The sequence below is a fragment of the Microcebus murinus genome, chromosome 10 (assembly GCF_040939455.1).
Source record: "Microcebus murinus isolate Inina chromosome 10, M.murinus_Inina_mat1.0, whole genome shotgun sequence".
In the NCBI taxonomy this organism is placed as follows: domain Eukaryota; kingdom Metazoa; phylum Chordata; class Mammalia; order Primates; family Cheirogaleidae; genus Microcebus; species Microcebus murinus.
The window spans coordinates 23809175-24071326 of record NC_134113.1 but is presented as its reverse complement, the minus strand read 5'-3'; the positions used below and the strand labels follow the sequence as shown (position 1 = coordinate 24071326).

Genomic DNA, 262152 nt, shown 5'->3' with positions numbered 1-262152 from the left:
TTAATGCCCACTTGCCTCAGGTAAGCCCTAAACTCAAGTAGTGGACAGTGCAAAGGAAAGAACACTCTGTTGACATCTAACCACTGGAAATGACCAGCCAGAATGGTAATTAACAGCCCCTTCCACTGCCAAGCCTGTCCTCCTGCTGCCTTGTTTCATTTGCTTAAAGATGTGAAGGCCGGGTGTGGTGGCTCACGCCTGTAATCCTAGTACTCTGGGAGGCTGAGGCGGGTGGATTGCTCGAGGTCAGGAGTTTGAGACCAGCCTGAGCAGGAGCGAGACCCTGCTCTTGCTCTACTATACTGTAGATACAAATCTATATCTACTCTACTATAAATACAAAGAAATTTTGTATTTCTTTGTATACAAAGAAATATATAAATCTATATAAATACAAAGAAATTGTACTATAAATACAAAGACTGTAAATACAAAGAAATTTGTATTTATAGTAATACTATACTCTACTATAAATACAAAGAAATTAATTGGCCGACTAATATATATAGAAAAAATTAGCTGGGCATGATGGCGCATGCCTGTAGTCCCAGCTACTTGGGAGGCTGAGGCAGGAGGATCCCTTGAGCCCAGGAGATTGAGGTTGCTGTGAGCGAGGCTGACGCCACGGCACGCACTCTAGCCTGGGCAACAAAGCGAGACTCTGTCTCAAAAAAAAAAAAAAAAAAGATATGAAGGAGAAAGAAAAGACTTGGCCCTCACGGTAAGAACCACACCCGCACCCATCCTACCCTGCAAAGTCCAGACCAGTCTGCTGTAGGCTGGGATGGCAGTGTGTTGTGTACATCCCCCCTGGCGGGGGCAGTCTGCCAGACCCCCTGAAACACACAATACGTTGGCTCCTGCTCAAAGACACCAACATTCATTGCCGACAACGTCCCCACCTACCCCTGGTCCCTAGCCACCCCTTCCTGGAAAATGTGATGGAGGAGGCAGAGTTGGCCAACTCCAACGCCACCTGGCCCTCAGCGGCGGACCTGGACGCTGGCCCGGAAGCAGCCCTGGCCCCGTCCACAAACAGCTCCTTGGGGATGTGCACGGGCGGCACATCCTCCTCCTCACAGCTCCAGCTTCCTGCGAGGCTGCGGAGTCACCTCTGTTGGCCCGGGTCTCTCTGACCTCGGGTGACATGGGAAACGGGGGAGGCCAGTGGGTGAAATTGGGAGGCCGAGCTGTGATGTGCCACTATCCGGCACAGGGCGGGACACATTGTCTCTGAAGAGGGAGGGTCACTTCCCACCCCACCCAGCCACAGCACAGCTTTCCGGGGGACGGGAGGGGGCACGGACCCACTCCCTTTCCCCATCTGGCTCCGAAAATGTGTGCCACGAACCGAGGCCCCGTTGCTGTCGGAGTTAATCTGGACTTGACCGGGGAGCTAACACTCAAGTCTTTGTCTACTGCCTTAGGAAGTCTCGACTCCCTTTGGAATAGCTGGGTGTTGGAGGCTTTTTTGGGAGGAGGGGGCGGGTGGATATAAAAGCATACTTTCACTAAACAGTGTCACGCTGAAAACTCACAAGGATCCCAGCAGCCGCGAACTGAAATCGTACACTCAGTCGGTTTTCACTAATCCAGAAATCTGGCAGCCTTGGCCAGATCCCAAAGGGATAAGAAGAATCTAAATGAAATTTGGCTCACTCAACAGGGTCCTTGAAAAAAAACGAAGCAAAACAACCACTTAAATAGTAGGAGACCCTGATAATGAGACAGCTCTTCCTTCATTGATAGACTCAGTGGAGTCCCTGAATTTTCCCCTCAAACGCAGTTGTTTTGGACCATTCAGATTACTAAAGTGATATAAGCAAGACTCTAGGTCTTCTCACGTTTTCTGAGACCCTTTGTGGAGGGTCTTTTACATGTTTCTGTCAAAGTCCTCCTAGCCTGGGGTCCCCTTAGGTGTCACTCTCCTGCCTGGGGATGCTCCAGGCCTCAGTTTAAGTGTCACTTCTGCAGGGAGAATGTTCCTGGCCACCTCCTTCCACCTTGGTTTAGCTTCTACTGTCATGATTTCTTAGTGTTCTTGTTACCGTCGGAGCAGGTACTACAAACGACATTTTCATCTTGACTGTGTGATGATGCATTTAATGTGCGGCTCCTTCCTAGGCTGAAAGCTCCATAAGAGCAGTGTTACCGGTTGAATTGTGTCTCCTTCTGCCCTCTCCAAAAAAAAAAAAAAAAGATATGTTAAAGTCCTAACCCTTAGTGCCTCAGAATGTGACCTTATTTGGAAATAGGGCCATTGCAGATGTCATTAGTTAAGATGAGATCAGGCTGGAGTGGAGTGGGCTCCTAGCCACAACGCCTGGTGTCCTCCTAAGAAGATGCCATGTGAAAACACAGACACAGAGGGAGAATGCCACGTGATGACAAAGACAGCGGTCGGAGTTACGCAGCCACAAGCCAAGCAACGTCACCAAAAGTTAGGAAGAGGCAAGGAAGGATTCCCCTATAGCTTTCGGAGGGAGCATGGTGCCACCAACACCTTAATTTGGGACTTCTAGACTCCAGAGCTGTGAGGCAGTACATTTCTGTTGTTTTAGGCCAGCCAGTTTGTGGTACTTTTTTATAGCAGCTCTAGAAAATTAATGAGAGCAGGGATAGTGTCTATTTTGTTCCCTGGTGTATCCTCAGCATCTAACCCAGTGCCTGGCACATAGTAAGTGCTCAATAATTTGTGAATGAATGAACAGCAGCTTTAAGGATTCAGCTTTGAAAAACAAAGAATTTCACTCTGGTTGCTGACTGTTCCTGAGGTCAGTTAACATGGTCTTGTCCTACACTCCTCAGTGGGTGGTATCTTTTTACAAAAACAACAACATCATAACAAGCAACAGAACCAACGTAACTTCCTTTGCTTTCCTTCCCCTGACAATTGTCAGTAGCAGCAGCATGGAAGTTCTAGAAGGAATTTGGCTAAAACTTAAAACAGAATTTCACTTGAAGGTGACCATGTGTTAAGTGTGTGCTTCACGAGGAAGTGAGTGAGTGGGTGTGTCTGTCCATGACACTTATTGGGGAGTATCTGGGACAAGCCACGAGTTAGGCGTTAGTGGTCAAGGTGGTATAAAGAAACGGAAGTCCCTACTTGTCCTGAAGGAGCCTGCACGGCTTAGAGGCGTGTAGGTTGACAGGATTGGCAAAGAAATGACTCTCATATTGCATGGAACCCATTCACACCATGTATATGGTCCCTGGCCTTGTTTTATATAATGTAATACAAAATTAGTGGCATGGGGCTGGACCCGGTGGCTCACACCTATGATCCTAGCACTCTGGGAGGCCGAGGCAGGAGGATAGCTTGAGCTCAGGAGTTTGAGACCAGCCTGAGCAAGAGTGAGACCTCCGCCACTGACTCTAATAAAAATAGAAAAGAAAAACTAGCCGGGCAACTAAAAATAGAAAAAATTAGCCAGGGAGCTGAGGCAGGAGTATTGCTTGAGCCCAGGAGTTTAAGGTTGCTGTGAGCTAGGCTGACACCCCGGCACTCTAGCGTGTGCACAGAATGAGACTCTGTCTCAAAAATACATAAAATTAAATTAAATTAGTGGCATGAAACCATAGATGTGAGAACAACTACCCCTTCCTGAGGGAGTCAGTGAAGGTGGCCTTGGAAGTGATATATATTATAGTTGGTACTCTCACAGAGAGGTGGCCTTGGAAGTGATATATATTATAGTTGGTACTCTCTATCTGTCACCCTTAACCCAAGCATTTTCAGTAGAGGGTAAGGGTGGACACCAAATTATAATAGGTTGAGAAAGTATTTAGTGAGGATAAATTATACTTTCAAAGGAAAAAACATGAGATGAACATTCTTTCCACAGTCTAAATCTCCTTACTTAGAATATGCTGTTGTACCAAACAACTCCAAAGTCTCGGTGGCCCCATGCTCACGGCTTTGGGTGGAGGCCATCTGGCCTGTTGACACTGAGATGATGTCCCCTTTTTGAAATCAAAGGGGCAGTCCCGATGATCTCTGAGTCACCTTCAGGGTCATTCTTCCATTGTCTTGAAGAACAGTGCACATCTATACAGCTGAATAGCTCTGTAGTTCCATCTTGTAAAATCCCAGAAGTCCAACAACCTTCCTTCAGTCCCACCTGTCTCTGCCCACTTCAGTTCAAGCTGGCATTGATTCCATGGGGACAGCCGATTGGGTCAGTGGTTCACAGCCACACTAACGTCCTTATCAAATGGTCAGTCCACCACTCCTAGTGTCCTCTTCCAAACAGACGTTCTTAATTTTTGTCATATAAACAGGCTCAAAACTTTCCAAATCTTTGAGTTCTGGTTTCTTTTTGCTTAACAATCCTTTCTTCGATTCATTTCTCTCTTCTTGCATTTTACTATCAGCAGTCAGGAAGAACCAAGCAACCACTTTAACATTTTGCTTAGAAATCTCCTCAACCAAAAAGTGTTCAATTTCCTCACCTGCAACTTCTACCTTCCACAAAATACTAGCATGTGAACACAATTTAGCCAAGTTCTTTGCCACTCTACAACCAGGATCACCTTTCCTCCAGTTTCCAATAACATTTTTCTTATTTCCATCTCAGACATCAGGGTAACCCTTATTATCTGTATTTCTTCCAGTATTCTCTGAGAAGATGGAGGCTTTCTCTATGCCTCTCTTTTTTTCTTTCCGAGCTCTCACCAGACTTACCTTTGAAATCCCTTTAGGACAACTTCAGCTTCTAGCACCTACTTCACACTCTTCTAGCCTCTACCCATTTCCCAGCTCCAAAGCCACTGCCTCGTTTTTAGGTCGTGTTGCAGCGGCACCCCATCCTTGGGACCAATTTGTCTTAGTTATCTCAGACTGCTAGTACAAAGATACCATGAACTCAGTGGCTTAGGCAACAGAAATTTGTTTCTCCCAGTTCTGGAGGCTGGGAAGGTCAAGGCCAAGGTGCCAGCACATTTGGTTCCTGATGAGGACCATCTTCCTGGCTCACAGATCTTGCCTCCTTGCCTTACCCTCTCCTGGTGCAGAGAAAGACCATCTCTCTCATATCTCTTTATAAGGGCAATAATCCCATTCATGACGGCTCCATCCCATGACCGAGTTACCTCTCCAAACCATCGCTTTGGTGATTAGGGCTTCAACATATGAATCTGGGGGGCGGGGGACACAAAGAGTCATTTCGTAGCAATATTTTCCTGGTCACTAAATATCCTTTCATAACATTATTTTGAGTGGTTGCATGGTAATCCATAAAATGACATGACATCATTTATTTAACTGATCTTATATTGTAGAACGTCTAGTTTATTTCCAAATTTTCATCACGATAACCCTGCAGTGACCCTCTTTCTTTTTTTTTTTTATGACCCTCTTTCTAACTAAAGTTTTCTCATATCCATGATTATTTCTAAGAAAAAATTCTGAGATGAGGAAATGTTGTGTCAAAGCCATATGCAGTTTAAATTTACTTGCTTTATAAAGCCACATGAGCTCTAGAAACTTTGTGCTCATTTACATTCCTCCCAGCAGGGTACAAAAGCACCCATTTTTTAGCTCCCTCATAGAACTCTATATTTAGCTCTTCTAAATTTTTTCCTTTTGTTAAGAGAAAAATGAAGTTTGTTGTTTTAACTTATATTAATGTGATTTCTAGTAAAGTCAAGTTTTTCAAATGTTTATTGGCTAATTATTAATTCTGAGAATTATTTATTTGTATCTTTTGTATATTTTTTGGAATATTTATAATTTCTTATTGATTAGTAGGAGTTCTTTATATAATATGGCTAAAATTTTTTATTATTCAATTATATTACAAAGGACTAGATCATTTTTATTTTTGAAACCTAGACCGGAGCAAAATGCAATGAAGGACTTTGACAGTTAACCAGGACTTTGAATTGGGGAGGGAGGCATATTGGGAAGTCAAGGGGTCATGACATTCTGCAGTGGTGGTCATCATGACCTTGAATCCCAGGGGGAGAAGGAGGTAAATAAACCAGATCAGAGGTGATTGCTGGGTAGGTTGGGAGAGATTATCCAAAGACCTCCAGAAGACTTGGGATGCTGACAACAATCTTATCCCTTTATAGTATTGAAATCTTTAAGCCAACACCATGGGGTCTGATTGTTCAAAAAATTTCGGATCTACAAACAGCTATATGACCCAATCATCATTTTTTCATATTAAAAACAAGAACACCAGCCTGAGCAAGAATGAGACCCCGTTTCTACAAAAAATAAAAAATTTAGCTGGGCATGGTGGCACACGCCTATAGTCCCGGCTACTCTGGGGGAGGATCACTTGAGCCCAGGAGTTAGAGGTTGCAGTGAGCTATGATGATGCCACTGCACTCCAGATGGGGTGACAGAGCAAGACCCTGTTTCAAAACAAAAACAAAAACACCCACCAAGAACAACAACTTTTCCACTTCAAACTCTGTCATTGATGAATAACAAGCACAGGACTTCAGCAGCGCTGTTCTTGTTTCTCATGTCAGTAGCGTCTTTCTTCTGTAATAGTTCCCTTTCTTCTCATTCACATGGTACAGTATTGCTTACAACACTAGTGAGCACATTGTGTATTTAAAAAACACATTCTCTAATTATCATGATCTATTTTAGAACTGAATATGCAAAAAAGCCAGGTACATAGTAAGCCTTTAATAAGTATTTGTCAAACTGAAATGAAACTTCTCAAAATATCACAAAGCTACAAATTCTGGTATACAATAACAAGCTCTACTTTAAAAACCTGTTTCAGGGTGCAAGTGAAATGTGTCAATAATTGACTTTCCTTTTAGAATGTAGTCAAAGACATTATGGCATGCCTCATGTCTCACCTTTCCTTTTCTTTTTCTTTTTCTGTTTTAAATCTTAGCTCAGTAGGAGATCAGATTCTGCCAGTTCTGCAGTTGTGCTCTTGACTGGAGAGGGATGGGCCAGTTCTGCTGCGGTGGCAGGCTATCATATGGAAGTCTTCCCTTTGTCTTGTAGTTCTGTATATCGAAACTCTTAACGTTATCTGTTACCTGGATATTTGCATAACATATGTCCTGGGTTTGTTTAAGAGGTTCTAAAGTGAATAGCTTTTTTTTTTTTTTTTTTTGAGACAGAGTCTCGCTTTGTTGCCCAGGCTAGAGTGAGTGCCATGGCGTCAGCCTAACTCACAGCAACCTCAAACTCCTGGGCTCAAGCAATCCTCCTGCCTCAGCCTCCCAAGTAGCTGGGACTACAGGCATGCGACACCATGACCGGGTAATTTTTTCTATATATATTTTAGTTGGCCAATTAATTTCTTTTTATTTATAGTAGAGACGGGGTTTCGCTCTCGATCAGGGTGGTTTCGAACTCCTGACCTCGAGCAATCCACCTGCTTCGGCTTCCCAGAGTGTTAGGATTACAGGCGTGAGCCACTGTGCCCGGCCTAAAGTGAATAGCTTTTTGCTTTCATATTCACATGGCACTAAAGAAATGGAATTTAGGCTATGGATCAGGATAGATATTATAAATGCCAGAGTGTGCCCAGGATTAGAGACTGGCTGTTACAGACGATAAGATTTTTCAAATTAAAGCTAGGAATACTACCCCGAGTTGATGTTGATTTCAATTGCTGGTGCTGCTGCTTTCTGCCAAGCCATAGTCATGAGAGCCTTTTCTCAAGAAAATAATAGTAGCCAACACTTATATAGCACTTACTTGCCGGGCATCATTTTTCAGATATTAACTCACTTAATCCTGACAACATACCTATAAGGTAGGTTGTTGGAGGGCAATGATAGTTGCTGTAACAAAGAAACCCTAAAATGCTATTGACTTAATTCAATGATGGCTATTTCTTACTCTCATATAATTAATTTGAAGATATCTAGCAGGTGGCTCAGGGACCCAGACTCATTACATCTTATAGCTTTCCTGTACCCTAGAGCCCCGAAGTATTTCCCTCCCAGCCAGCAGATGGAGACGAAAACTAGAGGGTCATCTGTCAGAGTTCTGCTTGGGCAAGGCCTGGAAGCAGTGCACGTCTGTCCCCATGCCGTCTGGCAGAGCTCAGACACATGGCCACACACACCTAACTGCAAGTGTCACTAGGAAGCACAGTCTAGCTGTGTCTCTGTGTGAAAGAGGAGATGGATTTGGTGACCACGTCACAGATGCTGCCATAGTCCACTCTTCTGGCTACCAGCGACCCCCCTGGCCTAACCCTCTTCCCACACAGACTACACACTCAGCCCTTCCCCAAAAGAGACAACCCACACCCCTCCCAGTTACTGCATTCAGCTAAAACCCCAGGGTTTCTGGGTGACGTGTGGCCTTTTCCATCAGGACGGGGTGTTTTCCTCGTTGTCCATCAACCGCTGAGCAGAGAGAACGAAGCCGTCTTCCCTGGCCGCTTGTACTCATGTATGGTGATGGGCAAGAATGAGATGCGTGCTGTAGATGCCCATTTGGAGAGGGAGGACTGGGGACACACAGCAGTGCTGATCTGTGGCAAGGTGAAGTCCCGATGGGAAGGCATCGTGTGGTCTCCCTGTAGGAGTCGGGTCGAGTTCCCTGGCGGTGGGTGCCATAAGGCGTCTGGCTCTCTGGGAGGAGCTTCCTGCAGTTCCCATCCAGTCTGGGAGGTTCTCCCTTCACTGTTATCCTCCACAGCCACCCATGAGCCCAGGAAATGGGTGTTGGGGAGCCCCTGTTCTTTGAGGGGTGCACAGCTTTTGAATCCCACCTCCTGCTTGTACGAGTTTAGGAACTCTCAAAGCTTGCTTTCCCCAGAAACTTCTAATCTTTGCTTCCCTTCAGTTCCACGAGCAAATGATCATACTCACATTTCTTTCCTAGACATAACTTTCAAGTTTCGCTTATTTATTTTGCTCCCTCACTCATGTTTTCATCTCTCTCTGAAGATTAGCTGCCTCGAGACTGTCTGAAATGATAGGCATTGAGGGTGCAATGGGCTGAATGTGTCTCTTAAATTTCATGTGTTGAAATGCTAACCCCAAAGGTGATGGGATGAGGAGGCAGGGCCTTGGGGGTGGTTAGGCCATGAGCTCTCATGAATGGGATTAGTGCCCTTATAAAAGAGGCCTCATAGAGCTCTCTCACCCTCCTTCTGCCACGAGGACACAGTGAGAAGACAGACGGCAGTCTACAACCCAGAGGAGAGCCCTCACCAGAACCCAGCCATGCTGGCATCCTGATCTCGAACTTCCAGCCCCCAGAACTGTAAGAAATAAATTTCTATTGTTTATAAACCACTTGGTCTACAGTAATTTGTGATAGCAGCCTGAACGGACTAGATGAGAAGTTCACATCCTTAAACAGATCTTTGCTGCTAGGCCTGAGTCATAAAGGACCTTTGCCTTTCAAATGATATTTTGTTACTTTTGGGGGTCCAGCAGCTATAGGCCTTTATAACCCTTGAGGCCCTGTGTTATTGGACTCTCTCTAGGCTCTTTCACTTCTTTTTGCAAACCAGCCAATCTTTCCTATAATTTCGTCTCTGTCTCGCACTTCCTTGTCAAGACCAGGTTGTGCAGGTAACTGCCTCCTTACTTTTGTGTCCAGGTGCCTCACTCACTCCACCCTACTCCCTGCCCTGGGAGAATCAACACGTCCTATTACTCTGACTCTTTCCAACCACTTTGCCCAGAACTACAGGCTTGGTGGGCACGCTATCTGTCATTGAACGAAACACGTTACGACATGTCTTGCCACTTTATAGAACTTTATAGCTGGACAGAAGCCTCTGTCCAGCTTCTGATTTCAGGTTTCTTAGCAGTTACCACCCAATGGCTAAGCCAACACCACATTATGTTAGGTGTCTGTTATGGCAGGTGTCTTCTAGGTACCAAGTTTCGTATTGGTTGGCGTAACAGGAGAAGGTATAACAAACCCTGGAATTTTAGTAGCTTGATCCAATAAAGTTATGTCTTCTCACAGTCAGTCCAATGCAGGCATCTTCCACATGGTGATTCAGGGTCTCAGGCTTCTGCCACCTTGTGTTCTGCTGTGCCCTTGGGCCATGGAGTCCTTTGCTTCCAGGCAGCGGATTCACAAAGACATGGAAGAAAATCCATAGGAGGTTTTCAGTGGCCAAGCCTGGAAGTAGTGGACATCTGTTCTCATTCCACTGACTAGAAATTCAGCCATGATCACACCTAATGCAAAGTATTTATGTGCTCAGTGAGAAGAGGGAACAGGCTTTGGTGAGCATGTGACAGCTTCTTTGATGAATTTATAAAGCTGCTGAGAAAACTGAGCCACAAACCAGCAAGTCTTTTGTGTGTTCATAGCATGATGGTCTTCATAAAGTAAGATACTTCCTTATAGAAGTCGAAGTGTTTGATCACATCTGAGAGTGAGAGCAGGCCTTTGTTGTAAAATTATGGGTCACTGCAACCATTTCCTTGGGGGCAATTTCTGTAAGGATAGAGACAAACCTAGGATAAACTCACATGTGCCGCCAACCCCCATTCTTTGTCTCTGCGGAAAACCCAAGGACTCCTCCCTTCCCCCTCCCCCCTCGTTGACATATCTGGTGCTGATATACCACAGGGAAGGTATGTCATGAGTTTAGGACTTTGTTAGTCTAAGGGGCTAGATAGTCATTTCTTCAGGAACACGAGTGACAATAGTTTCTGCACAAGCAAGACCTTGAGTGCATGCAGTTCTGGAGAGCGATCCCAGAAAGCACAAGTAAGGACATGGGAGAAGTAAGTCAGGGGAGGGAGAAAAGCCAAAAGCAGGTTACTGCTGGGGCAACTGGGACTCAACCCCAGGAGGGACCTACTGAGAAGCCATGTGTAGCATGTTTCACGATTGTCCCTCCATAAGCCAGGGAGGCTGGGGCCTTTTCCCAACAAGTCCCATCCAAATTGGTTGACGGTTGGCCCCAGGAGCATTAAGCACCCTCTCCCCCATCTGTGGGTTGTGGACCAGGTGTCACCAAGGAAGGAGGGCGCATTTGAAGCTACTCTTAAAGGACGGGTAGTATTTTTATAGGCATGGTAGTGGAGGTACATCTGTGGACAAAGCTGTATCAGGAAAGGTGGAGGGGAGGGAGACAGGGTAGAAGGCAAGAAGGAGGAAGACAAGATGAGTGTTTGCAGAAAGCTGTCACAATAGCATCATAGCTGGGAATGTGACAAAATCTATTATCCAAACGTGAAGTCAAGGCTGGAGGAAGCCAGATCAAGTATCAGCCCAGGGGACAGAGAAGGTGTCTGGTGGGAAGTGGCAGCACACGACAAACTTTGGCAAGGAGCTAGGTGCAGAGGGGTAGAGGCAAGTGATTTCAGGAATATGAGGTCTGTCTGGACAGTAGCCAGCCATGTAATATGAAAAATAGAGACATTTACTGAAGAAGATACAAGAAGCATTGTATATAGGACGGTGACATCTCAGTCCCCTTCAAGGAGGCACCTTGGGACCTTGCACAGTTCTCCCAGTGTTTCTTGCCCTAACCCATACATGTTCAACATTCTCAGGTGTTCTGCTTGTTGCAGGCCTTCCAGAACGTGGATGACTTTCAACAGATTCTCAAGCATCTTTGAAGTGTTTGTGACACACTTTTATTTGCACTGCACTCATGGCATTGTCCCTGAAAGCCTTCTGAGTCATCTGAATAGTTTCTGCAGAGGAATATTCAAGCTTAATGCAAAATCTGATGCAGATTTGTTGCTCTACTCGCTCATTTTGAACGCGATGGCCACACACGCTCACTTAACGGCATCTAGCGCCCCACTGACTGATAATGTGATGTTGTCATTGTTCACGCATGCGCATCCCAGTCCACCCTCCTTGGCTGCCAGGTTACAGCTGTGTCACATACACCCTTCCCATTATATTAATATTAACAATGGCTGGATACTTTCCGGACAGACCTTGTATGCCCTGGCTGCCAGGCGTGTGTAGCAGAGAGTGCATGCTCTCAGTCACTTGGTATGTAGCCCTCCTTCACTGTTTTTCTTCAGGCACCCATGTATACAATGGGGATACAGTAGAAGCCAAACAGGAAAAACCTGTGACCTCATGGAGCGGACACAGACAACGTCATGTCAATAAAATGCCCAGTACATCAGATGATTAGTGGTACAGAGAAAAACAGCAGGGAGGGACGAGAGGCAGTGCTGTGTGGGGAGAAGGGAGGTTGCTATTTTAAGGCAGGTGGTCAGGGACGGCCTCTCCGAGAAAGGAATGCTTCAGCAAAGACCCGAGGGAGTGAGGGAGAGGACCACGTGGCTCCCCGAGGGAAGCGTGGAAGCGTGCAGTTGCAAAGACCCCAGACAGGAACGTGACTTGTGTGGTCCCGAGACAGCGGGAAGCCAGGCTCTGGCTGGCGTGGGGGGCAGAGGGTGGGCGTGGAGGTCACAGGCAGGAAGGCAGCCCGGCTGGTAAAGACCAGCGGTTCTCAACGGGGCGGTGCCCACTGGTACTGGTTGCTTCTGAAATTCATGGACACGGTCTTGTCTTCTAGTGTATTTGTGCCTGGATGTTTACGTGTTAAAATACATGTTTTATATGTTCACAATGTCAGGTTAAGAAAAGAAAACAAAATAAATAAAAAGAAAATACATATTTTGTTATTTACTACTTTTGATTTCTGCTTTATATTTTAGATAGGGCATTATATGGCTCAAAAATTGTGTGCAGAGGGATGTTGTATTAGTATTTTCTGTAAATTCCACTTCTGGGCTGGAAAGGAGATGTTATACTATATAGCTACTAGCAGGGGGCCTTGCGTCTGCCAGGGCTGAGAGCGCGGGAGAGAGACCATTCATTAAAGGCCACTGTGGGGACTATGCATTTGACCCTTTGAGCTGACTGGTCTGAGCAGAGCTTAGCAGAGGAGTGACGGGATTGACCAGATCAGATTTAGGATATAAAGAGCTCCCCATGGCTGCTGTATGGAGAACAGACTGCAGGGGGCAGGGAGACGCCAGGAGACCAGGGCGGATGTCCTTGCACTAACAGGGTGAGGACCAGGGTGGCTTGGAACAGGGTGGCTTGGAACAGGGTGGCTTGGAACAGGGTGGTAGCAATGGAGGGAATGAGAAGTGGTCAGATTCTGTAATATATTTTGAGGTGGGAGCGCTACAGGACTTTCTGAAAGATTCGCCTTAGGGTGTGAGAAAAAGAGAGGAGTCAAAAGTCATTCCACATTTTTTGACCTGTGTGAGGAAGAATGTGGTTGCCATCAGCTGAGATGGGAAGTTTGTAGGTAGAGTCAGTTTTGGGAAAACACCAAATTTATTGGGCACCAACTACGTCCCAGGTGCTATTTTTAGGCACCGGGAACTTTTATAGGTCTGACCTGGAGCATTGTATAAAGGAGTCATCAGGCCGAAAGCTGAGTGACATGATATGACTTCCTATTTAAAAGGATTACTTTGGCTTCTCTGCAGATTAGAGACAGTGAGGGAGCAAGTAGGGAGACCAGACAGAAGGCGACTGCAACATTCTGATGGAAGATAATGGTAGCTTGGACCAGGGCGACCCCTTGGATAAATGGGAAGGGGTCAGATTCTAGATATATTTTGTGATAGAGCTAATAGGTTTTGATAACAGGTTGGGTGTCGGCGTGGAATCGGAGACGTGACAGAGTCAAGCATGATTTCAAGATCTTGACTTGAGTGACTGGAAGAATGTAGTTGCCATTTACTTTATTGTTTTATTAAACCACATTTGGTGTTTTTAATGACTCTAGAAAAATTCCATGTTAGAAATCAAAGAAGCGGTGTACTGGGGTGGATAAAGTGCTTGATTTCCAGATCCAGGGGTAGGTATTGATTGATTTAAACCAATTATGGCCTCATGTTGCCCACATCTGCAGTGATTTTTGGAGAGATTTGGAGAGATACCCCCTCTTCTGCTAGAGATGAACGAGGAAGCACGCTCCTTGAGGCTTCTAATACACCTCTTGTTCCACTGGGGAGACCAGGCTTAAGATGAGCTTGACATCATGGAAAGCAGAGAAAAGAGATAAAAAGGAAGCCGGGTCTTTTTGTGACATGGTTGAGTTATTATGTCCATCCTCACCTGAAATCTGTTTGGAGACTTTTCAGTGACGTGAGCCAACATGCCCTCCTTTATTGTTTACGCCGGTCTGGGCTGTGTTTTCTGTTACTTGCCACCAAGCACGTCTTGATCGATATAAGCAGCTCTCACATACATGCTGTCCACAGTTGTCAGACAATGCTCTCACCACCTGCAATCTTAGAACACAGGAAACAGTCGCCCCAGAAAATCTGCAAACCATTTGAGGCTGAGGATTGGAGGGTTACATCATGCTCTTCGAGAGGAAAGGCCACCTTTAGAGCATATGGTGTCCAATATCCTGCAGGAACGGATCCCAGACCTGTCAGAGCAGCGACATCACCTGGCATCGGGCGATCTCGGCTGCCCGCCCAGCAAGGAGGGCCGGTCATTCTTCTTGACACAGAGCATCATTGGCAAGTTGCTTCTGGACACTGAAGTGTTTGCAGTCATCTCACCAATTGCCAGAAACATGGGATAGAAACTCATTCTGCATGGCCAGTCTCCGTGAATACCCATCCTGCTTCAGCATTTGTTTCTGAAAGTCCTTTACCAATTTGTCCTTAGGAGACAGTTTAGGTTTGTGGTGAGCAGGACAGGCTGTGCAATCAGACTGCCTGGACTTCCCTCCTGGCTCCTCCAGAGCTGGTAAACCCAAAGCGGGGGTGTCCCGGGGCTGAGGGCAGCTGGCAGATATGGGACATGCATCACAGTCTTAGCAAATCCTCTGAGCAGGGTGTTCCCTTGAGATCTTAGGGATTGCTGTATGTATGGTGGGCTTCCTGGAGCCTGCTGTCCCTGATTGTCTTAGTGGCTAAGAGCATCAGCAGTCTGGCTGCAAACTGCTAGGGTTTGAGGCTTAGATCCACCACCTCCAGCGTGCACAAGTTAACCTCTCTGAGCCTCAGTCTCCTCTTGTGTAAAATGGGCAGGATAAAAATGTATTTCTCTCCTAGAGATGCTTGGAGGATACCATGAATTACTACAGATAGTCTTAGAAAATGTCAGCCACTGCCTTAGTCTGGGCTGCTATAACCAGGTACCATACATAGAGTGGGTGACTTAACACATTTATTTCTCACCGTTTTGGAGGCTGAAAAGTCCAAGATCAAGACACTGTCAGGTCCAGTGTCTGGTGAGAGCTGCTTCCTGGTTTGCAGATAGCCATGATCTCCTTGTATACTCATATGGCAGAGAGCAGACAGGACTCTCTGGGGTCCCTTTTATTAAGAGAACTAATCCATTCATGAGGGGCCCCATTCTCATGACCTAATCAACTCCCAAGAGCCCCACCTGCTAACACCATCACCTTGAGGGTTAGGATTTCGGGCAGGGGACACAAACATTCACTGTATAAAAGGCACCTAGTAAGTGTTTCATGAGCACTTCATGAATATTATTATTCATTCACTTTCATGAATATTAACTAGTGGGTTGCCTGTAACTTGCTAGGAAGCAACATTACAGAAATGCCAAAGGCAAACATGGGTTGAAAGAAAGGAAGAGAAAAGCACGTACAAAGCAAGTGCCTTTGAACGTCTGGCAGGAAAGGGAATGGTTGGGCCTTTCAGTAAGGCTCAATCTTCTCTCTGCAGCCAGGGTGGAGTTTCTGGGCTGGAACCAGAGAGACGGAAGGGGAAGCCCAGCTATCCCCTTCCTGTTGCCACTGGCCTCTGAGGCCGGTAGTCGGTGTGGTTTTTTTTTTCTTTTCTTTTTTTTTTTATGCTGCCTAGTCCTCTTCGTAATAAAAATAAGCATTCTTCACATTTTTAATTTCACTTTACATTTTCAGAGCCCTTTCATACCTCTCTGTGTCCCCGCTCTCATCTGATCCTCCCAACAGGGTCAGGTTTAACCTGTTGTTTTTCCATGTTACAGATGGGGAGAAGAGGGCTTGGGCCAGCCGCCCGGCTCAGATAAGATTTGGAAATATGCCAAGATCATGGATTCATTTTTTTTTCCATCTTTATATATATATATATTTTCAACGTTTTTTTTTTACCATTAAAAGATGTATTGCTAATTTTTCCTTATGTTGAACATCACACACACACCAAGCACTGTTTTAAGAACTTTATATGGCTGGGCGTGGTGGCGCATGCCTGTAATCCTAGCCCTCTGGGAGGCCGAGGCGGGTGGATTGCTCGAGGTCAGGAGTTCGAAACCAGCCTGAGCGAGACCCCATCTCTACTAAAAATAGAAAGAAATTGACTAACTAAAAAAAATATATATATATACAAAAAATTAGCTGGGCATGGTGGTGCATGTCTGTAGTCCCAGCTACTCGGGAGGCTGAGGCAGGAGGATCGCTTGAGCCCAGGAGTTTGAGGTTGCTGTGAGCTAGGCTGACGTCATAGCACTCACTCTAGCCTGGGCAACAAAGTGAGACTCTGTCTCAAAAAAAACAAAAAAAAGAACTTTATATGTATTAAGTCATTTACTTCTCACAACAACCCAGCTACATAGCTGCTACTATTACTTTTCTCTTTTTACAGACGACTTCACTGAGGCACAGTGGCCTGCCACTCTCAGGTTTAAACTCAGGTAGTTTGGTTCTAGAACTGATACTCTTAACTATTACTCTAGTTTATGTGTTCTTGGTAGAATTTTAATGACATTAGAAAAGCATTTTAAAAAAAGAAAAATTTAAAAATAATTATAACCCCAGTACTCAGATGTAACTACTGTTAACATTTGGTGTATAGGAATGATTATAATTCACACATGGAATGTGGAAGAAAGGAGCATGTATCTGAATTACTTGAGGATCTTTAAAAATATGCACCTGTTTGAGGCACTGTACCCAAGAAGGAAGAATGGGAATGAGGATTTGGGGGGAAAAATGTAGGTGATACTAATAAATAGCCTCTGATTTTCCCTTCCAGTCCCTAATTGCCCCACTGCCACCCCAGTTGAATGCCACTAGTGTATCTCTCCAGTCTTCCTTCTCTCCACAGTCACATCTGCATACACAAATCACACTGTAAATGACAAATCAAAAACAATAAATGATAATAAAAAAAGGACCAAGGCAACCAGGAGATGCTAACACTTATCATGATAAAATTCTTTTTTATTTTTACAAATTTTTTGTAGAGAGAGGGTCTCACTATTTTGCCCAGGCTGGTCTCGAACACCTGAGCTCAAAGGATCTTCCCACCTTGGTCTCCCAAAGTGCTGGGATTACAGGTGTGAGCCACTGTGCCCAGAACTCATGATAAAATTCTTAATCAGTTTGTGTTTTTGCTGTGCCTCAAGGGCACATTCGTAACACAAATACAAGTCTCCAGGTTGGAACCTGATGGGCATTTTTCAGCATTGATATCCCTGGCTGTGAATTTGTTATTTTGCCATTTGCCAAGTGGAAGTGGCCGAGCTATTCCCCTGCCCTAGTTCTCGCAGGGGGCTTGTAACCCGGGCTGATTTGTACCGTATAGTCTTCCAGACCCAGCCGCACGCCCGGCACTACGAAACTGCCTGTGCCCACGTTATTCCCCACTCAGGCCAGCGCCAGGGCTGGGGCGAGCCCAACACGATGCCTCGTGTGTTCTGGAAGGAGCAAGAAGGGAGAACCAGAACGAGATGCTTCCTTTCTCGCTCCCTGTCATGGCCCATCGTAGCACTTGTCACACTACTCCCCGGGGACTGATGGATTCTTCTGTCCCCCTCGGTGGACTGAGCACTCCTCAGGGGCAGGCACAGGTCTGGTTCGTTTGTCTTTCTTCCTCTTTGTGTCCTGACTGCCTGGAACAGCACCTGGAACAGAGAGGGCTCAGCACATTCCTGTTGGGATGAACAACGAGGACAACCATTGCTGACACTTACTGAGGGCCCCTCTGTGCCTCAAAGGCACATTAATAAGACAAACGTTTCTGTCCCAATCTTTGTAACAGCCCTGTAAGGCAGAGTCTAGTCAGGTGTCCTCAAACTATGGCCCATGGGCCACATGTGGGTATTTTTTTACTTCAAAATAAGACATGCAGTGTGCATAGGAATTTGTTCATAGTTTTTTTAAAAACTATAGTCTGGCCCTCCAACGATCTGAGGGACAGTGAACTGGCCCCCTGTTTAAAAAGTTTGAGGACCCCTGGATTCTATTAGCAGCCTCTTTGTAGAGCTGAGATTAAGTCTTTTGCCCAAGGTCACACAGATAAGAGGCTGGCAGGAATCAAAACCAGGAAGCTCAGTCCCCAAATTCAAATTCTTAGTCCCTCCCTCCTCTGTGCTACCTCTCTCCCACGCCCTCTCTCCTTCAAGCCGGTGACCATAGTGGTCACCTTAGGACTTCGCTTTATTATGGCACTCTCCTAATCAAGCACCTTCAAGGCCAGACTCTCCAGCACGGCATACGGGGGTGTCTACATGTGGCCCCAGCCCCCTGTCTGGTCTCCTCCCGCTTCAGAGGCAGTAAGGGCTTGGTCCCAACTCTACTGCCTACCAGCGGCGTGGCCTTGGCTATGGCACTTAACTTCTTTCCACCTTGGGCTCCCCGACCGTAGGATGAGAGTAGTAGTGGCGCTGACTGCACAGGGCACTTATGAGCACGGGGTAGTCACCGGCTGTGGACGCTGCTTAGAACAGGTGTCAGCAACTTCTTCTATGAAGAGCCAGGTGGTAAATATCTTATACCCAATTCTGCTCCTGTAGCTCAGAAGTAGTGCTATGGTCTGAATGTTTATATCCCTCCAAAATTCTCATGTCGAAATCAGAACCCCGAAGGTGATAGTATTGGGAGATGGGGCTTTGTGGAGGTGATGAGGTTATGAGGGTGGAGTACTCATGACTGAGATTAGGGCCATTATAAAAGGGGCCCCCCAAAGCTAGCGAGCCTCTCCCACTATGTGAGAACACAGGAAGGTGCCGTCTACGAACCAGGAAAGCCTTCACCAGGCGCTGACTCTGCTGGTGGCTAGATCCTGGACTTCTCAGCTTCCAGAACTGTGAGACATTAATTTCTGTTGTTCGTGAGGTACCCAGTCTGTTATAGCAGCCCCAAGGCAGGAAGACTAGCAGCCATAGACAATGGGGAAAAGCACGAGTGTGGCTGTACACCACCAAAATTTTATTTATGGGTGCTGAAATTTGAATTTCAAATATTTTATATGTGTCACGAAATATTCTTTTTATTTTTTTCCCCAACCATTTAAAAATGTAAAAACCTTTCTTAGCTCATGGACGACACTTAGAAAAACAGGTGCTGGGCTAGATTTGGTTCACAGGCTGTGGTCTGCTGACTCCTACTTGAGGACAGTACCTAAAGGAAGAGCTTAATAAATCTGAAATGGTGTGAAGTAAGGAGACGGGTAGGGGCTGTCTCCTCACTTCCAGGTGAAGGGCCCAAAAGGATGGATGGATGGATGGATGGATGGATGGATGGATGGATGGATGGATGGAAAGAACGTGAGCAGGTTGAATGAAGGGTCAGGTGAAAACACCTGCCCGAAGCTGCTTGTTTGCTGTGTGCAAAGATAGCTGAAAACAGCTGACCTGTATGGAAGTTGTAAAAAAATTAACAGACGGCCCTGACCCTTTGCACGTGTCCTTGGAAATAAATACAGGGAGGAACTTAGCTGAGGAGGCCATTTTCTCCTTTAGGTTTTGGTCTCTCTTCTTTCAGAACACTGCTTTTCAAGTAATCATTCTATTCCTTCACTACTGAGCCCAGGAGCAAAAAAGTAGCTGCAACAGCCAGGCACCACCTTCTTCTATCTTGCACCTTACACCTATTTTCAGAGATGACAAGTGAGGCTCAGAGAGGTTAAATAACATGCCCAGAGTTGCACAGCTTTTAAGTGGCAGAGTCAGGAGCTGAACCCAGGTTTTATAGAACACCAAAGACTATCTTTTTCTACTATGCCATCATTCACTGAACATGGATTTTGTTAAAAACTCATCATGTGCAAGGAGCTATGCCAGGTTTAGGAACACAGTGGTGTAAAAGGTTTAGCTTTGGCCCCCATGGAGGGTAGAGTCTAGTAGGAGACCAGACACCCAAATAAGCAATTGTAACTCAGGGTGACGACTCTTACAACGAGAACACATCGGTGGGGGACCTCAGAGTTCATGGGCCTAACCCATGTTGGGAAAATCGGAGCAGCTTCCTGAAGAAAGCAATGCTTGAACTGAGACCGAAGGTCGGGCGGGAGAGACCCAGGAAAGCATGAGATGGGACGATACTAAGCTACAGTGTCTGGCCAGCTTACCCAGGTTGCCAGCAGGTGCCCCCTGCCTTTCAGATCTTTGCCTCTGATGGCCCAACACCCTTCTCAGGAGGGTCCCTGTGCCTGTCCTTTGCCTCCAGCCTCTCTCATCCTGAAATGCTGTCACAGTTTTGCACCCCCAGGGTCCCTGGACACAGAACTCAGCCCCTGTCTGCTTTCCTCATTACCTACTTCAAGTGTTCCATGAATTCGGTAAACCTGACTCAAGATTTTTGGTGGAGGGAGGGGGTTGTCGCCGGCAGGGGTCACTTCTGGAGCGCTGGGTTTCCGCCCTCAGCTGGCCCCCACTTCCTCCCTGGAGTCGCAAACAAAATCCTCCCTTTGTCTTGCTGGGAGCGTCCCGCCCACCTCCGGCCATAGGATCTCAGCTTCTACTCTCACACAACAAAGTATTTTCTCCACAAAGACAGCTCTACCTTCCGAAGAGGAATTCTGACAAATACAAAGTTCTCTTTACACATCCACAGTTCCATGCAGTCCTCCGAGCAAACCTCCGGGACCATGGGGAAACCGAGTAACTAACCCTAGTGACGATGTCAGGAGTTAAAGGACTGTCTAAATCCAAAGCTTCCCTTCTCAGCCGCTCGTGATTCTGCCAACCACCCTGGTGGGGTCTGGGGAAGGCCAGGGAGGGGACAGGCAGAGACGGTGAGCAGGGAAGACGAGTATAGTGAGAAACTGGTTCACCAGAGAATAGTCATTTCACCAGAGACACTAGTTTCCAATTACTTAAACCTCCACAATCTTAAAGTTTTCTTACTCTTGTTCTTCCAGAGTAAGAGAATTGGACAAGACTGGCTTAAGTAGACACCCCAATAAACAAGGCTCCTTCCTGAGGGGAACACAACTGCCCTAATGGGTCAGGGTTATGGCGCTCAGTTTGGGAAGAGCTTGGGACCCGGCCGGGGTCACCCAGAGCACCCAAGGGTGGGGCACATCCCGCTGCAGGACCTGAGAACATTCCTGAAGGCAGCACTGCAGTTCTTTGATAACTGAGCAGACTCTAAGGAGACAGGGAGAAGAGGAAACAGGTAATGAGGAGAGAGGAGAGGAGGTTACAGAGAGACAGTTCCGTATTCAAAACAGTAATTTTAGATTCAAAGTGAATTCTGCTATTGACACCAGTAACTAGAGAAGTTCACACGGGCGAGGTCTTGGCCTAGCTCTTCAGAGAGTTTGATTCCAAGTTGGGGAAATGAAGTTGCTGTGAAGTCAAAGGCTCAGCATATGAATCAAGGTCTCATTTTCAGAGTCCAGAATCTGGGGACCGAGTCACTAGCAGAGTCTCAGGTGCTGCATGCTGTCAGCCTCCTCCATGTGTGGGTGCGTGAGCGCCTTGGCTAAGCATGTGCCCAGAGGAAGGCCAAAGAACAGCAAAGAACAGGGGCCCTGCCTTCAGGAAGACTGGAGCGGGAGCTGCAAAAATCTCCTTCCTCTCCAACCCTGAAGGTCACAGTAGGATGACAAACCCTGCCCCGGGCCCTGCCACTTGAGCAGCTCGGCTCCCCACACCCCACCCCTGTCCTCACTTCCCACCCCCAGCTGAATCACAGACACCCCTTTCCACCCACCTCTCTCCGGGCCAGGGCTCTCTAGTCTTTGCAAATTCTGCTATAAAATCTCAGGGAACTGAAGGCCAATGTCACGGATGCTGGCTGGCCCCAGGAGGTCCTCTTCTGTGGGGGTTGCAGGGGTAGAACAGTGTGCAGCCCTGGAACTAGGAGATCCTCTTTAGTATGTGGGCAAAGCCTGCCTAGAACAGTGCCTGGTGCATAGTAAGTGCTGCCGGGCTGTGAGCCGTTGGCCTCCGCTGTAGCCCCAGCTCCCAGGTGTGCTAGAGTGACTGAGCACATGAATGAGGGGGCCTTGATGAGGGCCTTGATGGTTATGTATCTGAGAGGCTGGATAAGCGAGTGCAGGTATAAGGTTCTAGGAGTAGTGAGGAGCGAGGTGTGTTTGTGCAGACGTAAGTGGACAGATGGAATGCTCCTACTACTGCATCCAGGTCAGTAGTAGGAGCGGGTCTGTAGGGGCCGGATTGTTTATGGCCTGGGTTGCCAGGCTGAGGTGTTTCTTTTTATCCTGTAGGCAATGGAGAGTTGGGTGACTCGCAGTTGAATGCAGATGTTACTTTGCTATCATAGGTTAAGACTTGGCATAGTTGAATTCTAACTTTGTATTTGTGTCTTAGGTCTTTTCTTTCCCTCCCTCCCTCCCTCCCTCCCTCCCTCCCTCCCTCCCTCCCTCCCTCCCTCCCTCCTTCCCTTCCTTCCTTCCTTCCTTCCTTCCTTCCTTCTTCCTTCCTTCCTTCCTTCCTTCCTTCCTTCCTTCCTTCCTTCCTTCCTTCCTTCCTTCCTTCCTTCCTTCCTTCCTTCCTTCCTTCCTTCCTTCTCTCTTACTTTCCCCTGCATTTTCCCAATGCTAAAATTCTGTGCATTGTGTCTTTCATGTAGTTGGAACTAATTACCATCTCCTGGGAATCTTCACACCAATTGGTGAGAAGGTTGGAAATGTGACAAGTTATTTTTTTTTTTAAGTGGGATTAGCCAGCTAATTGCACATTCTGTGCAGAAGGCAAAGTGTCTAATTTCTCACCTCTGAGGCTGTCAGATCCTGCCCTGCTCCACCAGAGACTTAATTTATTTATACCTCCAGGGTTACCATGGGAGAGTCCATAGGAAGCTCTAACTTGGATCCCTGTGGGTCCCTGTGTTTTCAGTCCTAATAGAACAATGGTTCTCCATCAGGGTTCTGTCCCTCAGGGGACATTGGCAATGTCAGGAGACATTTTTGATTGTCAAACCTGGGTAGGAGAAGGTGCTACTGGCATCTAGTGGGTAGAGGCCAGAGATGCTGCTTAACATCCTACAATGCTCAGGACAGCCCCCCACAGCAAGGAATTGTCCAGCCCAAATGCCAGTAGTGCTGAGATTCAGAAGCCCTGGACTGGCCGGGTACGGTTGCTCACACCTGTAAATCCTTGCACTCTGGGTGGCCAAGGTGGGAGGATTGCTTGAATTCAGGAGTTCAAGACCAGCCTGAGCAAGAGTGAGACCCCCGTCTCTACTAAAGAATAGAAAAATTGGGGAGAGGGCAATATATGTAACCTTAACATTTGTACCCCCATAATATGCCAGAAAAAAAAAAGAATAGGAAATTAACTGGCTGTGGTGGCGTGTGTACCTGTAGTCCCAGCTACTTGGGAGGCTGAGGCAGGAGGATCCCTTGAGCCCAGGAGTTTGAGGCTACTGTGAGCTATGATGATGCCACTGCACTCTAGCCCGGGTAATAGAGTGAGACAATCTAAAAAAAAATTACTTGATGAATAAGTAAAAATTATTAATGTACAATATTTAAAGAGAAGCCATGGACTATGGCTTCTGACCTCTGACCAAGAAAAGAAGGGGAACTGAGTCAATGTCTACATGGATAGGAGAAGAATGGGGCAGGATGATTGTCCGAAGGGGAGATCTATATTGGAAGCAACTGCTCTGAGGAGGATTTGGTATTGGAAAGAAAAACCACAATTTTTTTTTTTTTTTTTTTTTTTTTTGAGACAGAGTCTCGCTTTGTTGCCCAGGCTAGTGTGAGTGCCGTGGCGTCAGCCTAGCTCACAGCAACCTCAAACTCCTGGGCTCGAGCGATCCTTCTGTCTCAGCCTCCCGAGTAGCTGGGACTACAGGCATGCGCCACCATGCCCAGCTAATTTTTTTTATATATATATCAGTTGGCCAATTAGTTTCTTTCTATTTATAGTAGAGACGGGGTCTCGCTCTTGCTCAGGTTGGTTTTGAACTCCTGACCTTGAGCAATCCACCCGCCTCGGCCTCCCAGAGAGCTAGGATTACAGGCGTGAGCCACCACGCCCGGCCAAAAAACCACAATTTTTATGAGCAAACAGTGCCTATTTTTAATTAGCTCCCTTGTGGAGATGTTAACATTTCAGTATAATGTCCCGGTGATGCTTAGTCAACCAAAAAATCACCACCCAAAGCCACAGCTTATCCAGTTTCTAGTGAAACCTGGTGCAGTCACTGGTTCTGACAGTCTGTTGGCAGGAGTGACGTCCGCCATGTTTTGGCTTTACAGCCCTAACTGACAGTAGCAATTGAAGCCCCCTGTGGCGTTGATTTTCAGGAAAGCAGGTAATACTCTTGGAGGGGAGCAGGTACCAGACATCCATTTGGTTGGGGGAAAATGTATCGCTGAATCATTTTTGTGGTCCAAAAGGTAAAACATTGAACTTGATGCTCCTGGTAAGAATTTGGTTAATTATTAACTCACTTTGGAGAAGTGGGGCTTCTCTCTGATCTCTGTGGTTTGCTGGGTTAGATAATGTCTCACACAGATCTCATAGTCTTGGCTGCCAGGCAGATACTCAACCCAGTCCTACCTCTGTCTACACTCACCCCCTAGTGTTCTCACCCAGCCTGGCTTGGAACACTCTCCATAGGCTGATGGCCCTTAAGGCTAATGGGTAATCCTATGATGTTTTCCTGGTCCTACTGCCCTCCCACTTTCTTGGAAGACCACCTCACATCTTCCCTCTCCTCAGACCTCCAATGCCTCCTCCTTCCCCAAGACTCTGCACCAATAACTTCACCTCCTATTTCCTTGAGAAACCAGAAGCAATCAGAAGAAGGTTCCACCACATCTACCAGCCAATGTCCTTCTGCTTTGCTTTCCCTGCAGTCACCATGGTCCCACCGTTGCTGTGCTCATCCAAGTCCAAGTCTTCCCCTTGCCCTTGCTCATCCAAGTCCAAGTCCATCCCATCTGCCTGCTCAGGGACAGCACTTGCCTTCTCTCTCTCCCCTGAATTCATCCTCTCCCACCTTCTCAACTGGATCATGTCCATCAACTTACTTATAACATATGCCAATAAAAAGTCTTCCTGATCCCACATTTCCCTGCAGCTGTTGCCCCATTTCCCAGCTCCTGTTAACATCCCAAGAGTTGCCTCCTCATCCTCTCCTGAATCTCTTTTATTTACACCTTCACTTCATCAAGCCACCAAGACCTATGCTTGTCAAGGTCACCATGACCTCCCCTTGGCCAGAGTCAATGGCTAATTTTCAGTGAAGCAGCATCAACCCTATCGCTCACCCTCCTGACTTCCTTAGTGGCGAGATGTCTTCAACCTGGGGAAGATTTAGAATTAAATATAGAGATGATGGAGTCAATCAAATTCACAGTGTTAAGTCTTTTTATTTATTTTTTATTTATTTATTTTTTTTGAGACAGAGTCTCGTTTTGTTGCCCAGGCTAGAGTGAGTGCCGTGGCGTCAGCTTAGCTCACAGCAACCTCAAACTCCTGGGCTCAAGCCATCCTCCTGCCTCAGTCTCCCGAGTAGCTGGGACTACAGGCATGTGCCACCATGCCTGACTAATTTTTTCTATATATATTAGTTGACCAATTAATTTCTTTCTATTTATAGTAGAGACGGGGTCTCGCTCTTGCTCATGGGTGGTTTCGAACTCCTGACCTCGAGCAATCCGCCCGCCTCGGCCTCCCAGAGAGCTAGGATTACAGGCGTGAGCCACCGCGCCTGGCCTAAGTCTTTTTAAAATATACTAATTTGGGGAATAATTTTTTGTGTGTTTGACATTTTAAGCACTTGTAGTGTTTAAATGAACTTGATATATTGGAGAAAAATTTGCTATTAAATATATTAAGAGATGTTTGTAAGAAAACTATAGAAGTAAATTTGTAATCAGTTATGGAATATAGAAAATAATTCTGAACCATGACACTACATTTGTGTTTAATCTTATTAGTTTTACAAGAATGACTAAGTTGGTCAGGACTTTTCTTTTTAGTTAGTTAATTTGTAGTCAGCTAACTAACATAGAGGGTAAGAGCCCAAACCTGGAGTCTGGAACCAAACTCATGGGTTCAAAAAGTAGTTCAGATATTATTAGCTATATGACCTGTGAAAACTTACTTTGTGTACCTCAGTTTCCCTGTATATGAAACACAGATAATAATATTATAAAGTCTGCTAGAATTGCTATGAGAATTAAAGGAGTTGATGTAAATTGTTTAGGACAATGTCTGCATATGGTAGGGGCTGTAAGTGTTAGCTGTCATTGAAAAGCAAATCAAATATATTAAATTTATAAATGCAGTTAAAAATCCTTAAAGTTGTTTAACTAAGTCCGAGTGGAACCAACACTTAAGTGCAGCCTCCCATAAAACAAGTTATTAAGATTTTCTATATAAACAGTACAGGATTTGTAAAAATGACTTAAAAGCTTAAAGGAAGAACTAGGATTCTAAGTTTTTTCTTCCAATAAATCAAATGTTGCTTTAAAAAAAAAAAAAAAGTGGCCCTAAAGCAGTCTTTTGTGTATACCAAAGTTGTGCCCTGGGCCATTAGAAAACTCACAAAGGCAAAATTAATTTCCAAGGAGTCCTGCTGTCTTCTGGTTGCTCCTGGGGCTTCTGAGAGGACTGTGGGTGTGGTATGCATGGGGGGTGCACTCAATGGGGGAGCCCCTGAGCCCACATCCCCTCCCTTCCACCCCTGAACCTTAGCAACTCCACTCAGATCAGTTTTCTATATTGGGTTTTGACTTAAGAGTACAGTTTCAGGGGATGGGGGTGGGGTTGGGGTCCAATAAAGTTTCACAAATCTTATTTTATTTGGATGATTGTATAATTTTCTTTAAGTCTAACTTTTTGGAAAACTATGAGAATCATTATCCCAAAGACAGTATGTCTTGTAACCAAAGCTCATGATATTGAAATCCTTACAGGACAGGAATAGGAAAGTCAGCAGATGAGTTCCAATGACAAGGCTCTGTTATAGATCCAAGTGCCAGACCAGGATTGGGCTCTCTCCGCACACAAGTGATTGTTGCAAACTAGGAGGTCATCACTTTGTCCCCGCGGTGATGAGAATACAGCATCTCGTCAAATCAAATAGCCACTGAGCAGCATTCGCCAGCGTCTGGCACATAGGAGGAGCTCATTGATTATTTGATTCCTAAACTGTTCATTCTTAAGAGCAGGCGTGGGCAAACTTTTCCTGTATTTTCAGCTTTGCGGGTCATAGAGTCTCCATTGCAATTATTTAATTCTGCCATCACATTACAAAAGAAGCCATAAAAAATGGGTATGGCTGTGTTCTAACAAAATTTTATATAAAAAAGCAAGTGTCAGGGCAGATTTAGCCCGCAGGCAGTACTTTGCCTTCTCCTGCTTTAGAGCAATGCTTCCCAAACTCTTTGGCACTGTTAGATTATTGTTCTCTACCTAATTGGGCTCAAGCATGTGACTGACTTTGACCAATGGGACTGTGGGAGTGTACGTCTCAGCATCTTGTCATCCAGCCAATGGGATGTTAGCAGACATCAGGCAAGCAGAGGCTTCACATGTGCTTAAGGGGTCCAGCTTGCCCTTTTGTGCCTTTAACATGATGAAAAGAGCTTCCCTTAGGAAGCTGTTCCCCTTCAGCCTAGGCACCAAATGGAACACGTGTGGAGCAGACCTGAGCACAGCAATGAGCAGTCAAGCTTGGCAGGACCTGAAGCTTGAAGCAGAGCTGCCCGGCCAAGCCCAGCCTAGACTAGCCAATCACCAGCTGACCCACAGATGAATGAGCTCAGATAAGATCAGCAAAGCTGCCTCAGCCACCCCCAAATTCATGAGAAATAAATGCCTCATTATGTGTTCTACTGAGATTTTTGTGATTTTTTGTTATGCAGCATTATTGTGGCAATCACTAACTGATACAAAGACTCTCAATAAGAAACATATCATACCTTGTGATTCAGATTCACAAAACATTATTTTCTGTTATAGCAAAATATTTAAAAAGTAATTGTCATCTGCCAGGCACTGTTTTATGGGCTTTACATATACCAACTCATTTATTCTTTATAATAACTATATGATGTATGTGCTATTCAGGTGAAGAAACTGAGGCACAGAGAAGGGAAAGATGCACTGCCATCTATAATAGGCTTCATCCTTCTTTCTATTTCTGCCTATCCTCCTCTCTTCTCCTACCCCTCCAACTTCCTTTCCAAGGGAAGGGGATTTAATCAAATCAGCCAAGATCATCTCCAGATATCCAGCCTAATCGCTTTGCTTGGTGTAGCAACGGAACTGCTCTACCCCAGTCTTCCCCTTGTGTCATGGAGCAAGAGAATACGAGAAGAGCGTGTAGAGAATGGGACTGTGACTTTCCCCAGACCATGGTCGCTGCACCCAATGCCTCTAACTGAGATTTAGAGGCCAGTAAGGCCCAAAGTGAAAGACTTTTCTCTTGCCTTTTCAGTTACAGTTAGATGGGAAGTAACTGCACAGTCATGATATTTAGAAAGAGAATTGCAGGGGATCAAAAGGAAACACACCACTCCCTCTTATCACGTGTTGTAGATTAATCACTAATACTCACGGAGGGCACCCCGACCTGAGCTCCAACGGACCCTTCGCGGATGCCCGACTTCCCGTTTCTGGGGACTGATTAATGACATTGCCCAGAAAGTGTCACTCGACACAGTCAGTCTATCTTCAGCTAAAACGCCAACGACGAACTGTTCTCACCAAAGTGGGTGTACACTCTCTTCCGGGGGAAGATCCGGCTGTCACAGGCCCTGCGGCTTGCCCCGTTTTAGAGAGGCTCTTTAAGGAAAAGAATGCAAAACTACAAGTACAGGTTAGGTAGGAAATGAGTATTTATAAAATTTAAAAAAGCTAACAAATACCGCAAGCACCACAAGATACATTAAAATAACATAACATTTTCTTTGCTAATTAACTACTAGAGACACCTTGAGAATACTAATTTTCCCTACAGTTTTGACCGCATACTCTTTTACCTGTCCATATGACAATAATATTGTAGTATGGTTATTTACAGAGAATAGGAAGATAATCTTGGTTTTTGCTTTGCAAGGTTTTTATTTTTATTTTTTCTCTTATGTTGATGGTTTAAGAGAGTTTCTTTGTGCTTTAGAGCACTTTGTTGGCAATGCTCCTCTTCTAATGTCCCCTGTGGTTTCTTGCTCAGATGGTGCATTTGATAGCAGCTGGTCCAACTTGGCCAGCTCCTCGCCACTGCCATGTTCCCAGCAGTCCTGGGGTGGCCACGAAGCTTGGTTGTAGCAGCCTCTGAGCAGCGAGCAGAGCAGTGTCTCATTCAAATCTGTCTTCTTAGGATCAGAGACAGCATTGGAAAGTCCCCTGAAGTCCGGCGGCTGCAGGTGGGCGCTGGGTGGATGTGAACACGTGTGCGCAGCCCAGCCCCCTTGCCCACAGCCCCAGGACCAGCTCTGTGCTTCCCGCCATGGGCTTTGCAACCCTGGAAGGGAACTGTTGGAGCTTTAGAATGGGCTCAAGAAAATGAGAGCCCCTGAAGGTTAAACTCCATTCATAACTCAGTAAATCCACCTCCCCAAGCTGTTACTACCAGCAGAGATAGATAATTATAATTATCTATCCACAGCAAGGAGAACCCAGAGACAGCAGCACCCGTGAGAGAGACAGAGGCCACAGCCTCATCTAAACTTCTTTTTTTTTTTTCTGAGACAGAGTCTCACTTTGTTGCCCAGGCTAGAGTGAGTGCCGTGGCGTCAGCCTAGCTCACAGCAACCTCAAACTCCTGGGCTCAAGCGATCCTCCTGCCTCAGCCTCCCAAGTAGCTGGGACTACAAGCATGCGCCACCATGCCCGGCTAATTTTTTCTCTCTATATATATTAGTTGGCCAATTAATTTCTTTCTGTTTATAGTAGAGATGGGGTCTCACTCTTGCTCAGGCTGGTTTCGAACTCCTTACCTTGAGCAATCTGCCCGCCTCAGCCTCCCAGAGTGCTAGGATTACAGGCGTGAACCACCACGCCCGGTCCCACATCTAAACTTCTATTGTTATTGTTCAACTTCCTTTAAAAATCAATTGACAAGAATGATGTAGTACTTCAGATACTACCTGGAGGATGTACACAAACCAAGGTGAGGATTCACCGAATAGGGACTTCAGGCAAGACATAGACATTATTTTTTTTATTTATTTTTTTTTTGAGACAGTGTCTCGCTTTGTTGTCCAGGCTAGAGTGAGTGCCGTGGCGTCAGCCTAGCTCACAGCAACCTCAAACTCCTGGGCTCGAGCGATCCTTCTGCCTCAGCCTCCCAAGTAGCTGGGACTACAGGCATGCGCCACCATGCCCGGCTAATTTTTTATATATATATCAGTTGGCCAATTAATTTCTTTCTATTTATAGTAGAGACAGGGTCTCGCTCTTGCTCAGGCTGGTTTTGAACTCCTGACCTTGAGCAATCCGCCCGCCTCGGCCTCCCAAGAGCTAGGATTACAGGCGTGAGCCACCGCGCCCGGCCTAGACATTATTTTTTAACACAGATGTAAATATCTTTAGTAAAATGTTACTAAGTCAAGTCAGGAATATATAAAAAGCTAACATACTATGACCAAGTGGGGTTTATCCAAGGAAACATGTTTTGCTTAAATCTTCCATTTATAGATAATAAGTATAAATATCACTTTTGCATATTTGCCCTGCATAACTATATTAATAAAGACAGAGGTTAGATGTGGTCCACTTAGTACAAGAACCTATATCATATATCTGAACCATATAACTGGCATGTGTATTATATATTTCTGAAATATTTGCTATAAAACTTCTCAATCAAGTTTATTTTAAATCTTATTTCTGAAATAGACAACCAAACACCTCAATTTAAAAATGTTCATATTAAAATATCTTCATTCCATAAGCTTATTCTAACATTAGAAGTAAAGTATAATATATCTGACTTAACAGGTAGAAGTAGACATTTCTGATTAGCTGTCGTGAATAAGACCATGTCTGATACATACAAGTAGATCAAGAGCTATCTAGTATTATTCCATTAGCCACCTTTCTGCAGTGTCGTTACTGGCCAATTAGTGAAGGAGAACTAATAACAATAATAGAGCTAATAGTTGTTCAGTGCTTGGTATGTGCCTGGCACTCATGCCTGGTTCTAAGCCCCTTACCTGTGTGATCTCAGGTAATCTTCACAGCATCTACATGGTACAGAAGAGCAACCCGGACACCCAGAGGTTAAGTAACTGGCCCCTGGTCATTCAGCTGGTCTGTCTAGCTCCAGAGCCTGTGCTCTTGGCCATTACACCAGAGGCTCATGCTCACTCCTTTTATATCCTTCAGTACATGATATATGAAAACATAAAATGAATTGTAGACACGTCACATTACGGGGTGTGGGGTGAGCTCTTCACAACCAGTTTTGTGGTGATCTTCACTAAATCCCTAGTCAATAGATCTCTCAAGTGTTAGTGTGTATCTCTGTTTATTGTCTATCATCTACCTATCTGTCTATCTAAAACAACATCTATCTTTTCTACTGAATGAAAGAAACACCTAAATTACTAAAGTTAATGTTCTGGTGCTCAAAGGCTTAGGATATTAGTTAGGATACTAGTTTGGCTACTGTTACAAAGGCCAAAATAATAGTAACTTAAACAAATGGAAGCTTATTTTTCTATCCTGTAACAGTCAGAGTAAAAATAGCCCAAGGCTAATGTCGTGGCTCCTGACAATGGAAATTCATGTTTCTTTCATCTTGATCTCCGTTGTCCTCAACGGGGTCTTCTACCTCATGGTTGAAGATTGCTGCTCCAGGTCTTGCCATCATGCCTACATCCCATCCTGTAGGACGAGAAGAAGGAAGAAGTGGAGGACGTCATCCTTTTCCTTTATGGTCATGGACCAGGAGTGGCATTTATCATTTCCGCCCACAGCGGTCAAAACTTCTTTCTTACCTTGCCCAAGTACAAGGGTGTCTGGAAAACAGTCTTTAGCAGAACAGTAACGCAGGCTATATTGTGAAGAGGAAAAAGTGGAGACTGGTTGTTAGGGGACAACTAACTATACTGTTACAGGGGCAAAATCAGGAAAAATGACCTTGTGTAGAATTCTGCCTCGATCAGGCTGATTTTTCCTTTCAATGTGCACCATTTTGTATTTGCATCAGTGATTTTACTAATTTTCTGTACCTTTTCAGAACGCAAGGGAACTAGTGGTTACTGGTGCTTACGACGTGAGTATTTGCAGAGGAACATTTTTTTTTTTTAGCAAAGCTAAACACTCAGTGGATGATGAGGCCAGTCTGTGTTCCAGGTGCCACTTAGGGTGAAGCATAAAAAACTGGCGGTATGTACACAATGGAGTCGCAGGAAGCACACAAGCTTGATGTTCCTGTAGCATAGGACACCAGGTTTCAGTGGATCTAGTCCTTTTCTACCAGCAATTCAGTAAATTCACTTGAAAATGGAATAGATTTATTTCTGCACAATGCTAAAAACATCAGGGTTATATCTTCTTTTCCAACCCCCCACCTGCCACACTCAAACTCTGATGTTTGGCTTCTGCATTAATACAATAATATACTCTTGACACAAAGAGCACATCCTTGGGGCAAACTGGAAGCCTGGAACCGTTTCTTCACTTTGTGTAAACTTTGTTTACTGTGGTCTGAATGGCTCGGTATCAGCTTTAAGGTGTTGGGCGGGTGGGAGGGGGGAGGAGGGGATGGGTATATACAAACATAATGAGTGAGATGTGTAACGTTTGGGGGATGGTCACGCTTGAAGCTCTGACTTGAATGGGGAGGGGAGGCAAGGGCAATATACATAACCTTAACATTTGTACCCCCATAATATGCTGAAATTAAACAATAAAAAAGAAACTACAGGCTCATACAACTGAGCTATTTAGCATTATTATCAATATAGGGCCTACTGGATGACCCACAAGCATAATATAATTTATAGGTTCAGGTCCAAGTTCAGTGGAGTAAAATGAATGTTATAAAATTACAGGCTATGTCGACATAGCCCTAATACCACTAGCCAGTTTAATAACCCAATAGATGAAAATCTATCAAATAAGTTGTTTAGAAAACGACCTTGGATAGGCCATACAGCAAAACAACTAAGTTTTTCACTCATCAGCTAATTAGCTTAGCCTTGTGAAGACAGAGGCAAAAGGAATTATAAAACTAGGGACCGGAGAAGTCATCACATCCAGTTCCCTGCCTGTGGTCAGGTCAATACTTGGCTTATTTTTAGCAAACTTGAGTAATAGGAATTGAACTGTCTTCCTCTGATGTATGTTCTAGGGTCCAATTAGCGAGGCTTTTGTATTCATAACCACCCATGTGCTGCAATCTCGGCCCATTTCCTATAATTTGCCCTTCCACGGAGACAGAAAACAGCTGGCCATTTTTCTCCTTTTGAAGATCATTCTCGTGTTCAAACCCAGGCACACGTAGTCTTCTCTCTCCCAGGTTGAATAGCCCAAACTCCTTCTGCCTGTTTTCAGAGCATCTTTTCATTTTCCAGCTATTGTGTGGCTTTTCTACAGGTTTCTCCAATATCTCTTTTAGCATGCAATCCCTGCACTGAGCGGTTTACAGTGGCCTCGCTCAGTCTAGGGAACACTGAGAGATTTCATCTCAGCCTGTGTGTCTCACAGGCTCGACCACAGGCCGTGTTTACATTTGAGGCCTCAGTGGCCTTCAGATTGTTCCCGTGACTCTGCAGTCTCACTAGTTCCCCCCAGTAAGGATTTCATTCTGCTTACGAATAAGATTAAAGCATTATTAAAAGAGTGAGTAGAAGAAGAAAACCACTTCTCTTGTTTGTCAAGGTGACTTAGCACCTAATTTCCCTTCTCCGTTATGTTAACACATCCATCAAACTTGGTGTCCTCTGTCACCAGTAAACACCTTCTGAATGAATTCCTCCTGCCCTGGACAAAGATGAACATCCCTAAAGTAACATTGGAGTCACCAACAAATATTTCCCCTCGCTGGCTACTTCAGAGCACGAGCAACTCGAGGCATGTGTTTGGGTTCACTTGGCGTATTGATGGCTACTGGGGAAGGAATGACAAAGACACCGTGGAAGGAAGAGCTTTGGCCCAGACCAGGGTTTCTCAAACTTGACACTACTGAAATGTGGAGCCAGATAATGCCCTATTGTAGGAAGCTGTCCTGTGCATTGCGGGGACGTGGTTTAGCAGCATCCGTGGACTCTACCTGCTAGATGCCAGAAGCAACGCTCCCCCACCCCAATCGTGACAACAATGTCTCCAGACATTGCTAAATGTCCCCTAGGGGACATCATCCCCAGTTGAGAACCACTGTCCCAGATACATATCTTCCCTTCGATCTTCTTATCTTTCCAGACAGAAATTAAATTGGCTCAAGAAAATTTGCTCATCACAGATCTTCATTCTCCATCACCCAGCATCCTAGGAACTTCTAGACTGAGCACACGTAATGCCGAGTGGTTCTGTCCGCACTGTGTGATCTCGTCCTTTGAGATCAACCACATTGCCCCCATTTTACAAGAACAGAGTGGCTGAGCGAGGAACTCAGCAGCACACAGCCACCACGGGGCACTTCTGAACCCAGATGAGCCAGGGTCTATCATCACATACAGCCTCTTCTCTAGATGCACAGTAATTTCTACTTACTGGGTCACCCTTTCCTCATTTATGAGATGGGTATTTCATCTTGCAATAACTCTGTAGTCTTTTTTAGATAAAATCTAACACTGGCACCCCAAGGTGGCTGAGGAGGAAACCCCATGTGGCAAATCCCCTGCTAAGGTTCACTTTGAAAAATCTAGGTTTATATTTTTAATGCAGAAGGCAGTTCCCTCACACATCTTTAAAAAGCTGTTCCAGGCTGGGTGTGGTGGCTCACACCTGTAATCCTAGCACTCTGGGAGGCCGAGGCAGGAGGATCGCTTAAGGTCGGGAATTCGAAACTGAGCCTGAGCAAGAGCGAGACCGCGTCTCTACTAAAAATAGAAAGAAACTAATTGGCCAACTAAAATGTATAGAAAAAATTAGCTGGGCATGGTGGCGCATGCCTGTAGTCCCAGTTACTTGGGAGGCTGAGGCAGTAGGATTGCTTGAGCCCAGGAGTTGGAGGTTGCTGTGAGCTAGGCTAATGCCATGGCACTTTAGCTTGGGCAACAGAGTGAGACTCTGTATATATAAAAAAAATGCTGTTCCAGCCAATTATGGTAGCTCATGCCTATAATCCCAGCACTCTGGGAAGCTGAGATAGGAGGCTCACTTGAGGCCAGGAGTTTGAGACCAACCTGGGCAACATAGTGAGACCCCATCTCTAAAAAAATAAAATTTACCCAGGCACAGTGGCTCCCACCTGCAGTTCCAGCTACTTAGGAGGCTGAGGCGGCAGGATCACTTGAGTTCGAGGTTACATGGTTACGTGAGCTATGATTGCACCTGCACTCCAGCATGCGTGAGAGAGTGAGAACCTGTCTCTAAAAAACAAAACAAGAAGCTGTTCCTTCCGCCCCTCCTCCCAGCCTTCAGAGTTTCACCTTGTTGGTATTGTCTCTGCTCACGCCACCCTCACGTCCAGACCCTTGTGGCCCTGTCGAGCTGAGTCAGTGGCTGTCTGAGCGTCTTACCAGCTTTCTCCACTGTCGCCTGCAGGGGAACCTGGGCCCTGGGATTATGGAGATGAAGAAAACCAAGCTACAGGAAGGCTCCAGATCACTCGGCTGATAAATGGCGGGGAAGGCCTGGAAGTAGGGGTAAGCCTGCGCCTCGCCTCCAGAGCTCTATCAAGGGGACATGCATTTTGTTCAGATGGTCCTGCAGTTCTTTTTCATAAAGTCCATGTGCCTTGTGGTGGTTCCTGCTGTCCTTTTCTGTCCTTTTGTTTCAACATTGCTCTGGGAGGGCTGGGCCTCTCTTTTTATCTTACAGAACAGACTGAGGACTGGTTTTGCTCCTTTGTTGTCACACAGGCTTTTTGCTAATATCATTTTTTTCTTTCTTCAATGGTCCTCATCCTTAAAGATGAGGGGTTTTTTTGAGACAGAGTCTTGCTGTGTCATCCTAGGTAGAGTGCAGTCATTGTAGCTCACTGCAGTCTCAAACTCCTGGCCCCAAGTGATCCTCCTGCTTCAAGCCTCTCTAGTAGCTGGGAATACAGGTGCACACCAAGGCATCTGGCTAATTTTTCTATTTTTTTTTTTAGTAGAGATGGGGTCTTGCTCTTGCTCAGGCTGGTCTGAACTCCTGGCTTCTAGCAAGCGATCCTCCTGCCTGGGGCTCCCAGAGTGCTAGGATTACAGGCAGGAGCCACGGCACTCCCAGGTCTAACGAAGCCTGTTGCAGCCGCGTTCTTTCCGTGCAAATGGTCTCACCCGCCAGGCAGCACCAGACTCTCCACCCTCCCCAGGGTCATCCGGCTGGCGACAGCCACTGGGGATTGCTTTCCCCTTCTTTCTTGTGACGCCCGTTGGGCCCCACCCTAGCTTGGTGCCACCTCCTCCTGGAGCCCCTGAAGCCCCTGCTCACCCGTTGGTCTCAACACCCCTGCCAATCTCACTGGACACTGGACCCAAGTGGGAACTGGAAGAAACATGGCAAGGGAGGTAGACAGATGAAAGCGGCTCCCATGAGGAATTTAGTGTGTGATGTGAAAAGGGCATCCGGTGCGCTCACATCCTCTGTCCCTCAGATTTTGTTCCCACTGGCTTTTATTATTTTTTTTCTCAAAACCCTGAGTTCATGGAAGCGTACCTTCCTGCAGCGCATTTTCTTTATCTCGCTGATTTCTCTCCTTCCTTCCTTAGAACTCTGAATGTTATCACGTTGTGGTCATTTCCACCGAAGTTCTCGGGCACTTTTCTTCAAAGATGTGAGAAACGTGGATATGCTCAGGGTCTGAGCAGGACTCGGGAGAGAGGGCAAAGTGGAGGATATATGAGAAAGGGCTACTGAAAGAGTGAAGTCCTAGAAGAGATGGGAAATGATGGGGTCCGGGAACAGTCACAAGGACCTCCTGAGATGGGAGGGACAGAAATAGACAGCGTGGACACAGACAAGGTGGAGGTGCGCTGAGGAGCATTTTAAGGTCCTAATCTTAGTGCGGGAGGTGGCACGATGGTGCTGGGCCTTGGGTGAGGCAGTGCTGGCTCTGCAGCCACCCAGGGTAGAGGCAGCTGTAGGGTGAGCGGAGGCTGGAGGTTTGGAGGCCGGTGCTGGAAGGGAGAGTCTCGAAGAAGCAGAGATGGGAGTTCACACTGATCGCCAGTGGGTTCCAGGAGGGCAGGAAGGAAGCAAAGCAGACGGGGTTGACAGAGCTAGACCGAGTCCTCATCCAGACAGCAGGAAGGCTGGACATTGGTGTTCTCCCCAAGAGTAGAGATTAAGGTTTCTGATCTTCATACAAAATGGGGGAGACCTTACCAGGCTTGCCAGCATTACCATTCCTGTCCCAGGAATGAGTCTTGACTGACCTGAGCCATATCCTGTCTCCACCAACCGTCGAGTGATGGCGTTGACTCTTCCTGACAACGACCCTGCCCCTCCATCCTGGTGCAACATGCTCAGATTCCCCTAGGTGAATCCTCTTGCACCCTCCTTCCTGGACACACCCCGGAGTGGCTGCTTTCCCTCGGTGGGCCTGGGCTGCAGGCAGGGTGTGGACAGGCCTCACCGGTGTGAAACCACCCAGAGGATGGTGGCCCTCGGGAGGAGAAGGAGGTTGGAGGGAAGGTTCTCGATGAACGAGCTGATAGCATGTAATTCTTCCCTCGCTTGGACTCGAATTCTTGCAGGAGCCAAACGGGTAAATAAACAAGTGACACCACTCATGGCTGCCTGGCAGACACAGACCTGCTCCGTCTATGTGGAGCAAGAGCTGCTCAGCCTCAAACGGTTGCCATATAGGAAGGTGCTAGAGCTTTTCGTCTCTCGGGAGAAGCCAGAAATCTAGGTTGGCACATAAAATCTCCTCATTTTCAAATGATGATAACTCATTGAAACAAAAATTTCAAGCACCTTGTTGGCCAAACCAGCTCTGATGGTTGAATTTTGCCTGAGGGTCACCAGTTTGCCTGGGTAACAGTATGGACATGGCAGAGGGAAACTAGGAGAAAGCTTATTTTCCAGAAATTTCCAGAAATTGGGGTGGTGGTGGCAGTCTGGCTGGGGTTTGCCAATGAAGGGACTTCCTGTGAGGACATACTTTTTTTGCCCTCTGGGACTTAAGACACGGAGTTAATAGCAAATTTTAAAGTTTTTTTTTTTTCTTCTCACGTTTTAATTCTTATTTTTAACCCTTTGGAAAAGTCTGTTAAACACACACAGGCCTGGTCAGTGCTATTTTGGATGATTGAGGGAAAAGCAATAAGGGGAGGTAAAGCTTCCCCGGCGGAGGCCTGCCCGGGGGTCAGTGCGGTGAAGCTGGGCTGCCCCGGGGGGTCCGAGGGCCCGGAGGACCAGATGGAGAGCAGCAGGTGAGCGAGCAGACACAGCCGGGAAAGAGAGGACAGGAAAGAAACGGGGGCATCCACTAAAATGGGGGCTGCCCTGGCTGAGACCCACCCGGGGTGAATCCCCAGAGAGCATGACCATGATCCCTGCAAGGGGCAGAGGCTGACAAATGGGGAGCTCTTCACCACAGGTTGCCAGGTGAAAAAGCAGGTCATAGGGAAATATTCCATGGAATCAGCCTATGTGTCCACCCACGGATGACTGCAGAAAGAAAATGTGTTACATATACACAGTGGAATACTATTCAGCCACAAAAAATAGTGACAGCATGTCTTTTGCATCAACATGGATGGAACAGGAGGCCATTACCTTAAGTGAAACAACTCACAATTAGAAAGTTGCCAGGCCCGGTGGCTCATGCCTGCAGTTTGGGAGGCCCAGGTGGGAGTATTGCTTGAGGTCAAGAGTTCAAGACCAGCCTGGGCAATATAGCAAGACCCCATTTCTATAAAATAAAATTAGCCAGGTATGGTGGTGCACACCTGTAGACCTAGCTACTTCAGGATGCTGAGGCAAGATGATCTCTTGAGCCCAGGAGTTCAAGGTTGCGGTGAGCTATGATTGCACCACTGCACTCTAGCCTGGGTGACAGAATAAGACCAGGTTTCTAAAAATAAAGTAAAATAAAATTTAAAAAAAATCAGAAAACCAAATACCGCATGCTTTCACTTATAAGTGGGAGCCGAATAATGGCTACAGGTGGACATAGAGTGTGGAATAAAGACACTGGAGTCTCGGAAGGGTGGGCAGGGGTGAGGGATGAGAAATTAATGAGTGAAATGTACATTATTGGGGTGATGGTTACACTTAAAGCCCAGTTATACTTCACCACTATGACATATATAGATGGAACAGAACTGTGCTTGTACCCCTTACATTCACACAAATTTTAAAAAGGGAAAAAAGAAAATATTACAGATTAATCCTTTTGGTGTGAAATAAATGAGAAAAGATCGGAAGAATTTATGCAAAATAGTAAAGGTAGCTATTATAAGACAATAGTGTAGCGGGTGAGTTGGTAACATTTGCATGATACGTAGGGGTGGCTTTTGTGGTCCAGTACAAATGGAGCTACCACTGTGCCTGCCACTGGTCTAGGAGCTTTACACGTGTTAATGGATTTGATTCTCATTACAACCTTGTGAAACTGGTATGATTATTATCCCCTATCTTATTGTTGACAAGGAAAAGCTGTGAGGAAGTTTAATAACTTGCCTTAGGTCATACAATTAGTAAGTGGCACAGCTCTTTCTGAAGTCATATTCTAAAATGTTACAATTGTTCCTTTTTATTTTTTATCTTTTGTTTTGTTTTTGAGACAGGGTCTTGCTCTGTTACATAGTGCAGTGGCATCATCAAAGCTCACTGCAACCTCAAACTCCTGGGCTCGAATGATCCTCCTGCCTTAGCCTCTAAGTAACTGGGACTATAGACACATGTCACCATACCCAGCTAATTTTTCTATTTTTTGTAGAGATGGGGGTCTCACTCTTGCTCAGGCTGGTCTTGAACTCCTGGCCTCAAGTGATCCTCCTGCCTCAGACTCCTAAAGTGCTAGGATTACAGGCGTGAGCCACCACAGCCAGCCAATTGTTACTTTTTAGAAAGAAAAAAAATTATCTCCATGTGTGGGTACTTGTTTGAAAATCTGTGTCATGTGGTGTCTCTTTTTCTAGGTGATAATTTGGGGGTTCAAAATTTCTCACCTGATCCTGACACAAACCAAACATTTCGCTGGTGAAAATATTTGAAACGACTTCATCTGCCTTCTTCTCTGTTCTCTGTGGTTGGTAGTTCAGATCCTGTGCTTAGTCTTCACTTCTTTCCCATCCATCCATCCATTCATTCATTCAGTGAATTTCATTATGCACATAAAATCAGTGTTGACCATTCTCTTACTTCTTTTCTTCTTTCTCTGTTTTGCCCCAATACATACTTGATTATAAAAAAGAATAGGTAAAGACTGAGCTCTTACTCTGTATCAGACATTGGGTTAAGCACCTTTCAGGCCGTATCTTATTTAATTCTCGCAACCCCTCTGTCAGTTAGGAGCTCTGATTAGCCTACAGAGGAAAACCGCGAGGCACAAAGAGGTTAAGTCACTTGCCCAAATTCACACAACAAGCAAACGGTGGAGCCAGGATTTGAACCCTGGGCTGTCTGATTCCAGATCTTGTGCCGTTAAACACTCCACTCCACTCCTAGCTCTACTCATTGGCCAACATAGGAAGGGAACGAACAAGACTCCTTTGTCCCAGACCTCAGAGTACGCACTGACATCCTGGAGGCATGAAGCTGCCTGGCTCTATTACTTTTGGCTAAAAACCATGGCAACCTGGAATAACCCAGGCCCCTCTGGCCTGCATTCCTGGCATGTTTGCCAGACCACTCTGTCTCACTTACGATGATGACATCATTACCCCTGTCCTGAGCGGAGAAGTCAGAATCGGCTTCTCTTCACATTTATGTATGAACCTTTTTAGCCAGTCGATCTGTCAACATGAGTTTTCCTTTTGCTTTCACTCCCTTTTCACTCCCTCTCTGGCCCTGTTCTAACTTTCCATGTCTCTTCTGGAGCTTGGTTTCCCTTTGGGCTCAGAAAGCCCAGGACTGCCTTTGACTCGAAACCCTCTGCTCTCTTGGCCCGCCAGCCTGCTCCTGTACACACTCTTCCCTCTGTTTGGGACACAGGACTCTTTATCTGCGATCAGATGCCTATGGAGGAATTGGAAACATTCTCCTCTGAACCACTTGTATGGGGAGACACGGAAGACATGTGTCTTCTCCTTTCTGCTCCAAAGATCTAAAGTTCTTCCTGGTGTGCTTGCTTTCATCGACACCGGTCTGTATCACTTAGGCAAATATAGCATAACTTAGTTAATATTCTGGAAGAACACATGGTCTTGACATGAAGCTGGATCCTCAGTAGGTAGCCACTGTCCAGCTCCATTGAGTGGTTAGATGACCTATTTTTTTCCTCCCCAAACCCTCCTCCTATTCCTCTTTTCTGGTAGGACAAGGCTTATGCTTTCAAAAAGCCTCCTTTTAATGGACCAGGAACACTTCTTCTTAGCCATACTGTTCTAGGTCCTAAAGACCCCATCTCTAAACTGAGAACAACTTGATGCAGTGGGAAGAGTCATGATCAGGAGACCAAGATTGCAGGCCTGGTTCTGCTGCTTAAGTGTTTTGCTCAGTCACTTCAATTCTCTGAGCCTGAATTTCCTTTTATGTTAAAGGCTAGTGGTAATCCAATGTCGCAAGGTAAAGTGATTCAGAGAGCATCAACAACAATGCAGATGTAACGTCATGTTATTCCCCCAAGTTTCCAGTCTTAGAGGCTCTTGCTATAAAACCTTCAAAATTGATACTTTGATGTTTAGAAGGGAAGTTAAAATGCTTAGGTAGTTTGTTTTAAGGGTAGAAGCAACGGTAGTGACCAGGTAGAGATGGGGGTGCTTGGGCCTGCCTGGTCTATGATAAGGCCAATTGCATGCTTCTCAATCTTAAAAGTACAAAGCAAATTCGGTTTCAAGACCCCACCTCTACTTCCCACTTAATTACCACTTTTAAGTCCCTTCTGTATAGAAATTCTAAAATCACTCCAGATCAGAGTCTATTAAATTGTAATGTGAGAAATTTTTTTAAGTTAGATAATATTTTTTTCTCAAAAGCCAATAGAAAAGAAATGTATAAATAAATACCAATAAGACATATATTAGGCTGGGTGCAGTGGTGGCTCATGCCTGTAATCCCAGTACTTTGGGAAGCTGAGGCAGGAGGATCCCTTGAGGCCAGAAGTCTAAGACCGGCCTGAGCAACATAGCAAGACTCCATCTCTACAAAAAATAAAAAATTCAGCTGGGCATGGTGGCCCATGCCTGTAGTCCCAGCTAATTGGGAGACTGAGGCAGGAGGATCACTTGAGTCCCGGAGTTTCAAGTTGCAGTGAGCTATGATGATGCCACTGCACTCTAGCCTGGGCAATAGAGCAAGACCCTGTCTCAAAAAAACCCCAAAAAACCAAAAAACCTATATATCAAATTTTCTTTCTTTTCTTTTCTTTCCCTTCCTTTTCTTTCATTTTATTCTTTTCTTTTCTTTTCTTTTCTTTTCTTTTCTTTTCTTTTCTTTTCTTTTCTTTCTTTCTTTCTTTCTTTCTTCTTTCTTTCTTTCCTTTTTTTCTTTCTTTCCTTTTTTTCTTGATAGGGTCTTGCTCTATTGCCTAGGCCAGAGTGCAGTGGTATGGCCATCTCACTGCAGCCTTGAACTCTTGGGTCCAACAACCCTCCTGGCTCAGTGTCCCAAGTGGCTAGGACTACAGGCACACACCACCATGCCTGGCTACTTTTAAAATTTTTTTGTAAATATGGGTTCTCACTATGTTGCCCAGGCTGGTCTTGAACTCCTGGCCTCCAGTGATCCTCTCACCTCAGCCTCCCAAAGCACTGGGACTACAAGTGTGAACCACTGCACCCAGCCACACATCAAATTTTAATGAAGAATTTATCAGAAGAATAAATAATTAAAAAAATTAAAAGATAATATATTAATAAATATATATAAAATAGATATTTATATGAATAGTCATACTATTCCTTTAAGTAGAGATCCATAATGATCCCTTTATAAGAAAGAAACAGTGACAAGTGTTTACAATGGAGCTCAGGCCTACTCTCATGCTGATGCTCAATAGAACCCCTCCTTCTAGACAATAGAAGCATCTGCAGTGTGATAAACCAAGGAATAAGAATTATAATAATATAAAGGAGTTGTTCTTCACAGCTCTATCAGGTAGGAATGCTCCTGACTACAAGTAACAGTAAATCCAACAAAGTGATTTAAGCCTTATGGACACCTGTTATTTAAGAAATCCACAGTTGATTTCTGTGCTTTGAAAATACCATCAAGAACTCATATCTTTATATTCTTCCACCTCAACCACCTCTGTATGTTGATTTTTGTCCTTACATTTATCACTCATGTTTGTAAGATGATTGCCACAGCTCTAAATATATCACACATACTGCCAACCCCATCAAGAGAGAAGGGAGAAGGAGGAAATGGTACAAAAATCCCCTTCTCTCCAGATGATTCTTTCATCAGGGAGGAAAATCCTTCCAGAAGGCCTCAGTAGACTTTGTAAAATTTCTCGTAACCCAGAGCTGGGTTACATGTCACCTCTAGTCCAATCATGAGCAAAAAGGGTAAGAGGCTTCCGCTGTGATTCATCCCTGGGGCTGAGTGAATTGCAGCCCTGAGTGGCCACTGGGTTGACAACCAACAAAGTGTCAGCTGCAACAAAGTCATCCAAGTGTGGCTTTACAGAACACAAGGAATTTGGGTTAAGTGAAAACATACCTTTTTACATGTAAAATAGATGTGTGTTTTATTCATGAAATAAGTAACAAATGTATAAAAGGATATATCGGGATATGCCAGGCAGGGAGTGTGTCTGTCTCCTTTCAGCAGGGGAGACTCTTAAGCAGGTGATACCCATGGTGGACAAGTTTTATAGCGACCTCCCTATGGAGCAGAATTGCTGTATCCAACTGACTGGTCCCTACGAAAAGTGATCACTATGGTGGAATGCAGGGACGTTTGCCTGGTAGACATTTCTTTGAGGATCTACTGCTACCTTGCATGTAATGCTGTGTTCTGCAGTCATTCCCAAGACTCCAACATCATGGGCTCTAGGGTGGGCACATGACCTGTACTGGGGCCAACTAATTCTCTATTCTCAGCATGTGACCCTGGAGCAGAAACACCAAGGAATAAATACAGTCAAGCCATGGCATGGAAATACCTAAAAAGAAAGGTCCAGGAGTTCCTGTTACTGGTCTTCCCTGTCTCTAGTCACTTCCAGGGCTTACATTTTCAGCTCTTCCTTTCTACTCATTTATTCACCCCACAATTATTTTTGAGTATACCTTGTGTGCTGGGCACTGTCCTAAATTCTGGTGATAGAGCAACAGACAAGAATGACAAAATCCTGTGCTCATGGGGTTCTCAGTCTAATGAGGAAGCCTGATGACACACAAGTAAACGAGGTAATTATCCGCTACACAAGTGCTGTGCAAGAAATAAGCAGGAGCCCAACTGAGGCAGCCACGTCAGTTAGGGAAGGGAAAACCTCCAGGAGCTGCCTGCAATCCTCACGATAATCCTCCTTTCTGGCTTTCGGCAGCCGGTATCTGTTTCTGTTGCTTGCAATCAAACCCTCCTAACAGACACAAAGGGAATTCATCAGGCCCTGTCACAGCCTGGAAACAATAGCCTCTGGATCATGACTCCTTGTTCTGAATGCACATGCCCAAGCAATCTCTTGATAACTAATTTGACTTACCAATGGAAAAAAAAAAATCTAGAGAATGTGTTAACATGCATATACCATTAATCTAGGGAAAAAGTGTTCTGGAAAGCAGATGGGAATTTTCTTGCTACTGCATACTAATAAAAGAGCTTTCCGGTACAAATCTGACTTGTCTGAGTCTGGGCAGTATGAGTCAGTTCTCCCAGGATCTGATGTCATCGGGGATGAGATGATGGCTCCAGCCAGGCAGAACTGAGAAGCCAGCTAGTGCCAGGGAGATGCAGCAAGGTGCCACGGCCCATGGATGGAGGCTGGCCTGGGGAGTCTGCACATCTCAGCCATTATCCTGTAATTTCGGAGCGTGATGTTAAAGTCATCTAAGCCTCATGGTATTAATGGGGGACACGAGCCCTGAGGAGGCGAGGTGACCTGAGGAGCTAGCCAGAGGTCACACATTGAGTTAGTGTTTGGAGCCTGTGGAGGACCCGGATTGCACAGCTCAGGGTGGCCCTGCTTCAGCATTTACCTGGGTCAACAGCCTGTGTATTTGCATTTGGGGGTCCTGGCGGTACCCTAGGTGCTGTTAACACAAGCACGGAACAAAACAGCTTAGCAGCTAGCATGCAGTGGGAGATGGGGCTGGAAAAGTATTCACAGGTTTGAACCAGATGGTGAAGGCCTTGAACGTCTTGCCGTAGGATATAGACTTGCCCTGCGGAGCCAGGAGCCGTTGCAGGATTTTTTAAGCAGGGAAGTGATAAGATCAGATCTGCATTTGGGAAAGCCGAACCTGATGGGAAAGAGAAGGAACAGAAGGTACCCGAGCAGGATTGGGAGGAATCAAAACAGTTCAGGCGAGAGATGATGAAGGCTTGAACTAGGACAACGAGAAGAGAGAGAGGAAGACAAGCATTTAAAGTACTTTGCAGTGAGATCCACAGGCCTCGGGTGGCGGGAAGCGGGGGAGTGGGAGGGCTGAAGTTTGGGAGTGACCAGCTGGGTGAGGCACAGGAGGACCAGAGAAGCCACCGTGGGAGTGAGAGGAACTGGGGACGGAGCTGATGGATTCAGTTTTAGTCTCGTTTAGTTCTAGGGGTCACTGGAACATTCACCTAGATGTGTCACCCCTGGACCTACTGAACCACAACTTGTGAAGTGGCCTCTGCCACCAGGGAGGAGACGCTGTTTCTCAAAATCCTACCAAGAACAAATGGTAGAAATCAAAGGAGTGGGACGAAAGCGGTTTAAATACAGAGGAATTGACTGTTTGAGGGGATGGTGGGGTGGAGCAGAAAGAGGAAGGATGCAACTGAGAGACTCGCAGGAGGGGGCGGGTCAAAGCAAGCCGGAAACAGACAAGGGGCAAGAGTGACGGACAGGAAGGAAGGAGAAGGTGGGGAAAATGGGGAAGGGGAGACTAAAGTGGGAATGGAAGACTCGAGTGTGGAAGGTACATCTCTGCTTACAGGGCACAACCCTTTTCAAGGTCTCTTTACTCTCCTCTCTCATAGGACTACTTGCTTTAGCTACGTCTGTGCAGAAGAGCTTGATGAAAGGGAGCGCCTGGGTGGGGGTGCTTGTGGGTGTCTCAGTGTGCACTTGATGTTCATCAGTAGTCTTTAAAAAGACGGCTTCCACCTTTAAAAAATTTTGTTGGGAAAATGTGGAATTTGTATAAAAGGCACACATATTCAACTTCCTCCTGGTATTTTTTTCTTTTCTTTTTCTTTATAAATTCGCCCTGGCTGATGGTATTTTCCTTTATCCTCTTCCTGCTCACCTTCCTTTTGGTTTCCCAGGTCAAAAGGGCAGAACTTCCTGTCTGAATTTGAAAGCCTCTGTCGCCTTGATTTTGTTCCTGACTCAGTGGAGTTGGATTCTGAGTTGAAGGCAAACAATTGTGTGTCTTGTGAACACTCACCACGCGTTGAAAAGGCTCCCAGTGCTTTTTTCAGGGAAAATTCCCAGTGGGGGAGGGAAGGAGGGATTCCAATTGCTCTGAGATGGTAATTTTCTAAGTAAATTCATAAAAGTTGAAAATGTCTAATAAGAAAGGGGAAGCAAAGTTGATTGCAAAGAGAGAAACAGCATACTGCCAAACAACAAATTCCTCAGCAGCACAATGTCGGAATCACCGACATGCTATCAGCCTGCTGCCGGGAATTTGCACCCAGGATCACTCGTCTTTTCTGAACCGTGAAGGCTGAAGTTTGAGAGCTTTCTGGGTAAACTGATGACTAGGGTTACTGTGTGCCTAGCCTTGGGCCTTTCGCCTGGATGAAAAACCACTTCTATTTTCACTCTCCTGATTCTTAAATTACTACAGAGAAGCCAATCTAGGAAAGGGGGAAAAAATCTCCTAAAATTCCATTCTCAGGATAGCGTTTACGTCTCCTGTTAGAAGGATTGATGCTCAAAAAGAGACATTCAGATAGTGTCAGTGGTGTTCAGACCAGGCTTTGCTTTTCTTTTGCCAGTTCTGTAGAAATTATTTTCTAGAAACCGCGATGCTCTCTTCTCCTTTGTTCTTGCCCCAAACAGACACAAAATATCCTATTCATCATCAGCAACAAATATTTATTGAATGCCCACAGTATGCCCCCCCCCTCCATTTTACAAGCCACTGATGTGAAATTATTTTTGAAAAGCTGAAGTGATTTTAGCCGGGTATGGTGGCGTACACTTGTGGTCCCAGCTACTCAGGAGGCTGAGGTGGGAGGATCACTTGAGCTCAGGGGTTACTGACCAGCCTGGGCAACTTAGCAAGACTCTGTCTCTAAAATAATGAAATAAAAAGCCAAAGTGATTTGAAATTAATTTTCCTCCAGACATTTGAAGTCATGTGGAAATGTAAATTCAAAATTAGATGCCACAGGGAGATATTTCTTTTGAATATGATACTTTTCAAAGTAAAAATGTTTTAAGGATCCCTTTCTACTATATTATTTTTAGCATCCTTGGATAAAATATTTATCTCATTCAATAGTATATTTTAAGGGTGGACTAAGTATCAGGCACTAGTCTGGATGTTGAATAATTCAGTGGTAAACAATAATAATTAGAGTTATATACATTGGGTACTTTTATGGATTCATTGTATTAAACATTATGTTAAGAGATTTGTATGTAGAGTACTCATTAATTTATTCCCAAAACACTATAATGTAGGTGCTCCTAATATTTATACAAATCATTGCATATTACATATCAGTGTAAAAAATATTTTAAATGAGAGCACAGAGAGGTTAAGGTACTTGACCCAAGACACACAGGAAGCTGATGGTGGAGCTGGGATTTGGATCTGGCTGTCTGGGTCCAGAGCCCCAGCTCTTAAACACCTGGACAACCCCTGCCTTTGGGTGGAGTTTACATACCTAGTAATTCAAGCCTGTGCTGGTACAGATTGCCGTGTGCTCTATGGTTTCTGAGGGGTCCACGCCCCACACACTAGAAGAACCAAAAGAATTGTAAAAATGAGACTACATTTAGGGTCGGTCCAAAGTTTTGGACTCAACCCCCACCCGACAAATCATTTAACCTTTTTGAGACTCAGTTTTCTTATCTCTAAGTTGAGAATCACAGCCCTGGTTTGAAGTACACGTGAGCCGATGGATGTGGATTTTCTCTGTGGACTCTGAAGCTGTACACCCCTAAGGGACTGTGTCTTCAGTTGCTTCTGTGGGCGAGCTTGACCCATAAAGCTGTTGACCGGCCTGGATGAGCCACCACTGGTTTGGTAAATCTGCGCAGGGGGCTAGAGTAGCCACACCAGTCCCGGCTCTGTGCCAAGGTGAGCTCCTGCAGTGCTCCCGCATCTCAGCTCTACTATGTGACTCTAAGAGACTTTAAGCAGGGATCGTGTCCTGCTCACGTGGGAATGCTTTTCAGTGGGAAGAGAAGCCAGCTTCAAAGATGCCCCAAAGTTAATATACTTAGAGCTTCACCCTAGGTAATACTCACGTCAGTCACAAATGGTCTATAGCTTAGTACAAATTTTTTAGACAGTATCCACAGGGGACTTGGATGTGTTTGTCAGTATGAACAGCGTGACAGGTCACCATCGCCTTAGATGATAGGAATAAACCTTGTCACCTATTAATATGAACTTAGAAGGTGGAGGACTTTAAAGGAAATCGACAAACCTTTATTAATTTTTATGAAACCAATCATACACTGCAAAATGGAATTCACATCAAAAAGTGTTTTGCTGCCCTTCTACAGCAGGGGTCCTTAAATTTTTTAAACAGGGGGCCAGTTCACTGTCCCTCAGACTGTTGGAGGGCCGGACTATAGTTTAAAAAAAACTATGAACAAATTCCTATGCACACTGCACATATCTTATTTTGAAGTAAAAAAACAAACAGGCAAAAACACCTGCATGTGGCCCGCGGGCCGTAGTTTGAGGACGCCTGTTCTACAGTCTTAAAAATTATGAATGTCAGGAAAAGACTGGAGAGTATAATTGTTAGGGTCAGGCAGACTGGGCTTGAATCCTTGTTTCTCCATCTTCTCCTTGTGTGTGTCAGAGAAGTTGCGCAACTCTGTGAGCCTCAGCCTCCCCATCTGTGAAATGGGGAAATAACATTTACATTGCAAAGTTGTTAGGAGGATTTGAGATGTTACATGTAAAGAACTCAGTGCTCTGTGACTGGTAAGTGCTCAGTAAATAATAACTACTTCCAGCTTTCGGTGGGGGGGGGCGTGGAAAAAAATCAAGATTTTTCTTTTTTTTCAGTTGCCTCTAATTGATCTGGGCTGCCTCTGTCAGGTTCCTGCTGCAAGCATTTCATACCATGTTTTGTAGCATAGCACAAGCATTTTCGACACTTGAGTGATGCCTGGGCATATTTTAAAGAAAAAAAGAAATCTAAGAGTTGATTTAAATTATATGTTGCCCAAAACTACATAAGCATAAAATTATATCTAAACTCCTATGTAACTATAAAACCAAACTGAATTTCAGAAAACAAAACAAAACAAAACCCTCTGCATAACCAGAACAATTCAGCAGAACAGTATTGATGTGAGAGATGGTGTTTGGGATTAACACCGACCACAAGGAGACTATGGCTCTGGCCTCCTCGGTGCTCCCCACTTTTCTTGGTCGAGCAGTGTTCCATGATATCATTTGGCTTTTGCAGTCATTGCTTATGAATCACTTAGGAGTTAGGTCCGCCCAGATTTCTTTGTCATTAGCCTAAGATAATTACAGGGGCATCACTTTGTGCCAATAGGACGGTGAAAGCAAACAGAGACTTAGGCCTGGAAATCTTGCACTGTACTTGTTCATGGGGTAGGCGATTGCAGGTGATCTGGTATATGCTAATATCCACTTTTTTAGGCTATCACTGAAATGAATACATAAAAATCACAAAATTTTAGAGTTATCTTGGCAAATTCTCTGACCTTCAGGAATCTACAGACCTCGGTTAAGGACCATGGATGTGATTGATCATTAGGCTTGTGAGTTTTACCATCTGTCTGGGTTCAAATCGGGCACTATCTTGTGGTATCTCGTGGTATCTCTGTGTGATCTTGGAAGATTTCACTCACCTAGTCATTCAGCAAACAGGTAGAACATGTAGTGGGTACCTACTATGTTCCAGGCACTTTTTTAGGCACTGAGGATATAACTGGATGCAAGACAAGCACGGTCATTGCCTGCATGGAGCTAACATTCTAGAACCTAGTGAAACAAATCACTTAAAACCTTCCCCAAGCCTAAGCTTCTGTATCTATAAAACGGGGCTAATTGTTGGGCCTACTTGGAGGGCCAGTAGAGGAATTGATGAAACAATGCATGTTTAAACGCTGTGCTGGATTTTCCTATTTTTCCTTCCAGTGCCATTCACCATCTTTCTCACCTTGTTCTGGGCCTGGGATTTTGACCTCTTTGGACTGCAAGACCCAGGCTCACTTGCCCTCTGGCTTTTGGTTGGGTTCAGCCATTAGGCCTCTCATGGTAGGAACTGGAAGGCGGGAGAGTGGGGTTAGGGTGCTTGTTACCCAGGCTTCCTACATGCTAGACCTCCGGTAGACAATAGTCACTTAGCTCCATGGATGGCCACAGCTCCTGCATGTGACTGTCTCCTGCAGCTGTGGTTCTTCTGGAAACTCTCCCTCCACGCACCCTTCAGATGCGGTTTTGCTTCTCTGCCCACTGTGAAGACCAGGGCTGCCCCCTCATAGTTTCTACAAGCAAGCACAAAAGCCAACAACAACATTTGGAAGCTGTGGTTGGATTTTTCCAAGTTAGAACCTTGATACCCTCAGTTTATTCTGCACAGGAGAAACTTAACAAAGCAATGCCAACCTTCTTGTGACGTCAGTTTACAACACTGCCTTTACAAAGCCTTGTGTGCTATCTTGAAAACCACATATCAAAGTGGAATTAAAATCAACACTGTCTTTGTGTGCTGGTGCAGACTCTCATACCCCCACCCCCGAGACCCTCTGAGCTGCTGTGAGGCTCCACCCACCCAGGCCTGGGAACTGCACGTTCCACACCCCTGTCCAGGCTGCCAAGCTCTATGAGCGTCCTCTGAGCACAATTAGGATTTTTTTACTAGGTGCCTTAATGGCGTACCCACAGGAAATGTGTACCTTGGCCCAGCCCGGCCTCCAGGCTCCTGCCACCTTCTGACTGCAACTGGAGTTGGCATTGCAACCCCTGGAAAATGGGCACCTCTCATCCACATATTCGGCATGAATCGCCCTGTTCTGTGCAGCAGCGGGGTTTGCCTCAAACGCCTGCAGACACGACAGACGGCTGCTCTGCCCCAGACGGGGCAGAGAAGGGGACCGGGAATCCCTCCTCAGCCGCTGTCATTTTCCCTCTCCTCATTGCCAGCCCTTTCCAAATTATATCATTTTCTCGGAACCACATGTTTCTAAAGTCTCTCTTTTTATTTATTTATTTATTTATTTTTTTTTGAGAGTATCCAGAAACAGTAAATATCTAAAGTCTCTCTTAATCACACACTGTCACAAATGTTCCCAGGTAATGTGTGTGTATCTGTGGGTTTCGAAGGTACGCTTGGTGAGCGTGGAATGAATGAAATCTGATGGTCTCTCCCTGTTGGGAACTCTCCTCTGACTCCCCATCACTTACAGGATGAGCACGAGCTTGTTCATCATAATAAATGAGGCCCTTTGCGATCTGGGTCCTGCCTGCATTGACAGCTCCCCCCCCCCCTTGTCACATTTGCTGCAGCAATGCCGAGCGGCTGGCTGTCCTGCTGATAAACCATGCTGCTTCTCTCCTCCACGCACTTGCCCACGCTGTGGCCCCTGCCCAGAACGTCCTCCTCTCCCTGCCCACCAGGGAAGGTCCCTTCTCTAATTCCCAAGCCAGCAGGCGCCTGTGCTGGGTGGCTTTCTCCTCTCCTCTCTCTCGGAGTTATTCTCCCTTGCACTGTTTTGGTGCCCTGTCTTTCGTGTACGTCTTGTGTTTCACTTGTCTTCCTGTATTGTGTTCTGTTTCCTTGCCCATCTTTTTCCATTAGTGCACTGAGAGGTCACTGAGGGTTAGGGCTGTGTCTTTTTCATTGAACTTCTAGAACCAATCAGTGGTGGGCTGGTGAGGTTATGATCTGAATCTGTGCTTTTTTTTTTTCCCCCCTAGAAACAAGGTCTTGCTCTGTTGTCCAGGCTGGCATGCAGTGGTGCAATCATAGCTCACTGCAGCCTCCAACTCCTGGGCTCAAGCCTCCTGCCTCAGCCTCCCAAGTAGCTAGGACTACAGGCATGCACCACCATGCCCAGATAATTTCTAAATTTTTTATAGAGACAGGATTTCACTATGTTGTAATTCTTGGGCTCAAGACATCCTCCCACCTCGGCCTCCGAAAGCACTAGGATTACAGGTGTGAACTACTGCACCAGGCCAATCCGTAAATTTAAATAAAAAGGTGTAATTTACCTAAGAAGTACATCATGGCAAAGCTCAACAAATGAACTGAAGCGATGGGGTAGCAAGGGAGGAAAAGAGGAAAGGAAGAAAAGGAAACGCATGTGCAAACGTTTATTCCGGGCTGTCCTGTGGGCTCCATCTCTGAAAGACAACCTGAATCTGCCCCTCTCTCTCCACTGAGTTCTGCCTTGCCTGGTCCAGGCTCCGCCACCTGTCACCTGGACCTCTGTAGCCACCTCCTCTCACTGTTCCCACCTGCCCTGTCATGGACTGCATGCTTGTGTCCCCTAAAATTTCTGTGTTGAAGCCCTGACCCCCAAGGTGATGGCATTAGGTGGTGGGACCTTTGAGAGGTGATTAGGTTTGGGTGAGGTCGTGAGATTAGTGTCCTTATAAGAAGACAGACCAGAGCTCTCTCTGTGTGCACACAAAGAGGTCATATTGAGCACACAGCAAGATGGCGGTCAACCATAAGGCTGGAAGAAACCCTCACGAAGAACCGAATCTGTAGCACCCTGATCATGGGCTCCCCAGCCTCCAGAACTGTGAAATGTCTGTGGTTTAAGCCACCCAGTAGATGGCATTTTGTGACAGCTGCCCAAGCTGACCGAGACAGTCTCCTCTACACTCCACTCTCCACCCAGCAGCCAAAGTCAGCTTTCACAAACATAAGCCGGGTCAAGCCATTCTGCCTTAACCTCCCCACTGAGGTCCCACCACACTTGAATATAACCACCCTCCTTCCCCTGGCCTACAAAGACCTTCTGTGATCTGACCACCACCTCCTCTGTAGAATTCTTAGTACCTTTTCCTCTTGCTCTGATTCCAGTACATCACCTTCTGCCCACCCCACACAAGCTAAGACCTTGTGTGTCGCTGCCCAAGTGACATTCCTGCAGCCCTTTGGATGGCTGGCCCTTAAAAGATGCCTCCTCTTGGAGACCTTCCTTGACTACTATATCCAAAGTCACTCTACAATCGCTTTGCATCGTGCCACCTGTTTTATTTTCCTCATAGCCCTTTTCAGGACCTGATGCATCTTCGTGTCCATTTACTCATTTCTTCTCTGTCTCCCCCAGCGAGAAAGGGACCTCGCCTGTCTTGTCCAGTGCTGTGTTCCTGGCACCTTGAGCAGAGCCTGGCTCACGCGTGCTCAGAAACTATTGGTCTTGAATGACTGGACCTGCCTGGCACTGGCTAGACATGTTCACAAACAGTGTTTCATGCAATCATGTCCAGAAAGGTTTTTGTGCAAAAATTAATAGGGAATTGTCAATGATTTCCAGGATTTTGACATAGCTGGGATGAGTTCATTCATAATTAGTTTCTTTGATGTAGAAGTGAGTCAGAGAGTGTGTGACTTCATACCAAGTCCACATCAAAGTGTTTATGGATGAATGCAAGGGCAGCAAAATTTAATGTGACCTTAAAAAGGAAGGCGCAGGAAGCTGCGACATGAGGGGATGTGGTGGGTGGTGACAGTGTCCCGTGGGGGTCTGCACCCCAGCTCCTGCGCCCTCCAGCCAACACACCAAGAAACTGTGCTAAGGTCACCCACGTAAAAAGCAGGTTTAGGTCTACCTGCCGACCCCCTTTATACACTGAAATGATGAATGGAATTTCTGAAAGCTTGAGCTTCACAGAAGCAAAGTTTAACAGAAAGATTAGGTTGTACTTTTAGGACAACATTGCCATAGAAAGTCTAGAATTTTTTTGAGTTTTAGAAAGGGCACCAGACTTAGAATCGGAGACCTAGGTTTGAGCCCTGATTCTCTTGCTCAGGAGGTGTATGACTTTGGGTCACTTAACCTCACCTAATCTAGTTTCTCCTCTGTAAACAGTGATGCTTGCTCCACCCACCTCAAGTTGGGAGGATGGCTTGAGGCCAGGAATTCAAGGCTGCAATGAGCTATGATTGCTCCACTGCACTCCAGCCTGGGTGACAGTAAGACTCTGTCTCAAAAATAAATAAATAAATAATAATAATAAATATATATATATAGTAACATAAACAGAATCCTGCCATATGTACTATCCTGCAAATTGCTTTTTTCACCCAACCATATGTCATGCTTATCTTTCTGTGTCAATACTGAATACTCCACTTCACCCCTTTGAACACCTGCCTAGCATTTCAGTGTATAGATCTATGGTAATTTACTTAGCACCACATTGGGGGCCATTAGGCTTTTCCAATTTCTCTTAATTATAAACACTGTGCAGTGACTATCTCAGATCTGCAACTTTGCACACTTGTGATAGCACAGCTGCAGGATAAAGTCCTTGATGTGACCTTGAAGCCACATCTACAAAGAATATTTATACTGATGTGCAAGGACCTAAGTTGCCCATCATAATCCTTAGTTCATCTTATGCTGTCATCACTGGTCCTCACATGGTTCTCTTATATGTACTTTTTTTTTTTTTTTTTTTTTTTGAGACAGGGTCTCACTCTTTTGCCTGGGATAGAGTGCAGTGGCATCATCATAGCTCAATGCAACCTCAGACTCCCGAGTAGCTGAGACTACAGGCATGCACCACCATGCCTGGCTAATTTTTCTATTTTCTTATAGAGACGGGGTCTCACTATGTTGCCCAGACTGGTCTCAAGCTCATGGCTTCAAGTGATTCTCCTGCCTCAGTCTCCCAAAGTGCTGGGATTACAGGCTTGAGCCACTATGCCCTGCCCTGCTTTGTGCTCATTTTGTTATGTTTGATAATTAATGAACACAATACTCATGTTTTAAAGTTTTATAGTTGTTCCCTACTTGCTCTCTGGAAAGATAGTAAAAATCACACTCAAAGGGTAGGCTCTAATAGGTAAGGAATAGCAGGAAGAGAAGCTCTTGTTAGGAAAACAGTTTGGAGACTCTTGGAGTGGTGATATATAAAGCCTGTTGAGAGTCCACGGTGAAGAGCCCAGTCTAACTGAGAAGAGGGTTTATGACATATAAAGTCAAGTTAGAGATTGAGGAGCAAAGTTAAAAAGCTGGAATCTTACACCAGGCCATAGGATGAATCACATAAAAAAAGGGGTATTGTACGAAGATTGACCTGTGGACAGTAGAATTACATTGTTGTAATTCACTGCTTCAGGATGCAAGTAGCTTCTTACACCAAAGACACCTGCATCAGTTAGGAGAGATTGGGTTACGCTGCAGTAACAAATAACACCTAGATGGAGGCTTTAACCAATAACAGTTTATTTGTCACTCATGCTGCCTGCTTTTTGGGGACTGGTTGGAAAGGAGATGCCAATGAGGTGGTTCTGCTCGTCACCTATGAAAGCCATTGAGGGATGCAGGGACAGAACAGCTGCCACCTCCAACACTGCTGGCTTCCATGTCGGTGGGAAGGAGGGCCTTGGTAGGTCTTGCTTTGGCTGTGAAATGCTTTACCCTGTAAGCTACATACTTCACTAGCTCTTACAACTCACTGGCCAGAACTAGCCACTTGCCTGCATTTAATCCCCCAAAGGGGCCAGAAGTGTAACCCTGTCATGTGCCAAAAGGAAGAGAGCTGAAAATCATTGGCAAACATCATCACTGCCCATCCCCTTTCACTGTCTCTAAAATATGCCTCTCAGAAAGTCCCATGACAACTAAGAAAGAAGGGCCAAATGACACTGTGGTAGCCAATGTTGCTTCAAAACACTGGGCTACAGGCAGGGTTTGAATATGCTTGGAAACAACCTGGGTCAGTAGGTACAATCATTTTGAAAATGGCTTTAGGTAGGGTGGAGTGAGGAGGAACAGTGTGAAAAAACTTTTGGAATGGCAAAAATCAGGAAAATCTTCATAGCAGCTCCACTCTCCTACTGCCTCTTTGCAATGTTTTCTTCCCTGAGTTCTGAGTCCTTAGAAGTTCTTTGGGACTCATGGGGTGCATTCAGGTGCCAATGGATTCCCTGTTCAAGAAGTTTCCAAAGACAGATATAATGATAATAGTGGGCCAGCACAGTGGCTCATGCTGGTCATCCCAGCATTTTGGGAGGCTGAGGCGGGAGGATCACTCGAGCCCAGGAGTTTGAGTTTGCTGTGAGCTATGATGATGCCACTGCACTGTAGCCTGGGCAACAGAGTCAGACCCTGTCTCAAACAAAACAAAACAAACAAACAAACTGCAAAACAAAACCAAAAACAAGCAAACAAACAGCCAAACAGTGATAACCATAATAATGATAGTAAACCTATTATTAGTACCTTCTATGTGCCGCTGCTTTCCATATATGAACTCACTTATCCTTTTAAGGAAGGCATTTTCCATCTGACAAATGAGGAAACAAAAAGGTTAAAGGAACAAAAAGGTTAAATAACTTGCCCACGTTCACTTAGGGTTAGAAGCCAGGTGTTGAGATTCCAAAGATGGAAATGACTGCTAGGGCAATTGGTAGAAAAAAGGTTCTAGAACATTCTCCCTCCAACCTCAAACCCCTAGCTACCATAATTTGCCACAAAACCCTGTGTATTTTGATTAAAATTTTTCCAGCCCTCACCCATACCCTGTTAATTTTAGCCAGTATTCAATCCAGAGAAACGCCATCACAGTGAAAGCTCATGGGCCCAACCGTTCCTTTAACAGACTTGACCTGAAAACCTTACGAGAAATCAGTCATGCTGTCACCCAGCTTAGGGCCTGCTTTGTCTCAGCTAACTGGTCTGATTTCATTATCACTCATGGTCTCTTGATGTTTACATCTTTTTTTTTTTTAACTCTACATACTTTTACAATTTCACCATGAAAAAAATCTCCTTTCATGGTGCATTTCTTCCCCCCAGGTAGTGGCAAACTTTGAAACACACAATGACACTCCTAGACTGTTAATATGGTTAATACTCACTTCGGGCTGAAAAGAATTTCTCATCAAATTAGGATCTGGGATGATGATCATTCTTGCACTTTTATAATCACTTTCATCCAAGACCTGCAGAACACTTTATAACATTAACTGAGCTTCTGTGAAGCAGAGAAGGGCAAGGGGAAGGTGCAAGGATGACAATTAACAATATGCCAAGTATGTGACACAAGGCAGCCGTGATACTTCTTCCACTTTATGTTTTCCATTTTCACCTTTTCAGCATAGACATGCTCCCATGCAGAATGTTCGCACTGGAGACTGACCTGGTTTCCCTCACTCTTTCTTCTCTGGTTTAAAGCCTCAGCCATTTGCACTTGCCCTCTAGGCCCCACCCTGTGGCCTCTGGATCTTACCTCTAGGCTGCAGGACAAGCCTTGCTTTCCTTAGAGCCTGGAGCCACCCCCCACCACGCTGCCCCTGGCGAGGAGGAGGGAGGATTTGTCTCCAGGGTGGTCTAACCACACCAGTTGCACAGGAGGAAAGAAAGTGGAGAAGAGACTCCATAACGATGAGAAGGGACCTCGGCCAGTATTGGCCCAACCCAGTCCTATTAGTACACTATCTTGACTCATTCCAGGCAAAACCTCCACCTTCTGGTACTTATGGTGTGGCTCTGAGGATACCACGTTACCTGTGACCCATGCCATCTTGGGCAAGATGAGGGGAGGCATGGTTTGCAGGTTCCTTGGCGTTAGGGATCTCCAGGTGTGCATCTGGCTTGCCCATGAGAAGGAGGGTGGCTGGGACATTGAGACAGACACCCCAGTGAAGAAGGAGAGAGGAAGGCTGCTGCACACCCCGGCCTGGGAGCTGGGGAGGATGGGGTTCTATGGTGAGGGGGGATGAGAACCTGGAAAACCAGGCAAGTACCCAAGATCAGGGTCAAGGTCAAGGTTAGGTCAGAGGCTAGGAAGGCAACACAGTGTAGAATCACCCATATGGACCCCTGGATCTCTTTAGAAGGCCAGAGAGTTGTATGATTAGGAGGGCTGGGGGTACGGGTGGGGCTCACCACTGCTACTGTTTGGGGAAGATCTTGAGCTGGTTCCATGCAGCCTTCAGTTGTAGACACAAGGGACTGTTCCTTCCAGAGCACTACCTTTCCAAGTGCCCAAGGGCCCTATCCTGCTTCTCGGGGCTTACAAGCACCATGAAACATTGCATGTTGGGTTCACCCCGTGGGGTAAGTCCTCCCAACTGCAACACAGCCAAATCTGGGAACACAGACAGTTGCTATTCTTGCTAAATGGCCAGTGAGAAAATGCCAACAACCATCCTAGAAAGCCCCTGCTGGATGCCAAAGGACAAGGTAACCCATGCAGCCCCTGGACACGGGTGACATGCAGGCTTGTGTGAGTGGATGCTTTGTCTCCTCGTGCCCCTGGAGTTTCTTCCAATCTTACCTTCTTGTCCCAGACCCCAACCCCCATTTATTTTCCCCTCTGGCTCCCCCTGGTTCTGGAAGCTCAGGGAATAGGGCTGATGAGGAATTTTGTTCTCACTCATGATATTTCTGCTCTGTGTTTTATCCTTTGTGTGAGCCGTTTCCACTTCCCTAATGGACTAAGCTTTTGAAACCCAAAAGTCAGGAAGTCTTTTTCCAGCTCAGTTTTCCACTGTAACATCCTTCCTCTGAGGCAGTCAGCACAGGAGAGCCCGGCTGCTTCAGAGGGGCAAGTGACAAGGAGACAACCAAGGAGAAAGGAAATATGAAGGTTCATGCAATCCAAAGATTTTTCTCTCACAACTCAGATTCCTGAGTGGCTGATCTAAAGCTGGTTGTCTCACTCTGGTGGAAACACTCTTTCTACCCGGGTGGCTCTTGGCAGGTCTATTGGACTTTTGTTTCTGGAGCATCAGTTGGGCACCCCAGGATCAGGACAGGGGTGGGGGTGGCTCTCATCAAACACAGCCAAGGGGGTCAAGGAGTGGAGAGATCCCTGGGGCCCACAGGGAAGAGGGAGGCTGGAGCATTTCTCCCTGCTTGCAAATACCCTCAGGTAGCAGAAGAGCCCCAGACAGCTGCATGGCCGCAGCGGGTGTGAGCAGCTGGAGTTGCTTATGGAGCCTGGGCGGGAGCATCGCCTCTTTGATCCGCCGCAGGGCCCTGGAGTGAGGAAGATGCGGCCTGGGAAAACCAGGACCCCACGAGGGTGGAATCAAATTGTTCTTTCCACTTCTTGGGTTCTGGAGGGTGGTGAGAGATGGATTAGTCGTGGCTCCACCTAGTAACCGCACAGGTTCTGAGTCTAAGCTCCAAGATGAAGCGTTGGCATCAAATAGGAAGGCTCTTCTGTTCTCGGAATACTATAGTTTATATAATTCCTATGTTTCAGCTTAATCTGTAGGTAGTAAAATGACTGATTCCCTCAAAATACCATTTGGGGGTGCTTTTATGAGACATGAAGCATCTAGATGGACCCTGATTCTTGTCCAAATTTTGACTGCATTGGCCGAACTGGGTCAAGTGGAAAATACTAGGTCACCCACATACATGCTATGATTCTTGAGAAACTCAGACTTCGATTCCATCTAGATCCTACACTCAGATGCCTGAAACATGGGCTCTCAGGCAGCATGAGTGGGAACAGTTTTGATTTACGTGAAACCCTGCGTGAAGGTTTCAATTCTGAGTGTCTGTGCCACTGAGGGTACACACACACACACACACACACACACACACACACACACGCACACAAACACACGCGACAGTCACACAAACACATCGACGCACACCACATTCACACAAACTTGTTGGGAGTCAGGCAAGCCTCGTAGCCCCCAAAAGGCACTTTACAAAAGGGGTGAATGAGAAGACAGAGCAAATCTGAGATTCCATGAAGGGATTTACAGCGGTCACCAATCCCAAAGGTCTCCATGTACACGTGATTTGTGTCCAATCCTGAAAGATGTCGTTTGTGTCAATACGGGACGTATGCATTTTGGGGTGAGCGGAAATGTTCCCAACTTCTGGTGGTGGCGGATACATCTGAAAAATGGAATTGAATCAGTTTTACCCCCGAGAGGGACAGGTGGAGGACTCCCATTTCCTGCCAATTCAGTTGGAAACAATGCAGAGAGAGAGAGAAAAAAACGGAGCCCTCCCTTCTCTTTCTGGCCTTAGACGTGAACTCCTGATAAGATCCTGGAAAACACGCAGCATTTTGAACAGCCGGTTGCCCTCTTCAGCTGAGAAAACAGCACGAGCCAAAACTAGGAACTGGGGCCACCTCTATTGTGAATGTGGCCAGGCTGACTTATTGTCACCAACCAGCAAATCACGAAATGACTGAGATAAGGAATATAATCACATTTTCACATGAACCTTACATTCTTACCTCTTCTATAGGAGAGGATATCCCTGCAGGAAGGAGGAAGGTGGGGCCTGCCCGTGTTCTGCCGCAGGGCTGGGACCACATTGTCCAGGCCTTTGTAGGGACACAGGAAGAGGGTACGGAAGTTTCGACAGGAAAACAGAGAAAAGTTCAAACATAAACAGCATCCAAAAAAATTTACCAACAGCGAACTAGATTTCCTCTCTGGGCCCTCCATGCTTCCACGCACCACTGGGCTGGCAGATTTTAATCTCGGGTTCTGTTCACCTTGGTAACCTCCCGAGTGTGTGACTACGCTGTTTCCCTGCTTAATAAGTTAAAAGGATGTGTTTTCTATGGCGCTGGAGACAAAAACAACCTCTTTCCAGAGACTGTATCCTGGCCTGGCCAGAGTCTGTTCTGTCTTTTCCATTTGTCATTTCTGGGGGGGAGGGGGTGGGGGCACGAGCTTCCCTGAAGTCCTGTGTGGCACAGGGCGGCTCCCTTTTAGGAGGGTTTGAACAAAAGCTGAAAGCGGTTAGTCGCCGCTTCCCACAATAAGGCGAGGGTTTGGTTGGGCTCCCTGGTTTTGGCCAGAGTTGCGCTTTGAGAAACTCACCCAAAAGGGACGTGAGAAGAGTCGTGTCCTCACCCCACCCCCAAGTCACTAGTGAGGGCTGAATTTTCCCTCCCCACCCCCTGCCGTCTGTCCTCCTGCCCACCAGGGCTAAGAAGCTGCCACAAGAATCTCTGCTGCCCGCCCTGAGGCTCTGGTTTTAGGGCTGTGAAAACCACAGCGCTAACAGGGAGAATTCCACTGCTAAATCTGGGAGAAAAGGGCAAAGAGGAAACGGGGGGGGGGCAGCTTTGGGGGCTCTCTCCCCTTTGTGCTTAGTCCTGGTGTTCTAAACCAAAGTGGCTCCTTTCTGCCTCAAGCTGCATAGATGGATGACAAAAAAGGATGGAAACATGTTATCAGACTCCCTGGTGCGGGGCCTGGGGGAAAAGGTCTTCTCCAGGGCAACCTCTGAAATGTCAAGAGTTTCTCTGCACTTTCCCATGGACTGAATTGCTTACGGCTCTGGCCAGGGATGGCAGAAGCCACTTCCTAACTGGCTCTAATGGAGGCCGCCAGGCGCTAAAAGGGGCATCCGTTACTTCTCAGATGGGGCCGATCACACATGTCAGGAGCAAGCAGTTGGAGTCAATTGACAGATTTCCTAGACGCTGCCATTACGGGAAATTAAAGCACCCTCTACCCACTCAAAACAGCTCCTAAGTCCAAGGATCTTTCATAGCCCGTCAAAGGAGGGAGTTCTGAGTCCACTGCTGTAGCTTTTTAAGTGATATCTTTTTCTGAATTGCTTTTTCCAGAACAAATGACTTCCATTGTGTTCAGCCAGAGATCAGTTCTTCACTTAAGTACGTAAAGCAAAATATGGCCTGTTCTCTGGATGTGTTACTCACAACAGAAAGCTTTCCTGATGGCACCAGGCAGGTGATTGAAGCGTGTTATATGAAAGCCCAGGTACAAGTAAGAGGGTGACCTTGAGTCCTGGAACCAGTTTAAAATGCTGCTTAAGATGAATTCGGAATGTTCTATGTATGAAAGGGATACCTGCATTTTCAGAAATCAGGCAATGAAGAATTCATTTATGCAGCACACATGTATTGAACCACTGTTGCCTCCAGCCTCTCTCTTTCTTTCTTTCTTTCTTTCTTTCTTTCTTTCTTTCTTTCTTTCTTTCTTTCTTTCTTTCTTTCTTTCTTTCTTTCTTTCTTTCTTTCTTTCTTTCTTTCTTTCTTTCTTTCCTTTCTTTCTCTTTCTTTCTTTCATCAGTCAATCATTTATAGAAGGTGCCAGACATGGGCTACACTTGAAGGACAATCAGGAGTGGCTTTCAATACATTTAACATCAAAGCAGTGACCCTCACCCATCGGGAGGACTTTGGAGACCTTACTGGACACTGTGCCTGAGGTCCCCTACTACGGTCCCAGGTTTAGTTAACCCTTGAGTCACTTGCTACATTGTAATATTTTAGTAACCACTACAGCTGCCCCAAAGCACGCCGGCTGGCTCACAGTCCTGAATACAGCGACGTACAAAACAGGTCCCCGATCTCCAGAAGCCAACACTCTAGGGCCTGTTGTACTCCCAGAGAGACACGTCTCCAGCTGATCTGAGCCCAAAGTGCTGCATGGATCCCCAAAGGTTCTTCACTCCCACGAAAGGGAAGCAGCATGAGTGAGGAGGGGCCCCTCAAACCCAAGGCTGAGTCTGAGATGGAGCTTGAACAAGCAGGGGAGGGATGGGATGTTAAGGACAGTGAACCAGGGGAGGGACTGCCCCCGGCTCTCCGAGTCCTGGCTCTGCATGGCCCAGTGGGGGTGTCTCCTCTGCTTGTGGAATCAGGCCTGCCATTCTGAGACCAGCGGGCCCCTGCACAGGGGTCTCTGAAACAGCCCAGCATAAGACTCAATTCTAAGCTTCCAACTCAATCCTCGGGCTTCTTGCTTTATACTGAGATCCTGTTTTCCTCTGTCCCCATGTCAATTCCTGGACCTTGACTTCTGACCTTCTTCCCCACTCTACCTGTGGAAACTGAATTCTGGATCCATGGTACCTGCCAACTGACTCCGGGCTAGCGCACACCCAGCCCTGGTCTCTGGGCTCTAATGTTCTGCGCCCGCTTTCTCCCCAGCCTTTGTTGTCTCCATTCACTCACTTGGCATTCATGTATTCATTCAACAAACACTGAGTAAGCACTCACGTGGACAGGCACTCTCTCAGATGCTGTGGACTTAGCAGGGACCAAGATGGACATGACCTGTTTAGAGGGGGCTAATGGTCTGTCCAGATGACAGAAAGGTGTGCAATTGTACTTGATTCTCTTGAAAGTTTCTCCTTAAATAATCATATTTAAAAACTCTATTTAGAAGCTGATGTTCTAGACTGATAAAATGCTCAGTATTTTTTCATTTTCTTTCATATCCAAATTATTCATAATGTGTTTACATGCATCTGTCATGAACAATAAAGAAAATTTAACTTTATTAATATTGTTTATATGTAATTGTTTTAATAAAATTTTAATGGTTTTTATGGTTATATAGTTACACAGTTATAAGTGGATCTCGAAGAGCAAGCCTATCTGAACCAACCAAGTCTTACCTAGTGATAAAAGATATTCAAGATCTTCCCTGGTGGTAGAGAACCTAAATTAATACCAGTAGTAGCATTCAGGTAGGGGTGGTGCCATGTTTCAGGCACTGTACTATTTTACAGAGCTTCTCTCATTTACCACAAAACTTAGGAGGTAGTTACTAATATTATCCCCATTTTACAGATAAGGAAACTGAGGCTCAGAGAGGTTAAACAGCAAGTTTAGGAAAACAAACCTCTTTACTAAAAGTTGGATCTGCAACTTACTTGGCTTTGTTGCACCTAAGTGCAGGGGTGGTAAATGAAACATCTCACAACTCTCACAACTGTTAGTATGGGATGGGCACCAGCCAATCAGGACGGATGGCGGACCAGGGAGTGGAAGCAGGCTCTGAGCCCCAGGGGCACTAAAGGGAAGGCTGTGGTGGCGAAGACATGGCCCAGGTTGGTCAGGACAGCATCTGGTATGGAGGTATTTCCATACATTACCAGCCCGACAGCCATACCTGCACAGCCTTGCCCCAATGAGATGGGAAAGGCCCGCTCCTGTTAGTCGGCTGAGTGACTGCCAGGACAGTTGTACTCATTAGCAAATGGAGCGCTACTAAGGGTCAGATTGACCTTCGCAGCCGTTCCAAAGTCTTGGAGTATGCCAAGATGCTGAGTGTGATTTTAGACAAGCTGTCTTAGGTTACTGAAAGTTTTCTTTCCTGATTTTCATCAGGGTACCAAAACTGTGTTTTAGTTAGCCTATACAGTGATTTTTCATTTTAAATAATAAAAGCTGACATTTCAGTAGCACCAACTCTAGGCCAGATATGTATAGGCTTCATGCTAACTCACTTAATCTTCATGTCAAACCTATGAGGTAGATACTATTGTGACCATCCCCATTTTGTAGATGAGGAAACTCATCTAAGGCACAGAGAGGTTGAGTAATTTGCCTGAAGTGGCACAGTTAATAAATGGCCGAGGCAGAGTTTGAACCCAGCAAGTCCGGCTCCAGAGTACTAGCTCATAATTGTAATGTTTCTCTGTCTCTCTGTATGTGTGAATTGTTTGCTAACATTTAAAAATCAAGAGATATACAATCAAAACCCAGGTTTCCAGCTTGTCAGAATGAAAAATCAGAAGTTCTAATAACTATCAGCCTGTACTCCTCTTGGCAAAAGTCAGCCCCCTTCACATGGAGATGTGTTCTTTGACTGACCCCAGCCTCTACCATCCCCAGTGGCCTTCCAACACGGGGCTGACAGTCATTTGCCATTTAGCATCAGGCTTGATGTTTTTCTTACAGCCGGCCCTCTTCACTCATTTATGTTACCTGCAGCTCTGTAGACACTTGTGATTCCTCAGTGAGACTCTTCCTAAAGACACGATACATTTGGGGTCAGTTATAGGTGTATAAACCTGGGCCTTAGCCCACCCTAATTTATTTTCCCCTTAATGAGGGTGAACAGTCATCATTTTTGCTCTGATAAAACATATATTAGGAAGTCTAGAAGTACATGAAGGGCTCACTTCTCTTGTGAATTGTTAGTAAGGACCAGATTAAAGGAGAACTGTGAGAAGAGAAAGCAATGATGAATGAATTCAAGGCAACTACTGGAGAAAGACTGTAATAATTGGGAAGAAAATCCTTGATCTCGACAAACCCAAATCACGGAAGACCTCAAATTTCTATGTGAATAGGAAACAATCTGGTTATTAAGCAAAATTCTCTACAATTGTAACAGTTTCCCATAAAAGTCCAATATTGAACAGAATATTACTATAAACCAATATGGCTGTTTTCAAACCTCATCTACTGGAATCTCTGCATTTGGATGCAAGCCACCAGCTTCCAGGTAGTCCCCTTGGAAGATCTGCTCCTTTTCCCGTGATGTCCCGGCAAGAAATATTTGGGACTCTCTGTGAGGGCTCATCTTCAAAGCCAATTTTAATTTATGAGCCATTTAGAAAAAGACTTTTATATTGTTTTATATTCACATCTTGTTTTTGATCCAAAATATTAATAGTAACACCTACCTTTTTCATCATTATCAAAACACTATTCCTGTTCCAAAATAAAGTCCATCAAAGAATGAATATTTGCTCGTACTGAAAATAAAATAATTAGCAACAATCTTGGAAGGCAATTCCATAAGTGCATTAGCAACAATACAGCATGAAAATGTGAATGTAGCCTCCCAAGGTGACCTTCTTGAATGGGCCATTGCTTATTTAGATGTTTTGATTTGTTTGTTTAAGGAATCTGGTCAGAGAATAATAAATATATGATTATATTATTTCTGGGTAGTATAATTACACATGATTTTTGTTTTATTCATTAATATTCATTCAGTAAGAATTCAGTGCTTACTGGCACTATGTTAGATGCTAGGATACAGTATTAATTTTTCTTTACAGTTTTGCATTACAATGAAAATATATGATTTCTATAATCATAAAAATTAAGCTAGTTCCACTCTGAAAATATCTATATATCTATCTGCCAGATTAAAAAATGAGAAGGGGGAAGAGGGTCTATCTCCTTAAGCCAATCTAATTGAGACAACTAGTTTTTTATTTAAGTAACTAACATTGGTTTAGGAGACACAGGCAAATGCCATACAAGCGGCAGGTGGATGAATTGGAAAACAGTAACAAAAACTGAAGGCAGAAAGATTTAGGGGTTCAAGATCCACCCCTACCATTATTTGTGTGGCTTTGAATGATAAGTTTAATCACTCTAAGCCTTATGTTCCTTCTCCTAAAAAAAGCGTGAGTCGGGCGGGGGGAGGGGGGTTGTTAATTACGGAAGCCCACCTTTACCTGCCTCGGACTCACACGGCACAGACCGTGGTGCAAGCCGACAGAGACCATATCCCAGGCTCATTCCCACCAGCCATGAAGGAGGGGGAAAGTGGATGGAAGGGGTGTGAGAAGAGCACTTTGCTTTCAGGCTCCTCCAACCTGAGCAAACCCCAGGGCAGGGATGTCGAGCGGTCTGGGTCCAGGTGGTGGACTGAAGTCAGCTCAGAGGAGGCTGAGCTCTGCTTTCTGCTTGGAACTCAGAGGACATGCTTTCTTGAAATACCCCATAAGCCATGGGGTAGCCACAGCAGAGGCAGAGTAGTGGATGTGGGCAGGTTTTCAAGGACAGGGGCCTGAGACTGCTCCCTGCTTCCTTTTGACCCGCGTGTGGCCTGTAGGGGACATAGAAGTTCCCCAAGACATACTCCCAAGACAGCTGAGAATTTGGGCTTGCGAGCTGGCCCAAATGGGGCTGGGGATGACACCACAGCAAACTCAGATGTGGCCTGGGGCTGGAGGGCAGAGCTGGTCCCCCACAACCTAGGTATAGATGACACTGTGGCCCCAGGTGGTCCCGGGGGTGGCTGAGCTGGACGTGTGGCGGGCGGGAGGAGATGCTAGGCTCTCCCGGAGCAGGGGCTGGGCAAGGCCAGCCTCAGAGGCTGACACCCAGGCAGACAGGTGACCTCAGCCCACAGCAGCCCACCTGGGGCCTGCCTGGTACCCTGGGGGCCCCTGACAAACCCTGCCTGCAGCTAGACCACATCTGGAGAAGGAGGGCCTGGCAGGGAGCATGTGCTTGAGACGAGAGGAAGCAATCCTGACAGGAAGTTTCAACTTTGAATTAACTGATTATTTGGGGGAAACAGATTGTTTTGAGCCGGAAGGGGCTGGTACCTTCCATTGGTAAGTTTAAGTTGCTTTTCCCTCCACTATCGGCAGGAGTGGGAGCAGATGAGCAGTTATAAAAATAAAAAATACCTTTTTAAAATAACCTGAGCTATAGTGTGTATCTTTCCACTGGTGGGTAAGTATGTAATTATAATTATCATGAGTCCTATGAAGAAAAAGTCCCTAGGGTTTTGAGTGCATTTAATCAGGGCATATATTAATAACGTACACTAGCAGGTGGCCCCCGGGGACTGCCTCTAGAAGGAAGTGATATTAGAGCTGAGATTCGCTGAGGGTTAGCTAGGCAGGGGAGGACCCAGCAAGGGCCCCAGGAGGAAGGAGGCTGGTCCACCAGGGGAGAAGGGAGGTCAGCTGGGCTGGAGGGGCAGGACGCGCTGGTGAGTGGTCACAGGTGACGAGATGTGTGCCACTAGGCACCTTTCAGCCTCTCTAGTTTTCCCAGTTCAGTTGAATCGATTTCAAATGCTCCTCTATTTGGTCAAGGAAAACAATAACAGTGTTCGTTAGCATTCGGGATCCTCTGAGAATGAGTGCAGAGCGAGGCAGCAGGCCTGGAGGAATGGTGCAGGCGCCAACAGCTAGGGCAGCTGGAGAGGGCTTAGACCACGCCACCACTGCCCGCACCTGCCGAATCCCTCTCAGCTTTTGGGCATTCCTGTGCCCTGCCAATCTCTCCAACATGCCATGGGGGTTGGCCCTGAAGTAGGGCTCTCCTTGCGGGGCTGAGCCAGAAGGAAAGGGACCGAGGAGAAGAGGCAAGAAGAAGGAGGGCTCCTGGCCAACTCTGGTATCGCTCCCTCTGAACATCTGGGTTTCTCATGGGCATGGTGCACATGGTGCACATGGTGCACATGGTGCACGGTGACATCGCTGAGAACTCTCCTGGCCAGAACGGTAGCAAGAGCAGACAGAACCCAGTCTCGTGTACGGAGAGCAGCCATCATCTTCTCGCCCTTTCTGCAGCCAGCACCTGCTCTAAGCCTCTGTCCACTTGCCTAGGCTACTGCAACCATCTTTTAACTGGTCTTCCTGCTCCCACTCCTTCCTCCCTACACTCTTTCTAGAGAGCTATTTTTACAAAATAAATCAGATCATGTCTCTCCTCTGCACAAAACCCTTGAATGGCTTCCCATTTTGTTTTTAATAAAATCAAAGGTTGGGTTGGGCACAGTGGCTCACACCTGTAATCCCAGCACTTTGGTAGGTCAAGGGGGTGGTTTGTTTGAGCCCAGGAGTTGGAGGTTGCAGTGAGCTGTGTTTGTGCCACTGCACTCCAGACTGGGTGACAGACCGAGACCCTGTCTCTAAAAAAAGAAAAAAATCAAGGGTCCTTACGTGCCTGGCCCCTACTTACCTCTCCGGCGTCATCTTGTCCCGTTTGTTCATTCCACTCAATGCATGTTATGCTCCTTTGGTGTGCCTATTTTTTCCTAAAGTCTCTTCTGGACCTTCTAGAGTTAGGTTCCTTTTGTCACTCAGTCTCAGCCCAAATGTTGCTTCCTCAGGAAGGCCGACCCCTCTAGACAACGCTGTCTAAAGTGGCACCGTCCGAGTCATACTCTGTTTTATCGCCAGTTGAATACTTTCATAGCCCTTATCAACCTGATATTTTCTTGTTTATTTATTTGCTTGTTTATTGTTCATGTCCTCCACTAGAATTTAAATTCCTTGAGGGCAGGGACTTTGCTTTGAATAATCCCACAAAGAAAGAACTCAATTAGTACTTATCAAATAAGTACACAAATAAATGAACGAGTGAATCAACGACCTCTTACCAAAGATGGAGCAAGGTAATGGAATGGGTCTGGACTATAAACACTTCCATTGTATGATTGGCATTAGCCATTTTGGTGGATAAAAGATAAATAAAATATGGGGGTTTTGTATCCCATAAAAATTGCCTGGAATCTCAAGATAGACAAGCACAGTCAGCTAACCCTAATAGAAACTTTAAAGAATTGTTACACTCTCATTAAGATGTGCTGCTTTGGACTGGGGAATTTAAAAAGTTTCCTAGATCCAAATTTAGTTCCACAGGTCAATAAACAATAAACTTGGGCATCCACTGTTGTACAAAGCACTGAGCATGCAGAGATGAAGAAGACTGGGTCCCTGCCCTCCTGGAGCACACAATCTAGCAGAGCAGCCAGGCACAGAAAGAGCAGGTTAGTCTGTAAGGTGGTGAGGATGGGAGTAGCCAGGGGGAAACATGCTGACAGTTCCGAGGAGGAAGGAGCTGGCTCCACCCAAAAAGGGTAGGGCAGACTTAGAGGATCTTGCCTATGAACTGGGCCCTGGAGGTGGATGGGATTTTATCAGGCTGAAAAGGCTGGGGTTAATGAAGGCAGACCTGGAAATACCAGCAAGGAGATTCGAATGGCTGCTGCATGTGCTGACCATGACGCCTTACAGGGAAGTAGAAATGTGGACTGGAGAGCAAGTTCAGGATCCTCAGCAGGTGTTGAAGCCATGGAGCTCAGAAGAGCCCCCAGGTGAAGCCAATCAAGCCAGAGGGACGAAGACAAGATGCAAACCCTGGATGGAGCCAAGCTGAAGGAGGACTGGCTGAGTTCACCTCCGGGAGAGAAGGAAGAAAATAGAGTGATGAGGACACAAATCTCAGCCAGGATTTAAAAGGCATATGAAGGAGGTGGAATCAGCACAGGACGGGGTAGAGAAATAGGAACTAGAATTTGGAGAGTTTGAATTCCCAGAATCCAAGAGACTCCCCTTGTCAGAGGGCTTTCCCACCTGCTCATAGCCGCCTCCTGTGGCTGCTGCTCGGCCTGTGGACAAGAAATGTTTCGGACTTCTTTATTGCTGTAGACCCTACTCTGAGACCAGGTCTTATCATCTGGTAGAATGCAGGTATGGACAAATGAATGAATAAATATTTTTCAAATTGTGCAGAAAATTGAAAAAGTTAAAAGTTATGAAAAAGGCCTTGGGTTCGGCAATTGAAAGACAAAGGTGATGTTTGAGAGACCAAGTTTAGCAATGGCAATAGTGACAATACCTATGTCACATGGTTGTTATGAGGATTAAATGGCTGATACACATAAATTCTTAGGCCAGTGCCCGGATATAGTTTGGGCTCAGTAATTGTTAGATACCTATTATTACTCCCTCTAGCCTTCACTTTCAGTTTTCTGGTGAACTAATTCTTTTTTAAAATTTTTTAGGTTTTTTTAGGGACAGGATCTTATTCTGTCACCTAGGCTGGAGTGCAGTGGTTCCATTATAGCTCACTGTAACCCCAAACTCCCTGGCTCAAGTGACCTCCTGCCTTAGTCTCCTGAGTAGTTGGGACTATAGGTATGTGCCACCACAACTGGCTAAATTTTTTATTCTTTTTAGAGATGGGGTCTCACTATGTTGCCCAGGCTGGTCTCAAACTCCTGGCCTCCTAAGTGTTGGGATTGTAGGCGTGAGCCACTGCACCTGGCCCCGAACTAATTCTTTACAGTGGTATTGCATCTAACGGATTTGCTTACCACCCTTCCAAGATACACTAGAGACATGTTGCCTTAAAAACAACCACATCTACAAAGCACCACTTTATGAAATGGCTGCATCAGAATCCAGTGAAATGAGATCTGGCTGTTGAATCTAGCTATGATGTGGGAGCCTAGAAAGCTTCTAGGAGACTAGAATATGGACTGGAATCTCCTCTCTTATTAAGGAGATACACAGAACTAAGGCAGCTGCAGCCAGCACTGGTGTTCTATCCCTAAATCCGTGATTGTGTCAGCCAGCTACTCCAACAAAGCCTGAGAAGTGGCGTGGGTCAAAAGACCGGCTCTGTCACTAGGTTTGGGTAAAGAAGGCTGCGGGTAGAAAAGATCCTTGAAGTCGTGAAAATACTGGACTGAAATGCAGGAGATCTGGGTTTTATAAAGAATTAGTTTGGCCATCCCACTAATTCTCTGAGAACTTGGCCAAGGCACTTAAGCTATGTGTGTCTCGGTCTTCTCATTTGAAGAGAGGACTGCATGAGCCTCAGGGCCTCTGCAGCAGATTGCTTGCAAAAATGTCCACAATTTCTCCCATCCCTCCACGTTTGCCCTGTTTGCTACATTGTTTTGCTTTTTCTCCTCTCAAGAAGTAGAGTCTATTTCTCCTCCCCTTGAATCTGGGCTAGCCTTGTGACTTGCTTTGATCTATAGACCACAGTAAAAGTGACATTACGTTTGAATCTGAGCATTAAGGGTTCTTGCAGCATCTGCTGTCACTCTTGCAATGGTGCTGTGGCCATGTGAACAAGCCTAAACTAGCCTCCTTGAGGACAAAAGATCACGCAGAAAAAGAGGCTCAGCCAACACCCAGCACCTACCATCAGACATGTGAGTGAGGCCATCTTAGACCACACAATCCCAGTTGAGTCACCTGATGAATACAAGTCACATGAGTGATTCCCATAAGACCAGCAGAAGAACTGCTTAGCTGAGCCCAACCAAAATTGCTGACCCATACAATTATGAGCAAACAATATGGTTGCTGCTTTAATTCCTTAAGTGGTGGTTTGTTACTCGGGAATAGATAGCTGATACAGCCCCTTATATAGCTGGTATTCTAGAAACTGATTTTATTACTCTTAAAACAGAATCAGGCTGTTTGATCTTTTAGTTGTGTGTTAGGGTTTGCTGAAGAGAACTGGGGCAAAGGTTAAGGGACTATTTCATTTCTTTTCCTCCTTTCCTCCTCCCTCCATTTTTGACCCTGAAAGGTTTCTCCTTGTGACACTGTTATGTGTGGACTCACTACAACTTAGTGGTTGGTCACCCTGCCACCCTGTTAGAACTTGGCTTGAGGCTGGGTGTCATGGCTCGTGCCTTGAATCCTAGCACTCTGGGAGGCCAAGGCAGGAGGATTGTTTGAGGTCAGGAGTTTGAGACAAGCCTGAGTGAGATTCCATCTGTACAAAAAAATAGAAAAATTACCCGGGTATGGTGGCACATGCCTATAGTCCCAGCTACTCAGGAGGCTGAGATAGGAGGATCACTTGAGCCCAGGAATCTGAGGCTGCAGTGAGCTACAATAATGCCACTACATTCCAGTCCTAGCAACAGAGTGAGACCCTGTCTCAAAAAAAAAACAAAAAAAAACCCCAAAAACAAAAAAACTTGACGTGGAGTACACTGAGCAATACAAGAAGTGGCTGGGGTGACTCAGTGGTCCTTCCTCTGAGTCATTGAGTTGTCAGTTCCCACTCTCTGATGATTCCTGGGGACGTTCTCCATTCATTAGTCAAAACCTCTGGGCAGCTGCTGTGTGCCAGGCCCTGCACGGGAAGTGGCGTGGTGAGCAGAAGGTCTGGATAGCAGTGGACGGGTGGCCGGGGCTGAGTGGGTTTGCGTGGACAGGGGCTCACCCGCCGCGGCCTCCACAGCGTTCCTGTGGCGTCTCAACGCACGCACTGTGGGCTTCCCCAGAGTGGCCCCATCCTAAAGGCACAGAATTTCAGAGCTGAGGGAACTTTTGAGGTCAAGTTAGTTCAACATTTAAAAAAAAATTATACATATAAGGAAACTAAGTTCTAAGAAGTTAAGGAACCTAGGTAGATTGTGTTAAAACGAGGCCAGAATTTAGATCTCTTAGCGCCCAATCTGGAGCTCTTTCTATTGAGTTAAAGAATCCCTCCGATTAATAAAATGTGGTATATGTATGCCATGGAGTACTACTCAGCTTTAAGAAACAACGGTGATATAGCACATCTTGTATATTCCTGGATACAGCTGGAACCCATTCTACTAAGTGAAGTATCTCAAGAATGGAAAAACCAGCACCACATGTACTCACCAGCAAATTGGTATTAACGGATCAACACCTAAGTGGACATATAGGAGTAACATTTATCGGGTGTCGGGAGGGTGGGAGGAGGGGATAGGTGTATACAACCACAACGAGTAAGATGTGCAACGTTTGGGGGATGGACATGCTTGAAGCTCTTACTCAAGGGGGGAGGGGGGTATGGGCAATATAAGTAACTTTGACACTTGTACCCCCATAATATGCTAAAAAAAAAAAAAAAAAAAAAAAGAATCCCTCCAGGACCCACACCCTCGCTCCTGATTCCTGAACTTGCCACTAGTCCTTCTTAGCTTTGTGTTTCAGGCATGGAACTAGTTTGCTCTTCCGGTTGGAGGTTCAGAAATTACCTGAAGAATCTTTCCTCTGATAAATACTGACCACAAAATGATATGGTATAATAACAGCAACAATACAAATTCAAAAAGTATTTAGCAAGCACCTATTATAGGCCAGGCTCTGCCTCAGTTTTGGGGATACAGTGAAGAAGAGAGACAAGGAATCTACCTGTGGGAGGAATTAACATTCCTGAGGGAGGTAGGGCAGACAATACACAAGGAAATAAATGAGGTAATTAGAGGCTGGTGTCATAAAAAGTGGCGAAGTGGCTCATGCCTGTAATCCTAGCACTCTGGGAGGCTGAGGCAGGCAGATTGCTCAAGGTCAGGAGTTTGAAACCAGCCTGAGCAAGATCGAGACCCCGTCTCTACTATAAATAGAAAGAAATTAATTGGCCAACTAATATATATAGAAAACAGTAGCCAGGCATGGTGGCTCATGCCTGTAGTCCCAGTTACTCAGGAGGCTGAGGCAGCAGGATTGCTTGAGCCCGGGAGATTGAGGTTGCTGTGAGCTAGGCTGACACCATGGCACTCACTCTAGCCTGGGCAACAAATCGAGACTCTGTCTTGAAAAAAAAAAAAAAAAGTAAACAGGATAATGGAAACAAGGTGACTGGGCTGAATGTATGGTAAGGAAAGACCTCTTTGAGGAAGTGACATTTGAGTTGAGCCCTGATTGGTGAGGAGCCATAACTCTTCAAGAAAGGAAGGAAGCAAAGGCCCCAAGGCAAGGACAAACTTATATGAGAAAGAGTGGAGGCATATCCCCGCCCCCATGCATTTGAGTGAACACATGGGAGGGTTCTAAGTAATATGGCAGCTTTGCATTTTTATTTATTTATTTACCTATTTATTTATTTTGGGGACAGAGTCTTGCTCTGTCTCCCTGGGTATAGTGCAGTGATGTCATTGTAGCTTGCTGCAACCTCAAACTCCTGGGCTTAAGTGATTCTCCTGTCTCAGGCTCCCCAGTAGCTGGGACATGCCACTATGCCTGGCTAATTTTTCTATTTTCAGTAGAAACATGTCCTGACACTTGCGCAGGCTGGTCTCAATCTCCTCAGCTCAAGGGATTCTCCTGCCTTGGCCTCCCAGAGTGCCAGGATTATAGGCATGAGCCTCCACACCTGGCCAGCTTTACATTTTTAAAAAGCTCAATTGGCTGCTTGGATAGCAAATGGTTGTTGAGAGTTGAGAGTTAAATGGGAAGATGGTTTGCTGAATGCCAGCTGCATGTAGGGTACTTTGTATATTTCAGCTCTAATTCTCTCAACACTTCAACACAGATCCTATTATGCCCATTCTTTGGACAAGGGGGTAGAGACAAGAAAGGATAAAGGAACTTGTCGGAGATCAGAGACAAGGACCTAGGACCACCAGACCCTTCCCCGTGTAGCTCATAGTCTTCTTAAGGCAGTTGGCCCAAACCTATGCTAATAATTTTTTTTAATTTTTTAGTTATTTTTAATAATATTTTTTTCTCATTATCATCATGTTTTAAATCATGGAATTTTGGAGCTGAAAGATATATTTAATAGATTGGAAGTTCCTTGAATGCAGGACTCATGTCTTACTCATCTTGCCATTTGGTTGTGGCACAATCCCTGACACTTGGTAGGTGCTAATATGACATCTGATAAATGAATGAATGAATGGGTTCCAGTCATGAGATGTTCTCTGAACCACTCCCTACCTTAGGCCTACCATTTTCAAGACAATAGATTAAGTGTTTTTCCCAAAAACACATGGCTGAGCTGGAACAAGAGCCCAAAGAAGCTATTAAATCTATGGGTTTTCCCTACACCTCTCTGCCTCCAATTTATGTGTTTATGGCAGATTTCCTGTGTGTGTGTGTGTGTGTGTGTGTGTGTGTGTGTGTATGTGTGTGTGTGTGTGTGTGTGTGTGTTTCATTGAGGCATTTTATTTGTAGGTATGTATTACATTCCTAGAAAAGGAATCCCAGAATTTTCCCTCTTGTGTGTTTTTGTCTTGCTTCTTTGTGGCCCATGATGCCAGTCGAGGTTGTCAGTATGATGAAACCAAACTGCTGGGATGGGAGCCCGTTATTTTCTAGATCTTTGAGTTGCCATCAACTCTGAGGTTGTTAAACACTTGTTTAACCTGTGTGTGGTGCCCACAACAATTTTCCCAGCTCTGTGGCCATCCATGATTTCAAATTCACCAGTGAATCATGCTTCATCATTATAGTTAGAAATTGAATGATGACTTTGGAGCACAGCCTAAGAAGAAACCGTTTGCCTGTCTTTTCAGCATGGTTGATGCAGGACATTCATGCTCACCGTCATGGTGGCTGGGAAGATGGCAGAGGAGGATAGGAGGGGAAGAAAGCACATAGAGTTACCGGATTTCCTGTTTTAGCCTCCTGTCTTAGTTTGGTCAATTCCTCAAGGTCAGGCATGGTGATTATTTTGTACCACGTCCTGTTGGTAGTATGTGGAGCCTACAGAGAGGATCAACATGGAGCTTGAAAGTAAGTTTCCTCCCTGTAAATGAAATTAAACAAATTAAATCCTCATGTGATGGAAAAAACAGATGCCTTCTAGGTCTCCTGGAACAGCGACTTGACTGGAGTTTAGTGTTTCAAGAAAGACCATTTGGACAGAACAGGATGTGATCAGGATGGGAGCACAAGGAGAAAGGCCACCGTTGGCTTGCTGTTCAGCAGAAGGCAAGACTGTAGAGTGGGCGGCACTGTACATGGGGAGTGGGGGCTTTCTGGTTTCCAGAGAGGACCCTCTGTGGTGGGCTAGGACCAACTGGTCACTAATACCTGAAGGAAGCAGCCCTCAAGATACTCACCACTATGTGTTTTCAAGGTTGATTAGGAAACAATAAACTCTCACATGTTAAGTTGGCTTCCTGGTTACTTTGGGGGTCCTCTGCACAGGACAGGCGCCACAAGCATTTCAGTCACTTTGAGAAAGGAATAGTCCCCTTTCTCTCCTAAGTGAATTCACTTGCAGGTGTTCTAAGAAAACTGTGTCACCAAGAATCTGGTCTTCCCTCTCAAAGTTGAGAAAAGCTCAGGTCACTGCCATTTTTTGAGGTTCTGAATATATTAAAAATTGAGCAAGTGTGACTGTTATAATATTTGTGGTGCATTTTCAGTGTTTTTCTTGAACCAATTGATGCATTTAACATACAAAATGCAATGTGATATTATTGTGCTAGTGACAATGTAATTACAGGACCTACAAAAATATTAGTTCTTAGTACACTTGAAGCAGGGTGGTTGGAGGATGGGATGTAAGTTTAAAGGTGATGGATGCCTTCTACTTTCAATCTTTCCAGGGAATCTCTGTAACTGCGTGAATAAGGCCATTTGGAGCTGATGTCGGAGATAAATAAGAGACCTGTGTAGTGGGGCCCGAGGCCAGATAGCCATGTTCAGAGACATAAATCTAACCAGCTTTCTGAACCTGTCAGCTAAGGCTCAGCCCATCAACAAGATAATGCCATCCACAGGCAACCTGCCAAACCAGCCTTCCCCTAGTGACACCCTGGTCTTTTCATGTGGCCCCCTTAAAATATCACACCCCACCATGATACACATAGCATCCAGCTATGGACATAGGGAATGCACCTCAAAAAACGTGTTAGCTGACTGGCTGATAAACTAAGTATCTTTTGAACATTCCATTTTAAAAGACAGCTACATGACAGAGGTAGGAACTTTTTTTTTTGAGACACAGTCTCACTCTGTTGCCCGGGCTAGAGTGCTGTGGCATCAACCTAGCTAACAGCAACCTCCCATTCCTGGGCTCAAGTGATCCTTCTGCTTCAGCCTTTCGAGTAGCTGGGATTGCAGGCATGTGCCACCATGCCTGGATAATTTTTTCTATTTTTGGAAGAGATAGGGGTCTCGCTCTTGCTCAGGCTGATCTCGAACTCCTGAGCTCAAACGATTCACCTGCCTCGGCCTCCCAGAGTGCTAGGATTACAGGCATGAGCCACTGTGCCTGGCCAGAGGTGGAAACTTGCTTGGTGAGATGATAAACATGAGAAGAAGGGCACTGATCACACGTAAACACAGCTGCACACTCTCCCTTTCATATTATGCCACTTCTCCCATTTGGTCTCATCTGGCTTTGGGGATCCCCTGTCTTCCCAGGACTTGTCCCACCAGCATTTCAAACTGTGCCTCTCAAATCATTCATGGGTCACGAAATCAAATTGGTGGGTTGTAACTAACATTTTCTAAACAAATAAAATAGAATAGAATGTATCCAAATGTATCACACATAGTAAACATTTTTTTAAAAAAGTAAGAATTGTTTTGTGAAACTTCTTTCAATTCCATATATGTGTGTCAATTGGGTTTAGATGTAAACTTCATTTCCTACTGTGAGTTACAGATAAAGTTTTCAATCCACTGCTCTGGGTGGCAGATTAAAATGCCCCAGCCTTCTGCGGAGCGGATTCTGTAACCATGTGCTTCCTAAGCAGAACTGTTACAAACAACTGTGGTAGGAGGTGACTATTATGGTCTCAATGTTTGTGTTCCTCTAAATTCATATGTTGAAATCCTAACCCCCAAGGTGATGGTATTAGGAGAGGGGCCTTTGGGAGGTGATCAGGTCACGAGGGTGGAGGCCTAATGAATGGGATTAGTGTCCTTATAAAGAGGCCTGAGAGAGCCCCCTCGCCATGTGAGACCACAGCAAGAAGGTGCCATCTATGAACCAGAAAATGGGCCCTCACCAGACATGGAACCTGCCAGTACCTTGATCTTGGACTTCCTGGCCTCCAGAACTATGAGAAGTAAATTTCTGTTGTATGTAAGCCACCTAGTTTATGGTATTTTGTGATAGAAGCCCAAACAAACTAAGACAGTGACTTCATGCCACGACTGCCCAGGACCTTCCCAGCATGGCAGGGTCTTACACGTGCTCTGGTCCAAGCCCTGAGCATCCAGTCTTACTGAATCTAAGAAAGGCAATTCAACAGGTTTGTAGTAGAACCAGGACTCTGATACAATCTCCCTGACTCTCCTTCCTGGGCTCCTCTGTTTATTTTTTGTGGTCCTCTATGGTAATACAGCAAAGAATAGCAGAACAGATTTGCATTTAGGTCAGAAAACCCAGATTTTAGTTCCAATCTTATCACTTATTAACTATATGATCTAGAGACCATAAATCTCTTAATATATCTGCTCCTCAGTTGTATTGAACATAAAGAAATAATTAATAATACTAGGAATCAATCTATTTAATGGCACTTTTTAGACTGGCATTGTATATATTTTCTAATTATTATTATTTTTATTCCTCGAATATCCATGGTATTTATTCAAGAAATATGTAATGCTTGGGGAGAAAGGGGGTTTATACCACAGCACACAGACAGAAAGGGGATATTATTGAGTCTCACCCTCCTAAGAGTATTCAGTGACTCTTTCTAGGGAGAGGATTCTTCTCTTCATTTTGTCCTAACATCTGCTTCTATCCCCAGAACCCTCATAGCGGCCTACAGAAGTGGCTTAATTTAAAGCTAGTTCAACAGCACGACAGCCTTTACCTCCAAACCACCGTGGGTGGCTCCCAAAAGCATCCTTGCAGAATGGCGTTTCTCTTCTTCCCATCTTGGGATACACTGGTAGCTGCATCAGCCTGTGGGTGCACATGAGTCCTTAAGACTGCATCTCTGATGAGGACATTGCTTAACTTCTACCTGCTTGTGTGGGAATTCAATACCTGCCCCCCCCACCTCCAACAGTCTTCTCCAGTTATGTCTCAGCATGTTAAGGGTAGTGTCTTGCATGAGCTGGTTGGGGGTTTAGGAGCCCAATAAATAGCACCTTTTCCCCATGTTCAGTTTCAGAACCCAGAGAGAGACATAGGAGCCAGGCTGATGGAGATCAAAGTGATAGTTTTATTACTACCAAAAGCTCGATTGGAGGATATCTTTTCCAACCGAGGGTACAATGGGCTGCCTGTCACCTCACCCACCAAGTTGAGCTTACTACCTACTTGGGCTAAGCCAGAAGACAGCAGGAATCCCCTAGCATGGGGAACAGAGATGTGCATTGCTGGGACAAGCTGGCTCCAAAACAGGAGGGAGGAGGAAGCTGAATCAAGCAGTTTCTTGTCCCAAACTTGCCAGTCAGAGAACTTCCCTCTCCCTTTCCTACTGGAAATCCCTCCAGACAGAAACAGGAGGGAACAAGGGCTGCCCCCCAAGTTTCTAAGCATGTCTGCTCGTGTTCTTTGCTCTCTGGCTTCCTCATTCAGGAACCTCCTAACGCCAGGTTCCATGCCCAAGTGGAGAAAACACCCTCTGTGCGTCTCTGTGCTGGGCCCCAGAGGGAAGACATGCCTGGGGTTTCAAAATATCCTCAAATTTTCACAGGAAACAGTTTCTTCTTGTTAATTGTGCACCAAAACTCCCCCTTGGCTCCAGCCTCCCCAGACAAAGCTCATGAAGCCATGATAGATTCTCGAGGAGATGGGACTTGATGCCTGTGCCTTGGCGCTTGCCCTGGAGACCCTACTCTACAATCATCCCTGTGCATATAGTCACGGCCCGAGGACTTCTTTGCTGCTCTCAGTTTCCCATTCTTATTTCAGGGATTTTAAAAAATGTAACAACCAGCCTCCAATCCTTTAGCTTTTCCCTTTTCTTCTTTTCAAGGAGTTGGTCTTGAAACAGTGCTAACCACCTCTTCCCCGGCTTTGCCATCAACCCACAGCATGACATCCTGCCCTTCACTTATTTCCTGTAACTGTCCGATACTGCCTGATTAAAAAAGAAGACTGCAGTTTCCTACAAAGCCTTGTTCAACACCTTGTAGGATCAAACAAAAGATAAAAATACTCTCTTTTCTTGAGCTACCCATTTAAAACCCAAAGCTGCTGTTTGCACAGGAACTCTGAGCATCACTGAAAGGTAAAAGGCCAAAGATCATTTGCACCTCTCTGGACATATCACATTTATATTAAATATCATGCAGAGGGGATTCTGATGACCAGCAGCCAGTGAGCACAGGATCTTGTTTGTATTCATCCTGACAGCAACGGAAGTGACTATGGGAGTTGTGACCCCAACCCCCATCACTACATATTTCTCCTCCTGTCTCTTCTCACGGTACAAGGTGGATTTAGGATGGGTGGGAGGGTACAGGGTATTAATGAATGTCAATCACTTTTTAAATGTAAAAATCTGAAGCTTGGAATCAGTTTTAATTCCCCTAAAATGCTATCAAATCTTCTTCTTCCTAGGGATTATTCATGTCTCAATCTGTACTGTACAACATTATTTATAAAACTTTATTATACATCATTCCTTTTATTATTGACTCATTAGTTGATTCAACAAAAGTTTTTGGTACTTTTTTGGCAGGTGTTAAAGCTATAGAGATATGATGCATAGGGCAGCAATTCATATAAATAACTCTGAGCCATAATGTTCAAATATAATTCTTTGGGGGAGAAATGGGCCATGTACTTCATCTGGTGAGTCTTGGAAGACTTCTTGAAGGAGGTGGAGTTTGAGCCGAGTCTAAAGGATGGGTAAAACATTTACAAGGGTTTCATGAGGAGAGAAGGCATCTGGGTGGGACTTTGGAGACATAGAGTTTACTGGGCTCAACCTCAGACTCCTAGGGGTCAGGCCATGGTACATGTGGTAACCAGGGTTAGGGACCATCAGGAACAAAGGCTCAAGTCTGTTCAGAGACCAGAGAGTACAGGAAGTCTTAAAAGGCCATCTCAGGAGGTGGGACAGTGAGAGCCAGCCATTCTCCACCTCTTCAGAAGACCAAATAAGATGAATTAAATGAAGCATGAGGGCTTAGTTTGCTTTGAAGCTGAAGTTCCTGGACGTGAAGTTTGCTAAAGACACTAAGGTTTTTGCGCAATGTGGCAAGGAAGGGCCTTCTCTGGAACAAAGAAGAAAATGTAGTTAAAAATCCAAACCAAAAAACAGTGCAGAATCTCATTTGCCTGTGCCAGCAGTTGACAAACTTTTTCTGCAAAGAGCCAGAAGTAAATTTTTTCAGCTTTATAGACCATATGGTCTCTGTCACAACTGTTCAAGCATGCTGTCTTAGTGCAGAAGCAGTGTTAGACAACATGTAAATAAATGAGTGTGGCTGTATTCCAATAAAACTTTACTCATGGACACTGAAATTTGAATTTCACATAATTTTCACGTTACAAAATATCATTCTTCTTTTGGTTGTTTTCAACCATTAAAAAATGTAGCGGCTTATTATTCACAACAGCCAAGAGGTAGAAACAACTCAAATGTCCATCAACAGATGAATGGATACATAAAATGTGGTATGCACATATAATGCATTATTATTCAGCCTTAAAAAGGAAGGAAATCCTGTCAGATGGTACAACATGGATGAAACTTGAAGACATTATGCTAAGTAAAATAAGTCAATTACAAAAAGATAAATAGTGCACAATTCTATTTATATAAAGTATCTAGTCAAATTCATAGAAACAAAGTTGCCAGGGGCTAGGGAGAGGGGAAAGGGGGGTGGTTGTGTTTAATGGGAACAAACTTTCAGTTTTACAAGATGAAAAAGTTCTAAGATGGGTATCAACAATTCGAGGATACTTAACACTGAACTATACACTTTAAAATGGTTACAATTTTTTTTTTCTTACCACAATTAAAAGTGAAAAGGAAAAAGCAAAAGCAAATTCTTCTTTACTCAAAAGTCATACGAAACCAGGCAGTGGACCCTGTGGGCTGTAGTTTGCAGACTCTGGCCCATGAGTGGCCTGGCTGAGCAAAAATGATGGTCCAAATCAATGCTTCTCCAATGTCTCCAATGAAATACATCTAACAAGATAAAAGGGAGAATACAGACTCCAACAGGGATCCGCCTGCAAGTCTATAAAATTCTTTTTAAATAGTCCTTTAAATGAAAATCATGGATATCTTAAAATCCTAGTCCATATACATGTTGTTTTAATATAAAATTGACATACACTGTAAAAATCTATAAAAAGTGATGCTTGTTCAGGTTCAGAGAGAATGAATGACTTAGTCAAGTTCCCAAAGCTAGAACAAGTTAGCAGCTCAATCCACAAATTCCTGGTCCCAAATGGTCTTACCATCAGGCCTTGGCTGTTTATTCCCAATCCATAACCCCCCAAGATTGAAGCAGTCTCTAAAGTAGTGACAGCTAACCACTTTTGAGATGCTACAAAATCATCAATTCATAAGTTTCAAATATTATTCATTCTGTTCTAGAATATTTGGTTTATTCTAAAACTCATTTTCTTCTCTTGCTCTATCTAACTATGCTTTCTCATCCATCTGTATTCTGTTATACATTGTGGGATGTCGAATTACGAGGGACCTCAAAGATCTGTTGTTTTTGTATACCCATCATCATTTTTCACTTGTGGTAGACTGTAATATTTGTTCAGAATTCTCCCTTCCTTCCTTGCTCTTCTCTCCATCCTGTTGACTTTAGACTTTGCCATAGGATTTGCGTTCTTCAGTGGAATGTGAGCAGTAGTGAGAGTGTGCTAGTCTTAAGCAGAGGTTTTAAGAGGTATCACATGTTTCCACTTCTTTGGTGCTCCAACTCTCTTTGAGAACCTCATATCCTGAGTAATGTCTGTTTTTTCACCCTGGGTCCCAGAATGAGAAGACGTGAGAACCCAACATGTGCTCGGCTTGCAGGCTGGAGCCAAGCCGAGGCAATCCAGACATATTTGTTGCTGGAAGCTACTAAGTTTTGGAGTTGTTTGTTACACAGTATTACCCCAGCACCAGCTGACTAATACACCTTCTTTTGGAACCAGGGCTTTTGATTTTTTTTTGGGGGGGGGAGCTCCAGCCCTCTTCCACTCTCTATCCATAGGGTCTACTTGGGCTGACTGTCCCCCACCTTGCACCCTGTAGCCACCACCACATCACACTGACTAGTTCTCATTCCTCAAACATACAGAGTTTGTGTATCATCTCTGGTGAGATCTCAGCTGTTTTTAATAAAGCTGAGACAGTCTCGTTCTTTCTTGGTCAGCAGAAATGCCTGACCCTAGGCTTTGTCACCTGCTATAAAGAGCCCCTGAAGAAATCTTACTACCTTAAGGTAGTAAGATAAGGTATAAGATAAGAAATCTCACTTAACTCCTGACTGTCTGTTTAATAACAAAAGCATAGAGAGAGGGTTGTGGATCATGGAATACTTAGATATCACACCTCTTTGGTGCTTTTTGATAGTGGGAAGGAAAGCATGGAAAACAAATAGCCTTTCTCTTAGAATGCAAAGAACAGAAGCTGCAGACACCTGAAAATAAAAGCTATTCCTTGTGCTTTGTGAAAGAGCCAAGTCAGCTCTGAACTACTCATTCACATGAAGAGCTAGAGTAGTGGTGTGGACGATCCAAACACCAGTGCAACTTAAGAGGCCTTCATATGGGCTGGGAAACCCTAGAGCTGCCCAAAAGTGTTTCAGAAGTGCTTTAGCCCAAGTATTTCTTCAAAACAAACTGCTTGATGAAAACAGGCTCCCTTACACCTTAGGATTCTATGAAGATGTGCTGTGAAAAAAATAAAAAGCATAAAGGCTACCAATTTAAAATATACTTATGTTTGGCTTTGTTCCATACTTTCTTTAAAAATAGGGTATTTTTAAAAAGCAGTTTTAGGTTCACAGCAAAATTGAGTGGAAGGGACAGAGACTTCCAATATACCTCCTGCCCCTACCACCCATAGCATGACCTCTTCCACTACTGACAGCCCCCATCAGAGTGGTACAATTGTTGCAATTGATGAAACTGCATTGATACATCATTATCACCCATCATTAAAGTTCATATTTATGTTAGGGTTGCTCTTGGTGTTGTACATTCTGGGGGTTTTAACTAACGTATAATGACATGTATGGTATCATACAGAGCAGTTTCACCGCCCTAAAAATCCTCCGTGCTTCACCTCTTCATTCCTCTCTCCCCACTAAACCCTGGCAACCACAGATCTTTTTTACTGTCTTCATGGTTTTGCCTTTTTCCAGAATGCTGTATATTTGAAATTATACAGTATGTAGCCTTTTCAGACTGGTTTCTTTCAGGCATATACTTTCTAAAAACAAAGCAACATGGGTTCTTAACTGTGTGTGTGAGGTTTTCTTTTTTTTTTTTTTTCCTGAGGATAATAAAATAAGTTTACATTTCCTTGGTCCAGACAGCTGGACCATATAGGGACACAGTATGAGTTCTGCCGAGTGACAGTAGAAGCCGACTGGGGATTAAAAGGATAATCCCCAAAGTGGAAAATTAGCTGTGGAAAATCAGGGGTTGACAAACAGCCCCCTCTCCCATACCTTCTCCTGCTCCGCTCTCCTACCCTCCCCCTCCCCACGCATCCACTGTTTCCCATGGTCTCCCAGGCCTTCTCAGACGTCTGGGTGGCCTGGTCCCACCCCTTAAGTGGACTATCCACGCGAGCCCCAGTGCAAATGCCCGAACTGGAAAGTGCTATCATTCGAGCGCTCTAATAGGCACTGAGGGTGCGCAGCGGGGTGTTACTAACTTCAGCAAAATACAATCCCTGCCCTTTACACGCTCACATTTAATAGTAGTGAGAGACTTGTAAGCAAATAATCTCTCAGGAGAGACTGCACAAATAGAAACAAATAAAGTGGAGGAACTCTTAACCTGCGGTCCTTTGGAAAGGACTCACGCCCTGCCCCCAGACAATCTGACTTAATTGGTCTGGGTTGAGTATATTGTTGGATTGTGTCAAAACACTCCCTAGGTGACTTTAATGTTAGCCAGGGCTGAGAACCACCACCCTAGACCTACTGGATTAGGGACTCAGGTTGAGGCCCAGCAACCAGCGTTCTAACAAGCCCCTTGGGTCAAGTTTGAAAACCACTGCTCTGTGCTAAGAAGTGGCAGCATGGGAATGGAAGGTTCTGGAAAGTGAGCAGTTGAGGCTGAGGCACTGGCCTGGGGTTGAGGGTCTCTTCCACTGGCATCCTCCCCGCTCTTCGCAGCCTCAGGGCAGTGGGCACGCTCTCCAATCACGGCCTGGCCCGAGCCCTTGGGGTGCGACCTCGCCGAGGGATGTGGCTGGTGGAGTCCAGTCCTGAGACCACAGGGCCTCCCTCCACCCGCGGCCACTGCTCATTTCCGCCAGGGCTCCTTAGTGGGCGGGAAAGGTTGGACCTGTGGCAGGCCTTAGTGAATGTCCAGAAAGGTACCTCACTGGAGAACCCTAACTTCAGTTTTATAGCTCCTTATCCTTTCCCCGAAACTGGGCCCCCACCGAGGGCTGGCTTTTTACAAAATTTAAAAGCCAGACAGGAACTGTGTCCATCCCCATCCCCAGACGGAAACCGTGCCTCCTGTTTTGCACATCCAACGTCTCATCCCAAACAATCCTGCCCGCACCCACAATAAAAGCAGCGCTTTGCCCAGAGCAACCAAACCCTGGACCCCAATTCCCCCGGCCCCCCTATTCCTCCCTCCCAGCTGACAGAAAACAGCGACTCCAGCGGCCTCCCCACCTCGCGCCCCCTTCCCAGGCCGACTGGCAGGGCACGACCCCCCGCCCGTGGCGTCCGGCGCGCTCCCCCGCGCTGGGACCCGGCGGGCACGGGAGGGACCCTCGCTCCCGCCCCGCCCGGAGCCGGCGCCCCGCGCGTCGCGGAAGGCGTCTGGCGGTTGCGGGCCGAGGCCCCCGGCCCGTGGGGAGGGGCTGCGGCCGCGCGGAGCCGCGACGGGGCTGCAGGCTCCTCCCCTGGGGCGGCGGGGCAGGAAGCGGGGCGGGGGCGCGGCGCGGGGGCGCGCGGTGCGGGGAGCGCGGGCCGGCGGCGGGGAATGCGCGGGCCTCGGCGGCCAGCCCCGGCGCACAGCCGGCCGGGGCGCGCGGCGCGGGGCGGAAAAGCCTGTTTACACAGACTGCACACCGCCTGGGGAATAATGCAGTAAAGGAAGTGAGCCGGCTCGGCCTGACTGCTCCAACTTCCTGCTCTCACACACACCAGAGGGGAAAAAAAAAAAAGAGGAGCGAGAGAAAGAAAAAAAAGGGGAAAAATCAGGATCTCATTACAAGAGCAACAGACCGTCTGCAGACGCCTGTCAGCATGGAAAGTCGGGGGCTTTTGCCCGGGTCCTCCTAGAAATCCCCCCGAAGAAGGCTCTTGAAAGCTCCCCCACATCTGGGTAGGTACCAGGGCTTCTGCCTGTTGCTCGGACACTTGCAAAGTTTCCTTTGGGTGTTTTCGTTTTTTGTTGTTGTTGGTTGTTTTCTCTTTTCGTGGGCTTGGTGGGGGTGGGGCGGTGGGCGCCGCGGGGTGGGCTGCGGGCCGGGGCGGGGGCGGGGGTGCGTCCGCGAGGGCCGGCCGGCCCGGGGAGGGGGCGCCGCCGGGATGCTCGGTCGCGGCCGCCGCCGCCGCTGCCGCGCGCGCCGGGCCGGGGCTGGGGACCCCGCGCCGGCAGATCCCCGCCCGGGGGCTGCGAGCCCGGATCCCGGGGCGCCCGGCGTGCAGCCCCGGGGGCTCGCCCAGGGCATCGCCGCAGGCGGTGGAGGCAGCAGGGGGCGTCAAGACTTGGGGTCCGGGGGAAAAACGGTGACGGGTGGCTGGAGCAGGCGGTGTGCCTGGGGGCTGGACCACCGCTGGCCTTCCAGCTGGGACCGCGTCCCGGCTCCCCTCGGGATGGGCAGAGGGCACCGGGGCTCCGGGCTCGGGTCCCGGGCTAGGGAGGGAGGTGGAGGGCACGGGGCCGGGGGCTGCGCTCGTTCGCACTCGGCAGGTGACCCCCGCCCAGGTCACCGCCCGGGCGCACTCCCAGTCGGACATTTAAAAGCCGGTGGAGTCTTTACCGGATACGGTTTTGGAGCAGGACCCGGCGAGAGGCGATCTTGGCGACCCCCGCTCTTTAGCTTCGAACCGACCGCTGGCCTGTAACGCTACTGTAACTTTTGGGGGGGGGGAGATGAAAATTTCGGGGTGTGGTTAAAAAAAGAAAAATAAAAGATTTCGGTTTTGTTATGTTTTCTGAACCGAACCATCCTGGGGACGAGCTGCTGTTAGGTGGCGGGTGGAGGTGGGAGCAAGAAATGTTATTTTAGAAACTGCAAAAGGGGCTTTTTAGAAAGAAAAAAAAAAAAAACGAGTGTCGGGAGAGTTTCTGGCTTGTCTGGAAACGGCAAGACTAATTGCCATGCGCTTCCGCTTTGAAACTGGCAGCAGACAGCATCTTGAAAATGACTCACTGGAGGAGCTCACAAAGAAACTGTGGTTTGCTCCTTCTCAGGTTTATGTATTTGTGCCTTTTACAGTTTCCTTTGTAGTGTTCGAGGGGTACCCCGCCCCTTCCCCGCCAGCCCCCTCCCTCCTGCCTTGAAAGCCCCTGGACGGTCTTTAACTCGCCCGCGTCCCCCAGCCCGGGCTAGGGGGCTGCAGGGGGAGGCCGAGTTGTTTTTGGAGTTGGCTGGGGAGAGGGTTAAAGGGATTCTGCTGCTACAGGGGGAAAAAGTTCCCTGAATTTTCCACTGGCTGCTGCAGGAAGAGAGAGCCCCTTTAGTCATTGCTAAGTAATGTCTGCACACACACCAACTAATCTCATTAGGAGTTTCCGCTGCTCGGCACAGGAGGGGTTTTGTGCCGCCACTGTCAGCCTGCGCAGCCCAGCGCCGGGGAGGGAGACAAGTTACGGCTTTATTTACTTAGAGGTGCAGCCGCCCAGCGAGCCTTCGCAGGGCAGCATCTCGAACACTTTGAAGTCCCTTTGGCCATTTTGGATTTGACTTATAGGTTTTCTTTCCCGCGGTGGCGGTGGGGGCTAGAGGGGGCCGTCTTCTGCTATCGGGGCTTCAGTCTTTGTGGGGAAGGAGAGAAACCAAACATGCCCAGGGCATCTGTTAATGAGCTGAAATCCATTTGTGAGCCTTAGTGCCAAACAAAATACCCTCGGATCTTTCGAATCTTTCTCTGTGGCACACATTTACTTGGAAAAGGTCCGTTGTGAGTTCCAATTTATGAGGATTATAAAATTACAAATTGTGTTAGGAGGGCACGTGGGTCAAACAGTTAAGGAGACTGTCCATAGAGTTCTTAGAGTTTCCAGTAATGATCCTGCCTGCAAAACCCCATGAGTATGAAGACTGATGGCCTTTCTATGCCAAACATAGCAAAGGCCTTCTGCCATCCCCCCCTTTTTTAAACAACAACAACAGCAACAAAAAAGCCCCTTTAAATGTTGCCTAGAAATGTGTAGAGTTACTAAAAAGGGTAAAGAATTTTAAGGAATCTGATTAGACTGATGGGGCCCCTTTATTGACACAGATATGTTGCCTCTCTCTTGAGGGTTTTTAAGGGGTTGGCATTTCTTTCACAGTGGCAAAGTGTGTCCTAAAAGCAACCCAACCAGCCCTCCCAGGGCGTGAGTCAGTCGACATGAGAACAGCAAGTCCCTCATGTCGTGCTTTGTATAGAGTTGGTACTCAATAAATTGTTGCGTTCAATTTGCATTGAAAGCTGTGAGTAGGGTAGCAAAACATAATAGATAAGAAAAGCTTTCAAGATCTAACACCAGTATGCATGATAGTTCCTTACAAATAAATGGACATTGTACATACTCTCTCAAAAGTGCATTTCCTTCAAATAAAAAGGAAATATTTAGAATTCCTCATTCCAATAAGTAATTATTTGAGATGCAGATGAGTTCACTGAAGTCAGTAGCTCTGAATCAGGAGTAATTGTGCCTACCAGGAGACATTTTCGGTTGTCTTAACTAGAGGGGCTGCCAGGGCATCGAGTGAGTAGAGGCTGGAGATGTTGGTGAACATTCAACAAGGCACAGAAAAGACCCCCGCAAAGAATTTTCTAGCTCAGAATGTCAGTAGTGCCCAGTTTAAGAAACTCTTATTTACCTTAATAATGATGGTGAAGATGCTGAAAACTCTCTCACATGCATTCATTGCACAAATAGGGCATTGAAAAGTTGTCAGTTGTAGTTTTTTGCCATATGTATAATATAGTATTTGTGAGTTTTTCTCTTTGTAACATGCAATAGAATGACATGCAGATGATGACGTTGTAGTGGCCTGTCATTTGTGAACTGAATGAAACCATCCCTGACCCTCCACGGGCGTATTGCACTTGGTACCAATGCTTTTCAGATCAGAATGGCAGTAGCCCCGATGGGGAAGAGCAGCGATTTTTCAGTTCTGAAGTTACCTTAACATTTATTAAAGACATCCGCTTTGTCTTATATAAAAAAATTAAACAATTCAAGACTGCTAATATATAGTAAATGTAACTCTGAGATCATATATTAAAATTTATATTTTTAATAACCTTTTGGAACTTGAATCTTTTCCTGAAATTAGTTTTAAAGGACTTACAGGCAGTGTATATAAATTCAAATATTCCCTTCTTAGCTGTCAGATATTGGATTTTATGTGTTCTGTGCTACTCAATTACATTCATACATCTGTCTGATTCAGAAGACCAATGTAGGGCTGTGAAATGTTGTAAAGCATGACCTATTGACAACCCAAAACACTCAATAAAAAATTATCCAAGGATGTGACTTTCTGCAGTAGAGTCTTTTTTTCACTGAGGGTAAGTTGCTGCTTACTAATTGATACTTTTGTTCCCTTCCAGTTCCAGAGAATGACTCAGTCATTTCTGTGTTTCCCAGACCTGGGGTTCCTCATTAAACTTTATTTTTATTTTTCTACTTTAGAGTGGGGGGGGGGGTAGAGGATGTCTCGCTGTGTTACTCAGACTGGCTTTGAACGTCTAGGTTCAAGCGATCCTCCTGCCTCAGCCTCTGCAGTAGTTGGGATTATATAGACACATGCTTCCTCAGTAAACCTTAAAAGGAATGGGCTGTCTGTCCATTCTGGCTTTGTCCTGCCTGTAGAGCCCAGGCAATTGGCTTCTAACACATTCCCAAGGGCTGCACCTATACATACACATGAGAGAGGCATGGATGATTTGCAAGAAGGACTGGACTCTTAACAGATTTTCTTGTAGGTTTCACGCAAAAGTTTCTTATGTCCCGGTTATCCGCAATTCCTCTTTGCCTTCATAGATTGATTTATAGCATACTTGAGACCATGCTAGCATAAAAGTAATTTCTATAGGTTAGTTGTTTTATTCTGTTGTAAAAAATACGAGCATGAATTACGTTAGGGAGATAGAGAAAACCACAATGAAAAAAAATAGACATTTCCCATAATTCCACTATTTACATTTTGATGTATATTTTTCTAGTCTTTTAAAATGGGTATGTGTATATAAACACACACATGCACATAAAATTTTTCATTGGAATCACAGTACTTAATAGCTTTGTAACTTATTTTTACTTAACACAACATATAGCACACTTTAATAATTAGTACTAAGACTGAAGTTATCACGTAGAGCTTATATATTGATCTAATAAATGTGTTGACTCAACAATGGATTGACATTGTTCTACATGAACTCGTTCAATGTTTTTGTCCTCTGTGGGTCAAGTAATGTTCTAAGAATGCTGCCCTCTTGAAAGACTGAGTTCCTGTGTGCTGCGAAATTTGGGATTTTGAGGAGTTTCTCTATGATTTAAGAATGAGTCATGATTTGCAGTAGAGTATCAAGATGTAGTAGTAACAGGAAGTACAAAGCACTACACATCAAAATAGAACGTGAAATGATGAAAGAAGAAAAACTAGGTTAAACTGAAAATACACCTTGGAATTATCCAACTATGAAGGAGGAGGAAGGTGCATTTTATACATTTTGACAACTCTTTTATTTATTACTGTTTCATTTTGTGTCAGTAGAATTTCCAAACTTTGAAATTGGTGTTTTAAGTTGATTTTTAACTTAAGATTACTATTGCCCATGGCCACTTTGAATTGAGGTCATTCAGCTTTTTGATTGAAACCATGACAATGAGACCATGAAAACTCTGTTTTTGCCACTTATAGTGCAGCCCTGGTAAATTGAATTATCAGCATGTGTGTGTGTCCTGTTAGATCCTAAGGGCTTTCAGAAATGATGGATCATTTGGTCTTTTAAATAACTATTCTATGCAGAAATTTGATTCTTCATGATTCCTACTTGAAACCAAAATAAAAATGGCCTTTTACCCATTACTGAAAATGTACACATATGTCAGCCGTTTAAAAATAAACTTCAAATTGGTCATTTCAATAAATTTTGATTTGGTTTGAATTGCCACTAGGAATGAACTCATTGACTGTTAATATGCATAAATTTACATTTCCTGGAAAGTAATTACTAAATTATTCAAATAATTAAATAGGATTATGTTACAACATGGCTGAGACATTTACTTGTATATTTTTACTGAAATTAAGATGATGGTTATATTAATGTATTCTAACTTGAATTGGACTAAAATGAATTTACACACTTTATAAAGAGGCTCTAAAGAACATAGTATCATAGTGTTCTTAAAGCTACTATATCTGAGAACAGTTCCCAATTATCCATGTCTAATTTGGGAGCGATGGGATGGGTATAAAACACACTTATCTGGAAAACTTCTGTCTTTTTTGTTTTCATTTTTAATTGACATCATAATTGTACATATTTAAGGGGTATATAGTGATGTTTCTGTACATAAAATGCATAGATCAGATCAGGGAAATTAGCATATCCATCATCTCAAACATTTATCATTTCTTTGTGTTGAGAACATTCAACATCCTTCTTCTAGCTGTTTGAAACTATATAATGTATAGTTATTAACTATAGTCATCCTGCAGTGCTATAGCACCCTAGAATTTTTTCCTTTTATTGAACACCTTCTCTTAAGTTTGATGAGGTCTGGGCTCCTTTAAGCAATAAAGAATATGAGACTTTTGGTATACCTCCCTCTTTTAAAAAAAAATTGAGATATGATCTACATCATTAAAATGCACAGATCTTTAGTATTATTATATATGTCTGTGTAACCCACCCAAGAGAGAATTATTTCCTTCATCCCCAAACATTCCCTATTTATTTATTCTATTATGGCAAGTTCATGATTCTACCACGTAGATTCTTAAACCCCAGAACACCTTGATAAAATACTGCAGTACTTTTTATTCAATCTGCTTGGTTAAAAACAAATCAATACAGGTGTGGTGGCTCATGTCTTTCATCCCTGCACTTTGGGAGGCTGAGGCAGGAGGATGGCATGAGGTCAGGTGTTTGAGACCAGCCTGGGCAATATAGTGAGACCTTGTCTCTACAAAAAAAAAAGAAAAAATTAAAAAAAATTTTTTTAAATCATTAAAATATATAAATTTTATCATCATACAATAAGAGGGAAAAATCTCTTCTACATTACTTAATATCCAAAAAATATCTAAACTAGCCAAAAGTAATGCATCTTGTAGGAAAAATTATATTCCCTTTTGGGTTGAAGTAATTGGGCTGAGAGGACATTCATCTCCCTGGGCCTCAGTTTCTTTGGCCTGATGGTGATGTGATTGAAGTGGATAAGCTGGGATAATCCCTTTCAAGTCAGAAGTACTATTTGTGTACTAGGTTTTTAGAGTAAAGAACCTGAATCCTTCTAAGAATTGTGAAAGTGTGTTGTGAATTTTTGCTGTCATCCTCAAACAGCCAACAGCTGACTTACAGACATACACAGCAATTTAAACAAACTGCTGTCTTGTGGAGGGAAAAGGGGTTGCCTATACATTCCCCTTCGGTTCCATTTTGGACCCTTATTACATGAGGAACACCCAGTGGAAGGTCAGTGTTAGCTGTTGTGCTTCCTTTTCCCTCCTGGTCTGTAGAGGTTTGCGATGGGCAGCACTCATTTCTAATGTCCCAGATCCAGCTCATTCTTTGGTATATCAGTGACTGTCTCTTGGTTGGATGTTAAGTAGGCCCAGATAGGATTTTGGTCTCCTGGTTAAATCCCTGCTCCTTCCTGCTGATAGTCTTTGGAAGTGCTTTCCATCTCCCACTGCTGTATTTGGAGAGATCCCACATTCCCTCTCGCCTATTTCCATTCCTTCTCCATCCAGAAACTAGAACAATCCTTTCAAAACACAGTTCTGACCATGTCACTCCTCTCCTGAAAATCTTCCAGGGATTCAGTTTAGGACTAAGACCAAAATCCTTAACCCAAGCCACAAGATGTGGTTTGGGCCACCCACACCGGCCTTTCCTCAGTTCCTCAGGTGCTTAAGGTGCCTCTGTCCACTGGGCTTTTGTAAATGCTGTTTCTTTTCTTGGGAGTCCTCCCCCCCTGCCCCGGTTCCCCACTGCCATCAGTTTTCCAAACTCCACTCTGCAATTTGTAGTCATCCATCAGTTCACTCCCAGCTTAGCTGCTCAGCCATCACTTCCCCCGGGAAACCTTTGCTACCTACCCAGACCAGATGTCCCTCAGTCATCTCTTCCTGGCCCTCAGAGCCTTTGCCACAGGGTTTATTTACAGGTTTCCTCATTACTTGAATTCTCCCTCTCTAAATTATTGCTATCCAAACACAGGAACTGGACAGTTGTGGATACACATTTCTGGAGATAGGGCTAGAGTCCCTCATTATTCATTAATTCCCTTTCTGCAAAACTCAGGAAGCAAGTAGATGTGATGGTACAGTATCCCGCATTATCTGAAGTCACTTTCCACACCTTTGGACCCATTAGATTCGGCTAGTGAGGGTTACCTGTGCACGTGTGTGTCACGATGAGTTCCACACCTGTGGTGCCAGTCAGTCTGGAAGCTCCTTTTGGGTCCACCTCTGTTTTTCTCATCCTTGTATTTATCCCAGCACTTTGTGAAATACCTACCACTCAGTGAATTAAAAACCATCTGAAAAGGAGAAAGCTCATCAATAGAGTCCTCCTGTCTTGCCATTGGACCTGATAAAGCATCTGTTGCTTGGTATATATCCAGCTTTTTCTTAGACAGTAAATCAGGCAGACAACTTAGTAAAACCATTAAAGATAGCCAAAAAAGGCCCTCTATACATGCAGTCCCCACCTCCTGGGGCCTGTTAGGGACCAGGCTGCAGAGCTCTGGGATGCAGAGCTCTGCCACCCAATTTGGTGCCTGGTGCCCAAAAGGTTGGGGACTGCTGCTCTATACCATTTCCCATACTTTTTATTCAAACTTTCAGGAAAGTATATGTATGTAAATCAGGTTAGTTTGGCAGCTGTCCCAACTAACTAATGGGGGTTGGGGTGGAGGGGAGGCAGAGCTCAGGCGGTGATGTGAAGGATGCTGGGAGCGGCTGTAAATACAGATGAAGCTTAGCTGGCTCACCAGCCTGACAGTCACCTCCTGCAGCCCAGGGGTTGGGGACCGCAGTCCTAGAGGACAAGCTTTAGCCCTGTTGTTGATATCAGTGTTATCATACTGAGAATGGTTGGTTAACAGTTAAGTTATTCATAGGATAGTGCAGGTTGAAAGAATCTCAATGTAAAGTTCTTTACGTATTAGAATTAATCATTGTAGAGGCAACCATTATTAGTCTGTAATTAAAGACTTCAATTGACCAAATTTTCATAGTTCTCTTGGGTAACCACTTTTCAGTTCCATAGTATTCATGGTTAAATGTCCTTCACTTATATGAATACTAAAATCCTGTGTGTTTAGCTTTTGTACATAACTTTTTGAAATTAATGATGTTTCTTATTGATTTTTAAAATAATAAAAAAGCCCCCCCTCCCTACCCCAAGAAAAAACAATAATAAAACACGCTGCCTGTGGGATGATGAAAAGAGAGTGACTACATAGTCAAATGATTTTTGGTGAAGGAGGACTAGGTCTCCTAATTAATTTCAACTGAGTTTTGCCAAGGAGTCATTTTGTTGATAGTCAACCCTTGATTAACCAGAATGTTTGATTAAGCAGATTTTTTTCCCTGCACTTAATTGTCAGAAAAGAGAGATGAAAACAATCAGCACCACCAAATAAGCCCCAGGATTTATGCTAGGGTAACTGCAGGAATTCTCTGTGGGGATTAACTGTAGGAATTCTACACTGTCTGTACCTGTAGGTTATCATCAACCTCAGAATGAGGGTACTGAGGCCCAGGATGATTATACTATTCTATTAAGCAGAACCCTAAGTAAGAAGAAGGGTAGATGTTAGAATGATGTCCTTACCCTAAAAGTAGAGAACATTTCTCTGGTCAATACTCATTGAACTGGAATGGGAACTCTCTCCTAGTTTATCTCCCTATTGGAGTTTGGACGGTTTGCCTTTAGAGGGTAAAATACAGGCTCTTGTTGCTAGAATTTATTGCAAAATAAAAGAGATAAGCACGGAAGATGACGTGTGTGTGTGCGCGCACGCGACTGTGACCTCAGTTTTTGCTGCTACTCTATACAGGGTCACTCTGCCCATGTAGGGCGCAAACTCTGGTTCTGTAGGGAGGGTGGGAGCATAAGGGAGTGTTTACCAAACTTCTCCACTCTAAAGAATTGTTTCACTGTGGGAAGTCAGGAGAGAAGCTGGATTTGTGATATCCTTTTCAGGAAAGAAGAATGCTTAGATTCCTGATAGTTTCAGCAAGTCCCATTATAAAGAAAGCAAACCATTTGGTGCTATTTGGAAGACTGTATATGAGGTGCAATTTCTCGATTTTCACCTATGATCGTGAAATCCTCTGGAATCCTCTAGAGTTCATGAGCATTGGCAGAGAGGTTATTTCTATTGAAGTTCCTGCCTATTTTTACCAAGCCCCAGATACTGATCATTTAAATCAGAAGGCATTAGATGGTTTCTTTTCTTTCTTTCTTTTTTTTTTTTTAAACCATTTTAGAGCAAATGTCTCCAGATGCTCCAAGTAATGTTCGAGTCAGGTTTAGAAATGATTGTCACATCTGTGTTGCATGTCTAGGCCAGTGCAAAAATGCCTATTTGATGGACCTACTTCATCTTTGATAGTTGAGGCAAACCTAGAAGAATCAGTCAGGCATTCCTGTTATTGCTTAATTCACATTAGTTGTTGTACCATTTTTCTTTTCTTTTTTTTAAAGACAGAGTCTCACTACATTTCCTAGGCTGGAGTAGAGTGGTTTGATCATAGTTTACTGCAGCCTCAAACTTCTGGCCTCTAACAATCCTCCCTCCTTAGCCTCCTGAGAAGCTAGCACTACAGCTGACTATTTTTTAATTTTTTCATTTTTTGTAGAGATGTGGTCTCACTATGTTGCTCAGGCTGGTCTCAAACTCCTGGCCATAGCAATCTCCCTGCCTTAACTTCCCAAAATGCTGTGATTACAGCATGAGTTACCCCACCCAGTCTGCTGTGCTGTTAGTTCTCAATTCTGTGTTGATGGTAAATGGAGTCTTTTGAAGAGTGTTAAAAGTTTATTTAAAAAAATACTTAAAAACTTTTTTTATTTTAAATTTTATAAATATATATTTGCTTTTTTTCCCTATTAGCTCTTAGCAATTTGATCTTATACGAAAAATTTGTTTAAAAGTGTATTACTTTAATTACAAAATTATATGCTGTTCAAAGATGTCTGAAATCAAACAAAATCACCCAAGTATATGTACTGTGTGTTTTCAAAAGCTTGGGGGGGGGTCACTGCTCTCAAACAAGATTGTTGTCCTGCTTTGATTTAAATCAGAGTTGAACCACAAGAACAGGATCCTTCTTCACCCTTTGCCACATCCTTTGTGTGTGTTTTTAACCTAAATATTAAGACCTAGTAATTTGTCCTTAAGAAAGTAGAGACTTTTAAGACCCTGATGTAGCAGATCACACATGTACTAGATGATTAAAATATTTTTACCTAATAAAAAGAGTGATTTTCTTTAGCAAGGGAGAAAAAGACCACTAAAGCAAGATCTGGCTGTTATTTTGTGCAGTTCACACATGCACGCTGAACAATTATCGGAAGAGTAGGTGGAGTGATAAGTCATATGCAACGTTTCAAGAATGGACTAGTCAAGTTAGTGGATGGCAGATGCCTGCATGGGAATTAAGGGTAGTGAGGGTGCTTTGGGGTACAGATCTGATGTTTGATGCTAATGCCACCAATAGCCAATCTCTTCTAGCAGATGCTTTTGGTGGCCTTTGTGCAACGACATTCCTTGGACATGAATGAACCATTCGTCTGCCTCTTGATGACAGTTTTAATGTTATTTTTTTTTTCATTTACTCAGTGCATCTTGGCAGCTAATAAAAAAATCGGTTTTAAGTATGAAGCATTGGGAGAAGAGTATTTAGTTTTGAAATCACTCTCTATTTTTGCAAGTTTTAGAAATCACAGTACCCACCAGGAACTCCAAGATATTTTAAATGTGTTCCGCGCTTACTATTGTCCATCCGCAAGTCAGGCTTGGTTTTAAACAGGTATTCAGTGAAAAGTGAGAGGGCTTTGGCTTGTTCTTTTACATTATATGTATTTTCACTTCATGTTAAAAAGAACTTTATTAGAAGTTATTTAGATTTAGAAGAAACCCTCTGCATTTGGCACCATAACCATCATACATAGCTAGACTTGACATCCATGTATGAAAACGTGAGGGAAATATATGCATATGGGGCGAATAAAGCTAAAAAGAATAAGGGGGGCCAGTTACTACCTTCGTGACTTGAGATGCTGCTCAAATCCCCCACAGATGTCCACCACATGAGCAGGTGATGATATTTTGAAGACTGCAGATTCCCTGTTTTTTATAGATCTCTTCCAAAGTGAATATATTATCATACCAGATTTACGTATAAAAATTTATGCCTGGAATTTGCATTTCCTAAACCATGAAAGAGTTTTGCTGAGATGGTCCCTGAAGAAAAACAGTGAAACTAACCAGTTCCTCACTTGGGGGAACCACTCCTGGTAGGTAGCTCTAAAGAAGATGTTGCTGATGAACTTTCAGTTACAAATACCTGTAACTCATAACCATTTTTGCAAGAATACTATAGATAGTAGGACCCAAAGAGTAGGTAATATCAACATTATCCAGCTAAATCTTTTTAATTAAAAAAATTTTTTTTCTTCTTATTAAACCCAATTACCACGCTTTGAAATCCAGCTAAATCTTGACAGTGCCAGGAACCATCACATTTTGGCAAATGTGACATTACAGAAAAAGAAAAAAAAAACATTTATATTACTGTAAGCCCTTTGTAAATTATCAGCAGTTCACATATGCTATGCTATAAAGTTTTAGCACGGATCATATACTTCTAAACAACGTCAGGATCAGCCAATGAAGACCATTTATTTAAAAAGAGATTTAAAATGGTTTCTGTGGATTTACTCCAGGAAGAGGGAAAGGTAACTTTTCTAGGAGGGCTGATGTTGGGGACTTTTTTTTTTTCTTTTAGTGACTTAACCGCCCAGCAATGACGGAAAAGAAATGATGCTTTATTATTTTAAGCTGAATGGAGAAGACAGAAAGTCCCCCAGTTTCCCTGGGAAGAGCACACAGGGCTTCTCTCCTCCAGGGTTTTCTGTGGAGGAAAGCTAGAAGGGGGAGGAGGTCCCATCCAGCTCCCAGGAAAATTCTAGCTCGATGTGTCATGCCTGCGTGAGAAGCAGGCACTGATGAGGCAGATGAAATGGAGCCACGCTGCGGTGATCTGTGAGTCCCACAGTGGCCTGGGTGCACAGTGTATGGGGAGGGGGCAGAAGCAATGCTCACCCTAGAGGAAGTTGTGGGGGGGGGGCAGGAAATGTGAGCCCTAAGGGGAGGAAAATGCTCTGTAACTCTTCTCCCCGGGCAGAACTAGGAGGTAGAATTGCTGTGGAGATGTCAGAGGCGGCCCAGACCAGGTGCAGCTGGGCCAGGGGAAGGGGAAGGCACGCAGATGGTTGGGTACCTCTCTGCCAGGAAATGCTCCTTGTCGCTGCGTCAGGACTGGGGTGCTCAGCACAGCTGTGCAGACTTCCCAGCCCCAGGGTCCCCTGGAGGCCCTTCTGAGAGGAAGGGATGGTGTTGCAGTCCACACCTGACCCCACGCCTTCCTCCCCAGGGGTGCACCATCCTTCCTGATCCTGGTGCAGCCCAGCGTGCGTGCACTTGTGCAAGAGACAGGGCAGATGTGATGTTAAAGGTCACTTGTAAGCAGAACACATTGCAGGTTGCCATCGATGGAGAAAGAACAGGTTCCAGATTTTTAATTAGAAGAGCTAAAACATGAATTTTCTTTTAAACATATTTTATCTTGCTTTTTTTTTTTTTTCCTCTCTCTCTAATGTTTCCACTGGGTGGTGCTGCAGGAATTCCTACCTTTTGCCTTGGATCTACCCTTCCCAGAAAGACGCCTCTAAAACATAATAGGAGGAAGTCCTGATTTAGAAAGATTTTACAGTTTCAACACAATAGAAGAGTTTGGAGGATGCTCTGGCAGGAAATGTTTCAGTTTCTGGATGTGGAAAAACCACCATCATTTTGTATCATGCAAAAGTGTTCTCATTGCACTGGGTATATACTTTTGACTTTCGTGACTTCTTATTTAGCACAGAAAAGCTTTCATGTTTATCTGAAAGATTATGGTTTCAATCTAGTGGGAGTGGTCTATAAGATTTCCTTTATTATGATTTTTGTAAAACCACATTAAAGTAAGCAAATAAACATTTTCTAATGTTGACAGCCAAAGATTTAAGAAAATGCCTCTGTTCACGCTTTGTTTGAAGCTGAAGACATTATTCCATTCTTATCTTAAAGATCATTTATACAATGTATCGATTGAAATTATTACACATTTTTACTTTCAAAATACTTCTAATCTTATAAAGTCTCTTTAGTTGGTAACACTCATGTAAGGAGAGGACTAGGGCTGGCCTTACCCCTTCTGCAAATGAGGAGGTTGAGACAGAGAAGTTAACATTCCTGCCACAGATCACACAATTCTTTAAGGCAGGGGTCCTCAAACTTTTTAAACAGGGGTCCAGTTCACTGTCCCTCAGACCGTGGGAGGGCTGTTGGAGAGTGTGGCGCACATTCCACACATGCGCACTGTGGATCCAGGACGAGTCGGCTGCTAAGCAGGACAGGCAGTGGTGGCAAAAACACCCGGCGGGCTGGATAAATGTCCTCAGCGGGCCACATGTGGCCCACCGGTCATAGTTTGAGGACCCCTGTCAGTTTAAGGCCTTGTCTGCTATGAAAATGTATATATCCTGACTCCCAACTTTTCCCCTTATACACAGGATTGAATTGTATTCATATTAATAATACACAAATTTGTGTAAAAAATTTCCCATTCTAGCAAAGGCCTCTACAATATAAGAATCAAGAACAGTATGGGGGGAAATGCCCACTGGATATGAGGGAATCTCATTAATTTGAAGCTAAAATTGAATAACAGCAAGATTTAAGAACAGTTAGCAAGATATTACTGCAAAACAGCATTTTTTTTTCTTCAGGGTATTTTGTGGTCCTCCATGAAATCCCAAACACTGCTTTCTTAGAACCTGAAACAGGGCTTCCCTAGAGGTGCTTCTTTTTTATTTTATTTTTTTAGAGACAAGGCCTTGCTGTCTTGCCCAGGCTAGAGTGCACTGGCACAATCATAGCTCACTGCAGCCTCCAAATCCTGGGCTTGAACAAGTTAAAGGAAAGTTTTTGAGGACCTACTGGGTGCCAGGTACCTTGCCAGGTACTGTTATGCACAGTTTCAATGGGGTTCCCAACCTGTCCCTATTCATACTTGACGTGTTCCTTGGGATTCATTTCGTGGTGACGTGAAACACACACGCTGTGGACCAGGAGGAGCTAAATTACAGAACGAGTAGCTTCTCAAGTCCCGTTTGCATCATGGAGAGCCAACTTTGCTTCTTAGTGTGGGGTGAACCTGGAGCCTATCTAGACCCAATGTACAGATCTTTTAAAAGAGGAAATTGGTTAAACGAATGGTGGGAGGATGGGTTCAAAGATTTTTTTTTTTTTTGAAACAGAACCCAACTAGAACAACTGGAGACACTGATGAGACAAAACCAGAAATGAACAAGGAAATTTCCTGATCTGATTCCTAATGGGAATGTTGGATTGCCCTAGGAATTAAAATGAGACTTTGCTCTTAGCCAGCAGCAAGGTGGTGTGCATGTAAAAAATGAAGCCTTCAAAGAAAAATAAAAAAAAAAAAAAAGAAAAGAAATGAAGCCTCTGCTAGGAAGCATATGCGTGGTGATTAAGAACCTGGACTTCGGAGCCAGATGGCCCCTGGATATGAGTCTCTGTTGGCCCATATTACTCCTGTGGCCATGAGCGTCTGTCTCAATTCACCTTTTAACGTCATAGCTTCCTCAGGGGCATAGCGAACTGAGCATATTAAATTTAGATAGCACATGTAAAGCACTCAGCACAATGTCTGGTACATAGTAAGTGGTCATCAAATGTTAGCATTAAAAAAGAAACACTTCTCTTTAGTGGAGTAATGGAGCCTGTATGAGCCCTGTTATTAGAATTCCATGGAATCTCAGTGTCACTGGTAGTAGAGGAGATAGCTAACATTTTCTTAGAACAAGCTCTTAATTTGGAATTTATCAGTAGCTTTAGAATTATCTTTAGAGTTTTACAAAATCCTGCTGAAATTATGTGTATTTTATTTTAGTTTTTTATTTTTTCATTTTTTTGAGACACATGTATGTATCTGTTCTAAGAGTGAACATATATTTTAGGTTGAGTATATGAATTTGCTGGTATTTTACTGTTTCTGACCCATAAAAACAATTTCATATAGTCCAACTTAATAGTTGTGATATGGTTAGAAAATGTAATTTGAAATATACCATAATATGAGACAGATTATAATGAGGTATGAGTATAGCTTATTTTTGCGTATTATTTATCAAAGCCTAGCAAGTTAAAATGCATCAGGTAGCCTTGGACCACTCGTCATCATATTTATCTAAAATAACTTTTACTGTGTCCAGGATTACAAAATAGTGTTTAATTTTCACTGGGGACTTACTGGTAGCTTCATCACATCGAATGAGTCATTTTTCTAGTTCCACACTCTTCTGATCCAAATGACTACTGGTAGGAGAATCTTCTTAGTCTTTTTCCCCCGTTGAATTCATAGGGTTCATTACTCTGGGGAGGAAAACAATTCTCACTGAGTTTTTCTCGGGCAGTAAGAACGTCGGTGTGCTTTCAGGAAGCAGAGTTTGGCTGCCTTGTCGAGGGTTAAAACAGAGCTGACACACAAGACAAAATGAAACCAGAGCTGCATTTACAAAGTGGGGCAGATGTAGGAGGCCAGGTTTCCTGTGGCCCATTTTCCAGTTTCCTGCCTGCAACCTGCAGAAGAAGAGGAAGCCCAGTGTTACCGAGTATGAGAACTGAAGCAGGACGTGCTTCAAGCCGGAAGTAAGATGCATGCAAACAACACGGACAACAAAAACAATTGCTAAGAAAGTGAATGTTTGGGTTTTAGTCCAAAAAATGTCTGGGAAGGAACAACCCATCTGTTGAAAAGAAAAAGCATTGTCAGCAGAGCCTGTAGTTTGACGTGAGACTTTATAAGGGGACGTGGGGACGGTCCCCGGTTGTAGGAGCCTCTGGTTTTTATAGCCCTACTCGTCTTTCAAGACATGGTCTTTCGTTTTAGTACAGTTGGTTACCTGAAAAGATTTTCCCTGCAGTGCCCGGGAATTCTAAACCTGTTTCCTGGGCACAGTGATATACGAGGGAGGGCGATGTGGTTAACCAAGTGGCTTTAATGAACTACAGCCTCAATTTGGGAAGGCTGGGTGACCAGGTGGCTGCTTTGATCTAGGAGGCTTATATTCCTTTAACCACCCAATAACATTTTTGTCCGGTGTTTTCAAAGAAGAAATTAAATGGAGATGTGTATGTTGACGATTACACATCATGCACTCTGTTTGTATGAAGAAGACACTGGAAAAGTGAGTCTTTCTCCCAGGGAAAAGAGCAAAGCGAAATAAAATCATTGTGTGTCTGTCTAGGCTCTTTAGCTCGTTTTGGAAGAGTCTGTGAAGTCAGGTATTACAATCCCCATCTGAAAGAAATTGAGATCCGAAGAAACTGGGATTCATTGCACCCCTGTTTATTGAGTACCCGTTGTTGGGCAGGTGCTGTGTTGGAATTGCTGGGGGATGCTAGTGAAATAATGGCTGTAAATAAATGGCTCTATTTGTGGAGGCCTTGTTGAAGGCTTCATACGAGGCCTATCTGAAGGGAACACGGAAGCCTTGTTGAAGGCTTATAGTGTACGAGGAACGGTGCTGAGTTTTTTCTGTACATCATCTCATTTAAATGGACTTGCTGCTTTGAGGAGCAGAGTAGGTGTGTGCTTCTGGGACAGCCAGTTATTTATTTATGCTGCGGTCGTCTTCTCCAAACCCAGAGAGAACAAACTCTGTACCAGGAATCTTAAGAAGTTTTGGGATGCTGCCAAGTTGGGGATCAAAGAGGCACCCACATGAGGCAGCCTAGGATGGAAATAAGCCCTTTCCCGTCTTGATGTGGGCATACTCAAAAACTGCGGGGAGAGCTAGGGCTGGGGTGTGCAGTGGTGGGGCGGGGTGGGAAAGGGCGTGAATTTACAGATGTGGGAGGAAGTAGAACGGCTCAAAGACGCTTTGCCAGGGGAGTTAGTATCATCATCCATTTACTTTCCAATGAAAACTCACCCATATGAAAGTCACCTGTGAACCAGTTGACTGACTCTCTCATTTACTCAGAGACACACAGAGTTTCGGAAGGAAAGAAGGGTAGTTCAGACTCATAGTGTTAATAAATTGTGTGTGTTATTACAGTAGTTATCAGTGATTTCCTCCAAAAAATCTTTCTTTTTCCTCACCTGAAAGAGTTATTTAAAGAACATTGAGAACTGTAAAGAGTAAATAAATAGACTGAACAATACCTATCTCTCTCTTCCTGTTCTTTTTCTTTTCTTTTTGGAGACAGGGTCTCGTTCTGTCACCCAGGCTGGAGTGCAGTGGCCTCATCATAGCTCACTGTAGCCGCAAACTCCTGGGCTCAAACAGTCCTCCCTTCTTGGCCTCCCAAATTGCTAGGGTTACACATCATGCCCAGCCTCTTGTTTTTTTTACTCTTTAAAAAATGGAAAATTTTTATTTTTATAAATTTTGAAAATTTTTTAGAGACAGGATCTCACTCTGTTGCCCAGGCTGTAGTGCTCACTGTAACCTCCTGGCCTCAAGCGATCCTCCCACCTCGGCCTCCGAAAGTGCTGGGATTATAGGTGTGAGCTGTGTTGCCTGACCCAAAATGAACAATTTGTAGATATTCACAGAATGAGAATGCAAACATTTGTTAATAAATAAAAAGAGCTTTGGAGGATGTGAACTTGGCCTCATGCATTTTTTTTTTTACAGGCAGTGGTAATAATTAAAATTTGTTTTGAAAATTCTAGTAATCTTATTTCTACCTCACAAAAATAATAAAAAAGACTTCAGAATTTGTATGAGCTATGCATTTACCAAATGTTATCTTTATTTACTTAATGCACTTATTATTCTATGCCAAGTTATTGCAGTCCCCCAATAGTACAAAATGTTGTTTTCTAATTCCTTGACTTAAGGACACGGTTTGTTTCCTATAATGAAATCGTTTCTGCCCTTTCTCTTAGACAAAAATAATATAATGGCAACAGAAACACTGCACAGAGGAGTTGAACTTACAGGAATTTTCTGTAAGAAGTGTTCACACTCATCCTCATTTTTCTAAACGTGCAAGTAAACAGAAAGGCGTGTACCTAATTAGCACCTACTTTGTTTATTCCTTTCACAGGAGCTTTTTCTCCTTTCCTTAGGCTCTCTCCTTTCTAATTGTTTAAGTTAGCGTTTGTTCCCACAACATACAAGCTTAAGAAAATCAAAGATTTAATAATTTGGCCTCCTCAACTCCCACCTCAGCAAAAATGAAACCGGGAACATGCAAAGGGAAGTGCTAGGTTGCCATCAACAGAAAAAACAAATAAGTGGGCATTTCGACCTCCAAGAATGAAAGCAAAGACCTGGGACTTTGCGTGAGACCGACTCGCATTAAGCCGACGTCTGGCGCCACCTTGTGGCCGACAGCAGACCGGCCTCCAAGAGAAGAAGAAAAGCAGCTTAGGGGGCGGAGGCGGGCGGGGACCCCAGAAGCTGAGGGAGGGTCATGTGATCTGACAGCTCTCAGGCGGAGGGGAGCGCAGGGGACAAGGAGAGTGATCAGTATATTCTGTCTATAGCGCCTTTCTCTTTGAGCCTCCTCCTGGTGAATCGAGGATAAAGCAAAACATCGAAAAGACTATGAAGAGGCATACAAAACTATTTTCGTGTTATTTACATGCTTTAAAAACAAAGAGAGTTGAAAACACAGAAGGAGGGCAGAAAAAGATCACCCCGAGTCTGCAAAAATGTGTCTCCCCTCCGTGGCAGTGGGCAAGTGCATTCCTACTGGGCCACCTCCAGCCGGAGGGTGAAGGAACCCAGTGGGCCCCATCTTCAGCGATCACAGGCAGGGCTGTCTTCGTGGTCCCTTGGCTTGTCAGGATGGAGCATGTCTCTTTTCTCTCTTTCTGGCCCAACTGCTCTCACCAACCTGCCCCTCCAGAGAACCCGCCCTGAGGTGTGAGCACCCAAGGGCTCTCTTTGCTGAGGTCACCACGCTGGGAGGCCTCAGGCTCAGCGTTTAAACCAGAGTTTCTCAAGCTGGAGTCGGAGAATATGTGCTCAGGCATCTAGTAAAGAAATGTTTGTGCTTTCAGTTTTGACGATGGTGTAATAAACATAAACGTATTCTGAGTCACCTTATAAGCAACAGTCACCACAGGGCTGAAGAGTCTCCCTGGATTTCAGTGCTTGTGTTGGGCTCATTGTCTAGTGAACAAAGAACCAAGGTGGATGCGGAATCTGCAGGCTGCCTTCTAGCCCATGAAGGCCGTAGGACATTACAGTGCTCTGTGAGGAGGTTTCCCCATTGCTTAAAAAGTGATGGTGGTTAACATTTAAATAGCACTTACTATGCAGCAGGTATAGTTTAAGTGCATTATTAGTATCTCCTGTAATCCTTACCACAAGCCTGTGAGGGAAACACTTTTATCATCATGTAGGAGGATGCTGAGGCCTGGAAAGGTTAGGTAACTTCCCCAGAGTTCCATGGCCAGACAGGGAGAGAGCTTGCACTTGAACCCACTGAGTCTGGCTCCAGAATCTGCTCTTACCCACTCTGTCGTCTTCCAAATAGACAAAGGTGGTTACTCCCTTGCCTGCTTTGAGTTGAAGAAAATAATTAAGCTCCAGTGAAAAACTGTGTTGTCTAGAGTCTGCAGAAGACCCCTCTGGAGGATGTGATTCTGATTTTTTGGAAGCTATTTTACAACCTTGTTAATGATAGGTAACTGATCACAAAATAATTCTTATGTATAGATAGACCAATTCGGTTCTGTCTGACAGAGTTCCATTGACTCCTCTCCCACCCCCAGTTTTGTCTCCATTTGCACATTTATCTCAATATACCTGATCTATAAATGCCTCTATTATTCATATTCTCTTTTTGAACTCATTATAGTGTCTGTCTGGTTCTCTTATTGAATACTGAGTAAAATAAAATCTTTAATGTGCGTTAATTTTGAGATCTGTATGACAGCCATTATTGAAAATTATTTTTTTCAAAAAGGAATTTCTCCACTCTCCCCTTCTCAAAGAGGCCTTTGTTGGCCATCTTAATACCGTGCCACCCCGTGTGCACAACCCTGGTCTTCCCACCTCCTTAGCTCGCTCTGGTTTCCTTTTTCCATAGCACTTGTCTTCTAACACAGTGGTCCCCAACAGTTTTGGCACCAGGGACCCGTTTCATGGAAGACAGTTGTTCCACAGACCAGGGCAGGGGGCAGTGTGTGGTTTGGGATGATTCAAGTGCATTCTATTTATTGTGCAGTCAAACCTCTCTGCTGATGAGAATCTGTATGTGCAGCTGCTCCCCAGAGCTAGTATCACCGCCTCAGCTCCACGTCAGATCTTCAGGCATTAGATTCTCATAAGGAGCGCACAATCGACATCCCTCACATGTGCAGTTTACAGTAGGGTTCCTGCTCCTATGAGAATCTAATGCCGCTGCTGATCTGACAGGAGGCGGAGCTCAGGTGGTGATGTGAGCTATGGGGAGCGGCTGTAAATACAGATGAAGCTTTGCTCGCTCACCTACTGCTCACCTACTGCTGTGCGGCCCTGTTCCTAACAGGCCACTGACAGCTACTGGTCTGCGTCCCAGGGGTTGGGGACTGCAGTTCTACCATACTGTGTCATTTAATTCATCACATGTTTGTTGTTTATGGCCTTTCTCCTGCTGAAGTGCAAGCTCTATGAGGACAAAAGTCTTTATCTGTTTTGTTTACTGATGTATCCCAAATACTCAGCTGGTGTCTTGGCATAAAATGGCTGGCTGCTCAAAAAAAAAAAAAAAATTGCAGTGGGGAGAGAATTGAGTCTTTATAGGGTATAGTATATAAACACATCTTACTTACAAGGACCTATGTTGAAGCAGTCATTGTAATAATTTTTTTGTGAGGAGTGGATACATTTCAACTAAACGTCATCTGTCATATGTAAAATTAATTATTAATCTGAATGGCATGGAGGGGGGATGTACTTTGTCTATAAATTTCATTGTATCATTATATAAGAATTAGTTTATTTATTTATTTATTTTTTGAGACAGTCTCACTCTGTTGCCCGGGCTAAAGTGCCATGGCGTCAGCCTAGTTCACAGCAACCTCAAACTCCCAGGCTTAAGTAATCCTTCTGCCTCAGCCTCCTGAGTAGCTGGGACTACAGGCATGCGCCACCATGCCCAGCTAATTTTTTTTTTCTATTTATTTTTAGTTGGCCAATTAATTTCTTTCTATCTTTTTAGTAGAGACAGAGTCTCGCTCTTGCTCAGGCTGGTCTCAAACTCCTGACCTTGAGCGATCCTCCCGTCTCAGCCTCCCAGAGTGCTAGGATTACAGGCGTGAGCCACTGCGCTGGGCCTCATTATATAAGAATTATAAATCTTGAGCTTTTACCCAGTTTTGTTGCTTGTATTAATAGTTAAGAATGGATATAATAAAAATTACAATAAAAAATCATTTGTCAATACTAAGAACGTATTGCTTTTTTTCCTGCTCCTTTAAAGGAGGTATGTGTGTTATTCAAATTTGACAAGCTATTTTTTCAATTAAATTAAAAAAATTTTTTTGTAGAGATGGGGTCTCACTGTGTTGCCCAGGCCGGTCTCAAACTCCTGGCTTCAAGTGACCCTCCTGCCTTGGTCTCCCAAAGTGCTGGGATTAGAGGCATAGGCCACAGGGCCCAGCCCTGGCAAGATCAAGCCTATAAATTACAAAAGGAAAGGAGCAGTTGGGGAAGTAGCAGGTAGTTTTGCTCTCTGGAGCGGGCGGCGTGGGTCCCAGCCAGCTGCCGTGACAGTGGTGCTGGCCAGCGCCAGTAGAAATGGTGAGAGGCCAGCCGGAGACTGGCAGGCCCTGCCGGCCACAAGACTGAGGTGAGGTCAGTGGAAACCAGCAAGTATCAAACGTGAAGGGGGCACTTCTTCCTGTAAGAGCAGTGATGCCTTTAGAAGTGGACTAATCCTCCTCCAAAGTGCAGAGTTTGATTTTACATAAAGAACGGCATTAAAATACCTGATAACATTTCATACATTTGAAATAAGATCTGGATGGGGGAAGGGGAAGGAGAAGCATTTTTTAATTAGAAAAAAAACTTAGGGAATATTTTAAAGTGATTTCTAGCACTTCTTCCATGTGTTCTCCATATTTTTTAAGCTGAGAGTTGTGTGAAATCAGTTTAAATGAAGTTAGGCAGATAAAACATTTTAACTTAAAGCAGGCCTACGTGTGCATGATAATAAATCTCAAGTATCAACACTTTCTTGAATGTTGTATTTCATAAGAGCCACACTATGCTGTTTAAATGAATGACCCTCCTTATAGAGGCTTTCAGATACATTGGACTTTATTGTACCTACCTGTTAAGATATCAGACTTAATTAAGGGGATTCTAGGCATCAAGGAATTAACTTAGGAAAAAAAATCACTTAAATTTTTTTTTCTGATGAGAGAGATACTCACAGATGGGTTTATGACTATATACAGTGTTCGCGGCTTTCGGAAGGGCATGCTTCCCGGGACAATGGTAGAACTTTTCTTTTCCAACACCCTGGAGGGCAGAATTTGTATCTGGCAGAGGTGTGATATAGAACATACAACATGATCGTATGCGAAAATAGTTGGTAAATTATGACACTGGATTTCATCATTATTAAAATGCATTAAGAGTGGAACTAAAAGCAACACAGTGAGTGCCCTCGAATGGGCAGTGCCACAGCAGTGGTGTCAGCTGGTGGCTCACTGCCCACTGGTCCCCCTGCCAACCCCTCACGTACCCCTCCCCCAGAGAAGTGGTGGGGCCGGAGCTGCCTGGGGCCCCCGCAGTATCCCAGCATGCCTTCTGCTGAGTGTAGGAAGGAGGGACCCTTCTTTGTAGACGTGAGTATAAGCCCACAGGGAAGTATCTTTCAGTCTCATCTCTGAGTCATGTGTGGCCGGGAAAGCTTTATGTGACTACGCAGTCACTGAAATGGGTGGATCTGCCAGGGTAAAGGAGTGGCTGACAAGAGCCCGTTGGAGAAGAGGGGAGTGAGGCTGAGCGTGCTGTAGACAGAAGGCTCGAGCCCTTAGTCACCTCCGCTCGAGCCGTGTTGCTCACAAACAACCCTTCTGAGTAATCAATCCTCCGATGATCCCCCTATTTTCCCGGCCACCACCGCTTAGCTGAGTTGTGGTGGCAGCTCTGTGATTCCCAGTGAGCAGTCCTTGCCTTCCCTCGGCCATTCCTCTATTCCAGAATTCTAGGAAACCCCCGTAGCAGTGGGTCCCTGGCCCCACCATTTGCTCCTCTGCCTGTTCACTTTCTACTCTCTCCCATTTCCTTTTTCTTTCCCCCTTTCTTTCTTCTGCCTTTTCCTTAGGCTGTGGCTGCAGTGCCTGTGGCTGTCACTTGGCCTGCTCTGGCCCCCGAGTAAAGACGTGATGAGCCAATCCACCCACATCTAGTGGCATGCTTTTTCCTGTGTAGACACACCTCATGGTTATGAATGTAAGCTGCAGAGCGTAAAGACACTGGCACCCCAGCAAACAGAGAATTTTTTTTTTTTTTAACAAAGATGTTGTGTGTTGTAATAGTCAACTTTTGCTGCCATGTGCTGCGTAACAAACTTCCCCAAGAGTCATTGGCTGGCAGTGGCATTTATTTTTCTCACCAGTCTGTGTCAGGGATGCTGCTTTGGACTCTCGGCGGGTGGGGCTTGGCTTCAGGTTTGGGGTTGGGTTCGGGTCATCTCTGTGTGTCTCATTCTAGAGTAGTAGCTTCACAGCAGGAACAGGAGCACAGGAGGAAACGTTAGTGCAAACTTCCAGTGCCTTCTAAGACCCCGACTCAGAATTGGCACATTGTCACTTCTACCCACCTGTCCATTGGCCAAATGAAATCACATGGCCAAAACCAAATATCAGTGGGGTGGGAGGAAAGTACTCCACCCGCTCTAGTGTAGTGCTGCAGAGTCACTTAAGGAGTGAGCTGTGAACCTCTAACTAGTCTGCCATACAACGGGCCTCAAGAACTCATGCCCTGAGAACACGCTGTCTGCCACAGGGGGGTGGGACACCATGACACGTGATTCCACGAAGCCCCCAGGAGGCCTGGTTGGTGGGAGCACTAAGCGTAACATACGGGGATAGATGTTTCTGTTGCCCTGCCGTCCCATTTGGAACGTGGTGTGTCAGTTAAAGGTGGGGGGTGGCAGGGGCTGACCTCGTTCTTACCTGGCGTGCGACCCAGAGGCCCAGCAGTCCCCTCCCCCCAGGCCTCCAAACCCACTGGCGGCCTTCTGCCCTTTGGAGCAGGTTCCTTTGAGCACCCACTCTGTTTCAAAGATATTTTAAAGCTTTCTGCCTGAAGTGTTTAGCCAAGAAAACCTCAAGAATCGGAGACAACTGTTAGCAGTTCTCGGTGCCAGTGACGAGCAGGAAGTGTGTCGCTCACCCCCCAGTCGTCGGAGGGTGGCTTGCATTAGGACTTGGAGCCCATCAGCCGCCGCGAATCCCAGCAGTTGCGCTGGCAAGATGCGGGAGCCGAAAAGGTGGTTCTGATCCAACAATGAAATGATTTACTGTCTCGACTGATCATTGTGCTGAATATTGATCTCTGTAAAGAATATCCCCTTTAAAGGACCCGTGAATAAACTGCCCCGTGGGGACTTGGAGAGTGTGCCTTGCCTGCTTCCCTTTAACGGAGAAACCCGTGTTGCACCCACGTTGCTCGGAGAGACGACAAGATGCATTCTTCTGCTTAAGCACGTGAAAGGAAATGAGGAAATGAATACTCGCTGGATGGCTAGATATTTTCACATCCATTTTTGTGTGGGAAGGGAGAAATAGAATTGTCAGAATCTGAAAGCCGCCTCCCTGTTTTAGAGGAATGGCATGGAGTTACGGAGTTGACAATTTTGGTACAAAGAGCCCTCCCTGGGGCAATTATTTGGGCTTCCAGGTTGCTCAGAGTTGCACATCTTTCTCACTGCCCTGCTGGTTGCTGTCATCCCAGGCTGCCCCTAGGGCATCAGTGTCTCCTACCATCATAGGGGATGAGCCCTAATTCCCTCTGGGCTTGTCAACCGTCTCACAGCTGGGCTTTGCAGCTCCTCTGCACGCCAGAAGCCAGTTTTCCACCCTCCTGCCTTTCCTGGCTTCCTGGTCCCATCCTGCCCAGATCGAAACTGAGGGCACTTGAGGTGTCCCCTTTCCACAGGGGACCTGCAGTGAGGCTTTTGTGGCCAGTCTAACCTCCCCCCTTTTTTTTCTAATTTAATGAACATTGAGAAAACAGATGGATGATGATTATTACTTAGAATCGGTACCCATTGCCATGAGAGTCCTCAAATGACTGAAGTTGAGAAGCTGCCCAGGAGTGGGGGAAAATGCCCTTGAGAAGACCCTGTTTGAGTTGGGTCATGATGGATGAGTAGGGAGTTCACCAGGCTCCAAAACTAGAGAACAACATTTTAGGCAGAAGAAACAGCACTTACGAAGTTCACACCAGAGTCCGAGGAAAAGGATAACATTTTATAGGCTTTCCTCTCTTTTCCCGTCTGTGCAGCCGTTACAGGGAGGTTGGACTTGCAACATGGCGAGTGCCTAGGAGAGGAAGAGAAGGTCTCTGCAATTGGCAGTGACCGATTCTTCAGTTCTGCAAGCTTGTACTGACCGGGCCCTGCTATATTTGAGCATCGTGCTGGGGTATCAGAGTGCCAGCGACACAAAGAGTAATCCCACCAGGTCCCTTCCTCGTGACGCTCACCATGGAGTAGGAAGAACATTTGCACTTAGAGACATACCACCACCTCGTCACCCCAGGTGCCTGCACAAGTGCACTTAGCACAGGGCGCAGCGTTTCAGCGAGAAGTGGACAGGGTGGGTGGGAACACACACTCGTGTTAAGCGCGGTATCGTGTGAACAGGGGCTCGCTTACCAAGTGGTCATTTCGTTAGTCATTGTTTTATGTTATTCCCGATGCATCGCTGTCACTTGCTGGGGTGGGGTGGGGGTGTGCACGGTGAATGTGAGGATCTCAGGGCTCCCTTGTATTTCTGAGTCGTGGCTGCTCACAGAAACCCAGCCAGAAAGCTCCCAGCTCGGTTTGTCCTGTTGCGGTGGAAGTCAAAGCTACTTTTTATTAGGTTCACTGGGGGAGGGATGGGGGCAGCTGAGTCTCCCATTCTGAAGCCCCCTCTCTCCCCTGCATGTTCACTGGCGTCTTGACGGACAGCTCTGACCTGGCCTCTTCCCCCCTCCAGGTATGGAGAGTGCAATCACGCTGTGGCAGTTCCTGTTGCAGTTGCTGCTTGATCAGAAACATGAGCATTTGATCTGCTGGACCTCAAACGATGGTGAATTCAAACTCCTCAAAGCAGAAGAAGTGGCCAAGCTGTGGGGTCTCCGAAAAAACAAAACAAACATGAACTATGACAAGCTGAGCAGAGCCCTGCGATACTATTATGACAAGGTAAGCCATTGACTTTGCATGTGACTGCCTGGCGGGAGTGAAATCCACCTTCATATTTCATTGGTGAAAGAAGATAGCAATGTGTGCTATGAATCAAATTCGAAAATGAAATGGAGCCAATCTATGCCTTTTTTGTTGTTGTTGTTGTTGTTTTTTGGAGAAAAACTATTGTATAGGGATTTCTTTTTACCCCCTGGAAGCCCTTTGGATGTTACTGTGGGTTAAATCTTGTTTCCTCTGCATATTCATCTGTAGCTTGCTGAAAAACTTTGCTAACCAAGAGAAATTAGATATGGGGAAGTTCTGGGGCTTCTGAGTTGCTTGAGTGACAAAATGAATGTTAAAATCTGGAAAGTCTGTCCTGTCTGGTTTGTAGTTCAATCAAATGGGTCTTTTCTGGGAACAGGTAGCTTGGACAAATTATTTTTTTTCAACAATTTGGTGCCTCGGGGTCCTTATTTGTGAAATAGGAATTGTAACAGTACCAATCTCGGGATTATTGTGAAGACTAACTGAGCCATTACATGTCAAGTACTGAGAGCATTGCTTGGTACACGGTGTTTGCAACTTCCCGGGAAATGTCCGGAATTGGAAGAAAAAACATTTTCATTTTTAAGTCACTGAGATGAGACAGAGTGCTTTGTTAAGGGAGAATATAATGTGGTTGCCATAGCTAGGACAGTTGGAATGAGGTTTAATGCATTTCTGGAAAAGTAGTTAATATGCTTGCTAGGGCGAAATTATTGTTATTTAGGATAACCACTTCAGGCCTGTAATTGTTGCCCATTTCTGTTGGAATCTGTTGTTGCTGAATATTTTGCCTCCCAGACATAAAGACTTAGACGAGTCATGATGATGGTTAAGCTTTTGTTCTGGTTTTCTTGTTCATATTAAAAGGTGAATTAAAAACTGATTTAAATATTAATTCCTGATCTATATTTAAGGCCTTCCCTCTGCCAACCTCTTTGGAATTCAAGACATAAGGATTACACATTTCAGGAAATAGAGACATCATTAATTATAAAGTGTTCCTTTATATGATCGTAATTGCACATGATTATGTCATTGAAATGCTAAAGGTGCTCTCCTTTAATGTAGCAATTAATTAATCCTGACTTACTGCAGAGTCCTACTAACATATAAAAGCTCTTCTTGCAAATTGCACTGTCTGAAAGCCTCACAGATGGCTCATTGTTTTGCATGTTTCCCCAGGTCCTAGGCTCTGCTAGGGGAATTGGGACCCCCTGAAGGAAAACAGTCCCTATTGCCTGCTGGCAGAGTGCCTAAAAGCTCCTTTTTGAGACTAAAAAAAGCATTTTTTATTGTTTTAAATCAAGGTGTCAAAGAAAAGAAGTCCTGCCTGTGTGTCTGGAATTTGGATTCATTTCTTCACTGGCCTGGGTGGGGGGGCTAAGGGTTGGGTCTCTTTGGCAGAAAGGGATCCGCTGGGTCGGAAGTGACTGCTCGCTAGACCGGGAAAGCCATTGCTGTTTAGGCTATACCTGATCTCCCTTGGGCAGACTTTAAAAATCTCTAGAGAAGGCAGTTGCATAGCCTTTAGTGGTCAACAGGTAACGTTTTGGTCCTTTGTGTTAGACTTCTAAGGCCCTGTGCTGAACACCTTTAAACTTTACAACAACCCCATGAGACAGGTGCTGCCGTCGTCATCCTCCTTATACAAGTGAGAACATGGAAGCTGTGGCTGAGAAACCTGCCCAAACTCTCACAGCCAGGAAGCAGCAGAGCCTGGATTTGAACCTGGCTGGTCTGCCCAGGTTCCCAGCCAAAAGGCACACACAGGCCCTGCCTTCTGGGCTATTCATTTCCTTTGCGTTTGAACGTCTGAGTTCCAGGTAGGTGATCAGGCTTGCAAAGGATATTACAACCTAAGTTTTGTTTATTTCTTTTCTTTTATATTTTCAACTTTCTTTTATTTTATTAGAGATAGGGTCTCACCCTGTCGCCCAGGCCAAGATGCAGTGGCTGTAGCTCACTGTAACCTTGAACTATTGGGCTCAAGCGATTCTCCCACCTCCAGCTCCTGAGTAGCTGGGACTACAGGCATGTACCACCATGGCTGGCTAATTTTTTAACTGTTTAAAAATAGAGACAGGGTCTGGCTATGTTGCCCAGGCTAGTCTCAAACGCCTGGTTTCAAGCAATCCTCCCACCTCGGCTTCCCAAAGTGCTCAGATTATAGGCGTGAGCCACCGCGCCCGGCCAGGGGTGGTGTTTATTATCAAGAGCTTCAGTACCGAAAAATCTAGCAAACACCGTGCATCAGGCTGAGTCCAAAGTTTAGGGCCCAGGTGGCCAGTGTGTCCTGCCGAACAGTGCCGTCCCCTTCCTCTCTTGCTGGGCAGAGCGTGGGGGCTGGCCACGTGACCTGGAGCAGCAGGCTGGAGCTAACAGAGGGGGCAGCCTCTTGTCCTCCTGGTCATGCAGCCTTGGCCACCAAAAAAGCAGAGGTCCCTTGTCTCTCGTTTCACATTCACACACGAGTACGCATGCACACACACGCATGTTTGACTCTTCCTTGTGAAATGCTCTCAACTGATGCGTAAGACTGAAAGTTAGACTCCTAATACAGTTAAGAAAGAGGAGGAGGAAGAGGAAGCCAGAGGAGGATGAAGAAGAAGGAGGGGGAGGGTGTGAGGAATGGAGGTGAGAGGAAGAAAAGAGGGGAGGGAGGAGGAATGGGAATGTCAAAAGAAGGTGACAGAAATCACACTATACAATTTACGACGAATGCTTTCTTTGAATTTTGCCGGTGTGACTCTGTGACTCTGTGTAGAAATGGAGCTGTATGAGTCGCCAATATCCGACCATATTTGACCCGCAGAGCTGGCGATCTGAAATGGCTTGGCCTCCAACCCGAGAGACAGGTTTGAGCAGGGTCTTTGTGGATGCGAAGCCGCCTGGGCACCCTGGGCGCGCTGTGCTGAACTGCGTGAGTTTCTCAGTTACCCAGCACCGCAGTCTGCCCTGCCTCCTTTCAGAGTTCTGATCCTCCTCTTTTCCTCTTCCTCCTCCTCTTCCTCCTCCTCCCTGACACTTTCAGAGCTTTCCAGTGGCACAAATTAGGGTAATTCCCGAAGTCGGCAGCCGCCGTCTTTCCTGCCCTTTGCTCGCTATCATCTCTTCACTCTTGGCTGAAACTGCACATCCCTTGGTTTGTCCTAATAGGGAAGTTTTCCTGCTCCAGTAGACAAGCATGAGAATCTCATTATTTTTATATGTTATATATTTTTAGCTCATTCCAGAATATTGAAAGTGGGCAGAGGAAAAGAAAGTGGAAAATGCGTGCAAAATGTTGCAGAAGGCACTGGAGGAAAATAGTCCATGTGCTCATGGGGTCAGGTTGGGACTGCGGTACTTTAATCATTGTTCCTCCAAAAAGTGCTTTTTTTTCCTGCCCCTCCCAGATTATAATAATAGCGAGGTGATTAAGGCAGGAGCTCCAGGCCAGATTGTCTTTGTGACTGTGGCTGGTTTGCCTAATCTCTGTAGATCTCAGCTTCCTGTTCTGTAAAATGGGCGTGACAGTAGAGTCTACCCCATGGGGCCGTGGTGGGATTAGCTGCATTAACGCATGTGCAGTGCTGAGAACAGGGTCCCAAACATGGTAGGCATCACGGGACATTAGTCATATACGGATAATAATTTTTCTATCACTGATTTGAAAAATTCAGACAAGTGCTAAGAAGAAAATGAAAACCTCTGGGCCGGGCGCGGTGGCTCACGCCTGTAATCCTAGCTCTCTGGGAGGCCGAGGCGGGCGGATTGCTCGAGGTCAGGAGTTCGAAACCAGCCTGAGCAAGAGCGAGACCCCATCTCTACTATAAATAGAAAGAAATTAATTGGCCAACTAATATATATACAAAAAATTAGCCGGGCATGGTGGCGAATGCCTGTAGTCCCAGCTACTTGGGAGGCTGAGGCAGGAGGATTGCTTGAGCCAGGAGTTTGAGGTTGCTGTGAGCTAGGCTGACGCCACGGCACTCACTCTAGCCTGGGCAACAGAGCGAGACTCTGTCTCAAAAAAAAAAAAAAAAAAAAAAAAAAAAAAAAAAAAGAAAATGAAAACCTCTGTTCTTTCCTTGCTGCACAGGCACATGAAGGTGGGGCTGCCAGGTCTGGGCATGATGGCTCTTTTTACTTAGGAGCTATCAGCAACACTTTGTCCTGCTTTTTAATGACCAAAGGTGGATGACGACAGTTTCGTTACCCAGTTGACTATTTTCATATATTTAGGCTCTTCTGAAAACTCAACTACTAAGATGCTTTTGTATTTAAACGACTCGTCCTCACTCCTCTGAATCAAAGCCCACAGACTTCTCTGTGCACCCCCAGTTGGAGCGAGTCTCCGCCTTCTGTGCTTCTTTAGTGGCCGGTGTGGGCTTTGTTTTCAGTGCCATCAAGGTTAGAGTCCAACTGTCCCTTGGTCTCAGCTCACCCATTGGAAAGTGAGGATAATAATAGCACGTTTCCTCGTTGGATTGTGTGAGGATTAAGAGAGGTGATGCGTACAAGGCGCTCAGCACGGTATCAGGCACCTGGTAAGTGCACACTCAGGAATGCCTGTCGTTTTAATTATGTGCATTTATCAAACTTACTGCCTTCCGCTGCAGTCATCTGTTTATATAGCTCTTCCTCACAAAACTCTCTTTGTCGTGGTCTTCTGGCTTTTGTTTTATTGCTCTGGTACCTTGCACGGTTCTGGCACGTGTTAGTGGCTCAGTACATGCGAAATGAATGAATGAGCAAGTGGATAAAATAATGACTTGTATACTACTTAAACACACATCACTTATGTAATAAAAGTTAATAAGTGATAAAAGAAAAAGTCATTGCTTTTTGGTTATTGTACTATATCAGTTTGCTAGGGCTGCTGTAACAGACTGCCACAAACTGGGTGGCTTAGAACAACAGAAATTTATTTTCTCCCAGTTCGGAAGCCAGAAGTCCCAAATCAGGGTGTCATGGGGGTTTTGCTCCCTCTGAAACTCTGGGTAGAATCCTTTTGTGCCTCCTCTCAGCTTCCAGAGCTTGTTAGCAATCTTTGGCGTTATTTGGCTTGCAGCTGTGTCGCTCTCATCTCTGCCTCTGTCATCACATAACTTTCTCCCTATGTGTCTCTGTGTCCAGATTTTCCTCTTCTTATAAGGACACCCATCATTGGATTAGGGCCCACCTCATTGCAGTATGACCTCATCTTAACTTGGATGTATCTGCAAAGACCCTATTTGTAAATAAAATCACAGGTACCAGGGCTTAGGACTTCAACATATTTATGAAGGGGGACACAATTTAACCTATAACACACACACACACACACACACACACACACGCACAAGTCATGCACCATGTAACGTTTTGCTCTATTACAGACCACATATTTAATATATAACAATGGTTCCACACCTTGTTTCTTTTCTCTGTTTAGATATGTTTAGATACACGAATATTTACCATTGTGTGACGGTGGTGTTCAGCACAGTAACATGTATTCAGCACAATAACATGCTGTACAGGTTTGTATCCTGGGAGCAATGGCTAGACCATATGGCCCCGGTGGGTGGTAGGCTATCCCATCTAGGTTTGCGTGAATATACTCTGTGATGTTCCCACAGTGATAAAATCACCTAACAACACGTTTCTTAGAACATATCCCCATCATTAAGTGACACATGACTGTATTTCAGACACTGCTTGGCTTTTGTTTAGATTTTCAAACTTACACATAAAAGGAGAGCCTTGGAGGTGGTAGTTTGATTGAGCAAATCCTAAAAGGAAACTGCCCCTGTGACACACGTGCATCTAGATGCAACAGCAGGTGAGACTAGATTTAACAACAATTATACGACTAGACTCGGTGACAGGTGTGACGCTAGATTTAAAGACAGGCATGTCACAGTGTCCACAGCACATGCCAGGGCCCCAGGGTGAAGACAGGTAGAAAAGACCAGTCCTGTTTGGGAGCAACCCAGAGTTGCTGGGAATTCAGCGGTTCCTTGATCTGGTTTTAACAAATGACTTAGATGGGAAGAGAAGCCATGCTGGTGGCTTCAGTCCCCAAGGCCATGCCCAAAATCTAGCATTGGCCTTGGGGGCTCTTCCCGCACCTGTGTTTCTGTGGATTGCCCAAGTGGGGGTGTGTGTTGGGGAGACCTGGAGGGTTGGGGTTCTGCAGCTGAGCTCTGCCAGCGACCCACCTCCCCGCTTACAGCTTTGGAAAAGGCTGCTGGGAAAACCCAGTCAGAATTCCAAGGATGGAGGGAAGCCCCATGCAGGGAGCAGGTGTTTTACTCTCCCGTCAGCTTGAGAAACACGCAGGTGACAGAGGACAGCTGTGTGTGAGCTTGTGCGGGGCACAAACCAGAGCCTGCAGAGGCCTAAAGAGGAGCCTGGGCATTTCTCAGTCACCCTCTGCCAAGCACCTTGCTTTCCTCGATGTCACTGTAAGTCCTAGGAGATGGGTTTGACACTGCAGTTTCGATGGTTTGGATTTTTGGGTGCAGTTTTTTTTCCTTGTTAGGTTTAAACTGAGTCTTCCTAATGTAACAGGGAGAATATCTTTCAGAGGTTTTCTTTGTTAACAAGCTAACCACTCTTTTTTACTTCTTAACAACCTTGGACAAACTCACTTTCTAAATCTTTCATCTTAAGTGGAATAGGGCCAGATGCCCAGAGCTTGCAGGTAACTGGCCCGACAACTGCCAGTATACCCGAAAGGCCAGGGCTGAGGGGCAGGAGGAGCTGCAGGATTCACAGTGTTTATTCATTTCTTGAATAAAGGCCTAGGTTGTTTGTAGTTATGCATCTGCCTCCGGTCGACATGGCCCCTTCTTTCCCCTCTGCCTTTTCCTCAATCATTCAGCCATTCTGTTGAAAATACACCTCCCTCCCCATGAGCAGCTCGGAAGCTGACTGGGGAGAGAGGCATGCAAACCAATTTTAATGGATACACCATGTCAGGTGCTAGCATAGCCAGGATGCTGGGATCTTCCAGGAGAGCGGGGAGGGAAGCGAAGGCAGAGGGAAGGCCTCCGGAGGTGAAGACACTTGACCCGGGGCTTGAGGTCTGAGAATGAATTGCTCAGTATGGAAGGGTACAGGAAGAAGGAAACAGCATGAGCAAAGACAGGGACGTGTGAATGTGACTTTTTCAAGTGCCGAGTGTTTATTTAGGGAATGAGGGAGAGATGAGGTTGGAACAGGGAGTGGGGAGCAGAGTATGGTGTATGCAGCATGCTAAAGAGTTGGAACTTCGTGGTGAGAGCCAATATAGGGTTGAAAGCAAGAGAGGGCCATGATCAGATTTGCATTTAGAAATCAAAATCTGTGCCTCTTCTTACTCTTCTTGACATTGATGGCTTTACACTCCGATCGCACAGCCCTGATTTTTTTGGCCAGTTACCACAAATCCATTCCCCTCTGCTGGCCGAGTTGGCCCTGTCACACTTACGGCACCGGGAGTCCTACAGATCCCTCTCAAAAACTGCCCGGGGGAGGAGAGGGAAAGGGTGGAGTCTGGTGTTCACATAAGCTGGGAGACTCTCTCCTGCTGCCGAGAAGCTGAAGACGTGGATTCTCCAGGTTGCTGCAGAAAGAGACCTGGAAGCGTACACAGTCCCCCATCCTTTTCCGGCCAACAGGCCTTTTGTCCTTGCTGTTGTTGGCAGTGAACATTCATCCCAGGGGAAGGCTGAGAGCTCTGCTGGCTCCCTTCTCACCAGGAGATGAAAATGGTGATAGGATGAAAAATCCTCCCTTCTTCACAGCAACCTCCTGGCTCAGCCTCACAACGTACTGCACGATCTTTACTTAATTGAAAGGGGTTTAGGGGAGAACAGTCAAGACAGAGTCATTGGCAACCTGTTCCTGGACATAGAACGTATCGGCTGCTTAACTTAATTGGATAATTCATTTTAAGTTGTGTGTGCAAGCCCCACAATAAAATGTTAGTGTTCATAATACATATCTGAGGTCAACTGCCTGTGCCAAGAAGCCTAGCCCTGGTGGAATTCTTTAATTCCCCAAAATACATTTTATGAAGGTAAAATGATACATGGTCAGCGTGGAGCAAGAACAAACATCCAGCCGTCGTTCATAGCCTGAAATTTTCTAGAACTTGTTTGTTGGTGGGGGGATTTTACAGAAGACCCGTCTATCCTGGACTCCACTCAGGGTGTTTTATGAATAAAAGGGGCCCTCTGAGCCCAGCCCAGGGTCTGAGTTGGGGACAGCCTGGTGTGCTTTGTTGGTATCTTTTTTTCCTTTGTATTATAGCAGCTTCTGAAGTATGGCCTGAAGTATAACAGATGGCAACTGGACTATCGCCTGGGGGCCGAGGAGACAGCCAGGGCCTCTCTGCAAGCTTTTGGTCCTGGAAGCCGCCTCGAGACCTGTGGAGCGGCTGAGTGGCCTCGTGGAGGTCTTCCAATCTGGTCACATTGCCCTGGGAGGCGGCAGCTGGCGTAGGAGGCCCGGCTGCTGGGGGGCGCTCCATGTGGACCGGGGGTGCTGCCTGCCTTGCACGTGCTTCCAGGCCAGTGTCCCTGTGGCACACAGTGTTCCCCCAAATAGGGCAGTTGCTAAGAAACGGGGATGAGCCAGAGGCTCGGGAGCCCCGTCAACACTGCGTGGATGAGGATGCTTCTGCGCTCGGCGCTCGGCTGCCAAAGCTGCCTGGGCCGTGCCAAAGCCGCTGACGTCAGGCTGTTGCCCAGGCCCACACCGACTCCGCGTCTGCCAGCACGAACGGTCCTGCTTCTGGGATTTTAGCTGCAGGAAAATTTAGTGGTTGTGTAGACAAACTGACAAAAAACCCAACATGCACATCATACCGCCCACCATCCACCCACGCCCCAGCTGTTCCTCTGCCTGGCCTCTTCCCCGCCCCCTGCCTGTCCTCAGACAACGGTTTATCTCGGTTCCTACCCCAAATTTGTAACGCAGGAAGAGGAAACTCACGTGTAGGGAGCATTTCATTTTAAGCCGGCACTGCACTAAGTATTTTTACACGTATTAACTCATTTTCTAACTCATGATGTGCCTGTCTTCATGGCCAACATTGGGCCCATTTTTGAGGTGGGGATACTGAGTCTCAGACGGGTTTCAGTAACGGACTCAAGATGAAGCAGGTGGTTGGTGGCAGAACTTTCAGCTGAAAGTTGAAACCCAGGGTCTGTGCTCGGGTTCATGAGGCTGGAGGATCGTCCAGTTGCAGAGCCGCGGGCCCAGGCTGGAACCCTAGATTCTCCATGCTGCTGATCATTGCCCTGAGGGGAGCTGGGCAGAAGAGATAGGCCCCCCAGTGTTTTTTTTTATTTATTTAAATGACAATGGAAAAACTGCTGGCAGGACTATCAGAGTCAGCTGAGAAGGTGGGGTGCTGGTTCTGGTGGCCCCAGAACACCCCAGGCTTCCAGAAGTCACTTCCTAGAGCGGGCCAGATGGGAGTACGCGCTCCTGCGTGTGCACCTCCCCAGCTCCCTGTGGCCTCCAGGAAAGACTCCAGACTCCCTTGGCCATCTGGCCCCAAGCCGACTGCCTCCCGCCCCTCCCTCAGCATCTTCTCGTCCTTCCCGGCAGGGCCACTCCAGGCCGCCTTCAAACTCATCTCTGATCTTGCCTCCCCCAGCTGATGCCGTCACTTGGCGATTGCCTTCCCTGCTCTGTGTCCCCTCCCAGGGGGCACTTTGTTTCTCCTGCTGTCACCCTGTCTACCTCATCGGACCAGGTACTGGGTTTCCTTACTGTTCCCAGCGTCTCTGCAGCGCCTGGGCTGTGGCCGTGCCGAGAACATGTAGCTTGGGTGGTAAGGGACAAGAAGCAGCCTCTCCACAGCACAGAAGGACGTGTGTCGTCCTGGACTGGCAGCCCTGGAGAGGACCCAGGGAAGCATCTTGCCCTGGCCCCTGCAGGGGAGGTGAGTTTCAGAAGCAGCGGGTGACAAAGCCAGGAGGAGAGCGCACTCCCGGGCCACCTGTGGCTCCTGATGGTATCGCCCTGCCCCCACCCCAGTGCCATCTGCCAGCACTGGAGGTGGTCACTGAAAACAGGAGGGTCAGTCGTCGTTAGCAACTCCCCCAGCCAGCAGAGGAAAGAGGGAAGACTTGTATCGAGGGAGCAGTTTTCTATTTTATCTTATTAACATTTCAGAGGCCTTTGGAAAAAGGGACCGTTCAGTGTTTACAGAGCCAGGAGGGAGACAGGACTCCAGGTCCAGGGAGCAGCTGCCACCAGCTAAGAAGGGGCTGGAAAGATGCTATTAAAATGTCCAGCCTGAGCCTCACGGGCCAAGGTGTCCTGCCAGGCCAGTAAGGCGGCTGTTCTCATTAGCACCCTCAGGGGGCCTCAGTTGCTCGGGTGGCAAGGATGAGTGAGGACCCTCCCGCTCCCGCCACCAGCCCCGATCTCAGGCTGCTGAATTTGGTGAGATAATTCACACCGTGGCTTACTAGAGCCAGAAAATAAGGAAATCTCAACCCAAACCACAAGAAAACCTCTTCCGGGAGTCAGCAGAGTCGCCAATCCAGAGACAGAGCGCTTAGTTGGCAGCACATTATTCTTAGAAGTTTGCAGTGTATGTGAGCGGGTGTGCACGTGTGTGTACACACATGTCCAAACTTGAGTTTGAGGCAAGGGACGGCCCTGGGCTCCACCCAACCCTGTGCCTGTAACAGCATCACAGGGGACAGGCCAGGGGCAGTCCAGGGAGGCTCTGCCCTGTTGAACAGCGGTGGCTTTAAGAAGGGGCTGTACTGGTTTCCTGGGGCTGCTATAACAAATGACCACAAAGTTGGTGGCTCACAACAACAGAAATGTGTTCTCTCAAAGTTTTGGAGGCCAGAAGTCTAAATCAAGGTGTCGGCAGGGCCACACCCCCTTGGAAGGGTTTAGGGGAGGCTCCTCCCTGGCCTCTTCCGGCTCCTGGGGGCTTCCGGCAATCCTCGGTGTTTCTTGGCTTGTCGCTGTGTCCTCCTATCTCTGCCTCTGTCTCTCTTGTCCTCCTGAGGACACGAGTCACTGACTTTAGTGCCCACCCAAATCCAGGCTGATTTCATCTCGACAACCGTAACTGATTAGGTCTGCAAGGACCTTATTTCCAAATAAGGTCACATTCCAGGGTCCTTGGTGGGCACACATTTGGGGGGGGGCACCGTTAAGCTCACTGCAGGGGGAAAGCCTGCCCTGGGTAGAAGCAGCTCAGGTCGATGGGTTGAAGGAGCCCTTTTGTAAGATGCTCCTTAGGGGGTGGGCGTGAGGCGAGCTTGTCCCCAGAGTTCATAGCAGAACCTGGGATGGCCAGCTAACTGCTCAGTGTCCCCTCTGCTTCAGACGCAGAGGCTGAGCAGGGGCAGGGAACACCACTGCCCATCCAAGCTGCGGCCAGGTGCTTCAAGGACAGAAGCCTGATTCACTCCTTTTCTGCTCCTCAGAGCCTAGCACGGAGCCTCCCATAGGAAAAGTGTGTATTCAGTTTGTTGAAAGCTGGGGACAGTGTGGCACATGCCTGTAGTCCCAACTAACCTGGGACGCTAAAGCGGGAGGATCGCTTGAGGTCGGGAGTTCAAGAATGGCCTGGATAACATAGTGAGACCCTGTTTCTAAACAACAAAACACAATGTTTGTTGACAGCATATGTGCTTATTGACGAGAAGGAACATCGACCATGACTCCTACAGTGATTACTTGTTCTAACTTTGGACAAAGGACAGTCCAGGTTTTGTATCAGGAAAGAGTGAGTCAGACTGTGGTCTGGACGGGAATCCAAAATGAGGAGTTTGAAGAAAATGTGTTGGCCTGGAAGCCGCAGCCTGGAGAAACGGCCCTGCTGCTCGCGGGCGGTGTGAACGCGGCTCACAGCCTGGGGTCCTGCATCTGCAGAAAGGGCATCGGAGCGTCGTGCGGCTGACAAGAGGTGCTGCGGATGCCCTCTGAGAACTGTCGAGTGAGGTGCCCATCTAAGGAATTTTGATTGCTCGAAGGCAGAATAAAATGAAAAGTGCGATGTGACCAATGAGCATCGCGTACAATGAGGTCCTTGTTTGACAGCAAAATTCCGCTGTGCAAGAGGTCATGTTTTAAGGCCCTGTGTGAGTGAGGCACTGACACGTATCGATCCTTTAGAGGAAACTATCTTATGAGGTATTTTTATTCCCATTGTAGGGGTGAGCAAACTGAGACCCACAGAAGTTCAGTGATTTTTTTTTCCCCAAGGTCAGAGGAAGTAGAGAGGCTGGGGTTTGTTCGAACCCAGGTCTGTCCGCCCCAGTGTTGGTTCCATGTAACATCTGGCCCTTCCTGGCCTGTGTCCTCGTGTGAGCTGCAACTGCGCCTAGGCCCGTGGGTGCTCGTGGGAGCTACGCAGTGCCGGCCACCGCCATGCCGTTTTCCCGTCACCCTTGTCTCTCGGATGGTTGCCCACAGAGAGGTCGGCTCCCGACGTCCAGTCTGCAGCAGGAGGACTGCTGGGTCCCCAGTGCTCATGCCAGGGTGGCCCATCAAAGCGGGCACCTTCCCTACCCTGCAGACGGGCAGAGGCGAGTTCTATTTCTAGTTAAGGAGCAGCCCTCATGGAAGATTGGTCTCTTCCGCACGAGGAGCTAGAAATAACTGTTCGTAAGCAAGGTTTTCCCAGGCGCTCTGCAGTAAACCCCACTATTACTCTGGAATGCAGAGACCCCTTTCCTGGCAGACAACTTTAGCAGCAGCCTCCGGGCCAAATGCAGCTGCTTTCTGGAAGAGGGTGTGGTGGTAGAACAGAAATGGCTTAGGCCTTGGCACTAGACGCAACTGGATTCAAACTTCAGCTCCATCAGTTACAAGCTGTGTGATCTTGGGCTAATAAGCATTTTAGAGCCTGTTTTCTTTCTGTGTAAAAAAGAGTCTTAATTTGACAAGTCACACATATTAAGTAACATATTTTTTACATGCATAAAAGCATGAAGGAATACAAAAAATCACCGTTAAATTTTATTATCCACCTTTAAGATTAATTTTTCTATCTTCCTCCTTTTATTTAAAATATGTACATAGAGAAAATTATTTCATTAAAATAATGAAATTATCCCATGCATACTGGTTTTTTTTCACCTAATGTATATTTAAAGACGTGGGAAAATGTTAACAATGGATTATCCTCTGAAATAGTTACATGATATTCCATTGTATGGCTCTCTTAATATTTAACCCACTCCTAGGTGGCAGAAAATGGGATATACCTTCACTGTTCAACCAAAGGCCTTGACTGCTTCATCTCTAAAATGGGCTAACGGTGCCCATCGTGCAAGGTGGTTGTGTGTGTTCAGCATGTGGTAGGTCCTCATTAAGTGCTTCTTTGTCTTTCCTGGTTCCTTTCACCATGGTATCTATCATGGTGCCATGAATGTGCCTCAAATAAATCCATCGCCCCACGTGTCTGCTTGCCACCCGAACTCCTCGTTTCCTGCACTAGGGCTGTCAGTGACAGGTGCCGCGAGCAGAGGCCCCGGCTCCCTCCGGGTCTGGGCAGCAGTTTCCCGCTCTGGGAGAGCAGTTGGGATGAGCTGGGCGTCTGGTTAGTGTCTGCACCACCTTGCAAGGCCTGACATGTGGCGTCTCTCCCGTAGGCTGCAGTTTGCTGTCTAAGCGGAACACTCGGGTTGGGTGATCGTTCACATCTGCCACTCCCTGCACCCACCCCCACCCTCCCGGATTAATTGGATCGTGTGAGGTTTTCTTTGCAGTGGATGTCAAGTGCCGGCTGTGTTGGGCATGATAGACTATAAGCCTTGCGTCTATTTCTTGTCTGAGCCCAGCTAAATAAAACATCATGTTTCCCCTGCTTGGTTGAGATATGTAAACCAGATGTAATCCTGCCTGCTATCTGCCTGATCATGGTACCCTGAACTTTGGATCAAATGCGTAGAATATGAACAGCCCTCTAAGAGGGTTAATTTTGTCTACTAAATCATCACTCGGGCTGACAGTAGGTGATATTTATGATTTGTTTTGTTTTTTATTAAATGAGAGTATAAAAATAATGATGATAACACTAATAGCTAGTGTATGTCATGGGCTTATCCTGTGTGGACATATGGAGCGTTCTGCTATCAACTTTATATGGGTTATCTCGTTCAGTCTTAGGATAGGTCAGTCTCCATATTGTAATGAGGAAACTGAGGCATGTGGCTAGTCTGAAACAGGGTGGCATCTGAACCCAGGCAGGGAGTGACTCTGGAACCCCTCCTTTTAATCCCAGCAGGAGCCCATGTGATAAGGTCAAGTGGGTGTTTATTGGAAAGGTCCCCTGCTCGGTGCCCCTTCCCCAGCGCTGGCACTGGGAAAGGTCCCGGCTGTTTGCTATGAAAAGTCTTCTGCATAACCTTTTCCCGCTTGCTTAGGGGGCTGCTCACATCTCTCAATTTTGAGAACAGAGTAGTAGGAAAGATGGGAGATTGGATGTGAGCACATGAACTCCACACACACAACCTTAGATCAGAGTCGGGGTGCCAGACCGGAGCGGTGGGGGGACACACGCAGTGAGTATTTGTTGAGTAAATGGACAGGTGAAATCACATGAGAGGTGTGGGTGTGTAGGGGCTTGCATATGGCCCCCAGTATCTGGGAGTTTGCAGTTTAAAAATATGAGTAAAAAAGACATATGTACAGGACACATACACAGGGGGTTTCAGTCAGCCTGGGAATTAGACACACAGAATCGTCTCTCTCATGGGGTTAAGCCTCTGGCTTTATGCCTGGGTTCATTCTCCTTACAGTTAAAGTCATTCATTCCACAAACATTATCCTAATGACATCATCATTAAAAAGGTAAATCCAATTCCACAAGCATCTCTTCATTGCCTAGCACTGTATATAATTTTTTAAAAAATCATAGAATTTAATAGAAATATTTTTAATCTATTGTGGAATTATTTACATATAATGTAAATTCTATGTAAATATAATTAATGATAATAATAAAAGGATTATTTACATATAATGTAAATAATCCTTCCTCTAAACGAGAAGTCAGAGTGGACTCTGTGTGTGTGTGTGTGTGTGCAGTGTGTGTGCAGTGTGTGTGCATATTTACACACACCTATGGACACCCATAACTCTTCTTACAGGTGTGACTGTAACTGTCAGGGTGACAGCACTGAGGAAGTGGAAATCCGACCTGCTTTCTTGGCGTTTTCCATCCTGTTAGGGTGAACTGACTGCAGGATGCTGTCATGGGACGCCGCAGAGGTGCCCAGAGGTGGCTGGTGAGCTGGGAAGGTTTCCTTTGCACAAATCTGCCTGGAGTCCAGCCCCAAATAGATTACTGGCCCTTTAGGCTCCTGCATTCTCCAACTGGGATATTTAATCTCAACTTGGGTGTGGTGACAGCGGGATTCATTTTGGCATCCAATCTTCCTCTTTTGCCTGGCACTGCCATCGGGGTGTGTTTTAGGGGAGCATTGCTTCCCCTCTCACCGAAGTTGGCCCTGTCCTTGCTGGCTGTAGCGTCGCGTGGAATGCTGGCTGCGGAGGCAGCCCTCGTTGTGAATACACATTTAGTGGGAGATCACAAAGAGGCTGGTCCCACATGCTGAAAGGAAGCAGATGTGTGTAAGTGTCTCTCCAAAGCCATGCGGGAGAGGCACTCGGCTCAACCTGGCACAGACAAGCATCGGTCAGGTTTCCAGGCAACCGTAAGCAACAAATACTTGACAGTCTGGGATTGAAGTGACTTTTTCTAAATATCCTCATTACTTATCATAATAAGAGCCTCTATCCAAGTGTTCTTGTATCCTGGGCTGCCTAAGTTAGCCCGACTCTTGTGTCACTGTCCACAGTGGCCAAGAGCTCAGGAGCCAGACTGCCTGGGTGCCATCTGTCATCCTTAAGTACAACTTTGTAACAGTGCTTAATTTGTACTCCCTGAGCCTTGGTTTGCTTATCTCTAAAATGGGGATAATAATAGTTCCAGTCTCTGAGAGGATTAAACGAGTTGATGATTGTCGAGTTCTTAGAACAGAGCCTGACACATAATATGTGCTCAGCAAATACTAGCTCTTATTATTCCTCATACTGTGACTTTTCTTGGCATACTATCTTGGAAGGAAACTTCCCTTTGGAAACCACAGGGGGATCTTCAGACAGACATGTGGCTGACGCACCCCCAGGGTCAGCCCTGGAAGATGAGTAAGAAGGGACTGTCATTTCAGCTGCGGGGGTCACACCTCCTCTGAGCCCACCCTCCTGCCTAATCCTCCAGCTCAGCACCCTTGTGGTTGCTTTCCTTACCCCAGCTCTTCTCGTGTGAGCAGACAGCCCCAGTGCCCAGTTTGCTCTCCTTGTGAGCTACTTACTCTACCGACCCTGCCCTCCTCCGACCGCGTCCCATTCTCAGCCTGCAGTCCTTGCAGAGGTTCCCAAGCTTCCCCGGAGCCAGATCGAATCCCTCTTTTCCATTGCTCTCCAGAAAAGCAAGACCTATTTCTTTTTATGTTTTGTTTTGTTTTTTTGAGACAGAGTCTCACTTTGTTGCCCAGGCTAGAGTGAGTGCCGTGGCGTCAGCCTAGCTCACAGCAACCTCAAACTCCTGGGCTCAAGCAATCCTTCTGCCTCAGCCTCCCGAGTAGCTGGGATTACAGGCAGGCACCACCATGCCCGCTTGCCTGGCTAATGTTTTCTATATATATTAGTTGGCCAATTAATTTCTCTCTATTTATAGTAGAGACAGGGTCTTGCTCTTGCTCAAGCTGGTTTCGAACTCCTGACCTCGAGCAATCCGCCCGCCTCAGCCTCCCAGAGTGCTAGGATTAGAGGCGTGAGCCACCGCGCCCGGCCAGCAAGACCTATTTGTTTCTAAATGCTGTCACTTCCTCCTTTGGGCCAGCTTGGGCCAGCTAGTAAATTGTGTCCATCCCGGGCACTGTGTAACCTTTCCCGAAAAAACTCTTTCTGTGGCAGCAGTGACTGAAGGGCGCTTCCCAGCACTCCTTGTTGATATTCAGAATAGGGATTAGCATGTTTTTTTCACAGTCGCTGTCTACCGGTAAACAGTTCCCACTGTCTTCCTCTTAAACATATAAAATACTTAAGATTCTTTGTGTTCTTTTTTTTTTTTAAGCAGCTTTATTAAGATATAGTTCATACACCATACAATTAATTCACCCCTTTAAAGGGTAGAATTCCGTTGGCTTTGAGTATATTCAGAGTTGTGGATCCATCACCATCATCGATTCTAGAACATTCTCATTACCCCAGAAGGAAACCCCATAGCCTTTATGCTGTCAGCCCCCTCCTTCCATCTCTCTCAGCCCTGGGTAACTATAGTCTGCTTTCTGGTTGTTTGTGTGGATTTCACTATTCTGGACATTTCATATAAATAGAATCTTATCTAATACATGGGCTTTATAATCAGATAATATCTGGCTTCTTTCACTTAGCAGAGTGAATTCAAGGTTCATTCATGTTATATCAGTGCTTCATTCCTCTTTATGGCTGGATAATATTCCTTTGTAAGGATTCCTTTGTAAGGATACACCATATTTTGTTTTTCTGTTTGTCAGTTGATAGACATGTGAGTTGTTCTTTATGTTCTTTTTAGCACATCAACACCCGACTCTCTGTCTGAGATTGTCTTCAGTTCTCAACCATTTTTTGAGAGGGAGAGCCATTTTTATCAAATCCCTAAATTACTTCTTGATTTTCTCATGAAGATTAGTAATCCCTGCTCAGACATTGTTTGGACCTGTTAGAAAATTAAAGGCTGTTTTTTTCCCCCAAAAAATAATTACTTTATGAGACCTGTTAGAAGAAATGATTCAGACCATTTCTCTTTTCCTTTCTTCTATGTTTTTATTTGGGCTCTAAATACAACTTTAATAAAAGTTTCTCTTTCCCTTTCTTTTGTGTTAATTATTTAAGGCTCTAAAAATTCACTCCATGTAGATGAGTGTTCAGACTGGCTGAGGAAAAAAATTAAAAGCTTTCCACCGGGGAGAAAATATTATGTGCTAAAAACAAAAACATCTTAGAATTTTAGCAGAGGAAGCATTAACACACCAGGCAAGCACATTTTCTTTTTAATGGCAACTGACTCTCGGTCAGGTGGGTCCAATGACCACCTTATTTAATCTTTTCCTGCTGGGAGCTAATTTTCCTGGGCATGTTCTCTACCCAGGCCTACTGTTGCATGAGGCCCAGGTGGAGAACATTTTAAGTTTCCCAGATTTCTCTGTAGGTTTGTAAGAGGTGTTCAGGGTCGCGGGGGTGAAGTCGGTGGAGTGAATGGGCAGGCCAGAGCTCTGGGCTGCTGGCTGCTGGCACGGTTGTTCAGCTTTAAATCTAATCTGCGTGCTGGTGCTGAGCTAGGTTTTGCAGGACTCACATGTATGGGATTTCTTGTGCTGCATGGCGACCTTGTGTGTCCCCTCCCTTAGATACCTGCTCCTAGGAATGCCTCCTTGAAAATCCCAGTGACATGGTAAATATGCCCTGTCCTTCTGTCATTTAAAGGGGGGCGGGCAGGGAAGGCAAATCAGAACGTCATAATGTAACAAGTTGGCAGGCAAAAACTTAATACATTTAGAACCAAACTAGGATTACAAAAGGGGCATCAAAATTGAATGCAATTTCCTCTCTATTTGAAGGTTCTTTGATTCTCTCCCCCCCCAAATTTGTGTGGGAATGTGAACAAGCTCAGGCTCTAGAACCGGTAGATCTTGGTGGTTCTTGGGCAAATCTCTGATCTTGTGTCAGAGGGTGACACTTTCCAGTTTCGCCAGGGTTAGTGTGGGATGCGGGAGCTGGCTTGTATACAACACCTGGTGCAGAATAAATGGGCTCATACTACGAGCTGATTCTAAAGCTTTTCTCCCCCAAATGAGCTTTTTTTTTTAAAAAAATATATCCTCACTCATACCCAAGTTTTAGGAGGAACGGTTTATAAGGAAACGCTCGGAGTCCTTTTCCTGTAGGATGGTGCCAGTTCTCTGTGCTTGAGAGAGATCATCTTTGTCTCTCCCTTGAGCTCCCTGGACCCCAAGATTCAGCCATGGGGGGAGGCACACAGCAAGCATGTGATAGAGAAATATGGAATCTGGTGGTTTCTGCAGGGAATGCATGTATCCATTGAATAAACCTCAGGAATAGTGCGGCTTTAATAGAAAGTCCCTTCTCCCAAAGGGCTGTGAAAACTTTTGCAATGATTATTGTTTTTCATTTATATCCTAACGTTTGAAGACTGGAGCCATGAACCTGAGAGTCAGAAGTAGATACCAGCAACTTAAAATACTGTGTATGAATGTCGTAAATATCCAAGTAGACAATTTGTTTCTCCTCCAGTGGCTTTCTTGTCAGAAAAATAAAAAGGAAAAAAAAAAAAAGGCTCTGTGCTTTAAGAAAACGTTGTGGTGTTTGGTGATGATAACTTAAATTTCTATAATGCTTTCCAGCTTACAGAATGTTTTCCCATTATTGTCCCTTTGAGTGCCCCGACTCCCAGAGGTCGGTGAGACAGTCCTGTATTTTGGTTAAGGACATGCTGCCTCTACCACCTCCGACCAGGTGGCCGTGTGCGTTATTTAAGTGATCTAGGCTTATTTAACTAATTTTAAAAATAGGAATAGCAATACCTTCCTCTTAGGATTGCTGTACAAACTGTATGAGATCAAGCACGAATTGTCCCAGCCACATCGAAAGGGCTGCATAAATGGCAACTCTTATTATACTAAGACATAGAATAACCCTCACTTTGCAGATGAGGAAACTGAAAATGGCAATTAATTTGCCAGAGATCACACACCTAATAGCTGGCAGAACTGGAAGGCAAGTATAATTCTTTCCACGGCTCTTTAGCCAAGACGTGTGAATCGGGAATATTTTGGCGCTTCTGGCGGCAAAAGGTACCATCATCACGAGCCTCTCGCTGTCTCTTGGGGCGCTCGTATTCTAAATACCTATATTTGTTTCTGCAGAACATCATCAAGAAGGTGATTGGGCAGAAGTTTGTGTACAAGTTCGTCTCTTTCCCGGAGATTCTGAAAATGGACCCGCACGTGGTGGACATCGGCCGGGACAGCCTCCTGCTGCAGGACGGCGACTGCTCGGCGGCCGCGGAGGGCCGCGAGGCGCACAAGCACGGCCTGTCCGCGCTCAAGATCACCAGCCGCAACGAATACATCCACTCGGGCCTGTACTCGTCCTTCACCATCAACTCCCTGCAGAACCCGCCGGACGCCTTGAAGGCCATCAAGACGGAGAAGCTGGAGGAGCCGCCCGAGGACAGCCCCCCGGTGGAAGAAGTCAGGACTGTGATCAGGTTTGTGACCAACAAGGCCGACAAGCACGTCACCAGGCCCGTGGTGTCCCTGCCCTCCACGTCGGAGGCTGCCGCAGCATCCGCCTTCCTGGCCTCCTCCGTGTCGGCCAAGATCTCCTCTCTCATGTTGCCCAACGCTGCCAGCGTGTCGTCCGCCTCTCCCTCCTCGTCGAGGTCCCCGTCCCTGTCCCCCAGCTCGCCCCTCCCCGCCGAACACAGAAGCCTCTTCCTGGAGGCCGCCTGCCATGACTCGGATTCCCTGGAGCCCTTGAACCTGTCGTCGGGCTCCAAGACCAAGTCTCCGTCTCTTCCCCCAAAGGCCAAAAAACCCAAAGGCTTGGAAATCTCAGCGCCCCCGCTGGTGCTGTCCGGCACCGACCTCGGCTCCATCGCCCTCAACAGCCCCGCGCTCCCGTCCGGGTCCCTCACCCCGGCCTTCTTCACCGCTCAGGTAAGGGTCACCCGGGCGCCCTCACTTCGCGGCTTCGCAGAAGGGGAGAGAGCAACCGAAGCCACTTCCTTCTGTCCTTCCCCGCACAATCCTGGGTCCCTGCATGCCGAAGTCACTGTGTTAAACGAGAGGGGAAGTTACTTTTCCCTCCACAGCCCATGATACACACAGAGACCAGGCTTTGGCGTGCCGACTGCTGGGGGTGCTCGATTGGTTTCTTGCCTTTAGGGGCCTAAAGGGATCCTGAGGTGGAACTTGCACACTGGCTGTCAGCACATCTGCACGACTTCCTGGGGAAAGGAGAGCGGGCCAGTTTGCTTTTTAGAAGGCATTTGGGCTTTATGAAATTTTCCTCTCTAGGGGCACTTTGTAAATAGCCATTTGTTTTCTGTTAACACACGAGAATAGAGGTCGGCTGATACCACCACCGCGGTTGGGAGCTTAAGTCTCTAATAAGACACGCAGGAGCCGCACCCGACAGAAGGAGCTTCTTCGGTAAACGCAGCGCTGATCTGAAAAGGCCCAGGTCCACGCCATAGGGGACAGGAAAGCAAGTCTGTAGAGCAAGAAAGTCTTTGTGGTTATTAACCCCAAGGAGATAGCAGCCTTTTCAGGCCGGGCGTGGTGGTTCACGCTTGTAATCCTAGCACTCTGGGAGGCTGAGGCGGGCGGATTGCTCAAGGTCAGGAGTTCAAAACCAGCCTGAGCGAGACGCCGTCTCTACTATAAAAAATAGAAAGAAATTAATTGGCCAACTAATATATATATATATATAAATTAGCCGGGAATGGTGGCACGTGCTTGTAGTCCCAGCTACTCGGGAGGCTGAGGCAGTAGGATTGCTTGAGCCCAGGAGTTTGAGATTGCCGTGAGCTAGGCCGACGCCACGGCACTCACTCTAGCCTGGGCAACAAAGTGAGACTCTGTCTCAAAAAAAAAAACCAAGAAAGCAGCCTTTTCCTTGTCTAGCCGGCAGTTGCAAGGCAGAGACAAAGTAGGTGCTGGTTAACTGTATTTCTGCTTCCCCTTGCAAATGGGACGACATTTAGTGGCAGAGACTAAGAGCATTACTTTTGGGGTCACAGACCTGGATTAAGTTCCTAGCTACCCCGCTTCCTAGGGGTGTGACTATGGGTGTGACTCTATTGGCTTTGTTGGGGTCTGGGCCCAGGACAGGAGGGGCCCAGGCTGAGACAGGGCCTTCGCACCAGAGGAGGGCGGGCTCTAGGTGGAGTGCCAGACCCGCCAGAACTAAGGGAGTCATGGCCGCAGGTGACCATGGGGGAGCCTCAGGACTCAAACTCCAGGGTCCTGGAGTGTCTGCTCTGCACCTGGCGTGGCCGAGGGTGGCCCACAGGGAGGGAAAGTGGTGCTAATGAGGGAGAAACCAGAGGGGACAGAGACCAGGCATCTATTCAGAGCTGAATTCTCTCAGCCTGTGTCGCCCAGGTGGTTTCCCTGAGAGCAGACGGGGTCTTCACCGGGTTTTACCGTGATTTGACAGTAAGCCTCAGGTCATTTAGGATCAGAGACTATCAGGGTAAGATTTGGATTCTCAGAGATTCCCGCCCTTAGCAGCTGCTTCAGGGGGTGCCCCAGGGTGGCAGTCGGAAGGCTTTTTGCTGAACTCCATTCACCTCCGCCTGTGGGTTCAGGCCTTGTCCCTGAAATCGCCCCCAGGGCACAGGAGTGAACGAGAGCCCTGGGAGTGGGGCTGTCCCCAAAGGCGGCAGTGGTGCCAGTGCCTCACCTGCCTGGCTGGTTTCCCTCCTACCTGAGCACTTTGTCATAGAAAGGCTCCTTTCCTGTGTGGCGTGTGCAGTGTGCAGCGGGACACTGTGCTCATGAGCATTTGGTGATCTGTGGGAACCTCCTGTAAACTTTCCTAACAGTGGGCTTAGAAGAGATGAAGCGTGTGCTGTGAAAACTCAATACTCTGGACATGAAACTCTCAAGATTGGTTATTTCCAGCCAGAAAGATGGCAGGAGAAAGAGGAGAAGTCAGAGTTCTGGCATGTCCCTCGTCACATGGTTACCAGCCTCCAGGGACCTTATTAAACACACACAGGCAGACCTCGTTTTATTGCGCTTTGCAGATATTGATATAGCATTTTATGCAAATTGAAGGTTTGTGGCAATCCTGTGTTGAGCAAGTCTTATCAGCGCCATTTTTCTAACAGCATGTGCTCACTTCGTGTCTCTGGGTCACATTTTGGTAATTCTCAAAATATTTCAAATGTTTTCATCCTATCTGTTTTGGTGGTCTCTGATCAGTGATCTTTGATGTTACTATTGTTAAGTGATTTGGGATGCCATGAACTGCCCCCTTGTAAGATGATGAACTTAATTGATAAATGCAGTGTGTGTTCTGACTGCTCCACGGACCGGCTGTTCCCCATCTTTCTTCCTCTCCCCAGGCCTCCCTGTATTCCCTGAGACACGATATTGAAATTAGGACAATTAGTAACCCCAAAATAAGGGCCAGGTGTGGTGGCTCATGCCTGTAATCCTAGCACTCTGGGAGGCCAAAGTGGGAGGATCCCTTGAGCTCAGGAGTTCGAGACTAGCCCGAGCAATAAAGACACCTGTCTCTACTAAAATTAGAAAAATTAGCTGGTGTGGTGGTGCACAGCTGTAGTCCCAGCTACTCGGGAGGCCAAGGCAAGAGGGTTGCTTGAGCCCAGGAGTTTAAGGTTTTAGTAAGCTATGATCATGCCACAGCATTCTAGCCAGGGTAACAGAGTGAGACTCTGTCTCAGTAAATAAATAAATAAATAATAATAAATTAAATAAAATAACCCAAAAGTAGCCTTTAACTTGCACTCGCTTGCTTTTTTCTCGATTTCTTTATTCTACTCGGGATTTAATTTTTTAAATACCTCAGATTTTACAAAGCGCGGCAGTAGAATAAAAAACGAGTTTCTTTTCATACAAACTTATTTATTTGGGTTTTTTTATATTTCAAATTACTGATACATTCAAAGAGTAATTTTAATCTCTATAATTTTTGCTAACTGTGTCGAGTCACACTCGACATCCGAGTGCAAAGGGTTAAAGTGTTCATGGGAAAGGAAGTGTCCAACATCTCACATCTCTCACTTTAAATTAAAAGCTAACAACAATTAAGCTTAGCAAGGAAGACATGTCCAAAGCTAAGATAGGGCAAAAGCTAGGCCTCTTGTGCCAAACAGCCTTAGCCAAGTTGTGAATGCAAAAGAAAAGGTCTTGAAGGAAATTAAAAATGTTACTTCAGTGAACACACAAATGACATGGAAGCAAAACAGCCTGATTGCTGATATGGGGAAAATTTTACTGTCTGGATAGATCAAACCAGCCACAACATTCCTTTAAGCCTAATCCACAGCAAGGCCCTAACTCTCTTCAATCCTATGAAGACTGAGATTAAGTTTGAAGCTAGCAGAGGTCCGTTCATGAGGTTTAAGGAATCCATCTCCATAATATAAAAGTGCAAGGTGGAACAGCAAGTGGTGATGTATTAATAGAACCTACAGGAAGTTATCCAGAGGATCAACTTAAGATTATTGATGAAGGTGGCTACACTAAACAGATTTTCATTGTAGATGAAATAGCCTTTTATTGAAGAAGATGCCATCTAAGACTTTCATAGTTGGAGAGAAGTCATTGCCTGACTTCAAAGCTTCAAAGTACAGGTTGACTCTAGTTAGGGGCTAGTGCAACTGGTAACTTGAAGTTGAAGCCAGTGCTCTTTTATCTTGCTGAAAATCCTAGGGCCATTAAGAATTATATTAAATCTACTCCGTGTTCTATAAATGGAACAACAAAGCCTGATGATACCACATCTATTCACACCATGGTTTACTGAATAGTTTAAGCCCACTGTTGAGACTTACTGCTTAGAAAAAAATATACCTTTCAAAATATTACTGATCATTGACAGTGCACCTGGTTACCCAAGAGCTCTGATGAGGATGTACGAGAATATTAATATTGTTTTCATGCCTGCTAACACAACATCCATTCTGCAGCCCATTAATCAAGGAGTAATTTCAACTTTCAAGTCTTATTATCTAAGAAACACATTTCATAAAGCTATAGCTGCCATAGATAGTAATTCCTCTGATAGATTTGGGCAAAGCAAATTGAAAACCTTCTGGAAAGGATTCACCATTCTACATGCCATTAAGAACATTTGTGATTCATGGGAAGAGGACAAAATATAAATTTAATAAGAATTTGGAAGAAGTTTATTTCAGCCCTCATGGATGACTTCGAGGGGTTCAAGACTTTGGTGGAGGAGGTCACTGCAGATGTGGTAGAAATAGAGAACTAGAATTACACTTGGAGCCTTAAGATGTGATTGAATTGTGCAATTTCATGATTACACTTGAAAGGATAAGGAGTTCCTTCTTAAGAATGAGCAAAGAAAGTGTTTGGTTTTTTTTTTGTTTCAAAATATTAAGGAGTACAAGCGTTGTTTTTACATGGATGAATTGTACAACGTTGAAGTCGAGGCATTTAGTGTGTCCATTGCCAGAATAGCATAATCGTACCCAATAGGTAAGTTTTTATCTCTACCCCCTCACACCCTTCCCCTTTCTTAGTTGCCAATGTTCTTTACACCACTAAGACAGTGGTTTCTTGAGATGGAATCTACCTCTGGTGAAGGTGCTGTGAACGTTGTTGAAATGGCAACAAAGGATTTAGAAAATTACATAAACGTGTTTATAAAGCGGCAATGGGGTTTGAGAGGATTGACTCCAATTTTGAAAGAAGTTCTGTAGGTAAAATGGTATCAAACAGCATCACATGCTACAGAGAAGTCTTTTGTGAAAGGAAGAGTCAATTGTGAAAGGAAGAGTCAATTCATGGTTTTATTTTAAGAAATTGCCATACCCAATCCAGCCTTCAGTAACCAACACCCTGATCAGTCAGTCAGCAACCTTCAACATCAAGGCAAGACCCTCTACCAGCAAAAATACTCCGATTCGCTAAAGGCACAGATAATCTTTAGCATTTTTAAGTAATAAAGTATTTTTTAAATTAAAGTATACACTTTTTTTAGGCATAATCATATTGTACACAATAGACTAAAGTATAAACATAACTTTTTTTTTTTTTGAGACAGAGTCTCGCTTTGTTGACTAGGCTAGAGTGAGTGCTGTGGCGTCAGCCTGGCTCACAGCAACCTCAAACTCCTGGGCTCAAGCGATCCTCCTGCCTCAGCCTCCCGGGTAGCTGGGACTACAGGCATACACCACCATGCCCGGCTAATATATATTTTTAAATATATATATGAGTTGGCCAATTAATTTATTTCTATTTATAATAGAGACGGGGTCTTGCTCTTGCTCAGGTTGGTTTCGAACTCCTGAGCTCAAACCATCCACCCACCTAGGCCTCCCAGAGAGCTAGGATTACAGGCGTGAGCCACCACGCTCGGGCTAAACATAACTCTTGTATGCCCTGGGAAACCAGAAAATGCATGTGACTCACTTTATTGCAATATTAACTTTATTGTGCTGCTCTGGAACTGAACCTGCAATATCTCTGAGGTATGCCTGTACCTCGTGTAGTCCCAAATTCATATTTGAAATTTTGATCCACAACATGATATGCATAAAATATTGTCAGCATTCTGCTAGTCCAACTCCGTAGCCACCAATTACATCAAAAATATTATTTGTGGTGCATCTGCTAGGAGCTGTACAAAGTACAGTTGAGATTACTCTTGTTTTTGAGTTTTTAATAAACAAACATTACTAGGGTAGACAGATATGATGATCACCCAAAGACCCCCTGAACATGGGACTAAGAGGAACTGAAAAATTAGAATACAGAAGCCAACCAGGCACCAAGGATGGGTGCTCGGCTGCTGAGGTCCTATCTGAGTGTTGCTGAAAAGCAAGACTGTTGGCATCGCTACAGAAATTGAGACAGAGTTGGAGGGAGCCCTGACATGAAACCCTCCCGGTCCCCAGCGAGGAACTGTGGCAGCCCGAATGTTGCCTCTCGAGCTTCTGATTCTTTTGCACCTTGGTACATCTGTCCCTCTTCCTTCCTCTGTTCAGTCTCTCCCTCTTCGTATCTCAACAGTGTGAAATTCATTCAGATTCGGAGGCTGGCATGTTACATTTCCCATCGTTTATGCCAACACCTCTGTCTGGCGTGACTGTTGAAGATGCTGAACTCGGGTCCGTGCGGGCAGCGGGCATGCACTCGGCGTCAGGGCCTGAGCATGCACGCCCCGGATGTTTCAGTAGCAGCGGCCTGGGATTAGCGCTCATTTAGTGGAGACAGCTGACGGAGCTCTGAAATTCTAAAACCTCCTCCCGCTGTTAACTGGCTGAAGTAACAATTTAAAGCCCAAATCACAAAGTGAGAATTTGGAGCAAAATGGAAGTGTGTGGTGAGGAGCATCCTAGCCCAGCTCTGGGGTGGTTTCTCCTCTGTCTCTTTTGCCATCATCACCAAAAGGAAAAAGGTTTTTTGGTTTTTTTCTCATCCCAACTTTCTTCTCTAACACTTCCCCTAGCTCAGCCTGCAGCTGTGTCCACACTGACCATTCCTATGGGCACAGGATGTCCTTGTGCGAGCTCTTTGCAGCGGAAGATGTCACTGGTAGAGTTTGGTGTGACTTGTTGGCATTCCAGGTGAAAGTTTTGGTTCCCCCAGATGAACCATGGGGGTACCCTCCCTCTTTCTACCCTGGAGCCCGTCTTCTCGCCACTCTTTGCCCTTTCTGTTAATCCTTTGTGGTTCTGCCCCTTGCCCCAGGTTCTGCCTTTATTCCTTTTCCCCCATCACTTTCCACACCTACCCTGGACTCCTGTGGGAGCTTGCATTTTCTACCCTTTTCCTTGAGGTCACTGCTACACAAACTTCTGTGGGATTCAACTCCTCTTTTGAAGTCCTTAAAACTATGTTTTTATTTGAATTCAGACTTTAGGTATTTCCAGAGATCCATAGTCACCTTTTATGATTTATGATTTTGTCTAACCCCAAGGTGGCACTGTCATGGATTCCACTGGCATCGGTGGGAACTGGAGATCAGAGATGTTAAATAGCCTGTTTTTCTCTCCTTTACTTTCCAAAAGCCTGAATGACTGACTGACCAGTATCTCAAATCAAATCATCTGTAAATACTTCCTCTTGAGTAGCTACTCCCTATCCTCTTTAGTCATCAAGTAACAAATGCCTATCATTTGTGAATTAATTAGTTTGGGAGATAATGGTGGAATACCAAACACTTGCTAGGCGCCTGGGGATACAGAGGTTAAGTTAGCCAGATAGCCCCAGTTCCTGTTCTCATGAGTTCACAGGTTGCTGTCTAGCGGCAAGCATGCGGGGCAGTATATAATACAGGGTACGATTTAGGGTGGTGTGAAATTGAGGAGGACCCTGAAAACCAGCTGAGGAATTTCAATTTGTTTGATGGGAAATTAGCAGGTGCTTAAATGTGTAAGTGAAGTTGACACAAAATTCCTATTAGAATCTATCAGCAAATAATTATTGAGCATTAATTTTTTATAAGACCTAGAAAGGACACCAGAAGTGCATGTGCTGTTTTCATGACCTTGGGACTCAGCCATGACAGGCGTGGCCAAGCTACCTGGGTAAAACAGTCCCTGCTAGTTAGGCGCTCATAATTTACCTTTAGTAGCTTCGTGTAGTATCTCAGATGCAGTGGAAAAGGAATACTAAGGAAGAAGGTATTAACTGTGCTGCAGGTGGGGAGGAATGTCGAGAGGGCTTCACGGAGGAGGTGATCAAACTTGGGCAGGGTGTTCAAGGATCAGGAGGAATTTTCAGGGTGAGGAGGGCATTGTGGGAACAGCTTGGGGCAGGGTATAAAGACGTGAAGCGCTCTGTGATTAGGGGAGGTACAGTAGTCCAGTTATGTGGGAGGATGAATCCCAAAGGTAGAGGAAAGTGGCAGTGGGCAGCCTTGAAAGGGGTATGAGTGACTGTCTGAACTGTGTTTTAGAAATCACCCTGATGGTGTGGACTGGGAAGGGAGGAGGCTGGACCTGTTTAGGACACCACTGTAACATTCCAGGTGGAAGCTGTGCTGGTGGGGGTGTGGTGAAGGGCATGGATCTGAGAGAGACTTAGGGGATGCTGTCAGCAGGACTCAGTGGGGGTGGGACAGAGCCAACCTGAGTGTGAGCATGGAAGGAAGAATGAGCTCCCGGGGAAAAGGTTAAAGGTTCTGTTTAGGCCATGTCGAGTTTGAGAAACCTGTAGGACCAGGTGAGCAACTCCAGCTGCAACTGGAGCTAAGGGCAGAGTTCGGAGCTCGAGACAAAGGTAGGGTGTCTTCTACAGGTAAGGGGTGGTTAAAGCCCTGGAAATAGATGAGATCTCTTGTCTGCAGCCCAGAGAAACCTGAGCTGAGTGGTCAGGGATGTTCTGGAATGAATGTTGAAGAACAAGTAGGCTGGAGTTTTGTGGTTCTCTGTGTATATGAGATGAGCTTTTACACCAAAGTAAAAGGGTTCACATATGGAAATTAGGGAGTATATGAAACTGGTTCTGGGGAGCCAAGCTCAGGTTACCCCTTTTTTCCTGAAACTGTGAAAGAACTTTGAATGGACATAGTGTTTTGGGGCAGTTGACTTGGTAACAGTGTACAGAATCGATGGGGAGGGAGGCCTGGGGCAGGTGGACTGGTTTAGGTGGCTTTTGTAGAATGCTATCTGTGAGGTGACAGGGGTTGGGTGCAGTAGGAATGGAAATGACGGGATAAATAGGAAAGTGAGTTCAAGGAAACCTACAGAAGCCATGCCTGGAGCTTGCAATTAGGTGGAAGACATTTGGTGACTGGGTCTAGTCCAGGCTGTGAGTGCAGGGATCATGTCTTATTTTGTCTTTGTCTCTGGCACCTGAAGCATACTGTGCCCCCTGCCAGCATTTGTTGAGGGGCTGCTAAATGGTGGTACTATCAACAAAGGGAAGTCTTAGGAACCTGAATGTGGGAAGATGATGATGAGCTGAAGTTTGAACACATGGGCACTCCAAGGGGAGAGATCCAATAGGGGATACGCCAGGGACGGGGCACACCTAGACCTGCTGATGGCCTCAGCTCATCAAGTGTCTAGGAGCCGAGGACTCAGGAGGTATAAAGATGAGCAAATACCTTCAAGGCTATGGAAAGAGGTATAAGGAAAATATGCAGATTATTATGAGGCAGAACATATTAAATGTTAAGAAAAAAAGTGGTTACAAAATGTTATAAAGATTCAGAAAAAAGAGAAATCCCATTGAGAGGAGATTGGGAAAGTCTTCTTTGAGGGGGCATATTGAGGGGCAAAGGGAAACAGGGCAGGACAGAGGAGGCGGTGGGAGGGTGTCATCCAGGTAAGAGGGCCACACACAAGGGCGCACGTCTGGATGCCAGCTCACCTGTTTAGCTCAGGTGTGTAGGCTTTTTAGGAAACTGTTAAGAGGAAGAATGAAAAGGAGATCCTGGGAGGAGGTCATACCGCTTGCAAATTGAATGCCCTTTGCCCATGGGCATCTCCTTCCCTGACAGCCTGTGAGATCAGGAGCTCCTCATGGGCCATGTTCATCTTTGGGGAGTGAAAGGAAGCACATGTCTTCTTGTGGCTTCTTTAGCACTTGGCCTTCAAGCTCGACTCCAGGAGCATGTGGAGAGAGTCAGGCTCACACTGCCCGGAGATGACCCAGGGCAGGCTTTATAGGAACTTTCCTTAAAAAAGCAACCGAATATTAATAGTTCTTTCTTTAAGGCCATAGGATCTTCAGGGAGAAAAAGGATGGGAGGTAGGGGAGGGAATGAAGTCATTTCACAGTGTTTGTCTGCATATATTATAGGAGACATTTCAAACATATTAAACATGAGAAACAGAAGGCTACTGTATTCTGAGAACATCCTGTATCCCTTAGAAACAAATGTGCAAACATCTCAAATCCAGACATGGGTACAAATTTGAGACTACGGAAATAAAAATTCTACACCTTATATATTGCTCAGAGGATTAGAGAGGAATGGGTGTATATTTACGGTCATGGATGAAAGATAGCTATGTTTTGTGGTTCAGAAGATTCATTGTTTCTGTAGTGCTCTGAGAACTTTCATTGATGGGTAAACGAGGAGGCCCCTTACACATTGGCTATTACATGTTAATGTGATGCGTTGTGGTTGGAACCTGGCTCCGGAGTAACACGCAAATATTAGTTCTCAGATCACCTAAGCTTGTGGACTTGAGCCTAACACAACTGACAAGAGCCAGAAAGTTCCATCTGACTCAGTAGAGTTTGTCTGTTTTAGAGCTTTAAGTACTTTTCTACTTACAATTGTGAATTTCTTCCATGAATAGATGAAATACATTTAGTAATTATGGCGGGTACACTTTCAATTAATTAATTCATTGGTTCATCTGAAAACATGTTTTGAGTCCTTAGCCCAGTAACAGTCTCAAACACTTGTTGAGCATACCTGTGTGCCAGGCCCATATTAAGAGCTTGAGGTAGATCAATTTATTTAATCTTCGCAACAACCCTGTAATTATAGGCATTTCTTATTCTCTCCATTTTGCGGAGTGGAAAGCTGGGGTGTAGAGAGAGTATGTCACTTGCCTGAGGATACCTAGCCAGTGCGTGGTGGTTCTGAGCGTGGGACCCTGGTAGAGCTCATGCTGAGCTGTTAATTTTTAACGGGTAGGCCAGATGGCCTGGCACACGTGTCAAATTGCCTTGGACTAGAACAAATGGGAAACTTATTCCAAACATGCATTTATCCTAGTAACCTCATAGGTCATTCAGTATGTCAGAAATGGCATGGAACCAACGACTCAGATAATTTGGTACAAATTTGTTTACCTTTCAGCAGCTTCATAATTTGAGGAACTTTGGATGGTTTGTCTCCATTCTGCTGAACAGAGCAGACCTTTCTAAGCCAAATGCTCTTGGTAATTAATGAAGCTATGGAGGCCAATTCTAGGAAAAAATAACACTTTAGCATTCAGCATGATGCAATCCGAAATGCTGGGGCTTTTGCTGTGCTTCTTCTTACACAAAGCACCTCACTGACATCACAAAACCACCGAGGGGCTTCTAGTCAGCAAAGGTAGCAGAGGCAGCCTGGGTAGGGAGTTTGCCTCTGCTGAGGATAAAAGCCACGTGGACTTCCCAGCTGAGCTGGTTGTTTCATCTGCCCTCTAGCTGGCATGTGCCAGTACCCCTGTGGCGTGTGTGCCCGCAAATGCAGTCTTGGTACTCTCCTGGGAAACCCAGGGTTTTGGCTTCACACCCAGCCTCACAAGAAAGCCCCTCCTTCCAAACTGCTGCCAGGGCGATGGATTCTCGTCAACTCCACGTCTAGAATGGAATGTGGAAAACCCAGCTCAGAGCTTCTGAAGAAGCTCAACAGGGTATTTTATAATAACAGCATAATCCTAAATTTATTGAAGGGCTGTGGAAGGGGAAGTTTGGGAAGCCGTTTAAAAATGTGTGTGTCTGTAACCCAAGTAGTGGATATTTTGCTGATGTACTAAATCTTCCCTTGTAATCTGGGATGGGGGCGGCGCAAGTGAAGAAACCATTTGGACAAAAGTTGCTATAAACTTGAGTTTTCCACCAGAATGCTTAGGGAAGGTAACTTGCCAATGCCTCTTTCCTTCTTAAAACTGTTAATAAAATTAGCATTGAAGAAAATTAAAAGTAAACTGTTGACACCCTTGCAGAAATAAAGTTGCCAGATTGTCCTGAGATGGTGAGGCTGTTTCTCGGTCCATGCCTATAGCACACCTAACCACTCAGCAGCTGTTAAGCGTACCTGCAATTGGGTGAACCTGTATTAAGAAGTCTATTTGCTTTATTTCCCAGACACCAAATGGACTGCTTCTGACCCCAAGTCCACTGCTGTCCAGCATACATTTCTGGAGCAGCCTCAGTCCAGTCGCTCCGCTGAGTCCTGCCAGGCTGCAAGGGCCAAACACGCTGTTCCAGGTGAGTGTCTGGAAATGCACTTTTACATATTGAACTTCTAAAGAACCTTTTTCTCCTCTGAATCCTGCAAGGGTAACAGTGAATTCTGCTGGATGTTTGGTTCAAATGTTAAAGGAGCTACAAACCCTTCAGAAGCAGCCGTTTTCCTCGAGGCAAAAATGGTGCACTCATGCCAGTTATCCGTAATAGAGCAATTAGGTCTTGAAGTGTTTTGGATATTTTCATTTGATTATTCAAACTGGAAATTTATTTAGGAAAAGGCAGAACTGTCTTTTAAAAAAACTGTTTTAATAAAAGCTCATAAAAGACTTTAAAATATTAATCCTATTAGTTAATGGAGTGATTCACTTGAAATAAATTCAAAAATAAAAAATAGTGAATGATTTCTCCATACTGGGATAGAAAAGTTACCTGATAATCTGTGAATTATTATCAAGTTCTCCTTGTTCTGTAATAAAAAAAAAAAAGGAGCATCCAGAACATTTGGTTAAATAATGAAGACTTAGCTGCTTTGTCTTGCAGAACTCTGTCTCTACTACATAAGCACATTCCTTAGTCATCCACACACTAAAAACTAGCAGCACTTGCTATGGTGTAGAAATCACTATTTCCTCTTTTGAGAGCCAAAGATAGTTACTCACTGACCAAGGTGTTACTGTTTGAATATGAGTACAGGTAGCTAGGATTCTAGGGACAGGAAGGAAGCAAAGGTAGACACAGCGCAAACTCCCTCTGCACCTCATTCTAATGTGGTCTCATCCACCCTGCATCCTATGCCCCCCAGTGTGGCTCACCCCGAGTTAGATGCAGTTCTTTGGCACCCACTGCGCTTTTAGCACTTTGTATCACGACTGCCTACTGATCTGGCAGTCTCCCCCACTAGACTGTGGGCTCTTAAGAGACCAAACTGTGTCCTGTTCACTGTGGTGTCTGTTCCCTACCATCTAGCACATTGCTTGATACACAAATGATGCTTAGAAATTATCATTGACTGTCTAAATGAATTCGCAAAGAGATGTCTAAGAAAGGTAACTGGTTTGAAAATATCAGGACTTCGTGATCTTCTGAGCTGGTCATTTTGCTTGTCGAGGTTAACACTTGCCAAGCACCTGCTCTGTGCCAGGAGCTGTACATGCTGGGATTTAGGGTCTTGTTGGAAGAAGGGCAGAGCCAAAGGGGTTTTGCTTGCTATCTTGCTTCTCTGGTATCCTAGTGGAGTTGGGGTAGGGTGTCCTTATGCGATCATATCCCTGGAGTAATCAGGTTTCTCTCTCTCCCCCTGGCCTTGATTCCCATTATAAAAAATTAAGCTATGGTCGCCAACATGCTGATTTTTAACCATTTAAAAAAAACTCAGGCAGGAAAATAAAAAATTCAAATAGTGAATAAAAAACAATAAGCAAATATAGTATTAGGAAAAATTTAAATTAGGAATACCAATCCTTTGCTGGGGATATAAAAACACCTCATTTCCTGAAAGTCTCAAGAATAGGGAAGCAGTCGTCTAGTACGAAGTAGAATAGAAAGGCATTGTCCGGCTACAGTAAGCTCCATGGGGGCATGGATCGTAGTGCTACTCTAATTCTGGAATCTCACCTAGAGCTTCTGTAGTAGAGTTTATTGGTATTTGTGAATAGTGAGTGGCTTCTTATTTCCCTCCTTACTGGGAATTCTACCATCTGATTGGTGTACGGCTTGGTGCCCTTCTAGGAAAGCCATGGAGAACTACTGATTGGGGGTTCTTTGGAGTCCCTTGTCTTAGGTACTAACCTTTTCAAGCCCAATACTCTCAGTAGTAACAATGGTTCCTGTCCACAGTGATTGTACCCATTATCAGGCTCTCTGGGAGTTGGGAGATGTGCACACCCTCTGTTCTTCAGTCACTGCTGTAGACCAGTGGTTCTCAAAGTTAGTATGCAACAGAGTCACATAGAGCATGTGTTAAAATAAAGACTGCTGGGCCCCAACCCCAGAGTTTCTGACTTGTAGGTCTGAGGTGGGGCCTGATAAAAACATTTCTTTCAAGTTCCTTGTGATGCCACTGGTCCAGGAACCACAGTCTGAGAAGCACTGCAGAAGAAATGACTACAATTAAAGGCTACCTGCTTAGAATTTTAACTTTGATTTTCATTTCACCAAATGGACCTGTTGTCTCTCTTGGAGCCATTCAAAATACAACCTGGTCTGGATGGCAGACAGATTGCATGAGCTTGACCCTGTTTTCATGGTTGGATCCATGAGAATAAGGAAAAATAATTTTGTACCTTTAAAAGTATTATTACTCTTCCTATGAAAAGAGCAACTGAGTGTGGTAAAAGTTGAAAGTAGCAATTTTGAAAATGGTAAACAACAAAACATGGCAAGAGGAATAACCATTTCTGATTTTTAAAACTAGACATTACCATTGATAGAGTTTCAGAATTCAGATTGCTATCAGCAGTGTCCCTTTTAAACTAATGAAAATAATTTTCTTTCAAAATAACAAACCTCTCACATATGCTGTGTGTTGGAGGAAGAAAAAAATAGATTTGGCTTATAAATTATAAGTGATGTTGGCAGGGTTCCTACTGTCATGATTGGAAAGGTATCAGAATCCTTAGGGTAATAGTTGACAGAGCTGAGGAGTTTTTGCACAGATCTCCTGATACAACTATTTTAGCAGGTTATAGCAGATACTGAAGAATTTCAGGGAAGGAGAGAGAAGACAAGATACTAGCCTTTCTGGAAGAGGTATGCTTTGTAATTGAGAAACGTTTTAATAGAGAGGTGCCAGAGACATTGTGCTAAATGTCAGTATAGAACCTTGGTTTATAAGTAAAGTGAAATCTGATTCAACTGGACAGTTTTGACATTTTGAACTTGTCTACAGAATGTCTGTTCCACCTTCTGAACTTTTGAAGTAGATTTTATCCAATTTGGAATATACCTAGTAGGAACAGGTACATCTTGAAACAAGGTAGAACTAATTCAGTTTTTAAATGAGAATGTGTTCTGTAATTTTCAGTTGAGCAAATCTAACCCAGCAAATATTTGCAGTGCTCTGTGGCAGGACTATAGGGACATACCATGTGTGGATAATAGATGAGCAAACACAGTGCTACAGGAAGCCAACAACATAGTAGCTCTTTTCAGCTGGGGACTAGACAAGGGCTCCAAGGTAGAAGCGGCCTCTGAGCTTGGAAGAAGGGACAGGACTTTGATAGAGGAGACCGTGTTGGAGACTACTAGATCTGAGTGACTGCGATAAGAAAGTCCATTGAGGAAGGGACTGGGTGAGAGGAGACCAGGTCAAAAAGCAGCTGTGGGCCTTGTATGCTCGGAGTTTCTCCCTTAATCTGTTAAGTGTTGGTAAGGCTTTTAAAGCTGGAGACAGGGATGGAGCGATCTCTATTTGAGAAAAATATTGCTGATATGAATGTGGATGGAGGAAGAACTGAAAAGAGGGAAGGACAGGAAGTTAAGAGGAAATTATCATACTTTTAGAGTAAGAACAGTTTCAGAGGTAAGATTGAGAGGAAGACGTTGTGTTGGGGGTTTGAAGAGTAGGTAGTGAAAAGTAGGAAGAGGCAAAGATTACTAAGTGATTAAAAGACTGGAAATGCTACTAATAACATAGTTAACATTTATTGAGGGCTTACTGTGTGCCAGACATTGTTCTAAGCATTTTTGTGTGTGTGGCTTTTCATTTAATACTTCCAAAAGTTTTATTTTAGAGATGAGAAACTAAGGCACAGAGCTGTTACTCAGTTTACCCAAGATCATACACTAATAAGTGGCAGAGCCCTGATTCGAGTTTCAGTGTGTGTTCCTAACCACCATTTTCACTGACTTAGAGTTAGCACCGGAAGAGCAGGTTTTGTGAGAAAGGGGGATTGGGTGGGGACATCTCAGATGTAGATGGTTGTCAAGTCCAGGCACAGTATTGGAGAAAAGAAGGCTGAGGACCAAAGTTTGGGGAACGATGAAATGTAGGAGAGGTGACTGGCAGGAGGAGAGCCAATGAAGATGAATAAGAAACATACTAGAAAAGCCAGGGTCATCAAGATAAGCTATGGGCATTGAGTATATAGAAATAAAGAGCTACAGATAATTTATTTTAAAAAACAGAAGATTAATGAAACCGAGGCTGAGTTATTTTAAAAACACCAATAAAAGATGGATAAAAAACAAAAAGAAAAGATGCAAATGAAAGGATGAACTTGCTTATCTTCCAAGTGTTCACTCTTAAGTCAGTGGGAAGAGTGGTTAAGAAGCACAGATCTTTAAAAAGCATAAACTTTTGGCCGGGCACAGTGGCTCACACCTGTAATCCTTGCACTCTTGGAGGCTGAGGTGGGAGGATCCCTCAAAAGTCAGGAGTTCAAGACCAGCTTGAGCAAGAGTGAGACCCCCGTCTCTCTAAAAATATATAGAAAAAATTACCCGGGCATGGTGGTGCATGCCTGTAGTCCCAGATATTCAGGAGGCTGAGGCAGTAGGATTGCTTGAGCCCAGGGATTTGAGGTTGCTGTGAGCTAGGCTGCCACAGCACTCTAGCCTGGGCAACAGAGTGAGACTCTGTCTCGAAAAAAGAAATAAACTTTTATGTGGGTAGGTTTGATAACACAGTTGAGGTGGATAAAATTCTAGAAAAAATAAAAACTCCAAAGTTGCAGAAAATAAAAACCTTGAAAATACCAATAAGCTTTAAGCAAACAGTAATTAAAAAGACTCTCAACCCCTGACAAAATAAGAAATTAGGCAGTTTGGTACAGAAAGATTTTAGTTTAAAATTTGGCTTTGCTGCTTATTAGCTGTGACCTTTAGCCAACAACGAAACTTACCTGAATTCTGTTTTCTCATCTGTAAAATGAGGATAACAAAACTTAGGTTACAGCCCCTAGATATCAAATGAAATGACATTCCATGATAAACTCTAGGGCACTAAACATAAGTTATTGAAACAGCTTGAAAATTGCAAAAATATATGTACTTTGTTCTTTAAGTATTTATTGTACTTCTAACATGTGCCAAGCTCTGTAAGTTGATAATTAGTGCCAAGTTTAATATTTAATTTACCTGGACTAAAGAGGAATTAAACTAGAGGACAGCCCAGGAGATCATTTTGACACATCATCCTGGATGATGAAAAATCTAGTTGTGAGTAGTTGTGTACTAAAAGAAAGGCTTAATTATTCTTGTTCAGTTGGGATTACAGCTTACGTATTTGTTTCAGACCTGAAACTTGGTATCAAAGCATATATGCCTTTTATCCTATTTACCATGGTAGTTACCAAGAACACAAATTAATTAACACACTTGAAGCTCTGACTTGGGTGGGGCAAAGGTAATATTTGTAAACTCTAAACATTTGTACCCTTGTAATATGCTGAAACAAAAAAACATTACATATGTGACCTAAAAAAAGTTTTGTTCTTTATCACTTATGGATGATCTAATAAGTCTGATATTATTTACCATTTTAATTGGAAAGAATACTTTCTTAGGTCAAAAATAATCATTCTATTCTAAATATTTTAAGATAAAAACATGCATCATTTTTAAGTTACTGAGCAGCATCTTTGTGTAGTACACTGGAAAACTGATGGCAAATTTCAGAATACAGTATTAGATATTACTGACTCACATGTAAAGAGACTGGCTTTCAAAAATATTTTTTCTTACTATTTAAAGCAAATCAGCATTCTAAGTAGCTTGGAACCTTTAAAAAACAGTATTAGAGGCTGGGAACGGTGGCTCATGCCTACAATCTCAGCACCTTGGGAGGCCAAGGCCAGAGGATCATTTGAGACCAAGAGTTGGAGACCAGCCTGGTCAACATAGACTACTTGGGAAGCTGAGGCAGGAGGATCCCTTGAGCCCTGGAGTTCCAGGTTGCAGTGAGCTATGATCATGCACTGCACTCTAGATTGGGTGACAAAAAAAAAAAAAAAAACATGCTTTAGCAACATATAAAGTACGTATTTTTTTCTAGTAGCCTGTGCGTGTAGAATAATTAGGGACATTTTCTGGGTCTTATCCTCTGTCTGCTCTATGTAATCTTGATCTTATTGTCATCTTCTAATTATTCTATAAAATAGATTGGCAACTGACTTCCATCACAGGGGTGATGACAAATAAACCACTATGGTTTATTTGAAAATATAAAAAACTCAGGTTCTTCCCAATGGATCTGTAATAATTAAATCTGAAATATGTTTTGTCCCCTACAGTTCCCCACACTGCTTAATGGTCACATGCCAGTGCCAATCCCCAGTCTGGACAGAGCTGCTTCTCCAGTACTGCTCTCTTCAAACTCTCAGAAATCCTGATGACGTCTCGCCACAACTAAGGACTCATTAACTGATGAAACATATATGTCCCCATGGGCTACTTTACCTGTGTCATGGGAAGGATATTGTGAAACCCTGTTAATTTGGTTTGCACTTTTCATAACATGGATAGTCTAGATTTATGTTAGCATTTTAAAAACTGGGTTTTTTTATATATTCAAGTATATATGAAAATCTGTTTTGCATTAAGTGAATTTTAATGTTTTTGTTTTTATATCCTCTTAGTTTTTAAGTGTTGAACACTGTTGACAGTGAAGAAATTTTTTAATGGTTTTTCAGTATAACTAATAAGGATGTGAAGCTTTTTTCTCATTAATTCTGCATATGCTGAACTGTGCTTATATACACTATAACCAGCTGTGCCTTCCTTTGCATTTAGCTGTATGTAAATGGTTTATATATTTTTTAGTATTAAGAGAAAATGTTTGAAAGACAAAAATTAGTATCAAACAGCTCTCTATTAGAACTTCATTATTTTTCACAAGTGGCAATATGAAAGCATATTCATGTAACTTTTTCTTTGCTTTCAATTGTATAAGAATTGCCTTAGAATCTCTTTTGAACTGAAATTCAGTAAATGTAATGTCCAAGTAATGTTTTTATAAGAATAAACTAAGCCATATTTAGACAATAAACATTCATGAAAGAAAATGTTCCAAAGTGCATTTTTTAAAAAATGAACTTTGACGGGCTGTTTACAGTATCTTTTAGATTCCTCCCAAACAAAAATCTGAGCTGGAAAAGCTACATCAAGTTCATGCTATCCAAGCCCTTAGAATATTTCCTAGGTTGGCATATTCTTATTTCAAAAAATTAGCCCTGTTTCTCCCAATTTTCCATAGAGAATCTAACCATCTGATAACATTTATGGTGTCAGTGTGTCACGGTTTTTCTAAATCCCTGGAACTATAACATACATTTTGTATGATGCTTTGGAAGAGGCTAATAGACTGGTGATGAATCCAAATACCAAAGAAACAATTCTGTAATACCAGCTATCTTTTGTGCATGTAGAGGTCTTCACAATTTTTGATGGATAAAAAAACTTGGGTGTAACACAAATAGAGAACCAGGGCTATGGCAGGCCTTGCTTGTGGAAATTCAGAGAGGTAGGCTTACATTGCTTTATGTATTACTAAATTTATGGTGGGAGTGAAAGAAATCTGGTAAGAAAAATTCTTCAGGAACCTCATTGTTGTGGAACTGATTACATAACAATTTGGAATGCTGCATTCAATTCTTCTATGGAGTATAGTTTGGAGCAGTGATAACAAATATATTTTCTGTTCTTTCAAAAAAACAGTCCAAAAGCACCATACCTGTACATGAAGTAGAATATTCTAATGTAAGATACGAGAACTAGAAAGTACTCACAGCTTTAAATTCAAGATTAGGTTAATTATAATTCTTAATTATAAGTAACAGAAATCAGTTTGAGATGTAACTATTAATAAATAACTGATCCCAACCAGGCATTAAAAGGTAGGGATTATGAGAAAAAGGAAAAAAATGAGGTTTGTTGAAAACGCATTTCTTGAATTTTCAAAAAATCTAAAATATTGTTTTACTACTTACAAATTTTGAAGTGTAGAACTGGAATCTAGCATCTCTGTGTGTGGAGATGTGTGCCCTGATCAAAAGGAAAAAAATCCAAAATATGCCTCTGACTGTAAGTGATGAGACTGGTTCCCAAATCCACAAATAGACACTACTGTCACCCCCTCACAGGCTAAGTATAATTTTGTACTACAATAAAAGGAGCTGGCCCAGGGAGATACTTACTGAACATAAAATGTTGGTGCTAGAAGGGGCCTTTGAGAATGCTTCTCACAACCTATTTCCAGCTCAGGACAAGGGCACACTAGAAGGTGGGTGTTGCCCATGGTCACATAGCTCACTAAAGGTAGCACGATGACTGCTACTCAGTCCAATTGCTTCCCCATGTGTAGTTATAAGCAGCTACTGGTCCACAACTGTATGTTGGCAAAAAAAAAAAAACCAAAAAACCCCAGAGCATTTAAAATTGTTTTGCCAGATAAGAAAACACATCCGAAATGCAGGACTCTTCTAGAGAAACTAGCTAAAAGTTTAATCTGCAAAAATCCCAACAAAAAATATTTAGTATAATTTTTACATGTAAATGCTGATTAGAAATATTCAAATAACTATAAATCTGATTTTTTTCTTTTCCTCCAAATATTGTGATTAATGTATACTCTAGATCCATTTATTAGAAGTGGAAAAATACCATAATTCTTGATGGATCAAAGTACTTGCTGAATAACAGAGAACTGGAGGTATTGAAGTATAACTCTTACAGCTCTGCCTCATTCTGTATTTTTTAACACAAGTATTTTAGTCAGAAAATAGGTTTCAAAGATTATTAAATAACTTTTTTTCCTTTTAATATGTCTGCTTGATCAGTGTTAAAATGCTATGGCTAAAGTTTTATAGAACTATATAACCTGAACGTTGGTCTCTTCGTACACATTTTGTATGACTGCAAATCTTCACTTTCATATATGTATCATTTTTACTGTCATATTATTTTTGTTCAATAAATACTTTGTGATAAGAGGTGTTTCAAGGCAAGTGGTTTGGTTTACTTCCATTTACTTGGGATGACCCAAACTGAACTTTTCCATGTGGATACAAATTGGAAAATGAGTCTTATTTACCTGTAAATATGGCACAACAAAAACAATATTTTAAATACAGATATTATAAGAAAGAAACAATTATTGAGACCCTCTTTAAAAAAAACCATATATTAGGCAAAGTGGCTACTGCAGTGATATAAGAGAGGCATTCTAGGAAATGCAGAGTTTTATAAGGGCAGTAAGAGTTGGCTGGTTGATAAACCAAATATTATATATCCCTGCCTGCAGGATTAGCACTAAGGAACACACGACCTTCAGTTACCCTCTTCCAGATGAGTCAGGTCCGTAAGACCCATTTTTATTTTATCACTGGATGACATGATTTCAGTTAATGATAGTGACCACTTATAAGCCACTTATGTGATAGCAACTCTTCTAAGCATGTTACATAGATTACTTCATTCAGTTCTCCCAATAACCCTGTGAGAAAAATGCCTTTATATACCATTTTATTGGTGAGGAAACTGAGGCCTAGAGTGGTTAAGTGGCTCAAGGTAATAGAGTTGCCCAGATTTCAAAATCAGCATTTTGATCTAAAGGCCATGATCTTAATCTATAATACTTCGAAAGAACTTAAACTAGCAATCTACATCTGCACATAGAACAGCTGCATGTTTGCTATATCACTGTTTTCTGGGAGAGCAGATTTTTAGTCATCATAGAGCTGGCCCTAGTTAGACTTCTCGAGTATTGAGAATCCCTTAGTGGCATGCGTGTGTGGGTGTGTGTGTGTGTGTGCGCGCGCGCACATTTTGAGAACAGCTTGATTATAGGTTAGTTCCCAAGTTCCTGAAGTGTCACATATTTTAGCCTGCTAGGAAGAAAAGGTTTATTTTCTATCACCAAATTTTGACTGCTGCATTTGTCTTTGGTACATTGAGAGAGGAGACAAATCCAAGTTAATATTAACCTAACTGCCAAAGATCACTCATAACTCAAAGTCTCCTCTTGCATGTGTCTTGGATCAACAAATTTGTTACCCTAAAATCTATCAGGTACTGAGGATACAAAGGTGACCCAGACATAATACTTTCCTTCGTTAAGCTTATGGTTTAGTGAGGGGAAATAAAGTGTGATTAAATTCAGTGTTGTTATAGGGGTTAAGTATAAAGATGCTCCTGGAAGGGAAGGCAGTTAAACAGCAGGGCACATAACCCAGTCTGTGGCAGGGCTGGGTATAGGTCAGGGAAGGCTTTCTGGAAGAAGTAATTAAATTAAATTCAGACCTGAAAAATGAGTAAGAATAGCTAAGAGTAGAGGAATAGAAGAAAAGAGTAAGTAAAAGAAAGGGGATGTTTCATGGTCAGGTGAAAGAGGAAACATTTGAGGAACTCAAAGATCAGTATGGTTGGATTCACCCTCACTGAAAACAAAGCCTATAGTTATAGGTCATCATCATATGAGACAGTAATGTAATCCGTAGCAATATACAGTCTAAATTCAAAAGGGAGGAGGGGGCTTGTAGATCACTGAGGAGTAATGAAGGAATGATTGGCTAGGATTCTGTGGAAGACCAAGATGGCAGAACTGGGCCCCCAAAGCAATTGTTCACTGATTTGCAATGTTTCTGGAAAGATAGTGCATGAACATCATCCAGAGATGAGCTATACAGCCCATGACAGTACCACGTTACTCATTCCTCACTTGACAACCTCAGCTGCATACAAACATAAATATGAGGGAGGAAATAACAAGATGAAGAAGATGATGCCTACAACTATTTTGGCTGCAAGAAAGGGGAACTATTGTCGCTATAGCTGGAGAAATGGCTGAAGCTTGTGTGGCACTATTTTCACTAGCACTGTGCTAGAAAAGACTCAAACGAGTCCTAGGAGGGTCTTGTCCAAGTCTCAAGTCTGTATTCACTAAAATTTCATGCCTCAACCGGAGTCCAATAGACTCATTCTTTTGTGAGCACACAAGACTGTTGGCATATGCTAGGCTTCCTCACCACCTGAAAAGTGCTGCCTGCATCTATATGGTCACCAGTACATGTTCATCCTCACGATCAAAGTATCTCAGCATCACCACTACAGCAGAGCTAAGGTGGAAGGGAGCAGTGATCATGATTCTTATTCCAGCCTCAGTCCTCTTTCTCTGTGCACACCTGCACACTTAGCCCCTACATGCACTCTGCTCAACAGAGTTTTAGTTTATAGTTTCTGAAGTGGTACCCTTACAGAAATGGTTTTACAAATAAGTTGAATTGTTCTACTTCTCTTAGGGAGAACCCACCAATGAAAACTCCTCTCTATCATCACAGATCAAAATTTTATTTTCTGACCAAATCAGCTTTATAATCAGGGATTTGGTCACATTCTCCCTGTTTTAGTCTAACAGAAAATTGGTGACTTCAGTGTTTTTTCTGGGTCAGTGATAGAAACTGATTATTAATTTCAGCTAGGAATAATGACAGCTGAGGGTTTGAAACTCCTGCCTGTTTAAAGCTAGAACCTCAACTTAATATTAGGAAATAAGTTCCTGTTTTAGGCTGAACAAAAGTCTGAAGTAAGGCATTAAAAAACTTTGGAGATTTCAAGTTTGGAATATACATAAGTGTGCAAATTCTTAAAATAGCCTGCTCATAGGCTTGTGCTGCCACTTAAAATTTTGATATAGGCCAGGCATGGTAGCTCATGCCTATAATCCTCATACTTTAGGAGGCTGAGTTAGGAGGACTGCTTGAAGCCAGGAGTTTTAGACCAGCAACATAGTGAGACCCTGTCTCCCCTGTCTCTATTAAAAAAATAAAAAAATAATTTGATATGGATGATTCAATGAAAGAATACAGATGAGAATATTTAAAAATAAAACCACTGACATTAGAAATAATAAATTCAAAAGGATTACATTTGGGGATAAATCTTTTAAAAATCATATGAACTAAAAATAACTAAAAAATATACAGAAAAAAAAAGGAAAGAATCAAAATGGTATACTACAAAAAACCAATGAAATAAAAATAAGGCAGTGTTGGAGGAACTGAAGCATGAGAAGCATACAAGGCATACAAAAACCAAATAGCTAATTGGCAGAAGTCATTCCTTATCAGTAATTATTTTAAATGTAAATGGTTTAAAATCTTCAATTAAAAGGCAGAGATTGGCAGAATGGACAAAAAAACCCATTATCCATCAACATGCTATCTACAAGAGACTCATTTTAAATACATAGACACAAAGAGGTTGTAAGTAAAAGGATAGAAAAAGATTCCATCCAAATAGTAACCAAAAGAGATATGGGAAGGCTTTTTTTGTCAAAGAAAATAGACCAAAATAGTAAAAACAACAACAACAACAACAAAACAGGAGACAAAGGACATTATACATTAATAATAAGATCAATCCAACAAGATATATAAAAATTATAAACATATTTGCACCCAGTAACAGAGCCCCAAAACATATGGTGCACATACTGAAAGAAGTGAAAGATGTAGACAATTCTACAATAATATTTGGAGACCTCAAAACTTCGCTTTCAATAATAACCAGATAGATGCTCAATAAAGAAATAGAGGAAGTGAATATTACAAACCAATTATACCCACACAGACACGTACAAAACACCAGACCCAACGACATTCTTCAGAGAATGAGACATATTTCTCAAGTGCATGTGAAACATTCTCTAGAACAGACCATACGTTAGGCCACAAAACAAATATTAATAAATTTTTGAAAACTGAAATCATACAAACTCTCTTTTCCAACCACAATAAAATTAAACTAAAAATCAATAACAGACAAGGAAAATGAATAAATATGTGGAAATAAAGCAACACACTCTTAAACAACCAAAAATCAAAGACAAAATCACAACAGATATTAAAAAATACCTTGAGACAGATGAAAATGAAAACACAATATGCCAACACTCATGGAATATGCTGAAAGCAGTGCTGAAATATTTATAGCTTTAAATGCCTACATTAAAAGAGAAATATCTCAAGTCAATAACCTAATTGTACATCTTAAGAAAAAAGGAAACAACAACAACAAAACCTCTAAACTCAAAACCATAAAGGGTGCAGATAAATAAAATATAGAATAGAAAAATACAAGAGAAAATGAACAAAACCAAAAGTTGGTGGACTAGATTAGTGAAATCCACAAACCACAGCTAGTTTGAGGGGGGAAAAAAGACTTAAATTACTAAAATCAGAAATAAACATGGAGACATTACTCCTGAACACACAGGAAAAAAAGGATAATAAGGGACTACTGTGAACAAGTATTAAAACATATGCCAACAAACTGGATAACACAGATTAAATGAACAAATTCCTGGAAACATACAAACTACTAAAACTGATTCAAGAAGAAATAAAAAATCTAATGGAACTATAACCAGTAAGAAGATTATATCATTAATCAAAACTTCTCAACAAAGAAAAGCCCAGGACCAGATGACTTTACTCATGAATTCTACCAAATATGTAAAGAATTAACACCAATCCTCGAAATATTAAAAAAAACTGAAGAGAACACTTCCTAATTCATTGTATTAGGTCAGCATTACCATGATACCAAAGCCAGACAAAGATACTAAAAGAAAACTACATGCCAAATCCCTTATAAACACAACCAAAAATCATCAACAAAATACTAGCGAACAGAATTAAGCAGTATATTAAAAGAATTATATGCCATAACCAAGTGGGATTTATCCCAGGAATACCAGAGTCATTTAATATATGAAAATCGATCAATGTAATAATACACATTAATAAAATAAAAAAAAAACATGATCACCTCAATTGATGGAGAAAAAGCATTTGAAAAACCCCAATATTCTCTCATGAAAAAAACCCAAATAAACAGGAATAGAAAGGAACTTCCTTAACATGTTAAAGGCCATATATAGAAAACCATAGCTAAAGCATACTTAATGGTGAAAAACCAAAAGCTTTTCCCTTAAGATCAGAAATAAGGAAAGGAAGGATACTCTTTCATCACTTCTATTCAACACAGTACTAGAAGTCTTAGAGCAATTAAGCAAGAAAAAATAAATAAATAAAAGGCATCCAAATTAGAAAGGAAGAAGTAAAACTCTCTCTCTCCTTGCAGATGACATGATTTTATATCCAGAAAATCCTAAAGAATCCACAAAAAGCCTGTTAGAACTAATAAACAAATTCAGTAAAGTTGTAAGATATAAAATCAACACACAAAAATCATGTGTATTTCTATACACTAGCAATGAAAAAAATCCAAAAAGAAATTAGGAAAATAATTCCACCAACAATAACATCAAAAAGAATACTTTAGAATAAACTTAATCAAGGAGGCACAAGACTTATGCACTGAAAACTATAAAATGTTGCTGAAAGAAATTAAATACAACCTAAATAAATGGAAAGACATCCCGTGTTCATGGACTGGAATACTTAATATTGTTAAGATGACAATATACCCAAAGTGATCTACATATTCAAATTCAATACAATTCCTGTAATAATCTCAAAGGTGGTGGAGGTTTTTTTTTTTTGCAGAAATAGAAAATTGCATCCTAAAATTCAAATGGAATTTCAAGAGACCCTGAATAACCACAACAATCTTGAAAAAGAACAAAGTTGGAGGATTCACACTTGCCAATTTCAAAAATATTAAAGCGTGTGTATATATGTATACACACACACACACACCCCACACACAAAGAATTGAAAACAGGGAAATAGATACTTGTACACCACTGTCCATAGAAGCATTATTCACAAAAGCTAAAAGGGGCCGGGCGCGGTGGCTCACGCCTGTAATCCTAGCTCTCTGGGAGGCCGAGGCGGGCAGATTGCTCGAGGTCGGGAGTTCAAAACCAGCCTGACCAAGAGCGAGACCCCGTCTCTACTATAAATAGAAAGAAACTAATTGGCCAACTAATATATATAGAAAAAATTAGCCGGGCATGGTGGCGCATGCCTGTAGTCCCAGCTACTTGGGAGGCTGAGACAGAAGGATCGCTTGAGCCCAGGAGTCTGAGGTTGCTGTGAGCTAGGCTGACGCCACGGCACTCACTCTAGCCTAGGCAACAAAGTGAGACTCTGTCTCAAAAAAAAAAAGCTAAAAGGTAGAAAATCCCAGTGTCCATCAACAGATGAATGTATAAACAAAATGTGTATAATTATAATAGAATATATTGAACCATGAAAAGAAATGACGTTCTCATATATGATAAACATGGATGAACTGTCCTGAAACATCATGCTGAATGAAATGAGCCAGACACAAAAGGACAAACGTGGTATATTTCTGCTTATATGAAGTATCTAGAGAATAGGCAAATTCAGAGAGAAAAAGTAGACTGAGGTTACCAGGGGCTGAGGGGAGGGGAAAATGGGGAATTATTTCTTCTTAATGTGTTCAGAGTTTCTGTTTGGAGTGATAAAAAAAATTCTGGAAATAGTGGTAATTGTTGTATACCTTTGTGAATATAATTAGTGCCACCGAATTGTACACTTAGAAATAGTTAAAATGGTATCTTAACACAATAAAGAAAAAAAAGAAAAACAACCCACATCAATTCTTCTGAGTCCAAAAGACAGATTATAATAATGTGTTAACAAGCAGTCTTTCAAACCAAAGCCAATATAGCACCAAACGGAATGCAGCCAATCTATACACCTAGAGTGACACATCTGCAATGTGTTAACAGTACTGCTTAGTAAGAAAATAAAAAAGGAATCTTCTCTTACCTTTAAGAACCCATCAGTTTAGAGGAATTCTAAGTGTTCAGTTCAAAATTTCTAAGTTTCAATTCTCTTCACCGCAAAGTTTTCAGGATCTCAATGGTGCTCAGGTATCAAAACCAAAAAAACACCTGTTTGCTTGCCACATTCCTTAATAAAATGACAAACACCCCTAGGACTGCATAGGAGAAAATTTTATGTAACAAATGGAATGGATATATTTCTTCACCTTTTAAATGCCAAGAATCAAACTTATGGGTAACTATATAAAAAATTTGCAAGAAATCAAATATATATGCTATCAAATTACAAATTTGATACTTTATAATCGACAGCGCAATCCCATAAAAATTACAACAGAGATTACTAAATGAATGTTTGGCACAAACATAAAACAGTTATCACTTTTGGCACAGTGAGACTTCATTATCTTAAAAATGACCCATAAAAGAAAATGATCCCCCTCTACACAGCCTTCTTCCCCAAGAAAGAACTGTGACTCAACAAAACCACATTTTAACAACATGGAGATTTTGTTATTATAAATTTCAAAACAAAATGGAAGAATTTCCACATAATATTTATAACCTTCAAAGTACAATATTAATACATGTCTGTCAGTTAGAAATAACAGCAGTTTTGTTAGGCTACAGGGTTTAACATAAAACCAATTTACAAATGTGAAAAGCAGTAGTGGTCCAATATTCACCATTACACATGAATCTGTTTCTTCCAGAAATTTTTTTAAAAAATTAAAATTTCAGTATCATGAAATATTAAAATAACATCCCCAAACATGCCACAGTCACTATTCACAAATAAAGTTAAGATGAAATATATAAAAATTCACTTAATACTGTTAAATAACAACAATAAACTACAAGATATCCTGAACAGAAATGGTAGGACCCCTGAATGTTTTACAGTGAATTTCAGGAAAAAAAATTAAGTTATGACTATTTTCATGATATATTAGGCAAAAATTTACATGACCATTTCAAAATATACCAATTAAGATTTATAGTTTGTAAGATGCACTAAACAAATAGTCCTTTAAAGTGAACACAAATGCTTAAAAACACTTACCAATACCAAAGTGTATTTATGATGTTCAAAGAGATGCACAATTAAAACTGGAATATTTAGTATCTCTGGTAAACAGGTAATACCTACAATGCTTTAAAGCAATCCTCTAAGTTCTCATTTCTCTTATTTGTAATTTGTCATGGCTCACTGAAAAGACATATTAATAGCTTCAGCTGATTCCAAGTGAATGTTACTGAAACGCACACAGCCCCCAAATGAAATAAACTGTTCCCCAATGAAGTATATCCTTTCTAATAAAAGTATTTTAAACAAATGAATGCAAGACCTTTCATGTCTGAATGGACTCATATGGTTAAATTTTAACTAAATTAAAGCACAATGTAAAATAGGTAAGTGTATTAGTATAAAAATATCCAGTAATACACAGTAGACATTTTTAAAATGAGGAATAAGTAAAAATAAATAATTTTAATGCTTTAATTCACTGGTGTCTAATGTGAGATTCCCAAAATGTCAAGTATTCACTTGCTTGAATCAACTTCTGCATCACATGCTTTCCTAAACAAAATGTGCTTATCAATCTCTTAACTATTTTATTTGCCAATGTTCAGTAAGAAATTATATAGCATAAACTTAGAGTGTTCAAGATGGCTCGCTCACTTATTTTACTATTAAGCAAAGCTAAATTTACATTCTAGGAAACACTGCAGTTTAATTTTAAAAACAAACAAACAAAAAATGCAGCAGTAAAACAATTCGTGAGGAGAAACAGATGCATTCACATATAATAAAGCCACTGCAACTTCTTCAGGCATTCAATTGTTGTGTTAAATAAACAAACAGTAGTTATTTAGCAGCAATGATTCCGCAATAAATAATGCACTGTGTTTCTCAGTCCTGCACAAAAATTGCAGCTACAGTTACATCAACAGCTGTAACCTACTGGCTCTAATGGCAGAGAAGACCTTTAAACTGACTGTACAAAAAAAATTGTCACACTGTGACAACAAATATAAAAACAATCTGTAGGTCTGAAATAAAAAGACTCCACTGTGAAGAGGACAGTGTAGACAAACAGAGATTCCAAGTCCACCAAAAGAAAGAATTGCCTTCAGATCTGAGTCCTTGATTGATAAGAAAGGCTGTGGGCTGGGCTTGAAACCATGTTATCAGACTTAAAAGAGCATGCTCTGTCTTCTGTTCTTCCCATGTCCTAAAATATAAAGTCATTTTATGAGGCAGTTCAAGGTTCAGTTTTATCCCACATACAGTATTTGGTGACTCTAGGAAACTAATGTTCCCACCAGCAAAAGCTAATATTCCACGGTGAGAGTAATCAGCACTGTCTTAAGTGACCCTTTTGTGGATGGGGTCAGTCTACAGCTTCTATGCTTCGAAGTGATGAACCTGATGACTAGGGAAGCACAAGATGTGTCTTCTGCCTCAGGTACCAGGGATGGCGTGTGCAGTGATCAAGCCAGGTCACTTGTAAAAGGTCTCTGTGCCATCTGCAGCTTTCAGGATCCCTGACTTGACTGAGTCAGATTTCTCTCTGAAGATTTACTGAGCTGCCCACATCATACAGAAAAGTGAGTACGTGCAATGCTAAACATACACAGTTGTGGAATGCACTGTACATTGGTTTTTACATCAATAATTTTACTGATTAATTTATAAAACAAAAGCTTGGTTCCACACAAAAATTTATGATCGACACGTGAAATGGTTTATGACAAACACACCTGTCTCTGGATAAGATGAATTTCGAAAACCCGGGTCCTTTTGCAACTGAATTTCTTTCAAACTGAATATTGATACACCTATAAAATGCATACATAAAAATTATCAGGTGATACTCTAACATTATTGAAACAAACACAACCTAACTACAGCCAAATACTTAAAACCAAGTGAAGTAATTGCCCTTCAGAATCTTTCTTCCCCGAACTCTGGGTTAAACCACGCTGTGAGGTGTTTCTCTGGAGAATACACTGTCTATTCCAGGACTTACTGGGTTTGGGTTTGGGAGACCCAGTCAAAATGTATCATGAGGTTCTTATTCTCTCTATGTCCTTTATCTCTGTCTCCTTAGGATGGCATGAAAGTATCATCAGGCCCTCAAGCTATCTTCCAATTTTTAGTAAAAAAACAAGGAATAGGTTGTCCAACTATAACTGCCTATCTCAAGCTGAAACTTGACATTAATAGTGATATGTAAATATCATCTTAAGAAAACTTATAATTCACCTCTCTCATTTCCAATCTCTGTCAGAGAGGTAGTCTTTCATTTAACATTATCCAGTAAGTTCTAAGTGAAAAGCCATTAAGGATTTTTAATTCCAGTTAGTTTTGTCACTGACTGCTACATAAACCTTGACGAATCAATACTGTATAGTAAATGAGAATGGGAAATTGATGAAAGCTTTTGGCAGCTCAGTTCCCAAATATTCTCCTAATTCCTCCCTCACTCCATTCTAAAGTAAAATACTGGGGTAATTTGAAAAAAGAGTGTCATTAATAAAACCAAAGAGTTACTTCAGACATGAGGAATCTGCTAATCTAGTGACTCTGACAGTACGCTCAGCTCTGTCAAGGAAAATTATCTTTATATCTTAAGAGAAGGAAATGTGCTTTCACAAGAAAACAATCTTATATTTTGGTTGTGTTTCATGAGTCTTTGCTTGAAATCCACTTTTAATAACTCTGAATCAAAGCCAGATTGGGAGTAGGGACAATGCCTGTCATCAGATGGCATATCCCAAATTAATTCCAATAAGATTAATGACCCATGCCTAAGTACTATTGATTTCTTACAGGGTAGTGGCAATGTGCTCAATGTTATAAGAAATAAATTAAAACATACAAAAGTAAGACATCACTTCCTTTAAAAAAATTCTGATCTAATTATAAGAAAGATTAGAATTTCGGGCTTAAAAATCAATTATTATTCTTTCTAAACCCCTAATCCACCTTAGTTCCCAACTCTGGACAAATAAAAATAAAGGGGGAAAAACACTTTAGGATTTCTCTTACTTTCGGGTAAAGCATGTATTCTTGGTCCCAAACTGCGAAAGTACACATGTTTCATGGCTTCTTCTGCTGAAACCCTTTTTTTAGATTCGTACTGTGAAAAAGCAAAGAACTGCTTCATTAACTTTTTCTCTAGTTATTGTACAGAGTAGGAGATGGGCAAATGAGCATTTAGAGCTACTATTTAAAATCTTTATTATTAAATATGATGACTGTTTTTCAAGCACCAATTTGGAGTACTACAGATACACTCTAATTTGAGTTGCTGTTGAGATTATATAGGAATGATATATCTCAGTTCCACATTTCCAAAATGAAGCTGATTTTAAATAAAAATTTATATTCTTTGTCTTTTCTAAAGTGATAAAAATTAAAAATCTGACCTTTGGTGTTACCTTTCTTCATGAACACCAAAGGACTGGATGGCAGGCATTCCTAATTATCTACCTAATACTCATGTCCCTTTTTTCCTTGATGATACAATTAGATCTATTCAAGGTGTCCATGTTTCCTACTTCAACAGATGACTCATAAATTATGACTGTTCTAAGTTTACGATAATACAATACTGCTCCCCAAGCCCCTGCCTCTTACAATTAATGTTCTGGTCAGTAAGGCTTGGGAAGAAGCCTGGCAGGAGTTTCTGCAAAAGCCTTTGTTTTCAAGATACAAGAGGATTAATGTGGCTGGGGCTACCCTTATCCCCCCTCTTCTTCCTGCTCTGGAGGGAAATGTGAATGGTATTTGGAGGTGCAGCATCCTCCAAAGGCTGTAGGCATAAGGAAAAGAGAACATTAGAGAATATGAATTGCAGATAACATGGCCAGTACAGCTGACTACCTCAAAACTATTCTAGGTCACAATAAGAGACGTAAACACATTAAGAGAAACAATATATACATATGTGTATATATTTATATTTTTTACTTAAGCATATGCCTCAAAAGTATGCTAGATACTACCATAGATAACCTTATTTGTCATTAACAATATTTGAGGGAGGTATTACTGACTCCATTCTACAGATGAGGAAACTGAGGCTTAACTACTCATTTAACAATTACAAAATAAGATATGACTTACCTGAAGAAATTTTGTTATCAACTCAATTCCTTCAGAGTCTAACCTAAAACCAAGAAAAAACAAATAGCAATTTATTCTCTTTTAGCTGACAGAAACTTTTCAGATAAAACTATTTCCTAAGTGTCCTAATATGTTAAATATAAGTGCCCTAAAATAGCCACTCTTATTGCCTTCAAATAGACTCAAATCTGTTTAAACCTTACAAGACTTATCTTGTCATTTGTTTAACAAATCATGAATTGAACAGAAGCTAAGCTTCAATTCAAATTTTCAATATGCAAGAACTAACTAATTATTAAAATTATAGAATTTTTTTAAATCACTGTTCTATTTCAAAACAAAGTAACCTCTAGTATAAGGAAAGCTTACATATTACATCAATTTTTACAGTGTTTCACTTAAGGCTAATGTACAAGAGGATCATTTTCCTATTATACAGGTGAAAGCAAGAAGACAAGTGACCCCAAAATGTAGCACTACAGTTTAAGATAAACACAGAGACAAGCCATTTAGTAAATTTTTACAGGGTAGTCTGCTCAGTGTACTAGAAGTTATTAAGTTCAATTTGAATAAGCCACAATAACTTCATAAACCTTCATTAATAAGGGCTACAAAAATGTCAGTTATATATTTTTATTGACTGTATCATTATACAGTCAATAAAAATATATAACTGAAATTAATATAATTGGTAGTAGTGGGGTTAGGGATTATTTTAATGAAATAATCTCTTGATCAGAAATAACAGGTTCTATCTTGCACTGCCTTTTATGGCAAAAGTACAATTATGAATAAAGAAATATTTTCCTGAGTGCTCTCAGTGAGTCCTATAGATGGTGAGGCCTAGACATTTTCTAGACTCTTCTATTCCTCTATAGTTGGCCATTCTAGACATTTCCAGAGCTCTCTGAGCACAGACATAGTCATGGAAAATCTGCTTCAAATAAGAGCTTCAGCCTTTTACACTGAACATTCCAACAGCAAGCAATATATAGATGATATAAATAGGATTTATGCTACATGGGAGAGACATACAATAAAGGCCCAGCACATATTATTCGTCCCAAAAAAGTCTAGTTAGAATGATGTCAGTTGCTATAGTAATAATAAGAACATCAATTCACACAAATACTTAAAAAATATTTTTGGCATCAGAACTGTTTTTTGCTGTTCCTTCCCTAGCTTGAGGATAAGTGGAAGCACAGCAAGTGTGTTATATGTTGCAAGCAATGTGAATGGCTTTGGATTAAAACAGATGATGGCCTTATTTGGTGTCTTAGTGACTTTCAAATTTTATTTTTAAAGGAAAGATGAAAACTGTAGTCAAAAGGGTCAGTTATTCTTATGTTATTTATTGAAGATGTAATAAATTCCACAAGTAAAAATATTCTGACTCAAATTTTAATGGGAGTCTTGGACTGATACTGGGGTAGATCTGAGAAGAAACTTTAACTGAATGGTTGACCATTTAGGATATTACATTTTGCTAAGGGATCAGAAAGAGTTTATATTCTTCAAATAGTAATTATGTCATTAACACTGGCCAAAATACTGATGGGTCATCTTGTGTTAGAGTCCAGATTTTATTTATATAACACTTTCCTAGGGTTTTATAAGTAAATACAGAACAACTCTGTAGAAAGCAAAACAGAAACTTCATCATAGTCTCCATGGTATGGAATAAGGCATCAATCAATGTCTTTTTCCTGGGAAAAGGAACTATCTACATAATCTCTAGAATGCTCATACCTATATATATAATATAGTCATTTTAGTTACAGCTCAATTCTATTTACATACTTTTGTGACTAATGGCCACTGAATTACAAAACTAATTTGACATATAAAGAAAGAAAACTAACTAAATTAGACCCTTGAATATTTAAGAACTGTATTATATATTTTTTCCTGAATTCTTACTATGTATGGCTAATGACTCAAAACATTGAAAAAAAATCATGTGAGATTTCCCCTTTCATTTAAGGAAAAAAAATACCTGGGTGCATGGTTAACTAGAGGCTGTGGTTTATATTTTGGAAAGTTGTAGTTCTTGAATTCCTCATTTGAAGAAACACCTGGCCACGTTTCCTGAGAGGGAGTTCCTAAATTAAGAAAAATTAATTTACATATTTTTTAATGTACATAAAAAATATATATATATATGAGTTATTTATATTCATATATAAATAGGCAGAATTAAGAAAGTATCTTAGAGCACAATTTACATTTACTAGATTATTTAACTATTTCAACTGCAATTAAAATGACAGAAATAGTAAACATATAGACTTTTTTTTGGACTATGGCATGATGGCATAAAAATGATGATGTCTAGCCTTCTTTTCTAACCAGTTGACACCACCTAAGTTAGAAATATTCCTTAATAATATACTGAAGGCCAATTCTCCATAATATTTATTTTTTTCTGTTTTTCCATAAAATCCTATGCAAAAGAAATTATCTAGAAGGCTCTATCTTCATAATGATTATGCCAATTGTAATTCTTTCAATAGCTGTTTATGTTAGTCTCAATATCTTTTTTCTTTCCTTTTTTTTGAGGCAGAGTCTCACTCTATTGCCTGGGCTAGAGTACAGTGGCATTGTCATAGCTCACTGCAGCCTCCAACTCTGGGACTCAAGTGATCCTCCTGCCTCAGCCTCCCGAGTAGCTGTGGGACTACAGGCATGTACCACCATGCCCAGCTAATTTTTGTTTTTTGTAGTGATGGGGTCTCGCTACATTGCTCAGGCTGGTCTTGAACTCCTGGCCTCAAGTAATCCTCCTGCCTTTGCCTCACAAGTGCTAGGATTACAGGTGTGAGCCACTGTGTCTGGCCTTGGTATCAAAATTTTAAATACATATTTTAGAGACAGTCTTATCTAGCTAGACAATTTTAGTTTCAAAATCACTGGGAAAAGATTTCTTCTGTTACCTAGCAGTCGGAAAATTAAGTGCAGTTCATCTTCCACGGTTGATCCTGGAAATAGAGGTCTTCCAGAAGCCATTTCAAAGAAAATGCAACCAACACCCCTTTAAAATATGTCATGAAAAAAAAAATGAGCAATCCATTTACATATTATGAAGCACACGAATCTTTTCCTTAAGATTGCTTTTCTGGAGAATTCTGTATTGGCTTGCTATAATACCTCCTGCAGACATATTTTAGATTTAACTAATTTGTTAACATTTACTCTGTTTCAACTTCCATATTGCTATGTCCATTTTTCTCACTTAAAATGTCCAGCTCTCCTTTGCATAATCACTAAAGAATAACACTAACTACGTAATAGTGACTGCTCAGTATGTATTAGAAACTATTTTAAGTGCATGAATTATCTCACTGAATCTTTATATTAGTGATAGTATACACCACGGACTGAATGGGGCAAGATAACATAGAAGAAAACCAAATGAAGAGATGGTTATTGTAATCTAGGAGATGACAATTGCCTGAGCTAAGGTAGTGGGCAGCAGGGATAGAAAGAAGTAGATGATTCAAGATTTTGTGATGCAGAAAGCAGAGATAGAACATGTAGGTATGGGGGGGTGTGTGTGTGTAAGAAGGAAGAAGATAAATGGAGGGAGGTTCAGTGAATAAATACTGTCATCTATGACTTAAATTTATGTGAATACATAAGTGTAAGACATAGTCCTTCCATTAAAGGACTCACTATCTAGCAACTGTATATAAAATTTAATTTTACATATTAAAATGTTATATAGGAAGTAAAATAATACAGTTGCTATGGGTAACAGTATGGTGGTTTCTCAAAAAATTAAAAATTACTATATGATCCAGCAATTCCGCTACTAGGTATCCATCCAAACTGAAAGCAAAGTCTTGAAGAGATATTTTTATACCCATGTTCATATTAGTATTTACAACTGCCAAAAGGTGGAAGCAATTGAAGTGTCCATCAATGTATGAAAGGGTAAACAAAATATGACATATATTTAATGGAGTATTATTTAGCCTTAAAAAGGAAGACGATTCTGAAACATGCTACCAACATAGATTGACCTTGAAGACATTATGCTAAGTAAAATAAGCCAGTCATGAAACGACAAATATTATACGTACAATTCCACTCATATGAGGCAATTAATAGTAGTCAATTCATAGAGACAGAAAATAGAATAGTGGTTGCCAGGGATAGGAGGTTGGGGGAAGAATAGGGAGGAATAAGAGTTTAATGGGTACAGAGTTTCAATTTTGCAAGATGAAAAAAATTCTAGAGCTGGATGGTGGTGATGGTTGCATAACAATGTGAATATACTTAATGTCTCAGAATAGTACACTTAAAATTGGTTAAAATGGTAAATTTTATGTTATGTATATTTTGCACAACTAAAAAAATGAAAAAAGAAGAAAAAAGTTGTATGAAACAAGGTTATATAATTGTTCAAAACAAGAGAAGTAGGTATATGACATTACTACATTAAGAGTATAGACAATATGCATAACCACAGTTCAGAGGAAGGAACTGCCACCAGGGGCTAGGGTGTATTCAGGCAAGAGTTTATGAAAAGCTGTGTTTTGAAGGTTACTAGGCACAGACCTGGGTTAGAGGAGGTGAGTAGGCATTCCAGATGCATGAACCAATTTGGATACCCAGAACAAAGGTGGGAATTTTTGAGGTATAGTGAGTAGGCCATTTGGTTAAAAGGAAACATTTGTGTTGAGAAATAGTGTGAAATAGGTAGAACCTAGTTTAGAGACAGCTTACAGAAATCATTAAGTACAGACTGAGGAATTAATGGTACTGTATCCTATAGGTAATGAATGGGGTGGCAACAAAGGTATTTTTAGTATAAGAGTGTCAAAATTAAAGTGGTAAGAGAGAAAGATGACTACGACATTTAAATTATTACTTTTATTTCAACTTAACGCAGGCAGATCTTGGTGAATATTAAATGATCAAAATAATAATTTTGTTTTAAATTACTATGTATCAGACACTCTTTTGAGTGCTTATCTGTATTAGTTCATTTAGTCTTAACATTATCTACAGAACTTTAAAGTAGTTATTACTATTCCCATTTCCTTAAATGAAGAAACAGAGGCATGGGTCAGTAATTTGAATAAGGTTATTATATAGTTATAAACGGCAGAATTGATATTTAAATTTAGGTAATCTTGTTCCATTCTAGAACGCTTATTAATCACTGCTTATATTTATGGCTGTTTAAAGTAATACCTCCTTAAAAGTCAAATATGTATAAATATGCCCTGTGTTAACAGCTATATTCTTTCAAAATTATAAGTGGCAATAACATCTGTATATATTTACCACATGTCAATCTGTGTTGAGTATTCTGAGGAACCAAGAAGTACATCAGGTGGCCGGTACCAGAGTGTGACAACTTCATTTGAGTAGGTCTTGGTGGGAACTGACTTGGCTCTGGCTAGTCCTTCATAATGAAAAGAAAGCAAAGAATTAGGAAATAGCTATAATGGATTTCTCAGCCCCTATCCTCACCATGAATCCATTCAAGGCGATGTTGAGATGGCTACTCTGTAGCTTCTTGAAGTTTCAAACAAAATTAATTTTCTGAAATTTGTTGAGGACATGTGGTCTTGGGTTAGCAAATCCTTATACAGTTAAACTAAATAATAATAATTCCACAACCAGGGACTATGCTTACTTTTATATGTGAATGCACCTAATACAGTGTCTGGGTTAATCTAAACTTAAGATATTTTTCTACAGTTTAGGATAGAGACTTAAAAAAAAAAAAAAAAAAAAAAGATATTTTTCTTTTGTCCATGAATCAAGATGCCAAAATTATTTTCTAGCTGAAATTAAATGAATCCAAACTAGGCCAATGACACCAAGATACACAATTTTATTTCTTACAGCTTAAGCTTTTGTCACCTCCTAACTCGTTTCCAACCTTTACTTGCTACACCATTTTTTTATCAAAAATCCTGAAGTTATTGGTCCTTGATCCTGTCGAGATTAACTGACAATTTCCTTGCAGAAATCTATTCGGAGACAGTTCCCTTGGAATAAATTACAATGCTGTTCTGTACTCTCTTCATAGGTTTTAAGTTATATGGATAATTTTGGAATAAGACAGACCTCACTGCCTTTGGATATTATTAATTGCTATAAATGATGAAAAACATTTGTCATTCCTTTACCAATTTAACATCCATTGATTATCCAGAAATAAAAACTAGAGTTCACAACTTTATCTTGAGTCACTAGTAGGAGAGAGCTCTTATTAGTTCTAAACCTCTAAATTCTGATCACCTGAAGAAGCAGCAACTTTAAAAGATGTCTGAAGTAATATAAATTTATCTTACCATATATTTTATTTTGAGTAACAAGGAAGAATTCAATTTTTAGGCAGAGATTGCTACTGTCTAAAATTATACATATTTTGTATAATTTTATATATCCAATTAAAATATTAAATAAGATGCCATAAAATGATAATTCAATACTTTATTAAATTGGATAATCACATAAACAATACCAGAAGTTTAAGTAATTAGGTAGGACTCACACTATTTTAGTTTAGTACAATGGTTAAACAGAATAAGTGGAACAATGTTGACACTATTTTATGTATTTACAACTTTTACTCTAGCATCCCAACTTGGTGAAATAAGTCCAACAAATTACATTTCCGTATCAGTTTTGGCATTAGCAAAATGAAGGCAGCTTTCTGATCTCTCTTCCTGATATTAAGAATGATGTGTATGGAAGCAAAAGACAGGGATATAAACTTGCTTATCCTATAACTTATACCATTGAAGCAAACTGCCAGTTATAGTATCCTTTGTAGTTTACTCTTCTCCTGAGAAGATTCAGAACTAGGGTGCTTGTCCAAACAGGCTCCTGGTTCACAATTAGAATTTCAGTATTGGCATGAAATGAAATAAACAATAATATCTCCAAACAAAATTAATTGTGACATGGTATTATTATACAAGCCATTTTCTAACATTAATGAAAATGTCTGCCTGTATCAGTAGCTCCTAATTTCACTGATCATGGGAAAAGGGTAGAATTTTCAAAGGGATAGAGAACAACTCACAGTGTAAACACTCAAAGTTACATGATTCTCCCTTACATGAAGTCATAAGTATATTCACTATGGGAGGGAAGGAGGGAGGGAACGAGGGAAGGAAGGAGGGGAGGAGGGAAGGAGGGAGGGAGGGAGGAAGGAAGGAGAAGGAGAAGGAGAAGGAGGAGAAGGAGAAGGAGGAGAAGGAGAAGGAGAAGGAAAGAAAGCAATAGAAACAAAGTTGATTATACTGTCTCATGGAGTAATCAGTTTCTTGTTGGCCTATGAGAATATAAATCTGCGTGGCTTGTTTTGTAGAAGTTAGAAGCAAAATTTAAAGCACTCAGAGTATTTCCCAATAAAAGTAGATTTTTGATGGCCCTTGACATTCCTTTTCCATTTCTAATGTCTAAGCAAGGTTTCTCTATCATTGTCATTCAGAGATAGACCAGGGGAGAGAGAGAATACATAACAATTAGAAGGGAAAGTTAGCAACATAAACTATGCTGAAGAAGAAACTTTAAGCTATTTGCATAAGCATATGCAAATAGCTTATAATTCCTTGTTCAAACACATGTGGTCCACTCCTTTTTTAAGGAATAAAATACAAATAGTAACTTAACCTTTCAAACAAATAGCAAACGTATTTGCCATTTGTAATTGTATTAAATGAGCAAACGTATAGGAATTTCAGAACAAATTCACCATTTAATAACAGTGAACAATAATCCTTGAAACTCTCATATTTATCAAATTTAATGAAATACTCCAAAAGCAAAACTACCATAATCATTTATGAAAATGCTAATTATGGAAAATTGTACAGACTTTTTAAAACTAAGTTCAACTATAGAGTATTCAAACTTTCAGAATGTAGAATACATTCTGAAATACAAAAAATTCAAAGCTATGCTAAAAAGTTCCTTCAATATGAAAAAGTTTACTCCTAGATGCAAAAATAACAATTTAACTTTCAAATTCCTTAAAATTATATTAGCTAAAAAAAAAAATACAGATAAATAGTGCCAATTAAACTATTCAGCATACAATAAACAGAGTCATGGTGGCGGGTAGGAAGCTCATTTCAGTAGTGGCTTCTAAACTCTTTGGTCTCAGGACACATTTTATATGCTTAAAAATTATCAAGAACCCAAAGAGCTGTTATTTTGTAGGTTATATTTATCAATATTTGCCATGTTAGAAATTAAAACTGAGAAAAATTTTAAATATTTATTTACTCATTAAAATACTACTCATTATATGTAGCATGAATATTTTTATGAAAAATGTTTTTTCTAAAACAAAACAAAAATAAGGAAGAATGGCCCTGTTTTACATTTTTGTAAATCTCTTTAAAGTCTATTTTAGAAGAAGACAGCTGGTTTCCATATCTGCTTTTGCATTTAATCTGTTGATATGTCGCTTTGCTATATATCACACTATACCAAATATACATATCATAATATATGTATATGAGAAAAAAACTAGATCTCACAAAGATAAGAAGTTAGAAAGAGGATGATTACTTTAATAGCCTTTTCTGATAATTGCGGATAGTCTTTTTTGGTACTACATAAGACTAGAAAGTAAGTTGTTTCTTAAAAGTTATGAGGTAACTGAAATTGTATCAATGAACTTTTCATACTTCTGTTACATTAAAATTAATTGGTCTATCTTGTGCTTTAAATGGATCTTTTATACATGAATGATTCTGTAATACTACACATTGGTCAAATAATGATTTTCTGATTTATACATTCCAAATATTTATACACTTCTTTGGCATATCAAAAAATCTTATTTGTTAATATCACCATAATCTCGTCAGAAAAGTCTCTTAAGTACTGGAAACCTATCAAGCTCAAGACAGCAGATCCAAGTTTCCAAAATCTAATTTTTGCTTGAAAACTTGAAAATACTTTCAGTTGATTTCCTTGAAATGATAGGTTTACTTCATTCATTTTTAAGAAATGTCTGCCAAATACCTAAGTATGAATAACCACAGTTTGTCTGCCAGCCATTTCTTTCGAGTAAAAATTGTATTTCTTGGGGGGGAAAAAAGGGCTTGCACATAATTCACTTTTCCTTTTGACAACCATAGTATTTCTGCACACAGCAAATGTGTTTCATGTACACTTCCCATTTCATTACACACAATACTAAAAAAGAAATGTACTCAAGAATGGAGATTTAATAAAATTAATAAATTATACTGCTTCATCAAACACCTTTTTAAGTGTAACTGACACTTTTTTCCCTTTAAGAATATAATGATACACTTTAGTGACACTCCCTTGGTTTATACTAAAGAACCAGCTTTACTCCTTACAGATTTTCTATTGTCATTGCAAATATTAACATGGTAAAAAGGGCAAATAATCGTTAGTATAATTTTGGTAATTTATTTTGCCTTTGGAAACCCCCTGAAAGGGTCTCAGGAGCCCTACAGATCTATAGACCGTATCTGAGAACCCATACCTTTTAGTATAACCAACTAAAATCATCCACCAAAGTTCTGTCAAATATCTCATTCTGTGTGCTACAGAGAAAATTTCCAAACCCACATAAAAGCAATGACACATTGTGACAGTGGTTGTTCTTTTAAATTTAGCCACCTGGAAGTATTTATAAATATCTCATACATTCCATACCGAAATCTGCTAGCTTTAATTCTCCTTTTTCATTAATGAGGAGGTTCTGTGGTTTCAAGTCTCGATGCAATACCTTTCTTCTGTGGCAATATGCCAAACCACGTAGAATTTGGTATAGAAACAGCTACAGAAACAAACAAATAAAAATTAGTTTTACAGATAATGAGACATACTCTGGTATAAGCATAGATTATGATAAACAGAAAAGCAACTGGCCTAGAATATAGTAAAAGAAAAAAAAAGTAATCACATCCTTAAGTACAATGTCTTGTCCTTATATAGCTGGCTTCTGAATTTTACAGTTTATTGTTCTATTTGAAGCATTGTAGTTGTTTTAGTCTAAAAGTATCTATCAAAATAAATATTATAAATAATATGAAACTTCATCTTAGCAGTAATAATTTATTTATTATAGAAAATGACTTAAACATATTTTCATAAACTTATAGGCCTATTAAGCTTAGAGTCTGATCATGAAATTTTGGCAAAACAAATAACGCCTCCCACGCATCCTCAAAAAAACCCTGATCTCAGGCAGTGTCTTTAAAATAAGGCATCAGAATTCATGGTTTTATGAAAAGTCCGAGGTATAAAAGAGAATGATGCTGCATAGCTCTGGCAAATTACTTGTTATAAAAATAACCTAAACCAGCTTCTATCACCCACCTCCTGGGTACTTTACTTTTAGCACCTCCTACTCAGCCTTCAAAATCTGCTGTGATTCAGCAAGGGGCATTAGCACCATACTGCTCTGAATGACTCTTTGAAAAATGTAATTCCTGTAAGGCTAAGGTAGGGTTTTTGTTGTGAATTTTGGAGGAAAGAGAGTTATGAAACACAGAAAGTCTTCAATTCTTTAGGGTTAAAAAGAAAGAAGCTAAAGTTACAGAGGATTCAAGAGTTTACCCTCAGTTCATTTGCTGCTGAAAAATAGAGCATCAGAACACTGAAAATAAGCCAAGGTGGCAGGTGCATGATGGGCCTGAATGAATTTCTCAGCAGCAGCGTTTCTAGAGTCTACATAATAATCATGTTTTTAAAACTCTAAAATTACTATTTTAATATATTCCTGTTACATTTTATGTTTGGAAATCACAAAGGCAATTTAAACAAATGATAAAATGCTTTCCAACTTAAGCCATGTAGACCTGGCTTTAAAGATAAACTTCTCAAACCTCTGTCAAATTATGATAATTAAGGGCCTTATTTTCTTTTCAAATCATTGTCAATATAGAAGCAGGAAAAGCAAAATAAAAACCACAAACAAAGACATACAAATGACACAACACCTTTCAAAACAAAATGTAAAATATAATAACAATCCTCATAGTATATATATGGAGATACATTTAAAGCCCTATTCTAAAATTCTTAGCCATGTGTTATCCATATGTCCTGAGTTGTCTTTTAGTAACAGAAACTGGCTTTCCTTTATAGCCACCAAATTTACTATTTTTAAAAAAATGTAAGTTTAAAGTTACTACAGAATTAGAAATGTCTCAAACATCCAGCTGAGACAGCCTATTTCCAGAATAGGTTCTCATAAGCTGTTGAGTAAGTTTGGATAAATAAATCTTTGCTAAATTTGGAGTATACCACTCAGGTCAAAGAAACCTACTGTAAGAACACAACTATGTCCAGTGTTTTTACTTAATAGCTTTTGGGTTTCATCTAGTACTGAATAGCTTTTCTAGCATTATTTGAAATTTTATATATACTGTAGTAAGAAAACATATCAATTATCTTACTTTTGCTCCTGACAGTATAGATTGGTATTTCCAGCATAGTGTTCACAATATCTGCATGTTACTAGCCTTATTCATTAGACTATACTCTAAAAAGTTGTTGTTGTGAGTTTGCCATTTAAAGGAAGCCTTTCACCAAATGCACTCATAACTGTATTTATTTTAAACATCTGGTTTTTTTTCAAAGCAGAATATACCTGTAAATGTATTTTTATATCTAGAATAATGTTATGAGTGGAAATGTCAAAAGAATGAAATAGTTCTCCAAAAAGGTATGATCCTAATAAGAAAGCTATCATGTAGTGAACAGAAGTTCTAAATAAATAATGTATGTTCATGACTGTCAGGTGTTCTGCATTTAAAAAAAAAAATAAAAAAAGACTGTATGTTCAGAGGACAATAACTTATTTAAAATGCCAAATAGAAAATCCTGAAGAATAGTTATGAGGCTAGTATATTTCATTAAGTAATCTGTTCGGTTTTTTTTTTTTTTTTTTTTTTTGGAGATGGGGTCTCACTCTTGCTCAGGCTGGTCTCCTCAAACGCCTGAGCTCAAGTGATCAATCCTCCCACCTCAGCCTACCATAGTGCTAGGATTACAGGCATGAGCCACTGCACCCAACCCTTCCATTAAGTAATCTAGCTCATCTATGCTTTAAGCAAAATTTAAAATAACACACTAAAACATACCTTTACATTATGCATACTCATAATATTTCCACAGTCATCCATGTACTGTTTTAGGTCTTTATCCTGAAAAAACACAGTATTTTAGTACAGAATATATAGTTTTCAGAACACATGGCTGATTCACTTAAAGTATTTAATTTTTAAAAATAAATTGTTCTTTAAGGAAAGATACTGGATACACCACACACATAATTTAATTAAATACCAATAACTAAACAATAATGTCCCTGGAGCTGTCAAAAAGTTTCTGCTTTATTAAAACAAAATTAAATACTGAATTTTTATGAAATGCTTACCAGATACTCAAAGACCAGAGTCAAAGATTTATCTGTGTGAACAATGTCATGTAAGGTTACTATATTTGCATGTTTTAGATCCTTTAATAGTGAAACTGCAAAACAGAAAAGAAAGCCAATTATTTAGTCTGGTAGCCAGTCTTTATCAAAACCTGAAGTAAGTTTAATACACAAACTGATTGGGTTTAAGAGTTATCCACAAAGGAGATTGATAGCAAAAATTTTAATAGAATACATTTTTTCTTTTTATTTGTGGTTCTGGGTTTGATATTACAATACTTAAAATTGTCCCCAATATCATAATATTCTCTATATCATTTTCTGTTTTTTTCCCTTAAATCTTAACTTTTTGAGACTTCTGGGAATAATTTAGATATAAAGTGCAATGTGCCTTTTTCCTCCTCTAAATTACTAATCATTTGCTTCAAACTATTTTCTGATAATATATCTTTTCTTTATAAAATGTTACCATGATATAAACATGTTTACACATTATTTATGTTTAATTTAAGCGGCCAAATTATAGTTACCATGTTCCCCCTGTATCAATATATAACATTAATCCTAAGTCAAATATTAGCTGATGACAGTGATTTTTAATGACTTCACAGTATTTCATTATAAGCTATACAATGATATAATTAATGAATTCCTTTCTTTTGAATATTTTGGTTTTAGAAATTAACTTTTTAAAGGTCTAATTATATCTTCTAGTCATCTATTCTTTCTGTGTCTGAGTTCTTTTTACTTATAAAAAATAAACTCTTATTCTGCAGCTTTGGTTTTAAAACGTTCTATATAAATATTATACCTTCTCTTATAGCTGTGCAGGGTGCACCTTCTTCATGTTCCAGTCGGATCTCCTTTAATGCCACCAAATTCTCTGTCAGTTTACTTCTTCCTTTATATACTGTTGCATATGTACCCTATAATAAAACATATTTTTAAAGGACACATCAAAAGTATCTTGAGAGCCTATTGAATACCATCTGTACAATAAAGAGCTCTAACTGAATTTCTAATTTCTAAGCATATGTTAAATTTCATCTTGCAAAGAAAAATCTACAATGATCAGTGTTGGATTTTCTCTTTTCTTTTTTAAAGGCTAGTCAAGTGAAGCAGTGGGAGTGGAGAAGAAACAAAAAGTCCTGGTTTTTCTTATAGCAAAGAGGACTTCCAGTTCCTATGCACAGCTTCCATACTCTTATAACACTACAGAGTGCCTCACAAGTATGAAAACATAGAATATTTAATTTACTTTTTGTATTTTATTTCAGATTAACAATTGGATTAATAGCTTTAAAATCAAAGGTGCTTTACCTGCAATGGGGTATGGAGATTGAAGGACTCTGAGCATATTAATTGGAAATATAATTAACACAGATTGTTAAATCATAAAATTTTTACCCATGTTTCCAGACTTTTCAAATCTCTGTACATTAACTCCCCTTTAAAACACAAATATATTCTACAGGAGATCTCTTCTATCATTGCCAGGATAGCCCTCAAACCCCTTTAAGGCTTCTGTATTAACTATATTATTTTCTTCATCCTTTCTTACTCTGGCAGGCAGGCCATTTCTACATGAGTAGTACTAGTAGCAAGTTCGAAAAAACCAAAGTCTTAAGAATTTCCTTAACCTTCAATGAAATGTGTTTTTATCTTTAAAGATAGTATTTTGATTTTTCACACATTTGAACTCATGCAATTTCCCATCTGACAGCACAGACAGTAGACTGCCAGGAGGCTGAGTGACAACTGGTTGCCTATTTTGTTATCAAGAAAGCATAATACTTTGTGCTTCAACAAAAGATTATAAGCCTATAAAAAATACTAATTTACCCTCAAACTGATGGGACCATTTCAAGGATTGAAGGGTTTTAGCCCTTCTTTCTATATTGCCTTTTCAGAACAAATATATAATCTTGTAGACAATTGTGTTTACATTTTTCCCCCAGCTTAACAAAAACTGTAGAGTAAGAGAGAAGTTTAGATGACGAACAAGAAAAGAGGTGTCTTACATTTTTTAAATATTTACTTACCTCTCCAAGCTTTTCCAATTTGATGTAGGTTTCCATTTTCCCAAACCCAATTTCTGACTGAAAACAAAGAATTATAAATTTAGTATTTATTCTTAAAATTAAAAAATTCATCTCTTCCTCAACTCTGGAAACTCTTCTACATTAAAGAATGTCTAAGAATAGAAAAATCTGATCATATCAAATTGTTGATATATGTCAAGTTTTAAAATATACCCAATGTCAAAACATTCAAAGTTCACAATTAAAACTGTCAACCCATCATATAGATCAGTTAACATTCTGTTATGAAAAACATTTTGTTTTAATTTAAGACCTTGAAATTTTAAAATACCACAGGCATTTTAAGATACTAAAGAATCTTATAAAAAGCATGGCTACTTGGGATTTTCTTTTGAACAAAATTACAAAATAAATAATTTTCCTACTTATTTTCCCTTCACAATTTTTGAATTTCTTAGAGAGACCTGCAAACACAAATTACTATTTGTTTTGGGTTTTCCAATCCAAATATAATAAAAAAGACAACAGAAAATGACACTCTACTATGGATCAGGAAATAGCACACAAGGTAAGAAGCAGCGATGCAAATTTAAATTGGGGGGGGGGAGAGCTTTAAAAGTGAGTTCTGAAAACCCTTGCTCTAAACCTTGAGAGCTTGCTTATTTTATTTGGAGATGATAAATGGGGTAGATGGAATACACCTAAATATGTAATGGAAACCCAATATTTTAAAACAAAAAATCTTAACAAAAGATTTAGGGAAAAATTTTTTTTAGATAGGCTGAAAGTTAAAGACTGAGAGTAGAAACATAAAAAAAGTAAAACAAAGGAGAAAAATAAAATTACTGTCTACTATTCCTACATAGTTGAAAAAGTAGTAATAATCTAAAGAAAAGATTAACTTCTTGGTTACAATTACAATGGTGCCAATGCCCTTAATAAAAAGCTAGTGAAAGGAAAAAATGTTCTTTTGTACATAACTTCAGTTCTCAAAAGTGTAAAAATCATGCTGCATGATTAAGTACTAAGTTTTAGTCAAGGTCCAAAGATGCAATTTTTCCGGAGCTGTTAAATAAAATTAAAATGATCCTTGATGATTAGACTTGGCATCACTCCCCACTTTAGACAATAGGATAAACTGTCCAAAGCTTAATGGCCAAAAGTGGCAGAGATCCCTCAAAAGAAGTTTTATCTTTTTGTTACAATGATATTTTTATATATATATATATATATATATATATATCTCATGTTAAAAGCTTTGTGGAAATTGCATATCCAGTAGTACTTAATTCAATTTTGATAAACTAATTAAAACTTTGGCCACAGTAAGTATTACTGAATGATGGAAAAATTATTTCTTTTTGCATTCTTTACGATTTTTTCCTATATATGGTATTTTTCATGAAAACATTAAATTAAAAAAATGAAGTTTTAGCACCATAATATACCATTCACCCATGAATGAGTATATATGACTCAGCATTAAGATTTTGTTTTCTACTAACAATAACTATGCAAAATAATGAAGTAAAACTATAACAGACAACATTTTCTAAATACAAGTGACGTTTTTAATTTCAATATGGAAAATGTGGCAAACAATCCACTATCTGGCACATGACAGTCTGATTCTGAATTACCTTTTAGTTTATGTAAGTTTTGTATAGTCCATTTACATATGACCTTAAATAACTTACTTCAAGAACTGGCTAACTGCCAAGATCACAGAAATTGACAGAATCTTTATTTTCTTATACCTATCTCTGGAATTCAGGTGCTTAAATTCACAAATATGGAACTACTGCATTTTTACCATGAATTTCAACACTTGTTATCATCTTTTATGGAGGAAAAAACACTATGTTAAGAATAAATGGAAACCAGTATGAACAAAATAATGAATATCCCTGAAAAAATATTAAAAATGTCATCATTTATAACAATGAGAAGCACATGGGAAAATATGACTGTAAGCTAGGAACTTTTTCTTCTCAGGAATAGGAAAATTTTCTTATTCATCCTTTTATCTTAAATAAATGAATACTAGTATGCCCTTAAAACATTAAATATACTTCGGTCCAATGGTGACTATGACAAATGTTGAAGTTTGCTTTAAAAATGATGTAAGTGTACTACAAATAAAAAACTGTAAAGACAAAACTGTTTTGGAGATTACTATAGCACATAAAGTATACAAGGAATAAACTGTAAGGTATGCATCTAAAATTTAATATTACAGAGAATCACTCTTCAGAGAATGAAATTTAGTGACATCATTAGAATATGCTGAAAGTCTGTTTTTAATAAACAAAAGGAAATATTGTACCATAATTATGAAGTTAAATTTAAATTTGAATTAGTCTATAAAACAAACAGCACTACTGAATTCCACCCATGTAGACAGAGAATTCAGACAAAGCCATAGTTACACAGTGAATTATCTGTCATATTCTAATTCAAAGAGTTTAAGCATACCCACCCTACCTCCTATTTTAATAATTTCCAACCTTAAGGATTTATACATTCAAAGAGTACTTACTGAATCTTTAAATGAAATTTTTGGAAAATTTTACTTGCATTTTTATTTGCTGAACGCGACAAGATTAACAATAGATATAATGACTAGCTTGTTAACATGCTCTCCTACAGAAATTATTCAGAGGACAGAGGACAAAGCTCACTTATTCAACATTTACCCAGCACAATGTTAGGTGCTAGACAGACAGTGAAGAAGACAGATACGATTCCTACTTTCATGAGTTTACAATCTAGATTAAGTTCCACCCTAGATTTTAGAATATTTTTTAAAAGTTTCAAAAAAAAAAAAAAAAAAAGTTTCATAAAAAACAAAAATAATGGCTACAAAAATGGCACAATAAATTTTAACATAATATAAAAACTCCCTTAATTCTGCTCCCCAGACTAATTTTTTCTGATATTTAATTGTTAAAAGAAATTTCTTCACTTTTGGAAGCCCTAAGCAAATTCCTGTTCAGATGGCTCTTACAGCATAAGCATGTGAAAATTTAAAATATGTATGCATATAATAAATTATACCCTATAATAGTCTTCTTATAATTCAGTGTTTAGGCACCACCAAGCATTATGGGAAATTTTACATTTACTTTGGATCTAGCAATATAATTACTATACCACTGTCTGAAAGATGTTTTAACATGCTGAAGATATTGCCCCTTATCCACTGGATACATTCCAAGATCCCCAATGGATGTCCGAAACCATAGATAGTACCAATCCCAATATATGCTATGTGTTTTCTTATATATACATACCTAGGATAAAGTTTAATTTATAAATTAGGCACAGTAAAAGATTAACAACAATATTAACAAATAATAATAAAATAGAAGTATAGTGATATACTGTAATAAAAGTGATGTGAATTGTGATCTCTCTCTCTCTAAATATCTTATGGTACTGTATTGATCTATTTTGGACTGCAGCAGTGGGTAACTGAAACCCTGGAAAGCCAAACCGCAAATAAGGGTGGACTATTATATGTTCTGAGGCTCTATAGGTGCCATTTTTTTTTTTTTTTTTTTTTTTTTTTTGAGACAGAGTCTCGCTTTGTTGCCCAGGCTAGAGTGAGTGCTGTGGCATCAGCCTTGCTCACAGCAACCTCAAACTCCTGGCTCAAGCAATCCTCCTGCCTCAGCCTCCCAAGTAGCTGGGACTACAGGCATTCGCCACCATGCCCGGCTAATTTTTTGTATATATTAGTTGGCCAATTAATTTCTTTCTATTTATAGTAGAGACGGCGTCTCGCTCAGGCTGGTTTTGAACTCCTGACCTCGAGCAATCCGCCTGCCTCGGCCTCCCAGAGAGCTAGGATTACAGGCGTGAGCCACCGCGCCCGGCCTATAGGTGCCATTTTAAGAGTAAGCATGTATATAAGAAACAGTAGGGGCAGAGGTAGGTTTTTTTCAAATATCTATTTCCCTCCCTGTGATAATTATTGAGTTACTGATAGAAATGTGTTTTATCCCTTAGCCATAGGGGTGAGGGGCAGGAAAAAGATTGAGAAGTTCTATTCTATTAGGTCATTTTGTCTTACAAGAATTGCTATTAACATCATGATGATACCGCCTTCATCCTGTACATAGCATGCCAAAGGTAAATTGTGTGGGACCTTGAACCTCGCCACTTCCACATCCCATTATCATATACCATATTTTCTTACCTACTCTTAGAAATAAGAAAGGGCTACATATGATCTATATTGGTAAACCAGGAATGAAAAATCCAAATGGTCATTGTTTAAGAAGAAGTAGACTCTTAAAATATATATAACCTATAATTTTAATGTAATGAGACAAATTTTTATATACAAATAACTTTTATTCTAATGAAGTAGAACTTAACAGTATCAAAAAACTTCCACTGGTGCAATGAAATAAGTGCATTCAACTTCATAAGTGCAATGAAACTCTGATGAATCCTATCTGCATACAGGCTTTCCCATTACTCTAACTAAATATTAGAGTAATGGGAAAGTCTATATGATTAAATATTAGAGTAATGGGAAAGTCTATATGATTAGAGTAAGGAAAGCCTATATGCAGATATAGTAATATTTCCATTACTCTAATATTCTAACTAAATATTGATATGTGAAGAGTTAGAATATTTCATTTCTTATCAACCATAAAGAAATACTAAATAGCACACTTCACAAATCCAATAACCAATCTTTTTAACAAGAATTATAATGACTAAACGTAATGTGATGTCCTGGATGGGATCATGAGACAGAAAAAGGACATCAGCAGAAAACTAATGAAATCTGAATAAAGTGTAGAGTTTAGTTAATAGTAATATACTGATGTTGTTTCCTTAGCCGACAAGTGTATAAAATGTTAATAATAGGTGTATAACTAGGTATGTGGTATACGGGAACCCTCTATATTATCTTTGTAGTTTTTCTGCACATCTAAAACTAAAATTAAAACTTTATTTAAATAAAAACTCAATGGGAAGGATTAACTTAACAAAGGGAGAGTGAATACACATGTGGTTTATACGGATAACGAATATTCTAAGCATCCTGAAAAGATGGGCTATGAAGAAGGACAGCTCCTGAATATTAAAAGAGTGAAAGAACAGAATGAATATAGATGTAGGTAGATTTGCATGTCTATTATTCAGAAAATAGGGAGTTTCCAGTTAATGGCCACTCTTTTTTAATCATGTAGGAAGAGAGATCATCTACTTAAAGTGAGGGAGGAAGAGTTGACAGTGTGGAACACAGGCAATACTGAAGGACCCTTTGAGGTTGATGGTCACAAATTTATAGATTTGTATGACTTTTTCCAGCAAAAATGAATTCTGTGGCTTGTTTCTTAATTCTCACTCAACCAAAAGTTGTATGTTATTTGTACTACTCTACTTATATATTGTTATTAGAAAATGTGAAAGGGACACACTGAAAGTTTTATGCTTTCTAAATCAAAGCTCAATTTTACATTTCACCTTGAAAATACATTTTGTTTTATAGAAAAAAGATATATTATCCACAGAAACATGAACTCTAACACATATAAAGAATATTCTTCTCTCCCTATCTCCTTTCCATCCATCTCTAATCTTTACCCTTCTCCTTCATACATAAACCTAGATAGGGTTCAGATGTTTCTACTGAAGAACTGACCTACCTGAAAGAAAATTTGTCAAGTTTACAAAGAGAATATATTATCTATGGAAACATAAATTCTAATACATGTGAAAAATGACTTTTCCCAATTCCTTTCCATCCATCTCTTAACCTTTACGTGCCTACTTCCACTGCCTATGTTCAACTATAACATAAACCTAGGGCACAGATTTTCTTTTCTTTATTTTTTGGAGACAGTGTCTTGCTCTGCTGCCTTGGCTAGAGTGCAGTGGTGTCATCATAGCTCACTAAAACCTCAAATACCTGGGCTCAAGCAATCCTCCTGTCTCAGCCTCCCAAGCAGCTGGGACTACAGGTGCACACCACCAGGCCCAGCTAATTTTCCTATTTTTTGTAGAGGTGGGGTCTCACTCTTGCTCAGGCTGGTCTCAAACTTCTAAGCTAAGTGATCCTCCTGCGTTGGCCTCCCAAAGTGCTAGGATTACAGGCATGAGCCACCGCACCTGGTCTCAGATTTTCATTTTGAAGAATAATTTTCTAATATATTTTTTAAATGTGCCTTAGTAAGGTAGATGAATAATGAAAGAGATGCATCGACAGAAACCAAAACACAGCTGGCATGATTAATCTGAACTCTATAAGCCATTTCAGACTCAAAAAACAAGGGAGATGGGTAGGAACACTTAACCATAATAAAAACTCCAATCACTTTTCATTAGAGGGCACTGTTTTTCTTAATTTCACACAGACTGCAAGAGACAGCTCTTAAATAATAGGCTTAAGAATCCCCTGGTGATTAATCATACTTTTACTGCCAATTGGAACATATATAACTTTAAAATGTATCCTAAGTACCAATTTTTGCTAAAAATTGATAGCCAAAGAAAAATTTTCACTAGACACAATCAAATGACAAAATTATTCCAATAAAAACATCTTAAGCAGTGATGCAAAATTATGACCATAAGCCCGAATAAAAATCAAGTTTGTATTACGCTTTTACCATATTATATATTGGTGAATGTCAAATAACAATGTGCTCACAGTATATACAGCATAAAGTTATTCTATTTTTTAGAATATCTAACCAAAATAAAAGTTTTTGGTAAATAAAAAATTCTATGATATAATACACAAAAAGCAGATAAAATAACTGCTGGAAATCCAAGAGTTGTAATCAATTTCTCCTTCCAAAGACACAACATCCAACTGGGTGCCAGGTTCTGTCTATTTTATGTCTTCATGGTCCCTACAATCTATGTTCTACTTCTATGCCCACACGACTGCCACATTATCTCTAATTTTGAATAAACTCCTACCTGCCTCTAATCTTTTTCTCCCTCTAATTCATTGTTTACACTTTTCCTGCTATTGCTATGAAACAAAAATGTGATCATGTCAGCCTTTGTTTAAACAAATGTCTTTGACGTTCTCTCATTACATGGGATAAAGTCCAGACTCCTTGGCCTGACATCTAAGGCTTTTTACATTCTGGATCCATCTTATCTTTTTGGCTCTATTTTTTTTACTGTTATTCCATATTTACCCTTTATATTAAGTTCTAATTTCCCCAACATAACATATACATTCATATCTCTGCAATTTAGTACATGAAGTTTCCTCTGCTTAGAATACCCTTCATTCATTGACTATTTTCAACCTAACACATCCCTACTCATCCTTCTAGGGCAAGTTTAAGTGCTACCTCCTCTGTAAACTTGTGATTCACAAAGACATTTTTTACTTTCTGCCTCTGTTTTGTTGTCCCACTGCACTTTATATATATCTCTACAATAGGACAATATACAGTCATCCAAAAGAGATCCACACAACATTTACAATCACCTGAATTTATGTCAAAGGTGATACTTTAACACGGAAAGTTGTCCTTTCAATAAACAGTGCTGGGACAATTGCAACATACTGGGAGAAGATATTTGCAAGACATAAAACAGACAAAGGTCCTTTATACAGAATGTATAAAGAATTTCTATAAATCAATAAGAAAAAGGCAGAAAGCCCAACAGAAAAGGAACAATAGACTTGGGTAGTTAATTCACAAAAGAGGATATCTGAGTGACAAACATATAAAAAGGTATTCACCTTAGTCATCAGAGAAATGTAAAATAAAACAATGAGAGATCACTATCTAATCACCAGAAAAGTTAAAATAATAATTTTAAAAAGACAATATAAAAAAATAGGCAAAAAGAGCAACCAGAACTATTATATACTAGTGAGGGAAGTATAAATTGGTACAACCACTTTGGAAAACTGTTTTGATAGTATCTAGGAAAGCTGAATATATGCATACAATATGATTCAGCAATTGTACTCCTAGGTGTGCACTCAATGGAAATGCTTACAGAAGTCAACAAAAAAACATGCATAGGAATGGTAATAAAAGTGCTATCTGGTTATAGTCAAAACCTGAAAACAATGAGAATGTTCAACAACAGGAGAATAGATAAAGCAAAGGACTTTTTCATAAATGAAACACCATGTGACAATGAAAATAAATTAACTATAACTGCATGTAATGGCAAAGATGAAACTCACAAAAGAAGCCAACCACAAAAATAATACATATACACTTCCATACTTATTGGGATACATATTATATAATAAACTTTGTGTAAATATACATGTCTATGTATTTGTAGAAAATGTATTTTAATATATTTAAAAAATAAAAACATGTATGTGAATGAGGATTAAAAAAGGCCCAGATATTAAAACATACTATAAAAACAATATCATCAGAACAGTGTGACACATGGTTAAAACTAACCTTAGCATTAGAAGACAGGGATTATGGCTATAGTTGAGGAAAGAGGGGGTATTAAGTGATTAGAAAGGGAGCAAAAGAGGGTTTCTGGAATTATGAAATTTTCTTTTATTAATCTAGGTACTAATTATAGAGGTCCATTAACATTGCAAGAATTCATTATGCTGCACAATGATAGTCTGTGTACTTCTTTGTGTATCTAATACATGTATTAATATATATGTTTATAAATCTAGTACATTTCTAGAAGACATTTATAGATCTAGTATATATTCTGTACATCTAGCATACATCAATACAATTTACCAAAACTAAAATATAACTTAGCTTAAATCTTGTTTCAAGTAAGCATCCTATTGGATGCGTCTTAAGGAGCCCAATAAACTGTTAAGAATGAAAATGATAAAGGCAATATAACAAAATTTAGCTATTTAAAAATTAAGTATAAAAATCACTTTAAAATGTTTACACTAAGAAAATCAAACAAGCAGATCTGATGGTGTAGGTACAGGAGACCAAAAACTTACTAAGGAAGCTCTACGAGATCTTCGACTCATTGGTTGATCAAATGGTGGACTGTTTATCTGCAACTTTTCGAGATAACCATCAGGTATTCTGATATCTGCAGGCAGTGATAACCGCTTATTTAAATCCTTAAAAGGTAAAAAAGGAGGTAATCAAAAATAGAAAAGACAAAAGCATTTGACTTTCGAATTCACAGGCTCTAATATATTATTTCTTAGTGATAAGTAACTATAAAGTCTTATTGCAGTTGCAAAGTTATCTATATTGATATTATATATAATATACTCAAGGCAAAAATATTTACTGGAAGCAAAGGTATACAATGAAGTTTTACAGATATGGTACTTTGCAACCTCAGTTATTTCTCAGTCTTCTTACTGATAAATTCAACTTGGAATTTACTTTGAAATTCTTATACCATATACTACCACAAAATGTGATCAGTTTAAATAACTAAGCAAGTAGATACTGTATGATTTTGTATGCAACATGGTGAAACAAAATTAAATTATTTTATTATTGCTATGTTAATGGCATTTCTATTTTATTTAATTATAGAATATGAGCTGGGAGAAACTTAAAAGGGAATCTTTCCTATATCATCATATCAAGAAATATAAATCCTATATAAAAAAACCCCTCCTATGCATAATAGAAACCAAACTATGAAACAGAATAGGGATATATAGGAACTGTATAATTATTTACCCACAGATATAAATCTTAAATATAGAAATATACAATGTTCCCAAATGGTTGAGTTACATAATGAAAAGATACTGGTGCTTCCCATATTAATTTTATGTTTTACATAACCATAATCAAATCCCAATAAGATTATTCTTGAGACAAAATAAAATGCCTAAAGTTTATCTAGAAGAATAAACAGGAAAAAAGTATCCAAAAACATTCTAAAATAAATAAGAATATATGTGTGCATAGGAAAGGGAGAAAGGAAGTCTTTCCAAATATTAAAATATACTATAAAAAGAATATAAAGTGTGTCACCTTTGGGGGAAAAAAACAAATTATAGCTCCATGAAGAATGAGAAAATCTAGATATATTCAAAATACTAAATAAAACTTTTAAACATAAGATACAGAAAATTACATAGATGATATACATATATGTATGAAAAGGAATATTTTTATTATTATTGTGATAAAATTTAGTTATAAAAATAGATAAAGTTGATTTCAAGCATTGGAAAATGCTAATTTATCATTTAGAAAACTGATATTATTTTCCTTAACTGATTCGAAAGCAATCTTTAATAATAAAAACATTATCAACCAAGCTGATCGTCATTGTCTCAACAGCACTGAAAAAAGTAACAATACTGGTCCTTTTATTTTAAAACATGTTTAATTTTTTTTGCAGGAAACTATTTTAATGTACGCTATGTACTGATATGGTAACAGTCATAATCAACTTCTGTCCTTAAGGTTATAACATAATATTGATAAACAAAAGGAAACAAATTCTTTTATTCCTTTACATGGAGAAGTTACTTATATGTGCTACAGAGATTAGTAGATATAATGGACCACAAAGGAAAGGATACCCATCTTTATAATATAATACAAGAAAAAAAGCTGGTGCTTATTTTATTTATACTTAAAATTTGAAATAAAATATAAAGTACCCAGATGAATCTTGAAAATATAATTAAAATCATATTTTCTAAAAAGATGACTTTGGTAATGTATCATTCTTTCGTTTTTAAAAATTCATTTCTAATAGAGAACCTTAAATAATTTTTGCAGATATGAACAACTATAATTAATGTATACCTGCCTTGGAATAGTAACTAGAAAAGAGGAAATATTCACAAACCATAGTTCACTAATGCAAAGAAACAACTCTCTTACAAGTGTCATTTGCCTTCATGAAAATTTTCAAATGGGCATTTACTCTGTTTGCTATATGTGTGTTTACTTATCTATACAAACATACATACATAGTGTGTTTACATTTTTTAAATGGTTACCTCCATTGAGATCCGTCTATGTATACGATTTCTGAGACAAACACCTGTAGGTGATTGTACTTCATCAGATGATGTCCCAGAAGCTTGGTCACTCTCACCATCTGATCCCATTTTTAGATTTTCATGAACAATATCTATGTCAGAAAATGAGACATTATTTACCTGAAAAGAGATACATTATATCCTACTACATCACATAATTTATTATCACTACAGGTAAAATATAGAGAGCCAACATGTAAAATCATAGCATAAAAAGTCTTTTACATTCTGGGTGCCACAGGTGTGTGGTTAATATATCAAAACGTAACTCAAATGTCTTAAAATATTAATAGTAGTGAGAAATACTTTTACACTTTCAAATCATGAAAAACTATGAAAAAACTACCACTCAAGCTGTTATCAAGAATTGAACAATAAAATTACAGACTAGAAATAATACTTGAGAATTCATTCTCTCATTTGCTAGATATGGGAAGTGAGACTTGCAAGGTTAATGACTTTCAAAAGGTCACAAAACTTAGAGGCAGAGCTGGAACAGAAATCTATTTAGTTTAGCATTCTTTCTATTAAATAATGTGCCATTGGATCTACAGCAATGGAGCTATTTCTTTGAATATTATTTAAAAATACTTAAAAAAAAAAAAGCTGCTAACGCAGCTTCTCCTTTCTCCCCAATGTTAAAAATAAAACAATTCAAAAGTTACTCATAGAATATCTACTTCTTACCAAAACTACAAACACAAGTTTATGCCCTCCAAAAGGTCAAAAATCTGTTGGGAGCAAAAACATATTTCTATTACAATACAAGGTGGCTTATGGTATATGTTTAATAGAGGTAAAAGTTGAATTGAAGTAGAGGGGAGAAAGATTAATTCCATCTGGGAATATTTAAAACAAACTTTTATACTCATATTCCTGCTTATATATCTGCATTTGTCAGGCATTTTCTAATTCATCTAGCAAAAGTGCCCAGTAGAAACAAATGCCAGAGCTAGAACTGATCTCTTGCCACTAATACTGTCTATACAATGATTTATTCCCCAAAACGCAGCATGTTGTTTCTTGCCACAGTGCTTTAACACACATTTTTCTCATTGGTAAGAGATGCCTTTCCTCATTTTATCCACCTGGCAAAATCAGACTTATTCTTCAAAACTTTGTTCATGTATCATCACTTAGTGAAATCTTTTCTAATCTCAGACACAGTTGACTACTGTGCCCTCACTGACTGCACTGAAGAATATTTTTTTGGTTCATGTGATTGGGGGCAGGATTTCATTTATTCATTTTTGTATTCTGAGAACTTAACAAAGTGCCTGAGACTTAGAAGGTGCTCAACAAATACTCAAATGAATTGAATACTAACTAAAAATCAAGAAATAGACCGGACATCATTTTCAAATGAAATGATATATGAAATATACTCAATGTGTAAGACAACTGAAAATATTAATAGTATTTTATAAGTATACATTTAAACTTTTTAATGAACTATATTTACTTACAAAAATTGCTCAAATTAAGAAAAAAGTTGAATTCAAGGGTCTCATATCAAATCAATCTTAGAATTAACTTTATTTCTATATTTTTGTCTTGGTAACTCAATATTGAGAAAACTCCAATTCACATTTGTAAGCAGTTGTAAATGGTAATGGTTTTTAATAGCTCAATATGCAATTCAAGAATATACCTCAGGCTGCCGTGGTGGCTCACGCCTGTAATCCTAGCACTCTGGGAGACTGAGGTGGGCGGATCACTCAAGGTCAGGTGTTCAAAACCAGCCTGAACAAGAGCGAGACCCCGTCTCTACTATAAATAGAAAGAAATTAATTGGCCGACTAATATATATAGAAAAAATCAGCTGGGCATGGTGGCGAGTGCCTGTAGTCCCAGCTACTTGGGAGGGTGAGGCAGGAGGATCACCTGAGCCCAGGAGTTTGAGGTTGCTGTGAGCTAGGCTGATGCCACGGCACTCTAGCCTGGGCAACAAAGTGGGACTCTGTCTCAAAAAAATAAAAATAAAAGAATATACTTCAATTACACAAAGATTTCTGGAGAAATTTTATGCTGAGATCTGAAGAAAAAATGAACTGGGCAGCCAAAGTCAATATATTGACTATCTGACTCAACCAAGAAATTGCTCGTGTCATTAACAAACAAGTATAGCTCTGACACGATTATTGGTCAGTATTTTCATTTCCATCAAGACAAACATGAAATAATGCAGGCTTATGTCAGAACTTCACTCATTTGTCAGTACAGATAGCTGATGACTGATATCTAACCTGTTAAAATTTGGTATCTAACACATCTAAGGTCACACATACTCTTTTCTGCCAAACTTTTAAAATGTTAAAGATACTTTAACCATGCCTTCCATTTCTAGTAAAATCTGAAAAATCTTCCTTCCTCAAGGAAATGTCAGCTAATATAGGTAATATATAATACCCTAAGCTATATAGCTTAGTTTGCAAGAATATATGAGTAATACCCAGGAAGCAAAAACAAAGGAAGAACTGAAAACCCAAAGCTGTTATGCATAATTTGATTGTGTCACTATCTTGGAAGAGGTTGCTGATCTTAGTTAAGAAGGTCCTTAGGTTTAGTGGTTACAATGAGGATAAAAGATGAATCCTTGGGTGTGTGAGCTGCAAGTGAGACTTTTGCACAGAAGGGCCCAACTCTGAAAGTGCTACATCTTTGAGATTCAAAGGGTGGACTTAAAAAAAAAAATCTGTCCTGTTGCACATGGACTACAAAGGAAGTTTATTAACATCAGACTATAAATAAATACTTGAGTACTATCTGACTCAAGCAAGAAATTATGCATGTCATTAACAAACAAGTGTAGCTCTGACATGATTATTGGTCAGTATTTTCATTTCCATCAAGACAAGCAAGAAATAATGAAGGCTTATGTCAGAACTTCACTCATTTGTCAGTGGGGATAGCAACTTTTTTGCTGAGTCAGCTTTTGAGAACCAGAATACCATTTACTTGCTCAATTTTTGTGCCATTCACAATGTAACAGCCACAGACACAAGTGCTTTTAAATTTAATCCACATTACTAACATTTTCAATATTATTCAGTCTAGAACAAAGGAATAGAACAAGAAAGGCTTGTTCTGTATGGCTTGTGAGGTGAAACTGTTTTTTGTGTTTTTAAAGGGTTATTAAACAAAGAATAATATACAAACAGAGACTGTATGTCCATAAAACCTAAAAAATTTACTAACTGGCCCTTTACAAAAACAGATTGCAAACTCCTGGACTACACAATGCCAAACGCTAATCTGCAGTGCTTTCTGATATCTCCCTCCATGGCCAACTTCAGATCACCAACAGGACACTGAATGTACAGCTGGGAAGAAATGTGCAGTAATCACACCATTACACAGTATTTTGACTATGAAGATATATCAGAAATAAATAATCCCCACAGCATAGATCACAGTAAAAAGTAGTAAAACAATTAGGAAGTAACAACTTTTGAGTATTCATTACCTTTGTTTTTAATTTAGCTTATTTAGTTGTAAGTTTATATAACAAAATTTAATAACAGCTATGTTTAACATCAAGTTTGCAAAAATTACCAAAAATTTAACATTCATCTCTCATGAACTAGTGTGTGCCAACTTCAGAATACCATTCTGTAGGGTTGCACCTACAGGGATAAAGGCTATGTACATCTCCTATAGATAAAACCCCACTGTAGATAAGCTCATACTCCCGAAATGAAAGGAACTCATGAGGAAATAATCTATTATGCCAAATATAAAAAGTAGGCAGATAAAATAAGCAGTACAATAAAACTCTCATGAACTTCAGTAAACATAACTATCTAATGACACTATAAAATAGTTATACTACAAGTGATTTTAAAAATCAAACAAGATAAGACACCATCAAAAAAGACCACAGAAATAAACAAAATAAACAGAAACCTGCAAATATATTTTTCCCCTGGATATTTAAAAGGATGTAATGCCAGAAGAATAACAGGTGATACTAATATATACTACTCATTGCACTGAGCTATCATATGGTGATGGTCCGAAGAGTAACTAAGGTATGACCTTTAAACTAAACACCATCCCAAGCTGTCATTAATCTTGAAATCTTGCATCTATTTCTTACAGGGTTCCTTTCCCTCCTGATGGACAGGTTTTCAAATTTTACTTCTCTGTAGCGTCAGCACTACTACCTCTTGTGAGCTTTCCATCTTTCTGCTATCCCTCCTGTCCTTTACTTGATTTTTATCTGACAAATCAGATAATAAAGGTTGCCTGACTTCTATACAACTAACACTTAACTATGTGCATGACCTATAATCAGAAGAGTAAATACAATAGACAAATAATCAAATTACCTAATCTGCTTCCATTTCTGGGCATTGCCATGAAGGAGCCAAGGCTTCCTCCAATAACACTGTGTGGTCTCCGCAATGGGGGCTTCTTGAAAGACCCTGTGTACTGGTGGAGGAAGGAATGCATACTGTGAGATGTAGGAGGCCTGCCATTCTTCACAATAGGCTCTGTGGTTCACAGTATCCAAAAATCATTCCATTATCAGCACAAGATCCAGGATCACATGAGAAGGATTGAGAAAGCAAAACAGAAAACAAAACAGAAAGTTGTAATAGAGATCATTACATTTAACCTCATTTCTGTGGTTACCTTATATAAAATACTAGAATTAACATAGTTTCTCTGTAAAAATACTTACAGAAAATAATACCTGCAGTTGTTCTAATAAATATCCATTTCTTATATAATCAAATGTGGCCAATAATCATAAAACTACTAATATAACCCACCAATTTTTGATCCATTTGCTATATCTCAAGATGTACTATATCTCAAGATTGTTTTCATATTACTACTCCATTTACTGACTACCTGGTATGTGCCTTATGATTAAACATGCTGTAGACTATAAAAGACATTGTCCTGACCTAAAGGAATTTGTGTTCCTGTTTGCTGGACATTCAAAAAGGTATGTCAATTAGTGAAGAAAACAGAAGTACTTAAGTACACATCAATACAGAGGCTCTCAATTTATTACCCTAAATTTGGGATCTTTTGACTCCAAACAATATGATAAATGCCTCAGTGCACAGACTGAGGAGTCAGGACAAGAAAATGGAGTATCTGGAAAAACCAGACTATTTCAATCTTTGCGTTCTGAGGTTACTCCAAATCCTAAGTAATCATGAGAAGTGACATTCTGTTAAGTTTGTTTGAACACACTTCCTGGGAATATGTGTATGCAGTACACTTTACTAGCTGAAGAATTTCAGTTGTATCAAAAAGTCCCAAATGTATGTATAACAAAACATAATTTCATCTTTCTATAATTATGGTCTATTCTCTCCTTCATATTTGTCAACTATTCTCAACCAAATTTAATAATCACAATGTATCTTCCCATTATAGGAAAAATAAGTTCAAGGCTAATTACTTAACATAACTTTCTGTGATATATCTAAAATAGTATTAAAGACTTTTATCAATCAAATTGATGGCAACTATAAGGAAAAAGTTTATCTCAGATGAACTGAGTTTTTAATTGAGATGAAATTTCTACAACATAAAATTAACCATTTTACAGTGTACAATTCAGTGAAATTTGGTACATTTACAATGTGGTACGACTATTACCTCTACCTTGTTCCAAAATATTTTCAACACCCCTAAAGGAGACCCTACATACACATGAGGTAGTCACTCCCAATCAATACTAAAATATTACAGAAAATATGCAGTTAATCTGAAACATTAATTAGCTCTCCAAAACATACGTTCATTTTCTTTGACTCACACTTCTTTAGAAAGAGAGATTTGTCTTGTAGCCTAATATTAAGAATGTGTTCCAGAAACCATCCACCAAAATGCTTATTTTATTCCTAAACATCACTGACAAACATACTAGCAAGATTCTTCTATCATAAAAATGCACACACTGGGCTTAATGAATACCAAGAATTAAATGGGCATATAAGAAATAATTAAGGACTTTGCTCCATGTATCTAGCAGAGATCCTCTGGAAAGAAGAATAAAAGATTATAAAATCATCTTTGAGATTTAACCTAAATGTAAAATTTTCCCCTCCTATATGTAACTATATCCAAATTATTTTAAATTTCCTACTGAGCCCATCCTCTCTCCTCCCCCATGTTAAAAACAAAACAAAACAGTTGATATCAAGGAACACCTTAATAAAAAGAAGACAGAAGAGATGCAATGCTGTAGAATCTGAAGTGAAGAAGCCTAGGTTCTAAAGTACTGACCCTACCAACAATGAGCTAGGTAACCTTGAGCAGATAATGACTATTCTGAGGAAAGGAAATAAGAAAACTGAAGCCTGGATAGTATAAATGACTTACTTAGAGTCACAAAGCTTAAAGTATATTAGTGTATACCAAGTCCCATGACATTTTAAAGTCCGGAGCCCATTCCACTATACCTCTCCCTCTCTCACAACACAAACACCTGCATCCAATGGAAGGGTGTTCATGCTTTTACCCACTGCCACAAATCTCTAACAGCGGAATTTCAGGCACAGGCAAGGAAGGCTTGGCAGGTACTCTGCACACCATGACACGGTAGCAGCCAATCATGTCAGCTCTTTCCTGGTTATTATCATGGGTTATTATTATGACATCCCTAGGGCTATTTCAGTTTTGAACATGTAGCCTTGTTCTATAAATTTCATCAGGATTTTATATTTTAATCCATTTGATTTAATAAGCTCCTTTTATTTTATATTATTAATAACATCTGTATACTACTACTTTACATTGTAAAAAGTACTTTCAAATGTGTGAAACATTATATGCCTACCATCAGTGCTCTCAATACTGTGGCCAGACTCTGTGGTAAACATAAAATAAGAAAATAATAAAATTCACTCGTGTGATAAACCTTGTAATCCACATGGAGAGTCAACATGGATACAGATGGTTATAAAACTATGATGAAGCCACAAACAGAAATTTTACAAACTTCCTATGCCCTCAATTTAAGCTATGATAATTTAGGTTACAAGAATAACAAAAATATTTAAATGCTGATTTAAAAATGGTCATTTAATAATTAGGATAATATTATAAAACACATTCTTATTTAAGAACTGTGAGGAAATGGGAAAATACATAGAAGAATTCATCAGGATTTGAGACCAGGTATAGTAACACTATGAGAGTGAGAGGGGAATACTCCAGTAAGTAAGCAAGCAAAAGTAACATGGTCTTCTGTTGCCTAAGAAACCAGGGAAATAAAAAAAATAAACAAAACAAAGTTATTATGAACTTATCTGGAAAGTAAATTTACGTTCTATTTCCAAGGTAATTAAAAGGGGAAAATATCTCCCTCCGCCCCAAATATTTACCATTATCCTTGCTGCTGTTTTCTTCAATAGTCATTTGTTCAGCCAATTCAGACAATGATTCATCAATAGTCTGGCTTCCTCGAAGTGTGAGGGAAAGCCTTCTCTTAAATTTTTTCATCCTATCAATTGACTGTGGCTTGAAAAATCCTGAAAGAAAAGAATGAACACAAAATTAAAGCTTTGACTATCTTACTGCTCAAGAAAAATGTCATTCTGGGTGTGCTGGGAATCTTCAAAATAGGAATATAATGAGGAATTTTCAACTTCTGCCAAACATCACAAAATTCAACCCCTTGCTTAAAAAGACACACCCACTGATTAATGCTATATTTATCTGGCATCATCAGAAGAGCAGGAATTCCATATAACTGAAGAGTAGGACTCTAAGCATTACAATTAAATTTAGAAGGATTGGAAATATTCTTAAAATGTGCTTTCTAAAACTCAATATAGTAAAAATATCAACATTAATTTTGATGCTTATATTCCAGCACATAAATATCAATCATCATATTGGAACCAGTCAATGGTATCTTCAGCTATAACCAGGAGGTGGGTGAGGTAAGGGGGGGAGGATAAAGAATGATGTTTGACACTTAAACAGCTCCAACAAGGAATTTTCCTTTTTAAGTTCTTATATAGCCAATATACTGGGGTTTTGTTTTATTTTTCCTTGGCAAGCTATTAAGGGTCTCTTTCTGATATCACAACAGTACCAAGTTTTAGAAGGAAGAAAACCAAATCAAGAAAACCAAATCAAATGCCTAGCCCATACTAGATAATTTCATACCTCTTAATTAATTTAGTCTTCCTAACTAAAGGGAAGACTACTATCCCATTTTCACACATGAGGATATATGCTCAAAGAAGTTCCCTGACCCAAGTCAAACAAATAATAAATGACAAAACTGAGTTAAAACTAGAGTTACCATTTGCTTTTTCCTTCACATTATAACATCTCTGAAATGAAGATATATTTCAAAATTAATGGGATGTCAAAATGTAATTGACAACATTTTTTTCTTTCTTAGAGATACATAAATTCATGGCATAATTCATAATAGAGTCTTAGATATGATGAAACAAGGTGCTTATTGCCAAATCAACTCTAGAATTTCCATGTGATTCTTTTCTACAGATTCCAGTTCTCTACTGAAATTCTCCACCCCAGCACCTATTTCATAAACAGATTATAGTATTGTAAAGTTCCTGTCTATAATTCCAAAGTCTGCATAATCTGTGAATCTGTTTCTATCGTTGATTTTTTTCTCTTGTTCTAATTGTACATCTAATAATTTTTTATAGGATGCCAGACACTGCATGTGAATGATTGTAAGTAAATGTGCATGGATAAAATGCAAAGAGGATGGGTGCGGTGGCTCACACCTATAATCCTAGCACTCTGGGAGGCTGAGGGGGGCAGATGGTTCAAGGTCAGGAGTTCGAAACCAGCCTAAGCAACAGCTAGACTCCATCTCTACTAAAAATAGAAAGAAATTAATTGGCCAACTAAAAATATATAGAAAAAATTAGCTGGGCATGGTGGTGCCTTCCTGTAGTCCCAGCTACTCAGGAGGCTGAGGCAGAAGAATTGCTTGTGCCCAGGAGTTTGAGGTTGCTATGAACTAGGCTGATGCCATGGCACTCTAGCCTGGGCAACAGAGTGAGACTCTTGTCTCAAAAAAAAAAAAAAAAAAAAAAAAAAAATGCAGAGGCTCTGATTCTGCATAATGTTAATGTTACCTTCCTCCAGTGAAGATGATTAAATTTTTTTATCTAGCAGGCACAGTCAGAGCATATCCATTCAATCCAACCAGGGACTGAACTGACTTGACACAGGATTTAAGACACTATATAAAGATCAGCCTACCTCTGGGTAGACCCCACTCTTATGGTATGGTCCTTCAACTGTAAGCCTAGTGCCAGAACAACAAGAAAAAATCTATTATGCATTCCGGAACTGGGGAAAGAAAAAAAAAAAAAAAAGAAACTGAAAGGAAAAAAACAAAAGAAAAAAAAAACCAAAAAACTATTGAGAGGTCTACTTATGCCTTGCTCAGTTTTCATCCTCTTACCCAAATAGCTTAAGAGCTCGAAAATGCCTCAAGAGGAAACCCAGCACAGAATATGCCTGTCCCTCTTCTCTCCTGAATCTTGATTCCTCAAGTTTTGACTGACTCAGAAGCTCTACAATGCCTTCAAAATGATTTTTACCTCTAGTATTTCTAGTAGTTGTCAGCAGGAGCTTTAGTCTGCTACAAGTTACTCCATCATATGCAGAAGTAGAGGTTTTGATATGGATTAGAAGAGAAAATATGTGTATTTCATCAAGGAAGGTGCATTTATAAGAGGCAGTCGGTAAACTCTAAGAGTTGATTCCAACTAAAAAACCTGCTAACTGTAGGACTGTCACAATTGCTATATGCTTCACTTCTGATAGTCAACTTTTATAGCTCTACCTTTATAATAAGTAATCCATGCATTTGTTTAAACATATTATATATTAATGCCACTCTCGTCTACCCTTGTTTCTGTAATATGTAGTGACAGCCTCCTTTGTAAAGCTCCAGAATCATCCTATGCAGCCAAGAAGTAACTCAGCAGACCTGAGGTGATCCAACACTTCACATTATGAAGAAAAGACTTGTCTATTAAGAGGCTCCTGGGAGATAACCTCTAAGCCCTGGAATATGCTGCCTAATAAGAGTGTCTCTGTATACCTGAAATCTTGGGACATATGGGACAATTTACATTAACAATGTGAATTATGGTGAACGTCTATTTAATATGTCTGGGGCTTCCGGTCACACTACATCAGTTTGACTCTTGGGGAGAGGAAGCATAGAGGAGGCTGGAGACTGAGCAGCTAAAGTCACTCAAATGGGCACTCTATGCCTACCTAACTGATCCCCAGTAAAAATCCTGACACCAAGATGCAGATGAGCTCTCCTGGTGAAAGCTCTTTGCATGTACTTTCATACATGGTTGCTGGAAGAATGAAGTGCTATCCATGCAACTCCACTAGAAGACAACTGGAAGTTCATACCTAATTTCTCTTGGGCTCCACCCTATATAAATTTTCCCCTTTGTTGATTTTAATCTGTGTCTTTTAGCTGTCATAAATCATAACTATGAGTTTAACAACATTTCCCTTAGTTCTGTAAGTCCTTCTAGCAAATCACTGACTCCCAACACACACATCCTTTCAAGAAGTCCACATGCCTACACAAAAGCTCCTATGAACTGGCAGATCATAACTACCAACTTTTCCAACTCCAACTTTCTCCAACACAGGCATATGGTCAATAGTGCCTATCCAACTATATAGATACAACCATTCAGAATCTTGGCACATCATTTTTGAAAGTTTGGTAAGCATGAGATCAGCCTATTGTTCTAGATGACAAATAAGATGGATAAAAGACTTCATGTAAGACATGAAACCATAAAAATTCTAGAAGAAAATGTAGGAAGAACTCTTCCAGACATTGGCCTAGGTGAAGAATTTATGACTAAGATCCCAAAGGCAATTACAGCAACAACAAAAACAAATAAATGGGACTTGATTAAATTAAAAAGCTTCTGCACAGCAAAGGAAATAATCAACAGAGCAAACAGAAAACTTTCAGAAAATATTCACAAACTATACGTCTGATAAAGGGTTAATATCCAGAATCTACAAAAGAACTCAAACAAATCAGCAAGAAAAAAACAAACCCATTACAAAGTAGGCAAAAGACATGAACAGAACAGAGGCTTTTCAAAGAAGATAGGTAAATGGCCAATAAACATGAAAAAATGCTCAATATCACCAATCATCAGGGAAATGCAAATTACAATCACAATGAGATATCACCTTACCCCTCTCAGAAAGGCTATTATTAAGAAGTCAAAAAACAGATGCTAGCATGGATGCAGACAGAAAGGAACGCTTCTACACTGTTAGTGGGAGTGCAAATTAGTGCAACCTCTATGGAAAACAGTAGGAGAAAAGTAGACTTACCTACCATTCCATCCAGCAATCCCACTACCAGGTATCTACCCAAAGAAAAGGAAGTCAATTTTATCAAAAAGACACCTGCATTTGAATGTTTACTGTAGCACAATTCATAATCACAAAGATGTGGAATCAACCTAAATGTCCATCAATTCATGAGTGGATTAACAAAATGTGGTGTATATATACACTATGGAGTACTACTCAGCTATAAAAAGAAATGGATATATGTTTCTTGCAGCAATTTGGATGGAACTGGAGCCCAATATCCTAAGTAAAGTATCTCAAGAATGGAAAAAAAAAACCCACCACATATACCCTTTAATAATTTGGAACTAATTGATGGGAACACATGGACACAGAGAGGAGCAAAAGTCATTGGGAAACAAGAAGGGAGTAGCAGGGAGGAGAGAGGGTTAAAAACTTAGTAACAGGTACCTGGCCGGGCGCTGTGGCTCACGCCTGTAATCCTAGCTCTTGGGAGGCCGAGGCGGGCGGATTGCTCAAGGTCAGGAGTTCAAAAACCAGCCTGAGCAAGAGCGAGACCCCGTCTCTACTATAAATAGAAAGAAATTAATTGGCCAACTGATATATATATATAAAAATTAGCCGGGCATGGTGGCGCATGCCTGTAGTCCCAGCTACTCGGGAGGCTGAGGCAGAAGGATCACTCAAGCCCAGGAGATTGAGGTTGCTGTGAGCTAGGCTGACGCCACGGCACTCACTCTAGCCTGGACAACAAAGTGAGACTCTGTCTCAAAAAAAAAAAACAACAAAAAAAAAAAAACAAAAAAAACTTAGTAACAGGTACAATGGACACTATTTGGGTGATAGGCACACTAACAGCCCTGACTTAAGCACTATGAAAGCTATCTATGTAACAGAAACATTTGTACCCCCTTAATATTTTGAAATTTCAAAAAAGAAAAAAAAAAGTATAACAAATGTCATTACAGAATTAATTCATATAACATAGTAATATTCTGTTCGTAGGTCAACTATATATGGATTCAGTATCTATTACAGAGTAGAGGTGAGCTATCCAAACAGTAGCCAATAGCCAGCTAACGAGCACTTGAAAAGTGATTAGTCCAAACTGAATTGTGTGCTGCAAATATAAAATGCATGCTCTTTAAATACTTAGTATAAAAAAAAGAATATAAAAATATCTCAATAATTATAGTCAAATCATAGAAAAAGAAAGTAGAATGGTGGTTGCCAGGAGCTGGGGTGAGGACAGGAATAGGAAATTTTTGTTTAATGGGTATAGAATTTCAGTGTTGTAAGGTGAAAATAGTTCTGGAGATGGACAGTGTTTTTATTTTAATTTTTAATTTTAATTTTTTTTTTTTGAGTCAGAGTTTCACTCTGTTGCCCAGACTAGAGTGCTGTAGCATCAGCCTAGCTCACAGCAACCTCAAACACCTGGGCTCAGGCAATCCTTCTGCCTCAGCCTCCCGAGTAGCTGGGACTACAGGCATGCGCCACCATGCCTGGCTAATTTTTTGTATATATATTTTTAGTTGGTCAATTAATTTCTTGCTCTTTTTAGTAGAGATGAGGTCTCGCTCTTGCTCAGGCTGGTTTCGAATTCCTGACCTTGAGTGATCCGCCCGCCTCAGCCTCCCAGGGTGCTATGATTAGAGGAGTGAGCCACCGTGCCTGGCCGGACAGTGTTAATGGATGCACAACAGTAAGAACTAACTTAACACTGAACCGTACACTTAAAAATGGTTAATGTAGTAAATTTTATGTTATGTGCATTTTACCATGATTTCTTTAAAAATGGAAGAAAAATTTAGAGGCTTAAAACTTAATATTTATTATCTCTCAAAAAACATAATTTTATATTAACAACATGTTGAAAAATATTTTAGATATATTTAAGTAAAATATATTACTAAAATTAACTGCCTTTAAAATTTTTTTTTAAACACGTCTACAAGAATCTTAAAATTAGGTGTGGGGTGCATGTTACATTTCTATTGGACAATGCTGATATAGAGCATAAAGTAGATCTTGATGGTTTTAAGTGGGTCTAAAAAAAAATAGAGCCACATAAACAACTTTTGCTTCATAAAGTGCATTTGAATGTATTAGAGGATGCTGTATATGTTTATAACTCAGACTAGTATGAATGCCATTTATTTTATCATCAAAGAGTGAAGAAAATTCTAGTCTATAAAATAACTTTATAATGTCTAAGAAAGACATTTTCTTATTCCTGACAGCAAGCAAGAAAAAAATTATAGTTCATTATAAAGCGTTAAACCTCACTATAAAATTTTCAAATAAAACCACATTTCCAAAAGGTCCTATTTTTATCTTCCATGGTATAATGAACATTGTAATGAGCAATGATTAATAAACATAAATAGTATAGAATTATTAACATAGCCTAGATCATTATTCAAATACATTCCCAAATGAAATAGTTTCCTTGACATTTCTAATTATGTTGAAGCAGAATTATGCATATCAACTTTTTTCATTAACTGAGAACAAAGGCACATATAATGCTAAAATAAAAAAACCTTTTGCAAAGTAAATATTACTATTTACATTAGCTTTAAGGTTAATCTTTATTGTAATAGAGCAGTGGTAAATTACTGATTTCCTAACATCAAATCTTCCAAGAGTCTGGTTAAAATATTTTATCTAGTTTTAATAAAAAATTTTATTTGAAATTGTTAGGATCTTTATATTATCACTTCTATGACTATTAAGATAAGCTAACGATGTTATTTATGGTAATGTCTAAATTTTAAGATTTATGTTTAATTTTTGCCACTGACAAAACTATCTTCACCTTAAAAATAAGCATACTATAATTAAAAATGAACCCTAAATAAAAATTCCACAATAGTTTTGTCTTAATATTTTATTTTTGTGTGTGTGTTTTTTTGTTGAGACAGAGTCTCACTTTGTTGCCCAGGCTAGAGTGAGTGCCGTGGTGTCAGCCTAGCTCACAGCAACCTCAAACTCCTGGGCTCAAGCAATCCTACTGCCTCAGCCTCCTGAGTAGCTGGGATTACAGGCAGGCGCCACCATGCCCGCTTGCCTGGCTAATTTTTTCTATATATATTAGTTGGCCAATTAATTTCTTTCTATTTATAGTAGAGACGGGGTCTTGCTCTTGCTCAGGCTGGTTTTTGAACTCCTGACCTTGAGCAATCCACCCGCCCTTGGCCTCCCAGAGAGCTAGGATTAGAGGCGTGAGCCACCACGCCCAGCCTGTCTTAATATTTTAAAAACTTAACTACATACTGTACTATTATAAATGTTCACATTTCAGCATAAATGTCACTCTTCAGAGGGCCCTTTCTTGACCCTCTTTATTCCTTTAGTCTTAGTTTTTATTCATAGCACTTATCACATAAATATATACATATATATTCCATATGTATATATACACTTCTATACATATAAACATGTATTTTTCATGTATGTACATGTGTGTATATATTATAAAACAATTTTTATACTTTTCTAGATGTCAAAAACATCTCTAGATGTTTGTTAAAACTAGATCAAATTTAAAAAGGTAATAGGGCAGTAAAAGATACAGAACAGCATATCACTCTTCATACATATATAAAGACAGCTGAAAATGCTCAAAATCAGTTCCAACTACAAATGTGTAAAAGGAACTTGCAAAATGAATTCTATTTGCTTAAAGAATACAGATAACCATTCTGTAATGCCAACTCAGTCTGCTCTAGGAATGAAAGAACATGCACACAACACACTGTTTTTTAAAAAGATAACAGCTGTCAATACTTCCAAACTAGACCCTCTTCTATGAGTCTTCACTTGTAAAAATGGTGTTACATTGTGGTCTTTTTGGTATTTCCAGTAAGAAACTCTCCAGATACAAATGTACCTTATAGTCAAACTACTCTAACACTAAAGGATTTGGGGTGGCCAGTGCTTAATGTCTTTGAAATATTCTTAAAATAATTTTTGTTAATAATTGCAAAAAAATGAAGAAGAAGGCTAAAGATTGTTTTTTTAAGTGCCTAGATGACTGTTCTTTAGGTAAGTAAGCAAAATTTACATATAGAAAAAAATGAGCATTTTGAACTAAAGATTAAAATCAAACATTGAAATGGCAAACTTTTTTCACTTAATCTTGCTGTTGTCAATCTTTCTGAAATATCAAGATGAGACAAAGATAGATTTATTATAACATTTCCTATAGTAACTTTGGCTTTAAATGAAAACTGCTGTAAATGAGGTGAACTCATTAAGTGGTAAGTAGATGTTCTATTATTTTTCCCACAATGATTAAACCATGATAAATACTGAACATTCTCTAGGACATTTAAGCTAATCATACAGAAGAAGGAATAGAGCCAAGGTTTAAAATTTAAGTTTTTTTCACTAGAGATACAACTTTGTTATTTGCATAAAACACAAAACAAAGTGACTGTAAAACACTGACAGACTACTAAATTAAAATTTCAATCACGCTCACAGGTTTCTTCCAGACTTAATTCTTAATCCTTTATGTGTTCAAATATGAGACTGCTTTTCTTCCTTTGATAGTATAAACAGTGAAACACACAAAGCAGGGGAAAAAAATACCAAGGTTTCCCCTATTTATAAACACCAAATGAGAAAGACAATCAATATAAGATTACTGTGACAGTTGAGATGCAAGATGTCAGAGAAGGAAGCTGTAAGAGTTGGTCCCTCCACCAAAAACCAACTGGAAAAATAACCAGAATCAACTATCTTGGAACTCTGGAACCTAACTGGACATTTAAAACAATCAGGAGAGTTCTTGATAAAGGGAAAGGCTGCTGACCTTGATAGGAGAACCACATGAGCATACCAGCAGCTACCATTCCCCATTCCTCTGCCTTGCTGCCGCCTTGAGCAGCAACTTGCATTCCTGGAGTAACTGGTTATAACCAGAGCAGGCAATGGGGGAACTTTGTCCTCCAAAAATTTGGAGTTGCGTGTTTTGTTTACTCTGGCAGACCACTGAGAGACAGGCACAGATATAGATGCTTGCCTTTATTTAGGCTCATTGATGTTGCGGGGAGGGAGGGAGGGGCTTATCCACATCTATTGGATGATTTTTCTTTAAGCCAGATATCTTGTTATCCTTTGTCAGGTCACTGGCTGACTGCAGAGATAATGGAATAGAAACTTCAGTGACCACACACAACAAGGAATACACACAGTTTGCAAAAATTGTTTGGGAAAGTCACTAATAGATGGCAACAGCCCTAAACTAGCAACAAACACCTAAGGAAAGGCAGAATTCCACAGTCACCACGTAATTATACTCAAAATGTCAAGGTCTCAACAAATAACCACAAAGCACATAAACAGGAAAGCATGGCCCATTAACAAGAAAAAAAGCATTTAATAAAACCACTCCTGAAAAAGCCCAGAATTTGAAATTACTAGTCAAAAACTTTAAATCAACTATCCTAAACATGCTCAGAGAGCTAAAGGAAATCATGAATAAAGTACTAAAAGACATCAGGAAAACAATGTGTGAACAAAATGAGAACATCAATAAAGAGACAGAAATCATAAAAAGGTCCCAAACAAAAATTCCAGAGCTAAAAAGTAAAAACACATTAAATAAAAAATTTAGAACAGTACAACAGCAGATTTGAAAGGCAGAAAAAATGATTAGCAAACTGGAAGATAAGGTGATCAAAATGATCTAGTCTGAAGAACAGAAATAAAAAAGAATAAAGAAAAATGAATAGTCTGAGGGACCTATGGGGCACCATCAATTGTAACAACAAACACATCACAGGGATCCCAGAAGAGAAGACAAAGAGACCAAAAAAAAAAAAAAACTGAAGAAATAATGGCTGAAAACTTCCCAACTCTCAAGACTTGAATATACACATCCAAGAATCTCAGCGAAATCCAAGAATAAACTCAAAGAGATCTACACTGAGGTGCACTATATTCAAAGTATAGAAACCCAACATAATCTTGAAAGCAGCAAGAGAAAAGCAACTTGACATATACAAGAGTTCCTCAGTATGATTAACAGCTAAAGTGTCATCAGAAACTATGACGATCAGGCAGCAGTAGGAATGGCATATTTAAAGTCTAGAAAGAAACAAAAAGTCACCCAAGAATTCTATAGCTAACAAAACTATCCTTCAAGAATGTAGGAAAACAATAAAGACATTTCCAGACAAACAAAAGCTAAGAAAGTTTGACCTGCCCTGAAAGAAGATAAAGGAAGACTTTCAAGCTGAAATGAAAGGACATAAGAACAACAAACACTGTTAGGGGTAATTACATGAATAATTATACAAGATAGCATTATGGTGCTCTTGGTTTTAATAACTCTATTATTTTCCTATATGATTTAAAAGGCAAATGCATAAAAAATTATAAATCTGTCAATAGATACACAATGTATAAAGAGGTAATCTGTGACAATAACGATATAAAGAGGAAGAAATTAGATATTATATAGGAGCAATTTTTATATACTATTGAACTAAGTATTATTCAAACCAAGTTATTAAATATTTTTTATGATGTTAATTGTAATCTCCAAGGTAACCACTAAAAAACTAACTAGAAAATGTTACAGAAAAAGAAAAGAGAGAAGAGAATCAAAATGCTACACTACAAAAAAATCTGCTAAATGCAAAAAAAAAAAAAAGGGCAATATTGGAGAAACTGAGTAAGAAGCAAATAAGGCATACAATAGCTAAATGGAAAATATAAGTTCTTCCTTATCAGTAATTACTTTACATGTAAATGGATTAAACTCTTCAATTAAAAGGCAGAGTCTGGCAGACTGTATTTTTAAAAAAAACAATCCACCTAAATATTGTCTATAAAAGACACATTTTAGATATAAAGATATGAAAAGACTGAAAGTAAAAGGTTCGAAAAAAGATATTCCATGCAATTAGTAACTGAAAAAGAGCTAGAATAGCCATGTTTTTTTCCGAATAGACTAAAATCATCAAAAAAGATAACAAGAAACAAAGAAGGATGTTATATATTGATAAGAGGTTCAATACATTAAAATATAATAATTATAAACATATACACACCTAACAATAGAGAATGAAAATATATTAAGCAAAAACTGACAAAACTGAAAAGAGACACAGACAATTTAACAATAATAAAGATTTCAATACCCCAATTTCAATATTGGATAGGCGAACAAGATAAAAGATCAATAAAGACACAGAGAACTTGAACAAAACTATATACCTAGTGTAGCAGATGTATCAGATGTATACATAGAACACTCCACCTAACAACAACAGAATATACATTCTTCTCAAGTGCACATGGAATGTTCTTCAGGACAGACCATAAGCAGGGTCACAAAAACAAGTCTTAATAAGTTTTAAAAAACTGAAATTATATGAAGTATCTTTTCCAATTACAATGGAATGAAACTAGAAATCAACAATGAAAGAAAACTGGAAAATTAAAAAATATGTGGAAATTAAGTAACATACTCTTGAAAAACGAATGAATCAAAGAAGAAATCACAATAGATATCAGAAACATCTTGAGACAAATGAAAACAAAAACTCAACATATCAAAACTTACACAATGTATGCAGCTAAAGTAGTACTGAGGAAATCTACACTTGTAAAACCCTACATTAAAAGATCTCAGATCAATAACCTAAGTGTATGCTTAACAAAATTAGAAAAAGAAGAGCAAATTAATCTCAAATCAAGCAGAAAGGAGGAAATAATAAAGACCTGAGGGGAGATAAAATAGAGAACAGAAAAAGAATAGAGAAAAATCAATGAAATCAAAAGTTAGATCTTTGAATAGATCAACAAAAATCAATAAACCTTTAGCTACACTAAGAAAAAAAGTGATTAACTCAAATGACTAAAACCAGAAAGTAGAGACATTAATACCAATAATACAGAAATAAGAAGGATTACAAAAGAATGCTATGAACAACTATACACCAACAAACTGATGAACTAATGAAATGGACAAACTCCTAGAAATATACAAACTATTAATACCAAAGCTGACTCAAGAAACAGACAATCTAAATAGACCTAATAAAGAGAATGAATCAGTATAAAATACTTCCAACAACAACAAAAAAGTCCAGGACCAGATAACTTCAGTGGTAAAGTCTACCAAACATTTAAAGAATTAACAACAATCCTTTTCAAACTATTCTAAAAACTTGAAGGGGGGCGGTAATACTATGAGGTTAGTGGTACCCCAAAACCAAGTGAGGTAAAGACACTACAAGAAAAGAAAACTACAGGCTAATATCCTTTATAAATACAGATGAAAAGGTCCTTAAGAAATACTAACAAACTGAATTCTGCAGCATATTAACAATAGGACGCAGAGAAAGATGGTTGAATAGAATCCTCTAGTGATTGTACACCCCAGCAGGAACACCAAATTGAACAACTATCCACACAAGAAAGCACCCTCATAAGAACCAAAAAAAAAAAAAAAAATTAGGTGAGAGATCACATTACCTGGTTTAAAAATAATAAGGAAAGAGATATTGAAGAGGACAAGAAGGACAGTCATAATGCCTACACCGACCTTCCCCCAATTCCAGGGCACAGGCAGAGAGAGAATCTATGTGCTTTGAGAGAGAAAGTGAAGTGAGTGTGGACTTTTAATTGGAACTAAGTGCTGCCCTGTCACAGCAGAACATGACACGGGAAAGAATTCCACCAGTGGCCAGCCATAGAGTGGACATTTTTTTTTCAACTTTTTAAATTTTTTATTTTTTTGAAACAAGGTCTAGCTCTGTCACCTGGGCTAGCGGGCAGTGGTGTCATCACCACTCAGTGCAATCATAAACTCTTGGGCTCGAGCCATCCTCCAGCCTCAGTCTCCCAAGTTACTGGGACTATAGGCACACACCACCAAGCCTGGCTAATTTTTCTATTTTTTTGTGGAGACTTGATCTTGTTCTTACTCAGGCTGGTCTGGAACTCCTGGCCTCAAGTGATCCTCCTGCCTTGGCCTCTCAGAGTGCTAGGATTACAGGTAGAAGTGAGCATTTAGATTAGCTCTGGACCAGGGAGAATCCTCCACACCAGCAAAAGGACACTGAGTTCGGGCTGGTACACCTGCTGACTGAAGTGGCCTAGGGCAGTCAGGCAACAGCAATTGCAATCTTTGGGTAAGCCCTGATGTTGCATAGGTCTTGGAGACATAGGACTTGGGGTATGACCCAGTGAAACAACAGCTGCAGCAGCCACAGGAGTGCCTGCATCACCCCTCCAACACAATTCCAGGCAGTACAGTTCAGGGAGAGACTTCTGCTTAGGGGAATGAAAGGGAAGAAGAGTACAGAGGACTTTGTTCTGCAACCTGGATACCAATTCAGATGCAGTAAAATAAAGCACAAGGCAGATTCCTGAAGCCCCTGGTTCTAGGCCTTTGTTCCTGGACAGTGTTTCTGGACCCAAGCCAGGCTGGAAGGGAATCCACTGCCCTGGTAGAATGAACTTAGTCCCAGAGGGATTCACCATCTGCTGACTAAACTAGCCTTATGCGAGTTGCAATACTGTGCTGGTCTGAGGGGCCATGGAATTCAGGTGTGACCCAATGCGGTATCAGCTGTTGTGGCCAAGGGAATGCCTCTGTGTCACCCTCCCCCAACTCTAGCACAGAGATACTCATGCTTGGGGAGAAATGAGGGAAGGGAGTAAGAAATTTTGCCTTGGAACCCAGGGAATTCCCCCTTATCTTCCCTAAGTCCACCAAGGAGTATTCTAGGAGTCTCCAAAAGTCACAGCAGTCCTGGGCTTACAGCACACCCAGTGCTCAATGAACACAGGCTTAGGTAACAGTAAATTCCCTTTGAATTCTTGGAAAACCGTCACAAAGGATGGGCACATACAAGCCCAGATTACAAAAACTGTAATAAATACCTAACACTTCAGTGCCCAGACAAATACGCACAACTCAAGAACATCCAGGAAAACATGACCTCACCAAATGTACAAAATAAGTTATAAGTGTAACCAATCCTAGAATGACAGAGATACATGACCTCTTGGGGAATTCAAAATAGCTGTCCTGAGGAAGCTCAACAAACTTCAAGGTAACATATAGAAGGAATTCAGAATTCTATCAGAGAAATTTAACAAAGAGATTGCAGTAATTTTAAAAAATCAAGCAGAAATTCTGGAGCTGAAAAATTTAACTGACAAATGAAAAAAAAAATCAATCTTTCAACAGCAGAACTGATCAAGCAGAAGAATTAGTGAGCTTGAAGATAGGCTATATGAAAATATACAGAGGAGAAAAAAGAAGAAAAAAGAATGAAATATGCCTACAAGATCTAGAAAATAGCCTCAAAAGAACAAATTCAAGAGTACTGGCCTTAAAGAGGATGCAAAGAGAGAGAGATAGGGGTAGAAATTTTATTCAAAGAAATAATAACAGAAAACTTTCCAAACCTAGAAAGATATGAATATCCAGGTACAAGAAGGTCAAAGAACACCAAGTAGATTAGACCCAAAAAAGACAACCTCAAGGTATGCAATAATAAAATTTTCAAAGGTCAAGGACAAAGAAAGGAACCTAAAAGCATGAGAAAAGCAGCAAATATAATAACATATAACAAAGCTCCATCTGGCAGACTTCTCAACCTCCTAGGAAGGAATAAGATGACATTCAAAATCCTAAAGGGTAGGGGGAAGACTTGTAACCCACAATATTATATCTAGCAAGTTATCCTTTGAACATGAAGGAGAAATAGACTTGCCCAGATAAACAAAAGCTTAGGGATTTTTCTTGGGTAAGACCTCAAAAGCACAGGCAGCCAAAGCAAAAATGGACAAATGGGATTATTAATCTAAAAAGCTCCTGCATAGCAAAGCAAATAATCAACAAAGTGAAGAAACAACCCACAGAATGGGAGAAAATATTTGCAAACTACTCATCTTACAAGGGATTAATAACCAGAATACATACGGAGCACAAACAACTCAATAGCAAAAAAACTCCAAATAATCTAATTTTAAAATAGGTAAAAGATTTGAATAGATATTATTCAAAAGAGGACATGTAGGCTGGGCATGGTGGCTTGCGCCTGTAATCCTAGCACTTTGGGAGACAGAGGTGGGAGGATCGTTTGAGCTCAGGAGTTCGAGACCAGCCTGAGCAAGAGCGAGACCCCCATCTCTACTATAAATAGAAAAAATTAGCTGGACAACTAAAAATACATAGAAAAAAAATTAGCTGGGCATGGTGGCGCATGCCTGTAGTCCCAGCTACTCAGGAGGCTGAGGCAGAAGGATTGCTCAAGCCCAGGAGTTTGAGGTTGCTGTGAGCTAGGCTGACGCCAGGGCACTCTAGCCTGAACAGAGTGAGACTCTGTCCCCCCCCAAAAGACATGTAAATGTCCAACAGGTATACGAAAAATGCTCAACATCAGTAATGATCAGAGAAATGCAAATCAAAATTACATAACATTTCACTCCAGTTAAAACGGCTTTTATCAAAAAGGCTATAATGAATGCTGACAAGAATGTGGAGAAAGGAGGACGCCCATTCACTGTTGGTAGTAATATAAATTAGTATAGTCACTATGGAAAATAGTATGAAGGTTCCTCAAAAAACTAAAAATAGAACTACTTTATGATCCAGCAATTCTACTGCCAGGTATATTTCCAAAACAAAGGAAATCAGGATAGCAAAGAGATATTTACACTCCCATATTTATTGCAGCACTATTCACAATAGCCAATATATGGAATCAACCTAAGTATCCACCAATGAATGGATAAAGAAAATGTAGTACATAATATATACAATGGAATATTATTCAGCCATAAAAAGGAATAAAATCCTATCATTTGCAACATGAATGGAACTGAAAGTGAAGTTAAGTGAAATAAGTCAGGCACATAAAGGACAAATAACACATGTTCTCAGTCATATGTGGGAGCTAAAGAAAAAGTGATCCCATGGAGATGGAGAATAAAATAATGATTACCAGAGGCTGGTCAGGGTAGTAGGGAGAAGGGCGATTAAGTGGGGCTGGTTAATAAGCACAAAAATACAATTAGAAGGAATAAGATAGTGTTTGGTAGCAAAATAGGGTGACTACATTTAATAATAACTTATTGTATATTCAAAATAACTAACAGAGTGGAATTGGAATGTTCCTAATATGAAGAAATGATAAATGCTTAAGGTGATAGATGCCCCAATTACCATGATTTGATCATTACACATTGTATGCTTATGTCAAAGTATCATATATACTCCCATAAATATGATGTATTTATGCAACTATTAATTGCATAAATTAAGTTTATTAATTATTAATAAAAATTAAAATTTTATTAAAAAATTAAAAATTTATTAAGAAAAGGTTTACACCAAGTAGGTTTTTGACCAACTGAGATTTGTCCCAAGAATGCACAGGTGGTTGAACATAAGAAATCAATGTAACGTACCACATTAACAGACTGGAGATGAACCATGCAAACATCTCAACTGACTTAACAACAACAAAACAAAGGATTTTACAAAATTCAATACTCCATGATAAAATCACTCAATAAACTAGGAATAGAAGGGAACTTACTGAACATAACAGCCATATATGAACAACCCACAGCTAACATCATATTCAATGGTGAAAGACTGAAAGCTTTTCTGCTAAGATCAGGAACAACACAAGGATGCCCACTTTCACTATTACACAGTGCTGAAGTTCTAGTTAGAACAATTAGGCAAGAAAAAGAAATAAAAGACATCCAAATAGAAAAGTAAGAAGTAAAAACGATCTCTATTCATAGAAGACACACAAATAAAAACCTGTTAGAGCTAATAAATTCAGTAAAGTTGTGAGATACAAAATTGACATGCAAAAATCAGTTGTATTTCTATAGATTAGCAAGAACAATATGAAAAGGAAATTTTAAAAGGAATCTATTTAGAATAGCATCAAAAAACAGTAAAATATTTAGGAATAAATTTAATTAATGAAGTGATAGACTTATATGCCTAAAAATACAAAATATTGTTGAAAGTAAAGAACCCCTAAATAAAAGGATTTGGATTTGAAGACTATACTGTTAAGATGTGACTATTTTATTTTTTTTTTTATTTTTTTCATGTTTTTTTTGAACTGGACAAGGATGTGACTATTTTAAAAAGTGATATACAGACTCAATGCAGTGCACATCAAAATTCCAATTTTTTTTCAGAAATAGAAGAATGTATCCTAAAATTTATATGGGAACAGAACATATCCTCAAATTTACATAGAATTCCCAGGAACCTCAAATAGTCAAAACAGTCTTGAAACAGAAGAACAACGTTGGAACTCTCACACTTCCCTCATTTCAAAACTTACTAAAAAGCAACAGTAATCAAAACATTATAATATTGTAATAAGAACTGACATACAGATGAATGAAACAGAACTGACAGCCCACACATAGACTCTCTCATCTGACTTTTGATAAGGGTGCTAAGACCATTCAATGGGAGAAAGGGCAATCTTCTGGCAAATGGTGCTGGGCAAATGGGATAATTTAATGCAAAAGAGTGAGGTTGGACCCTGACTTTACACATGGTACAAGAGTTAACTCAAAATGGATCAAAGGCCTGAATCTAAGACTTAAAACTATACAATTCTTAGAAAAAAACATAGGGGGAAATATTTCTGATGTTGGATTTGGCAGTAATTTCTTAAATATATTCGACACCAAAGCACAGGAAACAAACAAAAAGACCAAATGAAATTTTTAATTCAAAGTTTTGTTCACCTAGGAACTGTAAAAAGATTGAAACAACAACTCACAGAATGGTTGACAATATCTGCAAAATCATATATCTGATAAGGATTTAATATCCAGAAAGAATGCTACAGCTCAGTAACAAAAAACAAACACCCAATCAAAAAATGGGCAAAGGTCTGGAATGTATATTGCACCAAAGAAGATACACCAGTGGCCCATAAACACATAAAAAGATGTTCAATATCATTACTCATTAGATAAATGCAAATCAAAACCACAATGAGATACCACTTCACACCTACTAGGATGGCTATTATCAAAGAAACAGAAAATAACAGGTGTCAATGGGGATGTGGACACACTGGAACACTGGTGCAAATATAAATTGGTGAAGCCACTGTGATAAACTCTTCTTCAGTTCCTTAAAAAGTTAAACATAGAATAACCATATGACCAGCAATTCCACTCCTAGGGATATACCAAAAAGAACTAAAAATGGACTCAAACAAATACGTGTGCACCAGTGTTAATAACAGCATTATTCACAACAGCCGAAAGGTGGAAACAACCTGTTGATCAACAAATAAATGGATAAACAAAATGTGGCATATATACAATGGAAATACTATTCTGCCATAAAAAGTAACCAAGTTCTAAAATGCTACAACCTGGATGAATCCTCAGAACATTATCCTGTTAACTAAGTCGGACACAAAAGGACAAATATTGTATGATTCTGCTTACATAAAATAACTAGAATAGGCAAATTCATAGAGACAGAAAGTAGAATAGAGGTTACCAGAGGGCCGAGGAGAGGAGAAACTGAGGAGTTCTTATCTAATTGGGCACAAAATTTTTGTTTGGGAAGAGGAAAAAGTTCTGAAATAGTAGGAATGTTTTCACATTTTGACTGTAATTACTGTCACCAAATTGTACATTTTAAAATACTCAAAATGGTAAATTTTGTTAGGTATATTTTACCTCAGTAATAATTTTTTAACTATTGTGCAAGCAGGCATTTCTATCTGTTTTTTATAAAGCCTAAACATGGCCAATACTTCATTTGAGGAGAAATTTACAGAAAAGAATTGGCTAAATAATTTCAACGTGAACAGTCAACTTACACCAATTATGTTGAACACAACAGAGTAAATATTAGGATTACCGCGTATGGTTATGACGTAGAAGCTTGCAAAACACTGTTGTTCCCAACTTAAGAACAAGCCAGACAGACTATAAAATCATAGTTTTTTAAACTCAGAAAGCTTAGGATATAAAGAAACATAAATGAACTAAATTCTAGAGAAACAAGCCATTTCTGGAAAAAAAAACAGGGCTAGGGTCATGGTGAAAGGAGAAGTGAACCTGCTTTAAGAGGGGAAAATAGCTTAACTTCTAACAAACCTTCAAAGGGTAGGTACATAGGGGCTGGCAGGACAGATTAAAATCCTGAGCAGCCTCATTCACAAAGGATACTTTCCAAGTATTGAAGCTGCATCAGGGGACTGGGAGATAGAACCACAAATTTGCTGTCCTGGGGCAGGACAGCAAAGCCAAGAGAAGCCCCTGTCCAAGTGGCACAGGGCTTTCACTAAGTGCAAGGCCATGCCAACCACAGGAAGGTGGCAGGGTATTAGTTCAGTGCTTTCTCTAGAGGTGAGAAAAGCCAGGGCTGTGGCTAAAGAGAAAAGATGATGTTCTAGCTGCTCAAAATGCCAACAGCTGGGCTGTGAAACAACGAGAGATCTCCCAGTTCAACAAACTGTTGGCTGGGCTATAAAGGATAGAGAGAATTCCTGAGTCTCACAGGTGCTCAGATCCCAAACCCTAATAAAAGGAATGTCCTAATTCTGCCTTCAAAATATCTGATACCAGTGGTACACTAAATATGACTAAAGCCACAACAGAGTCCCAACCCAAATTAGATCGACTCAGTCCCTAACACTAGTGGCCTGACAGAATACTGTACTGTCCTTTTTCACACACTGTCTGACATAAAATAAAAATTTGGAGACCAAGAAGAAACAGAAAAATGTGACCCATAATCAAGAGCAGAGAGGTAATAGGAAGTTTTCTAGTGACAATATTTCAAATTATTGTTTTTACTAGGCTACTCGGATAATTTTTTAAGTATTAGAATTTATGGAATAGTTTAATTGGAATAGGCACAGGTTTTTGGTAATGCATATTTTTCCATATAAAGATATTATAAGGCATATACAAAATCCATACAATATAGGAAGTAGAAGAAAGCAATGCTACCATCTGGCCTACGACTATTAATAGTATTGTCAAAAAAATGCCAGATCTTTGTGTCAGTGACACTCATACAATTATCTATGGGATGTATCTCAAGACACTAAAATATGTCGTTTGGGAAAAAAAAGCATTTCAAGGTCACATAAATGTTAGAAAGTGAAATCAAATAAAGCAGAAAACTGTAAAACTTTGCCAAGATTTAATATACTAATGAGCATTGTGATACTCCAAATATATAAACATATTTGGACACAAAATATCATTGACACTTTTAACACTTTACAAAACCATTAATATTCCATAAAACATAGACAAATACATTCATATAAATTGCATCAGGTCATACATGTTATGCTGTTTCATAGGCTTTTTTTCCCATCAAGTTTTCCATTATCAGCTTTTTCCCCTCAGCTATGTCATGGAGATCCATCTTTGTAAATGAATATTATCATCATTTTAATTGCATGTTTACTATTCCATTGTATGCCTGTACCATACAGTAGGAATGTTTTATGCTTCCTGTTTCATCACAGAGTATTAAAAAAGACATGGTGAGATTTAAAAAAATTAAATCTATCAAGAAAGGGAGAGATTTAATAAAATAAATTTTATTGCTTCATCAAGAACATTCTTAAGTGACAGTTTCTGTTTCTTTCCCTGTAAGTGTATATAGATAAATAATGCCACTGACATAATTCACAACAAAGCCCAGTAGTTTTACACACAGTGCATTTGTACCATGGGGTAAATGTCAACACAGTTTTTTTTTAAAAGGCAGACAATATTTTAGTATTATGAAAATCACGTTTTGACCAACTGCTAAAATTATGATCCAAGTCCCATCATTTCTTTGCCCAGAATTTAATATTTAGAGCCTCCTAACTGGTCTTACTGCTCCCAGCCGACCACCTTCCCTGCCCCACTGCCCATATTTCTACATCTGAATATAGAAATATACGTGTATATTCTATATAGCAGCCAGAACAAACATTTTTTTTTTTTTTTTTTTTTAGACAGAGTCTCGCTTTGTTGCCCAGGCTAGAGTGAGTGCCGTGGCGTCAGCCTAGCTCACAGCAACTTCAAACTCCTGGGCTCAAGTGATCCTTCTGCCTCAGCCTCCCGGGTAGCTGGGACTACAGGCATGCGCCACCATGCCCGGCTAATTTTTTTTTTATATATATATCAGTTGGCCAATTAATTTCTTTCTATTTATAGTAGAGACGGGGTCTCGCTCTTGCTCAGGCTGGTTTTGAATTCCTGACCTTGAGCAATCCGCCCGCCTCGGCCTCCCAAGAGCTAGGATTACAGGCGTGAGCCACAGCGCCCGGCCTAGAACAAACATATTAAATCATAAATAACATCATCTCTCTTCTTGAAAACCCTACAATGATGGGCATTTACTCAAGAGTTAAACCAAAAGTCCTTAAGTGGCTTATGAGGCCCTTTATGACCTGTCAACCACTCTCCTTTTTAACCTTGTTTTCTACCATTCTGCTCCTACCCACTCCACTTTAGCAGCACAGTCTCTCCCCTCTCTGCCTTTACATTTGTTCTTCCTCTGTAACGCATTTCTCTCAGATATGTTAATGGATCATTTCCTCACTTCTTTCCGAGTTCTACTCAAATATCACTTCCCTGGTCACCCTGTACAAAAGAGTGAAAACCCCACACCCAGGTCACACTCTATCTCCCTTAATTGCTTTAATTTTCTCCACAGCCTGGCTGCCTAACATTCTATTAATATATTGGTCTATTGCTGATTCCCTCCACTAGACTATGATACCTTGAGAGCAGGAACTTAGTATGTTTTGTTCACTGCTATATCCCCACAATTTAGAACAAAATCTGGCACACAACAGGCACTCATAAATACCTGCTGAATGAGTAAATGACAGCAAATACTAATTTGGTACTAGAGATTAGTCACCTTTAATAACTTAGGCTCTTTTTCTCTAACTAAAGTTAATTTATTAACTGGCAAAGTTTCTGATCACCATTTCGTGCTAACTGTTCCGCTTAGGTTTTCTCGTACATGCTAAAATGTTTCATTCATTCATTCAACAAACATTCATACAGAGGCCCTACCACATCCCAGGCAATAAAGCAGACACTGAGGGCAGAAAGATAAATAAAATATGAACTCTATTCATAAGAAACTTAGCCTGGGAAGGTGTTACATTATTTCCAGAATGATGAGGTTATTCTGCAACTGTTACCTCCACGTTAATATATTAAGCATTTCAATAACTATTGCAAAGGCCAAAATTCGTTCAACTAATAGCGCACATACTCAAATTGCACTTTTCATAAAAATTGCTTCAGCCACATAACATACATAAAATTTAATTGGTTGAGCTTATTAAGGTTGTGGAGAGCAAGACATACAGTTCACTAAATTGAAACTCCTATAGGTACATGAAATGACATCTCATTACCTTCTTGATTTAATAAGAACTTAAACAAAACCTAAACCAGCAACCAAGAAGCCTCTAACAGGCTTATTAACGTTTCTTAGTACATTCATTTGCATAAATAAGCCCCAGATCCTTTTGGCTTTAAGAAGATAATACTTTTCCACTAAAAGTTATCTTATTTTTTAAACATATTTTTGCATACATTGTTTATTGGACAGTAACTTAAAATTCAAAATATAATTAAAATCTGATTTAACCGTCACTCAAAATGTAGATACTTTCATCATGAATAATCATCAATTGACTTGCAGATGATAAATCACCATAGAAAGGGCATTTGTTTTAAACAGCTGTTCAGTTTCAGAGAATTCAGAAAGTCAACTATTAGAAATGTCATCTGATGCTTTTGATAATAATGGTCTCACTCAGAACAGAACCAAGAGAGCAATTGTAACCACTTGAGGTAGTGCCTCATTTTGATATACAAATGGTTATATACAAAAAGAAAAAGAAAGCCCATTAAGAAAGCTCAGATTGGAAACAAAATGGTATCTGAGAAATGTAAGGAAGACTTCATTAATTGGTATAAATTCTTTTATAAATGAATCAAATACTATAAATTATTTACTTCAGCTACATATAAATACCAAATTCTCTTTGATTAAAACAAACAAAAAAAACCCTTTAAATTGTAAAACCAGGAGTTCAGTGAAAGACACAGAGTTGTTTTTAAATATTTGGTCTGACAGCTATTTCCTACACTTGAAAATCAATCAACTCTGGTGGCTAGTGAAACGTTACTACTATATAAAAATTTAAATTCCTCCACTGTAATTCAAAAACAAAGAAGGCAATTCAAATTATCATTTTACATCTGTTACATGATGAGAGCGCCTAATTGTGGGTTTGAATATAAGTACTGTATTTCTCAAAGTACAACTACAGGAAGGTTATAGTAGACTACTGATTATTCTGGGGCTTTAAATTACCTTACTTAATCGATTGAAAACCCACATTTTTAAAAGACAAAGTAAACGCTGGGAGTTTACAGCTTTGGGAAGTACAAACACCTTCTTTCCAAAAGCAATCCAGCTTATTTTATCTGATGAAAAGTTATTGGTAATATTAGGCCAACAGATTCAAACTCTTCTTGAGGAAGATATCCTGTGATGCTAATCCTGGGTATGTATCCAAGAGAAACTTTAACACCTTTACCCATACATAAGAATAGAAATGGTCATAGCAACAGGTTTGTAAAAGCATAATACTAGAAACAACCCAAATGTCTACTACAGACAGATAACAAACAAATTATGGTAAATTTGCAGAATGGATTATACAGTGCTAAAAATGAATGAACTATAACCACATGCCATCAGGGTATTAACAACATGATCTTTAACCAAAAAGGCAAGTCCCCAAACACTACATTTATAAAAACAAAAACAAGAAAAAAATAAAACAATATATTGTTTAGGTAAACACACATATAATACTTTTATAAAATACAAAGGGCTGAAATAACAAAGTTCACATGATGACAGTTACCAATTAGGGAGAGGCAAGGAGAACATCACACAGGAGGTAAGTTACTGGCAATATTTAAGAAGCTGAGTTCACAGATGTTAAGTATTTTATTGATATACAAATACATACACACACAGGTATGCAGACCATGTAGGGACCAGTGAGGATAATGTCATGAGCCAAGAATTATGATTAATAAAATTCTGTGTAAATTAACTTTAAAAAAAGTTAATAAGCTTAGGAAAAAAATAGTAATGAAAAGAGAAGTATAATAAAAAAGTGATTAAAATTCTTAAGAGAATAAGTGAAATATTTTAATAATAAAAAGGACATAGAGCTAGAATCAAAAGGGCCAATTTATTTTTCCCAGTCCTGCCACTAAGTATTAATAACTGTGTAATCTCAGGCTAGTCACTTAACAGATGAGTTTCAAAAACTGACTATGGTCACATGGATTATTTTTTTCCCTGAAACAAGTGGTCAATATTTGATGCCGGCCAGGCATGGTGGCTCACGCCTGTAATCCTAGCACTTTGGGAGGCCGAGGCAGGAGGACTGCTCAAGGTAAGGAGTTCAAAACCAGCCTGAGCGAGACCCTGTCTCTACTAAAAGATAGAAAGAAATTAATTGACCAACTAAAAATATACATACAAAAAATTAGCCGGGCATGGTGGCACATGTCTGTAGTCTTAGCTACTTGGGAGGCTGAGGCAGTCGGATCACTTGAGCCCAGGAGATTGAGGTTGCTGTGAGCTAGGCTGATGCCACGGCACTCACTCTAGCCTGAGCAACAAAGTGAGACTCTGTCTCTAAAAAAAAAAAAAAAAATTGATGCCATCAGGTATGAAAACTGATGTCATTAGGTATAAAATTTGGTCTCTTTTGCAAAATGTATCACTCCATTCTTGGCCTCCATTCTTTTCCTGGCTCACCAACATTACATAATATTAATACTTGTCACTATTTTGCCTACAAATGAAGCAGTCATTCCAGCAGATTTTCTATATGAGTTCTATAGATTACTACAACCTGTAAGGATGACCATGAAATGACACATATATCCTGGGGAGAACAACTTTTTATCTGAGATGTGTTTATTCAATAAATGTTCCTATAAAGAAGACATTATTAATTAATACTAATTGTACCAGTCAGGTTTGACTAGGTTATGTTACAGTAACAAACAACAAATCTTGGTGGCTTAAAATAATCAAGATTTTATTCTCTTTCATGTTATATGTCCACTGAGAGTTATTGGGGGCTCTGCTTCGAGTCTTCAAGAATCTAGGCTGAAGGAGCTACCACCATAGCAAAGAGATAAAGAGTGGCAAAGTACTGTACATACTAACTCTTAGAGCTTCCATCTAGTAGTACCACATATTACTTTTGCTCAGATTTCACTGACTATATCAAGTAACAAGGCCATACCTAATTTCAAGTGGGCAGCAATTCCTACCATATTCTCATAAAGAGTCAGAATTTATCTAAACAATTTTCACAATTTCACAATGTTTCAGCATTTGGAGACAAAGATTGCATGAAATGTGAACATACTACGATGTATTAAAAATTCAAAATTTAACAAATAACAAACAGGATTGTTTTTAAGTATTTTTTACACCATTAAAAACTCAAATGGCAAAGAAAAGGTCAAATAAACCAAATCCCCACCAAAATTCTGGAAGACAGAAAACAAATTATCTATATTCCTCAGTAAGTATATAGCAATTTGAAAGAGGTATTTACTTTTCTCCCTAAAATTCCAATGTCATAAACTAAGACAAGTTACCCATAGTCAGCTGATCAATACATCTCCACTATAAAAGAAATAAGAAAGGAATTAAAATTGTAACTACAGACTTGTTTAATTATAGTTAGGGGTTAATAGCCTATACTAAAGAGCATTGCGAAAGAAATGACATGGGATCCTATAACATGTACCATGACAAGGGAAGGGGTCTGGAAGTAGGATATATGTATGCCAGGGTGACACCACTGAATACTGGAGAAGAGAGTATATTGCAATCAATGTATCTAGAAGACTTTGAAACCTTCTGGGTGACCTGGGTAACCCTGTATCTAAGCACTAATGATGAAAATACATTGAAGAAAACAAGGTTCACTCTACAGACATAATGTAAGTGGAAGGGAAAGGTTTATTAAAAATAGAGCATGAAGGCCGGGCACGGTGGCTCATGGCCTGTAATCTTAGCACTCTGGGAGGCCGAGGCGGGCGGATTGCTCGAGGGCAGGAGTTCAAAACCAGCCTGAGCAAGAGCGAGACCCTGTCTCTACTATAAACAGAAAAAAATTAATTGGCCAACTAATATATATATAGAAAAAATTAGCTGGGTCTGGTGGCGCATGGCTGTAGTCCCAGCTACGTGGAAGGCTGGGGCAGGAGGATCTCTTGAGCCCAGGAGTTTGAGGTTGCTGTGAGCTAGGCTGACACCACGGCACTCACTCTAGCCTGGGCAACAAAGCGAGTTTCTGTCTCAAAAAATAAATAAATAAGGCATGATAGGCAGAGGCCTGGATAATCTGAAGGGTATCATGGAGATGGATTTACATTTTCTCTGGAACGTTTAACAAGAGCTGGTAAAGATACGCTGGTAAGAATGAGGCATATTCAATCTCTGGCTTTTGGAGGCAGTATCAGATACTCTTTGATGCCACATTAAGATCTAGTTGAAATCTGATTATCTGAAGAACTTTAGATGTCAAAAATTATCAAAATAAGATCCTTTCCTTCATAATTTTATCATGACTTCTGCCCTTTACAATTATCTACTACTGTGGTCCCCAACCCCTGGGCCACGGACTGGTACAGACAGCTTCATGGCCTGTTAGGAACCAGGCCGCACAACAGGAGGTGAGCAGCAGGCAAGGGAAGGAAGCTTCATCTGTATTTATAGCTGCTCCCCATCACTTACATCACAGCATAAGCTCTACCTCCTGTCAGATCAACCGATGCATCAGATTCTCATAGGAGCATAAACCCTACTGTAAACTGCACGTGCAAGGGATCTAGGTTTTGCACTCCTTATGAGAATCTAATGCCTGATGATCTGAGGTGGAGCTGAGGCGGTAACGCTAGCGCTACAGAATGCTGCAAATACAGATTGTCATTAGCAGAGAGGTCTGATTGCACAATAAATGCAATGTGCTTGAAGCATCCTGAAACCATCCCTACCCCCATATCTCTCACCCTGGTCTGTGGAAAAATTATCTTCCATGAAACCAGTCCCTAGTGCCAAAAAAGTTGGAGACTGCTAATCTACAAGCATGTTCATTAATTAAAATACTCATTGAGCACCTAGTATATACAAATCCTGTGTTAGGAACTAAGGACAGAGAGATAAAAGACATCATCACTGGCCTAGAGATGAGAAATAATACTACAGGAAAGCAGACAATGACAATGCAGTGTGATAATAACATATGCCTAAGCAGCTCTAAACCACAGAAGAAGACACCTGATGGAATACAGAGAACAGGGAAGGATCAAGCATACAGCAGAGGTTCAATAAGTATTAAATGAAGAGTGGCCTAGTATGATCTCCAGGAGTTTGGCTGGTAAAGACCTCTTATTTTGACCAGTGTATTGGGCAGGGTTCAGTCAAAACACAGAAACTACACCAGTAATTTTAAAAGAGAGAATTTAATAAAAGTAGCTAATTAGAGAACCAAAAAGGTAAATAGGAGGGCATGGATTTTTAACAGAGGTAGTAACTGCAAGAAGCAGCTTTCAGTCAGTCCCGGAGCTGAGGTAAACAAAGAGAAGTAGTGAGAATTATTAAAACTCAGAGGCTTGAAGGAGAAAATGGGATCCAGACCTTTAAAAAGAAGCTAAAGTGTGAAGGGCTTGATGAGGACCTATGCAAAGCTAGAACCCAGATCTCTGAGAGGGAGGAAATGGTTCTTTAATGTTGATCTCTATGAAGGGACGTGATGAAAATGGTTCTGAGTGTGGAAAAACTGCAAATTGGAACCATTTGCCACTCCTGTTCCTGCCAGTTTGAAGCTTTGCTCCTATGGAGTGGCAGACAGGAAGAGAAAGTAAAGAAAAAGGAGAAAATCCCTTGTCCCTCCTACTTTCCTATCTCCCACTTATACCTTCTATTGGCAGAATGTAATAGGGAACCAGATGCAGAAGAGAACTATAGTTTGTAGGATTCCTGCTCCTGTACTACAAAGTAAAACTCTGGAAGACTAGGTTTGAAGATAAAGGAAAATAGCTTAATAGCCAGCACAACCTGTATGATTTTTATCCCCATTTTAGATACTTACGGTAATATTTTATAAATATTTAGTTACAAAATCTAGTTAGGTTGTTTGATTTTTCTCGTTACTTCTGAGAAAAATAATCAATATTAAAATAAGGGTATCTATTTCAGTACTGCAACTTTGAAAGAATGAATATCTGTACTCTATAATAAAGGCAATTTATAGATCTTATAAAACAAAATCAAAATCTCAAGAACTAGAAAAATTCTTAAGGCCTAAATTGGTATCTATGTAATAACTTTAAACTCTTACCTATTTAAAAATCATCAGAGGAAAAGATTAAGGTGGATGAGTGAAAGGTCTGAATTGCTAAAATTTTAGGTGACTGCTATTTCATTACTTCCAAACTTAAGTAGCCTTTCCTTTAGACCAAATCTTTTCCTGGAAATTCATTTTAATATTTTTATTGCCTGACATGTTCTGAGTCTTTCTCTGTAACAGTTGATTTTTATTAATATTTATACTTATCATTTCAAACACACCATATCTTATCAAATCTAAAATGTCATCAATTACAGTACAAAACAAGAAAAAAAGTAAATTAAACTATCACTTCATGTATTCTTCTATGGACTTTTTCAACTTAGTGTAAGAGCTCTCCTTCATTATTAATACCCTAAAGAAATGCTAAGAGATACTATCTCAGGATATGATTTGATTAATAACTTTCCTATTGCCAATTTCTGTTATATTGATTGTCAGAGTGAATATAAATATTGTAGTTTCTTAAACTTCTATTTTTATTTTTCTTATAGCTTTGTTGACCTTATTTACTCAACAAATCCCTTTTTGCAGAGCATAAACATTAGTCCATTTCTGTTCATATCAAACGGGTGAGCTGAATAATTTCATTTAACATTTGCAGGTCTAAGGGAGGATTGAATGGAAGTAGGATGGGAGAAATGGGTACAAGGTTTCCTTTAGGGCTGATGAAAACATTCTAAAATTAAATTATGGTGATGATCATACAACTGTAAATATATTAAAAACATTAAATTGTATACATTAAAGGGTGAGCTTTAAAGTATGTAAGTTATATCTCAATAAAGCTGTTAACATAATTATATTTATAATAAATTATCTCTCCACATCAACAAAACAAACATAAAATGTTTACAGCACATTTTGTTATAAAATCTTACTTTTAAAAATATATTAGAGGATTCTCTAGTTCAGCTGTCAGCAAACTCTGTATGCAAATGACCCAACAGTAAATACTTTAGGCTTTGTGGGCCACACAGTCTCGGTCAAGTATTTTTAAACCACCTTTAAAAATGTAAAGCAATTCTTACCTCCAGGGCTTTCGCTTGCATACCCCTGCTCTAATCACATACAACTTTTTTATTTCAGAAAGCAAGCAACCCAAATGTAGCCCACAGCAATGTCAATATTAATGAGAAGATAACAAACATAAAAGTAGTGTTCGTCTTGGAGAAATATATTTCACCTCTAATTTACTGCTGAGTGGAGTTAGGGGAGTGGAGGGTTGGATACTGACTAAAATGATTTCCACTCCACAGACAAGATGTTCTAGATGTGTCTTCTCAGCATCCAAGGTGCACTGATAAAAAAAAAAGACTTCATACTTTTATTATTAATAATTCATGAGCTATTTAACCTCCAAAAAACATATGAGGTGATGACAATTATAGAAATTACTCACAGATATACCCTCTATATATCAAAAGTCCTATCACTTCCAGTTTTGAAAGGAAGTAAATATAATGCCATCAATTAGCATTATTATAATTAGAACTCCCACTATAGAGTTTTTCACCTAGGGTTCCACAGAACTCTTAGGTTCCATGAAGTGCTATTCATTCAAGAAAGAGATTGTGACTTAAATAAGCACTACTTTTTGAACTTTGTACCATCTCAAGATGCTAGAGCTCACAGTGCTAGAAGATGACCAAGCAGCCCCATTAGTAACTTCCTGTTTTTCAGCCCCTTTAGGCAGTATCTTCTTTAGAATTTCATATAAACTGAATCACATAATATGTACTCTTATATGTGTAACTTCTTTACTCAGCTTAAGGATTCTAGGTTAACCCATATTGGGGCTGGGTATGGTACCTCATGTCTATAATTCTAGCACTTTGGGAGGCTGAGGTGGGAGGATCACTTGAGGCCAGGAGTTTGAGACCAGCCTAGGCAACAGAGAGAGATCCTGTCTCTATTTTTAAAAATTTTAAAGTTAGCTGGACATGGTGGTACATGCCTGTAGTCCCAGCAACTCAGGAGGCAGAGGTGGGAGAATCACTTGATCCCAAGAGTTCGAGATTACAGTAAGCTATGGCCACTGCATCTTGGCCGGGGCAACAGACTGAGATCCTGGTTCTTAAAAAAAAAAATCCATGTTGTTCTATGTATCAGCAGTTTGTTTCTTTTTATTGCTTAAGAGTACTCCACTATATGGATATGCCACCATTTTCTTCATTTGCTTATTAATGAACATTTGGGTTTTTTATAGTTAACACTGCAGTTAAATTTGCCATGAACATTCTTGTATAATCTTTTTATGGAAATATGTCTTCATTTCTGTTGAGTAAATACTTGAGTAAAATTGCTGGGTCATATGGTAGATGAAGGTTTAGCTTTCTAAGGAATGTACAATTTTCCAAAGTAGCTGCACCATTTTATGTTCCCACCAGCAATGTACGCATTCTAGTTGCTTCACATCCTTATAAACATTAGCATTACCGATCTTTTTAATTTTATCCACTTGGATGATGGCATATCACTGCAATTCTAATTGCATTTTCCTGGTGACTGATGTGCTTTCCCCTACCCATTTCATCAAGGACTCCAATTATATGTATATTAAATCATCTGGCTGTGTTGTTTTTTATGCTGTTCTGTTTCTTTCCAGGATGTTTTTTCTCTGTGCTTTAAACATGTCTTCCTTACAAAAACCCTCTCAGGTGAGTACTGTCAAGAAAGACAGCAGGTATTATAGGAAATTACCTCAGTTTGCTTCGTCTTCTACTCGAGTTCCTAAAAACAGGAAATGAAAATATTTTCTTCTATGTTTCACAAATGAACTTCAAAAACTGCCTTAAAAAATAAGATTAGTAAATTACTCCTTTTTAAGCAAAGGGCTGGGAATTTGGTCCTACCCTTCAGTCTCATCAAGCACCATGGAAAAGCTACAATGTATGTTCAAGGATTTACAAGGTCTTCACAAAGAAGTAGGAACAAGGTATAAAATAGGCGTCCTCAAACTATGGCCTGTGGGTCACATGCGGGCCACCTAGCACATTTATCGGGCCCTCTGGGTGTTTTTGCAGCGGCTGCCTGTCCTGCTTAGCAGCCGACTTGTCCTGGGCCCACAGTGCGCACTCTCCAACAGTCTGAGGGACAGTGAACTAGCCCCCCCCCCCCCCCCCCCCGTTTAAAAAGTTTGAGAACCCCTGGTATAAAAGGTGCTGAACTTGCAAAAGCATTATTTACTTACCAGGAAATCTTTTTCAGACACTAAATCTTTGCCTATTTATGTAACACAAATATTTTGCCAATCTATTAACTTCTGAATGTCTACATACTCTATTTATATTCGCTATACATTTATCCATAAAAATTAAAGAGTTTTAAAATTGTCATCATATATCATTTAATGGTAAATAATAAAATTGCTTTTTTTCCTCAAAGATGAGCTATTTGGTTGTGTATAGTATCTAACCTATGCCAATCATTAAAATAATGTGTGCCACAACATGGATAATTCATTCACCAATTTATTGTTAAAATAACATGAATAGCACCACTATGTACCTAGCTTTATGGAGTTTACAAAGAGTCTTTATACCTATCATTTTATTTGACTCCTAAAATAATACCGTGAGGTAAAAGAGATTTATCATTTCTATTATACAAAGGGGAAAACAATAGCTCAAAACTTAAGTGACTCACCCCAGAGTCATTAAACTACTAAATATCCAGACCTCAAGATGCTAAGTAAAAAAGAAATAAAAAAATAAACAAATAAACTACTAAGTAATCTTTATAAAGGCAAAATGCAACACCTATGTGTTTTTCATTAACCTCACACAAATAAATTGGTTGATGTGCAGATTATTAGTGAAACACAAACCGCCTTTCAATTTGTGTGAAATTTGGCAATATTCTTGAATAAAGTCAGCACATTCTTGATAATATATTTCAAAAGAAAAACCACACCATAAAGCAATTTTAGCAATATCAAATTATACAAAAGTCAACAAATTTCACTTACTATCCTACCAAAATGCGTGTGACAAATTATTTCATAATGAATTCATCTTATCTGATTTTTCCCTTATGTATTTTTAAAACTAGGTTTATATAAAGCAGATAATACTATAAATGGTATCTCTGCAGAAGACCCATAAGCATTCCTCCTTCTTCCTTAAGTAGACCTGTGAACATTTGTCCTTTGGCAGAATAATAAAGACAAATTCCATACTCAATTCCACAAGTGGTTAGGAAAAATTTTCAGCTACCCCTGGTTACATCTGAATACTTCTGAGCAGAGATTTCAGACACAAGGAAGGCCAAGGAGCCCCCAGCAAATACCTTCCATTGCTATCCAGCCTTCCTAGACTGGCCAGTGTATTTTTTAATGAAATCAGGTTATTTAAAATTATTAATAAACTCTTTTTGAGAACAGTGCTGGCAAATGTTAGACATTCCAACATAGAACTAAGCCACATCCATTTACTGTATGAACACAGATGTTACCCTTCCTATAAAGCAAGCCATTTTAGTCATTTCTTTTATAAGCAGCATAACCCAGTCCCTCATATAAAAGAAGGCAAAATAAACATGCACCTGAAAAGCTTCCTTAGTTCTAGGTATAATAAATCATAGCTCCTATCATATATCTGATATATTATTATGCCTGGTATATCACAATATCTAGGAAAAACAGACATGAGGAAAATAAAAATCATCTCTGAAAAATAAGTGAAATTATGAACTGCTATGTAAATTGCACTGTTCCAATTTTAAAAAATCAGTTAATAGTAACTCATGTTTGCTTAAAGTATTTGGCTTAAGTTGCACACTTTGATCCTTATATAAATTGGTCAGATTTTCAACCAGGGATAAGATGTACCCATAACTCTGGACAAACATTAGTGATAAATATGTATCAGTGGTCTTATGAGGATTTAGCCAAGATTATAGATGGCTCAATGCAATCAATCAACAGAAAGGGATACAGCTCAAACATATGTGACTTTAGTTAAACATCTGGGTCTTTTCTTTTTTCTAAATAGAAAGATATTAACTACACAAGTCAACAATTTTTTATTTTTTTTATTTTTAAAGAAACATAGTCTTGCTCTGTTGCCCAGGTTGGAATGCAGTGGTGAGATCATAGCTCATTATAACCTCAATCTCTTGGACTTCAAACGATCCTCTTGCTTCAGGCTCTTGAGTAGCTGAGACTACAGGTGCACGCCACTTCACCTGGCTAATTTTTTAAATTTTTTGTACAGACAAGGTCTATGTTGCCCAGGCTGGTCTCAAACTCCTGGCCTCAAGCAATCCTCCTGCCTTAGCCTCCCAAATCACTGGGATTACAGGTGTGAGCCACTGGCCTGGCCCCAAATTTTAATACTTCCAAAACACATACACATATTTTTTTAAACTCCTTATTTCCTGTCTTTCCTTGTTTCATGACATTTTTAATGATTTCTGCTCTTCCTTCCTATTTCACCCTAACTCATTCAAGCACAGAGACTTCTAGTAAGGTGGTAGATTCAAAGTAAAATAGCAGTTGTCAACTCTGTGGTTAATTCTTTCAATATATGGTGCTCACACTATAAGCATTTGAATTTGTTACTAATAGTTGAAATAAGAAAATGTGAAGTCACACTTAACAAATTAGAGCAGATTCAGAGTTATTTTATAATAATGGCACTCTCAAGGAATGGGAGAGAGGGGTGTATTTACAGCTTGAGTTAGAAACTGTTCACAATTCTCAGTCCCTCTTATCAATACAGTAACTTATAGTGTTTTACATGTGAAATTATCTATCCTGTCATGTGAGTCACAGCAAAAGCAAAGCTGAAATCTCTAAAAAAAAAATAAACCTCAATAAAACCTTTATAGTGACTGGCAGAGTTACTCAAGACAATAGAAGGCCTGGATTTATCAAAAGAAAGCATGGGTTTAAAAATGTGTACAAGAAACACTGGTCTGCTATCTAACACAGATGAGTGTTGTCACACTCTGGTATGCTTTTTTTAAGGAAAAGGGTGAGTTTACAAGCATAGCCTACATCTATTCCATCTATAGGAATGGCTCACGAAGATTTCAATAGGCAAGAGTGTGAGAGAGAAGGAATTATTTCTCTATTCAACAAAGACGGGTTAAGACTAATTAATGTTCCTTTTACTCTAAAGGAAAACTGGAAAGACCTAATTGTTAACCTACCTGCATATGGCATAAAGAAAATCAAGAGGTCACAATCTTTAGATGTGGCTCTATGTTCCCATCCATTTCTGTGGCTAGAAGTTAGGAAGCGACCAAACTTTCCTTCTTTCAAAGGTAGGAAATGAGAGGTTATCCTGAGGTCAGAAGCTTCTGTAACATGGCTCTTGATTTAAATTGTGTTAACTTGCTCTGCTCCAGGATGAAAGCAATCATGACCAGATCAATGTGCTCTGCAGCTGGTTAGTCAGCTGCTCCAGAGTAGGCAGCCAGCAAAATAGCTGTGGAGCCCTCTCTGGGCACTGTGCCTCCTACAATTTGAGTGTAGGCCAATCCTGTTGCCACTTATTCTTAAAAGGTATTTTCAGCTCCCCAAGATAATAATTAAAATGAATATAAATAGGAAATATCCTCTTTTTCATATTCCAATTGTTGAAGTGTTCTACATTTTAGTTTAATATTCACTAGAAAATGGAATATTCTGACACTGCTGTATGACGCCATTATACTGACTATAGTCTGCCTTAGAAGTATTAGCTGATTCACTGGAAGAAGAAATTTAAGAGGAAGCTATTCTGGGTTTTTTGTTTGTTTATTTTGTTTTGTAAAAAAAGAGGCAAACAAGGCTGAAAAGGAGCACAACAGGGTCTCAAGTCCTAGGTAACTACAGTCTTCTTAAAAGGAAACAGCTGGAATACAAAATTTTATGAGGTTGCTGGAAGCTACAAGTGGTACTAACTATGGAAACACTGCATTATTCCAATTATACTACCAAATCCACGTTAAAGTTTGAAAAAGTCCTTCAGTCCTATGTCCTACTACTAACTTTCTTTCAAGTTAGAGTTCAAGAAAAACAGGTCTGAGATACAAGGTATATTCACTAAAAATAAGAATCTGGTGAATCAACTTGAGATCAGTTCTCCAATCACATTGGTATTTCAGAGTATCACAAAAAGGGGAGAAAAAAGGAAACACCTATGTACCTTAAGGATTTTAACTTAAAACACTCAAATGTGTTCACTAATCTTTTGCTGTGAGACAAAGGCCTGGATTCATTATAGAAATTCCTGACATAAACCACACACCAACACAGGCTCTACTATTTCTAATTGATTTCTTTAAAAGTAAAGGGAAAACTTGAAGAAGCTTGTAAAGTAATGAATGCCAAACTCTTCTAGATTTGTATAACCTTTCCAGGCTTTTAGCTGTCTTCCTTACATCCAATAACAAGATTTTATTTTAGCAACCTGCCTTTCTTGTCTTTCCAAAGTTTTCACAGAAATAATTCTCCTTGTGCACTGATATTTCATTGTTTTAGGTAATATTTGATCAAATTATGTAAATTAGAGTAACAAGCTGACAAACCTTTTTCTTTTCTGGTAGGAAAAGAAAGTTAAGGTCAAACTAGAGAAAAGCCAAAGCCTACTAGCCACTAATTAGTATTAAACATGCCATGGCCATCAATCAGTCATCTTACAGAGGGAAAGAAGGCCATAAATTAATTAGAAATTATTAAAAGAGCTTCTATTATGTCCTCACTTACCTTCTTAAATGCAGTACAAAGAGGTTTTTGCAAGCATGCAACCATTCAGCATACAACCTTTTTGGGACCAGGGATAGGTTTCATGGAAGACAAATTTTCCATGCATGGAGGTGAGGTTCAGGATGATTCAAGGATATTACATTTATTGTGTAGTCAAACCTCTAAATCTAAATCTAAATCAATTGCTTGCTTGCCTGCCCACCTCCTGCTGTGTGAGGCCTGGTTCCTAATAGGCCATGGACTGGTACTGGTCTGTGGCCTGGGGGTTGGGGACTGCAGATCTATGTCATCCAAAATGTTTAAACTAAATGTTTAAACTAAACCAAAATGTTTAAACTAAACTTGTAACAAATCTCTTAACTGAAGAACAAGTGGATGATTTAAACTTCTCCTTTCTAAATGGAGTGCTGATGAACTGTAATAAAGATTTCTATGCAATTTTAAATAATTTTATTAAACTGGGAAAAAAGGTAAACAGAAAAAAGAAAAGAATGAACCAAATTCAGCATTTCTTACAGTTAAACGATTGTTGCACAATCTTCCTATCAGCCCATCTAGTCCTTCCTAATGTCACAGATACATCTCATGTATATGTGGTGAGGATTTCTTTTTTAAAAATTCAGGTTAAATTCCATTATAAGCCTCTAGAAACTTTCCTTATTTCATTCTTATAACAAATATTGTTTGAATTATGTGGGTTTCACCTAAGATTTGCTGATTCCTTTATATAGAAATTCAAAATAAATATTTATTATAGAATTTGACCTGATGCTAGATAATCAATTCCTGTTTTTCATGAGTTGGAGGCAAGGTCTATAGTGAGCTCCTAAGCACTTGAGTACATGCTCATTTGTATGACTTTTTTCATAGCAGTCTGAAAAATTTGAAATACAAGTCATTATGTGTGCAAACAATCAACAGAAAACCATTAGGCACTCACCAACACTCTCCAAACTCTTAAGTAGTAAAAGAAATAGTAAAATAGGTACAAATTTATTATTAATCAATACAGATTTGCTCTAACCTTACTCAAATATTGGAGGAGAAATAACTTAATTACAGAAAGTGAGAATGTTTAATAGACAAAAAAAAGTGTCTAGAGAATGAAAATGCCTCTCAAGAAAGTCCAAAGTAGACCTTCTTTTGTGATTCCAGTTGATTCCAAAAACATGATAGAAACACTCCATAAGAACGCACAATTCAGAGAGTTAAGATCAAAGATAAAGGATCCAATTTCATTTTGCTCTAAAACAGCAGTTTTCCAAGTGTGTGTGGTCTGGGGACTCTTTACAGGGAGTTCTGAGGTCAAAATTATTTTTATAAAAGTACTGTTATTTGTATTTTTCACACTTCTCTCAGAAGTGTACCATGGAGTTTTCCAGAGACTACTCTGTAAAGAGACTAACTACATTGCACAGAATATCATAACAGACTAAAATACAAAAGTAGATTGAGAATCCAGCTGTTTCCTATTAAGTTAGACAGTAAGAAAATCTGCAAATATGTAAAACAATGCTATTCTTTTCATGTGTTTGAAAATAGTTATTTTTTCATTTTAAAAAGATCTGTTAACTTGTAATGTTATTTTTACATCAATTACAATTTCTTATAATTTAAATTTTGTTTTCATTTATAATACAGTAAACATAGATAGATATAATCCACATAAACAGAAGCTGGGTTTTGTTTGTTTGTTTGTTTGTTTGTTTGAGACAGTCTCATTCTGTTGCCTGGGCTAGAGTGCCTTGGCGTCAGCCTAGCTCACAGCAACCTCAAACTCCTGGGCTCAAGCAATTCTCCTGCCTCAGCCTCCCGAGTAGCTGGGACTACAGGCATGTGCCACCATGCCCAGCTAATTTATATATATATATATATTCTTTTTTTTATTCTGTATTATTGCTTATATTCAGGAAGAAAAATTAACAAAAAATAAATTTAAAAATTAAAAAAATAACAATTAAAAAATAAATATATATATATATATATTTTTAGTTGTCCAGCTAATTTCTATTTTGTTTAGTAAAGACAGGGTCTTGCTCTTGTTCAGGCTGGTCTTGAACTCCTGACCTTGAGCAATCCTCCCACCTCAGCCTCCCAGAGTGCTAGGATTACAGGCATGAGCCACCACGCCCCACCAACAAAAGCTCTTAATGGTCCTCAATAATGTTTAAGAATATAAAGAGGTCCTGAGACCAAAAGGGTTGAAAACATGCTGATTTTTGAAAAATCACTGTGTCTTTCCCTACCCTCATCACATCAGTCGCATCCAAATGAATTTTGTTATATCAAGCCAGATTATTTCTTATTATATATTTCTAAATTAACATCATACTCTATCCTCTAATTAGCATAAAAGACTCTACAGTACCTCATCACCTCAAATTGAACTGAAGAGGAATGCCAACCTACAAAACTGAAATGATCAGACTTCAAGCAACAGGTGACACATGATGACCTCACTAAGGTAAAGATATCCTGAGAAGCCCAGCTAATTGGTCACCCTTTCAACCACCTTCTAAGTCCAAAAGTACAAAATTAAAACAGCATTTTAGGGACCTCATTTTAATAGGAAGAATTAAGTAATAATATACATTTAGATATTTAAAAGGCCACACAGTCTTATAGCTACTATAAAAATGAAACTTCAATTCCTTTAAAAAATAATTTAGTTCTATATCACATTTTTTCAATTACAACCATAGTTTATTACTGTCTTTTATATGTATTGTCTTTAATATGTTTTTAAAGTACAAGTCTCACAAAATCTAGTTTCTAAATATTCATGTAGGTTTCAATGAGAATGCTCTTAGTAAACCAGGCACAAGGTAAATATGAATTTGCTCATCATGCTTAAAAAAAGAAAGAAGAGAAAAAAAAAGGAAAAAAAAGAAAAAAAGAGAGAGAAAGCATATGTAGGCAACTTTCTAGCCTTTCTCTCCAAGAGACATGAACTAAACAACTGCTATTTTGTCATTCTGTAATTTATGACACAATAGTTGATTACATTTTTAAAAAACTAACACTTTATTAAAGTCTTTATAAGACAAATTCTACTGGATAGGGCCAACTTTTCTTCCTTGGCAACAGTGAAGACTTGGCAACATATTAAAAATGCCAGCACTCTTCAACCTTCTTGGAGTTTTTCCTTGGGGAAGAAAAGGGCTGTTTAAGAAAAAAAAAAAATCACCCTCTTTATAGGGTCAGTTAATTTTGAAGATACTGAAAATACCTCCAAAAACAATCTTCCTAGGGCTGAATCAGTTGAACCTCAAAACTATAAAACTACTACCACCTTCAGAAAAGCTTTTTGTGATTTTGGAGGGGGGATCACCCTAATCCTCTACCACACTGTGCTAAATGGAAAATTAGAAATTGCTAACATACCAATCCTGGGGGGGGGGGCACACATAACAATGAGCCAATTAACAAGTCTACTTTCTTTATAAGATCTAAGGTAGAGGCTAGGCTGTAAGATTTCAACCAAAACAGTAAAAAGAAAATTTGTATCTAACTAAACTCCATAGCCACAACAACTTTGTTTTTTTCCAAAGGTTTTCATTATTATTTGTAGGATTTCCCATCCTTCTAATTCCACTTATTTAGGAAACCTCAGCATATTACAAATGGGAAAAATAAAGTACTATCATTAGATTAACACAAAATGAAGAAAAAAGAAGGTAAAATATGCATATGCACTACAAATGACAGCCTTTAAAATACGGTCAAAGAAATTTCCTATGAGGACATAGAAAATCATTTAAAAAGAGTAATACATGAAATAACCAGAATTCTGACAAATAGGATATTGTTCTAGCTATCTCTGAATTCTCCATTAAGTGGAATTAAATGGATTCTAGTTAACCAAAGATTGACTATATGGGCCTAATTCCCTCTTTGGTTCACTGTTGCTTACTATCTGTTCAACCTTGATCCTCAAAAGCTGAGAGCTAACATATTCCTACATTTAATTAACATCTATGGTGAAATGTTAATTAGGTACATACAACTTTGGCACTAGTGATGAAGAGTTTACAACACACAGGAAGTCAACTTTGTATAAAAGAAACTGAGAATAAGTTTTAGTGGTAAGGCCAACCTAGGTTCAAATCCTGATTCCTTTGTATGGTCACTGGGAAGAGTGGAAAGTATAACTCTGAGAAAGCCATGCTTAGTTTTCCTCTTTGGAGAAAGGAATTAACAACTACCTCAAAAGGATGGGAGATTTAATTTGAACATATATATTATGCCTAGCCCATATTAAGCATTCAACAGATGTTACTTCCTCCACTGTACACTTTCAAATTATAAACATAAAATATATATACTGTATATAAAATTGTAGGCTATACACTACCGATCCCCTTTCCACAATTACAGCCAAAATGAGAGATTAACTAACTTTATGGGGCAATGTGGGATCAAAGTTGGTAAAATTATTTCTATGAAAATATTCACAATTTCAAATAATTAATCTGCAAACAGAATTTCCCACCAGGCAATTCTTATGTGAAGGAAGTCATGACAGACTGAATAGCTCTGTCAACAGCCTATATCTTGTACACATACCAAAAAAGGTGAAAATTTATCTTGGGCAAACCGGTCTTTTTCCACCTGGGCATATAAGGAACTTTTCAGGTCCATCTTCAGAGACACATTCCCAGAGAGTGCTTTATAGCCTCAAGGAAATTACTGGTAGCTTCTATTCCTTTAAGGTGTTTTGCTCAAGCCTCTGCTTAGCACAAGCATGTCACTCTACCAGGAACAACCACCCCTCCCCTCTTCATCCTATTCTCTGACCTCCCAGCAAACTCTATTCTTCCTTTGTAAATCTCCTCAAATACCCCTTCTTCCCAAGAAGCAACATGAGACATCTCAAGGCCCTGTGGAAACCAGGAATAGAGAGTAACTAGTTAATTTACTTCCCTCCAGAAGTTAAAGTAAGTGCAGATGGGCTGAATACCAATCAAGCAGTAATCTTAAAGGCAAGTGAGAAGGACATGAAAAGACAGCCATCAAAAACAATCGAAGCAGCTACAGCAAAGCAACTCAAAGCTACTAATCACTCCAAAAGCAGAAAACAGGAAGAAGGTACATATACCTGTGTTTATTCCAATGCACAAATATACGCTTATCCATCCGAATCATAATCTACCTAAGGCTTTCTCCATATCAGCACCAATTCATCTCAGCACTGCAGAACAGGCACACAACCCATCAGTCTTGGTCAACAAACCTAAATGGCCTCAACACCAGCCAATAACCCTACTATCCCTCTCTGCTAAGTTTGATTTCCTGCTCTCCCCAACGTCTACTTCAAACCATCTCTACCATCCACAATTACATAACAACTCTTCCCCCAACCCACCACCACCGAGTGCCTATGTACACACGTGCCTACACATACACACACACAACATGGAGTTAAAGACAGAAGGCTTCAGGTAGAAATTTCCTCAACTAACCTACACCAATATCTTCACCTCTCCTTTCCTGTAATTATAGGAGTATGATCACTCCTTAACATCCTAAAAACACTTTCCTTTGGCTTCCCTATAACAATATCCTAGTTTTCTTCCAATCTCTCTGTCCACTCCTTTGCAGGTTTATTCCACTTCATCACCCAACCTCTGGCCACACATGCACACACCAATGTGGCCATACGTACTAGAACTCTTAAGGCCCAAGCATTTTTCTTCTATTTCCTCCTTAGGCAAGCTTATTCACGGTGCATAGCTTCAACAGTATCTATACAATAACTCCCCAAATTTCCATCTCTGATCCTGACCTCTTTACTGAGCTGCAGACTCATATATCCAACTAACTGCCTGTTTGGTATGTCAAACACCTTAGTTGTTAAAGTTAGGCCTCGTTCCTCAGGGGAAAAATTCAAAGTCAAACCATTCACCAAGAGAATGTATTTTCTATGTAGATGGGCCCATGAACTAGACTATTTATAAATATATGTTTAGGTTTATTGTGGTTTTGAATGGGCACTGAGAACTGAAACTGTCTTCACCAAGTTTACAATCTATATTAATTATCACTATACAGCTGTCTTCAACAACATGACTTTACTATTCCAGGAAACTCTTGCCCAGGCAGATAAGAATTGCAAATAACTTCATTGTTCACTTCAGGAACTTCCCAAAAACCCCATATAAACCAACATCGGATTATTCAGTTTTTCAATAAATAGTAGCAAATGATTGTTCACTTTCCAAGTCTGAAAAATTTCACCTCAGAACCCTTGCCTTGCTAAATCTGTCAATTCTAAACTATTATATCATGATCCTTACCTAATTCCAATCAAGCCTCCTACTGAAATACTTACCTTAAACCAGACTTTGAACCCTTAATAAATACCCCAACTGTCCTTTTCTGGTTTGCTATTCTTTTCACCACAAACATTAGGTAGATAGTGAAGGAGTCTGGGCCTCCTAGGGACGAAAGTGGGCTCTTGGCCTTGGTTTAATTGCCCCACCCTAATTATCTCCATACCTGGGGAAGGAGGAAATACCCTACAAATCTGCCAATCAGAACCTGGCATACTAGCTGCAAAAGACTGGAGAGGACTCTCTAGCCCATTGGCCAAGCCGCATAGGTACCATAAAGTCTGGAACATGACCTAGAATCCACATGTGCAGTAAGACTCAGATCATACAGCTCCCAACTGTCCAATGGAAGTGGTTCCATGGTGGCATTTGAATAAGGGAGAGGTCCCCACCCAGACACCATAAAACAAGACCCAGACCATGGCCACGCTTTCTTTTTCTGCTATGACAAAGGGGCCAGTTGTCATCCATGGTGTATGTATCTCGCTTCGTAAACCTGTCTGTCTTGCTTTTGCTTTTGTATATTCATAAATTGAATATATGAATAATCCATAATACTGATGATTAGTGGAAAAGTATCTTGCTCCTCCTCAATAAATGCCACCTCATGCTTGTCTTACTTTGGCGTATCTGGTCATTCTTCAGCCATGAGCTCACCAAGAACCAAGAACACAGAACAAGACTAAACCTGACACAACCACCACCCACTGCAGATGCTACCAACTCTGTAAAGGTGATACTATCTTTGACCTCTATAAGCAATGAACTCAACAGGTACTTTCTGGTATTATTTTCTAGAAGCCAACATTCCACAATACCAGATAGCTTCCCAAATGTCCATTAAAAATTCAGTTCAGTGATACCAGTTTCATCACAAGCAATGTGGGGAAATATGAATACTTTCTAAAAGGTTACGATAAATCATCACCCTACATTAGGCAGCATTGGCTGACATTACTGGCCCAGTTTCTTAATGAGTTAAAATAGCTAATTTGCCCATTAATTAAATTTCTAAAGCATACCAAATAAAGAGTTTAGTAATCTCAGAGGGCCATAAAACCAGTAAGGAGTTGTAAGAAAGATGGAAAATAGATCACAGGTTTAATAAGCTAAGCGGGAATCCTATGAGAAACAAGATGGAGAAAAAATTGAATATATGAATAATCCATAATACTGATGATTAGTGGAAAAGTACCATGAAATATACAATTTAACAGTGAAAATAAACTTTAAGAGTTTTCATTACTGTAAGATCATTTATAAACTGTGATTCAGAATTACCATACAATGAAATACTTAGTATGTTTTCCAGAAAGTTGAGACTTCTTATTCACCAAAAGTAAGTCTATAAGCATTTATTTTTACTATAGATTATTTAAGGCACCTATAGGGCACAGGCATGCTAATGCAGGAGTAATTTGAAAGACAAGGTTAACCACTTAAAATGTCTCTTGATTAGAAGGAATCAAAGGATTCAAATTTTAAAATCTCTATGTGAAAATGGAAACCACAAGTACTGGAAGAAAAGATGAGTAAATTTCCTTATAGCTTTAGAGTGAAGACTTTTCTAAGTATACTTCAAAATCCAGAAACAGACCAGCCTAAGCAAGAGTGAGAACCTGTCTCTATTAAAAATAGAAAAAATTAGCTGAGTGTGGTGGCACACGCCTATAGTCCCAGCTACCTGGGAAGCTGAGACAGGAGGATCGCTTGAGACCAGGAGTTTGAGGTTGCTGTGAGCTAGGATGATGCCATGGTACTCTAACCCAGGGGACAGAGTGAGACTGTCTCAAAAAAAAAAAAAAAAAAATCTGGAAACATAAAAGAAAAAATTACATAACCATATAAAAGTGAAAAGTTTTGCATAAAAAATCATAATCTAAAAAACATGTATTTACAATCCACATCACCACAATAAAGGGTTAATCCTGTACAGAGAACTCCTAAAACCAAAAAGAAAAAGACCAATAACCTCACAGGAAAATAAAGTACATGAGCATTCACTAAAGGGACAAACAAGTAAAATATCTCTTAAATATATGAAAAAATACCCAACACTGACAATAATGAAAGAAATGTAATAGCTTGAGTAAACCAGTTCTTATCCTATCAAACCAGCAAAATTCCAAAACTTTGACAACATATTCAGCTGGTGAGGCTATGGGAAAACAGGCCTCTTATATATTCAGAGTAGTATGAAATGACCATTTCATAACAGAATTACAAAGGCATTTATTTTTTAAATAAAATCTTATTTTAGAATAGTTTGAGATTTACAGAAAAATTACAAACAGATTTCCCCTAGACCACATAACCAGTTTCTGCTATTACAGTAGAGTGCATTTGTCATAAATAATGAACCAATACTGATACACATTAACTAAAGTCCACATAGTTATTTAGATTTTCTTAGTTTATATCTAACTGTCCTATTTCTGTTCCAAGATCTCAGTTTACCCACATTACATTATAATGGCCTTGTCTTCTTAGGCTCATCATAGCTGTGACAGTTTTTCTGACTTCCGCTGTTTTTGATGACCCTGACAGTTTTGAAGTATTTTACAGAACGTTTCTTGGGATTTGGCTGATGTTTTTCTCATGATTAGTTAGAGGTTATGGTTTTTTGGGAGGAAGACCACAGAGGTGAAGTGCCATTCTCATCAGATTATGCTATCAACATAATTTATGACTGCTTGTATTAACTGTGATCACATGACTTACATAGTTTTTGTCAGGTTTCTCCTATGTTAAGTTACCCTTTTCCCAATTTTTCATGCTGTATACTCTTTAGAAGGAAGTCACTTTGTGTAGGTCACAATTAATGGGGGGGGGTATGTGATACTTCCTTGAAGACTATGTATCTACTTTCTCTGCATAGATTTGTTTATTCTTACCCATTTATTTAGTCAATCATTTACTTTTATCAGCATGAATTCACAGATACAATTTTATACTTTGGGTTATAATACAATACTACTTTATTTTGTTGCTCAAATTATTCCATATTGGCCATGAGAACTCTTTCAGCTGGCTGTGTCCCTTTGACATAGCCTATTCGTCATTTTTGAGTAGTACCTTACTTTCTAGCACTAGAAGACACTCCAGGTTCATCTTGTATTTTTATTTCCTGCCCCAGTGCTAGAATCAGCCATTTCTCTAAGAAGGCCTGGTTCCTTTTATTGGAGAATGGTATTAGAAACCAAAATCTCAGCACTAGGTGTACTCATTGGTACTGGGTTATCATTGTTTCTAGGCCCTCTCAGCTGACAGAGCAAGAAAATACAAGACCTAAAGATTCTCATTCTCAGAAACAGAATAACTACACATTTGCCTGTATAAGTACAAAATATTATATGTAAATTGTTATTCATTTGGCCTTGTAATAGCAAAACACAGGACCAAGTGACTAAACTGTGGTACATCCACATAATGAAATACTATAAAACTATTAAAAATAAAGATCTTTATCTATATATTAAAAGATCTCCAGAATAAAATACACAGTTGTTTGTAATTGCAAAAAAAAAAAAAAAAAAGAAAAGAAAAGAAAAAAAAAACACTGGAGGGATAAACAGGATACTAAAAGCAATGTTTACCTATAAAAAATGTGGGAGGATAACAGAAAGGAGCAAGTAAAGTAGGAAATAAGACTTATCTGTACATATCTCTCTATATGCTTTTGAGTTTTATCTATTCAAAAAAATTAAATTTAATTTTTAAAAAGAATTGAAAAAGACTACAAAAGTGGAAAGATTTGAAAGTTCAAATACTAAAGGGAAAAAAAAGTTCATTTCTGAAGAGTAAATACATACTATGAGACAAGGTAGCTTACATACCAAAAAAGTCTTTATAAGTTTAGTTAAATGGAGGTATTGTAAGTCAAACTCATTGAATTTAAAGTGCTGAAATGTAATATAGCTGATAAAATTAGCCTATTCTCAGACGCTCTATATAATTTAACTGAATTACTATTAAATGGATAGTGCCACATGATCACCTATATTAGTAGGTAAAGTCTAAATAACTACAAAATCATCTGTAAAAGAATATTTGTATTCTTGATTATAAGGTATGCTGATATTTGTAATTAAATAAAAAAAGGATCTATCATTTCTTCATTTTCTAAATCTACTATTTACATCTCTTATTTCTCAAAATTTTTAGGAGAAAAAAGGTGTTTTGCCATACCACATATATTATAAAGCACTGCTAAATAAATAAGCTGGAACAAGTATAAAAATAGATCACCAAAACAAATTATCTCAGATCTTTTAAAAATGGTGAAACCAATTTCTAACATACAGAAACATTTTCTTATTGGAAGATGAAAATGGAAGAGTTTGCCAATTAAACACACATTTCCAAGTGTTCCTAAGAGACAGTAAAACAATTTTCATATCTCTGAAGTGAAACAAACTAAGAAAAAAAAGGTATAAGTAGCTTTTTTTTTACCATTTTTCATATGAAGAAGAAATCCTTTGAAACTACTTCCAAAATATTAACATATCACAAAAGGTTGTCCATCCAACTTTCAGAAGTACCTCATTTGTAACCATTTACAAAATGTTCCCAATGGCTTCATTGTAGAAAAATAATACGCTGACTAAAAAAATGTTTAATATTAAGAGGTCAATTCTGTAGATGAATAAAATCCAAACTCCTTACTGCAATTATCTCCCACTTTGATCTCATCTACTGCCACTTTCTCCACAAGCAACCTTTATTTCCTTATTTCTACTACATGGAAATATTCACTAGGCTAGTAGAGAATAAGAATATTTTTAAAGGAATGTAAAATATTTTCTCATAACCCCTTTCTACATGTTCTTTTATCTGACGAAGTGCTTCTATTCTCTCTTCTCTAATTTATAAAACAAATTATCTTTAGCATCGTCTCCTCTGAGAAATCTACCTAACATCCTCAGCTAAATGTCACTTCCTCCTTCTCTTCATGATAACTATAAGTTCATCTTTGGTGGAACCATGAATAAACTGATAAAATTTATCATAAACTACCTAATATTTTATTGAGATTCTCTCAGTAAAACCAGGTACCATCTGGACAATAGACAAGAGGATGTCTATTACAATTCCTGATGCAACTCTAACAGATATGCTGACATGGCTATAGGTTCAAGTTTGACAGTTGGGAGGTCAGTTTTGAAGAGAAATCTAGGGAGATGAAAGGGCCAATTGCAATTTTCCTCCCATAAACTTTCTTTACTATCACCTTTGGTTCTACATATTTTAACCTGCCATTTACAAAAGTAGAATAAAAACACATATATAAGAATATCAAAATTTTTAGGAGAAAAAGAGTGTTTTGTCATACCACATATATTACAAAGCACTGCTAAATAAATAAGCTGGAACAAGTATAAAAATAGATCACCAAAACAAATTATCTCAGATCTTTTAAAAATGTATATATAATAATTCAATATGAAACAAAGAAAGTATCAAAAAATGTTTAAAAAAATAAGATGTCAGTATTCAGGGAATGGTAATAGTCTTCTCCTTAGCAATTTGGGGGGGGCAGTGAGGGGAGGGCAAAACAACATCCCAGCAATCAAAGAAATTCAAATACAAGTAATTCCATCTTTCTACAAACCCATTATCAAAAACAAATATTTTAAATACAATATCACTAAAAATAGATGTAGGACATTACTAGTGGTATTGGTACAACAGCCAATACCAGAAAAAGGTTCACAGACTTTGAGAAATCCACTTCTGGATATCTATGTACCCTAAAGAAATGTAATATGAGGAGAAGGGGTAGGGAGGGGTGTCCCATGTTCAAGTTTGTCATAGCACAATTTAAAATAGTGAAAAATGAAAACCAGTAATTACCAATGATTTAACAATGTAAAATGGTTAAATCTCTTTTGATGGGCTGATGCAAACACTAAAATGATAGCCATACGAATTATTTGGTACCTTAAAAAAAAAAAACAAGTTAAACTATAAAAAGGATCTTGAGGCCGGGCGCAGTGGCTTACGCCTCTAATCCTAGCACTCTGGGAGGCCGAGGCGGGCGGATTGCTCAAGGTCAGGAGTTCGAAACCAGCCTGAGCAAGAGCGAGACCCCGTCTCTACTATAAATAGAAAGAAATTAATTGGCCAACTAATATATATATAAAAATTAGCCGGGCATGGTGGCACATGCCTGTAGTCCCAGCTATTCGGGAGGCTGAGGCAGAAGGATTACTTGAGCCCAGGAGTTTGAGGTTGCTGTGAGCTAGGCTGACGCCACGGAACTCACTATAGCCTGGGCAACAAGTGAGACTCTGTCTCAAAAAAAAAAAAAAAAAAAGGATCTTGAAGTTGGACATGATGATACGTACCTATAGTCCCAGTTACTCAGGAGTCTGAGGTGGGTGGATCACTTGACCCAGGAGTTTCAGACCAGACTAGACAACATAGGAAGACCCCGTCTCAAAAAAAGAAAAGGAAAAGAAATAAAGGATCTTAAACAAAAATACAAAGGGTATATATAAAGTATGCTAGGGAATTTAAAAGATTATTTTTATACTATTATATATTCTTACACTTAAAAAATAATTTTCAATGGCTGCGCGGTGACTCACGCCTATAATCTTAACACTCTGGGAGGCTGAGGCAGCAGGATCACTCAAGGTCAGGAGTTCAAGACCAGCTTGAGCAAGAGCGAGACCCTCATCTCTACTAAAAACAGAAAGAAATTAGCTGTACAACTAAAAATGCATAGAAAAAATTAGCCAGGCATGGTGGCGCATGCCTATCTATAGTCTCAGCTACTTGGGAGGCTGAGGCAGGAGGATCGCTTGAGCCCAGGAATTTGAGGTTGCTGTGAGCTAGGCTGATACCAGAGCGCTCTAGCCCAGGGAACAGAGTGAGACTCTGTCTCAAAAAAAAAAAACCCAAATCCAGAGATTCTAATTCAGTTGTTTTGGGACAGAGCTAGAGATTACACATATACATGCCTTTAGGTTTTTTATTTTTCTTCTGAATCAATAGTGATTTTGAAGTTCAAGTTAAGACCACTTACCCAGAACAAAAACACATGATAATAAACAATAACATAAAATAATAAATAGTAAGCATTCAGGCAGATTTTATGACAAAGAACAAAGTGCAAAGTCAGATTCTTCTGATGGGTAAGTTTTATGACCAGTTATTCTATTTTAATTTCAGAAAAACCTAAGAGTCACACACATAAGTAATTAACAAGGAAAGCAAATACTGTCCAGACTGTTAAGATGTCAAACAAGTGGTAAAGCACAGGCCTAAAGAAGAACAGAAAAGGGTAAATGGTTGAAAGAAAAATGTGGTTAGCTCTAAGGAAAAGCTTATCAATGTGCTTATCGGAAGATTATGACCTCTTTATTCCTAAAGGTCATTAGATAAAAAACAATGGATACCATAGATTATTTGGTTCACTGGTCTGTTTACAATTCCCTCTAACATACATGAAGGACGCAACACATACTCATTAGTAACATTAGCTCACTACCACAGTGATTCTCAAATTGGGTGAGAGTGGAGAGGCATATTAGAAAATCCAGGAGGTATGCATAGTTTAAAAAGCCAAAGAGATGATTTTAATTCAATTGTCCTTGTGAATCACTGATTTAGACATTTATTGACCTCAAGTTGATGGATGGACCAGTTAAACAATTTTATTACCATTCTTTCTTTTCATTACATAAAGAATGATAACAAAAATAACTGATAATTGTTAGTGCTTACTATGTGCAAGATACTTTGCAAAGTGCTTGATAGTCACTATTTCGTTTAATTCCCATAACTGTATCAAATAGGTTCTGTTATTTATTTCCCAATTTAGAAGAAATTGACCCTTAAAGTTTAAGCAATTAGCTTGTGATCACATGGTTATCAGTTATTATTGAAATAGTCGGTATGGGAAAAAAAATGAAAACATATAACCAATTCTAAATTTTATGTAATGGAAACTTGAGTTGCAGATTTTTCCCAAAAACAATGTACCTAAAATAAATGTTTCAACGATTTTATACATACTTGGGAAGAAAAGGGATCAGAAGAAAATGGAAATTTAAATAATATCTGGGCAAGGGAGAGATTGACAAAAATCCATGCTTAGGAGCAAAAATTATTGTAAAACATAATGCTGACTCCACTGTTACTGAAATAATAAATGTAAAAAAATAAATCATGATCACAAAAGTTTAACCAATATAAAAAACTGTAATGTTTTAAGATAACGTAAGTTGAAGAATTTGAAAAAGCACTGGATCTCACAAATTGTGAAAATTTAGTTTAAGTATCACATTTGAAATAAGATGGCAGCAAACCATATACCAAAATGATTTCTAAAATAAGTTTGTTACTTATAACACACTTACTATAGCAGAGGTATAATTGAAAACTCAATTTTTTTTTTTTTAGAGACAGAGTCTCACTCTGTTCCCTGGGCATCAGCCTAGCTCACAGCAACCTCAAATTCCTGGGCTCAAGCGTTCCTCCTGCCTCAGCCTCTGGAGTAGCTGGGACTACAGGCATGTGCCACCATGCCCAGCTAATTTTTACATATATATATATATATATATATATATATATATATATTTTTTTTTTTTTTTTTTTTTTTTTTTTTAGTTGTCCAGCTAATTTCTACTTTTTTTAGTAGAGACAGGGTCTCACTCTTGCTCAGGCTGGTCTTGAACTCCTGACCTTGAGTGATACTCCCGCCTTGGCCTCCCAGAGTGCTAGAATTAACTTGATTTTTTTTTTTTAATGATTAAGCTTAGTGATGAAAACTCGATTTTTAAAAAGTCTTTAATTTAAAAAGTAGACCATGAAAGTGTTTATTTAATTACATTAATTCTATTGAAAAATGAAGCTTCTTGTCAACTATATACATAAACTATCAGAGTAGCATGAATTGACATTTAAGTACAACTCTGTATTTACTTAAGTCAGTAAGCACATTTCAGTCTAGTGCACACTTTGAGCTAAATTTCCTCAGAAATGAAATTTTTTCAGATAAACCAAATTTTACTCTTGATATTGACTAATATTTTTAGACTTTTAGAAATGAGTATTTTCTTTAGATATAGATATGGTAATTTTATATTCCCAATTTGTCTAAAAAAACAACAATCTTTGAAGGCTACATCCCTTCTTTCTGTTTTCACTAACAAGTTAGTACAATACACATGTAACTAAAAAGTCTAAATAATGCCAAATTACTGTCCCTCCAAGTTGGCCTACAAACTGCTTCTATATTATTCACACAAATACCGCCAACCTCATGTAGCTCCAATATTCAAAACCTTTGATGGCTTTTTATTTCTTACTATATCAAAACTTATTGATTGTTTCTAGGCCATGACTACCCTGACCCTAATTTCCATCACTTCATTCTCCTGATCCCATCACTTCCTTCAGTCAAACAATACATAATATGGAGGAAATATAGAAATGAAAATAAACATGGTAGTTAGCCAAAAGGGGGAGAGACTTGTAAATAATTAATTACAATATAATGCATTAAGTACTATAGTAGACATAGATGCCATATAGCAGAACCACCACAACTCTGTCGGAATGGATTAAAGACAACTTTGGAGGAAGTGACATTTGAGCTCAAAACTGAGATTTTCTCTCCAAGTGTCATAGCATTGTAATATGGTAAGATACTGGGCTATAAGGACAATGGACACCTTCCAGCTTCTGTTTACTGCTTGTTTGCTAACCGCAAGGCATTATGAGTACATTATAGGATGCAGAGGAAAAAGACAAAGAATGCGGAAACTGGAGTCTCTCAGCTAGGACCCGGAACAGGTTAGAGCCTATCAGGGGCAGGATGAAGTAAGAATCACTGTGGGGGCGGATGCATGATCAGTGTGTAAACAACTTAGTTATAAAAGGGTCACTAGCACACAAAGTAGGGTCCCTGCCTGAAGAAGAGGCCACTGTGCTGGCACTCTGGGGGCTCGGAAGCTAGTTCGAGCTAGACAATAAAGCTTTTGATAATTACAGCCTCCGTGACTCTGTCTCTCTGTCCTGCGGCCCTGCGTATCTCGAATATAACAATATCAACACACCAGTTTCCTTATCTTTGTACCTTAGCACCTACCATAGTGCCTAGTACAGAGTAGGCAGGCACTTCAGACACCGACAGATGAACGGATGGATAGAAAGGAAAAAGTAATAAAAAGATAAGACACACATATAAAGAAAGAATAATAGATTAAAATGGGGCAAAACTGGAAGTGGTAATTCAGATGAGAAACTCTTACATAAGAAAGTAACAAAAAATAAATCTAAAAGATATTTAGGAATTACAATTAACGGGTTTTAGTGTGACTGACTGTGCTGGGGGAAAAGAACATAACAAAAAAGCATAAGAAGCTGCCAAAGTTTTTGGCTTAAGTGACTAGGCTAACGGTGGTGCCATTCACTGTGATTGGGAATGGAGATAGGGGATAGTAAGTTCAGTTTAGGTAAGAGAGCACTAAGGCAGCATCTGGGAGGTAGCTGGAATGGAACTCAGAAGAAAAGATCTGGATTAGAAATAAATAAGTAGAGATCATCAACATATAGGTGATGAGAACAAAGCCAAAAATACAGATGAGACTGCCCAGGGAACACAGAGAACACAAGAAAAGGGCTGTGGACAGAACATCCAGACAACCAACATTGCTGTTATTTTACATGTTACAATACTGCCACATTATATTTTTGCAACATATACAATGACGAATACAATGTTGTTGAGGATATAACAAATGCTTTCAAAACACTTACTGATTGCACACCTGAACTGACAAATCAAATATATTAAGTCAAACCGAGCCATAAATAAAGATTACTTCTTAAAACTAATTTAACAGGACAGATACAAAGGGCTAAAGTCTGCTTAAAGAATTCAAATTTACTTCAGAATCAATGAAAAGCTTCTTTTCTCATCAGAAATAGCAGTGTAAGTCAGTAATATAAAATATTTAAGGCCGGGCACGGTGGCTCACGCCTGTGATCTTAGCACTCTGGGAGGCCCAGGCAGGCGGATTGCTCCAGGTCAGGAGTTTGAAACCAGCCTGAGCAAGAGCGAGACCTCGTCCTTACTATAAAATAGAAAGAAATTAATTGGCCAACTAATATCTATAGAAAAAATTAGGCGGGCATGGTGGCACATGTCTGTAGTCCCAGCTACTCGGGAGGCTGAGGCAGTAGGATTGCTTGAGCCCAGGAGTTTGAGGTTACTGTGAGCTATGCTGACGCCATGGCACTCACTCTAGCCTGGGCAACAAAGCGAGACTCTGTCTCAAAAAAAAAAAATTTAAATCTGGAATTATGTTATACTTCAAAGAAGCTTATTTTAAAATACTAAAAATACTTATTGATTAATATAAAGGAGAATACCTCTACATTTAGAGTAATGAGAGATTCGATACAGTTAACTTGGTAATTTCTCACTAGTATTAATATCAATTTTTACCAACCTTTGTTTATATTGAACATTAACACATACTAGTAACAAATATTAACCACATCAAATATAATAGCAAAATTAAATACATAACTTGAGAAGGCCAAAGTAACAAATATAGAATACAGTGAAAGAAAAGTTATCTTTGGGTCTTTTTCCCATTGTTTACAAATATGCACACAAAATTTAGAGTATTGTTAAAAGTATCTACACTAACAAGTGTATGGAAAGAAATAAGAATATGCCATTAAAAGGTAGACAAAATCTTTTTAAAGTAACCTTTATGGCAACAAAAGAAAGCAAATTTCTTTCACTATTTTTCACTTAGGACCACTTTAAGGTCAAGTTAATAACATTCTCTGTTCTTTAGATGTGAACAAGAGATAAAATATATATTAACAATACTAATTTGCAATTTTTCTATTATAAGAGTTGATTTTCAGTATGAAAAGTTACTATGAAAAATGTACAATCTGGTCTGATACTTCCATTTTTCATTGGTATATAGCCACATATTAATAAAAATGTGAGTTCAAAATTTATTCCTTAAAGAAATTCCAACACCAAAAACCAATGGATGTATCTCTATGTGTGTGTGTATACACACACACACACACACACACACAAAATTCATCTACCTTAAGACAAAATTTTCACCCAATGCTAACACAACCTACATGCATCTGGGCTATTTTCCCTTTGATGGCATACCCTCACATAATGTAACCTCATTTTAACACACGTAAAATCAAAATAAATAAGTAAACATATAAGTTTTTTAAAAAAGGTAAATGCATCACAATGGATTGCAAAAAGGTATTTGCATGTGATGTAAAAAGGTATTTGCATCACAATGCTAAGAATAATTTTTTTGCTTTTCAGTACCCATATTCATTTCATTTTGTGCATAAAGAACTCTGATAAATCCATGACTAAAAAATGTACAAATATTCTAAATATGCTTTTAGTACCTTGATTTTAATCTAATTTTGATGAGCTTTTCTAATTTTGCCTCTGTAAAAACACTGACTTTTTTAACATCCCATCCTCATAAAAGTAGGAATAGTGATTTGAATGCCTAAACTGGAATGTCACCATAGCAGTAGGACCCTGAAAACAATTACATGACCTCAGGTCTTTGTTTCCTCATATGAAAACAGGAACAATACCTATATGATGGGCTTATTGTGAAGATTTAACAAAATAACACTTAGCATAATGCCTACCAGAGGAGGTAACTTCTTTCACATAGTTTGCATTATGGCTAAATGTATGTGCCCAAAGCTCATATGTTGAAGCCCTAACCTCCCAGTGTGATACTTACCTGAGGTGGATTTTGGGGAAGTAATTAGATTTAGATTAGGTCTTGAGGATGGAACCCTCATAATGGGATTTGTGCCCCTCTAAGAAGTGGAAGAGAAAAAGCTCTCTCTCCTCTTCTCTCTCTCCCCTCCTTCACCTGCAGGCAAGAAAGGCGTTGAGAACACACAGGGAGAAGGCAGCTGACAAGGCAGCCAGTGTCCAGATCTCAGACTTCCAGCCTCCTGAACTGTGAGAAAATATATGTCTGTATTTTAAACCACCTGGTGTATGGTATTTCATTATGGCAGCCTGAGTAGACTAAGACAGGTTACGTCAAAAAATATTTTAAAAAGAAAACTTTAGATAGCAAAATAATTTTCATCTCATCCCGATATGCCATGGATCTGTAAATCTACCTCCTCAAATATATTAATAGAATTCAGTATCATAAGTTACTGCAAAATACAATAACATTATTTATTAGATTTTCTGGTAGATGTCTATTGATTTTCTACATAGGCCAACAGAGAGAGGAAAACAGGCTAGAAATGGTAAGCTACATGCAGGTGTATTCAATAGATTTTTCTGGCCCTTCACAATCCCTCTTTCCAGGTCAATATTTTGCAGATATCAAACGTAACCCAACTAACTATATTGGAAACAAAATAATGACAAGGAATCCACTAATGACAGAATTCTTAAAAGCCAGTCTAATTGGTCCTCTCCCCACCAGTTCAAAGAAAATTGCCAATTGCTCAATATGTTGAATGCTAGTGAGCTAGACCAGGTTTCCTATTACAGACAGTTTTTCACTTTACAATTGCTATCTATATAAAGCACATTTTAAAATACCATAATCATATTGTTTATCTTCAGCATGTAAAATACAAATTGCCAATACTTTATAAAATACATGTTAAATAATATTTCCTATTTAAAAGTTTAAGCAAAAATTATTCAAAAGAACCTAAAACTGTTCTTCCTTTCCATGTATGAAAGGAGAGACAATTTTTAAAATAGATCAAGTACCCTAGAGAATATTTTTGTATGCTGGATTTAACATTTTTTAAACAATACAGCAATAAATTCATTAAGTAACTACCCTGGAAATATATAAACTATGTAAAAGAATGCCTGGATGTGACACTATAATTTTATTATATAAAGACTAAGGAACAGCAATAAAGATTCAAAATGTAATACCTTATAAATATTCAACACTATTGGATAACAACAAAAGAAAATAGTAGGATAAAAATTTTATGTTTATGTAACTTCTTTAATATTATGGGCCATCATCATCTCCACTAATAGCTACCTCAGTTGCCATTATAGCTTCCATTTTTCACAATAAAATAGTTGCACCTTTTTTCATTAAGTACAATTTCACCAATGAAGGGAAAGAAGGAAAATACTGCTGAAAATAAGGGGAAAAAATAAGCCTTGACAAAGCAAAGCAAATGATTTTGCCATCTCTTTCTACCATAACTGTAGGACTGAACCAGTGTCTGAAAACTAAACATATCAACAAACATAAACATTAAAATCTGCTTAGCCAACAGTTATTCTGTGCTAGAAAGCAAATAAAATTTAAATTATCTATTTTTGTAAATCCAATGACTTATTAGAACAAGATCACCAGTATAAAAAGCTACCACACATATTAGATCAATTCCTCCAATTTCACCTTTTTTTACTATGTATCTCTATTTCTTTTTTTCTTCTGCTAATCAGAGTTACATATGACAGCTGCACTATTTCAAATATCTAACACGGAAAGTGACTTTGTTAGGTCTGAATCTAAGCATGAGAATTTCACATTTATAGAAGCTTTATTTTTTAAGTAAAGTAACAGGCAAATTAAGATATTAACAAGACTTTATTCCACATTTACTTTTTCTTCTGATTGTAAAAGTAATGTGAAAATTTGTAAAATACCAAAACAAATTTTTTTGATCACCAATAAATCCCACCATCCAGAAAACTTGGTAACATTTTGGTAGATTTCCACCAAGTAACACTTAAATTTTGATTATCTAATTAGATACTAATAAATATGCAAGAAAAATCAATGTATCCTCAATATGGTCTTTCAATAATTATATAAAATATCAATTATTAATCCTATTAATTTCACTTAGGTGTCTAAAATATTTTAAATGGTGGGATGGGGTAGGGAAGTCCCAAAGTTCAGAGACTGTCACTAAACTGAAATCTCTTTCACAATTTTTATAGTGTCAACGCTGAAATGGCAGCAAGCAGCAAGATATCAACATTCATCTCCCTGTATCAAACAAGGCTTTCCTTTTATTTTATTCCATTCGTATGCCCATAATGTTTTTATTTCAATTGTCAAAATAATCAAATAATAACTACTTATATTTGCATAGCAATTTTACAGAAGCTTAAATTCAAAGACAGCAATTCTTTTTTTTTTTTTAAGTCCAGCATTCAAATTGTTAGTGCTTCTGGCCTATGAGATGGTTTGCCAGATAAAAAGATAACATTCTTTATATTCCAATATTCTCTCTAATAACATTAAAAAGATATAAAGAATATTCCTTAAATATAGTCACATTTTTTCTTTTGTTCCAACCCATTGTTTATGGAAGTATGCAGATGTTAGAATTACAAAGACCGAAATGACTTCATCAACAAAGCAACATCCCAACGTTTAATAAATAAGCCAACTCTTCAGGCTCATAAAAGAATAAAACAAAACCAGTGCTATTACCACTAGAAATTTTTTTTCCCCTAAAATTTAGTTTACCCTTATTTCTTCTAGCTTGGAGCCTTTGGTCCATTCAAAGCATCAAAGGTCTCAAAATCACATTCACTTTCTTCTGACCAATAGTTAACAAAGTAAGCCTAAAACACAGTAACTCATCTGTTACTTTGATCTTACACAAACGACTTTAAGAGAAATCCTTCAACAAAGACTCAAAAAAGAAGCAGCAAAGTTTGAGGAAAGAATTGTCTTTAAGTCAAGCATTTCCTGATAAGTCAAAAGAAAGTCTGGCTGCCAGGAATACACTTTGCTGATCCTAGGAACGGCCAAGACTCAAAAACAAAATTTGTCACTTCTGTATCCAGAAAGTGACCTGTTATGACCTGATATTAATTTGGCTGCGATGTGATAAAATGCAACCAACGACGTGTCTTCGGTGGACATATTAATATAAAGGAGTAGAGCCACAGATTTCAGCTAAATGCTTTTGCCATTTTTCCAGAAGAAAAGCTAATTGTTAATGGCCATGTGACATTATAGATCCCAGAAAGGAAAGGGTGGGAGGAAGAGAGAGGAGTTCAAGGCAGTTCAGGGTCAGAACAAGCTCAGGCATCCTGTCATTAGCAAACGTTCCCCAAGCAAGCTGAAGGCAAAATACCGCTTACCCGAAAAGGAGTGGGTGAAAAGGAGAAGGAGAGTGAGGGGGAAACCACAGGAGAGGCAATGTGGCAGTATGGGGGTGATGGCAGGGAGGGAATCTGGAACTATCCAGCTGAGATGGGGAGCAATAACATCGGGCACAAAAACGCCAAGAAGAGCCAACTGCGGCGGAGACACCACTTGGCACCCTCCCCCACACACACCATTTTCCCTTCCCCATCGGTTCTTCGGGTTTCCCACATTCCCTCCACCTCCGCTCTTGACCAACACTCCGGGGTGTGACCCGCCAGCAGGAGGCTGCCCTGATCTTTGTCTCGGCCCGCTCCCCACGCGAGGGCTGCTCCTCCTCCCCGCGCTCCCCACCCGCGCACAGCCGCGGAGTCTCCAACGGAGCTGGCAGAGCCGCGGCCGCCGCCCCCTCGCCCACCTCCCGCGGACCCGCGCCCCTTCCTTCCCCTCCTCGGCTGCGCCGCCCGCGCCTCCAGCTCCACCCTCGCCGAGCGGACCTTTGTGTCTCGGGAGACTTGGTGCCTCTTCCCCTCCTCCGCCCCGCGGGGAGACCGGCCTCCCCGGAGACCAAAGCGGCAGCAAGCACCGGAGGCGGCGCGGCGGCTGCAGGCGCCTCCCGGGAAGGAGCCCGGCGGACACTCACACCCCACCCACCCCCGGAAATGTCTGGCGACCCGGGTCCGCGCTGGACCCGAGGGCTGACAGGCACACGCGAGCCCGCCGCGCCGCACCGCGCCTCCGCTCTCAACTTCCCCGAGGGGCCTGAGCCCCCCGCGCCCCAGCAGCCCCCGCGCCGGCCTCCGTCCGACGCACCCTCCGGCCCCTCTCGGCCCGGGGCGGCAGGGCAGCGGGGGACAGCGCCGCGCGGTAGCCGGCCGCCAACTCACCAGCAAGTGCGGGCACCGCGTCCCGGGGCGAGGCGAGGCGAGGCGGAGGGAAGGCGGCTCCGCCGACGCCCGCGGCGGCCGGATGCAGGTCCGGGTCCCAGCAGCCGGCAGATCTGAGGCGCCTCGGAGCGCAGGCCTCCGCTGCCGCCTTCCGGCTCTCGCCGCGGGTCCGGAGCCTCCGGGAGGGGCCGCGGGTGCCTCACGCGTTGCCAAGCCCCCTGGTCAACATGGCTCCCGGGCCGCGGAGCCGCGCGGACGGCCCACTAATCCCCTCGGAGAAGCCGGGGCGGGAGCGAGGCCGGCAGGCAGGCGCCGGCGCGCGCTGGCTCCTTCTTCTCGCCGGCTCTGGGGCCGGACCGTGAGGAGCGGAGGAGACTGCGGGCGGCCCTTTCGCTCCCTGCGTGTGCGTCGCGTTCTCACTCGGCGGCTGCGGACTGATGCCTCCGCCTGTTCCCCGGAGGAGAGCGAGAGAGAAAAAAAGACTTTTATTGAAACGATCCAACCAGCGGCGGCGGAGAAACGCGACCAGCCGCGGGAGCTTCCCCCACCCCCGCCTGAGCAGCTCTCCGGGGGCAGCGCGACCCCTGCCGGCCGCGGCTGGGGGCGGGGCCTGCGGGCCGGGGGCGGGGCCTGCAGGCCTGGCTGGGGCGGGTATCCCGGGGAAACCCCCCGCCCAGCAGTGGGGGCCTGGGCCTCCCTCGCGTCGCTTCTGGAACGGCGGGAGGGAGAAGAAGGGGCAGTGCCAGTCCACCGCGGCGGGGGAAGGAATTAGCCGAATAACCCAGCCCCTTCATCTTTCTCCCACCCTCAAACAAAATCTAAACTCTTGCTTAAATCATCCAAGTAATTATTGTTCAAGGTGTTCATGCCACAGTTCTCCACTGGCTTTCTAGAGAGTTGTTGTCAAAGGACCCACACGGAAACATGTTGATTGCCGCAACTTTTCTGCTTTGTTGTGGGGGGTGGGTACCGGTGCCACAGTCATTCACCCACGCAGCATTTATTCCTTTAAGCTACAGTACGATATTTTTATATATTATTATATATTAACGTTAATATTTTGGGCGAGATGCTGGGTCCTTTAAGGACTGAGAGTCTAGCCTGATGAAAGATGATCAACAATTATCATAAAAATCTGAACGTTATGAGAGCGGAAACACAAGGTGCTATGAAAACAGAAAGGACTACTAACTACGGATGCAGTTAGTTAGGTTTTGTTTTCTTGGAGGAGGAGGGGTCACGAGAGGTTGGCCCAGTTTCTGTCAATGTTTTTACTTGCTGCTTTCCCAGAGGCTAAAAGCTAGTTCTGGAATAAAAGACAGAGTGAAAGTGAAGACAAACTAAAGTAATACTGACCCACTTTTTGCCACTAATAAGGATAAAAGCATAAAGTAAAAACAAACTTAAACCCCTAGAGGGAGATAATGAGAGAGTTGAAAGAAGAGAATAGGGACCGGATGTAGACAGCCTAAACAAGAAAAAAAAAAAAATTAACCACATAAAAGGCCTGTGAAATGACATGTAACTATTCTTTTCCATTTTAACACCCGGAAGTAGACAACACATTTTAATGCAATTTCAAATCACCTAATGTGCTAAGGACTTCTGACAACTGTCTTCTTGAATTCCTGGATGAATCCTTTCCTCTTAAAAATCTGCCTGCTGATTTCTTTCTCTTGTTTTGTTGGGGAAAAATTGAATGTATCTCCTGTAATAGCCAACCTTCATACGTGTCAATCAGACTTCTCTCTGACTCAAAAATTACCAGGACCTGTAAATTAGCAACAATTATGCTCTACACATATTTAACACCTGTTTACCATATAAAAATGCAAATGTATAAAACAAGCTTCTCTTTAGAACAAGTGTGCTTTTTAAAAAGCACTGTTAATGATGCTTTTTAGATTTCTCCAAGTCAAAAAGGACTTTATAATGCAGCAAGAAGTAGTATCATTTTCAGAGTTCTTTTTAAGTTACAGAGAGAAAAATTGATGTTTATACAAGACCTGTTTATATGTAAGGATTTTAACATACTTGCCTTATATAAGAAATAATTGTATGCTTTTTTTGTCCCTTATGAAATATTTAAAATCACCAAAAAGGGAGTCTACAAAATAGCATCCTGAGTTTCAGCATTAATAATTCCCCCTTCGCATCTTTATTTTTATTTTTTTCTGAGACAGACTCTCACTCTATTGCCCAGACTAGAGTGCCCTAGCATCAGCCTAGCTCACAGCATCCTCAAACTCCTGGGCTCAAGCAATCCTACTGCCTCAGCCTCCTGAGTAGTTGGGACTATAGGCATGC

At 40.9% G+C, this 262152-nt stretch overlaps 2 protein-coding genes across 3 annotated transcripts; one reads left to right on the top strand and one right to left on the bottom strand.

Moving 5' to 3' along the window:
• Positions 1 to 86782: 86782 nt before the first annotated feature.
• On the top strand, positions 86783 to 155604 carry ELK3 (ETS transcription factor ELK3). Its single transcript, XM_012775322.2, has 5 exons — positions 86783 to 87178; positions 113781 to 113989; positions 133951 to 134745; positions 146575 to 146697; positions 152910 to 155604. The coding sequence occupies exons 2-5, from the start codon at positions 113783 to 113785 to the stop codon at positions 153006 to 153008; spliced, it is 1224 nt and encodes a 407-aa protein (XP_012630776.2). The 5' UTR covers positions 86783 to 87178; positions 113781 to 113782; the 3' UTR covers positions 153009 to 155604.
• CDK17 (cyclin dependent kinase 17) lies at positions 155010 to 260408 on the bottom strand. Of its 2 annotated transcripts, none has more exons than XM_076007091.1 (17): positions 259846 to 260408; positions 200307 to 200453; positions 197286 to 197450; positions 192913 to 193046; positions 190924 to 191049; positions 181977 to 182033; positions 180746 to 180860; positions 179935 to 180029; positions 179639 to 179701; positions 177204 to 177327; positions 172827 to 172947; positions 170468 to 170565; positions 169531 to 169636; positions 167535 to 167577; positions 166455 to 166545; positions 165164 to 165241; positions 155010 to 164989 (listed from the first exon to the last, which is right to left on the bottom strand). In XM_076007091.1, exons 2-17 carry the CDS (start codon positions 200422 to 200424, stop codon positions 164982 to 164984), a joined length of 1542 nt encoding a protein of 513 aa, XP_075863206.1. In that variant the 5' UTR covers positions 200425 to 200453; positions 259846 to 260408; the 3' UTR covers positions 155010 to 164981. The 2 variants fall into 2 exon arrangements, with proteins under 2 accessions (XP_075863206.1, XP_012630783.1); XM_012775329.2 differs by having other exon boundaries at positions 155010 to 164634.
• Between the last annotated feature and the right edge of the window lie 1744 nt (positions 260409 to 262152).

Coding starts and splice junctions, on each gene's coding strand:
- ELK3 (XM_012775322.2), top strand. CDS start 113,783: ATGGAGAGTGCAATCACGCTGTGGCAGTTCCTGTTGCAGTTGCTGCTT. Junction 134,746..146,574: donor CGGCCTTCTTCACCGCTCAG/GTAAGGGTCACC, acceptor TTTATTTCCCAG/ACACCAAATGGACTGCTTCT. Junction 146,698..152,909: donor GGCCAAACACGCTGTTCCAG/GTGAGTGTCTGG, acceptor TGTCCCCTACAG/TTCCCCACACTGCTTAATGG.
- CDK17 (XM_012775329.2), bottom strand. CDS start 200,424: ATGAAAAAATTTAAGAGAAGGCTTTCCCTCACACTTCGAGGAAGCCAG. Junction 180,030..180,745: donor CTGCACAGCTATAAGAGAAG/GTATAATATTTA, acceptor TCTGTTTTGCAG/TTTCACTATTAAAGGATCTA. Junction 167,578..169,530: donor CTAGTTAACCATGCACCCAG/GTATTTTTTTTC, acceptor TCTTGGTTTTAG/GTTAGACTCTGAAGGAATTG.